This window comes from Talpa europaea, assembly GCF_964194135.1.
Source record: "Talpa europaea genome assembly, chromosome: 12".
In the NCBI taxonomy this organism is placed as follows: domain Eukaryota; kingdom Metazoa; phylum Chordata; class Mammalia; order Eulipotyphla; family Talpidae; genus Talpa; species Talpa europaea.
Window position 1 is genome coordinate 80130880 of NC_140079.1, and position 266379 is coordinate 80397258.

General features: G+C 50.2%; 10 protein-coding genes across 12 annotated transcripts; 7 read left to right on the forward strand and 3 right to left on the reverse strand.

Annotated features, from left to right (window-relative positions):
- Positions 1-562: 562 nt before the first annotated feature.
- On the reverse strand, positions 563-125382 carry COL26A1 (collagen type XXVI alpha 1 chain; the record flags this gene model as incomplete). Of its 2 annotated transcripts, none has more annotated exons than XM_084251648.1 (13): positions 563-720; positions 1519-1603; positions 3315-3362; positions 4555-4590; positions 5211-5263; positions 6323-6406; positions 8284-8436; positions 9045-9143; positions 11738-11894; positions 15367-15428; positions 70195-70292; positions 90312-90434; positions 125225-125382. In XM_084251648.1, 13 exons carry the CDS (start codon positions 125380-125382, stop codon positions 563-565), a joined length of 1314 nt encoding a protein of 437 aa, XP_084107774.1. The 2 variants fall into 2 exon arrangements, with proteins under 2 accessions (XP_084107774.1, XP_084107773.1); XM_084251647.1 differs by having other exon boundaries at positions 70195-70298.
- Positions 125383-146062: 20680 nt separating this feature from the next.
- Positions 146063-150744, forward strand: IFT22 (intraflagellar transport 22; the record flags this gene model as incomplete). Of its 2 annotated transcripts, XM_084250623.1 has the most annotated exons (5): positions 146063-146101; positions 149258-149334; positions 149457-149546; positions 149816-150018; positions 150596-150744. In XM_084250623.1, 5 exons carry the CDS (start codon positions 146063-146065, stop codon positions 150742-150744), a joined length of 558 nt encoding a protein of 185 aa, XP_084106749.1. The 2 variants fall into 2 exon arrangements, with proteins under 2 accessions (XP_084106749.1, XP_084106750.1); XM_084250624.1 differs by lacking the exon at positions 149457-149546.
- Positions 150745-188042: 37298 nt separating this feature from the next.
- FIS1 (fission, mitochondrial 1) lies at positions 188043-191631 on the forward strand. Its single transcript, XM_084251536.1, has 5 exons — positions 188043-188138; positions 188998-189130; positions 190429-190505; positions 190950-191055; positions 191388-191631. The coding sequence occupies exons 1-5, from the start codon at positions 188094-188096 to the stop codon at positions 191483-191485; spliced, it is 459 nt and encodes a 152-aa protein (XP_084107662.1). The 5' UTR covers positions 188043-188093; the 3' UTR covers positions 191486-191631.
- Positions 191632-193781: 2150 nt separating this feature from the next.
- CLDN15 (claudin 15) lies at positions 193782-198303 on the forward strand (the record flags this gene model as incomplete). Its single annotated transcript, XM_084248891.1, has 5 exons — positions 193782-193998; positions 196566-196730; positions 197815-197896; positions 197976-198104; positions 198186-198303. The coding sequence occupies 5 exons, from the start codon at positions 193782-193784 to the stop codon at positions 198301-198303; spliced, it is 711 nt and encodes a 236-aa protein (XP_084105017.1).
- Positions 198304-202940: 4637 nt separating this feature from the next.
- ZNHIT1 (zinc finger HIT-type containing 1) lies at positions 202941-207560 on the reverse strand. The gene is made up of 5 exons (XM_084249611.1): positions 207538-207560; positions 203963-204133; positions 203426-203505; positions 203152-203321; positions 202941-203066 (listed from the first exon to the last, which is right to left on the reverse strand). The coding sequence occupies exons 1-5, from the start codon at positions 207557-207559 to the stop codon at positions 203045-203047; spliced, it is 465 nt and encodes a 154-aa protein (XP_084105737.1). The 5' UTR covers position 207560; the 3' UTR covers positions 202941-203044.
- A 1001-nt stretch (positions 207561-208561) lies between these two features.
- PLOD3 (procollagen-lysine,2-oxoglutarate 5-dioxygenase 3) lies at positions 208562-217518 on the forward strand (the record flags this gene model as incomplete). The annotated part of the gene is made up of 19 exons (XM_084250364.1): positions 208562-208688; positions 209018-209109; positions 209237-209373; positions 209472-209635; positions 209779-209891; positions 212103-212166; positions 212768-212865; positions 213132-213233; positions 213408-213533; positions 213721-213842; positions 214176-214280; positions 214391-214516; positions 214760-214901; positions 214990-215103; positions 215306-215374; positions 215894-215998; positions 216478-216624; positions 216869-216994; positions 217363-217518. 19 exons carry the CDS (start codon positions 208562-208564, stop codon positions 217516-217518), a joined length of 2235 nt encoding a protein of 744 aa, XP_084106490.1.
- Positions 217519-222172: 4654 nt separating this feature from the next.
- Positions 222173-224664, forward strand: MOGAT3 (monoacylglycerol O-acyltransferase 3; the record flags this gene model as incomplete). Its single annotated transcript, XM_084250154.1, has 7 exons — positions 222173-222278; positions 222487-222594; positions 222674-222744; positions 223013-223217; positions 223455-223629; positions 224217-224419; positions 224510-224664. The coding sequence occupies 7 exons, from the start codon at positions 222173-222175 to the stop codon at positions 224662-224664; spliced, it is 1023 nt and encodes a 340-aa protein (XP_084106280.1).
- A 13486-nt stretch (positions 224665-238150) lies between these two features.
- On the forward strand, positions 238151-241370 carry NAT16 (N-acetyltransferase 16 (putative); the record flags this gene model as incomplete). Its single annotated transcript, XM_084250155.1, is given in 8 exon segments — positions 238151-238749; positions 239506-239545; positions 239548-239571; positions 239574-239728; positions 240386-240497; positions 240500-240655; positions 240658-240924; positions 241162-241370. Coding segments are annotated over 8 exon segments (1359 nt in total). The 5' UTR covers positions 238151-238353.
- A 6120-nt stretch (positions 241371-247490) lies between these two features.
- On the forward strand, positions 247491-249946 carry VGF (VGF nerve growth factor inducible; the record flags this gene model as incomplete). The annotated part of the gene is made up of 2 exons (XM_084248892.1): positions 247491-247569; positions 248085-249946. Exon 2 carries the CDS (start codon positions 248105-248107, stop codon positions 249944-249946), a length of 1842 nt encoding a protein of 613 aa, XP_084105018.1. The 5' UTR covers positions 247491-247569; positions 248085-248104.
- Positions 249947-252304: 2358 nt separating this feature from the next.
- AP1S1 (adaptor related protein complex 1 subunit sigma 1) lies at positions 252305-255851 on the reverse strand (the record flags this gene model as incomplete). The annotated part of the gene is made up of 4 exons (XM_084249742.1): positions 252305-252352; positions 253557-253694; positions 254920-255028; positions 255673-255851. 4 exons carry the CDS (start codon positions 255849-255851, stop codon positions 252305-252307), a joined length of 474 nt encoding a protein of 157 aa, XP_084105868.1.
- Between the last annotated feature and the right edge of the window lie 10528 nt (positions 255852-266379).

The following is a 266379-nucleotide window of genomic DNA, read 5'->3' on the forward strand; positions in this document are numbered from 1 at the left end:
TGTCTCCCCACAGCTCTGCCCACCCAGGAGCCGCCTGGCCCTGCGCCTGCCCGGTCTGAGTGTGAAGAGGGAAAGCTGGCAGCGAGGAGTTTGGCTACTAAGAGGCCAAATCCTGCCCAAGCCCCCATGGCCCCGGGGCTTGGTAGGTTACTGATCCTCTCCAAGCTTCGGCCCCTCCCTCAGCCCCGTCAGGGGGGATGACAAGGCCATCTGGGGGGGTGGGGGGAAGTGAAACAATGTAGGGAAAGCCCCTTGGATGGCCCAGCATGGCAGGGACTTGGTAAATGAGGAGTACTGGATTATTCTCCGCCCCCCCCCCAGCCCATCAGGCCCTGTCCCAGCAGGGAGTGGGGCAAGGGAGGGTAAGAACAAGGCAGGGCTCCACCAGGTCCTTGGCCCTCTGCCCCTGTCCTTGTTCCCCAGGTCCCCAAGCCCGGAAGCCAGTATCCCTCGCCATGGTTGGTGCCTGGAGCCCAGCCCCATGGGACCTGCAGGCGCCGGAGTGGCACAGGCCTCCGTCTGGGCCCCGGGAGGGGACCCGGCTTGTTCCGCAGGCTGCTTCTTACTTCCCGGCACCGGCCCGACCGGTGCTCTTCCTCCCGGGGTCAGGGTCAAGCAGGGCAGCAAGGGAAGCATCAGGAGGGGGACCCCGCTTCATCTTGAGGTTGGCTCTCAAGGCCGCGTCCTGGCCGGAGCCCCCCTCTGGGGAGGCCAGAGGATCTGGAAGAAGAGCAGGGGGTAGATCGACACAGAACCGCACCTTCGCTCTGGTCCCTTGTAAGGGGAGAGCTGTGCCCGGTGAGGACAAAGGCAAAAGAGTAGGGTGCGTTCTACTCCTCAAGCTTCCTTATTCACCCATCCTTCCACCCACCCAACCACCCATCCCTTCCCCTACCCCCATCCCTCCACCCACCCACCCATCCCTCCACCCACCCACCCATTCCTTCACCCATTCCCCCAACCCTTCATCCACGCCCCCATCCCTTCATCCACTCATCCATCCATCCATTTTTTAACAAACCCCAGCCAGGGCTGGGGCCAGGCCCTGAAGTCAGTCACCACCCACCGCAGGGCCTCACACTGTGCCAGGGAGAGACAGAGCGCACAGAAGGCTTGCAGAACACCTGGGACTGAGAGGAGGGTGGCTCCCCAGGGGACGAGAGTTTTGAGCAGGCCCTGAGGCGAGAGTCAGTAACCACAGAAGAGGCACAGGCTTTAGCATAGGCCAGGGGGTGGGAGGGAGCCTGGGGTGATGGCGGCTCCGTGTCACTGGGCACCGGGTGATGTGGGGGAGGAGGTTGTCTTGGTCAGCAGGGAGCCATGGAGGGTCCTTGTGCAGGGGCAGGACAGTGCGGTTTGGGGGAGACCATCCAGCATCCAAATGGCAGGGTCATTGAAACAGGGACCCCAAGAACAGCGGCAGCTGCCGTGAGGGCAGCGAGGAGCAGGGAGGTGTGTGAGGGAGGCTCCCGCGTCGGTGGCCAGTGGCGCCTGAGCATTCCCAAGCCTGGGGCTCACCGTGGATTCCAATCATGTGTTCCAGGATGAGGACCCTCTCTGCCAGGATCTTCAGGGCCTCCCGCAGCTGCTGCACCCCCTCTCCCTGGTGGGGAGGAAGCAGCAGGGTCAGGGCCATCCTGCTTCAGGGCACAGGTCCCCACAGCCCTCCCTGCTCCTGTCTCCCTCCTGTCGCCACCGCCAACACAGCGGCCACCAGAGTGCGGCCGTCCACCGCGCACCAGGGCTGGGGCTGACTTCTTGTTCACAAGCAGGGCTCTGAGCTCTGCGAGCGTGACCAGCCAGGCTTGCCCTGCTCCCACAGCCACCTGGCTGCTTCCCCTGCACAGCTTCCTTCCAGAAAATATCCTGCCACCGGTAGAGCACCTCGCATGACCCAATGGGTTGGGTGGGGCGCTCTGTTGGCTTCCTTCCTGGCACTACCCTGCACCCCACCCCCAAGAGCTGTCCAGCTATGCCCCCCTGGAGAAGGGAGAGCCGGAGTGGGGGCCGAGATGGCAAGGCTGTGTGTCTGGCACCCAGCAAAGGACCCTGTGGCCGAGACATGCGAATGAGCTGCAGTGTTGAGAAGTCAGCGTCAAGGCCACTTTGAAAAGAGACGCGACGGTGCAGGCACAAGCCGGCCCCAGGAGTCAGCAGCAAACCATCGCCTTTCACTGGTGTAACGCGGCAGCTGTTATGACATTTGGATTAATCCAGCTCGAAACAAAAGGCAACTGAAAATCACCCTGCTGGGTTGCAGAGAAAGGCCCTCCCCCCACGGAGCAGCGGCCACCAGGAGCCGTGCTGCGGCTGTGGGCAGAGTGTGCGAAGGGGTATTCCCGGCATGGGGCAGGGGTCCAGGCTCGCTCCGTCAGGGACCCAGCTGAACCCCATTCCCTGGGCCACACACAGGCTCTTCTCTGAGGAAACGAAGAGAGGAAGCCACGGGCACCCCGCTCTCCCACGGCAAGTGCCCGGTGTGGACTGCGCATCCACACCCCCACCCCCTGCTCCCGCACCCACCGTGCTGCTCTGGGGACAGCCTTTCCCCACCCTCCCTGTCTCCAGTCCTGCGCGGACCTACTGAAGTCGCCTGGTCTCAGCCTCTCCTGTCCTGCCCATCCTGCCTCCAAAGTCACCTTCCCACTGACCCCCCTGCTTAGAACCGCCCCAAGCTCAGGGGACATCGTGAGTCCACTGTGCTGCGGCCTCTCCGAGCTGACACACCGCGGACTCTTACTCTCAGCTTGCAAAGTCTCTCCTACAGGCCCCACTGCCGTCACCTCTTTTATCCTTCAGCAGCAGCCCCGCGTCCCCCCAGAAGGCAGCAGGTCCTCACGGCCACACCCTTATGCTCAACCCTCCCCCCTGCCATGCTCCCTCCCACCTGTTTTGCCCTAACCCCTGTGGGCTCCAACCCCCCCCAACCCAACTCCTTCACCAGCCTCTGCCCCGCCCCTAATGCGCAGTCTGTCAGCACGTGACCTGTAGGCGCATCTGCACGCCAGGCACCAGGCATGGAGAGGACCTCCAGCCGGACGCCCCTTAGAGGAAAGGTCTTTTCTTTATGTCCATGGCTCCTCCTGCCCTCTCCAGCTAGGGCTTGCCCCCACCTGGGCCAGTCACCCCCTTCTGGGGCGCCCCCACTGAAGCCGACCTCACACAATCATGACTTCACTCATCTGTCTCCCACCAGCCCGGCGTAGCCAGCACCCGGCCCAGGGCTGATGGGGGTCAGTGCGGACCTGGAGGAGAGCTGCTGTCCCCAGACACAGCAAGGGGCAGGAGGGAAGCAAGAGCCCAGAGGCAGTTACCTCAGCGGTGGCCTTCTCCTCTTCTTCCCCCTTCCCGCCAGGCTCGCCCTGCGGAGAGAGGAGTGCCGTCGGCAGCCAGGGCCACGGTGGGGGCTTCACTTCAGAATCCCACAGGTGGGGCCTGGGCACTGGTACTGGGGCCCCAGGCGTGGAAACCCCTGCCCCGGATGAGCAGAGCAGGGAAGGCCCAGGCCTGCCAGGGGAGGGGTCTGAAACTGGCTACAGGGGTTTAATTCTGCTGTGGGGGCAGGTTTAATTCCGCCCTTCCAGGACCAAGTCCCTGCTTCTCTGCTTCCCGGTCTCTAAAATGGGTAATCTCAGCCTTGCAGGAACACGCATGTGGCCACTTCTCCTGTGTGACCTGGAACAAGTTACTGTACCTCTCTGTGCCTTGCTTCTGATGTCTCTAAATTGGGGGCAATAATAGTGTCTACCTCATAGAGCTACAGGAGTCAGGGAATCGACGCTGACAACGAGCCCATACTGGAGCCTGGTGCCTCCAAGTGCCATGAAAGCGTCCATCTGGTGGCTGTTTGTTACTTGACAGAAGTTCCAAAAAGAGGCGTGGCTCTAGGGGCTCCACGCACGCTGGGCCTTAACCTTGGCTCTGCTGCGTCTCGCTGTGTGATCTTGGGCAAGTTACTTAACCTCTCTAAGCCTTAGCTGCCAGAGCCAGCCAATAGGAGCAGTAAAGCGCAGGCTCACTGGGTGGCTGTGAAGGCCGTCGCGTGCCCCAGAGCAGGGGCTTGGCAAAGATCCACCCCTTCTCCCTGGCCCCATGCCCCCCACATAAGGCCTGGACTCCAGGGAGGTGCTCATATCACCTCTGGGGGCAGGAGTTGAGACTGATAATTTCTTGTTTCCAAGAAGGGAAACAGAGGTCAGCTGTCTAAGCCTCTTACTTCTGGGAGGTTCTGAGAAGAAAAGGGACCCCATATCACACAGCACACTAGCTCAGTGGCCTGGGCACCCTAGAAGTGACCTTGGGGCTCCCATCCAACTTCCCCAGGGCTGCTGCTCCAAACCTCTGGAACAGGGGTCTTTGCTCTCACACACCCAGTGAGGCGGCTCCCCCACCCCACTTTGGTCACCCCTTCTCAAAGTAAGTAGCGTGGACTGCACTTTCTCACCCTCAGCCCTGTCCTGGCTGGGGGACAAGGCCATGGGACTGAGCTCAAGCAAGACCCACTACTGGCCCCAGAGCCCACTGCCCGGCCCATCCACACAGCCCCACACTTACAGATGGCCCCGCTGTGCCCCGCTCTCCAGCCAGGCCCTGTGGGAAATCAAAGCAGGTTAGGCCTCGCCCTGAAGGAAGGGCACAACATGAGGGGACGGAGTCACAATGCCAGCAGTTGGAGCTCCAGGTACCCCATGCTGATGCCCAGCCACACCCTCTCTGGGGGACTGGACAGGCGGTTCTGACTCAGTCCCCCCTGAACCTCTTTGGAATCATGTAGGACCGGTTCCCCAAAAGGCTGCTGTGGGCCTGGTCTGCACAGACAAGAGAAGCAGCTCTGCCTGGAAGGATCCAGAAGCTCCTGAAAATAGATGCCTGGCAGGATGAGGCTACCCGAAATTACACTCTTGGCAATAGCAGGGACCTGGCTAGACCCCTACTCCGCTCCCCTGCTGTGTGACTCCAGCAAGAGCCTCGACCTCTCTGAGTCTCCACTTCTCCATTGCTATTGGGATAAAATGATGGGGGATAAAATTATTGGGATAAAAAAATGTTGGCATGGGCAGCTGGGGCAGGAGCTGGGAACACCATCACCCCTGCTCTTCGGTGTTGCCCAGGGCTGGGCAGCTGGAGCCAAGTGCTCCTGGTGGCATGTGGAGCCGCCCAGACGACCCCACTCCCACTGCCTACTAGGGACACAACAGGTTAGTCCTTACCTGGGATCCAGGTGCACCTGGGGGCCCCGGGGGACCATGTGGCCCCGGCGGACCTGTTGGCAGAGTCACATGGTCATCTAGGGCCAGAGAAGCTGGGAGCAGGACATTCCCAGCCTCCGCTCCCAGCCCTGGCCCTGGGGATTGTCTCTGGGTTTGTTGAATGACGGTCAGGGGAAGGGAGAGTAAGTGTTCTCCAGACCTCCTCGTGCTCCCCTCAGAATACAAAGCCCACCTCCACCCACTCCCCCCTACACCTCAACATGCTCTTCCTTCCAGGGGCTCCCACATGGGTCTGTACACCACCCCAGTCAGCCAGTCCTCAGCACTTCTCTCTCATCTGCCCTTTTTTGGGACCTGGGACCTGATCCTTCTTGCCTGGACTTCTAGAGCCACTTCCTGACCATCCACCTCCACGGAGCCTCCCTTAGACATCTTTCTGGTAGGTCTCTCTCAACCCAGTTCCCCCTAGCCTCATCCCTCCAAAATTCCTTTGCTTCCATGCCCTTGCTGATGCTGTTCTCTCCTCTGGAGGCTCTCTGTTCTCTCCACATCTCAGCAAACTCTTTCCTACTAGCCTCAAACGAGCGTCACCTCCTCCAGGAAGCCTTCCCAGCAACCTACCCCCACCTGACTTGGAGGCAAATCCCTGACATGAAGCAGTCACCACCCATGGTCACTGGACACTGACCTACCCAGATATTTGTTGAATGCATGAGCATAAATGAATGACATTTGTGGGCCTGGAGCTTATTCCTGAGATGCCTGCCTGCAGCGCCCATGACTCCACTGTTGAGTCACTCACTGGTAGAACGTGTCCCCTGAGACATCCACATAGCTGAGCAGGCAGTCTAGGCGAGGCGAGGGGACTGGCCCCTTGTACCCTGCAGCAGCCCAGAGCTGCTTCAGGAGAACGCAGACTTTGCATAAACACGTGGGGTTCCTGTGTCCAGTCCCATAGGGGAACTGCCACCCAGAGTGAGAGGTCCCACCTCAGGCCACACAGGGGTTTGGCCATGGGCCCCCATCACACCCCCTTGAGGCCCTTTGGCCAGGCCGAGCCCAAGTGGAGGCACTCAATCCAGGGCAGCCTGCGCTGCTCCCTCTGCACTGACCTGGAGGGCCAGGGGGGCCGCGGGGCCCCGGGATGCCGGCCAGCACGGTGTCCACAGCAGCAGAAGCCAGCTGCACGTCTCCATCTGTGGGGAGAGCAGAGCGGCCTGTAACCCAGCAGAGTGAGGCCAGCAGGGCTGGGAGGTTGGTCCCCCTGAGGAGAAATGGATACCCTGACCCGGGCATCACAGCAGCCCGGTGAGCAGACGCCACTCCTCCCACTGCTCAGAAGAGAGCACAGAGGCCAGGTCAAAAGGCCAGAATGGCTGTGGGCTTCGCATAAAGCAAAAACTCCTTCTTGAACATTCTAGGCCTTCAGGCTCTGCCGCGCCCTCTCACCTCCTCAATGCCCAGTCTGGCACCTTCCTCCAGGCTCTGCCTCTCGTGCCCATCCTAATGTACCCTGAGAGTGAGTCCTCCTCCAGGAAGCCCTCCTTCCCACCCCTTTGAGCTGAAGGGCCCTGTTGCCGCCATCAGAGCCCTGGATGGGTGAGATCGGTCAAAAGGCCCTTCTCCGTGGCCTGAGCCCCTCAAAGGTGAGTCCCAAGTGATCTCGCCCTACCCCTCCTCAGAGCCAGGCCTACAGCAGCACCACCCAGGAAATGCCTGGGGTGGGGATGGCCACCTCCCTCCACACACGGACACCTGACCATCTGTCCGCAGGCCTCGTGGCAGGTGAGCCTCCTGCTCATCCTGGACGGAGCACCTCTCTCTTCCCAACACTCACGCCCCAGCCCCCCAGGAAGGGAAGGAGGGCCCTGTCAGCAGGGCTCTGAGCCTTGAGGTGAGAAGTGGGCAGTGCTGGAAGCACCATATCCAGGCAGAGGCGGCTAGAGCCCCTGGAGGTTCCTCGTGGTGTGGGGGGAGGGGTCAGCTGCTGAGCTCTGAGACCCCCCAAGGTACTTCACCAGTGTTATCCACCCTCTCCCTGCCCAGGAGGCACACAGGGCCCACCTCAGGGCAAGGGGGCGGAGTTGGGTGAGTTAATACTTGCTCCGGAAGGCCTGAGATCGGGGGCCCCTCTCTAGGCCTGCCCCTGCCTGGCCCAGCCCCCATCCCCACCAAGGGCAGCCCAAGATCCCAGTCTGCCCGGGAATGAGTTCCACCCGCTGCTGCAGGCACTGACCAGGACTGCATTTTTCAGGGCATCTCCCAGGGCGTCTCCATCAGGGGGACCTACCACCTCACATTACAGATGGGGAAACTGAGGCTCACAGAGACACAGTGTGGTTCAGGTTCAGGTCTTAAATCTCAGTTCAGCCTTTGCTGTCTGGGGAACAGAAGCACCAGCTGGAGGGAGGCTTGGTTTCTCTGATGGCAGATGGAGGTTCCTATCTCCCATGGCTCCCCCGAGGTCCCCCATCTTTCCCTGGTTTCCCAGGGCAACCTCTGGGGCCGCTGCCTCACAGCTGCTCAGACCCAGTGCCCTGCCCCTTGAGCCTCAGGGCTCCTGGCAGCATCTCCCCTGTGCCAGCAGAGGTCTTCATAGCCAGGTACTCCATGTACCAGCCTGTTCCCCGAGGCAGGTGTCTGCTTTGCTCACTGCTGTACCCCCAGTGAAGACCCATGTGCCCAACACATAGTAGGTGCTCAATAAGGCCCTCATGAATGACCTGCAGTGAGGGTGTTGTGAGGAGAGGTGGTAACAGTGACCTTGACAGAGCCGCTGTCACCAGGTGGGAAACTGAGGCCAGGCCAGTGAGTAGAGTGACCGTTGGGGGTTCAGGGTCCCAGGGGCAAGAGTTGAGCACAGAGGTAGGGATAGGCCATGCAGGGACCAAAGAGGGCTGGGGACCATCATCAGCCCCCAGGGACCACCCTCACACCCAACAGACCCTCAATCCCAAGCCAGTGCTTCACTCACTGATGGGGTCTACTTCATGGAATCCTTTGGGGAGGACTGACTCCCCAGAAGACAGCGAGGCTCAGGCCTGCCCCCCAACCCCCCAGGCTCGGCACTCACTGTCCTTGTCCGTAGGTGGCTGCAGGGAGTACAGGACGCCTTGGGGGATGTTCGGAGGGAGGCCCGGGCTGCCTGCTGGGCCGGGGGGACCAGGGGGGCCAGGGCGCCCTGTCTCTCCAGGAAGCCCGCGGGGCCCTGGTGGCCCCAAGAGGCCTGCAATGGGGAGAAGAGGAGGCATGTGAGGGCCCAGTTTGGCTGCTGACATTACCGAGAGGAAATGGGGGTGGGGAGAGGGGGACGATAAGTGGTGGCCCCTAGACCCACGCTCTCTCTGGAGGGCTTCCTGGGACGTGAATAAAATGGCTTCCCTTCCCAGCCCAATGCAGGGGGAGCCCAGGACCCTGAGGGTAGGGCGTGAGGGGGCAGTGATGGCTCTGTCCAGGTGTCCTCTGTGCCATCCAGAGGCCTCAGTTCTGGGAAGGGGGGACAAATGGTGGTAGCCAGCCTGGGCTGAACTGTGCCCGCCCTGACCAGGGAGTCACTCCCTCGAAGGACCCCGAAGGAACAGGGGACACTCAGAGAATGCCTGAGAACACCCTCAGCCCACACCTGCTCACTGCTCCTGGAGCCTTCTCCCCCTGCAGCCCAGGATGGGGGTCAGCAATGGGGGTGCTGGAGGGAGGAAGTGGACCTACAGCCCCCAAGCTGGCAGTCATTAGAGGCAGCAAATTGGGGGTGCATGGGGGTTCCTCGTCTGCTCAGATTGGGGAGACAAGCCCTCCTTCCCCCAGTGGACACAGTGAAGTAGAGAACGTCCTTACCAGGAGGCCCTGCTGGGCCCTTCTCCCCTGCTTGGCCCCTGTCACCTTTGGAGCCTGGGGGGCCTGCAGGCCCTGGAGGTCCTGTCTGTCCTGGGGGCCCTGGGGAGAGAACGAGACCAAGCCTGAGAACACTATGGGGTGAGCTGCCACCAGAGACCCCAGATCTGACCACCGGAGTTTCTGGCAGACCTGCCCCCAGAAGTACCAGCCCTCCCGGGGCTCCCCCAAAGAGCACAGGCACCACAGTCGGCGTGCATGTCTTTTATCAGTTTATAAACCGGTGCTGTACTTTCTAACGTCTGTGCTCGCCATAGCCACTTTTGTTCAGGTGGGAAAACTGAGGCTCAGAGAGGTGCAGTCCCGTGTTCAAGGTCTCAAGACATAGGCAAGTCAGGCTCCTCTTCCCACGTCCGACTGTCGCCCTGCTCAGGGTTGGGAAGTGGGCTCAGGGCAAAGAGACTCTGTGAAGGCCCGAAGGCCACCCTTGCCCAGCTCGAGCCTCTAGGCCCCACAGGAGGACAGAAGTAGACGCAGGCAACAGGTCCATTGTGCGGCCTGGGGGCAGAACCTTCTGGAATGCCTGGAGACACCCACTGCACTGATGGAGGGGAGGACCTGCTCTGGTTTCTCAGGCCCTTGCTCCCACTGCTGGTGACTGTGACCCAGAGGGAGGGCTTGCCAAGGCTGCTGGTTTCCCCAGGTGCCCTCCTGCTTCGGGAGTTCCCAGCGCTCGCCAGGTGTTGCCATTTGTAGGAGTTGTGCTCCACCTGGTGGCCATTTCTTAGAACTGCACTCTCCCTGGTAAGGAGACCGTCAGGGGCCCAGGAGAGCCAGAACGCCTCTGAGCTTCCTCTCCCACCACCCCCAACCCTGGATGCCCAGGGAGGCTGTGACTGGGGTCTTCCAGGGCATGGGAAGCTAGGGACCCATAATGAGGATACCACTCCGCCCCCCAATAGCAGACCTGAGCTCATCCCTCCTCTCCCTCAGAAGAGTGCAGGGCTCCAGGCCGGGAAGCCAGCTCTCCTTCTGCCTCTGGGCTCCCCCTCCCAACTCAGGGAGGACAGAGCAGAGGGGAGGGGACAGAGGCAAGTGCCCAGAGCTGTCTGGGCGGAGAAGCTGGAGGAGAAAAGAGAGAGACAGAGACAGGGCATCACCTCCAAAGGACTCCAGCGGGGCTGAGAGTCACAGAAATAAAATGCAGCCAAATCACTGGGTAACCCCAGAAATCAATAGCTCTGGCCTCAGTTTCCTCCTCCAAGCTTTATAAGCTTACTGGGATGATTAGAAATCATATCCAAACAGCCTAGAGTGATACACAAATATTTAATAACTGGTAGAGCACAGCTACCGCGTCAGAAGGAACACTGCCTGAACATCTTAGTTGGGCCACACTGACAGGTGGCAGCTAGAGGTCACTGAGGGAGGAACCCCCAGCTATCCTGACTACCATTACTACAACCACAGCTATCCCCTTATCCGCAGGGCTCTCTTTCAAGACCCCCACACCCTGAAACCACAATAGCACGGAACCCTCTATAGAGTGCCGTTCCTATACTTCCACACCTATGATAAGGCTTGATTTATAAGTTAGGCGCAGTAAGAGATGAGCAATAACCCAGAAAATAGAAAAATCATGACAGTATGCTGTGAAAGTCAGGGGAATGTGGCCTGTCTCACTCTCAGCATGCCTTATACACATGCACGGAATTTTTTGGCACCAGCTGGCCAGGGATGGGAGGGGAAGGGGAACCTACATTTTTATTTATTTATTTATTTATTTTAAAGGTTTTTTTTTGGTTTTTTTTTTTAAAGAGGCACGTATTTTATTTATTTGTTTGTTTATACAAGCACTGGGTACAGTCAGAAGCGCGGGAGGGTGAGAGAATTCACCAGAGCCAGAGCGGGGAGCAGAACAGGCAGAAGGACCGAAGTACACTGCTGAGGGGAGCAGCGGGCGGCAGGAGAGGTCTGCGCGCCATGTGGGACCCTCCTCCGGTGGCCGGGAAGCAGCCGGGGATTGAACCGGCACCACAGAGGCCGCAGGGAGCCTCGCAACCCAGCGCTCAACCACTGCGCCACCGGGGAGGCCCGGAACCTACATTTTTATTATTACCTTGTGGTCCCAAAGAGCAGACCCCAGACCCATGGAGAGAAAGTGTTCAGCCCTCACTTTAAAATGTGATGGGAGGAAAGAAAACAAGGTGCTGAATGTCCTATAGCTCTGGTGAGAGAGCGAGAACCCCCAGCAGGTGGTGGCAGGCAGAAAGTGCCCGGTCCCTGGGGGTATGTAGGCAGGGCTGCTGTGAAACTCACTCCAACAAGAATGGGGCTGGGCGTCTAAGTGCAGATGCTGAGGGATGGCACAGCAAGCAATGAGGATGGTAACTGGACTGTAAGACAATGAGGGATGGTGAGGACTGCGGCAAACTGCAGCGTTTAGGTAGAATCTGAGGGACAGCTGTGACTTGGCTGCAGCCCGTTGTTTCCATGAGGTCATCAGTCCCAATGGCCAGATCTTCCATTTTTCTAGAAGCTAGCAATTCTGATTTTTATGTGAAATCCCCGTGTTAAAGTGGTAGCTCAATTTTTCTAAATGTCACAGGGATGCATTTAAACCAGAAGCTAATGTGTGGCGACTCGTGGAAGCCCCGGCCGGCCATGCCTGAACCCTCTTTGAAGGCCCCACTCACCCACGGGGCCCGTGGGTCTTCTCCTCCGAGGCCCTGGGTGGGCAAGGGGGATGGCATCAGGGAGGAAGTCCTCGTTCCAAGTCGGCGGGGTGCTCTGAGGGACTGGCAGATCGTTGTCGGGGCCTGAGGGCTGCTCCGCTGCTTCTAGCAGGAGAACCTGGGCCAGAGAAGGGCAGACGGTCAGGCACAGGCCAGGTCAGTCCTCTGTCCGAGGATGCATGCCCACGAGACCTGCAGTTGGTGCCACTGAGCGTGGGCCATCGCGTTTCTCAGTGGGACCACCGCCCCCTTTGTCAGAATGCTCCCCCACCCTGCCCACCTCTGCTTCTCATTCAGGAAGGCCCTTCTCCTGGACCTGGGGCTCAAGCGGGTCCCCATTGGACACTTTCAGAGCCCCTGTGCTTTTCCCCTAGAGCCACCGTCCCTGGGATCAGAAATCTGCAGTGGGTAACGACCAGTCACATCGCCCTACTGCATGGGTCCCCCAAGGGATGGACTAGGCGTGCTTGGTCCTCCATGTGCCCAGTTGGGGCACCAACTAAGTGGTCAGGGGATGTCTGGGGATGGTCTGTGTCCTGAACACCTGCTGGAGGCAGAAGGGCAGTGCGCAGGACCCCTCCATCGCTGGGGAGCCAGTCCTGCCTCCTGCTAGCTTCCCAGACTCCACAAAGGGGGTGTGAGGATGGGGTGCCGACGCCTGTCTGGGTCCCCGCTGTTACCGTCATCACTGACTTCTAGTCCCACAAGAGCCCAAAGGCATCTGAACCCTGGCCCCTTGGCCTGTACCCCACCCCATTCCATCCTGTGCCTACCCCAAACCAGAATCCTGGGGCCTCCCCAGACCCTGCCTTCCCATTTCCAGGGGGGTCTGCCTATGCCTCCCCATGCCTCCTTGGGCAAGGTGTGGCCCCTTCACTATTGCCTGAGGTCACCTAGTCAGCAGGTGGTTAGGCCAGGACCCCACAGCATCTCAGTCACAGTTCCTCCACAGCCCTGGCCTGGGCAGAGGCTTGTGGAGGCACAGAGAAGGGGGGTGGCTGGCTTTCCTGACCCCCAGAATCTCTAGAGAGGAGGCTCATAATTCTTGATCCAACCACTGAGATCTCACTGAGAGGTTAGAGGCTCTGGAGGTGAAGGTGATCTGTGAGGCTTGGGGGTGGGTTGAGCTGCAGTGTCTTAGGGGCAGATGGGCATACAGGAAGTAGCTCCATGGGTCAGGAGCTGAGGTGGGCCATTTTAGGGGTCAGGCAGAGGTGCCCTGGACAAGTCAGAACCAGCCCTGGCTGAAGGACAAGTCTTCTGATCTGGATATGGCCAAACTCTTGGAGAAACTTATGTCTTCCCTGCCGGGCATGAGCTCACCAGGCAGCAGCCGTGGGCGTGGGGACTCAGCCCAAGAAAATAGACCGCAGTTGGAGGGCAGTGCCCGGATGACATCATGGTGGCCTGGCTGATTGGCCAACCTCCTGCACCAGAGAGGAGCCCAGCTCCAAGGCCACATGACCCTCACGCAGGGAAATCCCTTTGTGCTCCTTCCCACTCCCTGTGGTCCATGAGGTCAGAATGTAAACTGAGGGGGAGGAAGGCAGGCAGGCAGGACACTTTCTCATTTGGGCCTCCTGCCTCTCCAGTCCCTAGCAGCCATTACAGCCTGTTCCAAGGGTGGCAGGAGTCCTGATGAGCAACTAACTCTGGGTCTTTGGCAAATTGGCACTCATGGGGAGGAAAGATGGAGCATACACTGAGGGTCTCCTGACCCCAGCCACTCCCTCTTCCCTGGCTCCAGAACCTCCTATTGTGTACAGATGGGTGTGCTCTGGAGGAGGAATTATGAAGGCCTAAGTTGACCAGCCTGTTCTCCCAAGCTCCCTTGCAACTAAAAGGTGGCATATAGCCCAGTGCTGGCCAATGAGATGTAATGAATCTTTTGGGGTCCTTTGTCCCTCCATTTCCTATCTCTGAACACAGAGTGGGGAAGAGTCAGTGTGATGCCTTGAACTTCAGCTGCCACTTCGTAATCATGAGGACAAAAGCCAAGTCTTTAAGGCACAGAGGGAAGACTGTAAAAAGCCTGAGTTCTTAAGTCACCAAACCAGTTCCAAGACCACCTATGCTGGACTTCCTGAACCAATAATAAATGGAATAAGCTGCCATTTACTGGGGTTCTCCTTCTGATACACCAGAACAGGCTTGTCTGAGGGAGCAGAAGCCTCAGTTTCCAGACCTCGGAGCTGTTCTCTTATGCCAGCGGCCTGGTTTCTGTCTGGGGGCTGCCTGCCTGGTTCTCCCCTCACTTGGCTGACTCCAGGCTCTGACCCAAGCTGGCCCCAGCTCCACAGTTCGGACCCCTCAGTTCACCTGGCCTTGTGCAGCCCCTGAAGCTATGAAGCTGTCTGGCCACCAGCCCAGCTTGTATCCCCCGCCCCTCTCCAGACCGCTGCTCCCTGGACCCCCTGACCTGCTGGCTGTGATGCAGAGCCCAGGGGAGGGAGGTGTCAGCATGGGAGGGTGGAGGAGGAATTGCTCAGACAGAAGGCAGGGCCAGCACCTGGGGGTGGGGACAGCTGGCTCTGTGCTAGTCCTCCCCCAGAGCTGTTACTTTCAATGCCCCGAGGCTCTGGACTAGGGCCAGGGCACACTCTGCCAAACCATGGGGAGGCTTCAGGTATCTGGAAAAAGCCCTTCAGGCCAGCTGACCTGAGGACTCTGCCTTTTCTAAAATCTCAGGTACCAGAAATTCACCCCACTCCTAACTCCCCACCCATTCTAGGGGTGTCTCCCATCCACCTGTGGGATGGACAGATGAAAACACCGACCTGCACACCTCCCAGCACTGCACCTTTCTAAAGCCACCACCATGTCACCTGAGGGCCCCGGCAGCCTTTCCAGGCTGGTGCTTTAATTCATTTCTCAGTTAAGGAAGTAGGAGCTCGGTGGGAGTCACCAAGCTGGTGGCTGGTGGCCTCAAATATGTCTCACACTAAATGATAGTCACCTGCTGTCCCTCCAATTGGGCAGGTGTCCTCACAGTCAGGTTTTCAGGACAGGAGGCAGGAGGCAGGGCCAAAGGGCAATGCAGGGTGGACAAGGGCCATGTGTGTCTATGTATGTACATGTATGTGTGCATGCGTGTGCTTGTGTTCATGAGCATGTACATGCACAGGTGTGTGTCGACAAGGGGCAGCCTTCCTAGCAGGCCCTTCTGGACTGGAGGCCCTACCTCCTGCCTGTTCTCAGGATTCTTGCTGGGAGATGGGGAGTCTCCCAGGGGTCTCGATGCTCTGTCCTCACTCCAACCTCCCTGTCGGCTGGCCATGCTCACACCCACCTCCTGGGCAATGCCACCTGTCCCAGACACTGCGTCTCTGCTCCTGGGAGGGCTCCCATCTTACCGTCCACACATCCAGCCTCCCACAGGCAACCCCACAGTTCCACTGCCCAGGAGTCTCTGTGGAGATCTGGAGGTGCTCCAGCGACCTGAGACCCCAGGCCTCTCCTCCCAGAGGCCATCCAGAGCCACCAAGGAAACCTGCACACCCTGGGGTTTCCCCAGCCACACCCAGCAGGTGCATGGTGTCCCCACCCCTAGCAGCTAGCACCCCAGATTCAGGCTCCCCCGGCATTCTGACCTTGGCCTCCAGCGTGGTCAGCCGCTCACTCATGTCGCTAAGCCGGGTACAGTTCATGCATTCTGGAAGAGAAGAAGCAAGGCTGGAGAGTGGACTCGGAGAAAGAGCAGCCCAGACACCAGGCCAGCCTCTGGGCAAGCAGAGAAGTCGGATCCTGGATCCGTTTGTCTGGAAAACTCCTATCAGTCCTTCAGGGCCTTATCCTCAAGGTCCCTTCTCCAAGGAGGTCACCTTCCTGACAGCGGAGCCTCTTTTTTGAGCACATGGTAACATTTGTCTCTTCAGCAAAGTGTGGCTTTGTGCAGCTCTGAGTCAGCACCAGGCTGCCGTATCAGCCTGTGGGTACCATGTGGGTAGGGGTCTTTGTCTATTTTGTTTGCCTGTGGATTTCAGTGCCAGGCACAAAGTAGGAATCAAAAAATTTCTGAGAGTTGATGAATGGATCCCTGACTTTGAGAACTAAGTCTGGTGAAGGAGATGGACAAACAAACATAGGCTAGTAAGGGCTACAATGAGGCCATACAGAATGTACAAAAGACCATCATGAGGGCACCAAAACCAGGGGTGGGAGTGGTCAGGGAGGACTGCCTGGAGGCAGTGGCAACTAAGGTGAGGTCTGAGAGGTGCATAGTTATGGGCCAGAGTCAGCAGAGGGAAGAGGCCTCAGTGAGCTGAAGCCCGGAGGGGCATAGAACAGAAGTCTGCCAGCAGCCCTGCCTAATCAGAACACACTTGGGGGCCACTGAGGCAAGTTTCCTAACATGGGTGGGGGGATAGAGTTTGGTGGGAGGAGCTTGACAGTATCCAGAGGCCAAAGGACAGCTGTCAGAGGTGGTAAAAGTCTAGATCAGATCCGCATTTTAAAAAGCTCACTCTGGCAGCTAAGTGCACAGTGGGTGGGAGAGGGAGGGACTGGAATCCGGAAGGTCAATTAGGAGACTGGGAATGCTTAACCCCCCAGGCACACAGCTCCCTGCGCTGTAATTATCTATTTATGTCTGTCTCCCCCAGAGTCCTGGAGCTCTTTAATGAGGACCTAAATGGCTCAAAGCTGTTCTAAGGAACTTTTATTGCTCTAGAAGTCAGGGATGCCTAAATTCCTCACTCAGTTCAAGGCCTGACCCTACAGGAACCCCACTCTGGTTAAATAGGCACACAAGAACAGGTTCTCAGTAGGTTCTACTTGGCGTGCTGCGTGGAACACGGGAGGGCCCTCGGCCACAGCTCCTGCATGCCCATCAGCACAGTCCGTGGCCCCCACACCATCAGCCATTGAAAATCACCTTGCTAATGTCCCTGTTCTAAGATGGTCCGCGCTCTGTGAGAGGTGGGGGGTGGAGGCCGAGGGTCTTAGGATCTCAGGAATAGGTGGTTTAGGAGGTGGTCCTCAGGGGGTGCCCAGCCTCAGGACCAGGAGGAGTGCAGTCGATCCCCAGCTTCCTGCTCACCAGCGCTAGCTGGCTTTACAAGCTCTGTGGGCTGGCAGAGATCTTCATCTCTCACCCCTGCTGCCCTGGGCTGGGTCCAGTTCTGGGTTTATAAGCATTTTTTAGGAACAGAACTCTTTTTCCCCCTTAATAAAACCTTGTCAGTAACCCCGATACATTACACAGATTAAAGACGGAGGTATAAACACTGAAACTCTAACACAGCTAGAAGAATGTATACAGTTGTCTGACACTAGGATTTCACAAAGGACCAGAGTGGTTTTCGGGTTAAACAAGAGACATCAAACACAGGTTCCCTCCAACTCCTCCAGGAAAAAGGATGATTAAGAGAGGACGAGGTGGAAACCGCAAAGCAAAGAGAGGGCAGGAGCCGCTTCTCAGGGACACATGCTGCCAGGAATGTTTCATTCTGCAAAATGAGCCTGCTGAGGGGAGCCCCAATCCGGGCAATGGAGGAGGCTTGGAGAGCAGAGCCTCCAGGTTCCCCCAGGCTGGGGCAAGCCCATGGGGCAGAAGTGAGGGGTCCCCTCTGGGGTCAGAGACCCATCCTAGGGGAAAGATCTCAGGCACTGACATTTGGGGAGGCCATGGGAAAAATGGTGGGTCCCCAAAGGCTCCTGGTCACTGAGGTCAAACCACTTAGAGCCGGGGGCTTGGGTTAGGTGGGGGATGTTTGTACCTCCCTTTTAAATACAGAGGGTTCCTGGTCCTTGAAAGAAGCTTTAATGGGAAAGACAGGTCAGAAGAGTCCTGTTTGCCCACCCACCTACTCCACCCCCAACTTAGCCCCCACCCATCTACCAATCCTCTTCCCCAACCCCATCCAGTCACCCGACCCCATGTTGCCTCCCCCAACCATGCCCTCATCCACTGGACTCCTGTTCATCACCAGCCCCTTGGTGAGGTTGGGCTACTATGGATGGGGTGGTGGCAGGCAGTATAAATGGGGTGCCCACCCTCAGGGAAATGCCCGGGCCCCTCCAGAGAAGCTTGTCTCATGGGGAAACAGGTGCCAACTCTGCAGGAGGACCAGCCTAGAGGACTTGGAAAAAGTGGCTTTCCAGCTCCAGTTCCCCTCCCCAGTCACTGGCACCCAGAGGGGAACAGGAGGCCCCAGCTCTGGGGGTCCGCAGAAAGAGCAGCAGGCAGGAGGAACACGGGTGAGTCATAAGCGAGTCCTCCCCAGGGGACATTTTTGAGGCATCAGGGGCCCTGAACAGAGTTTCCAGGGTTTGAGATAACAAATAGGGCCCCCTGCAGCAGAGAGAGGCCAGGAGAGGGAGGGGTGAGCCTTGGGCCCATAGGAAGTTATTTCTGGAGAGTGTCCTGGGCCCAGGCCAGTTTGCTCTGGCACTGGGCACACTGCTTGGCAGGTGAGAGGTGGCTTGGCAGTTGATGGGCACAGGGGGCCCGGCTCCCCCACCGTGGAGGGGCCCAGGAGGCCGGGTGCACAGGGCCAGACTGCCAGCTCGCCCTCCCTGAGCCACCTGCCAGCCAGGCAGGCCTCTGAGACCGGGTGGGTTAGGGCTCCCCTGGCATCCCATCATGCACAGGCATTTAAAGCATGTTTGTTTAATTTTCTTTAATTATTCACTGGAGTGGTGGAGACGTGGAGACGGCGCCAGTGGGGCTAACCCCTGCTCTGTGACAGGGCAAGGCCCTGCCTATCCCACTCTGGGCCTCAGTTTCCCCTCAAGAGAGGGGCACTTTAGCTCTCTGGAATTCTTAGGATTCCCATGTTCCCAGCCCCCTTCCCAGTACACACAAGCAAGCCCCCCTGACGCAGCTCCTGGCGACTAGAGCACAATGCAGAATCATGTGTTAGCAAATCTTTGGCAATACGTGTAACTGGAGCTGTGGATGTGCCAGGCAAACCAGTGTGTATGTGTGTGTCCGCATGTGTGTACATGTATGTATTGTGGGGGGGTATAGGTGTATGTGGGTAGGTGTGTATGTGTGTGCATGTGTAGGTGTGTGTATATAAATGTGTGTGCATGAGTGCACAAACACGTGCGCACCTGTTTGTATAAGAGTGATTGCTCCTGGCTCCTGGCTCCCCACTCCTTACCTCTGCCCAACCTCCCTCTGCAGCTGCCCAAGCCAACTTTACCCAGGTCCCTGCCTCCAGGTCCTATAATAGAAAGGAATCAAATTTGCCTTGAGGATTGAAGATGGGGAGCAGCAAGCTAGCTGCAGGCGGGAGTTCCAGAATCTACTGGGGGCCCCCATGATACTCAGAGTCCATCCCCATGGTTAGTAAAGAGACTGGTAGGACTTGGGCCCAGGCAGTCGACTTTGCAGTTAACTACTAGAGGGTCGCTATTCCCAGGTCATTTGTTGCAAAGATGGGGTTTCTCGAACACACATTACCCTGAAAGGAAGGGTGGGGAGGGCAAGGTGAAGTCCAAGGCAGGGGCCCTGGCCCCGTGCCTCCCCACTGCTCCCCAGCACATGCCAGTGCGATGAACCCCACGGGGGCCGGGGAGTCTGCTGGATACAGCCATGGTCTTGTGCCAGCGGCGGGGCTCATGGACAGGACAGAGTAATTGAATTTCATCCTTTTCTATATCAGGATCACAGAGAAGGCAAGCTCTTTCAGGAGCTTCTGCCAAGACTTTATTGAAAAGTAACTTGAGTCCCTTCTGGGACAGGGGTAGTCTCGAGTAAGCATCCTCGCCGTGGAAACTTAAATCACTGAAGGACCAACTGCTCGCAGAACTCAGTGGAAGCTGGCACCCCACCCCCGCAGGCAACCACAGCAGCCCAGGACTGAGGAACTCCCCGGTGAGGTTCAGAAACACCCACGAGGTGGGGAAAGGGGAGACACTGGTGAGTGAAATCAAGTAACTTGCTATTGTTTCGTAGGCACCGCTGGGTAAGACAGAAATACCCTGACCGTCACCTTCTTCATGAGTGAGTTGAGGTTCAGAGCGGTTCAGTCATGTACTCAAGGTCACACAGCCTGTCAGTTGAAGGTCAGAATCAGAACCCAGGCCTTTCCTTCCCCTAAGGCCACAGTGCTTCTAGCCCCCGGCACTCTGGACACGGGCCACCTTCTGCGAGTACCTCTTCCCTGCGGGCCGTGGGCCCTGAAGGCGGGGGTCATGGCTCACGCATTCTTGTGTCCTAAACAAATGGGGGGGGGGTATTCCCCTGTCACATGGGGCTGCGAAGATGCCCGAATGAGAGGTAGCAGTGTGGGGTGCAAACAGAACTGGCCTCACCATCCAGGGGGCTGCCCAGGAGGAGCCAGGAGACCCAGAGAGGAGAAAGCTCTCTTCCCAGGAAGTGTACGGCTGGCCGGGCAGTCCAGGCACCCAGGCAGTGCTGTGCAGGAGCAGCCCTGGGGCACAGGAAGTGCTCCAGCCCCAGCAGCTGTTTTCTATTTCCACTAAGGCCAGGAAAAGCAGAAAGAGGCTTAAGGTTGAGAGATAAGGAAGAGGTTTTGATGCTGAAGTTCATTATATCCCGGCTTTGTCACCCCAGGAGGGGAGAAGGGAGAAGCCGTCCTCTTCCTATTTCATGAGAGCAAAAGGTCGGGCCCGTCTGGAGCAGGGTCACGGTGCAAGCAAAAGAAAGGGCAACTCCCATCCGCAGAGACTGACTGTGTGCTGAGCATGTCCGTCCGCTGGACAGGTGATGTACCACTTTCATGGACATTCTTCCATGTCCACAGCAATCTGGTGACACTGGTACTATTATGTTCTTCATTTTACAGACGTGCAAATCAAAGCAGAGAGGTTAAGTAGCTTGCCCAAAGTACACAGCTAGTCCTGGATCCAAACCTAGGGGGGCAGAGGTGACCCCTGAACTCTATCAGAACCACTGGTAGAGCAGTACAAACAGACTGCTGAAAAGGCCTGAAGTCTCAGGGGCTTCATGCCCACACTGGCTTCTCTGGCTCAAGTCCCCACCCTGCCTGCCTGTGAAAGTCCCGCCTCCACAAGGAGGGCTCTGCGGGGGCCTCCGCAGCCTTTCTCCAGATGGCCACTCTGGCTCCTGGCCCCAGCTGAGGGGACCACAGCATCTCCTTTCTAAAACCTCATGGCCTTCAACTTCAGGGAGGAAAGAGCAGAAATTAATAAATGCATTTCTTTAAGAAATGAGACCTGCTCCCGAAAATGAATTCAGTCACTTTACAAGAGGGAGCTGACATAGTCTCTTTGCCCGCTGCCCCAGAGGGAAGCCCAGCAAAAAACCCTTGCTGGCAGTGGCACAGGGTGGGGGCTGGAGGGGTGAGGGGTTGGCACCTGGGAGGGGCCTCAGGGTCAGGGCAACAACTGTGGCTCCAAGAGCATCTGGGTGCTGCTGGGGAGGGGCCGCGAGGCAGCACAGAGAACAGCAAGGCACGCAAGGACATGTGTGGGTGTGCACTCAGGCCTAATGTGGGGGTGTCTATAGGGAGTGTCTCCATGCATAGACGTGTGTGTACATTGTGTGTGTTCTTTTTCTGACGAGTGGTGGAAACTTGTGGCCCTTCTCCATTTTCATGGGGCCCATGGTTTATGAAGTCCTTGAACATATGACCTCAACTGGTCACTGTGACAAAAACCCTGGTATCCTACTCTGGGGAAGGCCTGCATCTGACCCATGAGAAGCTGAAGCCCAGAGAGGGCTGCACTCTGCCTGAGGACACACAGCACTGTTGCCAATGCCAGACCCAGTCCATCAGAAGGTGCCCCTCACAGAGCAGGGGGCTGATGGGGCCCGCAAAAGGGGTCAGCAGTCCCTCTCCCTGTAGCCTCTTATGACTCATTGGGGTTCCTTTTGTTGGAGAGGCCATAAGGGGTATAGGTGAGGACCCCAAGCCTTCCCCAGGGGAGGCCACTGGGTATTTTGTCACTTTTCTGCCACTGTGACCTGGGAAAATTCCCTCACTCTCTGAACTGCCCTTCACACACCTACAAACTGGGGCCATGGATTGTGGGGCACGCCTCCCTTGCCCCCAATTAAGCACCAGGCTTTCTGAGGCCAGCATTCTGCGCTTGGACTCCTGGGGTCCCTGAGTCCTCCTCCAGCCTGACATCATCGCAGGCACTTTCTATTCAGCTCTCCTTGGCTCCCTATAATGAGCACAGTGACAAAAGTGGGCCCCCTAGGCACCCCCAGTGCTCCTCTAGGGGGTTCTTGGGCGGGCAGTGGGGAGTTCTAGGTTGTGCATTATGCAACCTGGCTCTAGCGTTTGGTTCCTCTGATACAGATGGAAGATGACTTTGAGTGGTTATGATGCCCCCACAGGCAAGGGCGGGACTTAAACTAGATACGCTCTAAAGCCCCAGTTCTTTCCCTGACGATTCCGGCTGGTGATTGCTTGGGTCACTCTGGAAATTTCATAGGCAAAGGAGCAAGGGCTGTGGGCCCAGGGAGAGTGCCCGAGAAAGGCATGTGAGCTTTAGTGCTGGACCCTGAGGCCCACTGGGGTGGCTCCAACCCCGTGGTGGCTGCATTTGCTGCTCGACTGCAGACAGATACGTGTAACTCACCACTGGACAGGTGAACCAGGGCAGGTTACGGCGGGTTTGTCTGGCTCAATTAATTTATTTCTCATTGGCACTGCTCCAAACTAACAGGCTGTGGAGTCTTTCCTGTCCTCACTATGGCTGGAAGAAGTCCCCAGAAATCACTGAATGAAGGGGGGAGACTCCTGTAGCCCTTGGTTGGGAGTGGAAGGGGGTGTCTCTGCAGCAGGGGTGCAGATGAAGACAACTGTGCGAGAATTTACTCAATGGAGGGATTTCAAGTCTTCCAGGAATGTCCCTCGAGGCTTGAAGGGGATTTCATTACGACAGAAATAAGTGATCTGGAGCCATTTGGGAGAGCAAGAAACTGGGAGGGGCTGTAGTCCCGGCCTGTGTTTGATCTTTCAGGGTTCAGTGATTCAGCTGCTTCTCCTGGGTAGATTTCTGAGGTTCATGTTGTTAATCTGAAGCTATTGTTTGAAGCGCTCTGACTCTTTTTTCCTTGTCCAAAAAGAAACCGTAACTATCTCCAGGGCCCCGCGAAGCCGGCAGCCGGCCCCATCTGGGCCTGAAAGGCGACACCAAGCACAGCCTACGGAGATGCTCTGTGGCTCCTGACCCACTTGGGCATGTGGCGTTGGTGCTGCCATCGCTGTGTGTCACTGGGAAAGAATCCCTTTGAACATGGCTCCAAGCCCAAGGTCAAGGTTTTGGGGCCATAAAGCAAAGCTGGTTGACCATGGGAAGGGGCAGCCTGACTCTGCTGGGGGGAACCCCATGGTCTTTGAGGAGCACCCAGAGCCTGGGAGCCAGGTGGGTGCTCCTCTCTTGAGGTGCTGGTGACAGCTCCAATGGGGTGATAGGGTTTTTTGAGGAATAGAAGAGATGCCCAAAAAAACACAGGCGGGGGAGCCTCTTTGGCCCTTGGACCTTTCCAGGGAAATGGTAACAGAGTTTTTTTTTTTATGTAAAGATTTTTATTTATTTATTTATACAAGCACTGGGTACAGTCAGAAGCGCGGGAAGGTGAGAGAATTCACCAGAGCCAGAGCGGGGAATAGAACAGGCAGACTGACGAAGTACACTGCTGAGGGAGCAGCGGGCATGGCAGGAGAGGTCTGTGCACCATGTGGGACCCTCGCCAGTGGCCGGGGATCGAACCGGTACTACAGAGGCTCCGGACAGCTTCGCAGCCCAGCGCTCAACCGCTGTGCTACTAAGGGAGGCCCATGGTATCAGAGTTTTATGAACTGAAGACAAAGTGGCTTGTCCCCAGGTGCAGGGATGGGGCAGTGCAGCAGCAGAAGAGATCCCTGGTCAAGGGGAAGGAGGCCGGGACTAGCTCTGTACCCTTCCCTGCATGCACCTGGGCAGTCCCTACCCCTCTTGGGGCTCACGCTCCTCCAAAGGCAAAGTGAGGTGCTCAGCGTTCTGCTGGGCTCTGGGAAAGGCCTTGTTCTTCTCATGGGGCTCTCTGCTTCATGATGGTTGTTTAGGGGAGCTGGAAGCTGAGTGTGTGTGGGAGGGCGGTGGTTCCCTGGCCTCCCAGAGCTCCCTCAAAGGCCCTATCCCAGGCTGAAGTGAACCTTGGGCCTGACCTCATGTTGGAGAAGGGCTCAGAGCAGCAGTTTGTAAATGTTTTTATTAAAAGGAGGAAGTCTTTTCCTACACAAAATTGCTTCTGGGACCTTGGTGGAAACAAAGCAAGGAGAAGCTGCCAGACGGCAGGAGGTAGGAGCCAGGAGCCCCAGATCCAGCTACCTCCTGCCTCTAGACTCAAGGTATGCAGGTTCCATTCCCCTCAACCTCAACCCCCATTCTCAGACACCTGAAGGAGCAGCATGTGGCGAGGTGTACCCCACACCTGGGGGAGGGGAGCCCACAAAAATGTCGCCTGCTTCGTGGCACGGAGCAGGCTGGGCTCAGCCCTTCAGGCAGTGTCTGCAGCTCAGACTCTGGCCCTGGATGCCCTCTCACTGCTCCTGGCCAGGAGTAGGTCTGGCTAGAGCCCAGGCCCACTGCACCACTGGTGGAGATGCAGGGAGAGCAGGGGGCAGTTGAGAGGACTCTGGACATGGAATCTCAGGGTCAAATCTTGACACCTTTCCCAGCAGGTGGTGGTTGCCATAACAACTAAAAGACCATGGGCACAGATCCAAACTAAGGATGGATTTTTCTGCTAAATGACTTTATTTTCCTGCCTAGAAGATCTCTCAGACACAATTTGGTTCTTTCTTAGAGACACTTGCCCCCCTCCACCCCAGAAGAGTTTAAAACACATTTGAACACTCTGAGGGCACTGGTGCAGCATTTACAGTAATTGCTTAATAGCATAAGGATTAGTTGTGATTCTGGGCCCTGCCCCCAATAAGCAGTGTGACCTTGGGGAAGTTACTTAACACTCTGAACTTCTGCTTTGCCCAGAAGACAAGGTTAATCAAGGCCACCTCCAGGGTCCTGACATGGTTAAGAGAGACTGTATGATCAGCATGGAGGGCATGTTCGAGAAAAGGTGCTGTTATCGGTACTCATATTAGAAAGCAAATCTTCCATACAATTGAAAAGACCAGCAGGGTCTTAGAACCATCTCACCCAGCCTTTCTTTTTATAGTTTAGAAAACAGATCTGGGGTGGGGGGGAGGGTAAGTAGCTCAAGCCTCAGTCACATATTTGAGGTGGTGGCCGATTGAGGGGTAGGGCCCGCTTCTGGGCATGCATCCAACAGTTTCCCTGAACACACACCTGCTGTGGGTACCTCATTACTGTCTTCAGTCATTTTCATCATAGTGAGAATGAGTCTATATAATGCCACTGAGGACTCAACATTCCACAAAGCACTCCATCCTAGACCCCTCTAATGCCAGAAGAGCCTAAGAAGATAATATCATCTGCACAATTTTGGGTGGGCAAGAGATGGCCCAGCCCAAAAAAAGTAAGAAATCATCCAGGACCCAGAAATTCCAATCCTCTACAGTCATTAACTCCATCTGTGTGAAGGCTGGAGGAAGTGTTGGGGGGAAAGGATGTCCTAAGAAGTCCCTTTTAAGCATGTGGGTTCCCACCCAGTCAGGCACCCATTTCACATCAAGACAGTCCTGTAACAGAATGGGCTAGGAAGTCCTCTGCTCAGCCGGAGTCCAGTTACTGGACTGGGGTAGCTGTGGGCTATGCTTTCCAGTACCCAGATGCTCGTCTGGTGCAGCAAGAGAAACTTCTGCTCCCTGAACAGGGCTGGTGTTCACACTGGTCCAGCCCAGGCTTCTGGGAGCCCAGCTGGACCCCCTAAGTGGCAGATGGAAGAAGGCTCAAGGCAAAAGCAAAGCCACTGCTGGAGGCCTAGGGGCACAGCCAAAGCTTGGCCTCGGTTTCTGATGCTTCCTTCTCGCTCACAGCTTCTCTGAGCTTTAAGGATAGGGGCATTGAGCTAGGGGACTGGTATAGATTCTTTGGGGGGAGGTCTTGTAACAGGGGCCTGAAGCAAAGACTGTTAAAAGTGGCATCCCCTTGAGGGGGGGACTGGTGAGGATGTATATAGCTCCAGGTGAAATACAAAGTATCGGTGGAGGTGGAGACTCTGATAAGGAATATAAGGGACTGCAGAGGCAGCCCCCAGGATTCAGTGTTTGGGGTTTCAGCATTTTCAGATCTTCAGCGATTCCAGGGTCTGCCATTTCTGCCCCCACCATGCCGACCTTGCAGAAGGCTGTTGTGGGCCTCTGAAGGACGTGGAGAGACCCCCAGCAGCGAACCTCAGAGAAGAAAAGTTCAGAGGCTTTGCAGGTAGCTGAGTGATGGAAACTGTTCCCAGCTTTGCTGCTGTCACAGCAGGGCAGAGAAGGTGATGACCCAGAGCTGGGCGCCCCGCTGAGCTACGTGAGTGCAGTCTTTGTCGGGTTGCTCAGCTGCTGCAGCTGCTGTTTTAAGTGTCGATTGTCTGGTGCTTGCTGGCTCAACTCAGCAGCTCAAGTGAGCATCTCCTGTGTGTCTTCTGCTGTCTCATGAGTTGGATCCTGGCCTATAGGCTGGCTGCCATGTGCCCTTGGCTCGCAGTGGCGGGAAGACACCATCTTGGGAGCCTTCATGTGTAGGACTTTAAAACACTAGACATTGCTTCGGGTGAGGTAAGTGGCCATTTGTGGCCTCAGTGACTCTTTATTTTCCCTTGTTTGTTAAATAAATTCCATTGTTGTTGTTCTCTGAACCTGAGTAGTCTTGTAATTGTGTGTGGATGAAGAACTCAGGCAGCGAACAGTAAACTATTTGGGCACTGTCCTTGGCCAGTTTCAGTGCCCTCCTGCTGCCAGTATAAGTCTGTCCAGTTTGCGCAGTTTCAGAATGATCCTCCCTGGTTTGGGGGGGGGGGTGTCATTTGGTCTGGTCAGCTTCAGTAGCAAGTCCCCATGCCCCCCAGGTCTGACAGGTAGCCTTCCAAGACTGGCAAATCTCAGTCAACCTGGTGGGTGTGAAATGCTCTCTCATTGTGGTTTGAATTACGTTTTGTACATTGCTAATGAGCCTGAACATCTTTTCAGAGTTTTTTGAGCCATTTCTCTCCCTCCATCCCATGAATCGCCTATTTGTGTTCTTAACCCACGTTCCTATTGGATTATTTTGTCTTTTTTTTTATATTGATTCACAGGAGACCCATCCACATTTCTGAGACCAACCCACTGTCAATTTCACACATGGCAAATATATCTTCATGATCTGTGGTTTGTGTTTTGGCTTTGGTAACACTATCTTTTTGTCACAGAAGGTATCTTTTTGAACCCATGGCATCTCTAGAAGTCGTGAGAGCTGTCTCCCAATCCATGCAGTTTTAAAAGACACTTGTAATGACAGGCTTCTGTGGTGTTGGTTGGGAGCTCAGGAGCTGGGGCCACCAGACATTCCTTCCTCTGCTTAGTTTGTATCAAGAATAGGTGCTGAGGGCCTCCCCGGTGGCGCAGCGGTTGAGCTCTGGGTTGCGAAGCTGCCCGCGGCCTCTGCGGCGCCGGTTCGATCCCCGGCTGCTTCCCGGCCACCGGAGGAGGGTCCCGCATGGCGCGCGGACCTCTCCTGCCGCCCGCTGCTCCCCTCAGCAGTGTGCTTCAGTCCTTCTGCCTGTTCTGCTCCCCGCTCTGGCTCTGGTGAGTTCTCTCACCCTCCCGCGCTTCTGACTGTACCCAGTGCATGTATAAACAAAACAAACAAACAAAGAAAGAAAGAAAGAAAACATGCCTCTATAAAAAAAAAAAAAAAAAAAAAAAAGAATAGGTGCTGAACTTTATCTTTTGAACTGTTACTGAATAGATTCTCTAAACTCTGCTTCCTTGTGATCTATTCCTTTTTCGTGCACTATTAGATCTGAATAGCTAATATTTTGGATTTTCCACCTGAATCGTTTCTAGCACCAACCTGGATCTAGGTCTGAACCCGGAGAGGTAGGGTCAATTTCAGGACTGAGCCTGTGCAGGAAAGTGAGGACCCAAGGCTTTGGTTGCTCGGGCTTCTTTTTTCCCTTTTAGAGTTGACACAGACAAGCTTTCTGTTGCCTCCATGATCTGGGAGTGGATTTTTCCTGTTTCCTCCTCTACTAAGTTTCTCATTACCTGTGGTGCAGGAGCTCTCCCTTGAGAGCAAAAGGGCATGGTGCTCCCTTCCTACCCAAGTAGACCTTCAGGGAACACTGAGACCAAACCCCACCTTGTCCAGATGAAACCAGGGGCCCAGAGAGAGAAGGGATATGCCCAAGAACACCCAGGCAATCAGGGGCAAAACTGGGCCTGGGGTCCACATGCTCTTTAGGCTGAGAAATGAGGGGGTGCAGGTCTGGTCCATCCTGGGAGGTCTATACCAAATAAAGAGTTTTCTATATATTCTTTTTATTTAAAAGCCCCCTTAAATTGTGTATGTGTCAGGGTCCAAGGGCCTGGATCTGCCCCCACTAATGAGATCAGATTTGGCTGTTAGAAGGTGCTCCTGGCATAGAATGAACAACCCCAAGAGTGAGCTCTAACATTAATTGCAGCCTTGGGTGCTGATGATATGTCCGTGTAGGTTCATCCACTGTAACACCCCTCTGGAGGGGGTGTGGACAGTGGAGGGTGTGCCTACGGGGGCACAGAGGGACGTGGGGAAACTATCTCCTGCTCAGTTTTGCCTTGAACCTAAAATTGCCTAAAAACAGTCTTAAGATAACAGTCGCAACTGGAAAGTGCTTCGGGCTGAGTGTGGGAGATGGAAGGGGTCCACCTTCATAGAGGAGGGCCCTGCCCACCCGCTCTGGACGCACAGTAGGTTCTTGGCATGTACTGGGAAAGCTTGCTAGGGGATTGAGACCTGCCCCTTCCCTTTGGGAAAACCTTTATCAGCCCTGCACGGAGGAGGATAGAGAATGCAGAGAGCATGTCCTATAGAGAGAAAAGGTCTCTCCCAGGTGTGGCACTCAGCATGGCACAGTGACATCTCCCAGGCCCACATCTGACCCTGGAGAATGATGGGGGAGCTACAGGGAGCTGGTGACAGAGCTGGGCCTGGAAGACCAATGGCATCTAATATCCAGCCTGACATCATCTGGCTGCAGTTCCCGGAGACTAAAATTAAGCAGAGGAAATTTAGGATGTTGCTTCAGATTTCCAAAGAAAACAGAGGTGAGGGCCAGAAAAATGGATCATAAAAGACTTTTTGTGACTCAGTTGCAGCTAGGGAAAACAGACATAAGCTCCACTTATGGGAAGAGGCAGAGAGTCTTTTATCCCATCACTGTGAAGGAAGGCCCATGCTCCCTGTGCTGGCAGGCTCCCAAGAGGGGTTTTCCGCTCGGGCCATTTCATGGATAAGCCAGAGAGAAGCCCAAGGCCTGCTGGAAGCTGACCGAGCTCCATCTTGAGCCCAGCTCCGGATACCCTCACTGCCCTGCTCCCCAAGAGCATTTGGTTTCTCGCCCATTTTGAGCGAGGCCCAAAGTTCTGCTACTTCATCGGAATTAACAGTGCTCATCCTCAAGGACCCTGAGGAAGGGCCACACCACTCCGGCAGGTGGGCGAGTATCTGAGAATTTGAAGTGATCGGACCTCATATGAAATGGAATTAGGGATCTCACCTCATTCAACCACCTGAGCTAAAAGACCTTAGATGTTGGCTTCTCACTGAGAGATCAGGCCCCCCTCCCCCCAGCCAAGGTCTTCACAGTCTCTGAAACATTGGAAACTGTAAGCAAGATGATCTGTCTCAGCATGTGTTACGAGAAATTGTCCAAAGTTTTGTTCAGGTCTCAGAGTGGGGGATCCATGACCCTCAACAGCTAAGACCATTGCCTTGATTATCCAGTTCAATCACAACTTCTGAGTGAGTCAAAAGATTGTGATTCCTCTGCCACGCCCAAGTAGAGACCCACTTAGGGAACTTCTTCCAGGGACTCCCAGGGCCAAGCCACCACTTTACCTGGTTGGTGGGCCATTCTTCGGCCCTCATGTGGCCATAGTGAGACTTACAGGAGAGAGCTGGCATAACCCCCTACCTGCTCCCACAACTAGCCTGACCCTGAATTAGCAGGTGTGCTCTACATATGAGTTTTCTTCAATAAGAAAGGAATTGTTGAGAGAGAGGGAGGTGGAGGGTGGACATTGCTTAGGGCTCTAATTTTCTGGCATTTTCAGGATTGCAGTATTTCCACTGCCCCCCCCCCCTCCACACACACACACAGTGGCAATCCTGGAGACATAGCAGACTTGGACATGACTTTGGGATTTCATTTCCTACATATTGGGCACATTTTTCCAGAGTTACAGAATAAATAAACAGAAAGGCGGACAGAAAGACTCACATTGCCCCCCCTCCCCAAAAAACAGGTTGAAAATTCAACGCCAACACAAGGGCTGCAGGGAATGAGCTGCAAGAGGTTTTACAGACTCTGAACATTTTCAGTAACTAAATCCAAGGGAAATGGTAAGCGTGCTCTCTGCAGAGGCCAGCGAGGGATCAGCAAGAAGTGGGGGACAAGGAAGCAATCACCTCCTCCATACAGGTAAAGCCAACTAGAACTGGCCCACCACTGCAATTACAGCCCAGAACATGGAGTCTTTGGGCTGCTCCACAGCTTCAGTAATGAGAAAATCCCAAGGTTTTCACTTTACAAACAAGGAAATGGAAGTACAGATAAAGTAAGGCCTCCCTGCCCCAGCACACATTGGGAAGCAGCAGACCAGGGAAAGAACCAGGTTTTAAAAAGAACCATAACTATATATCTATGGCTGGCTGATTTTCAACAAGGGCGCCTGGCTCATTCATTCCATGGGGAAAGCGTGATCTTCTCAACAGATGGTGCTGGGACAGCAGGATATCCACATGTGAAAGAGTGAAGTTAGAGCTCTACCTCCCACTGTACACAAAAATCAACTTGAAATGGATCAATTACCTAAAAAAGAAAAGCTAAAACTACAGAACTCTTAGAAGAAAACACAGGGTAAGACTTCATGATCTTGGATTTGTCAATGACACCTAAAGTACAAACAACTAAAGGGAAAAATAAATAATAAACTGAAGCACATTAAAATTTAAAACATTTGTGTTCAAAGGGCATAATCAAGAAAATGAAAAGATATCCTACAGAATTGGGGGAGACTGAAATCATATTTTAATGGAATCTAGTATCCAGAACATATAATCAACTACAAAAAGACAACCAAATTTTTAAACAAGGAAAGCACCTGAATAGAGTTCTCCTAAGAAAATATACAAATGGCAGCAAGTACTTGAAAAGACACTCAACATCCTTAGTGATTAGGGAAATGCAACCTAAAATCACAATGATATACCACTTTACATCCCCAAAGATGGTTACAATAATAAAAAATATATATATTTAAAAACTCAGAACAAGTGTTGGCAAGAATATGGGGAAATTGGAACTCTAGTACTTTACTGGTGGGAATGAAAAATGGTTCATTTGCATGGAAAACAGTTTGGTGATGATTCAAAAAGTTTAACATAGAATTGTTATATGACCCAGCAATTCCACTCTTACATATATACCCAGGAGACCTGAAAACAGCTAATCAATTCCATGGCCATGCACGCTCACTCTGCATACCAGCACTATTCACAATGGCCAAAAGGTAGAAATGGCCTGAGTGTCCTTCCAGAAATGAATGGATAAACTGATTGTAGAATACTATTCAGCCAGAAAAAAGGAATAAAGCATTGACCAATGCTGCAATGTGGATGAAAATCCAAAACATGCTAAGTGGAAGAAGCCAGACATGAAAGATCACATGTTGTATGATGCATGACATATCAGAATTGATGAAGCCACACAAGACAGAACGCAGGTAGGCAGCTGCCAAAGGCTGAGTGAGGGGAGTACGGGGAGCCTCTGCTTAATGGGTTCTGGGCTTTTACTTTGGGCTGACAGAAATGTTTTGAAAGCAGAGAGCAGTACAGTGAATGTACTGAATACCGCTGAATTGTAGACTTAAAAATGGTTAGTTTTATGTTAAGTGCATTTTTCCACGGGAAATTATTTTATAAATATAAAAATAACCCAAAAAGTCTATTAGAAGCCACAGGACATGCTTCTCTAGGCTGGACAGGTCCCCTCAATTCTTCTCTGGTCCTTGAACACACATAGATGTTCTCCAGCATCCCATGGAGAGGTCATACCAGCCTGTCCCGGAGCTGAGCTGCAAAAGGACACACGCAACCTGACCTCCTGGGTTTTGCTCTGCCTCAACCCAAGAAAGTCATGGCCCAATGGGAAAGGAGCTTGGTTGAAAGTGACACCACTTCCAGCCTGAAATGTAAATTTCTCAGTCCTAGGCTTCCACTGCCTTTCAAAAAGGTCACTGCCAATCTCGGGAGAGCATTCCTCCGGGGCACTTCTTTTCTTAGGGGTGGGTTTACAGAGCCTCTTTCACCAACTACCTACACACACACCTGAAGCCAACTCAATAGTAGTATGGTAAAGCTGAGCCTCGGAGAGGTTAGCTACTCTCCTGGGGCCACTCTGCCAGGTGGGAAGTGAGCCCAGACTTCTGATCCCCAAGCTGCTACGATGGCTGATGTCCACTTTCTGCCTCCCAGGGCACAATCCCAAGGCTCCTAAGGGAATGGCAATGACACCAAGACAAAGACTCAAGGGCAAAGCCCTGGGCATAGCCCTCCTCACTGTTCTTGTCTCACCTGTCCCCTCTCTCGTCCCTGGGGCTCCAGGCTGTGCCCAGCCGGCAGCTGTCCCAGTTCTAGGACTTCAGCCAGCAGCCGAAGAGGCCAAAGTCCTTCCTTCCCCAGGGATCAGACTTCACCCCTGTAGTCAGTCAGACCCACACTCCAACCTTGGCCCCACCCCTTACTGGCTAGGGTCCTTGAGCAAGTTATTTAACCCCCAGACCTACTGTTCTCTTCCGTAAAATGGGATGATCCACAGGGTTGCTGTGCTCATTAGAATTCAACAAGGAAAGACACAATAAAGAGCTCACCATAGTGGTCAATTAATGCTAGTTGGTCAGGAAAACCACTTTCCCCTTTTGCTCCCTTTTATAAATGGGCTTAGCTACTAGATAAATGACGTTCACTGAAGAGTATTTCATTTATTTTACCATTTTCAACAGAATGTTTGATGGCTATGGCACTTAAAATGAGTCTGAAAGGGCCCGCTCACCGTGGTTTTCAGGAAACAAACTTTGGGATGCTCCTACTGAGGCCTGGGTGAGTCTGGTACCTGAACATCCAGCCCCAAACACGCCTTCCTCCTTGTGCCCAGGAGCTCACAGCCCAGGGACACCCAAGGGGCAAGGTCAGCCTTGGGGTGTGATGAGAAGCTGACCACGCAGAGAAGAGGCAGAGCCAGGAGCAAGACAGCCCTCAGAAGAAAGGACCCCGCAAAAGGGCGGAGGGCAGAGAAGAACCGGGAACACAGACGTAGCCATTTCTGTGCAGCAAGGCTGTTCTCCAACTGAGTTCCTTTGGTCCCCGGGAAGACCTAATGAGGAAAACCTTACTAGGAACTGATGTTGCAGACGGGGAGCTGTCTGGATTCAGGGGTTTAGGAGTTTCACACAGGCCTGTGGAGAGCTGGGGCTGCTCCAAGGCCCACATTTGTAGGCAAGTTCGGAGCCCTGCAGGACTGGGTATCCCTGGAAGGTAAGACGGGTGAGCGCGACAGGGGCAGGCGGGCCGAGGTTCTCTGAGGTCTCGGCTCCAGGCCTAGGTGCACACACAACCCTAGGGGGCGCCCTCCCGGCAAGGCCATTCCGAACTCTGCATTTATTACAGCCATGTTCCAGCAGATGGCAGTCAAGTGCCTTGAGGACGGGGCGCCTTTCCCTAATCAAGGTACAGATAAGAACGCACCCGTGGAGGAGCTGTTTCGCTTTTATCCCGCAGAGTCCGACCGAGGGGAGGGGTACGCCTAATTTCCATGGGGACTGGAGGCCGCGAGGGGTGTGGGGCTCCAGGCGATAGGTGGACAATGCTAACCTAAGAAGCAGCAGGGGCTAAGGGCTCTGGAGACTAGAATCCACAGGATTGGGGAACCCCGCAGAGGACTGGGGCCCCAAAGGAGAGGCGAGCCCTGGACCTTTGTGAGGTTCAGGACTCCCTTGCTGATGGAGGGAGTGAAACTCGAGGCAAAGCAAGAAGACTCAGGGGTGGTTTTGGGGAGTAGTGTGCAGCGGCTTTGACAGGCTGAGGAGAAGGGACTGCAGGAGTCTAAGGATTAATGGGGGGCAGCTGAATGCAAAGGGATGACTCTGCACGCATAACCCTCAGGCTGAACTCCCACATGGGCCCAGCATCTTGGAGAACTAGGGCGAGGAACGGGGAAGGGAGCAGAGCTACCTGTGGTTTCCCAGCAAGTCGGTGAAGCCAGGGTCCTGGCCATCCCACCACTGGGATGGGACCCCAGTCACTGCCTGCGTCCCCTGTAAATACACTCTCTCCATGGGGGCAGCAGAGCCCAACCGCTCATGGGAAAGACTGTGTTTCTGGGAACAAATGGGGTCCTGACAGGCTGGGACTCCTTTGCAGCTAGGATCCCTACCTCCGGTCAAACAGAAGAAAGACACCCGGGGTCCCCCAACCTGGGTGTAGGGGACCCGGGGCTGGCACAGAGGACCTACCTCCACCTTCTAGACCAGCCACGCGGCCCACCCATGGTCTGGAGACCCCTTCTCAGCCCTCTGGAGCTGAAGCCGCTGTCCGAGGGGGCTGGGTGGGTGGGTCTGGCCCGGGACTGGTTTGGTTTCTGCTAAGAGGCCCCCACCAGTTCTTTGATTAGTAGCCAAGACATGCTTCTTTCCAAGTCAAAAATAAAATAAAATAAAGCATGTTACAAAGTGATTCCCTCTCCCCCAGCTCATTTTAATGTGGTTTTCAGCATTGGTTTATTGTGAGCAGCCCCGCGCACAGAAAACATGTGCTTGCAATATGCCTGTCCCAGCCGGGATTCCAGGAGGCGCGGCTTGCCCGCCGATGGGGACTCGCAGGAAGGAAGTCAAAGCATGTCCTGGAGGATCAGGTAATTGGTGACTCTCAAATGCTTCTCCTAATGGCCCTGATGGCTGTTACTTTTACTGTGTCCTTTTCCTGTAGAGACCCAAAGCTTTCTTGAGGCACAGGGGAGGGGGAAGGGACAGGGTAGGAGAAGCCAAGGATTATGGCGCAGGGGGTGGGCGGACAGGGTAGCCCAGGGTGTATGGCTTCTCTCAGGGTCCTCAGAAGTGGAAGAGGGTGGTGGGAAGAAGTTCCCAGCAGGTGATCAGCCAGGGTTTATCTTGTAACACTGGGCTATCTTAGGCAAATGACTGTCTCTGGGCTGCTGGGCCTGAGTTTCCCCTTCTGTAAGAGAAGGCGACTTCCACCTCTGACATCCTCTGGTTTCTCTGCATGGGGACAGTGAATGGCCTGAGACCCAAGTGGATCTTGTGGGTTCCTTGCAATTATGTAGAATCAGATGTCTTAAATGTTAGTTAAGCCCACCCCAATATGCTCTTTCACTCTGCGTCAACATCCTACCAGGGAAGGCCTCGGGTCACATCTCCTCCTTCGCCCCTTGATCCCAGGTATGTCTGCTATTCCTCCTGGAGAGATCCTGGCCCTCTTCTCCATCCAGGGCAGCCCTTTAGGGATCCAGGGAGCATGGATAGGTGTCCCCTGTATGTGTGTCTTCGACCCACCATCCCTGTTGGGACCTGGTGTCCTGACATCTTGGGTAGACCCATGTAGAGAAGAGCCTGTTACGCTAACCATCCTCCTAGCAGGGGATCCAGAGGAGAACAGGCAGAGGAAGGAAGACCCCAGCTCCATAGAACTCTCCAGAGTGTTGGGGAGCTTGCAGTCACCTCTCCAATACCTCTTTCAGGAAGGAGCCTGAATGTTGCATTTGCTCCTCTGAGCTATGACAAAACCTGAAGATTCCAGAGGTCGTCACCAAGGCCCACGGGCTCAGACCCCATGCTTCTAAGAGCTGAGGGGGTCAGACTGAGGGTGACCCCCATCTCAGCTCCTGCCCACCTTCCTTTTGTTCCACAGGGTACCCTGCCCCAGCTTAGCAGCTTCTGGAGCCTCGTTCCAAGGAAGTTCCATATGCCAAAGAGGCTTCAGGGCAGGACATAAATAAAAGGAAAAGCAAATATTGCAGCTTGTGGTTTTCCAGTCTGCAGTCTCCAGGCCATTTCGGAATGTCAGAGGAAGGACAGTCTCACACATGCGCGTGCACATACACATGCATGTGTACGCACACAACGCTCACATACACAGCACATCTGGTCCCACTTAGGTCCATCCACACACAGGAGTGGACACACAGGCACTCAAGGTGTGTGCACACACACGCATGCACACACATACACTCATGCACTGCAGGCAAGACTGACAGTGGCCAGAGTCCCCCCTGGAGTCAGAGAATCTGGATAGTAATCGGGAACCTAGATTCTGGCGCTGGGTGGCTGGGGACTGGGCAAGTCGTTGAATTCCTCTGGGGGGGGCACCTCATGTGATAATAGGAATGATAGGTAAAAAAAATCATGAAATTCCTCTCTGCCCCAAAGCCTCTTGAGACCCTGGAGAAGGACCAACAGTGCAGCAGGGGGTGAGGGTGGGGTGTTAGTGAATCACAGACTCCAGCACACATGTCAGTTCTCAGCATCACTCACCCCCACAGGCATAGAGGAGAGGCGGCAGAACCCGCAAATCGGGAAGAGTATAGATGGGGGGCGCACAGAGCCTTGAGCCCAATGGGGGAGGGGGACTCAGCTTGAAGCAAAGAGGAGGTGCCGGCTCACATGGGGCCCACATAGGCACTGAGCCCAGGAGACAGAGACAAAATGGTTCAGCTCAGGGCCACGTCCCCACATCCAGGTCCCACTGTGAAGGTCCCTCTGACCCCTTACACATGGCCCCTTCTGGAGACCACTGCAAATACTGAACAACTAAGACGGGAAATGCAGGCCCAGAGTAGTCCAAACAGGTTTCTACAACAGCTCTGGAGCTGTGCTCAGTGACCCAAAAGCGGGTTCCAGTAATGCACTCCCTCAGGACAGGAATTATCCCCTGGGGCTCCTTAGAAATGCAGACTCTTGAGTCAACCCCAGGCCTAACCAGTGCAAATCTGCATTTTAACAGGACCCCAGGTGATCCATACACAGGAGACAGGCTGAGGAGTGGCTGGGTCCTGCCCCATTTTCCAGCCATCGTTTCTGAGACAACCTAAACCAGGAAGCCACCAGCACCCTGCATTGTGGGGCCACGTGAAAGAAAGTGCTTCAGGAGCAGAGGAGAGGGGTCCCAGAACAGCCTGGGCTCCCAACACCCACTTCTAGGACCCTGGGATAAAGCCCCATTACTAATTGAGATCATGGAAAAAGATGTGTAATGGAACCCACCGAGGGCATGAGGTCTGGGCCTGCTCCTTGGGGGTGGGGGAAAGATTGGGTGATTCTGGGGAACAGCAGGCAAGAGGGGCCCGGGAGAGCCACAGGAGGCACTGGGCAGTAGCCTGGGGAAGGGGAGCACATGGGTTGTGTGTGTATGTGGGGGTAGGGCAGGGGGTTGGGGAAGGGTGGGCAGATGGACCCCATGGGGAACAAGCAGATGAGTGCACAGACCTCACACAGGGTCCCAGATCCCAGGAGGGATCCCGGGAGAGTGCCTGTCCCTAAAGGAACCCAAGAAGAGGGCGGACAGCCCTTAGCAGGCTGGGCTGGTCCCTCAAGAACACATGGACTGACACCTCCCGAGGCTACGTTGCTCGCCCTTACTGGACCAGGGAAGGGAGCTCTCAGGTGAGCCGCCCTCCCCAGTGGCAGCTCCACAACCTTATTTATGGGTCCCCAGAGATTGTAGGCTCTAGCCTCATTCCCACATAGAAGCCCTGTGCTCCTTCCTCCAGAACGGCCCCCAGTTCCTTAGAAGACTCTCTGAGCCTCAGTTTCTCCAATGGAACAAAGAGGCCAAATGACCTCTGAGGCTTTCATAGGAGCAATATATCCCATGTGTATTTTTCCAGAGAATTACTTGGAACTAAGGTTGCAGAACCATCCCACACCGCTCATGCACACACACAGCCCATGCTTGCACAGCCCATGTAAATACTGTATGCGCACGCATCCTATACACACAGCCCATCCTTGCACACAAGGCTTGTAGACATATCTGGCCTGTATGTCTGCACACGCATACACTCAGTGAACACGCCACCAAGGGTCTGAGCACCACCTGGGCGAGGTCCTGTGCTGGGCACTGGGGGGAACCATAACCACCTTGCCAAAACGGAGCATGTGGCTGTGTAGGGGACCCGGGCCTGGATTAGAAACTACAAGTAGAGAGCAACAGGGCTGAAAAGATAGTCAGTTCCTAGAGGGAACCTGGCTTCCATCTGGACAGAGGGTGGCAGGCATCCTGGAGGAGGTGCCTAATGAATTTGGAAGAAAAGGTAAAGATTTTGGATCTGGACAGAATGGGTATTACCTCTGAGCTCCCAGCCCCTCCTGGCCTCACGCCAAAACCCCCATCGCGGCAGGGAGCCCCTCCAGGTCCAACAGGGTGGCAGTGGGACGGAACAGGGCCAGGTGTGGGGAGGTATGTGGGTCTCCAAGCCAACAGCTCTCATGGCCATCATCCCATTTCCTCCCAAATCCTGCAGGCTTATTTCAGTTGGCAGATTTCTCCTCTGTATTTAACAGCCTCGTTTAGATGATCAGGGCAATTTTCTTTTTAATAAGAATAAAAATAAAACACCTCCAGATACGGAGTCCAATTCTTGGGGCCTGCGGTAAGAATCTGGTTCTAATGAAGCTAGAACCAGAGGCCTGGCCCGTGCTGCAGCCAATGCAGCCGGACCTAGGTCTGCAAGAGGTCGGCTCACACCAGGGCATTAGAGACACCTATGACTGGGAGAGCAGCCAGAAACCAACACCTAGAAAGAGCACCTGGAAGTCTGTGAGCACAGGGTTTGCTGTTAAAAGACCCCTTCGTCACCAGATCAGGGTTCTCTGCAGAAGGCCAGGTTCGTTGGGCCTCATCATGATGTGGGAGAAAAGCCACCAGCCCCCAGGCCCAGGACTACACCTGTGGGACCACCTTTCTACATGGTTCCAGCCCCCTGATAACCAAGCCCTAGCATGTTGGCCAGTGAAAAGGGAGACCCAGCCCCTCCAGCATTTTTATACACCCCTCTTCAAGCTCCCAGTGGAGTGCTGCGATCCCCAGGGACTCGGGAGAAAAGGGAGAAGTTTGCAAGCATAACTGGCTCCTTCCAGCAAGGTGCAGCTCAGCACTGCAGGAGTGCTAGAACCCTGAGGTTGAACAGGAACACTTCCTGCAAAGTGAGCTTTGTAAAGAGGCAGATCTTGTCCCCACCCTTCCACTTGGATCAAGGCATTATAGCTTGGTATGTGCCAGGGGCCTGGTTGCAACCGGCCACTCGCCAACTGTGTCGCCTTGGGCAAGTTACTCAGTCTCTCTGAGCCTCAGTTTTGTCATCTGTAAATGGGGACAACAACAGTAATAATATATAGCATTCCTAGGTTATATGTTATATATGACATACATGAAACATAGTAATGACTTTTCTATTACATATCACATCATATATTATATAGTAGTAAGGCCTGCTTCTTGGCACTGTTGGGAAGACTCGGAGCATTTGCTCCATGGGGGTCCAGACAGTCGAAAATGTTCACACACTGGCGCTGTTTCCATTATAAATCAAGATGTTCAACCAGAAGCTTCCATAGATGCCCTAGACTGTCAAAGCAAGTGACTAAGAACCTATTAGATAACTTGCCCCACCAAAGGTATGAGGGTGAGAGGATTTTGAAGATTAATGTGGAGAGGAGAGGTGTGCCGTGGGAACAGAGGTGCTCCCTCCCACATCCAGTCTGGTGAACTGGCTTCAACCAGATGAACAGTGGGTCTCCCTGGAACTGCCCTGAGGCAGACTTGACTGGCCTGGAGATCTAGAAGTGGGAGGCCAGCTGGCTATTTGGTGGTGGAACCAAGAATAGCAGGATTGGCCTGCATCTTAGAGCTTTTCCAACAGAGAGAACGTGGCTGTCGCCCTGGCCCGGGTAGGGCAGCTATTCAGCTCTGCTCCTGTGTGGGAGAAGTCGGAAGTGGCTCGGAATTTCTGGATAACGGAGGAGGCATATGCAGCTGCCAGAAGAAAGTGAATTTGTCCAGGTGGTTGGGGTGGGGGTGGGGAGCCTCTGAAGAGAAAACCTGCTCTAAGCTGCAGGCCCAAGAGGAGGCCTTATATGCGCCTTCCTGCTCTTCCGGTCTCACCTCCCCCAGGCACCCCAGTTTCCACCCTGGAGAAATGGGGGCTACGAATGGTGATGAGGCTGAGAAGGCAGGATGCCTACCTCATTCCGAGCTACCAGCCGACAGCAGGCCCCAACTGAGGAAGGGGGTAAATCTTGCTTAAAATCAAGTTAGGAGTTGGATTATTACATAGATGAGTTGTTTCTGGCTCATGAATTGAGACTGAGTTTGTGACCTAAACTCTCAAAAGTTCCAGTCCTTTCTGAGAGACCAGAAAGTGATGGGAATGCTTCAGGAGTGGGGTAGAACTCCCTACCTTGAATAAATAGGAAGGGATCATGGAGACCTTAATAAATTGCCTCCTGAACTCACCCACATGTCCCCTTGCTCACACAGTATCTAGGTAAAGGCCTCTGCTCTAGGGGGGTTCACACTACTTGTTTTTGAGCACTCTTTTCCCCATTTTCATGTAATAGCACGAAACAGGGATGGTCATTTCCGCCTGCCTCTGAAGTATAAACTCTTCCCCTTAGGGTGGGCTGTCACATCTGGGCTGGTCAGAATCCTTCCCTGGGGGCTTTTCCTTCCCCAGCAGCAGAAGCGGCCTTTCTTCTCAGGTCTCAAGTGGTAAGGCTGTGAGTTTAATCACTCTTGGTCATACCCTTTGCTGGGGGGAGAGACTCCTCTGATGGAAGGAAGGGGCCACACTCCAGGGAAAGCCCCAAAGAGAAAAAGAAAGAGGTCTGGTAGGTGAACTGGAGGGGTGATTCCCAGGTCATCCAATCTGAGTCCAGTTCCAAGCCACCCCTTTGCAGTTTGATCATGGGGCTCCCCTGGTGTGGGTTAAGTCCCTGTCTCTTACAGCTGGAGGCAAGCAGATGAATTCAGCCATTCCCAGAAAAACAGGAGGGGCGACCTCTAACAGGGGCCAGGCTGTCTGCAAAACCCTCCCAGCTGGGGGAAGCCAAGTCACCTCCCCACATGACAATTGCACCAGTGCCAACGACCCTCATCAAAATTCCGCTTAGTGTAGGGCTCATCAACTTTTATAGCCATTTCATAAATATGATGTCATTTGGTCCTTCTAGCAGCCCTGGGAGCAAAGCGTGATTATCTCCATCTCACAAATGAGAAGGTGAAATGATTTGCCCAGGCCCCACTGCTTGGAATTGTGGTCACCAAGATTCAAACCTAGATTTGCCCACATCCCTGTTCAGGGTCCCTCCCTCTCCTTCTGAGCTCCCCCCAGAGTGTGGGGAGTATCCCCTCGCCCAGTCCTGTGGTCAAGTGGGGGGCTTGAAGGGAGGGCATTTGACTTCATGGTCTCTATGCCCCCTGCCAAGAGAAAATCCCTAAGGGGTCAGATCTTCCTTGACCTCAGAATCTCAGTTTTCTCATCTTCAAAGTGGTGATCATTGGACCTTGCCTCCCTGCAGGCCCAGAGTACATGCAGGGCCTGGCCTCACTTCCTGTGACATAAGGGACAGGATGATAATGACACAACAAAGCCCCACTGTGCAGGTCCAAAAAAGAAACTGAAATGTGAAACAATTGTCCTTACATCTGGGTGGGGCCACCTTGATGGCCTCTCCAATTTCCCCTCCACTGATCCCTGAAGGGTTATTAAGGCCAACTTTCAGGGTGCCTGGTTCTGTTTTGCTCATTAGTTCACTTGTTTATTCACTCATTCCCCAAGTATTTACGTAGCAGTAGGATATAGTAGGGAAACCAGTCAAAGCCCTAGAGAGATGGACATTCCAGGTGAGGAAGATAATTAGCACAATTAAGTCAATTATGTAGTACTAGCATATTTGGGGTGCTAAGTTCCCTGGGGAGCAAGAAAGTATAATCAAGGAGTAGGAAGAGTGGGGGGCAAGGGGCATGGGCAGCACCATCTAGATAGCAAACAGGAGAGTTGCAAGAAACACATGTGCAAAGGTCCTGAGATCAGAGTGGGCCCTTGGCATTGAGGAACAACCAGGTGGCCAGTAGGGCTGAGGTGAAGGGAGCAAGGGATGCTGTGGTAGACTGAGCCAGAAGAGGCCGGGGGGATGTCAGAAGTTGCCCCATTTGGTGGCTGCCATGCAGGGAGGCAGGGCAGAGGCCAAGTAGGAGAAAGATCCCCCTGCAGCTGAGAACAGATCACCCCAGGACTCGGCTCTGGAAGGCAGACATCCCCTAGTACATTTCTGGGACACTGAAGAAGGGGCCTGGGAAAGATTAAGAGCCCCCAAAGTATCCCTACTCAGACCCCAGCAAGTCCTGTCACTGCCTTTGGTTTGCTAATCTCTAAGCTGAGTATCCTAATGTGTACCTCCCTGGATTGCTGAGCGAACAGAGATCACAGCTGTGGACACAAGACCCAGGGGTCAGCCAGTGGCCCTGCATCCCTGAGAGAGGCCGAGGGCTCCCATCGCGTGGCACCTCCCTGGGCCTCCCTCCCCAGCCCCACCTTCCCTGGAAGGGAGCATACCTCTGTTGCCCCAATCTGGAAAGCATTGAAGCTGAATGGCTCCATTTCAAGTGCAATTATTACAGACCCTTCAGGGAATGCGAGTTCCAAAATGAAATCTCTCTGTCAAAACTTTCATTAATGCGCTGTTGCCGGGGCCGGGATCGGCTTACACTCATGCCTGCGAGCTCTCAATGGAGACCAGATTCTTAGGGGTGGCGCACAGCACTGGGCCTCTCTGCATCTCTTGAGTTTGCAAAGCCCAAAGACTCTGGCTCCAGCCTGTGCCTGCAAGACAATAGCCTTTGCCCTGGAAACATATTCACCTGGATTTCACCAGAACTGGTGACAAATACCTCCAAGAAAAAACTCCTCAAGCTTATTTCCAAGAGCCCTCTCCCAACCCAAATCACAAAACTCATCTAAGCAACCAGATAAGGAAAGAACAGAGGGGTGTGCTGCCAGGTAACTCAAGCCCACCCGAAAACCCCCATGCTATTGGCAGGAGGTGAGCTCCTGCCAAACCTGGGGCCACTGATGTCTGCACAATCACTCAAATGCAACTTTGATGCCCCCAGGCACAGAATGCCCAGCGCAGCACCAGGAGGTCCAGCAGAAGGGGGTCCTGGGTTTAGTTTCTTCTGCAACAAACTGAGGGCCTCAGTGTGGGGGAGACTCCTGGGTCAGAAGCCCTGAGTACTCCCTTCCCAGAGTCCACATGGCTCTTCTCAGATGGATGTGGTGAATGAGCAAAGCAGTCCCCTCCCCCTTCTAGAACTCTCCTCCTTGAACACCAGGGGTCTGAGCTATACTGTAAATGAAATTATCAGGCTTTTTTCCACCCTCCCACCACTGGTGTGGATAGCAGGGGCCCCGGGGCGTGGGCGTGGGGCACGCGCACCTGTAATTGTGGATACCTCGGCCCAGAGAGCACCAGAGTGTGCATGATGTGCAAGTGCCCACACCTGTTCTGAGAGGCCAGGGCTAAAGGGGAAGGGTCATTATGGCCACAGAGGACCACACTGAGGTGAGGCTACAGAGGGAGGCGACAGAGAAATACTGGGGGAGAAAGCTGGTCTGTCCCCTGATTCAGCATTAAAGGCCTGTAAAAGTCTACCAAAGGCCCTAAAATTATCTTTTTGTCTGCGAGAACCGACAATGAACCTACCCAGCCTGGGATGGTTACAAAACATGAGCTCTGCTCACTTTCCCACTCGCTATCTTGAGTAGCTTCCCACAGCCGACAGGCCCAAGTTCAAGTCAGCCTGGGCAGGGGGCATCACCATATCCTGCCACAGCTCCCTCCTCCACCCAAGCACCCCGCACTCTAGAGCATAGAGAACCATGAGCTTCTCCCCAAAAGCAGCTTTTTCAATTAATTTCCTCACTCTAATCCCTTCTTAGCTTTCCAGATCTGCCTCCTCTGAGAAGCCCTCTGCACCCCCGGGAAGCCGGCACCCCACCCCTGAGCGCCCACAGCCAGCTGCAATATGTACAAACACTGGAATCTGCTTCTGACTGACTGGCATGAGCTCCTCAGGGACAACTGGGTGCTACTCCCCTTGTCACCTCCAGCACAGAGCACAGGGTCTGGTGAAGACTTTGGCTCAACAGCTAGTGATTCGGTTTGCAATAGGGCCCTAGCATTAGGGACTGGGTGAACCCGGGCAAACCAATCAGCTTTTCTTGACGTCCAGACTTTCCTCATCTACAAGTGATACTGGTCTCTCATGATTGTTGGGAGAATTAAATGAGGATTGAATGCCTTAAAGGGCTCAGCCCAGTGCCTGACATTTGGGGTGCCCAGCACAGGTTAGCCAAAATAAGACTGACAGGAGACAGGATGAACCTCCTCTCTCAGCTCCAAACACTGAGAGCACCAAAGGCTCACCACCTCTCCTGCCACAGCCACACTGGCCAAGTCTCTACTTTGCTTCCCAAATGCTGGGTAAAAAAGTAGATCAAGGGGCCTCCCTGGTGGCACAGGGATTAAAGACCACGCTTTCAAGTTATCGCCAGCCACTGCAGCACAAGTTCGATTCCCGGCTGGCCAGGGAGCAACCTGCATGGAACAGCAGACCTCTCCTGCCCTCAGCAGTGTATTTCAGTAGATCCGCCTGTTCTGCTCCCCATTGTTTCCGGTGAATCCTCTCCCCCCACCTCGGCACCTCTGGCTTAGACCCCAGTTCTTGTATGCATAAATAAATTAAAAAAATAGATCAAGGAAGAAAGAAATGAAGCCCAAGATAATCCAAAGTTTCCAGCCTGCTAGACAGAGTGAGTCTCGTTCTCACCCCTTGAAGTATTTTATCCACCCAACAGGGTCCTTTCCTAGGTCTCGCTCTGCCGAGGCCATGACACTTTGGCGCCTGGCAAGGGGATGGTCTCCTTGCCGTGTCAGAGACCAGTGCCCCAAGCCATTCTGCTTCTGAGACCTGTAGCTTGCCATCAGCTCCCATAACCCTGGCTACCACCCACTGGCCTGGGAGTCGGCTAGTTTGAAACCCTGCCCAATAGTAGAGCTCTGTTCTGGACGGTTATAGTGCAACCATCTCAGATCAGGCAGGTTCATTGTTGGTTCAGCCAGATAAAGGAATCTTGGAGCCCTCGATAGATTTGACAGGCTAATGCTGAAGCAGAGGGGACATAGGCAGACCAACAGTTAGCGAGGCAGGGAGCAGCAAAGCCTGAAGCCCCCATGCTTTCCCGCTTTCTCTCTCTGCTCTGTCTCTGCCTCCCCCCACCCCCATCTTGTAACCCCTCCCAGGCATCCATACTTATAGGTACGCATGCCCCGTGCTCGCCTGCTTCTTGGCCCGGGTGTCTGCAATCACAGGCATCCGCCACTGGGCTCATGCTTCTCAGCCCCAGGTGTCCATGCGTGCCCCATGCTCGCGGTCCCAAGCACTTTTGGCACCAACACCGTATCACGTGTGTGCAATGAAACCCAGAAAGAAAGCAAGGCCACAGGGGACGGCGGTAGAGGCTAGCAGCGGGAGGTGGAAAGAGCTTGAGTAACTCCATTTTCCCTACAAAGGTGGCAAACGATCTTGAGAAATGAAATGTCAAGTTTGCTAGGAGATGGGGGGCTGCTGGGGGCAAAGCGATGCCAAACAACACTGAATCAGCTTTCTGGTTGTGTGTGAGACCTTTAAAGGTCCTGGAATGCACCTGCCTGTGCCCACGGACCTGATCCCGTCTCTGAGAGTTCCCTTGGAAACTTGGAAAGGGAGACAGTTCTCTTGGGCAGAAAGGGAAATCGAGGCTGGTTGCTTTGGAAAGCGCCACCGAGCAGAGCCTCCAGCTTGGGGCCAGCCTGCCGTGGCGGACAGCGTGGCGGACAGCGGCACAGCGCTGCGTGCCCGTGACAGCTGGTGCCCAGGGTGCCGAGGGCGCCTCCTTCCCCGCGTTCCTGATAGCCTGACATTCTCAGCGCATAGTGTAATGCCTCTTTAAGACAACACTCGATATCTTTTTTTCTTCCGGCCAGGATAGTATCAGGTCAATTAATTTCTCAAACCGCAGCAGCTCCTTCAGACCGCCTTTGCCAAGAGGACGGTTTGGAAGCAGTAGGGAGGCCTGGGCGTGATGAGCACAGCCCGCTCCCCCTGAGAGGAGATGAATCACAGCCATTTTGGGGCAGCACATGATAAGCCCTGATTCAGAGATGGGGTCTCGCTTTCAACCTGCAGCCTCCGGGCAGCGTGTGCTCCCTATCACGAGGCTGGGCCAAGCCAAGTCACGTTCACGCCATTAAACCTGCGCAGCTGGGGGCCTGGAGCTGGAGGGGAGGCGGCCCAGTCCCCTGCTGTGCTTTCCTCCACTTAATTCACTCACTCACTCAACAAACCTGCCGTTCGCTGTATTCAGCTTGTCTGCATGGTCCAAAGGATGGCGTGACTCCAAGCACTGAAAAAGCAGACAAAACCCAACCCTGGCCCTCAAGAAAGCCCTGGCTTGGGGCACAAGGTTTTAGTCAGTTTCCAAGGACAGAGATCAAGAGTTGATGAACTGGGGTGGGAAACAGAATTACATCTTTATTTTCAAATCACCTTCAAACTGAAATTTAGCATTTCTTTTGATTATGACAGTAATAACATCAACAGCCTGCGGAAGGAGAAGCCCTTTTATCTTTACTCCTGACGGAATTCACACGAGTCTTGTTGCAGCGCTAGAAATATCATTTATGCTCATCAATACTTTCAAATTGTAGGAATTGTCATGCCTACTGTTAGACCTGGCTGTGTCTGTGTTTTTAAAGATGCACAGGCATTATTCTATATATAATTTAGCTTTAAAAAAACGGTAACCACGTTTTGGCAGTATTTTTTCACCCTCACTTTATTTTATGCAGACAGCTAAAAGTGAGGACGAGCTGGTCTGGATACACAGCAGGTTCATTCACAAAGTGTGGCGGGATCTGTCATTCTGACAGATGAAGCCCAGCCATAGCCACAGACCCAGTGACAAGGGGGCTTTACAGAGATGACTCCTAAGCTGGGCCTTTGCAGACAAACAGGGCCTGCTGGGCAAACCAGAAGGCAACAGGGCAGAGCACTACAGCCTAAACTTGGAGAGAGGAGGGGAGAGGAAGAAAGGGAGGCAGGCTGCTTAGGGGGCAGCCAGTGATGCTCCTGACTCCCTGAGAAGAAAGAGCATGCTTTGGGCTCAGATAGATCTGGATCCCAACCCAACTCTGGCATTCACCCACTGGGTGCTCCCGGACAAAGCTGCTCCTCTCCAAGTATCCTAGCAAGGGGCAGGGCAATGCCTGCCTTATTTGAGGATTAAATGCAACACCTGTTTTTGACCACACCTGAGACCAGCAACTGCCAAAAAAATGCTGACAAATTATCATCCTCATGATCCCTATTATTTTTTTTACCACTTTTACTTTTTTCTTAAGAAAAACAAAGAAGACTTTTCCCAGAAAAATCCCACAACCTGGACCAGAGAGAAAGTAAGAAATGCCACTTGCACAAGAGTTGAATTTTACCCTCTTAAATTCAGTAACTGGGAGGTGAGGGGTGGGGGGCTCCCACAGGCACCCATTGTCTTTGTCTCCAGGCAAGAGCCCCACCCTTGTCAGCCCATCCAAACCCAGTGGTCTCCATCCTATGACACCCATGTCCTTGCACCTAGAGGGTGTGCTAGGCACCAAATGCCGGCCACACTGTTGCACAACTACCGGCAGTGGCTGGCAGACGCTGTGGCAACAGGGCCTCTGTGGGGCCGACCCCACTTGTAGTGCTTGCTAATTTCCACGATGGAAACACTCCACCATGCCTGATTTCAAGGTACCAGGAAGATGCCACTGAATATGGAGGTTCTGGCAGCTGGCCAGATACACAAAACATAACTCTTAGGAGCAAGTAGGTGGTGGCTTGCGCACAGCTGACAACACCTTGCAGGGAAAAGCAGTTCGTCCCATTATACAGTTGAAGAAAATGAGGCTCAGGGCCTATGTTCTTTTTTTTTTTTTAAAGATTCATTTACTTTTTATTTATTCATACAGCACTGGGTACAATCAGAAGCGCGGGAGGGTGAGAGAATTCACCAGAGCCAGAGCGGGGAGCAGAGCAGGCAGAAGGACCGAAGTACACTGCTGAGGGGAGCAGCGGGCGGCAGGAGAGGTCTGCGCGCCATGTGGGACCCTCCTCCGGTGGCCGGGGAGCAGCCGGGGGAGCAGCCGGAGATTGAACCGGTGCTGCAGAGACTGCGGGCAGCTTCGCAACCCAGCGCTCAACCACTGCACCACCGGGGAGGCCCAGAGCCTATATTCTTATACCCAGAAACTCTGGTCTATGTCTGTTACCGCACGGCCTCCCATAAAATTGCACTGTTTTCTAAAGGTCCTGGGGTGCTGGCAGCAGGACAGATGGACAGAGTGGCTCTGAGGATGCTGCAATAGCTGGGAGCTGGGAGGTCGCCATTCACAGAACCTGGAAGGGGCCCAGGCCCCATGCACCCCAGAGCCCAAGGTGACCTGCCTGCTCAAAGGGAGCCCAAGGTGACCTGCCTGCTCAGAGACAGCTGCGGAAGGAAACTGAGCCTGCAATCCCCCTAGTGACAAATGCATTTTTCCAACCAAATGAACAGCCACCCAGCAGGCGGTATTTACATTTCCCCTGCAAATGCTTTTTATTGTTTTGTTTTTTTTCTTCTGAACCAAACAAAAAGCCCATTGTCTGAGCAATTCCAGGGCCCTGGAATGTTGTTTGTTCCAGTGGGGACTGCTGGGGTCCCTCTGCCTGTTGACCCTCAGGTCAGCAGGAGGACAGGGCTGGAGGCTTAGACCCTTAGCTGCTACACACCTGGCCGTAGCACGACCTTGGCCTGGTCCCTTGATGCAGGCAGACTCACCCCTGCAAATGGGAGGCAGTGCCCACACCAGCACTCACAGAGAAGTGAGGGTGGCGGTGACTGGCTCCATGGGCATTGGCACGTAGGAAGTGCTCAGAGCCTGCCAGTCCAAACCTGGCTGCTGGGCCTCAGTGGTAACGTGAGCGAGCTGGGAGATGGTCTCAGGGCCCCTCCAGCTCTGACTGGCTGACCATGTCATTGCTGCCATTTGCTCCCAGGGTGACAAAGGATGGAATATATCTGGCACCTCTTTCCCCAGCTGGGCTAGATGGAGCAGCTGAGGAGACCCCAGGCTCTATCTACTCTTCCTGCAGCTGGGAAAAAGGCCCAGGCTCAGCCGGCTCAGGCCCAGTCTCCCGAGGGTCCTCCTGTGACTTCCATCTGCCGGGAGCATCCGCAGGAGCCTGCCAGGAAGGAGGTAAGTGCAGGGCATCCCCAGCCCGGCCAAGAGTCCACATAGGCCAGCCCCGTGTGGGAATGTGATTGTGGCTGAGGAATTTCAGGGATTAAACCACAGCTCCCCCACCTCCACAGACCTAAATCCTGTGGTTAAAGCACTGGAAAAAGGAAAAAGGAACAAAAGGAAAAACAAAAGGAAAAACCAGGGCCCTTGCGTACAAATACAAATAAACATGTGTCAGAGATTTATTTAATGCATTAATTGAAGAGAGAACAAACCAGTATGATGCTACAAGCAGTTCAAAGGAAAACTCAGAGAACCACAGGAACATGTAGGCAAATGAGGAATGCTGAAACGAATCGACAAATGCAAAACGGGCCCATCCCTACAGCAACAACCAATTGCATTCCACTGGACTCAATTAATTTACATTAATATGAACAAGAGTTGTTTGCATTATTCCTTGTTTTGAACAACTTTACAGATCATAAAATAGCTCAAAGACAATGGAAGGTGGAGATAACCCAGGAGACAGCATTGGACACAGACTTTTTTTTTTAATCCCCCATTAAAACTCTGCAGTTTCACTGGGATGATAAAAAAGTTCTGGCAACCAAGTGTGCAATGTGCATGCAACTGGTTTAAATGGTAAACTTTATCTTATATATATTATACCACAATTTTTCAAAGGTCTGCAATGTAAAAGTTATTGTAATAGCCCCTACAGCCACACTAAGGGTTTGCTTTGTGATCTTGAAGACCAGTGTTATATAGGGTTCTGACCTGCCCCAGAAGGTGGTCTTTTCTGCCCCGGGCCCCTCCAGCTTCAACTCCAGGGGGTGGGTCTCCCTCACATGGAGGATGGTCAATCAAAGGGCTGATATGTGGGCCAGAGGCCTGGGGACAGAAGGGTGGCTGGAAGGCCAATGACCTCTGGTCTGAATGTGAACATGATGTCTTGAAGGAGAGGGGAGTCCTGGACCCCATCCTCCTCTGGCCCCACAACACACCCCCAAGCAGGGTAGCTGGTCCTGAGTCCCTTCCCCAAGAGGATCAGGCCCCCTCCAGTGTACCTGAGGTGTCCAGGATGGTAGGGAAATGGCACTGAGATCCTAGCAGGACAGCAGTAAGTGGCCACAGCCAGATGGGACACAGGCAGGTGGAGGCCATGCCGAAGTTCATGCCCCCAACTGGTCTAGGCAGAAAGAGGTCCCCTGAGATCTGCCCAGGCAATGCACATGTGGACTCAGAGCCCTCGAGGCCAGGGACAAAGAAAAGATCCCAGGATCTCCCCTACTCTCTGAGCTTGATGGGGAGAATCTCAAGACCTGGGTGCCTTTCCCTTCTTCACATGAAGGTGGCTATGGCCAGCTGCCATCCTGCTCACCTGGTACAGGGACATGCCCTGGCTAGGGTGTGCTACACAGTGCATCAGACATCGTCCACCCTCTGGAACAAAACCTGCAGACTTCTCCAGAACATGCACAAGTCTGCGGCACTGCTTATGTCACTTTTGGAATGATGATTGCTCTGGACAGAGAACGTCAGCTTCAGTGAGGGAAATGACCGTCTTTGGGTCCAGGCCTGGTGGCTCCAAGGGCAGTGCTCATGGAACCTTGCCCATCGCCCAGGGGCACCTCCCAGGGACTTCATCCTCCCTGAATGCCTGGGGTCCAGGTTCTTTAGTCCAGGCACTCTCAAACTGTGATTCTATGTCTGTGACCAGCCCTGGAGGCTCTGCTCATTCATCTGTGCTCCATCCCCATGCCCCACATCCTCTCTGCTTCCTTTGTCTCCCACATCCCCACCCCTGGCACCCTCTGGCCTCCTCTTCCACGCCTGCCTGGAATTCCCTTAATTGGGAGCTGTTGACCTGGGCTTCCTTCCTGGCCTTCCAGCCCCAAGACTGTGCTTGGGTTCCCGAGGCCTGACTGATGACCACGGGGGCAAGCCCAGGCCTCTGTCCTCACTGGAGATTGCCCAAAGGCTTCAGAATTAATAGCACAGAATCTGATTCCAAAATAGCATAAATTACATCCTGGAATCCATTACATTCTGATCTGTTAGGCAGGAGGAAACGTGGTCTGTAGCAAAATAAAAGACATCCTGGAACCCATTATGGACTCCGATAGAAGACAAAGGCAGCAAAAAAGGACATTATGGGATCGACGTGCCTAATAAACGACGTGTTGGCATCTCCCTTCCACCGGGATGTGGATTAACAACAGATGTACTACACTAATGTCGATTTGTATGCTAATCTAAAACAACTGCATGGCCTTTGCAGACAGGAATTCTATAAATGCAGCCCGGGTCCTGTTCCCCCCGCAGCTGCCGGTGGCAGTGGCGGGCTGGTGGGGGCTGTCTCTAGTCCTCCCCTGCAGAGCTGCTTGTGGTGGACCCCCAGCTTGAGGTCAGAGCCCCAGGCCCCACCTTCCTCAAGGTAACTGCTGGGCCTGGCCTGCAAATCCCAAGACCTGACTTGAGGATTCCTCCCTGGGGTAGGACATACTTAGTCTGGAGGGGACGCAGTACTGTGAATTCAGCTGGTTCCTCCATGGCTGACAATCCCTGACCATCCTTTTCCTAAGTTTCAGCCAGACCCAGAGGGTAAAGAGGGACTACAGAATTCCAGAGAATCTCAGACTTGCTGAGATCACTTTGCCGCCCCTTCTCCCACCAAACACACACACACACACAAACACACACGCACACACTCTGCCATCTGGGATGAGAGATGGAGACTGAGAGGATGTGGTCATACCAAAGTCACACAGACACAGCAGCCAGGCCTGGCCCCACTCCATGCCTCTATCCACTCCCCCATAGTCCAGGCACCTCCAACTTTGCAGCAAGCTACTCCCAGGGATGCCAGGACAGTCAGTTCTGTATCACGAAAGAGTTTTTCCTAAGTTCCCCTTAGGGACAGGAACTGTGCTGGAAACTGACACAGAAATGAAGCAGATGAAGACCCCAGCATCCTGCCCAAAGCAGTTATGCAAACTACAGAGCAGCACAGAGAAGAAAGTGACCATGAAAACTATGCCCTTCCTGGCCCCTTAGCTCCAAAGCATATGACCCAAGGAAGCCCTGGTAGCCTCTGCAGCACAACAGCTTATGACACAAAAGACTCAAACTCATTGATCATGCAGCATTCAAAGCTGACTCAGGGATGTGTCTCCAACTATGCATGCATCTGGCATGGCATCAATAGTCTCCAAGGCTAGAGTGAACCCCTCACTTAGGTGTGCTGGAAGCAGCTCACCCTCTGCTCCTGGGCTCATGTGGAGAGACAGCGCTGTCTCAGTGCAACATGACCAGGTGACTCCAACTTCTCTATGTGTCTCTGCTTTGTTTTTTCTCCTAGTAAAAATGCACAATGCAGAGTCAGAAGATAAAATCCAAATTTTGATTCTGTCCCCAATTAGATGTGGCATCTTGCATAACTTCCCTATTCTCTCTGAGCTTCAGTTTCTTCACACACAGAGCTGCCTTGCAGTGTTGCTGAGAATAGAGAGAGTATGTGGGAAATGTGCTGAGCATAATGCTGGACACTTCAAAGATATTTGAGCAAAATTTGTTTCTTTCTGCTATGCCCATAGCAGAGACAATCACAGAGAGCTTTGTGGGAGAACAATTCAGATCACAAGGGATTCTCTCTCACAGGAAAACAAGCTGTGACAAAGTTCACCATAAAAAAATTACTAAGGCCTCCCCTGGTGGCACAGGCGGTTGAGTGCCACGCTGTGAAGCTGTCAGCAGCCTCTGTAGCGTCGGTTCGATCCCAGCCGGCCGGTGGCAAGGGTCCCACATGACGCGGCAGACCTCTCCTGTCTTGCCCGCTGCTCCCCTCAGCAGTGTATTTCGTCAGTCTGCCTGTTCTGTTCCCCGCTCTGTCTCTGGTGAGTCCTCTCACCCTCCCGTGCATCTGGCCTGTACCCTGGTTCTTGTATAAAATAAATAAATAAATCTTTAAAAAAAAATCACTAAAGAAACAAGGAAACACCTACCATAAGTAAGACAGCAAATAAGACACGAAGATTAAACCCCAACAAGAGAATATGAAAAGAAAAGATGAAATATATAAAATAAAGATGTTTTAAAGTATTAGCTTTAAAAAGTATTGAAATAGGACAGAAATGAAAAATAATTAAGTGTAACTTATAGAAATAAAAAAATATGATATTCAAATAGAAATTTAATGGGCAGGTCAGGTAGAAAGGCATATTGGACAATGCTGAGCAGATTAATGAAATGAAAGATTAATGAAATGAAAGCTAGCTCTAAAAAACTTGCCCAAAATGCAAAAGAGAAATATAAAAAAATAGAAAAAATCAGCGGATCAGTGACATAGTGTATAGAATAAGGGTTCTATTCCTCCAAAAAGAGTTTCAAAAACAATAAATCTACAAAATGGTAAAGAAGCAAATTCTGAAGGATAATGGCTTGAGGGTTTCTGGGATTGATTGTAAAATATTTGGATCTGGGGCCTCCCTGGTGGCGCAAGGGGTTAAGCACAGCACTGTGAAGCTATCCACAGCCACTGCAGCATGAGTTCAATCCCTAGCTGGCCAGGGGGCTACCCACATGGTGCAGCAGACCTCGCCTGTCTCGCCCACTGCTCCCCTCAGCAGTGTATTTCAGTCAGTCTGCCTGTTCTGTTCCCTGCTCTGTCTCTGGTGAATCCTCTCACCCCACCCTGCACTTCTGGCTTGTACCCCAGTTTTTGTATGTATAAATAAATCTTTAAAAAAAATTGGATCTTCATATATCAAGGATTTAAAGATGTCAATGAGTTCCAAACAGATAAGTAAACTGACCCATATCTAGATAGATCACAATGAATCTGCAGAATACCAGGAACAGACAAACTTTTACAATTAATCAAGAAAAGAAGTTGAATTACTTCCAAAGACAGCTTCAGTAGACCTTTAAACAGCAAAAGTAGAGGCCAGAGGATAATAGTACAAAATCTCCAAAGTAGAGTGAAACTGTCAATCTAGAATTTTATACCCAATTAAATAATAGTTCAAGAGTAATGAAAATGACTTCTGGGCAAGTTAAAACATAGATGCATTAGGGGAAGGTTAATCTTTAAAATGATATGCAATTTCTCATCCACCATAATACAAAATTAATGTCTGGTAACACCAAATATTAACTAGGATATGGAGCAATGGGGAACTTTTATATATTGCTGGTGGAGTGGAAATTGGAAAAATATGATTGCCTTTGATACTATCTAGAAGAGTTATAGATAAACTTCTTTAGTCTGGGCAAGGCTTTGTTCACATACACAAGGACCTGGGGGCATTCTCTGTAGCCCTGCTTGAAACTGTGAAAAAGTAGAAGAAATGTCTTTCTCTGGGGGAGTGACAAACTGTAGTATATTCATGCAGTAGACTACTATAAAACAGTTAAAACAGGTGAACCAGAGGTAAAAGTCAATATAAATAAATATCACAAATATCCTGTTGAGCGAAAAAGCAAACTGCAAAAGAATAAATTCTACAGAACATCATGTAAACACTATTCAACACAAAGAGTTATTTGTGTTACTTACAGAAAATATATACATATAATATCAACTTGATGCATGCCATTCTCAGGCAAATTTCTGTACTGATACATATAAAATAGTACAGAAATATATATCTCACTATATTAGATATATATATATATATACACATATATACACAATTTCTGCACCATTATTGTTTGTATAGTATACATATAATGGCACACCTCAATTTGAGATTAGTGTTATGTCTGGAAAGGCAAAAGAGAAATGACATGAAGGTAGGACTTTAACTACATCTGACATTACTACACCTGTAACAGTTTATGTCTTAAAGATACATTGTATTGAATTATTGTCAAATTAAAAGTTAGAAAGAAAAAAGTATGATATTATCGCCACAGTCGGTACATAAATATCATATGGGTGTTTTATATACTCTATAGTTTGAGATGGTTCTTGAATAAATTTTAAAAATTAAGAATTTAATTTTACCATTAGGATAGCACACTTTCCTCTGCTCACCCAAGAATTTGAGTGCCTCTGCTCATCACACAATGACAGACGGGCCCAAGTCCCAGGGCCACTGCAGCCAACAGCACGGCCCCATATTTGAGTGAGTTATCCCCATCCCTGGCCTCCTTAGTGAATGTAGTGCAAGAGGAAGACAAGGCCTGTGTCTGGTTCAGGATCAATCAGTCCAAAACTTCATAGTAGGAAATACTGTGGAGTCAGACTGCACTATAGGTCAGGAGGTTCAGAACCCCAATTTTTTCCTCTGCTTGGGGGGGAATAGCCACACCAATCAAAACACAGCAGAGATAGACTCAACCCTCTAGCTACTCATAGGCTACTTGGGCAGATAACACATAGTCAATTGAGAGAAAAAAGAAAAAAGAAAAAGAAGAAAACCCCAAGGCAGTGAGAGACTCACTGAGAGAGAGGCCCAGGCAATAAATTACTGTTAAAGCAGAGCGAGGCACTGGGATTCTGGAACATTCCAACTCCATGTCGGGAAATACAGCCCCTCCTGTGGGAAGCTACAGGCAATGATTAGCCATAAAGAACATTTGGAGGTTCTTGTGGCAACAGGGGACCCAGGGCCAACTTCACTCCCTTAGGGCCCCACGACACTTCAGCTGGAAGAAGGGAGGGTTTGCGCCATAGATTCCACTGTTTATGGGCTCCCGAGAGCATGTGGGCACTTCGTAAATGCGATTTGAGGGTGGAACAGTTGGCAGAGGGAAGGGCTGTCCTCATCACAGCTGCTCTGTGGTCTCCTGAGGGTCATTTTCCTGTGGTGTGATGGACATGAACCTGGTCCACACATCCTGGGATCACAGAGCTCCCTAGCCTCATGTCATCTGTGACTGGATGGGTCCATCCAGTAAAGATGTGACTGCCACACAACGCCAGTCACCAGTTCCCTGCTGGGCTGGCCGCTGCGCAGTGCATGAGTGGGGCTGAGCCCTCGAATGTGATGGATCTGACTTGCAAGCAGGTCTCTGTGCTATGCCCCGAGAATACCAACACAGAATACTACGGCCAGGCCCCAGGGCTTCCCCTGCCTCCAACCTAAGCCCCAAGGTGGGCACACTCAGCTTCGTCCAATCCCAGCTCAGAGGCCTTCATGCCAAACCATAGTAAAGTAAGTATATTTGCATTTTGTCCCCAGTTCCTGGCTCAGAGCTCCTAAAATCTTTGGAATTTCCTGACTGATAGGAACATCTTTTATTACTCATAATGAACTCCTTTCAACCTGAGTTCATGTTAATGAGGTAACTCTTGTTGCACCCCTAGATTGCTTCAGGATGGGGGGCTGGTTGCCAGAGAAACCAGTATGTAACTAGAGGGTTGGAACTTTCAGTCCCACACCCTAATCCCAGGGAGGGAAGAGGGGCTGGAAAGTGAGTCAATCACTGATGGCCAATGATTGAACCAACACTGCCCATATAATGGATCCCCCCACCCCATAAAAACCCTAAACCATGGGGCTGGAGAGCTCACAAGCCGGTAAACATATGGAGGTGCTGAGCCCCTCACCCCATACCTTGCCCTCTGCCTCTACTCCATTGCCTGTTCTGAGTTGTATCCTCTATGGTAAAACTGTAATCATAAAGATAGCACTTTCCTGGCTTCTATGAGTCATTCTAATGAATTACTGAAATAGGAGTTGTTGGGGAGTTGTTGTGTACTCCCGTGAATTTGGGATCATATTTGGGACTGGCATCTGAAGTGGGGCAATCTTGTGGGGCTGAGCCTTTCACTTTTGGGGTCTGCACTAACTCCCGGTAGTGTCAGAACTAAACTGAGGAGTTGAACACACACTTGGTGCTGGGGAATTAATTGGTCTTGGAACAAAGTACTTGGTGGCAGCGAATAAAGCACAACAGGGTCCATCTTTTCCCACAAAGATACCCCTTAATTTGCTACCAGCATAGTTTGCAGCCCTTTTCAGAGGAGACCCCAGGATTTCCAGGATAGACCCCCTCGAGTCTGCACAGCAGTTTACATCCCAGAGGCCACTCTCTGTCTTGCCACTTTCCTATCACTATCGCCCCAGGAGGTAGATCTTAAACTCCTGCTTGACATGCATGTCTACCGATTTGCTCTGCCAGGCCTAGAACATCAAGAGATGGAAATATTTATGCTGGGAGATTCTCCTACCCCCATTTTACAAATATGGAAACTGAGGCACTGTGAGGCTAGGACTTGCCCAAGGTCTACCAGTGCAGCAGGGGTGGCCACCAGGTCCAGGGAAAGCCCAGCAGAGCCCCAGCCAGGTCCCAAGGGCCTCGCCTCACGGGCGGTGCCTGTGCCCACAGATGGCCAGAGAGGAAGTGAAAAGGGAAGTGAGCACCTCTCCTCCTCCTTCCCAGAACGTCTTCCCGCACATGTTCAAGTCACAGAAATGTCTCGTTAAAGTTTTACAGTTTAACCGCTGAACATGCTACTTTGTCTCCATAATTTATACCTGACCTGGGTGTCTAGACATGACGTCATGGGAAGGTACGCCTCCTTCTGCGGGAAGTTTACAATAACCAGAGCTCAGCATTCTTGTTACACTGCTCTGCTCCGCCTCAGCCAGGGAAGCAGAGCCACGGCTCTCAACCTCAAAAGTACCCCCTCCTCCCTGCTCCACAGCAGAGCTTCTAGGGACCATTGCCAAAGGAGAACCCAGGGGCAGGTGGCTTACAAAGGCCCAAGTGAGGGCCACACCACCTGCCACCTTCCAGATTCCATTCACGGCATCCCTGGTGCTGGTCATTTGCCTCGAGGGGGACTTGGTTGGACCCCAGACCTCAGCTGCAAATCTCTGCTCTCTAAAGGAAAGCAGCACCTGGCCCTCAACCCAGGGCTCCCCGCATTGGAAGTAGAGTCAAGGACTCCTGATACCCTGCCCTGTAGGGGCAGCTCGGGGGCAGCCAAGTGAACCCTACTTCTGTGCCCCGTGTCTACTATGTGCTTAGACCCTGGTCATGTTTATTTTATTTTTTTTAAAGATTTATTTATTTATTTATACAAGCACTGGGTACAGTCAGAAGTGCGGGAGGGTGAGAGGATTCACCAGAGCCAGAGCGGGGAGCAGAGCAGGCAGAAGGACCGAGATACACTGCTGAGGGGAGCAGCGAGTGGCAGGAGAGGTCTGCGCGCCATGTGGGACCCTCCTCCGGTGGCCGGGGAGCAGCCGGGGATGGAACCGGGGCAGCAGAGGCTGAGGGCAGCTTCACAACCCAGCGCTCAACCGCTGCGCCACCGGGGAGGCCCGACCCTGGTCATGTTTAAAAAAGAAAAAGCTGAGACTCTCTTTCTCTCTTTCTCTCTCTCTCTTGCACACACACACACACACACACACACACACACCAGGACATAACCAAGGTTTTAGGGTCCATTTTGGTCCATATTATAGAAAGGGGAAGACACTAAAATTGTTCCATGTATATATTCTAATCCTATTTTGCCAAGCACCGGATAAATTAAGAGAATAATAATGGTAACAGAACTATTTACAGGCAGACCTCATTTTATTGCACTTCACAGATACTGTATTCTTTTTTACAAATTGAAATCTGTGACAATCCTGTGTCAAGCAAGTTAACTGGCACCATTTTTCCAACAACACGTGCTCACTAAATTTGAGTTCTGTGTCACTTTTTTTTTTTTTAAGATTTATTTATTTATTTATACAAGCACTGGGTACAGTCAGAAGCGCGGGAGGGTGAGAGAATTCACCAGAGCCAGAGCAGGGAGCACAACAGGCAGAAGGACCGAAGTACACTGCTGAGGGGAGCAGCGGGCGGCAGGAGAGGTCTGCGCGCCATGTGGCACCCTCCTCCGGTGGCCGGGGAGCAGCCGGGGATCGAACCGGCGCTGCAGAGGCTGCAGGCAGCCTCGTAACCCAGCGCTCAACTGCTGCGCCACCGGGGAGGCCCTCTGTGTCACATTTAATTAAGGTCTGTACACTGTTGTTTTAGACATAATACTATTGCACACTTAACAGACTATAGTATAATGTCAACACAACTCTTGTATATACCAGGAAACCAAAAACTTCGGGTGACCCACTTTATTGAGAGTGGTGCTTTGGACAAACACACAATGTCTTTGAGGTATGTCTACATTAAGGGCCTACTGTGTGCCACATTCTATGGCTTACTGAGTACTTTAAGCCCATGATTGAGACCTACCGTTCAGAAAAAGAGATTCCTTGCAAAGGATCGCTGCTCACTGACAATGTACCTGGTCCCCAGGACCTCTGATGGAGATGCAGGAGGAGAGGTGTGTTGCTCTCACACCTGCTAACACAACATCCACTCTGCAGCCCGTGGGTCAAGCAGCAGTCATTTTGACTTTCTATTATACAAAAGGACAGGATTATCACATTAAAAAGAAAAGAAAAGAAAGAGACACCTGCATAGACACAGGCGGGCAGGAAAGCTGCCATTGACTGTCAAATCTTATTATTTTTTAAAGATTTATTTATTTATTTATTTATTTATGTATTTATTTATTTATACAAGCACTGGGTACAGTCAGAAGCGCGGGAGGGTGAGAGAATTCACCAGAGCCAGAACAGGGAGCACAACAGGCAGACTGACAAAGTACACTGCTGAGGGGAGCAGCGGGCGGCAGGAGAGGTCTGCGCGCCATGTGGGACCCTCCTCTGGTGGCCGGGGAGCAGCCGGGGATCGAACCAGTGCTGCAGAGGCTGCAGGCAGCTTCGCAACCCAGCGATCAACCACTGCGCCACCGGCGAGGCCCTGTCAAATCTTATTAATTAAGAAATATTTTTGTAAGACTATAGTTGCCATAGATAGTGGCAACTATTGATGGGCCTGGACAAATATTGATATTAATATTGATGGGCCTGGACAAAATCCATTGAAAACCTTCTGGAAAGGATTCACTATTCTAAATGCCATTAAGAACATTCATGATTCATGGGTGGAGGTCAAAATATCAATATTAACAGGGGTTTGGGGAGAGGGTTGATTCCAGCCCTCATGGATGACTTTAAGGGGTTCAAAACTGTGGTTGCAGAAGGTAACTGCATATGTGGCGGGAATAGCAAGAGTGGAAATGTGATGAATTTGCTGCAATCTCATGACCAGACTTGATGGGATGAGGAATTGCTTCTCAGGGATGAGCAGAGAAAGTGGCTTCTTGAGATGGACTCGGCTCCTGATGAAGATCCGGGAACATCGCTGAAGTGGCAGCAAAGGGTTAAGAGTGCAGCTGAGCTGACAGAGCAGGAGCAGGGATTAAAAGGATTGACTCCAATTTTGAAAGACATTATGGGGGGGGGTAAGACGCTATCAAACAGCACTGCAGCTACAGAGAAATCCATCATGAAAGGAAGAGTCACTCATGTGGCAAACTTCACAGCTGTCTTATTTGAAGAAATTGCTACAGCAAGCCAGTGCACGTGTTTTAGCAATGAAGTACTTTTTAATTAAGGCATATACACTTTTTTTTTAGATGTGTTTGCATTAATGTTATTGCATACTTGATAAACTATAGTATTTGGGGGAGGGTGGAAGCAAAACTGTGTTTTTGCTTTATGTGATAATTCGCCTTATTGTGGTGGTCTGGCACTTAAGTGTGTCTTCATTGGAAAACTCTATGCTATTTATTTCTTTAAATAAGAATTCAAGGGGCCTCCCTGGTGGCTTATACCCCAGTTCTTGTATGCATAAATAAATAAATCTTTAAAAAATCACTTATTACAAATAAATAAATACACACATAAGAATTCAAGTCAAGCAAACCAGTAACTTAACATTTGCTCCTATTTAAAAAAAACAAACATTTGCTCCTATTTTTACTCCAAAAAGTTCTTTCTTATGTGCTGTTATCACATGTGATCTTATAGGTGACCCCAAAATGTGAATGGGCCAGGCACTACCTGCATATTTTGGATGAGAAAAATGAGACGTGGATTTGATCCTACATCTCTTAACACAAATGAACCCCAGTCCTCTTTAATGCATTAGCCCTGGAAACCATGGCAGCTTCCCAAGGCCAGCATGTGTGTGACCTTGAGCCCCAGTATGTGACCTTGACCCTGGGGAAGATCACATTGAGGAGGAAGAGGAAGAAAACCATCTCCCTGATATGTTGAATTAGTATAATTACCCCCTTCTTTTTCCAAATAAAACCCCCTCCCCCCACCTCCCTCTCCACCCTTGCCCCCCAACATGCAGGCCATGTTCTAAAAAGTCTTCCATGTCCTTCCTGAATGTTCCGAAGTGGATCCCAATGGCATTTAACAGGCCACTTAGGCAGCAGAGAGACTGTCCTTGGAGTCTCAGAGGCTAACACGGAGAGCCAGCCCCCACAAAGGCTGCCTCGGCCCGTTACTCTTCTGAGTGGAATGCACATCTGCTGCCCTTCCCCTGGCCCCTCCTTCTCTCCCATCCACAGCCCCCTCATCTCACCCCCAGAGAGTCTGTGCTATTCCAGGGTTTATGTGGTCTGGCTCCCTGTCTCTGGGCTAGCCTGTGCTTCACCTCCCAAAGAGGTTGTCCAGAGCAGGAGAATGCCATCCCCGGGCTCTGACCCACCTTCCCCCATCTCCCTCCTGTGTTCATTGGAGTGAGTGCCAGGAGAACCTGACTTCATACCTGAAGCCTCTGCCCTGGAGAGGTGCAGGATTCCTCCAACCAACAAGGAAATGCCCAAGTTCTCCCTGGGGCTGCCTAGACCTGGCCCAGAAGCACCTCAGAAAACTCCCAAGCTTAGCAATCAACTCAGGCATTGCTTTAGTCCCTGCCATCCCCAAAGGGTCCAGGGGGAAAAAGGCCTCTGCTGCAGGGTATACTGAGAGTGCCCTGATATGCAGACACTCCAGCAGCCCAGCACTGTGCCTGCCACCTGGAACAGCCCCTGTGCAAATGCTTTCCAGAAAGAGAAAAGAAAGGTGAAATCTGGATATTTACAGACACACACAACATGACAGGAGGTGCCGAAAGATGCTTATTTGACAGCAAAACCCAGATCATGGCTGGAACCACTCCTGCCTGGGATGGAATATCAAAGAGCCTGGGATCTCATCTGCCAGACCACGCTGTCTGTTGAAGTTGAGAGCAAGGGCAGATGCCGAACACGACAGGCCCCGCGCCCAGATCATCCTCCCCAGCAGGGCCCAAAATTTACCAAAGATGTCAGGAAAGAGGCAGGTGTTAGAAGTAACTGAGTGGTGAGGCCCTGGGAAATGTCCCCTTCCAACTCAGACAGTCAGCTGACAGAAGCAACCTGTGCCCCGTCATTCAACTGCCACTATCCCTGTTGGCACCAGCAAGGCCTCACATTAATAATATCAACATTTCTCTAAGCCTCGGCTCCTCATTTCTATAGTGGGAGTAACCACACACCCACCATCTGAACTCACATCTCACACTCATGAAAAATGACTTTGCAATCATTCATTTATTCAAGAAACATATCAGGTTCCAGTTGTTTCGTAAGGACACATAAGAATGACAAGGACAAGTGTACAGAGGTCACGCAGTAAGAAGACACTGAGCGGTGTGTGGGCAGAGGTCTGCCCTCACAGGTTGGAGAAGATCCTGGAAGCAAGGAAAAGTCAAGGAAGGTGGGGAGTCCTTTACAGAAACTTGTCTGAGAAAGGGACCCCAAGAGAGGGCGGTGGCTAAAGGATGATGCAGACTCAGTAAGATGGTTTTCTTAAAGATGAAAGACCTTGATGAGCTCATGTGCTGATGGGAAGGAAGCAGTGGGTGAGAAGATGGAAGCTACAGGAGAGAGAGTGGCCCAGAGGAGTACTGTCCTGGGACAGTGAGCCCTGCAGGGTGGATTGAAAGGGTCAGGCCTGGAGCTGCAGGACCCCCACATTCCTGCTTCCTATGGGTCCCCTAGCACTTCAAACATACTTTTAGTGAAACTTTAGTCTATAATATTAGAATTATTTGCTCACTCCTCTGGCCCCTGCTCGCCCTTCTCCACATATACCTTGCCTAGGAGCTTGATGTCCCCTTTTCAGCACTGTGACCCAAGCATTGAGCAAAGTGCTTAGAAACTCCCAGACACCCAGCTAGTTTGAATAATGGCCCTACTTGTCCCTCCTTTTAAGGACAATCATGGTAGGCAAGTCTCAGAAACATCATCAGATGTACTGAGAATAATTTCCCTAAAATGCTGAACTCTGCAGATCGGCCAGGAGGCTGCAGCCTCTTCCCATGAGAGCCCCTTCTGGCTTTGAACCCTCAGCCATTCAAAACACAAACACACTCATACACAAAGCTGGAGCCAGAGGTGAAATGTCAGCATCATCTTGGACTCAAATCAATCAGCTCAATGCTTGGATGTACTAGCTAAGCCACCTCACCCCAGGCCTGCCCTTGCCCATATGGGGGACCAGGGGATTCATTTCCTGTCCTAGCCAGGACTCCAGCTGGGAAAAAAAAGGAAGAAAAATCCCCTGCTTGAATTAAATGTATCATCTCCTGATGAATGAGTCCATCAACTTTTTGTGGTAAATCTCCAAAACATGAGATCTGGCCTCTAAACACTGAGGACCAGGCCACCTTAGGTACTACAGGAAGGAGCCAGCCCAGAAGCCAACTAGCCTGTACCTTGCCTGGGCAACTTTGGGTGGGATTTCCTAAGACCTCAAAGGTCTCAGGTGAGGAACATTTAATCAGGAGCAAAAAGACCCAGGTTCTGATTTTATATTAGCTACTTCTCAGTGAGATGACCCTGGTCAAGTCTCCTCTTACCTCTGAGTTTCTGCATTTGTCTTCGTCTATTCAGGCTGCTATAACAAAATACCATAGACTATGTGACTTATGAACAAGCATTTATTTCTTCCAGTTCTAGAGGCTGGAAGTGAGCAGATTCTGTGTCTGGTGAAGGCCCACTTTCCAGACAACCATCTTCTCATTGTGTCACATGGTGACAGGGAGGAGGGAGCTCTACAAGGTCACTTCTTATAAGGGCACTAATCTCATTCATGAAGCTCCACCCTCATGACTTAATCACCCACCAAAAGCCCCACCTCCTAACATAACCACCTTGGGAAACAGGTTTCGACATATGCATTTGGGTGGGGGGTAGGACACAGATATTCAGTCTATAGCAGCACTGATGCAATGGGAATATTAAATAACATGACTGGAAGTCCCTTCTGAAGTATAACATACCATTCAAAGGTGAGGAATACTTACATGATTACACGATGTTGATAAAGGTGATCATGTCACCTCTACTCCACCAACCGATTGAACTAAGGCTAGAGGACTAGCTACAGGTGTAATGTGGCTTATGGAAATATTTCTAAAATTAAATCTAGAGAGGAAAATATGCTACTGTATCCCATGCTTAATACTGACTCCTTTGATCAGCATCGACAGAAATCATGTTCCAGATGCGGTCTATCTACAGCCTTGACAGGGCTCTAACTAGGTGCCAGGCTCAGTTGTGGGTACCACAATGGGAAAGAGATGATGACAACATCCTCTGTCCCCTGGACCCTCCCCACCTTCCTACAGTGATATCATCAGCAACCTTTCTGGGGTTAATTTGGCAATATGATTCAAAAGCCCTGATGCGGTGCATGCCCCTTGACCCAATGGCTCTATACAGGAAGTTATCTTAAGGAAATTATTGAAAGTATGAACAAAGATTTAGATTAAAAAGATGTTCATAATTTCCAATTCCAATAATGTAATGATGGAGTAGCTGTATCAGACTAACACTATTTCAGATAAAAATGTTAAACTCTAGATTAAAAAAAAAACTATTTGAAGGCACTAGAAATCAACAAAAAGCCAGTGGAAACCTGGAGGGAATTCAACCCTTGCAAAAAGGGAGAGCAGAGAGTGAATTCTACATTGCATGGTTTTTCCCTGGGCACACCTCAACTAAGGTAGTGCAGGGTGACCAGAACTCAAGTCAAAAACTGCACCTGTTTTGGTATATGACTATTAGAAGACCTGACAACTCAGGGAAATTATCTACAAAGCAGGAACCATAAAGAACAGATAGCCCAAAACACTATGTGCCAGCTCCCATGACATCCTTAGATGACCTCAGAATTGTGAGTGTGTCATTCAATAAATTCAGCATAAAACAGCAATGAGAAGGTTACAAAAGCTGAGTAGACATGCCAGCAGCTGCCCAAAAGAAGGGGGTTGATTTAGAGCTTGAGTCTCACCAAATTAGTGTGCTTAGTTAACACCTAGGGCTTACCTCTGAGATCACAGAAAGGTTATGCCTTAGAAGTAAAATCTATTTCCCTGATTGAAGGGATTTATATACCCACTCCAGTAAAGTATAAAAAATCAAGGCTTCTCACATTCATGATAATTTAATTGCTTGCCACAATAAAAATCAACACTCTTCAAGGAAACCAGAATCTCTACAACATATTATTCAACATGTTCAGTAATCAACAGAATCAAGTAAAAGTTATAAGGAAGGAAGGATGGAAGGCTGGAAGAAAGGAAGGGAAGGAATTATGACCCAAGTCAAGAGAAAAGTGACAATACAAACTCTAAAATGACCCAAATGTTGGGAATGGAAGGCAAGGACATAGCTATTCTATCTAAGTTCTAAGGTAGGAAATAAATTATGGTCATAATGAGTGAACAAATAAGGAAATCATATTGGGGAAATTTAAACAAAAGACACAATTGGAAATTCTAAACTTAAAAGTATATCTGAAAAGAAAATTTCACTGGATGAACTTAACAGATTTTGTAGACGGTAGAAGACAGAGTCAATGAATTTGAGGACAGATCAATAGAAATTATTCCATCTGAAGAACAGAGGGGGGAAATTCAGAGCTTCAATGACAAAACCTTAAGCAGGATTAAGAAAACCTCATCTGATAACATAACAGTCAAACTGCTGAAAGGCAAGGATGAAGAAAAGACTTGAAAACAACCAAAGGCAAAATAGATACATTCACAGAGAGGAAACAACATGGGAACAGCAGACTTCTCACCACAAATAATGGATGCCAAAAGACAATAGAACAACCAATCTGTTTAAAGTATTGAAAGGGAAAAAAATTGTCAATCCAGAACATGAGCTCAATGAAAATATAATTCAAAAATTAATGGAAAATAAAGTATTGGATATGATGTGGAGAAATTGGAAACCTTGTACATTGCTGGTGGGAATATAAAATGGTGCAGTCACTATGAAAACAGTTTTTCAGTTTCTCAGCAAGTTAAATAGAGGATTACCACATGACTCAGAAATCCCAATTCTAAGTATATATCAAAAAGAATCAAAAACAGGTGTTCAAACAAAAACTTGTATGTGAATGTTCATAGCAGCACTACTCACAATAGCAGAAAGGTGGAAACAACCCAAATATCCATCAACTGATGAATGGATAAACAAAATGTGGTATATCCATATAATGGAATATTATTCATTATTCAAATCTATGCCACAACTTGGATGAAGCTTCAAAACATTACACTAAGTAAAAGAAGCCAGACACAAAAGACCACATATTATATGATTCTATTTATATGAAATATCCAAAATAAGCAAATCAATAGAGACAGAAAGCAGATTTGTGGTTGCCAATGGCAAAGGCAAGGGGGGATGAGGAATGACTGCTTAATGGATGTGGGGTTTCCCTTTGGGGTGATAAAAAAAAGTTCTGGAACTAGATGGTGGTGACGGTTGCAAAACACTGTGAATGTACTTAATACCACTGAATTATACACTTTAAAATAGTTGAAATGGTAATTTTATTTATGTGTCTTTTACCACAATTTAATTAAGGCAAAATAGAGGCTAAACTTTTTTTTTTTTTTTTTTTTTTTTAGTTGAGAGCATTCATTGCAAGGATACCCACACCACACTACAGGAAGTGCTGACAGAATTTTTTGAGGCTGAGGAGGCTCCAGGTGGAGGCTCTGAGCTCCAGGAAGAAATAAAGATCACTAGAATTGATAACTATGGGATAAATAAAAGACTATTTTTTTCCCGCCTTTTACTTTTGAAAAAGGGGATCTGGCATTTTAATATTAAATTGTACAGTTTGTAACATAGATTTAAAACATAATAACAATAGCACAAAGGATAGTGGGGATGGATAAATGGAATTGTACTGCTAAAAGTCACTGCCATTTCACATGGAACAGCCCCATTTTTACCCTAAGTTACCTATGATAGGGATGCACAGTGTGAACCTTTGAAGAATTATTAAGAAATAATCCAAAGGCGGGCCTCCCCGGTGGCGCAGCGGTTGAGCGCTGGGTTGCAAAGCTGCCCGTGGCCTCTGCAGCGCCGGTTCGATCCCTGGCTGCTCCCCGGCCACCGGAGGAGGGTCCCACATGGAGCGCAGACCCTCCTGCCGCCCGCTGCTCCCCTCAGCAGTGTACTTCGGTCCTTCTGCCTGCTCTGCTCCCAGCTCTGACTCTGGTGAATTCTCTCACCCTCCCGCGCTTCTGACTGTACCCAGTGCATGTACAAACAAACAAACAAACAAACAAATAAATAAATAAATAAAAATACATGCCTCTTAAAAAAAAGAAAAAAGAAATAATCCAGAGGGATAACTGAAAATACAGTAAGGATGATTTTCAGTTTCTGCTTCCAGGTATGATAGACTAAATCACCCCCATTTAACTTATCCACCCTCCATAAACAAGTAGAAAATTGGACAGAGTTTATTAAACAGATGTTCACAGATGTCAGACAAGAGGCAACATGGAAAGTAATCCCTGAGAGAAGAAAAGCAAATAGGGTGATTCCTGGAGACATTCTGGATCGGAGCACATGGAGTGGAGACTAAATATAACACAACAAACTCTCTGAATTGAAGAAAGAGAAATCAGAGATTGGGAGGCTGAGGAAAACTGGTAGACAGGATATCACGTAGACAGTTACTCATGGGGTCAAAACTTATTGAATTGCATACTTCCGGGCTATGTAAATTAAATGTATCTAATAAGTATATATGTTTGTTGGGATTTGTATTATGCAAAGTATACCTTAATCGAATTGATTTTAAAATCCATGGATAATTATAAAATGAGAAATAGAAAGCACATATAGCTCTATGTCTATTAAAGATGAACTTATTATCAAAAACGTTTATGGAACACACCCATTTTGTCTGTAAGGCATAGCACTCCTTACAGGAACGCTGGATAGGCCTGCACTTGGGGACATTTTAAACAATGAGATCATCCCCAAAAGCACAAAAACATGATAAACATGGCATTATGCTGACCCTGAAAAGGGCATCGTTTGTGTCGTGAAAGCTGAAACAAGAAGGCAAAAGTGTTGTCTGTTGGACCTCAAATTTTTTGATGTCCTGTGCATATCGGTGGATGACCATGGAAGTATCATGAAATCTGGGGATCCAAATAAACTTTAGCAAGTGGGTAAATACACAAATACAGAATCTGCATGTGATTAGGTCAACAGTAAATAGATCTATCTAGAAAGGAAAGTATCCCCAAGCCTCCTGCCTGCACTCTTGGGGAGTCCAGGGAGGAAGGAGAGAGAGGCAATGGGGGGAGACCCAGAGTAGACACAGAAAAGGGGGAGCAGATCCAGAAAGAGATCACCTGGGAGGGGGGAGCCACTCACCTCAAGGCAGCCCTGAGTCGTAAAACCAGAGAAAGCTGACTCAAGGAAGACCACACACAGAGGCAGACGCTGTCCTGGGGAGCCTCCCCTGACCAAAGCAAACCCCACGCACACAGCACCTCTGACCTAGAGGCAGCCTAGGAGCTTAGGGGGACGAGGGCAAAGGGCCCACCACAACCTTCTTGTTTCCGCTTCGGGAATGGAAACCTGTCCTGGCTCTCGGGAGCCAGCCTCAACTCAGCCTATGACCTCACACCCCCAAGATCTCCTCAGCCCATGGGGTCTGAGGACACTGGGGCTCACACCCCTCCTTCCACTCAGCTTTGGGCCCGGGGTCCACAGAATCACGATCATCATCGCTACTACTGCTATTTCTGTTGTTATGTTATTATTTGTAGCCCAAAGAGTTTTAGGCAGCTTAGAATAAAAGCTTATACCTAACTTATAGCTTGTTATGACTTCATTATAACTTATATTAGAAAAGCATGTGTATATGTAATGTGTGTATGTTGTAGTAAACATGTTTATTATCTAACTTGTTGATTTTTGTTAGATATATGTTCATGTTTTGTTATATATAATATATGCTACATTATACATTATTATAATATGTACTCTATCAAATATATAACAAAAATCAGCAACTTAGGTAATAAAAAAAGATGAGAGACTAATTTTGCCAGAGAGTCAAACGCTTCTATTCTACATGCAAAGCTGGACCCTGAGCCTCAGGACCAGCCAGCTATCTTGGGGACCATGGTGGGCTGCAAGCTGCTGCTTAGACAGGTCCCACTTTCCTGGCCGTGAACTTGGTGGGGATTTGCTGTGGCCTCTGTCCTCCACCTACATGCTGCCATCTGCCCCTTCAGGCCCTAGAGCAGGAGCCTGGCCCTGTACTCAGAAGGCAGGCCCTAGCTCTGGCCTCACTCTCCTGTCTGCCTTCTGGGCACCAGCAGAGCAGAAAGCCAGGGGCAGTGGGGTGAGGCCTGTCTACAGGTGACATAGTCTCTGCTGTCTCTCTGCGGCCATGGCTTCAAGGCTGGTGGGCCATCGTCAGAGCCCCTGCCTCACTTCCTGGGGTAATCGGACCCCAGGAGGAAGAAATAGACTTTACATCAAATCCCCTCCCCATGCTAGAGCCCCTGAGTGTCCTCCACCAGTGCACACAGGGACCCCACCTCAGTGCCCATGGGCAGGACAGCAACCTCACCCCAGCTTATCCAGCTCAGAGCATTCGGCCAAGAGGTACTTGGGACAAGGAAGGACTGCGGAGGAAAGGATCCCAGCTCTCAGAGGAGAAGAGGGGAGAAAGGAGTAGCCAGTCCCACCCAGTGCCCCACTCCCTGGTCCCTTGCCCCAGGACTCACCTTCGTCACAGTTGCTCCCAGTAAAGCCTGGGCAGCACCTCCACTCCAGCGCCGTCACCGTGCGGTAGGACACTCTGTACGTGGGTCTGATCAGAGTCCTGTAACTAACACAAGGGCAGCGTCAGGACAGTGTGAGCACACCAGACCCCAGCCCAGCCAGGACTCGGGATCCACTGGCCAGCAGAGCCCACACTGAGGCCCTGTGCACTTCTGTGAGGCTCTGGGTCAGTGACTACCCCCATTGGGTGTGTTCTAAGGTCCCTTCCTGCTGTTTTCCAACAAGTCTTCCAGCATGGTTACCTATGGTGGGGAAATGTCCCACACCCCAACTCCAACAAACTAAATTGTCGTCCCCCACCCGCCCCCAACTCATGTGCTGAAGCTCTAACCATCTCAATGTGGCTTTATTTATAAGTAAGGTCTTTAGGATATAATTAAGGTTAAATGAGGTCATAAGTGTAGGACCCCTATCCAATAGGGCTGGTGGTCTTTGAGGAGAGAGAGAGAATCTGCAGAACATCTCAGGGGAGGCTAGTGAGGGCACAGCGAGCAGGCAGCTACCTGAGAAGTCAGTGTCTGTTGTCCCACCCTGAGTCTATGATATTTTGTCAGGACAGCCCAAGCTGACAGAGACACTGGCCAAGAACACGAAGAAGAAAAAGAAAAATGCCATTAGAACCCACACAGCTTCCAACCACCACCAAGTCCCTGAACTCCCACCATTTTCCCAATCATTATTTCCTTTGGTTGAGCCATCCAATGATTACTTATTAATTACCGACGACATGCTATGTTGGGGTCACAGATTGATAAGCTGGGTCCCCATCCTTGAGAAACTACAACATGTGAAAGAGGGAGATCCTTCAATGAAAATCTGCAATCTGGCCGTTAAACCTCCTGCAAAATGCTGTGGATTCCATGAGAAAATTTCACACCCCTCAAGTGTTGGAATTGTTCTTGCAACCAGTCTGACACAATTTTGCAAAACTAGTGAATATAAATATATGACCAAATTTCACAAGGGGGATAAATCAGCCTTTATTATTTGTGTCTTGTGCATCATTATAACTTTGCTGCTTAATCAAGCTGGCATGATTTCCTCATGAAAGCAAAAGCACTTGACTTCACCACCTCTGAATCTGCTGACACCGAGCAACCTCGTCGGTGAATGGCAGAGTCATGAATTAATTGGTAGCAGCAGGCGTGACGTTTCGAGATGCACTGTTGACAGGAAAACACACGAGTCACATCTTGAATTTCAGAAACACTGCACTAAATCTGAAAAATCCTGTTACACTAATTTTTCTCTTTTAAAAAATCCTCTCACTCATGTTTCGTAAACATTCCAGCAAACCAGTTTTCCCCTGGTGATCTAAGGGGAGGGGAGGTGCAGCCAGGGGCAGAAATCGTTGAAAGAGGAGTGGAAGTCTGCACAGAGCGGGGCGCAGCTCATACCCCAGAGCAAACCTGGACCTTTGATCCTCAGGACACCCCCTCTAGGAAGGGAGCTGGCCTGACTGTGGGGGGCTAGGGGGTGGACACATCATCGCTCCTTACAGCAAGTGGCCTGTGGGACACAGAGGGCAGTGAGCCTTGGTCCAAGGAGTACCATAAACTGCAGAATAAACACACACTCACACGCTTTTACACACACACACACATGCTCACTCACACACCAGTCGCATACATACACACGTCACATGTACATACATGCTCTTATACACACACACACGTGTACATGCCCCCATGCATGCACTCTCGTACACACGTTCACCCTTTCACACCCCTTCTTGCTGCAGATCCCCCAGCCTGAAGCACACCCAACTAGGAGAGGGAAGAAGCTTTCCTTGGCATAAAAAATGCCAGTTTTAAAACTAATTCCTGAAATAACATATCAATAGTTGGCTGAGAGAGACCTGAAAGCCTGGGCTATACCCATGTTGACGTGCAAGGCAGGGAAGGGTAGGTTGCCATCGCTTGTGTAGAGACAGCAGCCTGTGATGCCGCTGATGCCATGAATGGGTCCCTCCCAGATTCTCAGTGCCTTGGGGCACATGAAGCCCCTAATTCACAGAAGGGACTGGCACGCAGTGCTGAACCTCTCTGAGTCCCTTTTGGGCCTGCATCATGAGCACGCTATGGAGCCCGGGTTTCGGGGGTGAGGAGGATGGGAGGGTGCGTGTGCATGGTGCTGAGGACAGTGGAGGACACACGGAGGCTACGTGCAGGACGTGGGCAATGGGCTGATCTGACCGCTTCCTCCCAGCCACCCCCTCTGCTGGTCCCCACCGCGGTTAAAAGAGAAGCCCAGCGCTTAACCACCTGCTCTGACTGGGCTTCCCCAGCTGACGCGGCCCTTGTGCCACAAAATGCCTCCAAACACACTGGGTGCTCTTCAGTCCACACCTTGCGTGACCATGGTGGTTAAAGTAATGGTAGAGGGCCTTTCCTGCATGGATGCAGCTCCCGGTCCCTGGGACCCCCAAATTGAGAACTTCTCAGCTCCTGGGAGGCTGCACCCAGCAGAAACATGGCCACAAAAGGAAGATATTGACTTCTACCTGAAGTGCGATGGTTAGGATTTGGATTACCATGAGAAAAGAGAAAAAAAGGAAGGTCCAGAAACTCATGAACACTCAAAGGCAAAAAGGAGGACCGATCTGACAGCTGAGTTCTACCACAAACAGCGCCAAGCTGAGAAAGCACAAATGCTGGACTGTCGAGGTGCCTGAGTGATGAAAAGCCCTCCAGGAGCAGTGCCTGCTGGACAGAGAGACAGGCCTGTGCTCAAGCACTGTCCAATGTGATTAAACAAAGCAAAAAGAGAAAGCAAGGAGATGGAAAGTCCCTCTGCCCAAAGCTCATCCCCAGGGAGAAACAGGAGTATAAAAGTCATATGAACAGGAAAGAAGAGAAGAAACTGCGGAGGAGGATGTTACTAAAGTCTGTTTTGTTGGAGACACCTTTACGCAAAGACATTTAAATATGACAGATGCATTAGGCCAATGGGCTTATGTTTCAAAAGGCCCAGGTACTGCATCCTGAGCTGAAAGCCATCTTTAGCTGCCAGCAAAAGATGTAGAGAAGAGTCCCTCATCCCCATGCTGTACAACATTGGGTGCTATCACCAAAGGCACTGTCACTGAAATGAACATGGGTGAGTTGGGCCTTGTGACAGAAAGAGGCCAGGTTATTTGGGTAAAATATGCCAAGTGACCAATAATTCTGAAAATGCCAGTGGCATAAATGCAGTCTTACTGCCAGCACTTTCATACAAAAACTCCTTACACTTGCTGAAGACTCCACACCAGTCAGGAAAAGAACACTGCTGTGATGTTTCTGAATATCACTCAGGAGCCTGGCATGTCTGCCGGCATCAAGAGAACTATGTATTTTACTTTAAAGTATATACACACACACACACACATACATACATACCCACATATATAAATATATACATTAAAATGGCACAGCTGTACTTTATTTTGGAGTCTGCTAAGCATTTAGATGTTCATATAATTGAATGATTAAAAAAGCAATTATAGAAATATCCCTTAAAAATAACAGTAGATAGACTGAGAGTTTTAATTGAGTCCTCACCACATCAGGTATGGTTCTGAGAGTTTCACATTTGCTGACCCATAACAACTCTAACAGGTGGAAACTATCATTATTCCTATTTACAGAGGAATAAGTAACTTTCTCAATATCACACTGCTAGAAGGGGGTGGAACTAGAATCCAAACCCAGGCAGAATTGGTTCCAGAACCTGTGTCCATTTGGCACAGAGGTAGTTTACCCCCTACATCAGCACGAGGTACTGACCTCCAGTCCTTGAACCAGTGGGAGAGCTCTAGGTCTCTCTCTGCTCCCTCATTCTGAGGGCATAGGGCTGGCTGGGCTCACTCCAGGAACAGAAGAAACCAGATGAATTTCAAAGTTGAGACCAGAGAGCACCAGTAGGTGGCGCTGCTTCACCAGCCCAGAGGGCAAGAGCTCAGGTAGGCAGCCCTTTGAGTCACACCTGAACACCCAAGGCAGGCTCCGTGTTAGTGGCCTGTCCCCAGCCTACACAAGAACTGAACTCCTCCTCCATGAATAACTGCCATGTCTTCTGCTGAAACCCAATCTGCACACCCAGCAGTATCTCTAAAATGCAGATCTGGTTTTGTGACCGTGCTTTCTCAAAATCTTCCACGGCACCCAAAGACTGAAGAACCAACTGTTTAGGTCAGCAAACAAGGTCCTGCCTACAGTTCTACCCTCCCCTCTTCCTACCACCACACCTCACTGAGCTGCTCGTCCTGCTCCCAGGCTTTGTGCACATGCACGCTTCTCTGTCTATGCCTTTCCTCCTTTACTCTGCCTGAGAAAAATCCCTGAGAACCTTCAGGGTGTGCTCAAGTCACTTCCTCTTCACTGAGGCACCCCCACCCCTTGCCAGAATCAATAGTCTCCTTGCTCGTACAGAGCTTGCTTAAAACTCAATGCTCATGGGCCTCCCTGGTGATGCAAGGGGTAAAGACACAACCTATGAAGCTGTCTGCAGCCACTGCAGCATGAGTTTGATCCCTGGCCAGGGAGCTACCCACATGGCGCAGCAGACCTCTCCCAACTCACCCGTTGCTCTCCTCAGCAGGGTATTTTGGTCAATCTGCCAGTTCTGTTCCCCACGCTGTCTCTGGTGAATCCTCTTACCACCACCCCCACACACCTCTGGCCTGTACCCCAGTTCTTGTATGCATAAATAAATCTTTAAAAAAAAAAACAACTCAATGCTCATCCTTGTACTCTGCCATTATGTACCAGAGCCCAAGTGGTGCCAGGCACTGGGAATACAGGCATGAAGAAGCAGGCATGGGCTCCTCTCTGCCAGAGTTTGTGGCACTAATCACATGTTCACATACGTGAATATGACTACACACTGGTAAGTGCTATGAAAGAAAGCACCAAATTTGATGATGAAATTTTTTTTCATGTTTCATTAAAATATAATTATGTTTTATAACATGCAGTAAAATAATCAATGTAGTGTTTCACTCAATGAATTTTTACTTATGTGGACCCCCAACATTCATATTACTCAAAAATCCCCTGTGGCCCCTCCAAGTTAATCACTCAGCCACCAGATGCAACCAGTCTCCTAAATTCTCTCTCCAGAGATCAGCGTTGCCTGTTCTAGAATCTCACATAAATAAAAACTTACAGCAAGCACTCCTTAGTGTCTGCCTTCTTTCACTCATCCATTATGTCTGTGAGGGTCATCCTTGTTAAGTGTTTGTTTCTTTTTATTGCCAAATAATATTCCACTACATAAACATGCCACATTTATCCATTCTCTTGTTGATAGATGTTTGGGTTGTTTCCAGTTTTGAGCTGTGGTGAACAAAGATGCTGTGAGCTTTCTCCTGTAAGTCTTTGAGAACATGGTTTCCATTTCTCTAGAGACTATACCTAGGAATAGAATTGATGGGTCATAGGAAGGACATATGTTAAACAGATACTCTACACTTGAACAGATACTCTACACAGGTTTCCAAAGCCTGTATGGATAAACCATATGTTTCGCAGCAGTAATAGAGTTCCAGTTGCCCCATACCTTGCCAACATTTGAGACGGTCAGTCATTTTCATTTTAGTCATTCTAGGGTACATATCACACTCTGTCGTTAAGGTTTTAATTTGTATTTCCTGTTGACTAAATAAAATTGAACCCTTTTCAGGTTTGCCATTTGGATAGCTTCTTTTGTGAAGTGCCTGTTCAATACCTTTGCCCATTTTTTAAACTAGGTATTGTGTCTTTTTCTTGCTGATTTGTAAGATATATGTATTCTCTATTGGAGACCTTTGTCAGATGTTTGTATGGCAAATGTTTTCTCCCAATCAGTACTTTGTCTTTTCATTTTCTTAAAGGTGTGCTTGTGATGATCAGTTTTTAAGTTTGATGAAGCTCATTTGATCATTTTTCAAATGTTATATTTGTTGAGTAGGAGTCAAGGTTCACTATTTTCCATTTGGAGGTCCACCATCGACCCAGTACCATTTATTGAAAAGACCTAGTCAGTTCTCCACTGAATTATTTTAGTGCCTTCCTGACAACCCAGTGATTGTTTAAATGTATGCTTATTTCTGGACTTTCTATTCTGTTCCATTGATCTGTTTGTCTATGGTTGCACCAAAACAACTCTGTCTTAAATTAATGGAACTTCACAGTAAGACTCGAAATCTGGTAATGTAAGCCCTCAAAGTTTATTCTCTTTCAAGACTGTCTTGCCCATTCTAGGGGTCTTTGCAGCCCCATAGATTTTTTTTACATACCAGTTGATAAAGATTAATAATGTTGAGACATTGCATTTGAATCTTCTTTAATTTTTCTCAGTAGTGTGCACATCTTTTTTTTTAATAATAAATTTTATTTTTATATTCCCCATACAAGTGCAACCCCCTTATTTTGACCCCAATTCCTCCCCTCCTACCTCTACACCCCATAGAGTGTCTCTGGTTCATAGTTTTTTGTTGATTTTGATTTTCACTTTCTTATAGTTATTCATTTTCCTGGTCCCTTATTTAAGTTTTCTAGATTCCTGCTATGAGTGAGACCATCCGGTATTTTTCTTTTTCTTTCTGGCTTATTTCGCTGAGCATGATCCCTTCCAGAGCCATCCATGTTGCTGCAAATTGCATGTGTTTATCTTTTTTGAATGCTGAGTAATATTCCATGGTGTATATGTACCACATCTTCTTGATCCAGTCATCTATTTTTGGGCATTTGGGCTGTTTCCAAAGCTTAGCTATTGTAAATAGAGTGTGCACATCTTTTGTTGACTCCTAGGTATTTGCTCAGGCTGCCATAACAAAACACCACAGACTGCAAGAAATAAATCTATGTGATTTTTAAGTCATCCATGGTTTAAACAACAGAGATCAGTTTTCTCCTAGTCCTGGAGTTTGGAAGTCCAGATCAAGGTCCTAGTGGTTTCGTTTCTGGTGAGGACACTGTTCTTAGCTTGTAGACACTTTCTCACTATGTCCTCACAAGGCCTTTCCTAAGGGGGGTATCTCTTCATGTAAGAACACTAGTCCTATTGGATCAGGGCCACATCCTTATTTGCATCCTTAGAAGTCTCATCTCCAAATACAACCACACTGGGGGTTAGGGCTTCACCATATCAATGGGGGGAAGGGGTACATAGTCAGTCCATAACAGTATAAAATGCCTTATTATTTTACTAAACATGGGAGGTTTTTTACATTTCATTTTCTACTACATTTTGTTTTCATTGTTTCTACTAGTATATTGTTATTCTTTTTTTTTGTATGTTAACTTTGTCCATGTTTGGAATGCTACAATAATATACCATCGAGGGCCTCCCGGTGGCGCAGTGGGTTGAGAGCAGCGCTGTGAAGCTGTCCATAGCCTCTGCAGCATGGGTTTGATTCCTGGCCAGTCAGGGAGATACCCACATGGCGCCGCAGACCTCTCCTGTCACGCCCGCTGCTCCCCTCAGCAATGCTTTCTGTCTGTCTGCCTTTTCTGCTCCCCACTCTGTCTCTGGTGAATCCTCTCACCCTCCCATGCCTCTGGCCTGTACCCCAGCTATTGTATAAATTAAAAATAAATCTTTTAAAAATACATATATACCATCAACTGGATGACTTAAAAATCACAAAGATTTATTTCTCGCAGTCTGGAGATTGAGAAGTCCAAGATCAAGGCCCCAGTGGATCCATTGTTGTGTCCCCACATGGCAGAAGGGGCCTCTTTTATAAGAGCACTGATCCCATTCATAAGGATTCCAACCCTGTTACCTAGCCACCTTCCAAAGATCCCGCCTCCAAATGATATCACATTAGGAGTTAGGATTTCAACATATGAATCTGAGGTGGACACAGACATTCAGCCTACAGGCATCATCCAATACAGTGAGGGCTCAACAAAAAAGCAGAGGAAGAGTGAAAGCTGGCATCTATTCTGCTCTTGAACATCAGCACACCTAGGCTTTGGGCTTCGACTGGGCCTTCCCCCGTGGGCTCCCCTGGCTCTCAGGGCCTTCGGGTTTGGACTAGAACTACACCACACGCTTCTCTGGGCCTCTGGCTTGCAGGTGGCAGACTGTGGGGCTTCTCCGCCCCGGGAGTCCTGTGAGCCAACTCCTATCATAAATCTCTCTCTACATATCTATATATACCCAATTAGCTCTGTTTCTTTGGCGAGCCCTGACTAATACAACCTTTGTTTTCAATTATAATAATGATGATGCCATTATTCTTTATTTAGTAATCAGCTCTTGCAGACAATGAAGTCCCCACAGGCACGACCTCCTCGTCCTCATCTGCTGAGCACAGTGTAGTCACATCAGAGAACAACTCTGATTTCTGAGGGAAACACAAGTTAAACCACAATGACAGATTCCCCTCACACCTAAAGTGATCACTACCAAGAAGACAAAAGATAACGAGTGCTGGTGAGGATGGAAAGAAAAGGAAAAGCTGGCACACGACTGGTGGGCATGGAAGTTCTGCAGCCACTTTGGGAAAACCTATGGCAATTTCTCCAAAAATTAAAAATAGAAATATCATACGATCCAGTAACCCCACTTCTGGGTATACTGCCAAAGGAAACCAAATCAGTCTGTTGAAGCTATCTACAGCATTATTGACAAGAGTCACGACGTGGAAGCTAGCAATGTGCCCAGCAGCACAGGAGAGGTCAAAGAAATGTGGTCTGGGCCTCCCCGGTGGCGTGGCGGCATTGAGCGCCGCTCTGTGGGACTGTCCGCAGCCTCTGCAGCGCGGGTTTGATTCCCAGCCCACCAGGGAGAAACTCACATGGTGCGGCAGACCTCTCCTGTCTCTCCCGCTGCTCCCCTCAGCAGTGCATTTCAGTCAGTCTGCCTGTTCTGCTCCCTGCTCTGTCTCTGGTAAATTTTCTCACCTTCCCGCGCCTCTGACTGTATCCCAGTTCTTATATAAATAAATAAATCTTTAAAAAAAATAAATTTCCACTCTTTAAAAAAAAAGAAAGAAATGTGTTCTACACACACACACACACAGAGCCCAGAATATTATTCAACCTTCAAAAAGAAGGAAGTCCTGCCATTTGTGACAATAGGGATGAATCGGGAAGGCTTTATGTTAAGTGAAATACGTCAAAGAAAGACAAATATCATGTGATCTTACTTCCATATGGAACCAAAAAGGAAATTGAATTTAAAGGTTACCCCAGAGGCTAAGGGGATAGAGATAAAAGGAGAGATACTGATCACAGGGTTACATCCACTCAGTTCAAACACAAATTAGTTCTGGAAACCCAACATATAGTGTGGTGACTATAGGTAGTAATGTACTAATACTTGAAATTTGCTAAGAGAGTAGATCCCCAGTGTTCTCACCACAAATAATAGGTAATGTTGGGAGGTGAGGCATGTTTATTAGTTTGATTGTGGTAATCATTTCACAATGTACATATATCAAAACATCTTAAATATATACAAATATATAAATCTTACATGTAATAATTAATAAGTGAATCAATCAACAAATGAACAGATGCCAACAAACACACATGCACACACACATACACAGTCTGAAGGCACCAGGTGAGATAAGGAACTGATCACCATCTGTTGCTGCTTCAAGATGTTCCCAAGGACAGGAGCCTTCCCAACCCACCCTCACCCTTCACGCAAGGGACCAATTCCTTTCAAATCAGAACAGCCACCCAGATACGCCCACACCCCTTACAACACCATAGCAGTAATAATCCCAGGGTCTACAGATTTCCTCTCACCTTGGATAGCCCAAGGCAGGTCTCAGCTGAGGACACTGCTTCCTGGGCAAGAACCCGGTTTGCCCAATGCCTCACCCCATGGTCTGCACACTGCTGTCAGCCTCACTCCTTGGCAGCAACACCAAGGTCTTGGACAAGGGCCACACAGACCTGGGAGCCTGCCCAGGTCTTGGGTATTGACGTGAGAGACACTCTGAGGCCTGAATTCTCCCCAAGGTAGATTCTGATTCTGTGATGCTGCAGTGTGCATGGAGGATGGAGAGGAAGAGCCACACCAAGATGCAAGCCCTGCTTGCGCTGGCCCAGCATTCACCAGGTCTCCCCGATGTCCCCCCTGTGCTCCTCACCCCCATTTTCCAGCTTCACAGGCCTTCTCCCACTTTTCTGGTGTGTCACATTCCTGACCCCTGAAGGGTCTCCCTCTTCTCTCATTCAGTTAAAGCCCAGTCACGTCCTAACTTACCTTAAAGACCATCTCCTCCAGAAAGCCCCCTGAGACCTTCCACCAGGTCACTGTTCCCAATTGGCTCTCTATGTCCTGCCTTCACAGCACTTACCCTAGTTTGAAAATTGTAATACCATGTTTGGCAGGTAATTGATGCCTCCACCCCATTGTGAGCTCCAGGAGGGCAGGGACCCACTAACTGATAGGATGCTGGCTCCCATGATGTGGCAGTTCTCCTGGGGCCTGCTGGCAACAGACAGCCAAGGCCAAACGACTGTGGAAATGGGTTGAAGGTCGAGGGAAAGTGCTAATATATGCCTGTTTTACAGATGGGCAAGTCAGCTTAGAAAAGAAAGGGGCTTGTAAGGGAGTTGTATCTGTTCAACACCTGGGCGCTCAGTCCACTTGCACCTGTAAGTGTAACTGACCCATTTCACAGGTGAGGACACTGAGCTGGGGGGCTGGTAGGCAGTGGTGTCTGGACTCAACCCACACCATCGGCAGTAGAGGATCCCGTTCGTGAACCCCTCCTGCCCTTTGCCTGTACATCTCTCAGGCCCTGCCTTTCTAGCACTGCCACCGTTCTCTGTCCCATTGGCCCAGCTGAGGGCCAGACACAGACAGCAAGACCATGGGAAGTGAGGGCAAGGCTCAGGCCAATGACAGGGGAGCAGACCTGCCTTCAGACCATAGTTTTCACAGGTTCTAGCTGATTCCAACACATCTCTGCCCATCTGTGAGCATCAGCTTCTTCAGTACCTGCAGAGCCCCTTGTCATCTGCTAGAGACACTGACCAACTCCAAGATGCAGCTCCCAGGGCCGGGCAAAAGTGCCACCTCCTCTGGGAGGCCTTCCTTGACCAGCTGATTATCAGTCCCACCAGCCTACAGCAGGTTGGGTCCCTTCAATTTACAGTCATGGGACGCTGACTTTTCTAAACACTAAGTACCTTTATTACGTACCCAACCATACAACCATTTGTCTGATGCCTGTCTTCTCAATCAAGCCACCAGTGCACCCTGCACCCAGCTCAGGGAAGGGCACACCACACACGCTCTATAAACATTGGAGGAATGAATGAAACAATCAGTGAATTGTGTGTGAAGGAGTGCATGCTGGGAGCGGCAATGCTAACCAGGACACGGAAGTTCCCCGGAGGAGCTCGGTGTGTGGGTTGGGGGACAGCCGTGGAAACTAACAGCCGCAGGGATGGGGGAGCAAGGCATGACCGCTTCCAGCAGAGGAGGCCAGAGCAGCTTCCCACGGGGGCGCACACTTGAGGGAGGTCTGCTGAGCCGAGAAGGCAAAGACGCAGCCAGTGCCGTGAGAGAGGGGAGGTCATTTTGGGGTGAAATTTGGTGTATTTAGAAGGCAGAGTGCTTTGACAGGCAACCAGGGCACTGACACCACAACTGTGAAAGCTTCACATGCAGGCAAGGAGCGTGGCCTGAGCCGTGAGGACACACTGACCAGTACTCTCCCAGCTCTCCAGAGCACACCTCTGATCAGTGAAATAGTCTAAGCCTGAAATCTATGCCTATGAATTTATCCATGACAATATCCATGTCTTATTTACTTGCATATATTAAAAATCAGTAGAGCTTAATTTTGCTCTTATTTCATGGATTAAAAAATAAACAGGAGACTTGATGTGGTTTTTCTGTTCCCTAACAGACGGCCTTGTGGCTGGAGACCACCCTTTCTGGCCGTGACCAGGCCACCCAGGAACTGTGGCCCGAAGGAGCATCCTGATCAGATCTGCTTTCCAGAAAGACCCCACCTGCGGCCCTGTGGTGGCGGGGTGGCCAGATGGGAGGGGAGAGGAAGGGAGGTGAGGATGTCAGTCAGGAGGCTGATGACTGAGGAAGGAGGGCAGGGCAGGGCAAGGACAAATGGTCTCATTTTACACAAGGAAAAACTGAGGCCAAGAAGAAGCCTGGGGTCAGACTCTAGGCTATAAAATGGCAGAGTCTGTCTGAACCAGGCCTCTGGTGGGACCACATGATCTCTTCTGCTCAACAACACACAGAAGCTGCTCCAAACACTGTGGCCAGAGGGCTGACCACAGGCTCCCTCAAGAACAATGGACTAAGGTCACCCGGAAAGGGTGCAGATGTGTCCTGTGTGTTCCCAAAGGTTGCCCTGGACTCACAAGGCTGCAGAGGGAGCATTTGAAGAGAGGGCTCCCAGGAGGGTGAGAGGCCCATCCCCAGAGGTGTGTAAGCAGAGACCACAGTTCTCTGGCCTCCAAAGGTGACATCCCCAAAGAGGTCCCTTGTGGGTACGAGGACAGGGACTCTGCCATCCCAGAGACCTCACCTGGGGGAGTGGGCCACCCCTCGCTGGGCATGCAGTTTGAAGGCCTCTGGTCTGCCCTGGCCCCACTTCCTCACGAGGGGCCACCAGGAGGAGGACCAGACTGGGAGGTACCGAGACAGCCTGGAGACTCAACAGGAAACAGGAGTGGGGCTTTCTGAGAGGGAGGCAGTAGATTATTAATCTCTTGATTAATAGCAGTGGGCTAGCAGGGGGGGCAGAGCTGTCCCACCGTGGTTCTGACACAGGAGGCGGGGGTCTCCGGGCTCTGGTCTCATCAGTCCTAAGTGCTGGAGGAAGGGTCAGCAGGCCCCGCAGCAGTGTCTTCAGCCCCAGCCTACCTTCCTGCTCCAGCCCAGCACCACGTGCACTTGGGGGCTGTGGGGGGGGGGGCGGGGAGTGGATGCAGCCCAGGCAAGTTCCCACTGTTGGGGGGGGGGGGGCAACCTTGTGGCTTCTCGATCCCCACAGGCTAGCTGAGAAGGAGGGGCAGGAAGGAAAGACCACGTTTAAGAAAGTCCTTAAGTCCAGGACTTCATGTGGCCTTGTGGGCTGCAGCAACCCGACCAGAAGGGGGAAGCCAGCTGGCAGGGGGCCGTCTGGAGGAGGGGAAAGAAGGAGGCAGATGAAGCCCCAGAGAGTTCCGGCAAGCCCCTCCCTCAGCACATCTGGAAAAGGTTGGCTCTAATGCCATCAAAGAGCTCTGTGGGGCCAGGGAGACAGCCCAGGGCAGGGAAGCCAGGCTGGGGGGAAAAACTTAACCCCCCAGTCCCTGGGGTTTGTCCTTCAAATATTTTGGGCCTGCGGCCTGCCCACCGCTCCAGCAGCTGCCCAAAGGGCTGGGAGGGTAGGAGGGCAGCATCAACAAGATACCCAGCCTCAGCTAAGAGGCACTGCCAGGTGTGTTATTTCCACCCCAGAGCAAGACAGAGCTTTATCCCCTATTTTCCAAAAAAGGGAATGAAGGCACAGAGAGAAGTGGGTTTGTCCTCTCTGGGTCCTCCCAGGGAAGTCTTCAGGTCCACACCCCTCGTAAGAAGCCAAAGGAAGGGACTGTTCCAGGATGCCTGCCCGGCCCTCAACCCCTCTGCCCTCTCCCCCACTCGCCATCCCCTCACCCCCCAGATCTCTGCTCAAATATTGCTCCCCCAAGGAAACCCAGGACCAGGCCTCCTAGCAGGGACAGGGCTGCTGTGAGCTTTGATTGACATGGCCTCACGCCTGTGAGGGAGGGGCCTGTTCTTTATACACACTAGTGCCAGGCACTTAGGAGCTCGGTCAGGGCACCTAAACAGACCAAACACGCAACTGGGAGGCAAAGCCTCGGTCCCCAGGTATAGACCAGGCCTAGCAGAACCCTCCCTCACACTGTCCATACCAAGAATAGCTTGACTAGAAGCCTAGCAAGGTCTCCAGGCTCAGGGTGGTCTGTGGAACGTTGGTTTTGGGTGCTACTCTCCCCTCACCTCCTATACACACACACACCTTAAAATTCCATATTAAAAAATCAGGAAAATCCACACGGGACACACTTGTATTACAATTTGTACCCATTTAACAAGATGAATGTATTCACTTAAAGAAACTTGTTGAGTTCCCTAGCGTGCCCTGCAGTGAGGCCTAGGAAAGATGAGAAATTGTGGTCTTGCCTTCCAGGTGCTTGTGGGTTGGTGGGGTCATCCCAAAATCAAACTGTCTGTGTCAGCCCCCTATTGCTGCTCTGACAAGGCTCCCTCTCATCTCCTGCTCCCAGCCCACCATCCTGGCTTCTCAGCCTTCGCTCCTACCCGCGCTGCAAGCCTCTTCCCTCTCCCCCATCACAGCTGCAATTTATAAACAGGTCACAAACCTGCACCCCATCTGCTATCATCAAACAAACCAACACCTCCCTTGACCTCCTGCTACCCCCCAGCTTTCAAGTCCCAGGTGTCTTGCCCAGACTACGGACTTTTTTACTCAACCTCCTACTTGACGCTCCTTACCCCTTGGATGCCCCAGAGATATCTCAGCTTCACTTGGGGTAACCAGAGCTGGGGGCTTCCGCCTTCTAAGGCTGACCTCCTACCAGTGTCCCGAATCCAATGAATGGCACACTCAGTCAGCTTCTCCGACCCCAAATTACTCCCTGCCCTTAAGTGGTCAGACACTCCTGTTACCTCAGTTTCTAGAACACCTCCTGAACTTGTCCGCTGCTCTCTGCTTTCCCAGCATCATCCTTGTATGCAGGCGTCTTTTTATACCTGTGTCTGTTCTCCCCAAGGCATCCAGTGACCCTTTCAAAACCTAAATCAGCTTATCTCAGGAATCCCTAAAAATGAGAAATACATCCGAGCAAGCAGAAGGAGGGACACAGGACAGTAGTTGAAGTCAATAAAATTATAAACAGAAAAACAATAGAGAAAAATCAATGAAACCAGGAGCTGTGTAGGGTCAGGAAGACCACTGAGCAGGTTTTCTGATCCAGCAGACCAGGTAAAGGAGGAGTCAGAGTCCTCAGTGGCTTTTGCAGGCTTTTATTGGGATTTACCCGGTACACAGCAGGCAGGGATGCTGGGGGGCCGGGAGGCTGGCAGTCCTCCCAGCCCCCAGCAAGTCTGCACTCTATCTGGGCTCTCCAGTGTTCTCTGCTTCTCTCTCAGCTTCTGCTTCTACCTGGCGTCCCCGTGACGCCGCTCTTAAAAGCCCAGTCTTAGCCCAGGTGAATCCCATCTACATACGCCCACACCCTACTCCAGGTGCCCGCCATCAGGCATGCGTTCAGGACCGCAAGGATCCATCATCTATACTGATGGCGGGAGGGCTGAAAAGCCTGATTTTTTACCTTACCCTACAAGCTGGTATTCTGAAAAGAGCAATGAAATGCAAAACCTCCAGCAAGATGACAAAGAAAGAAGGAGAGAAGACACAAGATACCAATATCGGGAAAGAAATGAAGATTGTTACATACCTACATTGAACAGCTTAGAGAAAATGGACCAATTCATTGAAAAACACAAATTACAACTCAATAGGAAATTCATCATTTCATAAGGCCTATAACTGCTAAAGAAATTGAATTTGTAGTTTAAAAACTCCCCCAAAAGAAATTCCACCTGAAATTTCAGAAGAATTAATATTAATTCTACACAGTCTCTTCGAGAAAATAAAGGGGAGGAGAAGCACATCTAATTCTTTCAATGAGATCTCAATACCAAAGTTAGCCAAAGAGAGTACAAAACAAGAAAACTACCTGGACCAATATCCATTATGAACACAGACACAAAAAATCCTTAACAAAATACCAGCAAATAGAATTCAGTAATATATAAAAAACTACATGTCATAAGCAGGAGAAGTTTATTTCAGGGATACAAGGCTGGTTCAATATTCCCAAACTCGTCCATGTAATCACCACATTAATAGGCTAAAGAAGAGAAAGCACATGACCCTGTCAATTAATGCAAAAAAAAATTTTGACAAAATCCAGCACCCAAGATTAAAAAAAAAAAAACCTCAGAAAAACAGTAGCAGAGGGAACTTCCTCAACTGGATTTTTAAAAAGCCACAAACTTTTGTAATTAACATTACACTCAATGGTGAAGTGTTTTCCCCTACAACCTGGAATAAAGCATCCTCTGCAGTCTCTCCACTGGTGTCCACTGGGGCTGGAAGTTGTAGCCAGAGAATGGCAAGAACAGGAATAACAGGCATTCAAATCAAAAGGAAGAAACTAGACTGTCTCTATTTAGGGCTATGTGTCAGCCCTCCTAGACAATCTCAAGTAATCCACAGAAAAACTCCCAGAACTAATGAGTCCAGCAAGTTTATAGCAAGCACAGAAGGCAAACATGCAAAACTATTGTATTTCTCCAGATTCACAATGAACATGTGAACATCAAAATTAAAAATATAATTTTACAAAAAAATACTATTGACAGTCACTCAAAAAAAAATGAACAGGTCTTATGAACAGCTGAAAACAACAAAGAATCAGGGCCTCCCCGGTGGCGCAACGGTTGAGCGCTGGGTTGCGAAGCTCCCTACGGTCTCTGCGGTGCCGGTTCAATCCCCGGCTGCTTCCCGGCCACCGGAGGAGGGTCCCACATGGCGCGCAGACCTCTCCTGCCGCCCGCTGCTCCCCTCAGCAGTGTACTTCGGTCCTTCTGCCTGCTCTGCTCCCCGCTCTGGCTCTGGTGAATTCTCTCACCCTCCCGCGCTTCTGACTGTACCCAGTGCTTGTATAAACAAACAAACAAATAAATAAATAAAATATGTGCCTCTATTAAAAAAAAAAAAAGAAAACAACAAAGAATCAAAGGAATTGATGAAGAAAAAGGAAAGATTTTTTTTTTAAAAATCTAATTGAAAGGCGAGACACATCAGGTTCCTAACCAGGAAGACTCAGTGTAGTAAAGACACTGATTCTCCCCGAGGAGGTAGACAGGTTAAATGCAGTTCCTATAAAAAGCTCATCAAGATTTTGGGTGGCTATAGACAAAGTTATTCTAAGGTTATATGAAAAGACTAAGGAACTATACTAGAATAATTCTTCCCTCTTTCAACAAATTATACTGGAGCAACTAGACATCCATAAAAAAAAAAAAACCAGCAACAAAAATATCTTTTCCTTAAGCCTCAGATCTTGTACAAAAATGAACTCAAAATGGGTTATGCTTGGCTTAAACATCAAGCATAAACTGTTTAAGAAAAAATCACAGGAGAAAACTTTGAGGATCTTAGGCAAAGATTTCTTAGACTTGACACCAAAAGCACAATCCATAAAAAGAAACACTGATCAATTGAACTTTACCAAAATTTTAAAATTTGCTCTGCAAAAGACTGAAAGGATGAAAAGAGAAACCATAGAATGAGAGAAAATATTTGCAAACTACAATGGACTGTATCTAGAACATAAAAAATCTCTAGACTCAACAGTACAAAAAACAAATAAGCCAATTAGAAAATGGGCAAAAGACAAAAAGAGACATTTCAACAAAGGAGATCTACAGCTGGCAAGGCACATGAAAAGATGTTCAACATTATTAGCCATTAGGGGAATGCAAATGAAAACCACAATGAATGGTTAAAATAAAAAATAGTGACAACACCAAATGCTGGCAAGGATGCAAAGGAATGGATCACTCAGACATGGCTGGGGGGGAGTGTAAAATGGTACAGCCACTCTGGAAAGAGTTCCGCAGATTCTTAAAAAAACAGACATGCAACTACCATATGATCCGACTGCAGTCCTGGGCATCTGGCTTCATATTTAGGTGCACATACACTCCATTAGAGAGAGAATTTGGCCTTCGTCTTTCTCCAATACATGGTATAGACCTTCAAAAAATTTGTTGAAAAGGTCGAGTGAATGAATTCATTCCCCCAGGTAGAGCCCCTGAGGGGTGAGGGGGATTGGAGACTCAATGCCAGTCCCCTAAGGGGTTCTAGACAGGCTTTAATGTGCCCACATTCAGCTATGCTCACATTTCCACATCCACACCCCCTTTCTCCACCTGCACACTTTTGTCACAAAAATGTCATCAGGATGTAATGAGATCTGCAAAGAGAAGCCCCACCTGGGATTATGATCACACTGACCTCTAAATCTAACTACCCAAAAGTGCAGAACCCTTTTCCCTGCCATGACCCTAATCCAGGCTTTGCACTGTGTGGGGGTGGTGACAGGAGGATGCTGATGCCCCAGCACTTGATCGTTATATCTCTTCTCAGAGAGACACAGCTAACCTGTCACTAGCGGATGCTGGCCCCACACACCACAGCACAGGCCGTGACTCCTCCCAGGAGCCAGTTTCGCTGCAGGCTGACTGTGGGCTCACACTGAGGCCTGCAGGGGGGCAGCACCAGCACTGTGTGGGCACAGGTCCTGATGCTTGGGCTCACTCTCCATCTTTGGGGATGGAGACATACCCAACTTTTGATGCCCCATGGCAGTCCCTTATATCTGTCCATTTAGCTAGGACACGGTAGCCAGCTATTCGGTCAAACAAGAATGGATGTTGCTGTAAAGGTATTTTTTTAGATGAGATTAACATTTAAACTAGCAGACTTTTGGGCCTCCCGAGGCGCAAGGGGTTAAGCACCGCACTATGAAGCAATCCAAAGCCTCTGCAGCACAAGTTCAATCCCCGGCTGGCCAGGGAGCAACCCACATGGCGTAGCAGACCTCTCTTGTTTCGCCCGCTGCTCCCCTCAGCAGTGTATTTCAGTCAGTCTGCCTGTGCAGTCTGCCCCACTCTGTCTCTGTGCATCCTCTCACCCCCCACATCTCTGACCTGTACCCCAGCTCTTGTATGCATAAATAAATAAATCTTAAAAAATAAATAAATAAACCAGTAGACTTTGAGTAAAATAGATTATCTTACAAAATGTGGATGGGCCACATACAATCAGCTGAAGGTCTCAAGAAAAAAACCTGAGTTCCCTGAGAAAGAGAGATTTCTACCAGCTGACTGCCCTCTGGCTCAAACTGTAACATCAGCCTACCCTGCAGGCTTTGGATTTGCCAGAGCCTTCCTGCTCCCCTCATTTCCCCCACCCCCCAACATTCACAATCACACAATCCAATTCCTAAAAGTCTATCAGTTTGCACACACAAACACACACATTCTACTGATTCTATTTCTTAGGAGAGTCCTAACTCCCCCAAACACACCATATGCACAGACGCCCTGCAGAGGGCACCGTGCGCTCTTAGCACAGAGAAAGATCCAGAGTTGGAGGAGGATGGCCCCAGTACAAGACGGGGAAGGGTCCTTGAAGCAGAAACCCAGGGCTAGTCAGGTGTGGAGGAGAAGGAAAAGAAGTTAGTCCCTAGAGCTGGAACAGGGCTTGGAAGGGAAGAGAACAGGGAGACAGGAGAGGTGGGGGAGGGGTCTCTGGGAAGCCCTCAATGTGGAGCCACTATTTGAGAGGCTTCCTGTGAATGCCCAGGGCTGCTGCCAGGTCGGGTAAGGAGAGAGGAAAGACGTTTGTGAGAATGGTGAGGCAGGTGAGAGGGATGAGTCTGTGAGGGTGAGTACACGAGAGGGTCAGGGCTGCGAGGGGGGAAAGCTGATGAGAGGGGCTGAATGGGGGAGAGGGGCGAGGCTATTAGAGGGCAGGGCTATTAGAGGGTGGGGCTATTAGAGGGTGGGGCTATTAGAGGGCAGGGCTATTAGAGGACGGGGCTATTAGGGGATGGGGCTGTATGAGGGTCGGGGCAGGTTGCAGGCAGGGTTGCGGGCAAGTTGGGTTTTCAAGTTCATCATAGACCCATATTCTGCTCTGGAGACCCGAGACTGACCAGTTATTTTTTCAGCTTCACCTGGCTCTTCCCAGCACTCCATCCACTGAACACACACACTGCCCAACATGGGCTTCTGCCCATCAAACACCCATCGAACTGTGAGGTTCTGTCATGGTGGGGAGCGTGTCCCTTTCATGCCCCATGCCCTGTACACAGAAGGTGTTCCATAAATGCACACTCATTGCTGAGTGTCAACCCACCTCCCCCAGCAACTGGGCTGGGCTTACACCCTTCCAAGGGTCTGAAAGGTAGAACAGGCGGGCTAGCCCTCTGGCCTTTACCTCACGAGGTTGGCACATGGCCCCGGCCACCGGCAGCTCTGGTACACACGCTGGACCACTGTCTCCGAGCCGTTCTGCACCTGGCAGGACACGGTCCTTGTCACCGTGTGATGGCACCAATGCCTGTGGAGAGAACAACAGTTGCGTCAGCCCTCTCTGTTGCCGAGGCACCAACTGCAGGTCAAAAGACCATGCTGGCCAAGAAAGGGCCCCTGCACAACTCTGGGGAGCTCGTTCTCTTGGGTACAGGGCCCACGGAGAGCCTGGGTCTGGGTCTGAGGGGAAAGGAGACATATACACTCCTTAGCCACCAAGCCCTGGCATCATCTCAGTCATCGAAAACTCCATCTGGGATCAGGGGACTCCTGCTCCCCCACCAGGGGAAACCCCACTCTAGTGGGAAGACAGAGGAGATGATTTCAACCCACAGAACATGGGGTTATAGGTACAACCACGGGAATAGCACAGGGAGTTATGGGATCTGAACAGGATGCCCAATCCAGGTCCTAAGAAAGGCCAACCAGAAGAGGACTGAAAGGTAAGCATCAAATGACAGAGGGTCGGGGAGAGAAGAGGGGACATCATTAGCAGAGGCAGGCACAGGGTGAGCAGAGGCAAGGTACACCAAGGAGTGCACAGGGACCTGTGTGCACTTAGATGTGGCCAGAAGACTGGAGTGAGGGGAGGAACCAGGAGATAAGGGGAGGCGAGTTGTCGCCAGGCTAGAAGTGGGCCTGGTCCTGAAGTCAGTGAGGAGTCCCTGAAGGACTCTAAACCTCTGAGCCGGGAAGAACTGAGAGGGATTGGGATTATTAGGATGTCTGTCTGCTGCTGCAGAGTGTAAGAATGCAGAGGCCTGGGCTGGGGTGCGCAGGGCAAGGGAACAGACACAAATAAATGACAACTGGATGGGGATGGCAGAAAAGCACATGCTCCCAGCTTCCGCCACCCCAGATCCTAGAAAGCTAATACTGAAAAGTAAGTCCCTACTGTCACATCAGCAAGATAGTGGAGAGGAGGACCCCCTGCTCATAATGTCTCCCCTCAGGAACAATAATTTGGCAACCATCCCACGGCAAAAATGCCCTTGTGGGACCTTTGGGGTTTTTACAAACCGTCATGTACCTGATAAGAGGCTAATATCCAAAACATACAAGAAACTCATAACTCGGACCTCCCCGGTGGCGCAGCAGTTGAGCACTGGGTTGAGAAGCTGCCCGCAGCCTCTGCAGCGCCGGTTCGATCCCCAGCCACTGGGCGAGGGTCCCACATGGCGAGCAGACCTCTCCTGCCGCCCGCTGCTCCCCTCAGCAGTGTATTTCGTCGGTCTGCCTGTTCTGTTCCCTGCTCTGGCTCTGGTGAATTCTCTCACCCTCCCACGCTTCTGACTGTACCCAGTGCTTGTATAAACAAACAAACAAACAAACAAATAAATAAATAAGAAACTCATAACTCAATAGCAAAAATAAATAATTTGATTTAAAAAATGGAAAAAGGAAGTGAATAAACATTTTCCAAACAAGACATACAAATGGCCCACAGATTCATGAAAAGGTGTTCAACATCACCAGTCATCAGGGAGATGCAAATCAAAATGAAATGTCATTTAATGAGAAACAAATATTCCACAGAAGAAAATGAAAAAGGCCTCTAAGTAGACCTTCACTCCCTGAAGGCGCTAGAAGGCTCTAAAACCTGGTTCTGACTTGAGTGACTTGAAGTCCCTTCTCCAGCCTTAGTTAAATTTAGCTCTGTCCCTCAAGGTTATTTGGGGGTTTAAATCAGCACATCCATTTAGTGATGGGCAAACCCTGTGGCCTCGGGTATCATTGATCGGCTGGCAATAAACACCACTATGTTTGTAAGAACCTAAGATTGTCCTTCCTAATTTGAAGACTGGAAGAGAGGTGCGGAGATATTAAGCTCCATACTGGGCTGGGGACAGATTCCAGTCTTCCTGCCCAGGGGACCAGCAAGTCCCACCAATCCCACACTAAAGGAGGCTCCTGCCCCTGTGGTTACTCAGGGACTCTGGGCTGGACTCTGGGCCTGGGCCCTTCTCTCCTCTCTCCCAGGGAGCAGCAGCGCCATGCCCGCATTCAATGTGATTCTCCCCAAATGAGCTGTAGAGGCCTGCAGTTCCTCACCTGCAGTTTTCCCAAGTTTGTATCACAACATTTCACTTTTATAAAGACCTACACTAGCACCTGTTTTCAGTAATCAAAATACGCCCGAAGAGGATTTTCACTTTTATGGACAAAGGCAAAGTCAAAAACAAAGTCCGGAGCTGGTCTGGCAGCAACCATCCTGCAGGTGTGCGCGCCCTTGCCTTGGCCCTGTCACGCTCCTGTCCTAGGAACTACAAACTGTGTCCTTATCATTCCCACTTTTACCATTTGTTTGTGTGATTTTAGGATTGGTGTGCTATTTGGTGTGATTTGATAGTTTATTTTGGGCGCCAGGAATATGCAGATTTTTCATATAAATTAGTGGTAATAGTTTCTTTGATTAGCACCATGTTAGCTTAGGAAAGGTTTCATAGGAATGCTCTCCCTTGAGGTTGTGAGGGAAGCCTGCACTGTCCAGTTTAAGGACAGCGCTCCTCCCTGAGATCAGCCCCAGGGGCCTGGAACACAGAGACTGCCCAGCCATCTCCAAGTCACACTGGGTCAGAGCTTTCTATAGGGAAATGAGCTGTGAATTGGAAAACATTTTCAAACGCCTCGATTCATCATCTGTAGACATCTGATCTTTTAATGGGCTATAAATGGCTTCTCAAAAACAAAGCCTGGCCAAAAACAACGAAGAAGGCAGGCAGAGTCACCGAAAGAGGGCTCCAGGCCTCTTCAGATGGAATTCAAAACCCCATTCACCTCCAGGTGATCACCCGAGGATCACCCCTCAGGAAAAAATTAATCACCAAACAAATGAAGTCTTTTTAATTAAAATTTTTAATTAGAAAACACTGGCAGTAGAAAAGAGAAAAGAGAAGAGGTGGTGGGTAGTGCTGTGACGTGACCCACCAGACGGATGGAGACATAATGCCTGGAGCATGGGGACCTAAGAGGGAGCCAATACCCACAGTCACCATCCTACCTTCTTTTGTCCAGCCACCTCTTATCTTAGCCATCACTACTCAAGCGCTAAATCCTGCTGGAAGCTTCCTTGACCCCCCTGACCAGAAAAGCATCCCCAATTCATGCTCCACAGGGCCCCAAGATGCCTCTGTTAGCCCCTATCGTACTGGAAGACTACAGACTGCCTTGCATGAGCTGATGTGGTCCCAGAAGATCTTCTGCTGCCCATATCCACTCATTCACCCAAAACTGCTCCATGGGCTCTGGGTCTGCCAGGCCCGAGCCCGAGGAGCACCTGCCCAGTGACTGCAGCACCCACCTCAAGGCTGGGGGTCCAGCTTCAGGTTCTTGCACACATGCCCCTCATATTTCCAACTACTGGCCACAGCCTGCCTGACCCCAGAGAGGCCAGCTGGAGGGTCTGCCTGCCATCTGTCTCAAGAAGCTCTGTGAGAACTGAGGTTGGCACATGAAAGGCAACGGCCAAACCGATGGGCAACCAGGATGACCGTGAGGCCACATCCGTGAAGCAGAGCCCATGGGGCCTTGGTCTGCCAGGGTGGGGGGCAGGGGAGTGGTGCAGGTACAGAAGCAGCTCCCAGCCCCTACCAGTGGTGGGGGAAAGAACAACTCCAGCACGACAGCTGAAGCACCCCATTCCTGATTGCAGAGACCTGTCCTGTGAACAGTCAGCCCAGCACCCCAGGACCCCATTTATGGTTTGCAGAGTAGCTTCACACACTGCTCCTGACTGAATTGTATTCCCCCCACATCCGTGTGTTGAAACCCTAACCCCAAGTACCTCAAAATGTGGTTGTATTTAGCACTAGAGTCTTTAAAGAGATAATCAAGTTAAAATGAGATCACTGGGTGAATTCTAATCCTATACGAATGGTGTCCTTATAAAAGAGGACATTTGGATGCAAGTATTTACAGAAGGAAGATCCGGTGACATGGGAGGAAGGTGCCTGTTTGCCAGTCAAGGAGAGAGGGCTAGAGAGAAACCAACCAGCTGACACCTTGGACTTCTAGCTCCAGAACGGTGAGTACACTCATTTGTGTTGTTTAAGCAGTCCAGTCTGAGGTTCTTTGCTCTGACGTCCCTAATAAACCGACATGCATAGGTGACCTCACTTAATCTTCCCAACAGATCTCACATAGAAGTTCTACAGAAAAGGAGCCTGAGACCCCAAAGGTGACTCAAGGTCACATAATTAGTAAGTGGTTGGTGTAGGTCTTGAGCTCAGTCTTCTAATCCCTAACCCCCTGCTACCTCACCTGGCCAGCGAGGACAGCCGATTGCTGGAGAGCAGAGCAGTTTGCCACAAGGCCCCTCAGCTGTGTCCCTTGGGGGCCATCTCACATACAAATCACAGGCAGGAGGGACTGCCCCTTCTCCTGGGGGAGCCCGTAACAGTTAAGGGCAGTTCAGACCACAGCTGGGCTCACTCAGTGAGCTCCTAGCTGGTGTTGCTCCCTGCCCCCTCCACTAAGGTAACTTAAATCACCTGCCATTCATCTTCACACAACCCTGGGTGGTAAGACTGTTATGATTCTACTTTTATACATAAAGAAACCAAGGTGCAGGGAGAAGTTACACCTGGCAAGTCCAAGGTCACCCAACAAGCCTATAAGCAACCAAGATTCAATACCAGCCCTTAGCCACTTGGAACACAGCTGGTGACTTGAAGCTCACCTCTCAGCTCCTGAGTCTCCACTGGGGCCAGGCCACCAGGAGGGGCTGAGCAGACCCTGAGGTGGCAGCCGGCAGCTGCAGGGAACCGCAGAAGACCAGGACCTGGCAGACCCAGGGCCTGGGTCTTAGGAGACAGTGAGGATCCAAGTGAGATCTCCCCCACCCAGAGCCAGGAGCCAAATCTAACAAGATGAAACATGACCGGCAAATGTAGAGTCCGGCACTACAACCCCAAAGCCCAGTGGACGAGCCCCATATGGGGCACAGTGATTCTCGCCAACAATAAGTTCAGTGTGAGTCAATGGTGTCCAGGGCGGCCTCCAAAAAGCAAAGGCAATCTCAGGCTATCTTAGCAGCAGAGTAACGACAGGCCACCCCTGCTCCACTCCACACTGGCCAACCTGTGGTGAACATTGGGCTGTGCACAGAGCCCCCTCAAAGACAGCAGGCTTTGCTCGCGGGTCAGCCCCTCTGTAGAGTAAGGAAAAATATCAGGCTTTTCTGCCCTCCCCCCATCAGGATAGATGAGGGAACCCTGTGATCCTGAATGCATGCCTGAAGGCGGGCACCTGAAGTGGGTACACCTGTGCTAAGACTGTGCTTTTTAAGGGCGGCGTCACGGGGACGCTAATAGAAGCCAAAAGAGAAGCCGAGAAAGAAGCAGAAGAAGCCGAGCAGAAGTCAAGAGAAGGCCAGAGAGCCCAGAATGAAGACCTGCTGGGGGCTGGGAGGCCTGCCAGCTTCCTGGCCCCCCAGCACCCCTGCCTGCCATGTACCTGGTAATCCCAATAAAAACCTGCAAAACCCCTGATGGCTCCAGAACTCCTCCTTTACCGGTCTGCATGGGATCAGAAAAACCTGCTCAGTGGTCAGTCCTGACCTTACACCCTCCCAGTACTGCCTCAGCTGTCCAGAGCCTCCAAGGCCTGGCTCTTCCCAAAGCAGTCCCATGCAGCGCCTGGCCACGTGTGAGTTGAGAGTCCCCACGGTGCTGACCAGAATCAGGACAACTCTGAAGGGCCACACTAGCTGCAGAGCTGGCCAGGAGGTCTGTGGCAGCTGTCGTGCACTTCTAACCCCCATGCCTCTCCTCTCCCTTCCATAGGCTCCGGCCCGAGAGCCAGCCCTAAAACATATCTGTGTTGGACCCGGTCTCAGAGGAGACAAACTGACACCCAGAGAGGGCTGCGGGGCTGCTGCCCCTGAGCAGATGGCAGGGCAGAAGGGGAGGCTGACCTGCAGGCAGTGAGCACCCACTGCTAGAGGATAGGGCAAAGGCAGGTGAAGGGGAAGACCCCAGGCCTGCAAATTCACAGCCGCCCTCTCCAGCAGGTGAGGGCTGTCAGGCAATGGGTCTTCCAACACAAGGAGCAGAAATAAGCTGAGGATCGCAGCGGGAGAAGGCAGCTCTGGAGTCCAGCTCTCCACCCAAGAGACTTGCAGGGACCAGTGGAGACTTGCTGAAGTGGCTCAGAGGACCCAAAGTTAGGTCAGAACATGAAAGTGCTGGAAGACAGGCTTCCCCGCCAGCTAAGGAGGTGCCTGCGCCAGGAAGAGCCAAGAGCCAAGCCAAGGTGCAGTGAACTACCCAAGGGGATGCAGGGGGGTCCACATTCTGGAAACATGCAAGCAGAGGCAGGAGACCCACTCTGTGTTAGAGAGTGAAGATACGCAATGCTCCCTCAAGGACCTTGGAGACTTACCCTGAGGCCCCATGGCAGCTGCCTCAGCTGGTTTCTCCATCATCTGTGCCCCAGTTGGGCAAGCAGAATCCAAACCGGGTCAGCCCAAGGGCCGTCACACAATCTGTCCCAACACCATGTGTGTCTCTAAAGCTGACACTTCTCTCATCCACCCCTGTCCAGAGTTTTATTTATATAAGGACACGTGAGTATGTTACAGTAAGTCTGATCAACTTCTAGGGCACAAAACTCAGTAGGAGTGTTTGGGTAAGCAGATAGATCTGCCTGTGTTTCCTCACAATAGTTTTTACTGGAACTGTTCGTCCATTTCAAAGTAATACTCGGGAGGAATTTAAGTAAATGTGAGGTCACTGACTTATAGAGGGAAAAGCTACCAGTCTGAAAGCCCTGGGGCCACTACTATACCTTCCCGTAACACGGGAGGCTGATGAACGGCCTCCAGGGTCTAGCACCGTGCTTGGTGGGCAACAGCGGTGTGTGAATGAACTCGCCTTGGGAGATGGAAGCCCACACAGCCCTGGGGAGCACAACTGTCGGCAGCCTCTGGGCTTCCTCCCACTTCATTCCCGTCTGCACTGGTTCTCTAGCACCTTCCATGGCAGGGAATTCCTGAGCCTCCCCCACATGAGAGAAGCCTGGAATGAGCCCTGCGTGGAACATCAGTCACTTGCGGATTGAATTTCCTATTCAGAAGGGGGCAGCTCAGGGAGTATATGATTTGGCTGAACACATCGTGCGGTTGGAGCACAGCGAGAGTGATCCATAGCAACTCCCATTAATAAGAGTGCCAGAGCCGACAAGTTGTGAGAAAACAGTGCCATATGCCTCCCCTTGGGTCAGCATTCCGGCACACACCAGAAAGGCCACGCTCTGGCCACACAGAACCCCACACCAGAACTGGAGCTGAATGCGCTTCCCAGAACAGGGACTTGGCCTCCATGACATGCTACCCATTTGCTCTGGACCTGCCGGAGGCCAACAGTGCTCACACCTGGGCCATGACGCATTTGGCCAGTGAGTAACCTCTGCAGAAACCCGAACTTTCTATGTGCCCAAGATCAGGACAGTGGTGACCTTTGGTGGTCTTTCTCAAAACCACTTACTGACTTGCATTCTAGGGGGTGAGATCAGGAATATGCATATGAAACGGGATTCCTGGTGATGCTGAGTAAGGAAAGTGACCCTTACCAAGCCAGAAATGAAAGCAGGAGCAAGAGTAACCGGTGTCGGGGCCTCCCCGGTGGCGCAGCGGTTGAGCGCTGGGTTGCGAAGCTGCCCACAGCCTCTGCAGTGCTGGTTCAATTCCCGGCTGCTCCCCGGCCACCAGGAGGAGGGTCCCACATGGCGCGCAGACCTCTCCTGCCGCTCGCTGCTCCCCTCAGCAGTGTACTTCGGTCCTTCTGCCTGCTCTGCTCCCTGCTCTGGCTCTGGTGAATTCTCTCACCCTCCCGCGCTACTGACTGTACCCAGTGCTTGTTTAAATAAATAAGTAAATAAATCTAAAAAAAAAAAAATTCACTGCTATCCATTAAAAAAAAAAAAAGAGTAACCAGTGTCTACTGCTCACTGATGTTGCTCTGAGGCACCGCGGCAGCCCTGCCACCTCCCCTCCCGTAATCTTTATAAAAGTCAACCAAGTGAGGGCCTCCCTGTTGGTGCAGCGGTTTAGCGCTGGGTTGCGAAGCTGCCCACAGCTTCTGTGGCACTGGTTCCATCCCGGGCTGCTCCCCGGCCACCGGAGGAGGGTCCCACATGGCGCGCAGACCTCTCCTGCCGCCCGCTGCTCCCCTCAGCAGTGTACTTCGGTCCTTCTGCCTGCTCTGCTCCCCGCTCTGGCTCTGGTGAATTCTCTCACCCTCCTGCACTTCTGACTGTACCCAGTGCTTGTATGCATGTATGTATCAATCAATCAATCAATAAATAAATCTTAAAAAAAAAAAAAGTTAACCAAGTGAGTGAGACCATCTGGTATTTTTCTTTTTCTTTCTGGCTTATTTCTCTGAGCATTATCCCCTCCAGCTCCATCCATGTTGCTGCAAATTGCATGAGTTTATCTTTTTTGATTGCTGAGTAATATTCCATTGTATATATATACCATATCTTCTTGATTCAGTCATCTATTTTTGGGCATTTGGGTTGGAAATAAGGGACCAGGAAAAAACCTAATTAAAATAAAGTAAAAATTAAAATCAACAAGCAACTATAAACCAGAGACACACTACAGGGGTGGGGTGGGGAGGAGGGAGGAGGATCAAAATAAGGGGGGTGGGAATTATATGGAGACTATAACCAAGATGAAAATGCATACATTGTGCAAAAATGAAAAATAATGTAAAAAATGTATAAAATTAAAAAACAATTTGAACACATACATATACACAAAGTCAACTAAGTGAGAACTCTTACCACCCCTGCAGGACAGAAGAAAACAACAGACAGCCTAAATAACTTTCCCCAAAAATAAAGCTGTATGCTTAGTTGGTGAACATGCAGGTGGGAGCTTCTTATTTCCCCGCAGACCACAATTTAATATGGGACCGGGGCCTCCTGCAGCAGGCACTCTGGGGACTGTGTCCCTTAGATCAGACCGTGAGAGAGGCGGGAGCATAACCGACCTCTTCTATATGAAACAAGTGTCCTCCACTGTCACTAGACTCCCCGTTTCCTTCAAACTACAGACATCAGTAAGTCCAAAAAAAAGTGAGCAAGATCACAATCTCATTGATTAAGGTGCAAGCATGTTCAGTTCTGATCAATGACAAATAAGAGGACATGACTAAGGGGGTTTTGGAAAACATTTTGCCCTATTAAGGATTGGGGGATGAAGGAGGATGTTCATTGTTCTTCTGGATACACACAAGAGGTGTGAAGACATGATGTCTGGAGCTGTGGCAGCCCACTTAGAGCCATGAGGGAAGACAGCATGGGCAAGGCTGGGCAAAAGGCAGGGTCATTGAGTGTGTAATATGCCAAATTAACCAGCCCTGGAGCCACCCATTTGCTCATGTGTGAACTATCAGGTGACCTTGCCATTTGGGCTCCCAAGCAGGGTTTTGACAACTTGCATCTACAAGCATCCTAAGTGGAACAACTTGCTGCCAAACAGTCCCATTAAGGATGAGAGGGTGAGACCAGAGGCGTCAGTTGAGCCCTCTTTGCAGCACTTACCACGTGCTGTGTGCTCTGAGAAGCAGCAGAATTCTGCAGAGGTATATTTTCCATGAGGCATCTCACCATGGACTTAGATGGGGAATTATGAGAGCTTTGCAAAGATCAGCTTGTCCCACCATCCTCTTCACAGGTGAGAAAAGGAGGCCCTAAGGAGGGAAGGGCTGGAGGTGACCAGCAAGCTGGTGGCAGGCCAGGGAGAAGGCCAGAACTGCTGCTTTTCATTTTCTCCCACCCCCTGCGATGAGGGGGGGGGATGGGGGGGGGGACCGGTTCCCAGTGTTCATTCACTTGAGAAAAAAACTGATAAGAATCTGAGGAATGTGACTGCTGAAAGGGACTGCTGGTGGGATCTGGCATTCGATACCCAACCCCGGCCTAGGATCACACTGGGCAAGTCTCACGTGAGCAGAACACCTTCTGGAGCTGCGTCCATTTCCTAAGGAACAGAGCTGTGGCTCAAACGCTGGGCCCACCTGGGTAGCCTGTGGCACCCTACAACACACAGCCATCTTTGAGTCTCTAAGGGATTCCTTGATTCTGCTGCAAAGGGCAGACCTAGAGCACGCGAAGCAAGGGAGAATGAGGGAGGGAGAATAAACATGGCATTCGGAATTAAATTCTCCTGCTTACGCGTTTGCATTTTCCTGGCATCATTTCCCTTCAAACCTGCCTCTTCTTCCTACCTCTTAGGAGTGTTCTCCCAGCAGTAATCTTTGGCAGTTCATTAAACTCCCTCGCAGGTAGGGAGCACGTGGGTTAGACACCACTGAATCCTGAACTTTCTATCTGAGATAAACCAGTGGGTTCCAGGGTGGCACAGCAAGCTGGTGGCAGAGCTGGGGTGATGCACAGCTTCCTATAGCCCCGCGGCAGGGGTCCAGCTGTAGGAATAGCTGTGTGGCCTTGCTCTGAGCCTAGCCCTCTTTGGACAGCAGATGGAGAGGCCAGCATGCTGGCCTGGCAAAGCTGCTGCCTCTCACCCTGCCAGAAGTCAGGCACTGGAAAACCAGACTGGCCAGTGGCCTCTTCATTCCTCCAGCCACCAGGGCCAGGCTTCTAGCGCCCATGGGGTTGGAGGTGTCAGGGAAAGCCTTCATGCTCCACCTTCTTGGACAGGTGATTTAACCTCTCCGTGTTTCAGCATGGAGCCACCCCCAAGCCAAATGCAAACTCAGTGTCCCTACATGGAAACAGATCCCCTTCTTGTGGCCCTTTTCTTAGCAAACAGCTCCATTCCCCAAGCATCTCCTTCCGGCCCTTCACACAGCCACGGCTTCATGCACCTCCTTAGCATCCCCTCAGCCACTGCCTCCCCCTCTCATTCCTGCTGCCCACGCCTCATGGGTCCCTCTACAACAAATCCTGCTTCCTCCAGGTCCCTCACACTAGCAGAAGGCAGGACAGAGTAGACAGATCGTGAGGGATGGTGTGGTGCCCCCAACATCCAGCCTGACTCCAAGTAGGGGCCCAGGAGAGGCACGGCCGAGGTCTGGAAGCCCTGAATTATGAGCAGCAGCTCTGAGGGCTGGAAGGAGGGTGAGGCTACATGCAAGCTGGGAAAAGCCAGACCGCAAAGGCCTTGAACACCAAGCCTGGGGAGCCACCAGTGTTTAAACAAGTTCAGGATGTGAGTGGAGACAGAGGTGGTCTCCATCAGCCCCTGTGTGCATGACCTCAGGGCTGAGGTGCCACCCGAGGCTGCGGCTCCAGAGACCCCTAAGCCACCCTGGTGGAATGGCTCCCTTTGCTCACAGATGTGAGGAAGGCAGATGTCCCTTGGGCTGGGCAGTCCACCTTGCTCTCACCTTTCCCCTCAGCTCTGGCCATTTCACATAAGTCCCCGAGCACCAGAACTGACTACAAGGAAAGCACCAAATCACCGGCGAGGACTTGCCACCCTCCTCTGGCACTGAGTGGCCAAGAAACACGGTTTCAAGTTCTTGGTTTGTCTTTGCAGAGCCATTTTCCATCCAGTCCCACTGATTAAAGGCTTTTCCTCCCAGAACCCCTGCAGATGGGTGTGGAGCCCCAGTGAGGGGCAGCGGCTTGGCGTCTGCCTCTCGCCCAGCCCAGGAGCCCAGTCTTGGGGTGGGCGGGTGCATGCACTTCTATTTGTGGGTTTCTCTGTAGGATCAAAACAGAAAATTAAATCCATCACCAGCTGCAGAAAGCTCGGCACAGGCCGCCCAATGGTCACACATAAAAAAGCTGAAAACCAATGATTTGCAGTTTTCCTGCTAGAAAGGTTTCTTTTCATCGGTCCTGCGTGGGACAGAGAGCTTTTGGTTAGAATTCCTTGGGATAAAGTTTTCTTCCCTCCCGAGGAGACCTCACACCAGGACACCGGGAACCACATGACAGCGAAACCTACAAATCTATTTATCTAATTTTTCTAAAGCACTTCATTTAGGTATAGCTGACAAAAAAAGTCATACATGCTTAATGGATACAGCTTGATGAGCTGGTGATAAGTCTACCCTTGGAAAATCACCACCTCAGTCTACCCCATAAACATATCCATCACCTCCAAAAGTCATCCTCTTCCCCTTTACTATTATAATTGTAATAATAATAACTATTACCACTATTGTATTTTATGACAAGAACACAAAGTAAGAGCTACCCTCTTGGCAAATTTTTTTTTTAAGATTTATTTATTTATTTATTTATACAAGCACTGGGTACAGTCGAGGCACAGGAGGGTAAGAGAATTCAACAGAGCCAGAGCAGGGAACAGAACAGGCAGATGGACCGAAATACACTGCTGAGGGGAGCAGCGGGCTGCAGGAGAGGTCTGCGTGCCATGTCGGACCCTCGCCGGTGGCCAGGGATTGAACAGGCGCTGCAAAGGCTGTGGGCAGCTTCGCAGCCCAGCGCTCAACCGCTGCGCCACCAGGGGAGGCCCATCCTCTTGGAAAATTTTTAAGTACACACACAATACAGTATAGTACATCTATAGGCTCTATAGATCTCTAGGACATCTTCATCTTACATAACTGAAACTCTATACCCTTTAACAAGTATCTTCCCAATTCCTCCTCCCCCAACTCCGGGCAACCACCATTCTACTCTCTGCTTCTATACGTTGGGCTATTCTAGATCCCTCCCATAAATGGGATCATGTAATAGTCCCTTGTGTCTGGCTAATTTCACTTAGCATACTGTTCTCCAGGTTCGTCTCTGTTGTCACAATTGGCAGAATTTCCTTCTTTTTTAAGGTTGAATAATATTCCATTGTATGTATGCATGTAAATACTAGATTTTCTTTCTCCTGAATGGAAAGCCACATTATGGAGACAGAAATGTTCAGTATCGCCCAGAAGACCAGAAGTTCTCCTGGTTCCTGATGCTCAGAGACTCAGTGTTGTGACCATTACAGGTGACAAGATGGGGGTCCGGAGCAGGGGCGTGTGTATTGATGTTCTATAGCACATTACCTCTAACTTAGTGACATGAAATGACATATTGCCTATCTTACAGTTCTGGAGGGCAGACATCCAAAATCAGCCCCTCTGAGCCACAGTCAAAGTGTCACAGGCTGGTTCCCTCCACAGACTCTATGGGAAAATCTGTTCTTTGTCTCTTCCAGCTTCTGGAGGCTGCCTGCATTTCTCGACTCCATGCCTCTTCTTCACATCACTCCAACCTCTTACTTCGATTGTCACATCTCCTATTCACTCTGACCCTCCTGCTTCCCACTTACAAGGATCCCTGGGATGCGTTAGGCACACAGAGATAATCTCCCTTTGCAACACATTTAATCACATCTGCTGCTCACAAAAGGCCCTTTTATCATGTAAGTAACACATTCACCAGCTCCAGGAATTAGCACATGGATGTCTTTGCGTGACCTTATTCTGTTCCCACACAAGGATGGTCTCCCAGGCCACGCAGCTGGAGGTGGCCACGCTGGGTCCATAGAAAGAGGCAGAGTTCAGGGCCTCCCCTGGTGGCGCAGCGGTTGAGCACTGGGCTGCGAAGCTGCCTGCAGCCTCTGCAGCATCGGTTCGATCCCCGGCCACCGGCGAGGGTCCCACATGGCGCTCAGGCCTCTCCTGCCACGCCCACTGCTCCCCTCAGCAGTGTATTTCGTCAGTCTGCGTGCTCTGTTCCCCGCTCTGGCTCTGGTGAATTCTCTCACCCTCCCTTGTTTCTGACTGTACCCAGTGCTGTATAAACAAATAAATAAATCTTTAAAAAAAAAAAAAAAAGAAAGAGGCAGAGTTCAGACAGGTGGGAGCTGGATCAGGGTTCACAGACATCGCCATACCCTAGTTTTTGGAAACCCAGCCCAAGTTAATACAAAGGACATCTGATGCAAAACAACTGGTACAGAATGGAAAGGGACTGTCCTACAGACAGGATGCAGGAGGTGGGTACACGGGGTTCGAAAGTGCCAGACCCCTGTCCTCAGGGCATTTTCAACTCCTGCTATTTCCACCAACTTGGAGAAGCCCTCCTGCCTGGAGTCTGGCCCATGCCCAGCTCCACTATAAAATCCACAGCAACATCTCCCTTCTCTGCCTAGAATGACCTTCCCCAGTCACTTACTGCCTTGCCCACTTGGCTCCCCCCCCACCCCATGCTGCTCTGCTTTACTCCAGAATCCACCTGCATAGCCCCCTACAGTGTGTGTGGACGCACTGCACATTGCTTCTCCCCACTGGACACACCCAGCCATCCTGGTCCGTGCAGTCTTCCTCCCTCACACTCCCTTCTCAAACACAGATTGGTGGATGGCACAGTGGCTAAAGGCATGGGTTCAGGCAGCCCAGTTCAGATTCTCACTCTGCCCTTATTACTGAAAGACCAACTCAGCACAAGGTGATGAACTTTCTTAAGCCTCAGTTTTCCCATCTACAAAATGAGGATAATAATAGCACCTAACCCATGGAATCAATGTGAGGAATAAATAAGTTAATGCACCGAACACACATAGAATACCACCTGGCACATAATGAGCAGAAATTATTTGCCACTGAAATGAGGCATCTAGGATGTTCCAGGCAGGCACTATAGTGAGCAAAACAGAGCTGATTGCTCTGCTGGGGAAGCTTACAGTCTAACAAAGAACACAGATCTCAAACAAATATATGGTTAAATAATGAATTACTGGTTTAAAGTGTATGTGGTGGTAACACGTGCCCTCCTGTCTGTGGCCTGCATGAGTTCACCATCAGCGAGATGGCTCTCCACCCGACAGCCATGTCTGTACTTGTGTAATCCACTCAAGCATGGGCTCACACACGGCCCGTGTTTATAAGCTGTGCTTCCAATTTCCACAAACTTGATACTTTAACATCTGCCCTGGGTGCACAGGTTGGACAAGCCTTGTTCCGTACACCCCCATGACAAGCCTGAGTCACCTTACCTTGATGGCCTGCTCCCTTGTTGTCATGTCTTCCTCTCCCTCCCCCAGCAGCCTGCTCACCACGGAATGCTTTGCAAATACAAACCTATCAATCCAAAGTCTACACCACAGCCACCTCCTCAATGGGGTTGTCACATGCCCAACCACTGCCCTGCTGACCTAATGACACTTGGAGCCAAGTACCCAACTAATAGGGACAGCCCCTGGACCCCAAAGCACATTGAAATTATTCAGATCAGTCAATCTTAAACCTGATTATCCTGATTCACCTACTCTTTCCAGTGAAAACCACAACAAAATCTCTCATCCACATTTTTCTTCTACTCCCTCTGCCTCCTGGACAGTCCTAGTGCTTCCCCGTGTGAACTGTGTGGACTGGCATGCTCCTGCCTCTTGGGGACCATGAGAAATGAGTCTCCTTCAATGGCAATTGTCCCCTGATCTTTTGGTCCTACTATACCTCACATCGTCTATCAACGGATTATATTTTAGGACACCCTGTCACCCCACCAATCCAAACACAGACCCTAAGTTGTACAGTGCAGATGACACAGAGACCAGAAAACCCATCTTCCCGATGTGACTAAGTCACCTCCCAGCTGTGTGAACTTGGACAACTCCCTCCTCATCTCCCAGAACATTTCCCCCTGGGGTTAATAAGACCAGCCCTTGAAACAAAGAACAAATACAGGCAGGCATGATCAGCTGGAAATTACCAAGGTTAGCATTTATTCCTAGCCTGAAGCCTGAAGAATTTCAAAGGCCTAAGCTTAAGTCCAAATGCAGAGATGGACCCCAGCCCCAGGAGTGACAGAAAAGATGCACAAGGATTGAAGGAAGATGAAGACTCTCCTTTCCTCCTGGTCTAGTCCTCACTCCACAGGCCCCTACCAACACCCATCCAAGATACTCAGAGCCCAGGGTGGGTCAGGACTCCTGCCCAGGATTAACTCACAGCCCAGACAACATCAGACCCTTGGAAGGTAAACAACAACCAGGCCCCAGAGCTTTCAGCAAAAAATAAAGGGGCAACCCCCCAACCCCCATACATATTCTACATGCACTTGTGTGTAAGCAAACTCCAGAGAGCAAAAAACTCCCATCCTGTGGTAGAATTGGACCCCCAGAGTGGCAAACAAGTCCATGTTTTTCTTCACCATCTGTTCCAGCTCTGAGGACTGGGGCCCTCCCTACCCCCCCTTTCCTTCCGCTGCCCTGTCCCCCATGAGGCTTCTGTTACCACAACCAGGCAGCCTGACCGCTGCACAGAAGGCTTTCATTAACAGGTCAAGCCGAGAGGCAGGACAGGGGCAAAGGGCACAGGCCGAAAAGGAGACCTGAGGAGTAAAAATGTCTCCTGAGGCAGCCCTGAAGCCACGCAGGGAGGACAGAGGGTTCCCAGAACTTTGGGGGTCTGAGAGAGGCCTGCTGGCAAGGCCTCCTCCCAAGTAGTGGGGAGGACAGCAAGGCCCCTGCAGGAGGCCCTCCACGTCCCAGCCTCAGAGAAGCGTTGCCAATCCCTGAGAGCTCACCAGATATTTACATTGAGGCTGTCTCAAGGAATTTTCTGAAAAAGTTCCTCTTTTCCACCCCCCTCCCACTTCAAAGGGAAAAGCAGGACCCCTAAAGCTGGTGGCCTGTGTGGCTTCTTTAAAGTGGCTTCTGGAATGCTAGTGTGGTGGGAACAAAGCACAGACTTTGTCAGAGGGCCTCACTCCAGGACCCTCAACATGACAGACTTGCTATGGAGGAGGGGCTGTGCCTCAGTTTCCTGGAGGACAGTGAGTCAGTGGCTACTCACTCATGTATCCACTTATTTGTTTCTTGCTTTGGTCCTCAGTCATTTGCATCTCTCCCCTCTCCCCAGCCTTCCAGAGGATCCTAGTGGCTCCCAGGATGAAGTAAAGCTCCTCAGCCTGGAAGGCCAAGCCCTCCATCAGACGGCCCTGGCTCACTTCCATCACTGCTTCCAGCCTCCTATTCTTAGACCCCTGAGCCAGGCGAGGCCAGGCCAGGCCCCCCTCTTACTCCCACGCTGGGGTTTTGCTCACTCCCCATCCTCAGCCTTTCTCTTCTCTGCCTCCTTTTTCACTAGAACCACCTCTAATGTCATCCCCCTTCAGGAAGCCTCCTCAGCTGTCCCAGGTATCACACATTGCCTCTGCCCCTGGTTCTTTATATCCCTTTTTCCAAGCCTTCCTGACTCCAGACCACATCTGATAATTGTTCCTTTATTCTCCTCCATGGACCTGAAGGCAGCGACACTTTCTGAATCATTTCTGTAGATTCAGCAACTGACACGGTCCCAAGTAAACCATAGGCATCGGAATATCTAGAGAATGAGTGAAGACAGTTTCATCAAGGCTCTGGGACAAATGTATTAAAAGAAAAGTCAGGATCCACGAACTAAATATATTAAACATCCTCCTTAATATGGCTTGTGTGATCTCAACTCTGCAAAACATTAGTGACAGATAGACGGATGGATGGATAGACAGGCAGGCAGGTAGGCAGATAGGTAAGCAAGCAAGCTCAGCACAAAGGTCAAAAGGGATATGCCCCTCAGAAGTGGAATTACAGGAAAAGGACACTCCACTTGATCTTAGCCAAAAGTCAAGAAGTTTCTCTTTTCAACAAATAGTGTTAGGAAAACTAGACTTCCACACGTCAAAGAATGACGTTGAACCTTTATCTAGCACCATACACAAAAATTAAATCAAGGACATAAATATAAAACCTAAAAGAAGAAAACACTGGGTAAAAGCTTATGACATTGGATTTGGCAATTTCTTGGATATGACACCAAAAGCTCACATACCGAAGGAAAAAAACAGATCAATTTGACTGCATCAAAATTTAAAACTGCTGTGCATTAAAAAACACAACCAAGGGCCTCCCCGGTGGCACAGCAGTTGAGCGCTGAGCTGTGAAGCTGCCCACAGCCTCTGAAGCGCCAGTTCGATCCCCTGCTGCCAGGCGAGGGTCCCACATGGCGCACAGAACTCTCCTGCCGCCCGCTGCTCCCCTCAGCAGTGTACTTAGTCTGCCTGCTCTGCTCTCCCCTCTAGTGAATTCTCTCACCCTCCCACGCTTCTGACTGTACCCAGTGCTTGTATAAATAAATAAATAAATCTTAAAAAAAAAAAAAACCACAACAAACAGGGTGAAAAGGTAACTAACATAATGGGAGAAAATATTTGCAAATCCCATACTTGATAAGGCATTAATATTCAGAATATATAAAGAATACTTACAATTCAACAATAACAACAAAAACACAAACAACCTTATCCAAAAAGTGGGTGAAGGACTTGATTGGACATTTTCCAAAGATGATATGCAAATGGCCGGGAGGCACATGAAAAGATGCTCAGCATCACTAGTCCCTGAAGAACTCAATATCAAAATCACAGTGAGATACCACTTCACAACTGTTCTGATGGCCACTATCCAAAAAATAACAAGTATTAAAAAGGATGTGGAGAAATTGGGGCAGTTTTGCCCGCTGTTAATGGGAATGGATAATGGTGTGGCCTCTATGGAAACAGTTTGGTGGTGCCTCAAAAAATTAAAAATGGAATTATCATTTGATCCAGTCACTTACTTCTGGATATTTACTCAAAACAACTGGAAGTCAGGACTCAGAGATAGGTGTATACCCCCACTCTGAGCAGCACTTTTCACAATAGCCAGATGGTAGAAGAAGCCCCAGTGCTCACTGATAGGTAAATGAATAAACAAAATGTGGTATATTTTTCAACCTAAAAGTGGAGGAAATTTTGACAGATGCTACAACACAGATGAACCTTAAGGACATTATGCTGAGTGAAATAAGCCAGTCATAAAATACTGCGGAGGGCCTCCCAGGTGGCATAAGGGGTTAAGCACAGCACTGTGAAGCTATCTGTAGTCGCTGCACCATGAGTTCAATCCCCAGGCTGGGAGCTGACCCACATGGCGTGGCAAACCTCTCCTGTCTCACCTGCTGCTCCCCTCAGCAGTGTATTTCAGTCAGTCTGCCTGTTCTGCTCCCCACTCTGTCTCTGGTGAATCCACTCACCTCATACACCTCTGGCCTATATCCCAGTTCTTGTATGCATAAATAAATAAATCTTTAAAAAAAAATACTGTGGAGTTCCACTTATATGAGGTACCCAGAATAGTCAAGTCACAGAGGTAGAAGGAATGGTAGTTTCCGAGGGCTGGGGGAGAGTAGAGAGTTGGTTGGTGTCCAAGGGGTACAGAATTTCTCTTCTTTGAGATGAAAAGACTTGGAGATGGAGGGCGATGATGGGGGCAAGTCAAGGTAAATGCATTTAATGCCACTGAACTGTACCCTTCACTGTAGTTAAGAGGGTGAATTTAATATTATGTGCCTTTTACCACACTAAAAAGAAAATTATTTAACTTTTAACAATGGAGTTATAAATCATCTTCCCACTTTCCCATATTTTCCAAATGATGTGTAATAAATATAATCAGGGAAAAAGTAAGCCTTATAAAAAAAGATAAAATGTGTCAGGCTTTTTTCACTTACACATTTGTGCCAGCCTCCGGAGCCCACGCCCCCACAGTCCCCAGCCCTGCTTCCATGGGCTTTCTCTACCTGACACCAACATTTGGTTTCCATTCCCAACTCTTCACATAATTCCTGGAGATCAGTTCCTGCCGGTTTGGGGGTCCAGCGGAAAGAAAGTGGCTCTTGGGAGGATTGGCTTGCATCCCATGGGGGCGGATTTGGCTGGTCCAGGCCCAGACATCCCCTGCCCTAGGAGCCTATCCATCCTGCAGGCTACCCACCCACTGTCAGCAGGGCAGGCACATTTCCTGGTGCAGGGTAACCCAAGCCCTCGCCGCTCCCCACGGGCACAGTGAGGCTCTGTTATTAATCTCAGGGCAGATCTTATATCCGGAGCTGAGACAGCTGTCCCCGTGTGTGGCTCCCAGGCCAGCAGGCGGGTGACATCCAGCTCTGCCGCCTCCCTGCAGACCACCAGGCAGAAAACTAGGCTTTCCTGCCAAACCCCTAACCTATGCAACCTGTCACCAGGCTCCCTGTTCACTGCCCTGGCTCCCTCCAGGTTAGAATTCAACTCCAGGCTCATGAGCTCCTTAGCAACTTGGACTTCCAGTCCTAAAAAGTAAACATACAGTGTCCCAATCAGTCTGGTTAAGACTAAATCAATTAGGGATTGTTCTTACCATCCTATATGCTCAGCCCTGGGTCACCTGTCTGTGTTGCAGACAAAGCCCTCTTGGCTGGGTCGCCTGACCCCAAGAGGCTTGCAGCTCAACCGCAGGAAAAGTGCAGGAAACAGAGAAAAGCAAGCCTGGACTGGACCCGGGGAAAGCTGCCGGCACGCTGGGCCGGGTGTTACACAACCCAGGAGGCAGCCGGACTGATCCGGGAAACACTGTTCACACCAAATCCCTCGTGCAACACAGTCCTGATTGGAACGACTCACGTCCAGGGCCCCCATCCCGGGGACCTTGCTTGGATGAGTCCCATCTCACAGATGTGTAAACTGATGAAGTTAATGGTAACTTGTCCACAGCTGGAGTGGGAGCCAAGTTTCTTACATAAATGTGCCTGACTCCAAAGATCTGAGTATTAGGGCTGAGCTTTTGGGCCCACCCACTGCAGCCCAAGTTGGCTGAACATTTATAAACTGACCCACTCACCTACCCACAGCTGGCAGATGCCCACCCAGCATAAGCCTACTTGGCTTTATCACCTACTTCTGCTCCCTACTGGAAGATGCCAGGGATATAGCAGCAACCAAGGCCAACAATCCAAGACATGCTAATGATCCCAGGCACTCATGAACTGAGCCCGTGGAAATGTCTGGAACACGGCTGTAACCCATTCTAGCTGTCCCTGTGACTTCCCCACAAGCACAACAACAAGTGCAGAAGACCCAGGCTCAGCCCCCACCTGGTCCAAAACACAGCTAGCATCAGTTCCTGCGGGAGTGTCCCGTCAGTCTGAAACTGCCCTCTCACCCTTAGAAATGCCTTAGGGCCACCTGCAGTTTGGGAAGACTCTACCTACCCGAAATACCAGTATGGAAGGACATAGGCTGGTGTTCCTGGCTCTGTTAGTCAAGAAGGGAAACTACATTTCCCAGCTTAGGGCAAGCTGCATGGTGGGGGGAAGACCTGTGTGCTCCCCGCTCCCAGCTCGTTTTTCAGCCCTCTCTCAGATGCTGGGCTCGCTGGGGAGAAAGAAGCTGACAGCTCGTGGAAAATGACCAGGCCTGTTTTCAGGAAGAATAATTGTTGCTGCTTCAGGGGAAGAGGGGACACTGATGAGGTGTAATGGTAGGAACAATTTAGCCTCAAATCAGAGCGATGGACCGTATGAGGAGGGTCAGTATAGGAGGGAGGCAGAGGGAACACTGAGAGAATCAAGGGTCCTCTGACTCCAAAATTCTCCTATCTATAAACCAAGAAACAAGGTAAAAATAGCATCTTCTAAGCAGGTCCTTGCACACAGTGGCTGCCTCTCTTCAGTGACAACAAGAAGAAAAGACATGTAGCAGAGAGGGCGAGTCTGTGTGGAACCAAACTCACATCCGCTGTCCAGACACCATTCTCTCTCCACAGGGCCTCGAGGTCTGCCCCCCTTTGTAAGAAAGATGAAGCCCCATCCTTCCAGCTCAGCCAAGCTGTTGACTTACTCAATGACCAACACAGACACGCGTGCACACGTGCACACACACATTGGGAGGCTACAGGATTCTCTACCTCAAAATCCCTAGAGAACCACCTGAAAATCCATTACAACTATTTTTTAAAAGATTTATTTATTTATGCATACAAGAACTGGGGTACAGGCCAGAGGTGCAGGGGGTGAGAGGATTCACCAGAGACAGAGTGGGGAACAGAACAGGCAGACTGACTGAAATATACTGCTGAGGGGAGCACCGGGCGAGACAGGAGAGGTCTGCTGCGCCATGTGGGTAGCTCCCTGGCCAGCCAGGGATCGAACTCATGCTGCAAAGCCTGCAGATAGCTTTGCAGTGCTGTACTTAACCTCTTGTGCCACCAGGGAGGCCCCCATTAAAACTATTTTTTAAAGCATGGTGGTAGCTGAATACGAGATCAGCATGGCCCCAGATCAAAAAATATGTCCTATTTGCCAGACATAAATATTTAGCAATGTCAAGGAAAAAATAGATAGCCATGAAATCTATAGGATGCTCAAGAATAAATATAATGCGATCTGGATAAATGGAATATAAGAGCTTGTTCCTAAAAAACACACAGTATTATAAACATTGAATTATATTCTATTAATCCATTAAATCAACACATCCTAAATCAACATCCCAATAGCATGATTTCTAGAACTAGCAAAGATGATTCTAAAATTCACCCTGAAGAAGAAAGGTGTAAGAATAGCTACAAATATCTTGATAAAGATGAATTGCGAAGGAGGAACTGCTGTGTTAACACACATACAATAAAGTAATTAAAATATAGTATACAATATACTATATAGTAATTGAAATTGTGTGGGTTTGACACCAGATCAGATTAGGATGTGATCAAAATGGCATTTCAAGTTCTTGGCACAGGATGGATTAGTCAATAAAAGCATGATGGGGTTAGGGAAAAATGAAGTTAAGTCTCTAACCACACTCCCCCCAACCAGCCTATATAAAAACTTGAGACTTAACTGGCTCTTCCTGCCCAAAGCCACTTCAAGTCTTAAAACTGGTTGAAATCCAGGACCCATGCAACTCTCAACTCTCAAATCCAATCTCAAATGTCTGATCTTTCCCTTTTCATTCATGCTGGTGTGGCAGACTGAAAACAGATGTGCTCATCCTACTCCCTGTAACTTGTGAATTTGTTCTCTGATATGGTGAGAGGGACTTTGCCAGTGAGATTACACTAAGGACCATGAGGTGGGGAAATGATCCTGGATTGTCTGGTAGTCTCCACCTCACTACAGGGTTCTTGTGGGCTGGGGAAGGGGGATCAGTCAAGGAGAAGCTGTTGGAGATAGGTTGGAGGGTGCCCTCTGAAGCTGGAGAAAGGAGCTGTAAGTCAAGGAGTGTCCAGAGACTCTAGAAGCTGGAACAGGCAAGGAAATGGATTCCTTCCTGGAGCTTCCTATGAATACCTTGATTTTAGTCCAGTGAAACCATTTTGGACTTCTAACCTGGAGAATTGTAAGTTAATAAATGCATGTTGTTTTAAGCCACAAAGTTTTGTTACAGCAGCAGTAGGAAATTAATACAACGGGCAAAGAGTCCTTTTATGGATACTCCCGGTAATCCATGCACTCTGTAAGAATCTAGACATACAGCGCCATACAAGACAGATAGGATCCCTGCCCTCAGAGAGCTTACAGACTCAGGGTAGACAAAGTATAACTAATTATCAATTGGTTCTAAGATTGACGATTATCATGAGCCTCTAGGTAGAGAGGAAGCTCCAGTGTACTTAACAAAGGAAACTGACCTTACCATAGGGACAATAAAATACTCCCTGAAAAGTGATGTTTAAGCAGATCTCTGAGCATTGAGCAGGTGTCAGCTAGGCCAAGAATAAACAAAGAATTATCAAAGCAGTGCAAAGGCCCTGAGGCAGGAAGCAGCTTGAAGTTAAAAGGCAGCAGTGGTGAGCAGAGCACCCAGAGAGAGAAGGCAGGGTGGGGCTGGAGCGCCTCCCTCTGGGACCCTGATGTACATGTGTCTCCTCTCTGCTCAGCTGCAGCTCCAGGAAGACACATTAGTTCAGACCTTTTACCTGGGAAACTTGTGGCTGTGAGCTAATTGTCATCATCAGTTGTTGGATAACAAAAGAGAAAAAGAGCCTGCAAATCCTGTAGAGGTTCAGGATCTCATCCACCCAGAAATGGTGGGTACCTGGGCAAGCTGAGACCTCTCAGCTTGCCCAGGAGAATCAGCCATGTGGCCAAATCAATCATGGAGGAGATGGAAGAGAGAAGTGCTGATTCCCCAGATAAGCCCTTCCAGAGGAGCAGGAATGACAAAAATGTCAGATGCCAGAGGCAACTGGCTAGAGCACAGCCAGCCAGAGTTAAATCAGAAAGAGACTGCCACCTTCGCAAAGGCATCCTAAGTGAGGCTTGGGGTGTGCAGTCGGGCTTGCCACCTCCGGGGCCAGCAGGGCTGTGGGGTCTGACTCCAAAAGCTACTCCCTGGGAAGAGGGAAGCCTGAGACTTTTACAAAGGTCCCAAACAGGAAAGACCCTCTGCCAGCCTCCTGAGTACTAGGGACAGGGGGGCCTTGCAGCAAATGCCACACATTCCCTGCCCTTCCAGAACCAGGAAGGGGGTGGGGCACAGATACTTGCAAACAAAAACATACTTGCAAACTGCGATCAATCTTAGGTACAGACAACTTATATGCACACATGCACGTGTGTGCACACACATACACACATACCACACACAAATGTTGGTGCCCCTCCCCAATCCTACTCAGAGAGGTGGAATTGGGGCCCTCATCCAGTGAGCAAGAATGCGCTGAGTAGTAATTAGTCTGTGTATTTAACAGACACATTCTCTCACTTGATCTCAGCCCAATCCTATTAGTTTCACGTTACTCATGAGGCACTGAGTTGGGGAAGGACAAGCCGGGGTGACCATGGGCCCCTGGGCAGGTCATGACATGCCTGCTGCATGAGCCAGGACAGGCAAAGCTCTTTCCCACCCCCGGGCCACATGGTGTCAGGACCTGGGCTGTCACACCCCTTGGGACATGAAGCTCACCAGAACTCCTAGGCCTAAGACCCCACCATGGGCATCTCAGGGCCCCCAGACCGCCCATCCTGCTTCCCAATTGTGTTCTGGGGGCAACCTTCTTATGTTCAACCCCAGAGGCTGAGGTTGAACTGGGATTGTGGACTGCCAACCCCCCCCCCACACACACACACACACACACTCATGACCTTGAAAACCTGAGCGGGGATTCAGGAAATCCATAAGCCCTTGCTTCTGAAGTTCTCTCGCTCCCCCGCAGCACCGGGGTGGGTGACTGAGGGGGGTTGGAAATGAACCTGGTGAGCAAGTTTAGGCTCAGCTCTGAAGGGCACCATAAACTGGTGGGGCTTTTAACCTGACCCAACAGACCAGCCTTTCCATGAACAGTCATCTGAAACACCATCCTAATGAAATCTCCATGGAAAAGGACCTGGAGGGCCTCAGATGTCTGTGAAACTCCCCGCCTCTCCAGCTTTGCACAATCTTTATGACCTTATGAGATTGTTAGGGGGAAAGGATGTCCTGAGTTAGTTCCATACAGGCTTTGTGGACTCCACCCCCACTCCAGACCAAAGCCATCAAGACATTGGGAATGACAAATCCCATCATTATCAAAGGGAGGGTTGCTGGGACCTGAGGGTAGGGTTAAGCAGCCAGGTTTGGTATAAAACCAGACACGTGGGCCTTGGGTCAGTATCTTGGCCTCACGGCTCTTGGCTCTTCTCCAGCTCCCAACGTGCCATTGGGATTCCAGTTCAGCAGAACGGATAGGACGCATTCATGAGTTTATCTCCCTCTTTTTCTCCCTGAGTTATTCATTTCTTCTGTAAATAAACCTTTTATTAACCTTTTGTGTATGCCTGCAATTGAGTATTAATAAGTTCCTTTTAAGTGCGCGGGTGAGGACCCACAATCAGGCACCCCGTTTTATATCGGGGTTGCTCTGTAACAAGGTCACGCAGAGATGACACAGATATTGTACCAAGCACTTCATGAATATTATAACTCATTTAAAACCCCAGAATGACCTGATGAAGTAAATACTACAATTATTCCCATTTCACAGATGAGGAGACTGAGGTACACAGTGGGTCACTCGGTCAGGGCCACCCAAAGCTGCGATTCAGACCAGGCAGGCCCTGAATTCACACCCTCCCTCTTTATTAAGGAAAGTCTGGGGCTTAGTTCCCAAGCACTTCCCACGTTTCTTCTCATAACTTCCACAAACACCTGACGGAACTAGCTCTAAAAACATCTGGGCCAGGGGGAGCTGGCAAAGGTCAGCAGTCAGCATGGCCAGCTCCGACCTCTGTGCAGATCACAGCTGGGGGTGGAGCAGGCAAAGGTGCAGGCAGTGGGGGTCCCCCGTCTCCCCACATGTTACAGCACTAAGCTGGACTGGATCCAGCGCCTTTCAAGGTGGTCTCATACACACCACCAAAGAGAAACATGCAGACCCTGGTTTCTGGGAGACGTGAAAGGGAAGACCAAGCAAGACATGCTGGGACCCCGACACCTCGGACAGGAGAACAGTGTGCCGTGTGTCTGCTTCCACAGGACCGGCCACGGGATTCCCGAAAATCCTCTAACAGTTAGTTATTGTTACTCTGGTCCCCTGCCCAAGGCAGAGTTGGTCAGGGTCCAGCTCACACACTCTGGAAGCAGCAATGAAGTGTCGGACCAGTCCAAGCCAAGAGAAGCCTGGAGTAGTGTTCTTATTGCCATGGGAATTGTTTCTCTGGGAATGGATTTTAAAATAACAGACACGCTGGGGTGGGGGGAGGAGAGCAAGAGGATGGAGCAGAGATGCAGAGAGCCCCGGGGCCCAAGGAAAAGCCCTGTCCAGAAATTTGCACTGAGGCCATTCAGGGTGTTTTTGGGGAAAAGATCCCCTTTTCCACCCATCCCTACTTCAAAGGAAGAAGTAGGACCCCCTAAGGCAATGGCCTCCAGAGCTGGCTTGCTGGGGACAGAGCACAGACAAGGACCACCCTCCAGGACCCTCAGAAGGACAGACCTGCAGGAAGGCAGAAGCCACCGCCCCGCTGCCCAGAGGAGAGAGGCAACGCGTTTGTTCGTTCATTCGCTCAGCAAACGAACTGAAGGCCAGATCTGGGAGAGCCCAGTGCTGGATGCAAACATCAGCAACCAAGGCTGCGTGGAGGGATAATACAAATATTTCTCAAAAATGCAAAGTACGTGAACACCGTGCATCGCTTTCTTTTCAATGCTGACAAAACACTGAGGAGTCTTGGCGATGTTCCAAGGAGCAGAGACGCTGGCTCCTGGCAACTCCTGGCTCCTGGCATCCTGAACCCAGGGACAGCCAGAAGCCCCACCCTGAAGCTGTCCTGCTACCTGAGGTCCAATGTGCAAGTGCACGATTCTGAGCACTCCCCTCCCCTCTGCACCATCTCTGCTGCCTCTGCCCAATTTCGGGGCTCCTGACTCTGCCTGTTGCTGACCTCCCTCCTAAGGCTCCCCTTCTGCTACCCTGCCTCTCCCACACTAGCAAAGCTGCCCCAGCACCCATTATGACCAGGCCTGCACATAAGCCCAAACTCAGGGTAGCAGAAATGGGGCTTTACTCATACTCAGGCTCCAGACACTTGGCCTGCCCCCCACCCCACACACCTGCCCACAGCCCACATCTAGCCATTCTGAGCTGAGTCCACTAGCCATGGGTGTCAGGCACCCTTGAGCACCCATCCCTTACACAGCTATTCTCTCTGTACAATATGCCCCGCTGGGCAGGCCACTCCTGTTCATCCTACAAGATCCTCATCAAACAGGACTCCTCTGGGAAGCCCTCAGCATGGAGCCTCAATCCATGGGATCTGGAATACCATCCTAACAACAGGATTCTGTAGCCTCATGTTTGTGAACCCCCATCCTGGCAACCTCTGCAAGGCACATTAGCATACTACCCAGTCAGAGCACAGTGCTTACTACATGTTTTTCTAAGCACTTCATGAACTCATTTAGGCCCTAGACCAACTTTATGAAGTAAATACTGTGATCATTCCCATTTTACAGGTGAGAAAGCTGAGGCACAAAAATGCCCAAATTCCCACACACCCAAACTCCCCTAGACAACTAATTTGCTCACAGGCCCTAGTCCACCCACCCTCCTTTGCACAGATTTGAGTCACTCTTTCCCACAGGTTGCCCTCCCTAGATGGTCTCTGAGCTCCTCAAGGGCAGTGGCTGGGTCTGAATCACAACTCACCCTATGGCCAGCACCAAGCATGCAGCAGGTGCTCAATAGTAACTGGGCACCCCCGGGGTGTGCAGAGGGCCTCCCGCAGGCAGGCCTGAGTCCTCAGCCTCAGCCTGCCTGTCCTGGGCTCCATGAAGTTTGGGTGGTGAAAGCCTGGCCTGGGTCAGCTCACACTCCCAAGAGGTAGTGGGCAGTGCCAGTTGACACACTCGAGTCCCAGGCAGGGCAGAACTAGGTAGGGAGTAAACAGATAGCAAAAATGATTCCATCTGGGCCTCCCCTGGTGGTGCAGGCGGTTGAGCGCCGCTCTGTGAAGCTGTCCGCAGCCTCTCAGCGCCGGTTTGATCCCGGCCAACCGGCGAGGGTCCCACATGGTGCAGCAGACCTCTCCTGCACGCCCGCTGCTCCCCTCAGCAGTGTATTTCGTCAGTCTGCCTGTTCTGTTCCCTGCTCTGTTTCTGGTGAATCCTCTCACCCTCCCGCGCATCTGGCCTGTACCCAGGTTCTTACATAAATAAATAAATAAATCTTTTTTTAAAAATGATTCCACCTGTGGGAAGGGGCAGTGGAAAGTGAGCTCCCAGTACCCAAACCGCAATCCAGGATATAAAAGCTACAGAGAGCTGCCCACAGAGAGGTGAACAGTGTAGGAATGTCAGCCTGGGAAGACTTCCTGAAGGAAGGGATGTTTGGGCTACCCCAGGAGAAGGTGGAGCAGAGGTATGGGGGAGTCCTTTGGAGTAGGGAGTGGACCTGTCAAGCACCTCAGTTCAATTGAAACAACAAAAATGAGATTTCAGGGTCACAGTCTGGAGGACCAGGCACCAGAACTGGGGAGGCTGGAGACATAGACATCCCCAGACATGGGATCTTCCACTGCAGGTCTGAACCCAAGGGGGCCATGGAATCACTTTTCTGAGTCCTGGCAAGCATTTTTTTTTTTTTATGAATTAGAATACAGCAGCAAAGAGAGTATCACATGTGGAACACTAAGTATTCTTTTATGAAACTTGTTTTAGATGCTTGTGTGTCTGTGTATGTGCATGTGTGTGCAGGCACATACACACACCCTGTCCCTGTATAGAAGGTATTTTTTATACTTTTGATGAAAGAATCTCAAGGTTTCCTAAACCTGGCCACACAGAAAAGCCACCTGGGGAGGCCATTAAAATACAATCTCCGGATGCTAGACTTCCTGAGTCACGTTTGGGCCTGGAGATCTAATTCTTCCATTTCCCCAATTCATCCTGAGAAGCCAGTCAGAACCCTGCTGTTTAGGGGATGCTGCAATGACATTAGGGGAGCAAGATCAGCTAAATAACCTGTGGGGCACAGTGAAAAATGAAACTGTGGGGATTCCTCATTCAAAAAGCTGGGGAGACATGCAGCTAAAGGTACTAAAACACAGAGCTTTCCCCCTTTCTCTCAATCTGTCATTTGTCTACTATTTCATGTGGGGCTCTTGGGCAAAGGGTGAAGGGATGCTCGCAGGACAAGAGCAGACCCTCACTGGTACCCTTGGACCCTGCCTGCCTCTAGAGGGGTGAACACACAAGCATCTGAAACAAGCTTCACAAAAGAACACTTGGTGTTCCACACGTGATACTCTCTTTGCTATTGCATTCTAGTTCATAAATTCTAATTCCCACCAGCACGGGGCTGAACATGGCGCACCAGGGAGGCCAGGGAAGTGAAGGTGCCCGCCCAAGAGGCCACCATCCTACAGGGAATGACAACCTTGTGAGAACCATCATGGTCCCCCGAATTCCTGAGCCCAATCCCAAGCCCCACCTGCCTGCAGAAGGTGCAGTAGCTGCAGAGCAGAAATGGTGGCTGGGGTGCGAGAGGGTGGGGGGGTGGACAGTTGAGGCTCGAGCCCTGGACTATGCTCCGCTGTCCATCAGCCTTCACCTTCAATGCACACGTTCTGAGAATATTGAGAATGTCAAGGTGGTAAATGCAAAGCACTAAACCCCAAGTAGGTGACTCCTGGTTAAAGGCCCCAAAGCTAGCTCTGCCTGGGAAGATGTGAAGGACATGAGGGGCTAGGGAGAGAAGGAGGGAGAGAAAGAAATGGAGTGAAGAAGGGAAAAGGGAGGGCAAGGGATCAGAGCTTTTCTAAGTCTGACTTGCCAGAGTTTCTATATGGAAAACAAAGCAGTCGCAAGTTCTGAATTCCATCCATCACTTCTTAGAATAGTCTGGAAATGGGTTAAAAATCCTGAACATCTGGTCAGAATATAGCCGTGTTCCTAAAAGAGCAGAAACAAATCCCTGTGAGTGAGCAGCCCATAGCTCCCCTGCCTTACGTCCGTCCCTTGTCATCAGGACAAGGGGTCCCTATGTCCAGGGTGTCCGCCTGACCATTGCCCCCAGAACTGCGAGTCCAGACCACTGAGGGGACCCAGGTGGACACAACTCACTTTGCTCAGCACAACCAGCAGCATAAGCCCCTCAATTCTGAGCTTGACCAGGTCCCACACAGGCGGGTGTGGTCCCCTGAGAGCTTACCATCCTCGGGGGAGGAAGGGCACGTACCCCACAGGGAGCAACACTGGCAGGGAACACTGGGCACAGACAGCTGATCTCAGTCTCTGTGATGCAGCCTCTTGGGTTGGGGACATTGGGGAAGAACCATTTAAGGATTTTTTTTTTTTAAAGATTTATTTATTTATTTATTTATTTATTTATTTATACAAGCACTGGGTACAGTCAGAAGCGTGGGAGGGTGAGAGAATTCACCAGAGCCAGAGCGGGGAGCAGAACAGGCAGAGTGACAAAGTACACTGCTGAGGGGAGCAGCGGGCGGCAGGAGAGGTCTGCGCGCCATGTGGGACCCTCGTTCGGCAGCCAGGGATCGAACCGGTGCTGCAGAGGCTGTGGGCAGCTTCGCAGCCCAGCGCTCAACCGCTGCGCCACCGGGGAGGCCCCCCATTTAAGGATTTGAGGTGCACATGTCCTTGTGCCTCCCTGAGACTCACTGTCCATCTCCCCCAGAGGGGACAGTGAACAGGACTGAGGCAAGTTCTGGCAAGAGGAACACCTACCTTGAGCATTGTGCTTTTGAGAGCTCCACTCTGAACCCCCTCCAGCCACAACCCTCTCCACAGAGTAAGGGGACTGGGGCTGAGGGGGCATGACCCCCATAGCCCACAGCCCCCACCCTTGTAGACAAAGCACAGGTACTCAGGGACCTGGAATTTTCTTCCCAATAACTGCACATACCCAGACCGAGTGACAGCTGTTGCAGGTGGGAGGGACTGGGACAGAGCTGGAGTCACACTGAGTACGTGAGATCCCACCAGAGGCGAGGTATTAGGTGAGATGAAAAGGGAAGTGAAAGCTGGTTTTTCCCTGCACCACTAAGTCCCATGGAAAACTCAAGGAGACCAAGAGTTCAAAACCTGAGCCCGGCCGCCCAGGTCCTTAGCAGAGTATGTCTGACTAAGTCAATGACAGAATATATTTTATTTAGCAGTTTGAATGCTTGCTTTATAACTTTTAAATATCTATAACTTTTAAATATTTAGACACATGGTGTGTGGGACTCCACCTGGACCCTTCCCCACAAATGTTAAGGGTAACCCAAGCTCATAGGTAGGATAAGCCAGAGAAATCTATTTTCATCTCCACAAGGCCATTTTAACCTAGCATCATCAAAATGACTTCTTCAAAAAGTACCCCAAGAAAAAATGAAAAGGAATGCAAAATGGTCTGGCGCCTATGGTGGGCAATTTGACACTAACTAGCAGAGTGGTGTATGCATGTACCTTTTAACTCAGTAAAACTCCTTTAAATGTGCCCTAAACCTCCCCGGTGGCGCAGCGGTTGAGCGCTGGGTTGCGAAGCTGCCCGCAGCCTCTGCTGCGCCGGTTCGATCCCCGGCTGCTCCCCGGCCACCGGAGGAGGGTCCCGCATGGCGCGCAGACCTCTCCTGCCGCCCGCTGCTCCCCTCAGCAGTGTACTTCAGTCCTTCTGCCTGCTCTGCTCCCCACTCTGGCTCTGGTGAATTCTCTCACCCTCCCGCGCTTCTGACTGTACCCAGTGCATGTATAAGCAAAACAAACAAACAAACAAATAAATAAATAACATGCCTCTTTAAAAATAAATAAATAAATAAAATAAAAAAAAAAAAAATAAATGTGCCCTAAAGATTCACATTTTAAAATGTGAAATGAATAACCCACAAGGTTTTTATGCGGTGCTATTTGTGATACAAAAGTTTAGAACAATGACTAGCAAAGGACAAGTTGAATAAACCAGAGTCACTCACAGCATGCAGAGTTACAGAGCTGTAAAAGTGAACGCCAGAAAGATGGAAAGTTCTAGAGATGGATGTGTCATGGTTTCATAACACTACAAATATACTTAACACCGCTGAACTGTACCCCTAAAGATGGTTAAGATGGTAAATTCTAGGCTGTATGGATTTTACCTTTTTTTTTTTTAAATAGGAAAAACAATGTGGAAGGTGTCTACACCCTGATAGACAGGAGGCTCCACAGCACAGCATGAGGTTAAAGACAGGCACATGCAGAAGAGTTGGACAAGTCACAGCTCTGTATAAGAAGGGGAGGAAACACACACACACACACACACACACACACACTCCAGAGAAGCCACATCCAAAAAGCAGAAGCCAACAGGAACAATAACATGAAATAAAGACTATTTGTCAAGGAGCCTCTGTCACTTTGTGCATTCACAGAGACCAAGCTGCAGTAAGCACATCTGCAGACAGCTATGAAAAGCACCCTACAAAAAGCTGTCCCCAAGTCTTCTGCTTCTGAATTTCAAGGACATGGGCCATTAGTGATTGACAGCACATGAGACACAGAAATGTGTCCCACGAGGCCAGCCAAGTCAGTGACAAGCCCAGGTGTGAGCACTGTCCATGTGGGGCTTTCTTTCTCTGCCAGGCTGTGGAGTGACCATCTCCAGCATTTGGACCCTGCCCCAAACCTCCTCACCAACCCCCACAATCTGCCCTATTCAGGAATCCATTTTCCACAAATTCATCCAGACCCTCCCCATACCTAATCATAATTTCTTTCTGCTCCCACCTTAGTGGAAAAAGTTCTGGAAGGTTATCACATTTATTTGGACCTCTTTTTATTTGTGCTAGAGCAATCACCTCCAAGTTTCTGCAGAGGTACACAATTCCAGCTCACCAAATACCAGGACTCCTGCCCCACTCACTTGCTGCCTTCAAGGACTCCACCGTTAGCCCTACGTCAGCAGCATACTCCCGACTGCAGTTTCACCCTTCCCACACTCTTCAATTATAAAATTAATTCATGAACACACATTCCTTGTAAAACATGCAAACCAGACACAAGCAGACAGAGGGGAAAATAGGGGATTCAGTCACAGGTCTCTCCAGATAGGTATCTGCTAAAAATGGTTTCCTACAATTTTTTTTCTGAGCAGTTATAGGACAGATTTTTTTTCATAAATGAGATCATGCTATACATATCATTCTGCAACTTGAAAAGCTTATGTTTTAGACATTCTCATATGGAAGTGAGCAGAGACCACACTACTGTGGGTGTTTGGAGAATAAAACTAATAGAAGCCTTGGGAAAATATTTCCAAACAAAGTGAAGGAAATAAAACTGCATGCAAAGTTTTCCAGAAGCAGTTTTATGCTTTTCTGGGACTCGCCTATCCAACCATTAAGTGCATGTTCTTCGCAGCACGGAATATGCCTGTCTCTGGGCTGTGGACACTGGCAGGTACCCTCCGCCACCCTCCCAGCCTTGGTAACTATCAAGGAGAAAGAACCGGGGTCTTCCTTTCTGTGCATCAATCAGCAGAGAGTAGCTTCGCAAGCACAGGATTTGAAGAAAGAAGACAGCGAAGGTCAGTCCGAGTTGCCACGGACTCGGGGACCTTCCTCTGGGCCTCAGTTTCCTCATTTTAAGGAGCGAGGTACTCCAAGAGCGAGCGCTGAGGCGGTTTTGGGATCAAAAGAGATGACTAATACGAATGCAGGTCGCGTGCTCTAGAGAGCAGAGTGGTAATTGCTATTAATTTGGAAAAAGCGAAATTCGAATGAGTTGCACAAACGGGGCGTTTGGAAGCTGGCCTGAGAGCTCACGCTTTTTCTGGGGGATTTCAAGCCGGGTGAGGAGACGCCAGCCTGGACCATCTGGAGGCGGCCAGGGCGCCACCTGCCGGCGCAAGGGAGCTGCGGGGGGCTCTGGACGCCTCGGGCTGGGTAACCCCGCGGCTTCTCCGACCCCACCCGCTCCTGGTTCCCAGGTGCCGGGGGGCGGGGGGGGGCTGCAGCCGAGGTTCCTCCGCCACCCCAGCCCCAAAGGCCGGACGAAATCGCCCCTTCGGTGTCCCCGGGCGACCAGTGGGAGCGGCGGGGCCCGGGACGCACGACCTGGGCAACTCGGGAACCTGCTGGCCAACACAAAGCCGCGGCCGCGCAGGTGAGCGCGGTGGGGCCACGTGAGCCGTAAACGCCCAAGGAGTGAGCCCCGGAGCCCGGAGACGGCCCCGCGCCCCCCCGCACCCCCTCGCACCCCCGCGACACGCGCGCGCGCACGCACACCCCGCGGGTCTGAGCCGCCGAAAGAGCGAAGTTGGGGGAACAAGGAAAGGAAAAGAGTGGGTGCGGCCAGAGACCACCGCAGTCCCAGCCCGGCACGTTCGGTCCCTCCGCCCCCCGCCCCTTCCCCCCCCCCCACGATAGGAGCCCCTCGCCTCCCACTGCCCCTGCGTGCCCAGTCCCTCCGCCTCAGACCCCAAACCACCCCGGCCCGCGTCTCCCGCCCCCCGGAGCCCGGCGCCCCCAGACCCGAAGGCCCGCAGCCTGCTCAGCCCCGCGCCCCCAGCCTGTCGGCCCTTCTCCCCAGCCCCAGCCCCCGACCGCCCGCAGCCCCGACCGCCCGAGCCCGCAGGCCCCGCCGCCCCTCGCAGCTCACCGGCGGCTCCCGTAGCCGCTGCCCGGGGAGCCGGCGCCCGCGTCGGGGTAGCCGTGCTGCTGCAGGGCTGCGGCCGGGAAGGGGTAGAGGAAGCCGGTGGCCAGCGCCGACCCGCAGAGGCAGCAGCACGCCCAGGGCAGGAGGAGGGCCAGCTTCATTTTGCGCGGCCGCCCGCGGGGACCCGGAGTCCCGGGCGGGGGGACAGACGGGAGCGCACGCGGCCGGACCGAACCCGCGGTCCCGCCGGGAGCAGAGCGAGCGAGCCGGCGAGCAGCACAACCCGGGTCCGAGCTGGAGTGTCTGGGGGGCGCTCACGCCTCTCCTGGGCCGCCTTTTCAAATTCGGCGAGGTGGGCTCAGCGCCGTCAAAGGGGGCGTGGGGCTTTCTCTTTAACCCTCGACCGCCCGGGGCCGAGGAAGAGCAGTGGCTTTGGAACCGGGGTTCGGGATCTGCTGAGGGTCCCGGAACCGAGCGGCCCTCGAGCTAGACTTGGGGCCTGGGTCCCCGGCACACACATTCCAAAATCTTCTCAACCTAACCCTGGGATCCTCAAACGCTTGTTGCACGCGCACTCTGCCTAGCAATTTCGCCTGGATCATGTTTAATCCCCACCACACTACCTTCTAATACAGGGGGCACCGTTCCCCTTTTTCATAGGTGGAAACGGAGGCTCAAATAAGTTAACCCAGAAAAAGACATACAGGCCTCTGGGCCAAACCATTGCACACCCAGACTTTGCACAGAACCCTCTCCACCTCTACTTCTAGCTCCTACCTGCCCTCTGTGTCTCCAAAGAAGTAGCTGGGATGAGTGAAACACTGGTCTGGAGGTGAGAAGTGGTCCTAGAGTCATAAGGCATCCTATCTGGAAAGGAACTGGGGAAAGAGGTAATACAGTGCCCCCTTTTGCGGATGTGAATGCTGAGTCTCATCCCCAGCTTCCACCCAAATTGGTCTTTTCTGGGCTGCAGGATGCCCACTGCACTATATGCTGACAAGGCACGGTGGGACTTGAAATCCAGCCTGTGCCCCATTCCCCAGCTTGGGGTCTTTTTTTTTTTTTTTTTTTTCTTGGCAAAGCATCCCAGGGGCTGGCAGAAGCCTTGAATCTGGCTTCGCTTCTGCAAAAGGCAGGAGCTCCTGGTCTGTAAAATGCCTACTGGGGCTGGAGAGAAGCCACCCAGTATGGAAGTGCTTAATGGATTACAACGCATCTTGTTAAAGAAGTATGGGATTGTTGTTAGAGGAAGATAGGAAGACGCTTTCAAAAATGTGAAGAGAGTCCTCCATGACTTTGCCCTCTTATTATAGAGCCCTGTGTGTGCCCACGTGAACAGATCCTGTGTGCAGCTTCAATGTATATCCCAGTATCTCATCTCCAGCCCACTTCTCCCTCTGCCCAAACCACCATCCTTATCCACTCAATGCCCTCAAGTCCTGCCATGGTCTTTTTAATGGAACTTGCACACTTTCCAAGTCTCTATTGAGGACACAGGATGGACAGAGTCCATCTCAGAGTGGACAGCCCCCTAATAATAAATGTAATTTGAAACTCAGTCCACTTTCTTCATCTCACCCTCCATCCCTCTCTCAAGGCCCAAAAGATTCGATTATCAGGGGATTTTCAGTGCTTCCCCAAAAAGAATCTCAACTGTGCTCCTTGGGCAGTTAGCCAACATCCAATAAATGATGAGGTCACCACCCCCCCTTGGAATCTGTAAGCATCTGTCTTCCTCCTTCCCCTCCTTTACTTGCATAATGAGATCTTAAAGACCAGAGAAATTCCATGTTGCTGTAAACTGGCTTTATGCTGCAGGCATTGTAGTAAGGGAGCAAGAGCTGAGTTTTATCTTAAACTCATTTTTCCAGTGCCACAGGCTACACCCAAGCCAGGGGGTCAAAGCAGAAACAAAAGGAGGAAGAGATAACCACTCCAGACTGCAGGGTGCTTTAGGATGGGAAGCTCTAGGTAAAGAATGAACACATCTCAGAAACCTCAGGACTGAGGTAGTTCTCCCTCCTCTTTAAGTCTAGGACAATCAGTTTATTCCAGGCCCGTGAATGTAAACTTGGAACTTCCGTGTGCCCAGCACTCTGTTAGGTACAACAAAAGTGTTAAAGAAGCAAAGGACATGGTTCTCACCCTCCAGGTACTAACACTATTTTTTGAGGGAGGCATGAAAATGACCTTTTTTTTGCTTAAAAAGATAGCAAGCAGTCCTAACAAGTTGTCTGCAAAGAAGAGGTGGTTCCATTTGGAAGGTGATGTTAAAAAGACAAGGATGCATAAAATCAGGGAAAGGAATGTGGGATCAGCCATCCCACCAGGAACCAGAAGCCCCAGATGTGCCCTGGCTCCCTCACTGATTGGCTGGGTGACCTGAAGCCAGCCATTCCCCTCGCTGGTCCTCCACTGCATCTTCATATATAAAATAAAGAGTGGGCTAGCTTACCTCTGAAGACTTTTTGAGGTCTGGTTTATAATTCCCTTTACCCTTCATCCCCTACTCCCATCTCCAAGGCAGTCGTGGATATACCCAAGCTTAGCAGGCAAGATTTTCAGCAGCAGCACACACATCCCTACAGTGGGTCCAGGGGAGTGAAGAAGAATTAAGGATTGTGTGGCATCACACATTAATCAGCACACCCCCAGGAAACACCGGTGGAGTCCAACTCTCTCACAAATACCACTGTGCTACCTTGGACAGGTTACCTAGCCTCTCTGAGCATCCTCATCTGTAAAGTCAGAGTAACGGCAGCACCTGATGTATAGGTCTGCTAAAAGAATCCAATGAATTATTCACAGAATGTGCTGGAAATCATGTTCCTGACAATGATGCTCAGATAGTGTTCATTATTATTATTTGTAGGACTTTGGTGAGGGATAAAATTGAAGAACACCACCCCTCTCAAACCCCCAGGGTGGGCCAGCCAGTATGACACTGAGGTACAGGATAAACCTGGTACATCTTATTCCATGGTCAATGATTTGAAACAAAACTTTATTTTAAAATATATATGGGAATGTGATTGAGTGAAATGTGCAATCTGTGTTACTTTGCAAGATCAAACATAGTCTAGATGGGGGGGGGGGGCGGGCAAAATGAACGGTTTTAACAGCCCTGGAATAAAGAGCTTGGGAGGTCCAGTGCATTTTTACGTTTTAGACCTTAGCAACCCTGGTGGTCAGTCTCTGGTCAGCACTCCACACAAGCACCCATCTCTGTATCTCAAAATTGTGCCCACAGCCCTCTCCAGACATGTGGGAAAACTCAGGAGAGGCTGATGTCCGAGAGTCAAAAAAATCAAGTAGTAAAGACGTAGGGTTGGACCCAGCTTGCACTGGCCCCTTTCTCCTGCTTCTTCGGTGACCTTCACCATCACATAACCCCTGGACCTACTGAAATGGAAACCAGACTAATACTGGCCTGTGGGGCATCATTGAACCCTTAGCCCCCCAAATGCTCACAGCTCTAACTTGGACAGTCAAAGGTTCTCAATATTCCCCATCTTCCAGATGAGGAGAGGAGAGAAGTGATTTGTCTAGGATCTTGTACTCTCCCAGTTCTGTAAGTTCAAAGGCTGTTTGTACAAAGAGGGATCAGATTACTTGGTGGAAAAAGACAACCCCCACCCCCACTACACCAGAGAAGTGGACTCCCCCACAACTATGTTTCCAGACCTTTCTGATAAGAAAATATCAGTCAGCATCCTCTTCAGCAGACAAAAAGCAGATCTTTGCTTCTGCTGAAGTCAGCAGAGAGAGCCACTGAACAGAGAAGTAAATACTCACCAAGCTGAAGCCAAGGTAAATATTGACCTGGCATGATAAATCCTCCTGTTAATCTAAAACAGAAATCTCCCCCTCCCCTCAACTGCCCTATAGGACATGGATTCTGCAATTCTCCCAGAAGTTCAGGGAGGCAATGGTCGGAACAGGATGGATTTCAAGCTGATTTCTCTAGCAGCCCGGGCTCCCAGCTGTTCTGGATCCTGGGACAGCGCAGAAGTGGCTGCAGTTAACCCAAGATAGCAGAATGGCCACAACGAAAGGGCTTCTTTGTCTTGCTCCAAGCTTTCTGTGCATGGCCAGAGTGAAACATGAATGTTATGATGATGCCAACTGAGTTTTTTTCTTTGCATTGCTATCCTCCAATTCCACTACTGTCCTATAAAAGGGAGCACCACTTTGCTCAGCATACCTACCTCTAAGCCTCCCTGTCTCCCCCAACATCAGCAGTGAAATAGATGCTCAGAAGACAGCAAACTGGATGCTACCGCAATAGCCCGTGACCTTACACAGAAGTTCAAAAGGGGGAAAAAAGTGTTGAAAGCAAAACCTAAAAAACATTAAGAAATATGGAGATTTCCCCCTCCCCAGTTGCCGACGCCGGAAGCCCAACTTAAATATAGTGAAGTTTGCTCACTAAAGTCACCACTGCCAAACAAAAGTTTCTCTGGGAGTGTTTATTAGGAACAAAATCTTGTCGCTAGCAAGATCACTTGGTGATAAATGAAGAAAGGGGGTGTCTTAGTCTGCACAGGTTGCTATAACAGATCAACATAGACATGGCGGGTGGAAGGGGGACTTACAAACGACACCTATTTCTCACAGCTCTGGAGGCTGGAACTCCCAGGGCACAGCAGATTCAGAGTCTAGTGCAAGCCCGCCACCTGGCCCCTAGACAGTTGTCTTCCCACTGTCTGCACACATGGCAGGGGGAGGGAGCTCTGTGGGGTCTCTTGTATAAGGGCAACTAATCCCATCCATGAGGGCTCCACCTTCCTGACCCAGGCACCTCCAAAAGCCTCATCTCCTAACAGCATCATGTTGGGGGTTAGGATTTTAAGATATTGAGGGGGGGGGGCGCATATTCATTCATTGCAAAGGACTAAAGCTATAAATAAAGAGGCAACCGGCAATTCCTTTACAGACTTTACCCTGGTACAGGGTGCAGACACAATGAATCTGCAAGTTCCTCCCCATAATGACCTGCATTGGGGTTCTGTGGTGGGGGATCTAACAGGGCTTCTCCCCAACCCACAACCCTCGCAGTTCTCCACACCCCCTCCACTGCCCAGTTGTGTAGTTCAGCACCTGGGGCTCCTCCAGTGAGAACTAATATTAAAAACAAACCAAAATTGAGTAGAGAAGAGAGCCTCCATGGTGGGTAGGCATGTGGGTTTCAGACAAAGACTGGGGGAAAGTGAGACCCAGATCGTCTAAGTCAAAGAATTAAACTGGTTCTCTGAGTCCTAAGGACGAATTAGAGGTCAATGGGTGGGAGATGTCAGCTGAATAGCAGGAAGATTTTGTAATAGGTAGGTTATCTAGTTGGATTTAACTACATAAGGGGCTTAGGGGTGAGTCCCCCATCATTAGAGGAATCCAGGCAGACAGTGAAGTAACACCTGGTCAAAGTTGTAATTACACTGTAACTTGTAACCAAGCAGAACATTCTACTTATGGCTCTGATTCTAGACTGTAGGGGCAGGAAAGTCATCTAATCGACTTTAGAATTTCCCCAGTCATGAATAAGTATTAGATTTTCTGAATCTCCTATCTATTCTAGGCACAGAGAAGACCCCACTTGCCAGCCTCCCTTGCAGCTAAGACCATGTGGTTCATTCTGGCCAATGAGCTCTGAGCAGGAGGGACCTGTCACACAGTCACACAGCAACACTCGAATTCCCTCAAGGAGCTGAGATCCTTCCCATTGCATGACCTTGCACAGACTCCTGTCTGGAAAGCTCTTTGTTGTATACTGATACTTATGTCCCCCCTCCAAAAAATCTTATGTTGAAATCTTACCCTCCTTTGTGATGACGTTTGGAAGTGGGGCCTTTGAGAAGTGATTAGGTCAAGAGGTGTGGTCTCATGAATGGGATTACTAATCCGCAGAGCTCCCTGGCCCTTTCCAGCATGTGAGGACCCAGGGAGATCAGGACAATCTATGAACTGGGAAGCAGGTTCTCTCTAGATACCAAATCTCCAGGTGCCGTGACCTCGGACTTCCAGCCTCCAGAACTATAGGAAATGAATTTCTGGTGTTTCTAAGCCCCCTGAGTCTGCGATATTTTGTTATTGCAGTCTAAACAGATAGAGACACCTTCCACCCTCACTCTGTCTCCTCGTGGCAAGGCATCTTCAGAATCCAGCTCTTCAGGAACCCCTCCGAGGTTTGATGCCCATGTAGTACTCCCAGAGACCTTTCCACAACCTTCCTTGTCCACCATAATTCACCCTTGCTGGCTTCTTTCTTTGCACATTTGCCATCTCACCCACAACACATTGCATTAGTGAAACCAAGGGTAACTTCCCATTCATGTCTGCCTCCCTTTTGCCTAACAGCCTCACACTCAGTCAAAGCCTAATAGGTAATAACTGGATATTTCAGTAAGTCAATGAATCTTTCAGTTTATTCTCCCAAGTCCCCATGAAAAAAAGAAAGAGCAAGGGGCCAAACTGCCCTGTGAGAATAGCATCTGGAAGATAAATCATTAAAGCTTTAGGAACAATACAATAGTTTACTGTGTGCTCTTATTTCTTGCATGTGACAAGGAAAGGGAAGGATCACAAATGGAATTGTCAGGTGGGTCCTGTACAGGACCAGAGCAATGAAGGAACTTGCCACTCTTTCCAAGCAGGATCACAGGAAAGCTGGCCCCAAGCACGTTTCTATCCAAATCATTGAGGTTAACATTTAAGGAAGGATGGTCAGGTGCAATCTTTAAGACAAAAGTCTTCAGAAAACTTCATAAATAGTGATCAACATCTTGTAAGGATATCTCGTGGAGGTCTCTGCTGTACATAGTCCAATTCACCTCCACCAGGCATGTTTTCCCGAAAACCGGAGAGGAAGGCAGGCTGCATTCCCTAAGAGAGGCTTTGCAGTGATACTGAGACCCAGAAGAAAAAGAATGAATAGGTTCTTCCACTTGATAAAAACGTACTGCAATCTACTATTATGAAGTGTCTGTTTGAAGCTGAAACAAGTTCGAGATAAGCCCTTCATGGAGAAGCCAGAAAAAGGGGGGGGGGAGATAAAGCAGTTAGAGTGGACTCTCATTATAGAGTCATTAATAAAGACCATGAAAGTCCCACAGAGTTGCTTTTTATTGGAAAAATAGATGACTGCAGAACTAAAGGCTTTTGGGGGAAATCTTTTCATGCTAGAGAGAGAGCCAAAAATCACTTCAAGGATTTTAAAATTCAGGCATTATTAAAGCTAAGGCGTTGGTGGTGACCAGGAGACCCTGTCAACTTAATCAAAATCTTATGGGGAGGAGGAAGACAGAGTAAGTAACACATTTTATTTCAAAGCCCCAGGCAGATGTCTGATTCCACTTGGACATGCTTTTGGTGGGCTTTCTGCACCCTCCCAGAGCCGCCCAGGGCCACTCAGCCATGGAGAGGCAGCTCTAGGCTGCAGCACACACCTCCTGGAACTCCTCGGAGGCTCCACCCACCTGCTCTGGGGCCTTCTCAGATGGTGCCAGCCTGCTCCTGCCAGAGTTTCTCCTTGCTTTCCCCTCTGCCTCCTCCCCACCCTCCAGCAAACCTTCAGACCCCACAGGATCCAGTTCAGACACTAATGCCGAGTGCTCTGAGCACCTTTCTTAACCTCCCTAAATGTCAGTTTCCTTCTCTGTAATATGGAAAGAATGTTCTCATTCATACCTATCTACATTCAGACATATAATACTTGAAAAAGGCCTCGTTGAGAGAAGCCCAGACTGTGTAAATTCACTTCCTGTCTCCGACTCATCCCTAAGTGGCTTTCAGAAACCCTCACTTTGAGCCTGAATCTCAGACAGGGAGGCCCTCTATGTCCCATCTCTTGCCCCACCTGTTCTCCCCCGAATACCTAAGTTGTCTACTGAATATTCTAAAGCGTCCTTGGCCTGGCATTCAAAGCCTTTCATGACCTGATCCTAAACTACCTTTCTAGAATCATCTCTCACTGCTTCGTTTTACATACACAGATCCCAGAGTAAGTCATGTATGAGTGGTTATCGCATGAGCTAAAATGAGACTGTGCAGGGCTCAGTGTCCAGAGGAGACATGGAGAAAGATAAGCGAACCCATGGGCACAAGCTCTGCGACACGTGCCAGAGGGGAACATTCACCAGGTGATTAGGAAGTTCCGGAAGAGATCCAACAGCTAGATCAGTCTACAGCACATAAAAATGTCTCAGAGGGCCTGACATGAGCTAAGTCCTTGGGATGAGTAGGAGTTTGCCAGGGAGGGAGTCAGGAGAGTGTGCAGAAGGAGCACAGCATGCAGGCAATGGCACGGAAGGTGCTGAGCAGACTTGGGTGACACAAGAGGTGAGGCCACCAGGGCCGGTCTAGCAAGGACACAGGGAATGGAGCCCCCTGAAGGCATTTAAACAGGGAAAATAATGGATCATACTTCTATTTTAGGAGGATTTCAGAACAGGGGAGGTTGGGGACTGGGAAACCAGGTTAGAGACTTCGCAGAACGACCACATGCACAAAGAGCAAAGCTGAAAGATTAGTGGAGACCATGGATTAGTATCCTGTTTACAAGCTCCAGTACTTTGCCCCTGATGAGAAGAGCATCCTAAGATGCTCATGAGAAAAGCATCCTAACCAGACAGCTCCAAAATGTACTAGTCCAAAGACAGAGAGTTTGCTTTTAGAAAAAGTTCAGTGGTAACGGAGTAGTAAGTGATGTGGACTAAAAAATATCCTCTATAAATCACAGAAAGTGGAACCCCCAGACATACACACCTCATAATGTGATATGAGAGGAAGCACTCCACACCATCCCTGAACTCCTGTCTGAAAAAGAAATGGGACCGCAAGCTAATCAACCCTCTCTACCTCTCACCATTAATTTATAGGAAAAACAGGAAACAAGAATACATTAAATAATATTATGAGCAATCAGGAAGCAATCAACCAAGTCCAAGTGCATGACATTTTGGGGGCCACTTGACCTGGCTTCTCCAAATTGCAATGACATGAAGCAAAAAAAAAAAAAGGTGAACTGTACAGAAACTGACAAACACGGTATGGAAGGTATCCTGGATTGGATCCTGGAACAGAGCAAGGACATTGGTGGGAAAACTGATGAAATCTGAATAAATTCTAAAGTTAGTTAAATAGTAATATGCTGATGTTAATTTCTTAGTTTTAACACATGCTCGTGGTTGTATAAAATATGACAATTAGGGAAAACTTGATGAAGGGGATATGGGAACTCTGTACTAGCTTTGTAACTTTTCTATCAACGTAAAATTATTCCAAAATAAAAAAGATTAGTGAGAGAGATTTTAGATTTAGATTTTAAAAGACGTAAAAATAGGGGCCTCCCTAGTGGCGCAAGGGGTTAAGCACTGTACTATGAAGCAATCCGCAGCCTCTGCAGCACAAGTTTGATCCCCACCTGGCCAGAGAGCAATCTATATGGCACAGCAGACCACTCTGGTCTCACTGGCTGCTCCCCTCAGCAGTGTGTTTCAGTCAGTGTTCCTGTTCTGCTCCCCGCTCTATCTCTGGTGAATCCTCTCACCTCCTGCATCTCTGGCCCGTACCCCAGCTCTTGTATGCATAAATAAATAAATCTTAAAAAAAAAAAAAAGAAGTCTTTAAAAATAGCAGCCAACTACATTGGGTGGGCTGTGCTTCGGTCCTGGTTTCAACAAACTCATTGTAAAAATATCTTTAAGACAATTAGGGAAACTTGAATAAGGATGATGTTAAAGAATCATTGTTGGTTTTATTAGGTGTGATAAGGACATGGTGGTTACGTTTTTTTAAAAATCCCATGTCTGTTAAACACATGTATGTAGTGGTGAAATGACGTGGTATCTGGGATTTGCTTTAAAATACTCCAAATAAAGGGTTGATGGTAGATAAGCGATTGAAAAAGTTTGATAATTGTAGAAGCAAATGATGGGTGTATACTTTAATTCATCCATATATATTTTTTAAAGATTTTATTTATTATTATTTTTTAAGATTTATTTATTTATACAAGCACTGGGGACAGTCAGAAGCACGGGAGGGTGAGAGAATTCACCAGAGCCAGAGCAGGGAGCAGAGCAGGCAGAGGGACCGAAGTACACTGCTGAGGGGAGCAGTGGGCGGCAGGAGAGGTCTGTGCGCCATGTGGGACCCTCGCCGGGCGGCCAGGAATCAAACCAGCGCTGCAGAGGCTGCGGGCAGCTTCGCAGCCCCGCGCTCAACCACTGCGCCACCGGGGAGGCCCCTAATTCATCCATATTAACAGCAACGAAGGGGGTTGGAAGAGTAGGGGAGAAAAGGGTGAAGGAGAATGAGGCGTGGGAGAGGAAGCTGCGTGTTCCCTCCCCATCAGTGGTTTCCCTCTGGGATGGAGCAGTCTGCTCACCAGCCTGTGTACCTGATGCAGACTCCCACCATGCCACCAAGGGACAGCCTTTCCACTGTAGTGATGGCACCAAGGCAGCAGTACAGGGTAGTGGGGAGAGTTGGTGGCTGACATCACACCCCTTCATTCAAACCTTGGATGACCTCTGTGCCTGGGTCCTACCTCCTACAAAATAGAAATAAAGGGCCTCCCTGGTGGCACAGGGGTTAAGTCTCAGCACTTTGAAGCTATCAGCAGCCACTGCAATATGAGTTCCATCAATGCACAGATGGGGAGCTGACCCACATGGTGGAGCAGACCTCTCCTGTCTCGCCCGCTGCTCCCCTCAGCAGTATATTTCAGTAGATCTGCCTGTTCTGCTCCCTACTCTGTCTCTGTGAATCTTCTCACCGCCCCCCACCTCTGGCTACACCCCAGTTCTTGGGTGCATGAATAGTAAAGTTTATGCATAAATAAATACAAATAAATTTAAAAAATAGAAATAAAGGTAACAATAGTACCAACCGATTAGGCTGCTGAAAACTTTAATGAAGTGCTTAAAGTGAAGGTGGCACCAAGTAAGGACTCAACAAAGGTTAGCTGATTTCATCACCGCTGATACAGATGGTCTTCTCCCCCACCTTCCCCACCCACTACAACTCGGTGACCTAAGTGTCCTGTCTCTTGCTTCCCAGCATCTCCTTGGCTACACACCCCATTCCAGGGGAATGTTAAAAGTCACATCAAGTCCTTTGGCCAAACCATGCCTATTAGCTTTTACATGCCTCTTCTATCCAAATTAAATTCTTTTCATGGTGTTTGTCAGAAACAATTTGATTAATCCTTTTGGTTTGGTCGAAGAGCTCTCTTTTCAAATAAGAATTTGCCAAACCCCTCCAGCCTTTCCTTATACAGTTGATGACAGAAGCCATGTGATGTGATTTTCAGGGGGACCTCATGTCTGTTCCTTCCAGAACATGAGTCTCCTCTGCCATCTGTATAAGATAGGGCACCTCTGATTTATGAACTACTCTGTCGACAGGCAGCCCAGGCTTTGCACCACAGCTGTGCCGCGGCCCAAAAGCTCATGAGGGGCATTGAAAGAAATACTTTCCTGGCAACCCACATAGCAGCTCCTTTACTATTTACAGGGCAGGTAACTTACTAGTTGGTTGACATTTGATGGCACAATCAAGCCCTTTCGGGGCTGTCCCTGGATTCGAGTGTGCAGTGTTTGTGAGTAACTTTCTTCAATGTTTTTCATGCCTGTGGAGAAAGACCATTGCTATGAAGCAGTCTGTGCTAGAGTTGGGGCAGATTTAGCTATAAAATCTGGCATCGATGGAGCCCTTTCCCAGGTGCCAGGAGCTGAATCGAGATCCTTAGATGAGGGAGCACATTTGTCCTCACAACAGTCCTGCAAAATAGTGCTATCATTATGCCCATTTTACAGTCAAGAAAACTGAACTACAAGGCAGCTGGTCCAAGGTCACCCATCTGGGAAGTGGTAGAGCCAGACTTGGAAGTCAAGTCATTCAGCTGCAGAGCCTAAGCTCCTTGCAGCCCATCTTGACCACAGCCACTGACCATAGCCACAGCCAGGGCCGGCGACACTCCACTCTGACTTGTATGGTTTCCCTGCTGCCATCTAACTGATTGGATCAGACCATTTTCTTGTTGATTGTGATGACGATGTTTGTTCGCTTGTTTGTTTGGGTTAGTTGGTTCACTGGTTCATTGGTTATTTGATTCATTGGTTGTTTCTTTTGAGTGGATGAATTAATGTCTGGCTGTCATGTGTCAAACTTCTTCATGTACATTACCTTATCTCCCAATAATTCCATGGCATACAGATTACTCTTCCTAATTTATAGAAACTCAAACAAGACCTAACACTTACTCAAAGCCACATTGCTAGTGTTTAGACAAAATTCAGAAAGCCTGAGTTCCCAGTGGCTATGGTGAAGAACTTTAGTTCATAGATCAGGGACCGTGGCCAATAGCCCCAAACTTCCACCAGGCGATTCAGAGAGAAGGCGGGTGCCACAACAGAGCAGGGTTCTCCCAGAAGTGGTCGACGGGACGAGAGCCACAGGAAACCTGCTTCTGCTCGTTGTCACACTGCCTGTGCAGCCCTGACCTGCAGGCACCGGGACAGGAGGAAAATCATCTCCCCTTCCAAAATCTGCCTTGACGATGGATTAGATTATGGTTGTAAAGTGCTTTGAAGAGAAGTGATGTAGGAAATACACTGTATTTGGGTTGATTCTGAGGGGACTTCAGATGAGATTAAGGCCAATGAATGGGTCTGGTCTGCTCGTGTTACTGGGCTGCTTTGTGTGAGAAAGGAATACCAAAGCATGTCTCCTAGAGTTGCTGCCAAAGCCATCCAGCTCTGCTCCACGCCCGAGCACGCCTTCCTTCCGCACGGCTGTCACACAGGGGAAAAGGAAACTTACACATTCAGTTCACAAGCAGACTGGTCCATGAAATGTTGATTTGTACTTAGACATCAAAGTGTGACTTCTGTGAAAAGCAATTACCAAATGATTGAGAACATGACCCCATTATGTAAGTGTTATTGAGAGGGAAGAAGAAACTGAGATGAGATTTATCATCAAACTGGATAATCAGGATATAAAGAACTTTCTAGGACATTTAGTTCATCCTCTTCCATGGTCAAGTTTATTCCTCCCCTTCCAGACCACTTTCCTGTTGAAGTCAAGTGGTTGCTCACCTATGTCTGAACACCTATACCCACTGGACAGGCTGTATATGAAATACCAGTTAATGAGGAAAATAAAGAAATACCTCATAGAAGTTCGCCAATATTTCCAGCAGAAATATTCCTATCCCAAACAACCCAAATGCCCAAAAATAGATGACTGGATTAAGAAGATGTGGTATATATACACAATGGAATATTATTCAGCAATGAAAAACGAAAAACTCATGCCATTCGCAGCAATGTTGATGGAGCTACAAGGAATTATGCTCAGTGAAATAAGCCAGAAGGGAAAAAAAATATCAGATGGTTTCACTTATAGCAGGAATATAGGGAAACCAAACACAACAAAGCAAAAACAGACAATTATAAATCAGAGACATCCTGCAGGGGAGGAGGCAGGAGAGGGATCAGAGGGAGGGAGGGAGGCGCACAGGGGACTGAGGTGATGGTGCACAGGTGCATTGGTGAAGGAAACTCTATGGGGACTACACCTGAGGGGGTGAGGGGAAGCAAATATTGTTTAAAAATGAACCATGATGTAAAAAATAAAAAAGTTAATTAATAAAAAAAGAAATATTCCTATCCCAAGCCATGGGCAATATTAGCTTGGGAACTTTGAAAGTTAATAATAGACTCTATTCAGGACATCGTAGGGAAACAGGAGCTATCACACATGGTGGAAGGTAAAATGGCGCAACTTGAGAGAGAATATAGAAATGTTTCTGCTGGAAATATTGGCAAACTTCACTCTATTCACATTGAAAGTGCATTTAATCTTTGACCTGGGAATTTATCCTACATAGACACCAGCAGAGGTCGGAAATGAGATGTCTATAGTGTTATTCACTGCAGCATGGCTTACAATAGTCTCAGGCTGGAAAGCACCAATATGTGCACAATGTACATAAAGTGGATCTGATTAATTAAAGTGGCACAGCTCCTCCCAGTACAATATCACACAGTGCGGAGGTTAAAGAGAAGATGAACTCTCTCCCTATAACATGGCAAGCTCTCCAAGCTACATTGTAAAGGAAGAAGAGGAAGATGTTAAACAGATTACATAGAGTGTGATATGTTCTGTACAATAAAAGGTGAAAAAGATCATACAGGAATATTTGCTTATATGAGCAAATAGTGTAAGAATACATGAGAAATTAAAACAGCAGTTTCTTTCTGGGGAAGGTGAGAGAGGTGGTGAACAGGAACGGGACTGATTCCTCAGAACTTCACTTTTTCTAACCTTATTATTATTATTTTTAATCAGACATTATATTTTGAGCATTTTTGCATATCATTAAAAATTTTTAAAGCACCATTTTTAACAATTTAAAGTAACAGAATTTTTCAGTCATCAGCATCACAGTGTAGATAAAACTGTTTTTGATTATTTCCTATTTTTCTATTTATTTCCAATTTTGCAAATGGACTGATTGATCGAAACACATGATCTTAAAAAAAAGGATTTACACAAATGAAGGAAGTTTAAACGATACAGAACTAAAAATATCAGACATCTGTATGCAATGAAAAATAAATATAAATTAGCAAACTTCACAGTCATTTCCAGTTAAAAAAAAGATAAATTTGTATCTAACCTTATTTTTAACTACATGCACTTGTTGCCTATTTTAAAACATACACCCACACAAATAAACATAAGCAAAGCAAAATTAGTCTTGAATTTTATGGAAGAAAGTGAGTAGATCAAAGTATCCCACTTACTAAGGGGTCTCCTGAACTTTCTTTCTTCAATGCTCCTCCCTCATTCAGCTTCCAGCTCAGGGGTCCCAGGCTCTGGCATCCTCTCTCCTCCCCCTGGCAAGAGGAGACCCTGCGCCCTCTCCAACTTGGGCCTTCCTGATTGCAGCTTTCCCATGAGAGGGTTGAAAGAGTCTTCCTGTGCTCCATCTCACAATAATTAGATCTCCAGATACAACCTATTAGAAAAAGTTTTAAATATATGGCCTTAAGACAACATAACTTCAGTCCATTCCAAGTGGCAAAAATAAAGTCTATAAAAATGATTATCTTTCTTGAAAGTCAAAAGGTACATGTTACATTATTTAAATAATATTAAGTAATGGGTTTTGTATTACCTGTGTCTCTGATGATTTAACAGTGGGATTTAGGTAACCCTGGAGAGACTGTCCCTCCCAGGACTATTCAATTCCCACTGACACTTAAGTTAACTAATAAACTAGCAGCCTGCTGAGCACACCTTTCATATGCAAACCAATGATTCCAAAGTCCAGATCCAACCACCTCCATTTTGGGGCTGGTAAACTCAGGACCAAGATCTCCCTGCCCTGTTCCCCGCTCTGGCTCTGGTGAATTCTCTCACCCTCCCGCGCTTCTGACTGTACCCAGTGCATGTATGGACAAAACAAACAAACAAATAAAATAAAATGAATGGAACATGCCTCTATAAAAAAAAAAAAAATTAAAAAAAAAAAAAAACTCTAGGGCAAGGTATCAGCTACTAGAGACATCCAACATCCTGGAACCCACTGATAGTATTCAAACTAGCCAATCCTAATCCACTTAACATGACTTTACTCATTCCTTACTGCAGAAAACACAGAAAAGTCTCCTGCCCATGTTCTCCTCTCCCCCCACCTGTCTCCTGACTGACACTGTTGCTTCCCTATATGATCCCCCCATGGGGTGATGTGCACCCTCCTCTTGGGAACTGTAACCATCTGACATTCAGTGACAATCATCTCCTGATCTACTGGGTTCGCCAAACATGAACAATAATAAAGTCTACATTTTATTTAATTTTTTTAAAAGATTTATTTTATTTATACAAGAGCTGGGGTACAGGCCCGAGGCGCGGGAGGGTGAGAAGAATCACCAAAGACAGAGCGGGGAGCAGAACAGGCAGACGACCGAAAACACTGCTGAGGGGAGCAGCGGGCGAGACAGGGGAGGTCTGCAAAGCCATGAGGGAATCTCCCTGGCTGGCTGGGAATCAAAACCGCACTGCAGAGGCTGCGGACAGCTTCACAGCGCTGTGCTCAACCCACAGTGCCACCGGGGAGACCCAAAGCCTACATTTTAAAACAGCTTTATATGAGGATGGCATTTATTGAGAAAAAGTTCTAGAATCACTTGGTTAAATTTCAGTTCAAGAACTGGCCCAAGAAGAGACAATGCACCAAATCTGAATGCATTAGGAAGGTCAGTCTTTCTAGGAAAGCATAAAGGTTGGCACTCCACAGTGCAGATTTTCTGAGAAATCCACAGGCACGTCACAGCAGTTCCGAGGCACTGCCAGCACATCTCTCTCCTGCATGATCTAATTTGTTCTTGAACAAAAACACAGTTGTGGAAGGTGTGGAAATGAAGGTTTCTTAAGGTAATTTGTAGCTGTACAATAGCAAATACAGTGTACATAATATTCATTTTAAGCAAATGTTTTACACAGCATTTGAATCAAGCTAAGTTGAAAAAGCAGGAAATTAGCTAACTTCAGCTACAGTGAAATAGCTACATATAAAGAAACTTCAGCAGGAATACATCATATGTTAGTCAGATGAATTAATTTATTTCTGATAGATTAAAACATATAAATGTCCCTCCTCAAAAAATAAGTAAAGCAAAGGAAAACCATAAAGTTTTAGTGTTCAAAAGGTGCAGTCATTTTAGTGGGGAAACTCGTGATTTGGGGTGTAGAGTGACTCAAAATCATCATGAATGTGTTATAAAGGCTTGAGAGTGCTACCAGTAACCATAGCTACCATGTCAACCACCTACCGTGCCAGGAGTTGGACTGAATTGCTCATAAGTCTCATCTCCTTCAATTCTCCTAACAACCCTTGGACTGTTTTAGAGGCTCCATTTCAGTGGATGGGAAACTAAGGCTCTGTATAAGTTATCTATTGCTACTTAATAAATTCCCCCCAAATTTAGCAACTTAAAGCAACAATAAACTTATGTTTTATCTCGCACAGTTCTATGGGTCAAGAATTTGGGGACAGCTGAGCTGTGCAGTTCTGGTTCAGAAATAAATTGTAGTCATCCAAAGGCTTGATTAAAGATGGAGGACTTGCTTCCAAAATGGCTCCCACATGGCAGGGAATTGATTGCAGTTGACAGGCAGGAGAACTCAGTTTCTCACCACGTAGAGCTCTCCACAGGGCTCCTTGTATCCTTGTGACTTGGCAGGTGGCTTGCTCTGGAACCACTGATGGAAGAGAGTCAAAGGCAGAAGCTACCATGTCTTTTTACAACCAGACTCAGAATTATCCTCAATAGCCAGTTGGTTATATGGCCCAGTCCTATTTAGTGTTGGAGGGGTACACAAGCGCAGGAATGCCAAGAGGTGAGAATCATGAAGACCATCTTGAACCCACAAATTTAAGTAATCTTCTTAAGATCACACAGCTAATTTCAAATTCTGCCTTACTCCAAAACCAACATTCTTTCCCCTGTACAACTGCCTCCCCAAAACCTCCATACGTGACATTGCCAGATGAAGACAAAAGGTCCTGGGTAAGCCACATCCCTGTTTCATTGTTTTTGCCAAAAGTTTTATCTTCAATCTGCTGGGAAATATTTTTTATATTGAGAGCATAACTCAGGCTTTCTAAGGGGAATTGATGAAAAATCATTTTTACTTTATTGACTGTGTGTGCCCTAAACCAAATTTGCTGAACCTCATTTCTGGCTAGTCCTTTATTAAAAAAGATAATAAGGGATGGCTGTATTAACAGAGAACAAAATATTTCCAGGTTGCAGACCATTTGGTGATCATTCCTATCTGTGAGAGTCGAACTGAATAGATTCAAATCTCTGCTGTGTGAAGAGGTGATTGAGGGGCATTTTTATTTTCCTGAATAACAGGAAATCCACAATTTATTCTTTAGTAATAAAAACTGCATGTGTAAGAATTGAGACCATCAAGGGTCAACTCAAATTAAAGATTTTATGACGGGCGGTTTTATTAAATCTTTTCAACAATTTATAGAAAGGATTTGAAATATGTCAAACATATTTCTTTAAGATTTTTTTAAGTGAGAGCTTTTATTGCAGCGAGTCACAAAATCAGGAGAAATATTGCTCTTAGGTCATCCAGTCCTGGCCCCTGCCAATGTCAGTCTGCTCCCGTTAAAACCAAAGACCGGGAATTAAGTTGTCTGAAGTCAACCTCTTCTAATTAAAATGAAAGTCATAAAGCAAAGTATTTCAATAATCTACAATAATAATTCCAAATTTATATAGTGTATGTATCCAAGAAACATTAAGCAGGTCACATTTTTTATTTCTCTTACCTGGAAACAAAAACTAAAGTCCCCTGGAAGGTCTAAGGGAACATTCATTAACTTAAATATTTATAGAGTAAATGAATGTGTATGTGTGTGCACGTGCCTGTGTGTGTACTTACATGTGAATTGGGAGAAGGGAGAAGAATGTGACATTTACTGAGCACCTTGTGTGCACCAGGCTTTGAACTAGGTCCAGTGGACCCAAACATGAATAAAGCCCTTCAAAGAGGGACACAGCACACAGGGGATAAAGAAGCCCCCGGGCTCTGGACCCAACAGCTGGACACAGAGGAGACTTCGTATTTTTTTACAAAGAAAGAACTGGCGTAGTTGTAAAGGCTCAGGTACTGCTGGCTCCATGAGATCACTCATCATTTATCTTTCAGTAATAGCTTTAATCTTGAATCTTGAGACTCCAGACAGAAAAGCACTTGACAAAGTGCATAGCACCACATAGGTGGGCCTCTCCAGGTAGACGCGCTCCCTGGGGATGGACAGATCCATTTCTGAACCCAGCAGCTCCCCAAGCACCTGGCACTGGTTCTCCCAAAGTCCAACCATAGATCAACATATATACTTCATGCCAAAAAGAGAGGGAAGGCAAAACTCCCCATTTTTCCAGGTGTGAGAAGGAACAACTTTTTGAGGTTCATAGAACTTTTGAAACTCTCAATTTTTAATACATACAAAAGAATGTGTGTAATATTTGATGGTTATGAAGCATTACTAATAAAAACAACCATCTGGGAGCATGTCATGGTGCCAAAAAGCAAGGAAGAGCTCACAGAAGTATAGACATGATTTCAAAAGGACACAGAAACCAGCTTTAAGGGACTCCTGTAGCCAAGTTTCTCCAAAAGCACCCCCTACCTCTGTCTCCCACATAGTCTTCCTGCACCGCCTTGGGGGCTCTCAGGGCTACTCTTGGAACATGTCAAGTTTATTACCACCTCAGCCTCTTTGCTATTGCTGTTCAGCTGGAACATTCTTCCCTCAAGTCTTTCACATGTTTTGTTTTTTTTTTAAGGATTTATTTTATGCATTCAAGAGGTGGGGTACAGGCCAGAGATGCAGGGGGTGGAGGATTCACCAGAGACAGAGTGGGGAACAGAACAGGCAGACTGATCGAAATATACTGCTGAGGGGAGTAGCGGGCAAGACAGGAGAGGTCTGCTGCGCTGTATGGGTTTCTCTGGCTGTCCAGGAATTGAACTCGTGCTGCAGAGGCTGCCAATCATTTCATAGTGCGGTGCTTAACCCCTTGCGCCACCAGGGAGGCCCTCACATGTTTTCTTTGAGTTCTGTCCTCACTCACTATTCTGCTTTAATGTCACCTTGCACAAAGGGCTTGCCTAGACCACTCCATCCTTAATTGGCACCTTCACACTTTTGAGCTCCTAGGTGATCTATCTTTATTCATAGCACTCCCCACTAGTTAAAGTTGTCTCTCCTTGAAAATATATTTTTACTTACTTGTTTACTCAATATCTATCTACTCCGCTGGAAGGAAAGCTTCAGGAGAGACAGGTGCATCCCCACATCTAGAAGACTGCCTTGTCTAAAGTAGGGGTTCAAAAGCTATTTATGGAACCAGCCTATTCATGATGGCCTGGAATTGAGGTAGTCTCTTCCTTAGAGTTCAGTTAGTAGATTTTTGTAATACAAAGACTATGCAAGATTTAGTATTGGGTTTATTTCACTACTTCTTGTCATACCAGTGCTTTGCGGGGCAGAGTATCCCAGCACTCTAGGCTCATAGACTCTTCATTCCACAGCCTCATCAGAGATTCTGGACTGGCTCTGTAATTTCAAGCTGACCTAATGACTCAATTTAGCAGCAGTGATTCCAGACACCTGCACTACACTGAACCACGCACACCAATTATCCTTTCTGTTTCTCCCAGATCAGCCGAATGACTGTGAGTGAATCTCTTTAGAGACCAGAATCTCATGGCCCCGCCCAATCTTTTCCAAACTGGGCCAGGGATCTGATAAACCCGTTCGCACGGTGGACATATCATAGCAGAGTGACAAGGCGTCAGACGCCTGTTTCCACCCCCTGCTCACCAGCTACGTGGCAAGTTTGAGCTTTCAGAATTAAACTGGGCAGAAAAAAAGGAGCTGGGGACTCCCCATTCCGCTCCCTGCGGAGCCTCATCCCTCGCATCTCTACATGAGAGCTGCCCGAGTCCGCAGGCCTCCCGGCTCAGAAGGAAGTCTGGGTCCCGGTCTTTCCTCCCCCTCCAGCCCTCTCCCTGCGCCTCGCACCCCCAAAACCCCATCCCGCCTGCAGTGAGCGCTGCGTCTGCCCCCAACCTTTCAGGCACCCTGGGCCCGCCCACTCCCGTCGGCCCCTGCGGGCCACCGCGTCTCCATGGAAACAAAGGTACCGGCTCTGCGCTGCGGCTTCCGCTCCGCCTAGAAGGCTACGATCTGGGACCGTGTTGTCGTGGGCTCTCCGGGCCATCGGGAGTCTGTCGGCGATGCTCAAGGCCAAGATCCTCTTCGTGGGGCCCTGCGAGGTGAGGCCAGGGCCGGCGCGGCGCGGGGTGGGGTGGCTAACGGGGCCCAGGCGAGCGCGGGGCGCCCCGGGACTATGCCAGGTGCCGGGAGGCCCGCGAGAAGCAAGAACCCTGCGGCACCGCGCCCACCTGCTGTGCGACCCTGCCACACGGTCAGCTCAGTACTTCCAGACTTTGACCGGTTTTACTGAAACCCGAACCCAAGGTAGTGAGGGACAGTATGGAGCCAGAACCTAATCTCACGGCTTTTTCCTTTGCACCCGAGGTTGTGCCTAAGGAATATGTCTGTGGGACAGGAAAGCCAGGAGGAAAGACTAGAATATTCTGTGGTCTTGGAACAATTAGCTATTAATAGATGGGAGGTGGTGGTAGTGGGGATTAAATCGTTATCTACTTCACGCCATACATAAAAATAAAATTCACTTGGACTAAAGCTAAACGTATAAGAAAAACTGTGGATATAATAGATGAATATTCTCCAACTTAAGAACGCATCAGAGTCACCTGAAGGATTGTTAAAATATAAATTCTTAGGTCCAACCCCCAGAGTTTTGGCTCAGTCGGGCCTGAAAAGACCTGTGAATTCACATTCTGCTGATGCTGTTCTTCCAGAGACCACATATTGAGAACCACTGTAGTGGATCAATTTATGGAAACGTACTTTTTTGATCTTGAGATAATGAGTTCTTCATAAGCACAACACAAAAATGAAGACATCAGAAGAAATGGCAGGAAAGTTAAAACCTGGGGAAAGTGCAAAATGCAACACAAAGAATTGATAGGTAGAACACACACAAGATACATTTAAAGATCAGTAAAGAGAAACAATTCAATAGAAAATTGCACAATAGCAGACAAGAAATACAATTGTAATTAAGTATGAGAGGCTGCTCAGGCTCACAGTCACTGGAACACAAATTAAAAAGAGGGCACTTACCCATCAGATTGGATGAGAAAAGTTAAGACAATAACATATTTGTAGGGAAATGAGTACCCTAGATTCTGTTGATGGGGCTATATGTTGATAACATCTATTTTGGAGATCAGATTATCAAAATTTAAAATGTGCATACCCTTTAGTGGGGTATTTACAGTCTCTGGATCTACTGTAGCTACTAAATACTTTGTCAGTGTTCCACATTGATTGTGTACAATGTTGAACAGTTGGAAACACTGAAGTGTCCACCAAGAAGGGAATGCCTAAATAAAGTAAGGTACATTTTACTTGGAAAAGTGTGTAACAGGTAAACAAAAAGGTCAGGTCTTTATGTACTAACATAGAAAACTCTCCAAACTATTAAGTGAAATTGGCAAGTAACGACACTATGCATAGAATTATGAAAAGCAAAGCAAGCATAGATATCTTTTTTAAATGGAAATTCTCAAACATAAACAAAGGGAGAAAAAAAAGCAATGAATTCCTAGTACCCAGCTTCAACAAGAAAATACACTTCTGTAAAAATAATGACACATTTCTGCATATTCATATCTCCCTCTTCCTCATTACTTTTCAAACTTAACAACCTTTCTATTCCTTTAACATGCTGTTCCTATTTCCTGCCCCAGTGCCTTTGCTATTCCTTCTGCTTTAAAGTCTTGGTTGGCTTGTCATTTAAGCTTCATCTATTCAGCCTTCTCTGACCACCCAATTCAGTGTCTTTATCACATCACCCTGCTTTATTTTTATCCAGTGCTTATCACTGCCTCATCATTATTCAACAGCCTGTGGTAAAAAGGTAGATAGATATACCTCGGGTGCATGACTAATGCAATTTCTTCATTTCCCATAAGAACTCTCCCCTCTAAGTACATTGGGCAATACACACACACATATACACATGTGTATGAATGTATATAAACTTTAAGGGCTTAGATGAAATATACACTTTTATAATTTTTTATGTATTGAGGTACATATAGAGGTACATTAAGGTATATATTAATTTGGAAATGCTGTTTTTATTCCATTTTTGCACTTCTTGCCACTTTTTAGTCAAGCTCCTCATCTGTACCTATGAGCCTATGTTATCTTTGTGAGTAGAACCACTTGTGAATCACCTGTCAGAGCTCATCATCTAAGTGATTTAAATGCAGCTCTTTTTGAATCTGAGTATGGCCCTGTCCCTGGAAATATATCCCAACTACAGGAACTGTCCCTATAACCCCAGGCCATTTTCTTTTATTCATTTATCCTACACATAAATACTCATAGTCTCCATAAATATAACCACTTGCTGTGTTATTTTTAAGGATATTAATCTGTGAGGCCACATCCACAGGCTAAGTCCCCCTTCTTTTTTTTCCCCTTCTGATTGTGTCACGTGACCACTGTAGGTTAGGTCCCAAGCCCCCCAGGCTGGCATTGATTAAGGTCCTTCTAGTCAAGCAGTGGTTCCAAATAGAGGAAGTCAGAGAGTAGGGCATGCTTTGAGAAATTTTTATAAGGACTCAAATGCAAGAGATTCCTGTTCTTCTGAGGAATAATTTGGGAAAAAAAAAACTTGTTTTATATTCAGGCATATACAGCATTTGTTAAATGAAATGAATGATGCAAATGTATAGTAAATATCTGAAAAACAGATCATACTTGTTACCTTGGGGAGGGAATGGGATGGATGAACAGATGGATGTTTTGGGTAGAAGAGTCAGGATGCTCTTTTCATAACTTTTTTTTACATGAATGCATCTTGTATTATCTAGAAGTGAAACAGTGCTATGTGAGTGTGGCACAGCCAACGGGAGTTCCCAGACCGGGGACCCAGCTCTGACTTTGAACTTCTGTGTGACCTTGAACTGCCTTCCCCTTTCTGGGCCTCAGTGGCTTCATTTCTGTGACAGATGGTGGTTTTTGAAGATAGGCGAGAAGCAAGTGAGAATAGAGATGCAAACTAACAATTTTTTTCCATTGTTTTCAGGTTAACTGGGAGCCAGTGGGGGCCCTCACTGTGGGTAAAGCCCCCAGCAGCAGAGCCAGCACTGGAACCCCTATTCCCCAGGTTCCACCACAGTACAGCCAGGTCCACCCAGCCAAACAGCCCTCTGCCCTGGCATCTTGGAGCGGCTGTGGACTATTAATAAGCTAGCTATCATTGGGCTCATAGATGGTTTACTTTTCTACTCTTCAGCAAATATCTTTTATCATCTCCCTATCCACAGAGTGGTAAAACTGTTTTGGCCAACTTCCTGACAGAATCTTCTGACATCACAGAATATAACCCAACCCAAGGAGTGAGGTGAGCTCTGACAACTCTGTGTCCCAGAGAGTGCCTCTCCATCACCCACCCCCTATTTTTGGTGTCACACCCAAAGTATAACATTTCCTAAGTAGAGGTGCTGCTCTTGTTTTTATTTTTAGGATCCTGGAATTTGAAAATCCACACGTTACCAGCAACAACAAAGGCACAGGGTGTGAATTTGAACTGTGGGATTGCGGTGGCGATCAAAAGTACGTTTCCTTAAGATGGGTTTGTTTCCTCAATGATTCAATGGTGCCACCAGGCACCTGGGACTTAAGCCTGGCATGGCTCCTAGTGTGCATCAGGGTCCTGATCAATTATTTGGTGACATATGTTTCTCATTAAGCTTTAGTGATTAGGTTATGCTATAATGAGATGTCACCCATCCGTTCATGAATACTAAGATATTGTTTTTAAAGTCCACCATCAGAAACCAGGGCCATTGAATATTCACTCTGAATCTGTTTCTGCCCTCTAGGTTCGAGTCTTGCTGGCCAGCCCTGATGAAGGACTCCCACGGAGTGGTGATTGTATTCAATGCTGACCTCCCCAGCCACCTGAAGGAAATAGAGATGTGGTATTCCTGCTTTGTCCAGCAGCAGTTCTTACAGGACACCCAGTGCCTGTTAATTGCACATCACAAACCAGGCTCAGGAAGTGATAAAGGAAACCTGTCTTTGTGTAAGGAGACCGGATCTTTCTGCTTTTGTCTTAAATGTTTTCAGTATTTGTACATTGCTCTGTGTCTGGAAACCAGCAGCTATGAACAGTTATTAAGCACCTCCTGTGTCCTAGGCATTTGTTTTTCTTATGATGTAAATCAAAATTGCCAGGCTGGAAGAATTGTCTTACCATCCAGGCCAAGATATAGATGCTCTAAAAGCAGCCAGATGCTAAGGGGAAAATGCCTGGTTTTAGCCACTCAGCAGTATTATCAGGGACAAGGCGAACCTCCAGTTTGCATGTGACACCCACCATCACAGTGTGAGCATGGAAAACAACTCACAGTGTTCAGAATTTTTTTCCTTTCTGGTATGAGAACAAAGAGGACCCAGGAATGTCTTGTAGAGTAATATCCTATTGCCAAGTGGCAGTATGATGAAACTGGCCTCTTAAATTCTGTCAAACAAGACACAGCTTTCTTTTGGGAACTTAGAAAGTTTTAACAAATTGGCATCTATAAGTTTCTGATCACTTGAGGATAGAAATGGCCCTTATTCAAAGTATATGTCTAATTTACTTTACTTTGCTTTTTAAGCGCCACCTTTGAACAGGCTGAAGCTAGTGCACTCGAATCTTGAGGATGATCCTGAAGAGATTCGGATGGAATTCATCAAATATTTAAAAAGCATAATCAACTCAATATCTGAGAGCAGAGACCGGGAAGAGATGTCAATTATCACCTAACTTCCTTTGTCTCAATTCCTCCACATCCTGAAAAAGGTCAGCCTCTTTCCCAGAGCAGATCTCAAATCTTACCCAGCTACTGATGTTTTCTTCTCACCATGACCCTGAGGGTTTCCTACTGAAAGGTATCAGTCAGCCAGGGTGTTGACTCACACTACTTATTCTCCGTCCTTTGTTCAGTTGAGAAAATTCTATTGTCAAATTCTGATTCCTTTGCTCCAGATCTCTCCCAAGAGTTGGAAAATTGAAGGTTCCCCCCGCTTCATATATATTGTTATGATAATTATAGTTATAACTGTCATAGCCCAGTGATACAAAAGTAGCTTCATCTGTGATTATTGGTTTGAGTGTTTTTCATTCCTTAATTTATTCAACAAATACCAACTTGTTGAGCATCTACTATGTGCTATACTGTTTGAGCTTCTCACCATGAACAGCATGAACAAAACAGAAAAAACCCTTGCCCTCACAGAGTTCCATTCTATTCTGTTAAGTAAGAATGAGGCAGAGTCAAAAACTGTACATCGAATATGCAAATAACTGCTGTTCCTTGCATATGCAAAAAAAATAATAGATTTATCACTTTCTATAATTGGGCTAAATCTCATGTTTCCATCTCCCTGGATAATGAGGGGACCTGGAGTCTTTGTGATGCCAAACAAAGTTACAATCGACCCTCATTCATGGATTCTGTCTGTAAATTCGTGTAGTTGCTGAAATTTGTAACCCCCAAATCAATAATCACAGAACTTCCACAGTTATTAAGAGTAGCACAAAATCTGAATCATGGCCACTCATGTCCCCAGCTGAGGCAGAACAAGGTGACACTGTGCCGTCTTGTTTCAGCTAGATATTAAATATGTCTCCTTAATCTATTTAGTGCCACATTTTCCCATTTTTGTGCCTTGTGTTAGTATTTTTATTGGGTCAAAACCTTGTAAGCTTCCCAGCTTCCTGGATATAATCTCAAATTAGTCCCTGTGCACAGAGGCCGGGGAGAAATTGAAGAAAATTGCAGAATATTCTAGAATGATAGCAATTTTAATGAGCAAGGGAACTTATTTACAAAGATTGCCTTGAGTGACCATGAAACAGCAATTTTTTATAACCTCCCAGCTCCCACCTTCGCCACCAAATCTCAAAACTTTTATGTAAGCCTTAGTTCAGTCCAAACATACACAATTCAGAACATCTCAACAAAAAACTACCCATCACAGCACATTTTCTCAAGGCTGTGTCCTTGGGGCAGTTTATGGGCAGAGAGAGCAAATGAAACAGATATTCCTAGGAGAGGGAGTGAGAGTTCTCCAGTTTGGGTCTAGTTCAGGTCAACAGATCACATTCTCCTGACTGCCTTTCCAAATGACCCCCGATATAGTGTTCAAGTGCTGTCTAGTGACCCTCAGAGCAAAAAGGCTATGATGTGCCTTTTGGAGAAAATACTTGTGTGAGATAAGCCTCATTCCAGTGTGAGTTATGTGCTGTTGGCTATGAGTTCAATGTCAGTGGATCAACAACACATATTAAATAGGTCTCTTTAGACAAAAGTACACATAAAACAAGGTTATATATTAATGGTAGATGACATTGTGATTAGAGGCTTGAGGAAACCTGAGCCTGTATTAGCACCAGGAAGAATGGTTCATTACATACTAATCCAGTGTCCGTGGCATGAATGATAGAATCAGCTGTATGTCCACCTCTTATAGTTCAAAAGTTTTCAGATTAGATCAGTCTCTGGGATAAATATTTAATCAATTCAAGGTTACAATCTACTTCCTCGACCTTCTTTCTAAGATGGTGTCAGGGTGCCTAGACAGTGTCTGCCCTTATTGGGGTAGGGTAGCTGTGCCAAAAGCAGGTCCTCCGGCTTCCTCCCTGACTTCTGTCAAGGTCACTGGCCACCCTACTGGCCCTGGTAAGGCCCATGATCTATGTTTTGCCCACAGAACTGTGGTGCCCAGGCTCACTCTGCCCCATCCTGGCTGGGCTGGTCCTGCTCATCTCTGTGAGCCGGCTGTGTCTTCCCTCCTTCCAGGATGCAATGTATCTGGCTGGTCTATCCATTCTCAGCTGTTTCCTGGGAGAAAAACATGATTTTCAGGGAATCAAGAATATGGGAGATGAATATTTTCAAAATATTACCCCTGTTACAATAGTATGAAATGCAATGGATATTTTCATTATAAACCTACAAGAAGTTTATCTGATCACTTACGATATATTTTTTAAAATTTTAACAATAGTGTTACGATTTTTAAAGTGGTAGTAAAATATGTACATGACATAAGATTTATTGTTTAACTATTTCAAGTGTACAGTTGAGGGACATGAAGTACATTCACATTGTTGTGCACCATCACCACCACCTTCTCCAGAACTTTCTCTTTGTCCTAAGTGAAACTGCACCTGTTAAACACTAACTCTTCATCCCCTCTCCCCAGCCCCTGGCACTCACCGTTCTACTCTCTGTCACTATGAATTTGACTCCTCTACGGACCTCATATAAGTGGAATCAGTCAGAATTTGTCCTTTTATGTCTGACTTATTTCATAGAGCATAGTAACTTAGAGATTCATCCACATTGGAGAATGGGTCAGAATGTCCTTCTTTTTTAAGGCTAAATCATATTTCAGTGTATGGATAAGACCACATTTTGTTTATCTATTCTTCTATTGGTTATTCTGAATAATTTGCTAGGAACATTAGTGGCAATTCACTTAGGATGTTTTTGAGGAATATTAGCATTTAACTTCTCCAAGATCTGATTTTGATTTATATGTCATTGTTATCTGGACACCAGATCAGATGGGAAGGTGGAATACATATATATCCTCTAAAAAGTTTTACATTATCTTAGAGGAATTTAATCTTGAGTATTACTTCCTATAAAACGTGTTCTGTTGTCATAGTTCCTAATCTGTAAAAGTGGTCCATAGATAGAATGCTCAAAATAGCCAAAGATGGTGAGTTTGTAGCTTATTGTATAAGCAAGTTTGTTTTAATAATCTTAAGAGTTATTTTTATTCACAATATTTATATTTGTAATTCTTAACATAATCAACCTGAAAATACAGTAATGGGATAAGAAGTTAGACATAGATCTTTCCAAATTAGAGTTGAAGGAGAGGGGAGACACTTAAGAGAGATGAATAAATTTGTTTGTGAGGAGGGCTGAGATGTAGCTTGTGGACAGCTTGTTTGAGAGACAGGTTTTTGCAGGTAATGACGATTCCCTGGTAAATAGAGACTGAATGATCACCAACTGTTAGTATACTGCCTGGATTATCTGTGAGCTCAATATAAGTGCAGGATAGCCTTTGTGTTCCCCAGCCTGCCCTAAGCTGGTACACATGTGAGAAACACAAAACAACATTAATGAGAACTGAAGCAAATCATCTTTACATAATAACTGCAGTAATAATCACAGAGCTTGCAAAACACAGCCCCAAAACAAAAATTATGTTGGGGCCTCCCTGGTGGTGCAAGGGGTTAAGACGCAACCTATGAAGCTATCCGCAGCCACTGCAGCACAAGTTCGATCCCCAGCCAGGGAGCTACCCACATGGCGCAACAGACCTCTCCTGTTTCACCTGCTGCTCCCCTCGGCAGTGTATTTCCGTCAGTCTGCCTCTTCTGCTCCCCACTCTGTCTCTGGTGAATCCTCTCACTCCCCGCACCTCTAGCCTGTATCCCAGTTCTTGTATGCATAAATAAATAATCTTAAAAAATTATTTTATCTGATTTTTAAGGATGATCCAAGAGTGCAATAGAAAATTGCAGCTGTCATCTATATGAACTATCAGAGTCTCTCTAAGTCTTTGAAGAAAGGTGTTTTAAATTTTAACAGGCCACAGACACCCAAGTTACAAGAGAAATTCAATGACAAAGTCTCCCATCTTTCCTGTCCCTGAGCCCCAGTCCCCTCTCCAGAGCCCCACACTTCTCTGTATTTTGTTGCCGGCAGCCTGAGCACATATAAACATGGAGATAGCAACAAAGGAATCTCTTCTACAACTTCCTTTTTTCACTCTTTTATTTTGGGCATTCATAAGACTACACTTGGAGCTGCATTGTTCTTTTTACAGCTGCATTATATGCCACACAACCATTTATGGTAGAATCTTATATTAGATCTTATGTTTATTGATGTACATTTTGATGATATGGAAAAACATGATTTGGGATATAAATATGTGGGACTAAACATATAGAATGTGGAATTAAAGGAAGTGCTTTCAACCATCAGCCCTTTGGGGGGTGAAGTATAAAATAAGATTGCTGGTCATTTCATCCTAGTTCAAAATAACTTCATAAAGCCATTTTCTAACTGCCCAAAGTGATTGCTGCTGTGCACATGCCAGCATGTGGTTGAGAGAAAATCACTTTCTTTCTGTCACAGATGTGATAATGCACATGAAAGCTCTGGAAGCATAAACCAGCTTGCTCACAGGGGAAACTCAGAATCTCAGCATAATTTAAGTGAATGTGAGAAGGAGTGTATGAGTGAGACAGCATGGGGGACTCTGAGTGTGTGTGAGAGAGAGGTGGTGGGAGGAGCATCCTTACAGGCATTGAGGTGTCACTGAAGGATTTTCACTGCAGATTTATGTAGTCAGAGCTCCATTTTAGAAAAACCCCTCTGACGGCAGCCTGAGGGTTGGAAGGATGACGAGCGTAACAATGGCTGTATCACTCGTGACTGTATCACTCCATTCTTCAAGGCCAGCATGGTCAAACCTCTACTCCATCTACATATCACCTTCTCTCTAACGACTCCCTTTATCACTCTCTTATAAAAAGACACTTTCAATTGTATTTTGCAGCCACCCAGATAATCCAGGATAATTTCCCTAAAGATCTTTAATCACATCTGCAAGGACACTTTTTCCAAGTAAAGGAACAGTTGCAGGTTCCAGGAATTAGGATCTGTTACCTTGGGGACCTTTATTCAGCCTACCAGAGATGCCATTCACTGAGGCATTGATGGAGGAGTTGCAGATTTAGAAGAAGGCATAACCACGATTAATCCAAGACATCCCGAAAAGCTGGGAAAAGGACAGAACTGGACACCATGCCTCTGTCATTTCCAATGTCTTATGGTAATTTGGCAAATGAGTCCACAGGTAAACACATCTGAAAGTGTAACCCTCTGAGACTGAACCTAGTAAAGCAACAACAGCAGGATAAATAACCATTTTTTAAGCCAAGCTAAGCAGAAAATGATTTGCAGGAAAAACCAGGGTCATATTTCTTTAAATCAATCCAATGACCAAGTAGTATTCTCAGACTACCTGTTGTAAGAACTGTGACTTCTTTACTTACATTGTAACTACAATGTCCATACCCAGCATTGTTCAGGAAAGCTAATTATTTATAACCAAAAAATACAGTTCTGATGATAACTAGCACATATAAGAATTAATTTTTAAAACAGTACTCCTGATATTCATTGAACTGTTTGCACCACTTAAGAAAATTACTTTGAACTATGACTCTTCTAGATCTTGACTTCAGTCTTCCATACCTGACTGCTGAGAATTTCATGAACATACTGGTCTTGGCTGATGCTCTTAATAATGTACTCTTTCCTTAGGCAAGAAGTGAAGGAAGGCCTCCCTCGTGGTATAGGGGTTAGTCTCAGTGCTATTATGTTGTCAGCAGTCACTGTGGCATGAGTTCGATCCCTGGCCAGCGAGCTAACCCACATGGTGCAACAGGCCTCTCCTGTCTCGCCCACTGCTCCCCTCAGCAGTGTGTTTTGGTAGATCTGCCAGTTCTCCCCCCACTCTGTCTCTGGTGAATCCTCTAACACCCCTACCCCCACCCCTCCACACCTCTGGCCTAGACCCCAGTTCCTGTATGCATAAATAAATAAATCTTTTTTTTTTTTTTAAAGGAGTGAAGGAATTCACACTTAAAAACCAAAACCAAAGAAATTAAATGAGGGAGGAAACACTTTGCTTTTGAACATTAAAAACATCACATATTTTTGATGTGACTTCTAAACCCCTTTATCAGTTAAATAATTCTCTACATTTATGATATGGGCCATTCTTCCTACCAAAGTTAAAAGCCAATGAAAATGTGTCTGCCAAGTATTCCCACTTCAAAAGGAAAGTTCTTGATGCTTTGATGTGAGCAACACTTCATTTATTTTCCTGCACTCTACAGTTCGTTCCTATCTAGGATTTTGGATCGCTTTTAAAAGTATGCATCCTTTCTCTAAAGCTGCAGGGCAGATTTACTCCACACTTACAGCTTTTGGGATCCGGCATAATTATAGATCTTAGACATTCACTGTGTTGTATGAAATAAAAATAACTCATCTATTTTACATTTATAGTTTTACTGGAGTTTTGTGATAAGCATAAAGACACAAAAACCATCCTTTTAAAGATCTTTCATGTGACTTTACAAGGCCCAGAAAACCCCTACATGTAATCCTGTCAATATCATGAAATACTTTGTTCAGATGAATAAAATTTCTCCGAGTGTGAGGAACTTGGTTTCTTTCTACTTAAAGAAATCTGTTCCAGTACTTTTCAACATTTTGGAAATCAAACTACTCTTGGAATGATTCTTTTTTTTTTTTCCTGGTGTAACTGTTAAAAGCAGGAAGTTATGATCTGCATTTAAAATATCAGTGACAAGTGAGATGAAAAACCACCTACAGAGGGTGCTTATGTTGAGGGGGCTAGTAGTTGAGGTCAAAGACACATGCCAGCCAGGGAGCGTGGACTGATTGTTAGCCATTGAAGAAGTCATTACTTTCATGACCGCAGCATAGACCTGGGGAAACAAGACTTGAGGCAAGTTAACCAGGAAATGCAGTGTCTGAAGTACAGCACTGGGGCTTGGCATGAGAGGAAGGGACACACCGAGTCCGTAAGTACTTGTGTTAGGGGGAAAGGATGTCCTGAGCTAATCCCATACAGGCTTTGTGGACTCCACCGCGACTCCAGACCAAAGCCATCAGGACATTGGGAAAGACAAATCCCGTCACCACCATAGGGGAGGTGGCTGGGACCTGAGGGTGGAGTTAAGTAGCCAGGTTGGGTATGAAAACCAAACACGCGGGCCTTGGGGTTTCTCGCTCTGTCCCTCGCCTCCTGGCTTCAGGGCTCCTGGCTTACGGCCAGCTCTCAGAGTGCCATTAGGGATTCCAGATCCGCGGATTGGGTAGGGCGCATTTAAAACTTTGTCTCCCATTTTTCTTTTTTCCTTTTTTTTGATTTATTTATTTAAGCGCGGGAGGGTGAGAGAATTCACCAGAGCCAGAGCAGGCAGAAGGGCCGAAGTACCTGGCTGAGGGGAGGCAGGAGAGGTCTGCGCGCCATGTGGGACCCTCCTCCGGTGGCCGGGGAGCAGCCGGGGATCGAACCGGCCCTGCAGAGGCTGCGGGCAGCTTCGCAACCCAGTGCTCAACCGCTGCGCCACCGGGGAGGCCCTGTCTCCCATTTTTCTCCCTGAGCTGTACATTTCCTCATTTGCCCTTCCCTTGTCAATAAACCTTTTATTAACCTTTCCTGTGTGCCTGCAGTAGAGTATTAATAAGTCCTTTTAAGCGCGCGGATGAGGACCCACAGTCAGGCATTCCCGTTTGTATCGGGGCTGCCCTGTAACACTTGGGAGGTAAAGTTTGTGTTTGAGCGACAAGAGGGGAGAGGAAGGTCTCCTCCCGCGTCCTCGCGCGCCCAGCTGTCGGCAGGCACTCGGGGGTGACCGTCGCTCAAGGCCGACTGCCGGGTGGTCCAGACCGCGCGCATGTCCCCCGGGGTCGCGCGATGTTTGCGCTGGCCCTGTGCGTCGGTAGAAACAAAAAAGCAAAAAAGAGGGCGATGTGCTTTGAAGTCGCTTTATAACCATATTTCCCACTCTATCCCTATCCCTCTTTGTCTCTCACTTCCCTGTCCGGGGGTTCCAGAGCCCAAATACCCCAGGATTAGTCTCCTTGGCAACAGTTCGCCTTCACCGTTTCCAATCTGCGCCCCCGCAAGGGAGGAGCCCCGAGGCCCTCTGGGAAGTGTAGTTCGCGCTCTCCCGGGGTCCTGGCCGGCCTCAGAACCGAGGGCTGAACGGGGAGGCGCCCATTTGGAAGCCGTGGAGGTGGACACTGTTCTGCACGTGGTCACCCGCGGGCCCAAGTAACGCCCGGTCCCTGAGCCGAAAAGCCGGGCCCGCCGCCGCGGTCACCGCTCGCCGCAAAGGGCTCTGGGAAGTGGAGTTGGCCCGCGCGGCGGGGGCGCGAGGTCCCGCGGCTGCCGTTACCGCCGGCCGCCGCGGTCAGAGCGCGTCTGCGAGCCGCCGCGCCACTCGCCCCTCGGATGGTGAGGAGTTTCTGTCCTCTGGGGCGAGCTCCTTGGCGGTCCCTCGGCCTCCGGGCAGTGGGCGGCCGTCGTAAAGACGATTCCTGGCCCCAAACGCCTCGGGCCGGCGCCCGCCTCGCTGGCGAGGTCTTGGCGAGGTTCCCTGGGAAACTGCGCTGTGCGCAGATTTACACCTTGGATCGCAGCGCCGAGAGGGCGAGCCTCGGGGTTTAGAATGGATCCTTGAAAGAGCAGCAAGTCTAATCCTCTTCTGTTAGAGGAGGAGGGAGCGAGTCATTGACTTAGAGGCAATGTTTTGCCCCAAATCGGGGATCCGGGCCATCGCTGTCTGTTCCTGCCTTTATTTGCAGCAGCAGGCAGGGTGCCTGGCACACGGCAGCCGCTCGACAGGTTAAGTGTCCTTTCGTTCTAAGGACACACAGCTGAAATTCTTCAACAAATTATAGGACTAGAAGACATTTTTTAAAAGAGGGCAGTAGACCTGAAGTTGAAGAGACTTACCAACCAATTCAACATGTGGATCTTTCTGGGACTGTGGGTCTAATAACCAACTGTGAAATTATTTTAAATCAGGGAAACGTGAACAGTGAAAATATTGAGGAATTCTGTTTAAAGGTTTTAGTGGTGATAATGCAATTGCAGTTATGCTTTTAAAGGAAAAAAGTTTTAGAAACATACTGCATATTTTGTGGGTGAAATGATGTCTGAGATTTGGTTGAAAGATACGCAGTGTCATAGGGGGTGGGAGAGTTAGAACGGATAAAGGAGATTGGCCCCTTATCTATAAGACTAGAGGTGGAAATGGGAACAGGGAGACCACTATTCTATCATATTTGTTCAAAAAAAAAATTTGAAGTGTAATTTTAATCCTTATTTGCCAGAGATACATACTGAGATATCAGGAAGGTGTGAAATCTGGTATTTGCTGTTGAACACTCCATACACCAGAAAGTGGTGGGACGTGGTAAAAACAAGAATGATGGAAAAATGAATAAGTATTGCACTTGAGTGGTGGGTCTATGAGAGTTCATTGTATTATTATATTTTCTTTAGTGGGACTGAATATTTCCATAATCAAGGGGTTTTATTATTTTTCAATGTATTTTGTGTGTTGCGGAAAGTTTCTGAAATATAAGAAGTTAGAGGAGTTTTTCTGAAACAGCTCTCTCACTGCAAGCAGGCCTCCTTGGGAGCCTTTCTGGGCAAGAGTGAGCACTGCACTGAAGAGGGTTATGCCCCCTGGGTCCCTCAAGTGCAGGACAGAATTCTGGCACTGAAGGTGAAGGCAGAGGATCACCTGCTGGGGAAGAAGCCTGCACCTGGGGAATCGTCCTCCCAGCCAGGAACTGGGTCTTCAGACTGTTCTATGACCAGGAGATTTTCCACCCTGTGAGATTGTGTCCCCGGAAGCTCTGTGGCCAGGGGCAGAGGCCTGAGATGCACAGCAAGTTCCCCCTATCTGGGGCTGTTGTGCTGGAGCTGTTGCTGGCCCACCCCACCCCTAAGCTGCAGGGAGACCCTCCTAGGCAGTGGAGAGGTGGTGGTGTTGGTGCTGGAAGGTAGGAAAGAGAACCCAGCGAACCAGGATAGCAGATAGAAGAGAGAACTAATGGGTGAAAATAGGGAGAGGGTGGATCCTTCAAAGTAAACTAAAGGTAACTACTCTGACCCGACACTGTTGTCTCTGTGCTTCCTAACTCTTCTGTTTTACCTTTGGGGATTAGTTTTTGGTTGATTTCTTAGGTCTTTTCTAAGGTTCTTGACGCTGATGCTTGCCTGGGGATGCTTCATTTAAATCATTATTTAAACTAGTCAACTTTTATATCATCCTTTACAGAAAGTATTGATAAAATGCATATACATTTTACCCATTACAGAATTAAGTGCAGGTTTCACATTTCTGGCTGAGCTTTCTACTTCTGGAGCACCTTATCCACTGCCTTTAGTAAACTTAAAAGGGCTTTAACTCTGTACACACAGTCTGTACCTTGGTGCCGAGACACTAACCATGGGACCCTGAGGACATTATCCTTCCACATTTTGTTCTCTGCAAACTAATTACATCCAGAGACACAATTCCAAAGTTGGCCTCAACTTCACAAACTAGAGGGTGAACCTTCCTGAGTTAGAAACACCTAGCAACTGGGAGGGAAGTTTGGATTCAGAAAAACTGGAGTTTGTTGGCTGTTCTGATGATTTTTGACAATGGAATATTTGGAAATAAGGACATTTAGGGGAGATTCAGAAAATATGTTCATCATGTAAATGGATACAAATTTATGTTAACATAAAAAAGTTAATTTTTAAACAATAACTATTTTGTCAAAACTTGAATCAAAATCTCATTTAAAATCATCATCATATACCTTAAATACAGTAAATTTTAATTGTCAACTTACCTCAATAAAACTAAGGAAAATAAATTTTTTAAAATTTATTGTGCTGGAGCTGTTGCTGGCCCACCCACCACACCCCTGAGCTGCAGGGAGAACCACCTAGACAGTGGAGAGGTGGTGGCACAAGGGGTTAAATGTCAGCACTAAGAAGCTATCACCAGCCACTGTAGCACAGCACGAGCTGATCCCCAGCCAGGGAGCTGATCCACATGGCACATCAGACCTTTCCTGTCTCACCCACTGCTCCCCTCAGCAGTATATTTCAGTAGATCCACCTGTTCTGCTCCCCACTCTGTCTCTGGTGAATACTCTCTCACACACCCCCACACCTCTGACCTGTACCCCAGTTCCTATATGCATAAATAAATAAATCTTTTTTAAAAAAATTTAGTTTAGGTCATCTCTACAAAGTAGGGTCATATAGGACTATCCCTTTGAATGTTTTATAAACGTGTAACATTTAATTATGTCTTTTAATGAACAGATGTTGCTTTGTAATCAGTAGAAAACAGTATTTAAAGGAAGTACATGGGGTGGCGGGCAAGTCTTAAATTTTCTTAAAAGAAAAAAAGCACCCCTTTCCTTCAGATCTCCCAATTTTCTTGTCTCCAAGACAGGAGGTTTTCTGGGGGAAAAGGCACCTCTACCACCAGCACAAGAATACCATGTACAGCAGCTTCAGCTAGAGATTCAAAGAACATTTGAGCCCCGGTTATAATGTGGACATTAGGAGCTCCAGCCCTCTCAGCCACAGGTAAGAAGCAGCATCCCCTAGGGAAGTGGACTGGGGTCTTTTTCCTGGACCTTCCTGTGAGGAAAGTAGGACAGAACATCACAGCTCAGAGGCCTGTGCTAGAAGCTGAGTGTGATCCTCAAACTGGCATGAGACCTTACATCCAGAACTCAGAGCGGCGCTGAGGTCACAGCAGGACAGCAGGAGAATGAACCCCTGTCTCAGCCATCCCCAGGTACCATCTGGACACACTGTTGCACAGTTGTAAATTCTGGTGGGGTAACCTTATTCAACCACACTCTGTGGTGTGGCTCCCAGGGAACTCTGGACAGTGACGTCATCTTTGCTCCCTTCATGTAGCCTGCACTCAGCGCTGGAAGGGAACCCAGAAGACCGAGTCGCCTTGTGTGGAGTGGAGCGAGGCCTGCTCCAGGGGAAGCAGGGAGCTTGAGGATCAAGAGAACAGACCCAATGAGGCACCCACCCCAAGCCAAGTGGGGAGCAGGCAAGGTGGAGGGGCTGGGCATGCTCCCGTGTCTTCCTTCAGACAGCAGAGCAGCCCTTACATCACTATTTCTGTTGCTATGAATTTGTAGAACTGAGAACAGATGTTCCCTAACTTAAGACTTGGGGTTTGCCAACTTCGTAGTAATGAGAGATATGCACTTAGTAGACACTGCTCTGATGCTGTGGTAATGCTGGGCAGCAGCTTCAGTCCACAGCTCCCTGTCAGCATTTCAACCTCAGGATATTTCCAGCTGACAGTGGGTTTATCAGGACCTAGCCCCACTGTCAGTCAAGGAAGATCTGTAGCTTCCTTTGTAAGAGGACTATAAATGCTTATTGCAAAGCCAAATAACACCCTAGGAGTTGCTGTTTTACGCCAGCTGTGCCCAGTTTGCATGAATATGAGGAACCAAGGTTGGACTTCACAGATTTTGTCATGTGCACAGATACTTACAGCAGGGGAGCATCAAGTCCCTTCTTTTTTGGGTGTGGCTTGACTGCAAAGCTACCGCACCAAAATAATACATTGGACAACTTCTAGATTTTTCCCTGTCACTGTTGGGATCCCTGGGTGATCAGAGGCAGGGGTGACATTCATCCAGGACCCACTAGGGTGAATGATGGTCAAAGTAGTAAATATTTCTGGATAGTCAAAGTAGTAAATATTTTTGGTAAGCAGCTGCTGCTGTTTTCCCACTTTGGCAGCCCCGGCATTTACCCCCACTCCTTAGGACCTTTTCAGGGTCTAACATTGAATGGTTACCACCTCGTCCTACAAGAAACCTCTGGCCCCTGCTCCACTAACCAGCAGCTATTCTAGTCAGTCAGTGTTTGGCCTACCAGTTAGTGTTTGCAGCCTCCTGGGTTTCAAGTCTCAATATGCAACGCTTCCCTCACCCCACCCCACCACCCATGCACTGGAAGGGCAGCTGCGCACTGGCCCGAGGAACAGGTGCTGAGCCAACAAGATTTAGGTGCTGCCTCCACTACGTACTAGCTTGCCATCTGGGCAACTCCTTTAACTGCTCTGAGCCTCTGTTTACTCATCTGTAAGCAACAAACAAAATAATAGAGGAAAAAGTAAATGAGAAATATAAATTACAAAGTCCTAACATGTAAAAATTATTTTTAAATTATCACATACAACAGTTCTTTTTCCAACACAGAACTGTCCCCTCAAGCTCAGCTTTCTTTCCTCTTGCCTCCTTCCTTTCATTTTTTTTGCACTTAGCTCAAACCACCAGGGGCTGCCCAAATGTCCCCTCTCTGCAGGTCACTAGCTCTGGCCCCTTGGGGCTCTGCTTGTGCACCATGGCCTCTCCTGTGTGGCCAGGAGAAGCCAAGTTATTCTTCCAAGTTATTCTTCCCCTGTAGTCACCCAGCTACGCTCTGGTCCTGTGCTTTCTCCTCCTCACCAAGTTCATAAAATAATGATGTGAGGGATGTTTTGTGTTATAAAAGTAATACATGTTCATGACAGAACATTTGGAAAATAAAAATATGCTTAAAAAGAAAATAAAAGTAACTCATAATTTTACCACAAATGTAGTACTTTATAATCTTCTTTTTTTAACAAAAGAAATCATCAAATCATCAAATAATCTCATTTTTCATTGTTGCGTCATAGGCTAGAGTTGATGTAATCAAGCCCCTATGGAAAGCATGGATTTTATTGCAATGACCTCTTTTTGCACAGCAAATAGTATTTTGATTTTCTATGTATGATTTCAGACTACAAATAAGGAACTTGCTGAAAGAAGACCCTAAGGGTGACTCAAGCAGTCTACAGGGAAGCTCTGAAGGTACCTGAGGTGGGAGATAACCTCAGAATGTCCCAGAACCTGGGACCAGCATGTCCAATACCAGGGAACTGAACAGGTAGAAGGGTGAGCAGCTGCCCTGTCCAAGAGAAGAGCTTCCAGTAGAAGAAAGAGAAGCTGTGAAAGTGACAAGTGACCAAACCTCCAGGCCAGGTGAGCCCCTTGTTCTGAGTCAGGAAAGTTACACAGGCTGAGACCCCATGCCACAGTTTCTGAACTCCCACAAGAGAAAACCCTCAAGGTGAGTGTGTGGAGTAGACTTCCAGATCTCCCAGAACCTGGAGGTAATCCTTTAGGAAACCTGGTTCCCTAACTCAGGCCTTTTCTACGTGGCTTTGTAACCAGCTAGGCCTGTGCTCCCAGAAATGGAAGGTCATGGGCTGCTGGCCTTGACAGCAACTTGTCGCGAGACGACTTAGTTCTCATATTATAGAGACTTCCACCTTCATCCCTCTTGGACCATTCTGTATCATTTCAGCTCTTATTTTAAAAGATGTAATACTTTTTTTTCTCTGATTAACAAAAATGATGCGTGTCCCTGACAGAAAATTTTAAAATGCATATAAATGAGAAAATGTAGTCCCCTATTCTAGAAAGAATCACTGGTAGCATTTAAGTGTCCTTAAAGCATTTTTTCTAGGCGTATACATATATTTTCACCATTATTCAGATTTCTTTAAGAAAGGAGGTAAGAATTTCCTGGGATCCACTATCACTTCCTTTCACCTGGCTATCAGAGTACCAAGAAGCCCTGGGAGGTCTCTTTGAGCACCCCTATCCTGCAGACCCCAGTAGCAATACCTCTTTTGGCCACTTGAGGGGGGTGTTTGCTCATGCATGGCTGCCAGCGCTTGGAGTTGGGACATATGCGGGGAATCATCCTGCAGGCCTAGCTGTTATTCCTGCACAAGATGTTTTCCCCTGGGGTCCAGGAACTGCCAGTTCCTATCAAAATCTCCTGTTGTCAGTCCTGGCTTTATTGCTCATTCTGCTCACTGAGCCTCCTGGAAAACCTTTTGGTTCATGAGGGGAAAAAAGAACTCACAGGCTCACTGTTAGCGGCCCCTTGGCTACGTGTGCCTCACTTCCATCACAGAAGTACAAGGGACCAGGCCTGCAGGGTTGCTCTGAGGAATCCTCTGCTGGCTCATCCAGCACTCTTTCCTAAGCCCTCTGAAATCTCGGGACACAGGCACCCTGTAATGTCAGAGGTGCTACTGTTCTCCTGATTCCGCTCACTTTGCCCCCACCCCCAGTTGCCCATGTCACTATTTCCTGATGCCTCCTCCTTCACTGTCCTCTGTCCCCAGCACAAATAATAGTGCAGGTGCAGAGTAGAGTAGATGCTCAAAAGATATTTGTGGAATGAGTGAATCACCGAGAGTGCCTGTCACAGCAGTATCCCCAGTGGAGTGTTGGCCAGTTGTCAGATGTGGAACAGTAGTCATCGGCCTCTTGACAGACAGGTGGCCTCCTGCTCACTGGAGGACCAGATAACAGGCCAGGCACAGGTGCCATCACACCCTCACAGAGCAGAAAGAGTGAAGAATGACCTGGAAGGAGGAGGGATGATGAAGGAACATTGTCACTACTCCACGGGAAAATTGTGAGTTCTGAGTCCTGGATTCTTCTCCTGCACAGCATAAGATGTCCCTGCGAGGGTGGCACAAGGACCACCTGGATGCGGATGTGTCATCAGAACAAATCCCCACAGGATGTCAGCTTTCCCTCAGCCAGAGTCTGTCCTTTGCTAGTGCAAAAAGTACAAGTTCAAACAAAATCTTTAGCTTCACCCTTTGTTCCTGGTTTTTTTCTTCTGTGAACGCTTCGTGTCACATTGCACAGAGGCCCGCCCCTCTGACAGTATGAGTAGGCCCCATGTTCTGTGAGGTTGGAGCACCCCAAAGAATGTCTCCATTTATGACAAGCACCAGCCCATGGGGTAATGAATACGGGCTGATTTCTCCTCAAATGATCACCCTCCCTGTCATTACGTCTGAAAAGATCCAGCCCGGAACAGTGAGCTGACAGGTGAGGTGTGCTTTCTTGGCAGCCCCACTTGGCCAGCTGTAACTTTCCTCCTGCGTGACCCTCTGAAGGCCAGGCTCTACTGCTCTCTGCTCTATTTGCGTCGCAGCCCTCTCTGTGGTTTTCTCCTCCCCAGCAGCTGCTCACCTCCGCCTGAGGGTTTTCCTACACTGGGTCATTCACAGGGAATCTCTGTAGTGTGAATTATGAGATGAATGGAAATTTTCCCTTATTCATAATATAAGCTTCCCTCTGCTCAATGGTTTCTTTGATACTCTGCCAGAATTCTGCCCAAATGTTCAGCCACTTGTGTCGTGTCAGTGGAGCAAGTTTGGGCTTATAGTCTGCAGCATCCCCAAGTCCTATCTTCATCAGCATGAAGTCTCCAGACCCTGGCCTGAGAAGCAACAGCCTGCCCACAATGACCTCCATGTTCTGCCCTGGCAGGAAGGCTGAGAGTGTGGACAGCATGGCCTTAACCCTGGCCTCATGCTGTGGTGACACTATGGGAAATGAGAATGTCATAAGCCCCCCTTCATGGGAAGCAGAGAGTCCATGCTCGACCTCTGGTAGTTTCTTCTTGCAATGACAGCAGCGAGAGGAAAAAGCATTGGTTGAACTCTCCTTCTCAAGGGGAATGATCAGCTCACATCCTGAGCCCCTGTAGCCGTTACTCAGGTCGAAGTGCCCCCCCACCCACCCAGAATGCAGCCTAACCCTCCTCCCCAAATCCTGTCCACCCCCCAAGTTTGGTCTGAAGTCTATGTCTTCCCTGTAACCTTCCTTGGCCTTCACAGACCTGCCGTCAGGCTCCTGCCCTGCACTTCTGAGAGGTCCCTGCCCAGAAAGCCCATTCTCATGTAACGCTCTAGTCCGTCATGACCCTCGTGCACTTTTTTCTACTCAGACGTAAAGCTCTGTGAAGAAGAATCACATCTTGCCCTTCGTAGTCTCCACACACATTTAATACTGAGAAACTTGAGGCCATTTGTGGATGGATGACAGCAGGCAACTGTGGACACTGCAGTTGAAGAGGACAGATGTGTGGTTCCGGGCAGTCGCGGATGGAGATGCATGCACCCTTAACTGAAGACATAGCTGCCTTCTCTGGGATGACTGTCACTTGGAAGGTGATCTCAACCTTATTGCCACCCCTTCCCCTCTCAGACCTTCTGCCCGTGGGCGGATTAGCCTTGCTCTCCATCCATGAGGTAATAGATGCTTCGTCCCCATCAGCTCTGCAAGAGACATTGCTAGCTGCCGTGTGCTGAGCTAATCCTGGGAATGACCTGTGTGAGGCAGGGGAGGGCTTCAGAACAGGAAAGCATAAAGTCAGCATTCTTGCAGAGCTGTCATCGGAGTGTGCTGATTACGTATGTCAGACACACAAACTGCTCTGTACGTGAACCCTGTGAGGACGAGGCCTGTGTCTGAGGCATCTGTTCACGGCATCTGTCTGAGGGCCCAGCATAGTGTCCCTCTAGCACAGAGTAGGTGTTTGTTCCTGCGGGTGCCAGCAACAAGGGGCTCGTGGAGGGAAAACAGATATTAATCCGTGTACTGAAATGTCCCACCTGAGCCTCCACATCGCCCCCTCCCCCAACGAGGACATTCTCCTGTTGACATTTGGCTGAGTTGAGTTCCCAGCACAAAATGCAGAAAAGGCCCTTTGTCTTTTGCTAGTTACAAAATCTCTATCTCCCCTGCAAAAAAAGGGAAAAACTCTGTATACATTGAGGGTTTGATAGAGCCCTGGAGTTTTCTTCTAAGTTTCTTTAAAATCTATTAAGTTAGAAAGGTGGGGATGGTAAGAGTTCTTAGGAAGCCAAGGTTGCTTCAAAGCAGCTAACCCTTGAACCCGGTGAAGATGTGCGCAGGTCATTGAGTGTTAGGAGAGATAGGAAGGGCGCTCCCTCTTCATCTGCTTACCAGAGGCGGAGCAGTCATCTCTGGGCCCCAGGACAGCTGGTCTCCAGGGTTTTGTGCTCCCGTCTTGGAAACTTATAGCTGGAATGGCATTTATCCTTGCTTTCCTCGTCCCTCTCAAATCACTCTGCTAATAACCATCTAAAGCCCAAATTAAATAAGAATTTTACAGAACTAGGTATAGAGGATTAAAATGGCTCATCAGCTGAAGGCTTTTGGAGGAGCCAGGGCTGGGAGGGGTAGGTGGCTTGGCTTGGCACTCTTAGGGAGCTATTCCGAAAGCTTTTAGGAAATTGCAAGGAAACAGTCTAGCAGGAAAGCTATGAAGTGTTTTATGGTCTAAAAGATACACCCCCAAAGTCATTCCCTACTCGCCATGGAGGACACCAGGAGAGTCCCTATCCAGAACAACCAAGCCAGCCTCTTGATGTTCACTGGCAGGTTGGTTCTCCTCACTGGGTTTCTGACCGTACCCAGCCTGTGCAAAAGCACCCCTAACAATAGTAACCCGTGTGCACCTGGCGCTTGCTCTGCAGGTGCTCCCCATGCAGTCTCATTCAGTCCTTCCCACAGCCCTGTGCAGAAGGATGTTTCTATCCTTGTGTTAAAAATTGCAGGAAATAGGGTTTACACAGGTTAAATAACTTGTCCAAGGTCATACAACTAATACATAGAAGAGATTCAAGACCAGGTCTGCCCATTAGCTATGGTTTTAAAGGCTCTCATTTTTCTATTGCAGGATTTTTAATTCCATTTGCTGGAATAGCCAGTCCACTTTCTGTTTCTGTTTCAGGGCTAGCTTGACTTAGTCCTGCTTCTGTAACCCTTGTCAGACCTTTCAGAGCCACTAATAGGTACTGAAATCTTCCAGCCCCTATTAAAGCCATGTCTGTGGGAGGCAGTGAGCTCCCACTAGCAGTCACTGGAATTTCTCTGTGGGAATTTGGGGGTCTCCTGGAGTCACAGCAGACTCAGGGTTCTGTGATTATAGTCTCAATTCTGTAAGTTGGGTATTTGGGCAGAGCAAAGCAGAAGTGATTTACTTCTGTTTCACCATATCTAGTCCTCAACTGGAATGACCCGAGTAGCTGTATTTGGCTAGAATGATTTAACAGCAGCCGTGGGTCAGGGACTTTGGTTCTATCTGCCAACTAGAATCCTCCCCTTCTCTCCATGTGGCAGCCACCAAAATGGGGCTGAGATGTGCAAAATGCTTTTTTACTCATGTGTCTGGTGCCTCTGTGTTCTCTCTTGTGACTTCTCCCTGTAGAGTAGCCTAATTGCACTGGCATCCTATCCAAGCTCATGAACCCACTGCCCGATTTCTTCTCCACTCTATTAGACCTGTCCTGCCACCTCCCTTCTGGGGGAACTGCCTTGTTCAGCCCCACTGCCAGGCTGTGCTGAATGTAGCACATGGCCCTGCACTAGGCCCCTCCTATACATATTCAGGTAGGTAGGTCACTGCACCAGGCCATACAGGCAGATGTCTTTTGAAGTCACATGGCTCACAAATAGAAGGAAACAGACCAGTCAGATTTCCCTTTGGGGAAATAGGCAGTGTGTGAAAAAATGTCTTGAAGGCAAATAGGGCCTGGATGGATCAATGTGCAGAACAGAATGACATTGAAGAAGAAACTTGGAGATTGAAGAAAACTAAAAACAGACTTAGAATATGGAGAACAATAGCCTATTTTTGGCAAGAAGATAAAGGAGGCACTGACCACACAGAGCTGGGAGCCTGTGAGACGCAGGCAGAGAAGCCAGCCAGGCTGCCCCAGCACTCCATAGGGCTCACTGCCCCGCCTCTCCCGTGTGTGTCATTGCAGCAACTTCATCAATTCCCTCTGCTGTCAGTTGACTTAAACGTGCACACATGACTTAGTTCTGCCAACAACACCCACTAGGAAATGGCTGGGGGACTTTCTGGGAATAATTTTACATTCTGATTACAGAAGCAAGAATGAAGAGGCCTGTCCCTTTTTCCTGCTTTCAACATGGATGTTTAAAGACATGATCCTTGGAGCTGTAGCAGCCACGTTGAGACCATAAAGCAACAAAACTAGGGGGAAAGTCAGAACACCAAAGAGACAGACAAAAAGAGCCTGGGTCCTTGATGATATAGTTGAGCCACTATACCTATCCTGGAACCATTTACTTCCAGTTTTATTGACACAGAAATTAAATGTCTTTATTTTCAAAGCAGATTTCTGCTACTTGCAGCCAAAGGCATTCTTAACCAGTATAGCCTGCTCTGAACCTCTCTATCACCAATTCTCTAGAGCCCCTGGCTCTTGGTACAGCACCAAATGGGAAATCAACCCAAGTTTAGACATTGGAAATCTTGCTTTTGTGGTAGGAAATAAAAGCCGAGATTGTCACTGCTACAGAGCAATTTTAGCACTTAATCCCAACTCCTGGGTCTACAGGCCATCAAAGGATGAGAGAAAAGATTCAGGGACATTCCAGATGTATGAGCACTGAACTTCTAAAATGGAGTTCAGTGGTGCTGTTCAGGAAACAGTTCTTTGGGGTGAAGTGGGGGGAGGTCGAATGTTGGAGATGCAGAGCTGATGCACAGGCTAGAAAGCCGTGAAGGCAGGCGGAAGGAGCAGCAGGGGAGGTGTCCACAGTAGGGTTTCAGAAGGCCCATGGACAAGCTGGAAGAAACTTAGGACAGCCGGAACTAAACTGGTAGAAAACTAGACCCTCTAGTTACTGTGCAGCCAGCAGCAGTGATAGTGCAGATCCTTGTAGGAGTCAGGCACCCTGATGTGCCATCCTGGCTTTGGGCACTCTGCTTTCTTCACTTTTTGTCACTTCATTTCTCCCCATTTTCTCCCTGGCTTCCTTAAGCAAAGCCAGGAGCCAGAAAGGCACAAGGCCTGAAACAGTTGAGAGTGAATGTAGTCAGAGGATGACTTCCGGAAGACTTCCAGTGCCAGTCTGGGGACAAAGGGCTAGACCTGGAGGAGAGAAGCAGACAGTGGACGAGGATGGGCCCAAGCTTTCTTCAAGCAACGTGGTTTGTGTTTCTCCAACACAAGAAAACATGACTGATGCTTCCTGGCCTTATGAAATGAGTTGAAGTCAATAACTCCAGTCCTTCCCCTTTACATTTTTAGTTTTAATTATAAAACAGGTAAACTAGCATCTCCTAATGTATCCTAAAAATACAAAGTAATCAATTACATTCAAAACTTGAGGAAAGCCACCTACCCATATCCCATGAATGGGGTCCACCCACAGGCTGCAATGATTTTAGAAATTGCAGCTACCAGATTCTGCCCCTTAGGCCATAGCCCCTCTCAATGTGTCCTTATGCACTCTACATATTTCATGGAGTCTTTCACCAAAGGCCCAAACCAGGCCAACTAATGTTTGCCTACAGTATTACTTTATTCAGCAGAAATGTACTGAATACCTAAAAAAATTAATAATAAATCCTATGAGATGAAAGAATGAAAACTTTGGGGTAGAAAAGCAAAAAGTTTAAGCCCCTACTTTGATGTGATTAATACTTGAATGTGATACTTAATAAACCCTGAATTCCACCACCCCCCCAAAGTTTCCCCATATATCACTAAGGATTCTCTGAAATCCAATAAGGAAAAGAATAAAGGCTTTTCCTCATTCTCATAATCAAGGTTTTTTTCTCCAGTATGAATGAGCCTGATTACTGACTAAAAGCTCTCCCACCATCTTTACAATGCGTGTTTCTTTCCTGTGAATTCTCCAGTGATGAGAAAGGGCGAAGCTATCCCCAAATGATTTTCCCCATTGATTATACTCATAGGCTTCTCTCTAGCATGAATGAGCTGATGTTCAATATGCTCCACGCTTCCCTAGATAGTTTTCTATATTCATCACATTTAACAGTTTATGCCCCAAATGAATCAGCTGATATTGTCTAAGGATGGAACTCTGATTGAAGGTTCTTCCTCATCCATTATGCTCACAGGGCTCCTCTTGCTATAAAATCCCAGATGTCTAATTAGCTTGGAACGCTGTCTAAAAGCGTTTTTACATCCATTACGTGCGTATGGTTTTTCTCCAGTGTGAATTCTCTGACGTTGAATGAGCTTTGCTTTCCTGAAAGCCCTCACATTTATAGCATTTGTAGAGTCTCTGTTGCATGCGGATTAGCTTATGCATGTGATGCTGGGATGCTGATGGCTGCCTCCCACAAAACAGGGATTCTCTCCAAGGTGAATATGGTGCTGTTTAGTAGGATGGGGACCCCAAGGAGAGTTGCATATATTTGTAACAGACAAAGACAGTCTCTCCAATATGTATATTGGAATACTGAATACATTCTTAATTCTGTCCCAAGATGTAGCCACACCTATCTTATCTTGGGATTTTCTTCTAAAAAATGTAGATAGGATTGCAAATTTTTCCTAGATTCATCATATCCATGGCATGGAGTCCTTACTGTTTTACTAGGATGTCTTCATATTCCCAGTCCTCTCCAAACTCAGGGATCTAGTCATGGTGCCAGAGGCACCTCATTGGATCCAGGAAGGTCCTGCCCGGGGTCAACTCGTTCTTGGTCCCAGTGACACAATTTGAAATTACAGGAAATGTGAATATTGGCCATTTTTTCTAAAAGACAAAATTTCGTAGAGTGAGAACGAAAGGTTTTGGGAGAAGAATTAAAGATAAGAGTGTCTTTAGGCAAATATTAAAAATGGTGTGATGTGACAGAAGTAACAGCTGGTTCCTTTCCTAATGGCCCTAATTTTGGTCACAGAATGTACCCAATAAAAAGCCCTCCCCTAGTGACTGTGAGGAGGGAGCATGTGAGGAGTCGAAAGGAAGTTGTTCCCACTTTGTTTTTTGATCTGGGCACTACTCATATTGGGTGTGTTCATTTTGTGAAATACATAAGTGGTATGCTGCATTTATGCACTTTATACAATGTAAGTTTTTTTTTTTTTAAAAATCACTATCCCATACGCCACCTGCACAGCCACAGGACAGTTTCCAAAAATGAGATGTAAGCAGAGACTCTTAAGCAGAAACAGGAACTTTTGGCCTTTTTCCTGTCCCCTTCATCCTGCTGGGCCTGGATCCATAGTAGTGCAGCAGCCGTCCCATGAGCAAAAATGGCCCAGTGAGTCCAAGGTGTCTGGGCCCTGTGACCTTGAACGTCTCACCTCTGTAATTTTTACTTTTTTCAGTCTAGTAGGTGAGAAAGGATTTTCATTAATTGTGAGTAAGGTTAAGCATCTTTTCCTCTAATGCCTCTCATGGATTATTTTGTCTTCACCTCCTTTTCCAAAGCTCAACAGAGACATTAGCCTTGCAAGTGTCACACTGCTGGAGGTGTTCTTCCACATTTGTCATTTGTCTTTTGGATTTGCAAGTGTGTGTTTAAGCCAAACAGAGGCTACTGTGTTTTTTTTTTTTTTTCCTGTGGCTTCTAAATTTTATGTTATGTTTATTCCATGCAGAATTGTTAAAATGCTAAATCTTCTTGACAGTACTTTTATGGTTTCATTTTTTTATGTTTATATCTTGGATCCACACGGAGTTTGATATATGTAAGGAATGAGGAAGAGATCCTACTGCCCCACCACCTCCCAAAACAGCCCGGGGAACGTCATCTTCCAGCTGTTTTGAAATGTCACCTTTATCCTACAATAAATTACCTTTTGAACTTGGGTCTTTTTTGAATCTCTACTTCATTTATGTCTGTACCTTCTCTACTATGTAATTATTCCCCTTATCATTTGTTTTTCATATCTGATTACTCTTCTTTTTCAAAATGCTCATGGTGAAAATAAGTGGTAAATTGGAGTTGATGAGTCATTCAGAGATTTAAGTGATAGCTTTGAAAGGGGTCAGATTAAATGTGGCCAGTTGTCTACATTACCAAGACATCTGATAAAATGAAAAAGGATGACAGGGAGCTAATGTAATATGCAAAAAAAAAAAAATATTTACCACAATGTCAGGGATTACTCAAAATTCCCTTAATATTAGCATTTTAACACCATTCTCATATTAAGTACTTATCCTTTTTCCCTACAATGTATACTGGGGCCATTTTGTTTTTTAAAAAAAGTAGTCATTTTTTCTTAATTATTACTTGTATCTAGAAGCTCAGCATCAAACAGATTATTGTTATAATAAATACTTCATAAAAGCAAAAACATAAAATTCAGGGTGGTCTTTAGTGATATAAAAGGGTAACAGGCTTCAAGCCCTTTACATGGACTTCTTATGTCCTCAAAATGCCTGTCTTACAGGCGTCAGTGTACTGTGACGTCTACACAAGTCACAAACCATTCTACCATTCATTCTAGGCTAAAAATAGCCCTACGCGTGACAGAAAGGCAAATATAACATTGACAATTGTGCTTTCCTTGTGATTAAGGAGAGTCATGAGGATATATGTAAATTCCAAGTTTCTTTATAAAATAAGCTTTTCAGAGAAAATGGAAATGATTCCATTTCCTCTGATGAATTTCTCCCAAATAAACACAAACATCTAGAATAGCATCCAGATCTTATAGCTGCATATGATTTTAGATGATTTTTCCTAAAAATGATTACTATTTAAAAACCTCATTTGGGTTGTATGGGAACTAGTCTCAAATCATGGTTTTTTGTTCATTTTTGCTGTATATATACTTCATATTGGCGTAATGAACATTCAAATTAAATGTTTTGGAAATTTACAGACCTGGGTAAAAACTAATTCCTTCAATAAGTCATAATGTGTAAGAGGAAAAAGAGATCTGATTAAGTGTATGTTGCCTGTGCTAGTGACTTCCTCCCAAAAGAGGATAGTGTGAGATGGGGCAGGAAGGGAACTTTACAATGGAGAAACCTGGCAACACACCTCACCGGTGTGTTGGACATCAGGATCAACCACTGTTTATGTTAGACATGGGTGGTTATCACCTTTGATGTGATGTAATGACGATGACACTCTGTGGTCTTTGTCCTCGAAACCCATAACCCCAGCCTAATCATCAGATAACCGTCAGACAAATCCCAATTGAGGGACAGTCTGCAAAATACCTGACTCCTCAAAACTGTCAAGATCATCAACAAGGAGAGTCTTTGGAGCCTGTCACAGCTAGGAGGAGACTGAGAAGGGTGCCACCTTCCGCCTCGCCCCACAGTGTAGTAATGAGATGGTGTCCTCTCCCTGCCCTGCAGCGGTGACATAGCCACTTTGTCCCACCAGTGCGGTGTCATCAGGGGTCTGCTAAAATAGAAAACCTAAGGTTCAGAGTCCCGTAATACCCCCAATGTCCAGGAAACAATATGTAACACCAACAATCAGAAAAATCTAAACATGAAGGAAGAAGGATTACAGCTCCACCCTGAGTGCTCCCTACAGCATTGGTGGGGCCAGCTGGGGAGGGCTGAGGGCAACCCAGGTCTGGCCAGAGCAGGGGAGGAGAGAGTATCAGGCTCACAGTTCCCTTAATCTAAACTTTGGTGATAAATAACACCCCACATGCTTCTAAAAGGGTGCTGAAACTCAGCTCCGTGCCCGTCTCCCGGGTTCCCCAATGCCCTGCACCAGAACACCAAGTTGGATGATTGTAATGGTAAGGGATATGCACAGACCTTTTGCCTTAGTGCCTTTGGAGAGTTAAGCAACAGTATCCAAAAAACTGTTTCTGTATCCCACACTCAGATTAAATGGCAGAAACAGGCCAGGGAAGCACCAGGCTTGCAGATCCAGATAACACTGGAATATAACTGAACCCAAGGGAAGACTGTGTTGTAGAGAATGTTTCCACAAATTATAAAAAGAAATTACTTTTGCACATTTATTACTTTACTAGGGCTGCCAAAATAAAATCAGACTCGGGGGCTTAAACAACTGAAACTTATTTTCCCAGATGGAGGCTGAAAATTGAAGATCAAGGTGCTTGATCAATTTCTCCCGATATCTCTTTCCTTGTCGAAGCCATCTTCTCCCTAAGTCTTCACGTGGTTGACTGTCTGTGGTGGGTGGGTGGGTGGGTGTTTGGGTGTGTGTGTGTGTGTGTGTGTGTGTGTGTGTGTGTGTCCTAATAAGGACACCAGTCATTTTGGATTATGGCCCATCCCAATGACCTCATTCTAATTTAATTACCTCTTTAAAGATCCTATCTCCAAATACCATCATTCTGACATACTGGAGGTTAGGATTTCAATAAAGAACTTGGGGCAGAGTTTGGATACAATTCAGCCATAAACGGAGGCAATTCTGTGCTAAAAAAAAAAAAAATCCTCCAGGTATACAAAGATTTATCTAAATTACAAATTTCTTCATAATTTTCCATTGCTTTCATCCTATCTCAGCTGTCAAGTCAATAAAAGTCTCAGAGTTTTAAAAATACCTTAACAATTTTGACATTTAGGACAGTTTGATGCCTTAGTTGGCTTTTAGATTTGCCCAGCTTGATATGAGCTAATTTTTCAGAGGAAGAAGTCTCTATTCAGCTCTTAGTCACAGCTGGCCTTCTGGAACATCCTTTCTAGCATCTGAATTTTAACTGAAACATATGATTTTGCATCAGAATTACTTTTTTTAAGTTGATCTACCATTTACCAAAAGAGATACTAGAGCACAGAAAAATTGCTGTGGACTGAGAGCCAAGAGACTTAGGGACTTTGAAAAAGTACGTCACTGCTTTAGTCTTGGTTTTTTTTTTTTTTTTTCACGTAAAACATGAGTGACTGAATTAAAGATCTTCAGTTCTTTCCCACCCTCAAATTCTAAGTTTAATATAAAGCAAAAATGCAGTTTTATCACTCTGGCTTCCTCCTAATTCACTCTAGGATATGAGAGTGACTCAGCTGTGACATCTGTCACCCCAATGATCACAGTGTTGATTCAGCTGATCGGGTTGGCTAGGCAGTGTCCCTTCCTCCCTTACCATTCCATGTGTGCCCCTCCCAAAGCTGCTGCACTGGGTCGAAGAGGAAGGCCTTTCCTGAATGGAGACCCACCGTTCTTCAGCCAAGAGAATACTGGTAGCTGCACTCCCCTGCTAGAACCTCCAAACAAGCTGTCAAGGTCCTTAAAACACTGATTATTCCATGAAATTCTAACCTCAAGCATAGTTAACCAACTATTACCCATCCTGAATACTCCTTTCCAATGCAGAGATGTAACCCAGGTGGATAGGACCCAACCATGAACCTGCAATGAAGTTAGAGTCAGCAGCCACAACTCTGTCGTTTGACCTGCCATCTCATTCAAAACAGACTCTTCTGACTTGACCCTCATGCCCCCTTAATGTCTTATGGAGCCCCACCCCACAACTTACAAGAAGATCCTGACTTTCTTATATTACTTTTTCCATCTAATATATATTAAAGACCCTATGGTATGGAAGAAGTCACTCATACATGTCAAAATACAACAACAACAACAAAACAAATATACGTATAAAACCAGGTGCTAGGTGGCATTCTAGCAGTTAAATTTGTATGATCTCTCTCCTGTATCAATGACCCTATGTTGTCACCTGATGACATTACATGCATGGGGATCTCCACTATGAATTCTCTAGTGCCTGAGAAGTTTCGAAGTCCATCTAAACCCACACCATTTATAGTTACACGGTTTCTCTCTAGGGTGAATTCCTGGATATTGAATGAGGCATGATGAGGCCCAAGTGAAAGCTTTCCCACAACATAAGAGACAAACTCTGGCTGAAGTTTTTCCCATATTCATGATTTCCCTTCACTACAAGTATTCTTGCATCTAATAGGATCTGAGCTTTGTTGACATGCTTTCCCTCCTCCCTTATATTCATATGCTTTTTTTTCCCAATGTAAATTCTCTGATATTCAGTAAGATATGAAACTCAAATAAAAATCTGCCTATTTGGGGCTTCCCTGGAGGCCTAGGGGTTAAGTCTTAGCGCAATCACTGCTATGACCTCAGTTCGATCCCAGCCAGGGAGCTGACCCATATACGGCACAGCAGCCCTCTCCAGTCTCACCCGCTGCTCCCCTCAGCAGTGTATTTCAATAGATCTGCCTGTTCTGCTCCCCACTCTGTCTCTGGTGAATCCCTTGAAACCACCCCCTTTCCCTGCACCTCTGGCCTACACCCCAGTTCTTCTACACGCAAAAAAAAAAAGTCTTCCTATTCCATGGCATTCAAAGAACTTTATCTCCAGTACTAACCCTGTGGTGCTGATTGGGTTCTGAATGCCTCACCATTCCATGTGTGACCCTCCCAAAGCTGCTGCACTGGGTCGAAGAGGAAGGCCTTCCCTGAATAGAGACCCACCGTTCTTTAGCTAAGAGAATACTGGTAGTTAAAAATTTGGCCATATATGTGGCATTTCTCCTCCATATAAACGGGCTGATATTACAATAATCATTGAGATCAGACTGAGAACCCACACCCAGAACACACCCAGAGTTTCCCAATGCTGCTTCAGGGGGTTCCTATACTCAGGACATCCCTAAGCTTAGACCTGGAGATAATGTCCTATGGGCATTAATTCAGCAATTGGTGGCTTTTTTTCAGCAAAAATTTCCTGCTTTCCAGGCAACATCTAGCTCTCACTCCCAAACAAACAGAAACAGAAATGCAAATAGCGTCAAGTCCCTGTTGGGGGTTGGGGGGGGCCCTATTGGTTGGATATTCGTGGGGTTTTTAGAGGCAAGCTTAAGAGTGCTTTTGAGACATCTTTACAGACACATCACCCAAAGCAGTGATAGTGAAGGCAAAGATAAACAGCTGGGACTACATCAAATTAAAGAGCTTCTGCACAGCAAAAGAGACAATAACAAAAACAAAGAGAAACCCCACCAACTGGGAGAACATTTTTGCACACAACACTAATGATAAAGGACTGATCACAAAAATCTGCAAAGAGCTGATGAGACTCAACAACAACAAAGAAAATAATCCAGTCAAAAAATGGGCAGAGGAGCTAAAAAGAAACTTCTCTGAAGAGGAAATGCAAATGGCCAACAGGCATATGAAAAAATGTTCACCATCACTTGTAATCAGGGAAATGCAAATCAAAACTACCATGAGATACCATCTTACACCAGTGAGAATGGCACATATTAAAAAAACTAGCAACAACAAATGTTGGCGAGGGTGTGGAGAAAAAGGAACTCTCCTGCACTGCTGGCGGGAGTGCAAACTGGTCCAACCACTATGGAGAGCTGTGTGGAGATTTCTGGACCTACTAAACATAGAGCTTCCATATGATCCAGCAATTCCACTCCTAGGTATTTACCCAAAGGACACAGAAACATCAATTCCAAAGAACACCTGCACCCCTATGTTTATAGCAGCACTATTTACAATAGCTAAGATTTGGAAACAGCCCAAATGTCCAAAAATAGATGACTGGATCAAGAAGATGTGGTACATATACACCATGGAATATTACTCGGCATTCAAAAAAGATAAACACAGGCAATTTGCAGCAACATGGATGGAGCTGGAAGGGATCATGCTCAGCGAAACAAGCCAGAAAGAAAAAGAAAAATACCGGATGGTCTCACTCATAGCAGGAATCTAGAAAACTTAAATAAGGGACCAGGAAAATGAATAACTATAAGAAAGTGAAAATCAAAATCAACAAAAAACTATGAACCAGAGACACTTCTTGGGGGGTGGGGGGCGGGAGGGGAGGGATTGGGGTCAAAATGGGGGGGGGTTGCAATTGTATGGGGAATATAAAAATAAAATTTATTATTTAAGAAAAAAAGAAGTGCTTTTGAATATCTATGTAGTATGATTGTATTTGTCTCTGGTAGTTAGCTCATTACCTAGAGTAGACAACAGAAATTATTTGTGTGTTGCTATGGTCTGAATATTTGTGTCCTCCAAATTCAAATGTAGAAATCCTAATGCCAAGGTGATGGTATTCAGAAGTGGGCCCTCACGAGACCCCAAATCTGCCACCACCTCGATGCTGACCTTCCCAACCTTCAGAATTGCTTTTTAGAATTGGGTCCAGAGGAATCCAAACATACTTAGATTTTCAGATTTGAGGGTGTGAAATAAAGGGGTTGCTGAGGTCTGGTCTTTTTGATCCTCTTTTCTCTATAAATGGTGTAGCATTAATACTCCACACTAAATACCATCATGAACTTACCCCACAAATTCAGAATTTGCTATGGCTTGGATAGAAATTAGGCTATCTGACTTCATTTATTCACTCAATAAATAAACATTGATTATTTACAATATTCAATATTTTATAATTAAGCAAGTTACTGTTGCAAGGCGGATACACAAAGCAAGATAACCTTGTCTAAAAGAACCTTCAAATCTAGTTTCCACAATTATGTTCAGCTCTCATTTTCCGGCTATCCATAGAGTTTGTGACTTAACCATAGTTAAAACTAGATCCTTTGGATATGTTAAATTTCAGTAGAAAAACAGATCTCTTCTGATGATTTAATAGGATTAAGTAAATTCATATACAAAAGCTGTTTTTAATAACATAAATGAGTCATTGATAAGGTACACTTTCTTATTAGAAATAGAAACATTTCTAATATAATAATAATCACTAATAAAATGAAGATTAAAAAAATGTAACGCCTGTAACTGCACCTGTATCCATGACTTCAATTTAATTTGGAACTCTAAAAAAATCTATGTGATAACTTCTGCTTCTGATAACAGTAGACTTGATAATTTAACACAGATTTCCTACTGAAAAAACTTAAAAAAAAAAAACAGAATAAAAGGCATCTGCCTGAAAACATCAGAGAACTAAGGAGAGGGTGAAGGATTACCAACCCAGAATCCAGAAAAGCACAGAGGCCCTGTGGTGTCGCCTGGCCTCAAGGGCTGTCTTTTTCCTGGGGAAAGACACATGACAATTCCAGAGCTGCTGATTGGCCAATTAAAACAAAAAGTTATATCAAAGTCAATTATACGTCCTGAAAGATTCATAAATCATAAGTTTACAGCTCAATTACTTTGTTTCAGTGTGAACAAAGACACCCAGACCAAAAATAGAACAACACCCCAGAAGACTCCCTCCTGGACCTCAGGACAAGCCTTCCCACAGCAGTAGCAAGACTGGCCATCCTAAGAAATATGGCCAATGGCGCCTTCCTATTTGCTAACCCATTTTCTTTGCTTAAAGAATAACCTGTAACACTACTGCATACCACACAGGGCCTCTAGAACTTATTCTGCAGTCCCTTCTCCCGTCTTCCTCCCATCACACATTGCCCACACATACCAGGAACTTTCCCAAAATTACATTGGGTATACTTTCTGGTCCTCTGTCACCTTTGCCAGCAGGTGTCCCTATCCTTCAAGACACTGGCTCAAAAGGTCAACTCTAATTTCCCTGATGTCTTTCCTGACATCTTGGGTAGATGAGTTACCCCTCCAGAATCCCCCTTTAGCAGTCCATTTGAATGATAATGATAGCTAACATTCATTATTACCTTTTTTAAAGATTTATTTATTCATAAATGTACTGGGGTGTAGGCCAGAGGTCTGGGAGTGGGGAGAGAGGATTCACCAGAGACAGAGTAGGGAGCAGAACAGGCAGATCTACTGAAATACACTGCTGAAGAGCAGCGGGGGAGACAGGAGGTTAACCTGGCCTGGGATCCAACCCAGGGGATCCAACCTGGCCTGGGATCCAACCCAGGCTGCAGTGGCTGGCTGGCAATGGCTTGATGGTGTTTAGACTTTAACCCCTGTGCCACCAGGGAGGCCTCTACAGCTAACTTATTACAGAATGCTTATTATGTGTGCACGTACTTTACATTTATTATCTCACATTTACCTATAACAGATTCACTAGGAAAGCATTAATATTTTCAAACCTGACTTTTCAACTGAAGACAAAGAAGCTTAGCCAGATAAGGTAAATTGACCATCGTTTCATCTCCCACGGAAGGATGAGGCTCAATTTGAGTTTTCCACTGTTCAGTGAGTGGCTCTCAGAGGGCATCAGAATCGATTTACAGGGTTGTAAATAAACCGACTGCTGAGTCCCTGGCCCCAGACTCGCTGGTTCAGCAGGATTCGAGGGGGCCCAGTAATTTGCATTTCTAAAAATTCCCAGGTGATGATGTAGGCCCATACCGCACTTTGAGAAGTTATTTCACATCTTTACTCCAAAGTGTGCCCCAGAATCTACAGGATCCGCAACCCCTGGAAGTTTGAAATAATGCACCTTTCAGAGGGTCTCACCCCAAAGCTACTGAATTCGATTCTGCATTTTTAACATTATCCTTGGGGATTCGTGTCCGCATTAAAGTTTCCATGTGCTTGTCATACACTTTAGAACAGAGGTGGACTCTAAAGAACGCAACAGGTACATTGTAATCTACAGAGAGCATCTCTGGGGCAGGTGTTAGCAGTGTAGCTCCATCACCCCAGAGCTAGAGCGAGGCCCGGCGGGGACAGCTGGGCGTGGCGCGTCGTTCGCTACCCCAGGCCTCCGCACCGCCTCGACTCTTTCCGCCTCCTTCACTCCGCGCCCGTCCCGCCCCCGTCCTGCCGATCCGCGCCGTTAATTGGCCAGAGGAGTCCTCGAGTCCCGCCCCGGACTCCATTCGGCCCAGCCTCCCCGTGAACGGACTCCTGCCTGGAAGCCAACGCCAAGCTCTTCCCGGCGTCAGCCCGGGTCCTCCGGACCACCGAGCTCGCCTCCTAGAGCAGCCCTGGCGGGGGCACCCGCTTCTTCCTCTCTCCACGGCCAAGAAACCGCCACCCGGAAGTGCCGCGGTCTCCGCGGGTCTTAGCGTCCTTTTCGGAACGCGTGTTTTTTCTTTTTCACTCACCCCCTCAGACGATTCTTACATGCCAGCGACACTTTCTCAGAGATGGGGGAGGCACAGTGCCTGTCCGCCTACAGGTTGTACGACTGCTGTACGTCCGAAGAGCTGGAGGCTCCGGGGCCGGCAGGAAGCAGCTGTCCCGGACAGGTGACGTCCGTGCGGGCCGCCGCCGCGCAGGCCCGCAGGTGTGTGAGGATCTGGCTGGCGAGCACTCTAGGCAGAAGAAAAGTAGTCGTCATGAAACCATCTGCGTGTGCAGAGCGCGTGGGTGCCTGGAGATGAAGCTGGAAAGGTAAGCAGGAGCGATCCTGAAGGACTCTGTGTGCATGATAAGGTATGATATAGATATGCATGATGAGATATGTAAACACTCTGCTGTAGCCTAAACGGTATTCTAATCAAGATGTACGAGCTCTATTTTGCATTTTAAAATACATCCGGCAGCATCGGAGGAGGAAAAAATTTGAAGGCTTTTGGAGTGTGTTGACAAGGGAGGCACACGGTGGCCTGCACATCCTTATTAATAGCCTAGCAGTTACACCCACATTAGTATTTACATTAAAATGTAACTTCATGAGAGAAAGGCTTTGTCTATTTAGTTCTTTTGGCTTAGCCTGCACTTGGAAGAGTACCCGCGCACAGTAGGCCCCTAACTTGTTTGTTGGATGGATCATTCCGTTTTTGATAGGACTGTCTGGGAAGTAGAGACTGATGACTTAAAACCATGGAATAATACAAGTAGTGGAAACTTGTTCAGTGGCTGTTTGCTGAGCACTCTGGGCTGACCACCAAGGTGTTGTAGGGCAGAAGTTCAGGCTCCAACTTATGGTGTAGTTAAGGGAGGGCAAAGAACCCAGAATCTGCTAAGCAAGCACCAGTTCCGGTTTTTAGCTCCACCCACAAAAAAAGGTCCGTTTTCTTTGTCTTCCCTCACATGACTGAATTTGAGTGGTACAAGCTTTTTCACTTTTCTTGAATAGTACCATCAGTCGAATCCATATGGCCATGACTTTAATTTAATGCTGTTTATTACTTCATTATATTGATGTTTTCATCACTGAATAAAACCATCTCTGACGTTTTTGTTGTTTGTTTACTTTCATAGTTATGCAGGACTGAGTATCTTCATGTCTTTTTGTGTGTGTGTGGTGGGGGCTCTCTTGAATATTTCCAAAGGTGTATATTACTAGTCAAATGACTTACAACATGCTGCCTCATGGCTTTCCAAAAAGTTAATTATGGCCAACAGCAATGTCCTCTTGCTGGTGCTAGGCACTTCGCTGTGCTCAAAGGGCATAATCTGAGCAAAATAAACACAGATCCTGCCCTCATGTAGCTTCTGTCCTCAGACTGGTACAGGACAGTGGCATTAATCAGGTTATCACAGAAGTGTAGAATCACAAACTCACAAATATTGTGAATTAAAAATACTGGCCACTAGCCAAGTGGCTGAAACCAGCTTTACAATTTTAGTTTGGGGAGTTTCATTTTTAATTTTACCACTATCTAAAAATGGCTTCCCAGGATTGCTCTGCCTGTTTTTGATTTTTGATTTGTAACTTTCTAGTTCACCTACTACTTAAGTTCCCTATTGTAAATCAACAAAAAATTTCACAAATTTAGGCCATTACTTTGTAAAGATGAATAACTATACTTAAGAAACTGTCCTATTTTTTCCTTTAACTTACTCCTCCTTTACTCTGGCCCTGTCTCCTCTTATCCAAAGAGGCAGCAGTAACCTGGTGCACGGGAGGGGGGGGGTAGGGTGGGGGTTGGGTATAAATCCTCCCTCCTCCACTTCTAGCTCTGTGACCTTGGCAGATTACTCAACCCCTCTCAGCCTCAGTTTCCTCATGGCTCAAATGAAGCTAATAAAACTACCTTCCTGGTGTGACTTTAGCCCTATGTAATATGAATATTCCTCCTCTATGTGGGAAAAAGGGAAGAAAGCAAAATAGTACCTGGCTCTTGGTAGATTTTATTACCTAGGTAATAAGCCAATAACTTGCCTACCTAATTCACAAAGTTATGAGAATAAAAATACTCAAAGGGGGTCTCCCTGATGGCGCACGGGTTAAGCACCTCACTATGAAGCAATCCGCAGCCTCTGCAGCATGAGTTCGATCCCTGGCCAGCCAGGGAGCAACCCACGTAGAGGCAGACTCTCCTCCTGACTAGCCCTCTGCTCCCCTCAGCAATGTATTTCAGTCAGTCTGCCTGTTCTGTCTCTGGTGGGTCCTCTCACTCCCCACGTCTTTGGCCTGTACCCCAGCTCTTCCATGCATAAATAAATAAATCTTTAAAAAAAATAAAAAGTACTCAAGGGCTTTGCAAACATGAAAAGTATGGTAATCCTCTGCATTGCCCTCTTAATATTGTTTGCTTTCATGTTTCTTCAACATATACATATTGAACCTTGTGCTCATAGATGGAGATGCAAGGATAAACAAGATGCAGTTCAGTCCTTACAAGAGCTTACATTCTAACGTGAGCACTGTGGGTCAAGGTAAAAAGAACTTGAAAGTCAGTACCCATACACTCCCATCACTGCACACAACTCAGATGCAGAGGAGCCAGCAGCTTTCTCCCTCCCATTCTTTGTTGTTTCTCACTGCCCTTGATCCCACAGCCTTCTCTATCCGGCGCACCCGGAGGATGCTTTATCCAGAAGATTGGACCCTTAATGGGGAACAGCTTTTCTTTAAGTTACCATTAATAGTATTCCCTATTATGAACTGCCGTCTCTGTGTATGGTAAACACGTCCAGTTTGCTATCCTCCTGCATTGTTACTGTTATAGGACAGGGAGAGGGGCAGCCCAAACCCCGCAAACCTGCCTATTCTAAATGGGTTCTGCCATCCGCCGCATCAACACAAAACATAGGAGACTTTAATGGGAAGGAACTTTAATACAACTAGGAAACAATACAGGAAAGGCAAAGAGTCTAGTTTCTAAATCAAGCACCCAAAGTTACCCATCCCCTCGTGAGTAAAAGTCCATCCATATGGGATCGGCCCAGAGCAAAGCCCCAAAGCCTGCTACAAGTCTAAAGCATCTTCCAGTGGGGACCCACAGCAAAGGGTCACAAACAACCGGACAAGCCCGGAAGGAAAAGAGCAAAATCAACATCAAGATAAAAGCTGCCATGGTCACCTCTCCATGGGTCTCACCCACATCTGTGTCACCCAGTCCACGACCAAAAGACAAGCGCAGCTTCTTCACGTGTCTCTAGGCTCCATTGGTTGTAGGGTTCCAGAGACCTCCAAAGAAGGTGAGGAAGCTTGCCTCCATTGGCAGGACTGGACAACCCGGCCAACGAAAATGCCCTGGTACCCTCGAGAAGAGGAAAGCCCAGGTGGAGTCTGATGAGACCAACTTTATACCTGAAGCATACATCGACTGGATGCCACCGGTTCGCTCTGATCCTGTATGGAATATTTCAACAAAGCCAGCTAAAATTGCTGTTAGTTATTTCTACCCTGTGATTTTATGCAAAAATAGGAAAAATGGTTTAAAAGTAGATTTAGTTTGTAAACTTTTGCTTTGCTGTTAAAAGTTTGGGATCAAGGTTGAGAAAATTTGTGTTTTTACATCAGTTGAACCATTTTAAGATTTTTTTTCCTGAAATTTTTACATATCTGCTGACTTGTTTTGGCTAACGCCTCCAGATTTTTTTTTTTGGCTTAAACTGATGAACTATTTTTCCTGGAGTGGAGGACTTTTGCTTTCCACAATGGACAAATACCTGGAGAGACTGGTTTTCTTTCACACTGGAACCTGACAAAACGTTCATCTGAGACTGCATCCCAACCTCCATATATTTGATCTTCATCACCATGGAAATGGTGGCAAAAAGTGAAAGGGGGGAATTGTTAGGGGGAAAAGGGGGTCCCAAAGCAAATTCCATACAGGCTTTGTGGACTCCACCCCCACCCCAGGTCAAAGCCAAAGACACTGGGAACTCCAAATCCCATCACCACCAAAGGGAAGGTGGCTGGGACCTGAGGGTGGGGTTAAGCAGCCAGGTGGATACAAAAGGCAGACACGAGGGCTTTGGGGGGCTCTCCATTTTTGGGCTCTCGGCCAGCTCGGAGCGTCCGGCCAGCTCTGAGAGTGTGACTTTGGGTTTCCAGGTCGTCGGATCGGGTAGGACGCATTAAAGACTTTATTTCCCTATTTTCTCCCTGAGTTGTACATTTTCCTTATTTCCTTTCCTCTTGTAAATAAACCTTTTATTAACCCTTTTGCATGTGTCTGTAGTAGAGTATTCATAAGTCTCTTTAAAGCGCGCAGGTGAGGACCCACAGCCAGGAACCCGTTTAATATCGGGGCTGCTCTATAACATTACGAGTCAGCTGGGGTCCTGGAAACCCTAGTACTAGTTGTGAGTTTCTGGCAGGCACTGAAAAGTCACGTAGCTTCCAGGTTCCTAGACTTCTGAGAGGGCTGGAGGGGGAGGGGAGGGACGGCTAGACTGGGCCCTAAAATTGTTACCCATGTCGGGTTCTCTACCTTTCTCCTTTAGTTATTTTCTGTCCGGGTGCTAAAACGTAGTCTCAGAGCCGCCTGCGGAGCGACCCTCGCCGGGCGCCCGGAGGACCACTGGGGCCCGGAGGGGCGGGGCCCGCCGGAGTGTGCGCACTAGTGGCCCGGCGCGGCCGCCGGCTCCGGGAGGAAGGGGCGGGGCGCAGCCCGGTGAAGGGCGGGCTCCCGGTCGGCGACGAGGGTCGATTGGCTCTGCTAAGGGGAGGGGGAGCGCCGCTTCCGCCGGACACCGGAAGTGCCCCGGCCAGCAGGCCATGGAGCCAGTGGCACAATAGTGTCTTGAGGTGTGAGGATTGCGGGGGTAGCGGCCATGGAGGCCGTGCTGAACGACCTGGTGTCTGTGGATGACTTGCTGGTGAGGCCTGGCCCGAGGGGAGCAAAGGGAATATTCTGACGGGAGGGTTCTTGGGAGAGTCAGGTAAGGGCTAAATCCTCTCCCCCAAGCAGCTTTTCTGCGGAAGCCGAACTACTACTCCCGGCAGCCTCTGCAGCGTCCGGCTCCTGCCCGACACGCCGCTTTGTCGTAGAGGCTAATGGAAGTTGTAGTTTCCTGCACCTCCTCGCCTCAGACTCAGGGCCTTGGAGTCTGATGGGGAAAACCCGACGGGTTCCGGGTGCGTGCAGGAGTTGAGAGGTCAGGGTATTGACACCTGTTTTTTAAGCGCTCCTTCAGTGGCGGGGGAGCTTGGCAGCCATCGTAAAGGTCTGTATATTACTGAGTCCGGCCCCATACTAAGTGCATTACAAACGTAACTCAATCTTTGTAGCTCTAGGAGGGAGGCACTATTTTTATCCCCGTTTTGCAAAGGAGAAAAGGACCAGGCCCTGCAGGGCGGGGCGGCGTGGGGGAAGCAGGCTCTTCGAGGGACCGCGTGGGCCGTTGTTGAGCAGCTCTGACAGCTTGTTTACTGTTCAGCCACTCTGGGTCAGCTGCTCCGAGAGCGGTGCCTGGAGCCACCAGCAGGTGGCATATCTGCTCGGTACCCAGGGGGAGTGATGCAGAGCGGGGGACTGACCAAGGAGACATCCCGCTGCCAAGAAGCAGAGTGCCCGGGTCCCGGGGAGGGAGGAGATAGCAGAGGTGGGTTAGGTACCAAGACCTGCGAGGGAAATGTGGCAGAGAATGGGAAGGTGACGTGTACTGGAAATGGACCCTCAGATAGAGAATGGTTTTCCCCTTCTTTCTAAATGACTCCTCTCCTCTCCTGTGACAGAAGTTTGAAAAGAAATTTCAGTCTGAGAAGGCAGCAGGCTCGGTTTCCAAGAGCACGCAGTTTGAGTATGCCTGGTGCCTGGTTCGAAGCAAGTACAACGATGACATCCGTAAAGGCATTGCACTGCTGGAGGGTGAGGTGCTAGGCTACCTGACTCTCCCCTGCCCAACTGCCTCCCTCCATCTCAAATGCTGGGGTTCTTTTTCAACGTAGGACCCTGTAGTACAGTCACCTGATAGTTATTTTCCTGTAAACTCACTACAACAAAGGGCTATACTTAGCCTGATTTTCCCGGTGTACTTTTTGCTAATTACTACCTCATCATTGTTTTGCCAAACAGAGTTGTACCATGTTATTCCCCATGGGACTTTGGTGATCTGGTAGTCTAATCATAAGGAAAATGACTTGTCTGGAGGTCACACAGCTAATTAATTAATGGCTCGATTGGAACTAGAAGCGCCTGTCTTGTGTGTCCTGGTCCTGTGTTCTTTGCCCCCCACCATATTGCTTATTCAGCAGCTGTTGTTTAAAACTTTTTGTGGGGATGGTGTGGGAAAAGTGCAGAAGACAGTCCCAAAAACCTGTGAGCAGATGGTGTTTTTTTTTTTAATTGGACACCTATTTGCCATTGGGTTTGAATGGGTCACCATGTGTCTGAGGCCACAGTACACAGACCTTTAGATTTCTCTGTACTCCCTTTCTCTTAGTCAAGTAATCATAGATGAGCAGTCAGTGATCTACTAAAGGGAGCCGAAAGAAAGTCAGTAAAAATAAGAGTCTTCATACAAATAATCTCACCTTACTTGTCTATTTTGCCAATTCAGATTTTGAAGGCTTCCTTTCCAGCAGGGCACAGCTGTAGAAGTGGCCTCCTCTCGTGCCTTTCTAGTTGAGAAGGTGGTACAGATGCTGGCACATCTATAAATACCTGCAGTGCCCCTTAGCAACAAATTCTAATGTGGAGCACAACTGAACACATAGGTTCTGGGCAGTCACCGATTAAGGGTCAGGTGAAGTGATTCAAAGAAGACCAACTGGAGATGAGTTTTGAGGGGCGGGAACACAAACTCAAGTTTACACTAATCTGGGCAGCGGGTAACCATGGTTAAAAAGATACAGCAGATGCCGAAACTGACTTGCTATGCCCTGGGCGTCTCCAGTGCCTTGATCTCCTTTCAGTTTCCTTGGGTGAACCAGAGTTTACTAGTGTTGATGCCGGCGTGATGGGGCAGCCTGGCATCGTGCTTCCCCAGAGCCCTGACAAAGCAGAGTGTGACCGGAGCCGAAATAGAGGCTCAGGGCAGTAACTTTCTGCCTGGATCACAGAGGGATTCAGAGAATGGAGGGTCTCTGGTTCACAAGTGCTAGTAAAGGAGAGACATGGTTTTCACCCTCTTACCCCCCCACTCTCCCCCCCTCTCCCTGCCTCAGAGTTACTGCCCAAAGGGAGCAAAGAGGAGCAGCGGGATTATGTCTTCTACCTGGCGGTGGGCAACTACCGGCTCAAGGTAAGACACAGAGCTCCCCTCCTGCCTGGACGGGTGAGGGGCACAGCAACCCCATCTCTCCCCTCAAAGGTAGAGCCCTGGCCAGCAGGAAGGATGAAGAGGACAGTTGGCAGGGGGCGGTGTTGGGTACAGAGGTGCAAGGTGATAGCTGGCCAGGATGTCAAGGGAAGGTGAGAGAGACAGAGGATCAGGGTGCTGAGGGTGTGGGGAATGAGGTGACGTCAGGATCGGGGTGCAGCCTGAACCTCTGGTTGTTATCTCCCCCAGCTTATCGCCCCCACACTGTTGGGGTTGTTTGTGGACTCTACTCCATTGGGTGGGGCTGGAGTGAGGGAGGGGGTGGAGGTAGAGGGAGGAGCCCCCAGGGCAAGTGAAGGGAAGGCCCCCTATGGGCAGAGAATGAGAGAATACTGAGGGCTGTGCTCATCTGTTTCCTGACTGCAGGAATATGAAAAGGCCCTGAAGTATGTGCGTGGGCTGCTGCAGACAGAGCCCCAGAACAACCAGGCCAAGGAACTGGAACGGCTCATTGACAAGGCCATGAAGAAAGGTGAACACCTTCCCCTCTGCCCTTCTCCTTCTGTCTCCCTCAAATTCCCACCCCTTCTCTCCCTGGCCCAAGTCATCCACAGATCCCTCTCAGTTTTGCTAAGTCCTCTTCCCTCTCCCATGCTGTGTCCTCCAGTTTCTCTTCTAATTGACCCCCTCCAAGCACTTCCTCCTCAAACCCCCAGAAGTCCTTTCCCCAACCTATGGGGTCCCTCACCCTGTGACTCCAGATGGGAGGGCACGTCTTTGGGTGAGGAGTATCTGGCTGGGAAGACGTGATAGCCAGGATCCCTGCAGGATGAGGGCGGGGCTCCTGACTCTTCCTTTTCCCAGATGGACTAGTGGGCATGGCCATTGTCGGAGGCATGGCCCTGGGCGTGGCGGGACTTGCTGGACTCATCGGACTTGCTGTATCCAAGTCCAAACCATGAACAAGACCACACCTCCGCCTCTGCCCACAAAGCCCGGGAGCTGTGAAGGACACTTGAAGAGGGGCCGCCCCATCCTTGCTGCCCCTTCTGCACCCCCCATCACTGTCCTTTACGGCCTTCAGCCTCCTTTCCCCAGAAACCTGCCCTTTAGCCCCAAATCATGTACTTTGGGATGAGTGTAAATAAAATTGGGCTTTGGCTCTGGAGCCTCCGTGTCTGTGTTGAGGAAGGGGCGGGTGGATTCCATCGGGCACAGAGGGTGTGAGGTCATGTGTGGTTCTTTGCTGTTCTGTACTCTCCTATCCTCTAGGCTGGCGTGGGGTTCTCCTTTGTCCACTGAGTGCCCAGATCCCACACCCTTCCTTCCTCCCCCTCCCCCAATGTCATGTCCTTGAGCCGAAGTAGGCAGCATGGGGCTGTGGCCTTTGCACAGCCCCAGAATCCTGGGCGAAAGCAGTGACCGGAGATGGGAGGGCAGAGCTGAGGGGACAGGCTGCGATTTATGTCTCCCGTCTCCTCTGACCCACTCAGCTGCCTCTCAGCATGTGGAGTTTTCCACCCCGGGGGGCCCCCCACTTAGTTTCCTCCAGAACCAACGCCCTTCCCTCCCTTTGTCTTCCTGCATCTTCTCCTTCCTCCTACGTTATCCTTCTTAGGAGGGGGGCACTGCGGTGGGGGAAAGAAAATGGGCATTTGGCCTGGAATAGCAGGGGCCTTGGGAGAGGTTAGGACCCCAGGACACCCCAGTTGTAGATGGAGGGTTGAGACCCAGTTCCCACCCCACTGGCTTTTCCCGCCCCCCACCCGCCCCGTGCCAGGCTCAGCATGGGCCTGTCTTGCTTCACTGCATACCTCTCGTTCCACAGCCAGGCAGCCCACAGCCAAGCCTGCCGAGCTGGGGGCCAGGGGGTGGGGTGGGGTGGGGAGGCAGCACCTCGGGAAACTTGGAGGAACCTCATATGGGGAAAGGGGAGCAGTTGCAGCTGAGTGATGTGCTCTGTAACCGCAGGGGTGTAGGATCAGCCCCTCAGAGACAGCTCCAGCCCCACTTGCCAGAGGGAACTAAAATGTCCTGGCTGTGGCCGTGGGGCAGGAAAGGAGACCGTCTGCAGCAGACGGTGCTCAGCCTGGTTTGGGGTGGGGACCCGGAGGTTTCTAATCTAGCCTCATTAATAGAGCTGGTAACAATTCTGATAACTCAGCTGCTTAGATTAGCCAGGATCTTGTTTTGCACCTGTGGTTTATCCCCCTCGGCAACCCTTGGCAGCAGGACCAAGCTCATTGCCAAGAGTCAAAGCTCAGCCACCAAGGGGAAATATTCAAATTCAGGAAGTTGAAGTTTAGAGCGACCCTGGTGGGCCTGTGGGACCCAGACCTGATAGTCACCAACCATGGAGGACTTGCTGCCCACGGGGAGCTCTGATCTGTGGCCATAACTACTCCAAGCTATGAGGTAAGTGGTAACATTTCTAGTTCCCAGAAGCAGAAATGAGCTCAAGGGGCTCAAACTTGCTACTGGCGTCGCTTTGGTAACTGATGGGGTTGAACCCAAGTTGTCTGAACCCCAGAGCTGTGGGTTTCTCCTCAATATTCCATTCCCTTACTCAACCTTCCTCTTCTTGGAACTCAGATACCCCAACCTCTAGACCTTTTGAGTTTCTTGATCATTCTCACCAACATCCAGAGGGGCCGGCTCCACTCCCTCGATCCTTCCCATTGAAGGCAGCACTGGGCCTGGCTGTGGTCATTCTCTGTCCCTGTCCCTGTGTCTCGTCTCTCAGTCACCTTCTCTCTCCTGCTCCCTCTTACTGCATTGTCTGGCCCCTGAGCAAAGCTGAGTCAGAGACAGAAGCTTCCCCTTGGCTCCCAGTGCCTCCCATGGGGGCCCCTCCTTGGCTGCATCCGTTAGTCACTCCCCAGTAAGTCCTCTCCCCCCACCCTCATGGGGCGGGGAGCCCAGGGCAGCCCAGAGGCCGGGGGAGGGAGTGGACTTTTGGCCCGCTTCGTTTATTCCCTCCATCTCCTGGTCAGCAGCTACTGCACGCTCTTGGCTCATTCCTCCCTCTAACCGGCCTGTGGGGAAGCAGAAACCCAGAGAGAGGGAAGGAGACAGAAACTGGAGACAGACCTCAGCTGAGGAAGAGGCAGAGGCCACAGCTGGCTTTCTGCCCACTCCTGCCCTCTCTCCCCAGTTGGCCTTAGCAGCTCTCAGCCACAGCTCCAGGTACCCAGGAACTGGGACTTAGCTCCTCCCCTTCTCTGGGGCCCCCAGTGCCCCTCGGGCTGGTGTCTCACCATGTCGATGGCTGTGGAGACCTTTGGCTACTTCATGGCAGCCCTGGGGCTGCTGATGCTGGGGGTGACCCTGCCACACAGCTACTGGCGAGTGTCCACCGTTCACGGGAGCGTCATCACCACCAACACCATCTTCGAGAACCTTTGGTACAGCTGTGCCACCGACTCCCTTGGAGTCTACAACTGCCGGGAGTTCCCGTCCATGCTGGCCCTCTCTGGTACGGGGCAGGGAGAGCACCAGGGAGCAGCGGGTGGTGGGGATGGGGAGAGACCCTGGCTAGGGTGGGTGCTGCTGTGTTCTGCACTGGGTGCCATAGGGGCACCTGGGCGCCCTCCTGGTGCCATAGGGGCACCAGGAGTGCTGCGCCTGGAGCTGCGGCAGAGGCCTGGTCACACATGGCCCCTGCCCTAATGTGGCACTCTTCATCATCCCAGTGCAAGCGCCGAAGTAGCCTGCCAGGTCAGGCCTGCGGTTTACTAGCTCTGTGCTTGGGCAGGTGACAGAATGAGGTTGACAACAGCACGGGTTCGTAGACGGTCTTGAGAGCTGTGCAAGCTGGAACATGTGAAATGTGAATATGCGTCCACATCTACATATACACAGTCAATTTTTGTGTTTCAGTTTTAGGGTGGGAGTGCTAGGGCTTGGGGGTGAAGGGGCAGCCTCATCTTAGAGTCTTAGGGGTTGAGACACTTGAAAGTCTGAATAGCCTCAGGCTTCTACGACGATATTGGTTCAATGTCCTGGCATGTTCTAAAGGACTTTTAAAAGAAGTCCTCTTGCCGGTCTCTGCCGGGAGCAGCAGCGTGCCTGTGCTCGGGTTCTCGGGGCAGTGTGTTTTTTTAAGATACTTGCACTTTACAGCTTACAGCTCTTTGGGCCCAGAAAGATTCTCCTCTGTGGCTATAGCATCTGCCTGCTTTCCTGCTTGCCCTCGAGTGGTGCTCACCATCATCCTTCCGCCAGCCAGGCCAAGAGGGGATGACCTGGAACCCTATCCTATGCAGGGGAGATCCCAACCCCTCACCAGGAGCTCCCCCCAGAGCCATCTTGCTCTTCCAGGTCCCCCACTGCAGGTGCTGGGTAGTACAGGAAGGAACTGAAGTCAATACTGAAATCACCCCAGGAATGTCTCTGTGCCCCCACTATTCCCAGAATTTCCTGAGGCAGCTGCAGGGGGTTTGTGCTTTACCCCTTTTCTAGAACTTACTGTTTTTAAGGAGGTACCCCCCTCCCCAATAAGCACCTATAAAAGTTGAATACCACCTGGGTCTGAAGCCCAGAATGCCAGGTGAGGAAGGGACAAGAAGTGGGCAGCTCAGCAGTCACCCACACAGGTGGGAGGAGGGACCTTTGCTGTGAGCCTGTCTACCCAAGGGAGCCCGCCTGGACCTGCTGCACTTGGCCTGAGAAAGGACAAGTGTGCGTGAAGGACGCACAAGGAAAGCCACAGCTGTGAATGCACCTGAGGGGGACAGAAGCTTCCAGGGGTGTGCTTGGTACTTCCCCCACATCATTTCTGCATTTTTACAGCAGCTCTCCTGGTGGGGCTATCCATAACCATCTTACAGCAGCTGGGAACTGCAGAGTAAGCACTGGCCTGCTCAGAGCCACACAGGAGGCAGAGGGGCTGGACCCCAGACTCATGTCTGAGGCCAGAGTGGCCGACACGTTCAGGCTGGGTTTTGACTGTCATCTACCTAGCCCCAGCCTCTCAGCCCATGGTCTATGGCCCTTCAATAATCTGCCCATTTGAGCTACCTAGAGATTCAGAGCTGGTGCCCCAGGTGGAGACTAGCAAATGAATGAGGGGAAGATAAGGGGTAGGGGGAGAGGGTGGGAATTCAGAGGGAGTGGCTGGGAGTGAGAAGGTGCTCCCAGAGAACTTTGTCCCTCCTCCCTCCCTACCCCCCAACTCTTCACCATTTCACATCCTCCTGGCAGGAACCCAGGCTTTCCCCTTCAGCACCAATGGCATTGCCCCACCCGGGAAAGGGGTGCAAGGTCCTTGTGTGTGCTTGGCAACTATCAAAGACAGAAGGGGGAAGTAGGGGCCAGAGAGTGATTCAGCTTTGAGATCTTTCAGCTTTGAGTGAAGGGAAACTGAGCCTGGGAAATCGCATGAACTAAACTGCCTGAGACCAATTCTGGGCATGGGAATCCCACCTTCCAGATCAGAACCTGGTCTCTACTGAGTGACCCATAAGCCACGGCTGCCCCCTACTGGTAGCTTTGGGAAAAATTCTGTTGAGGATGGGAAGTGGCGGGTACTAAGGAGGCAGACATGGAAGGAGCTGGAGGTGCTCCCGTGCAGTTTCTGTAAGACACAGCAGAGCAGCACCGATGACCTAACAGCAGTGGGGGTGGCATTCTCTCTCCCCGCCATGGTCATTTGAGAATGTCTGGCCAATCTGAGTGTCCCTTTCCTGGGGGCTGCTACTGACACCTAGTGGGTAAGAGCCAAAGATTCTGCTAAACATCCTTCAAAGCACAACAAAGCATTATCTGGCCAAAGTGTCAGTAGGACATAGAGAAGCCCTGAGGTATAGGTGTGCCAGTGTTGGGGGGGGGGGGCGGCACGGAGACTGGGGTGAACTCCTAGGAAAGAAGGAGGTATGGCCTCTCAGCCTGTTGGCTGGATGGAGCCCAAAGGGAAAGGAGAGGACTAAGGGACTAAGGTCTGAGCCAGGGCTGCAAGGGACTCGCTTTGAATGGTAAAGGGGAGAGGGGATGGTGGGGGTTGGGGCTGGTTCAGGGACTGATGGCTGTACCTGACCTCCCCAGGGTACCTCCAGGCCTGCCGGGCACTCATGATCACCGCCATCCTCCTGGGCTTCCTGGGACTCCTCCTAGGCATTCTGGGTCTGCGCTGCACGAATATCGGGAGCAGGCTGCTCTTCAGGAAGGCCAAGGTGGCGGCCGCTGCGGGGTCCCTACACATAGTGGCTGGTAAGTGGGGAGAGCTATGGGTGGGCCTGAGCTGAGGTGGGAGGGGGTTTGTTGGCCCTCAGCAGCAGACCTTCTCCAGCTCCCCACTCCAGCGCTTGCCTCACCTTCCCCTCTGCATTGACACGTGCCCTTCCATGCTCAGCCCAGCCTCACCCAGGGCCACCAATCCCCTAGCTGTGAGTCAACAGTGGCAGTGCTTCTTGAATCCCCACTAGGAGTGAGGCTTCAGTGAGGTTTGGAAGGGACTCCGAAGGCGAGTGGGCGTATGCCTCCTGAGCTCCCAGCCTGGCTTAGAGGATCAGAGCCGGGCATGTTGCAGGCAGTAACAATATCGTACGACTCTCATCCCTTTCCAATTTGCAAAACATTTCTGCGCATATCCGTTACTGCAAGACCTTGAGAAAACTGGGGCTTGGCCTGGTCTCCAGATGTAGAGACAGGCCCAGAGAAGTCAGATGGCTCCTTGGAGGACAAGCCCCCAGTGAGTGTCCCAGCTGGGTAGACCCTGGATGGGGCAGAGTCCAAGCAGGAAGCTAAGTTATCAGGCACTAGAGGTAGGAAGGAACAAGGTGGGTCAGGGGTAAAAGCACATGTGTGGAGCTGAGGGCAGGAGAGTTGCAGACTATGCAAAAAAGCTGCCCGCTGCTGGGTTCTGGTGCTGAATGGAGAAGCTAACTTTTGACTTTAGAAAACAAAACAGGGCCTCCCCGGTGGCGCAGCGGTTGAACGCTGGGTTGCAAAGCTGCCCGCAGCCTTTGCAGCACCAGTTCGATCCCCGGCTGCTCCCCAGCCACCGCAGGAGGGTCCCACATGGTGCGCAGACCTCTCCTGCCGCCTGCTGCTCCCCTCAGCAGTGTACGTCAGTCTGCCTGCTCTGCTCTCCCCTCTGGCTCTGGTGAATTCTCTCACCCTCCCGCGCTTCTGGCTGTACCCAGTGCTTGTATGTACAAATAAAGAAAGAAAACAAAACAGTTATGAGCTGGGGAGGGGAAAAGAAAACTTGTCCTTGGACTCGGCATGCCACATCCTGCATTGGGCCCGGGGTTCCAGCTCCTGACGCAAGTGCCATGCTCTTGTCCCCCAGGTTTATGCGGGATGGTGGCCATCTCCTGGTACGCCTCCAACATCACCAAGGAGTTCTTCGACCCCTTGTTTCCGGGTACCAAGTGAGTGTGGGAGCCCCATGCTCAGGGGAGGGGAGCGGGCAGGAATCAGCACCACTCATGACCTGGTCCTTGTCCCCAGGTACGAGCTGGGTTCTGCCCTTTACCTGGGGTGGAGCGCCTCCCTGCTCTCCATCCTGGGCGGCTCCTGTCTCTGCTTCAACTGCTGCTGCGGCGAAGATGAGGACCCTGCCCCAGACGCCAGGAATAGGTGGGCAAATAGGGTGGGGTGGGTGTGGGACGCCGGGTGAGGGCTATATCTCCATCTGACCCTAGCTTCCTCCCACGACAGCTCCTGGGTTCCCTACAAAGTCGCCACCAAACCCACGTCCAACCACACTGTCCGACTGCCCCCCTCGGATGAAGGTGACAGCAGCTTTGGCAAATACGGGAAAAATGTTTACGTGTAGCAGCCTGACCTGTGACCCCATCTGCTCCCAGTGGAGAGGGGTTCCCGAAACCCTGGGCTCCAGGTGCAGCCCCGGCTGGTGGTTACAACCTTTAGGGTTATTTAGCGGTGTTGGGGACTCAGCATGCTGCCCAGAGGCCACGCCCAGCTCTGACCACACCTCAGGCCCTGCCTCTCCCATCGGAGCTCCGCCCTGGCCACGTCTCTTTGGTCTGACCCAGCGGATCCTCCCAAATGAAGAGCTCACCTCCTTAGAACTCACAGTGGACTTCTGAGGCTGGGCCCCTCCTTTATTTTGAAAATGTGCACTCTCGGTTGCAAGACCTTGTCAGGAGGCTGTAAGGTGCCCCCCAAGGATTTGTATTGTACGTAATTTCATGCATAAATAAATGTTATTGGGGACTGTTCTAGAGTAGGGGTGTCAAGAAGCACCTTTAAGCCAAGCAAGAGGTGGCTAGGGCAGTGCCGGGGTAATTTCAGTTCTTGGAGCCCAGGCTGTCACCTGCCCCTCTCCATGGACTGTTTCATCCAGCAAAGGAGAAGGGGTGCGAGTCTTTTCAAGTTGTGCATTCTTACAATGACTGATGCAGTCCTCAAGGAGCAGAGACTGGAAGCCCACTAGGAAATGAAAACAGCAGAGCAAACCCCTTGCTAGCCCTGAGACAAGTTCCTCTTCTGACGCTCTGCCTTTCTCACCGCTGTGCACTCTAACCCGGGCCTCTCTCCCAAGCTCCAGAAGCATATGCCCTGGGTATTCCACCAGGTTGGGCAAATTCATCAGATTCATCACTTTCCGGCCCAAATCGCAGTTCCTGTCTCCCTGTTTTCAGCACTGCCAACCTCTGATTAGCACGCGTTGACAATGCCCATCATCGATCATCTGTGGCTTCCTTCCCTCCCCCTCACCACCCCCAGTCAGCTGCCGAATCCCACTGATTCCCCCTTCGCAGTATTTTTCACACCCACCTATTTCTCTCCCTTCACTGCCTGGCCCTGGATGAGGCCTTCATCTTTTCCTGCCCACACTCATCGCAGGACTCCCCCGAGTGAGCTTCTGACCCAGCTCTGTAACCTACTCCATACTCCTCTACTGCAGCACCATTCCCTGGCCTGCCGTGGCAGCTCAGGAACAACAAAAACCAGCCCAAGTAAAAAAGCCTAAGACAGACACTAAGACCTTGCCACATGCCTGCCCCAGGCTACCTTTCTATCCCTCTTTCTTACTATTACTCTGTGCAAAGTGCTCTCCCGGCAAACTGGAGACTGCCCCTGGCCCTGGACACACGCTCTACTGGGCTCCTCCCAGAAACTGGTGCTTTGGGAACTGTTCCCTGCATAAAGGGCTCCATGGCCGAGAAGACTGCCAGAATCTGTATATCTCACTCCCCTTGATTCTCTTGCTTTCATAGTTTGTGGATTTATCTGTGACTAAGTTCAAAGTCCATGTGCAAGGGATTATACAAGAATGTGGACTGTGGGAGGCACCTATCATGGGGGGACCCTTGGCATACCCTACTACGGCCAAGTACTGGGCCATGTGACTTGCTTTGTTAGTGGGTTTCTCTCTCAAACATGAGACACACACTAGAAGTCTCACAATTCTGAAAGGCTGTGAAAGCTCCACCGGATGGATGGCTGCCCCCCTCCCCCCCAGTGAATGACAAAAGTCAGTTACAGCCCCTGATGCCACCCCGCCCCCTCCCACCCAAACTCTCCTTCTGCCCCAGCCCACAGCTTCCGCCTCTTCTCCTCTCCCCTTTCAGAAAAACTAAGTTGAACCAGATTTCACATTTGAGCATTTAAGTATGCGCCTTAATATAGTCACTAGGTTAAGTTTCAATTTCTTTGTCCACCATGCATGATCACAAGGCTATAAAGGGCTACTGACACATGCTTCCTAACAACACTTATCTTTTTTGCTGGAAGGTTGAATGGACACTAAGACATGGCCCCCACCATCAAAGAATTTATAAGCTAGGAGCAAACAGGAATATAAGCAGTTAGTTTCCAGACAGGGGCTAGGGGCTGGGGCAGTTCCAAGGAACGTCCTGTCTTTGAGGGAACTGGCTGTGAAAAAGCTTAATGACAAACTGCTTTCGATCCTGGGCAGTGATGTAAAAAACTATCCGTTACTCAGTAGTTGCCAGGCACCAGGCACTAAGTCAAATGTGATCTATTTAATTCTCATGGTATCTGGAGGCAGCCTAACAAGCCAGAAAGGCAAAGTAACCTGTCCTAACTACACAGTCAATAAGGAGTGGGACCAAGATTTCAAGACTAAAGACACAACTGGCCTGCTTCCCAGAATTCCTGGCTCCAAACTAATCTAAATCAATTAAATTCAATGCTCATTGAGGTCTTTAGGTTCAAGCCCCCCATTCCCCAGCCTTCCTGATCCCAGCATGAGCCTCTGCTGCCCTTGTGCCAGGAAGGGACTGAGCCACCCCACCATATGACACTGGGCCAAGCATCTAGAAGCTTTTAGCATAATGTAGATTCCCCAAAGACCCAGGCATCTTTCAAGGTGGGGACCAAGTCTACTCCAGCACACAGGAAGCTGGTAAAATTTGATTGAAGCTTTCCTTGGCAAGTTATGGCTTTAAGTGGGAGTCCAGACATCCTGGAAGAGCTTCCTGGAGGATGACTAGTGGACCCAATCAACATCAGAGCAGAGACCAAGGAGGCGTTGGGTCTGGCTCTGTCCCACCAAGACCAATTGGGGAGGGCTGAGTGCATCACTGAGTAGACAAATCTTAACAGAAAGCAGAATCTAAGTGATTCTATCACAACAAAATATGAAGCAAAGTCAGTGAATTTAGGAAATAAACCAAAGAAACTGCTGTCTCAGTGTAAATCTGAGAGGAACTCGGATGCAGGTGATCACAGTGAAGCACAGATGCTATTTCTCAGCCCAGAAATTCGCTCCTATTTTTCTTCTTGAATGTGCTTCTTGGTGAAGAAGAAAATAGAAGGGTTAGGACCCAGGGAAGCTTCCCTACTTGGGAGAAAAACAATAAGCTAGTCTGGGACTTAGCAATCAGCAAACTGGATTCCTGGTGTCCCAATTACTACTGCTGCATAATGAACCACCCAAACTCAATGCTACAGACCACTTTATTACATGTGCAGAGTCTGTGGCCAGGAGCTGAGACAGGGCACGACAAAGATGGCTTGTGTCTGCTGCCTGGCATGGACAACACAGCTGGGAAGACCCCATGGCTGAGGATGACTTGATACCCAGGGGCTGGAATTATCAGGACGCATCTTCATCGTGTGATGGAAGCTTAGGACTAGGACAGCTGGAAGGCTTAGCTCTGCTGGGTCAGTCAACCGGAATGCTGGGCTACCTCGCAGACGGCCTTGGATATTTTACATGGTGGCTGAGCGCTCCAAAAACAAGTGTCCTAGGGACAAGGCAGCCCCTGCACTGTCTTTTACAGCCTAGCCTTGAATGTCATTTGGTCTCACTTCTGCCACTGTCTACTGGTTGAAGCAGACATAAGTTCACCCAGAACTCAGGGGAAAAGACCCCACCTTTTGATGAAAGGATAGCCATCTTTTAAAACCGCCACATTTAGGGCACTTCAAATCCCTGTCCTCAGCGCCATCCAACATGAAGCTGTCACCAAGTTACTTGTCCAACTGCAAGTCTGCAGAGAAAGAGCAACCAGTTCCTCAGGATGACACCAGAATACTTGGGCCAGCCTCAGGAAAGCCCCCCAATGTGGGGAGAATAACTAAAAAAGAAGTCTAACACCACTTTTGCTGGATCTCATTCATATTCACACTGAGGTCATTTTTCAACAAATACTTCTAAGCATCTGCTTTGCTACTATGTTCCAACAGGACAGCAGGCTTAAGACAGCAATTTCAAGGCGCTTACAAGCTTGCAGCTTGCAAACCACTTAGAGAAGGCATGTATAAAAAGTTCTAAAACTGTACAAGAGTCCCAGATGCAGGGTCACCAAAAGAAGGACTCTATGCTGTGAATTACCCTGTATCCTCAGAAGCTACTGGGTTTTCTCTGCTACTAATAGTTTCAGATACCACAACCCCTGAAAACAAGAGCTTACTCGGGAAAGCTCTTCCCGAAGCCTGGCAGCACCAAAGGCAGCAGCTAAGCTCTTCCATTGGATTAGGTACCAGAGGATGAAGACAGGGCCAGCTCCTCCTGCAGTATCTGCACCTCTGTCCCCAAATGACCCTACTTTTCTGTCTCCCAGTCCTGGAATCTACTTGTATTCAACTGATTCTCTGGGGAACTAGATAAACAAGAAGCAAAAACAAAAGGACTAAATTTAAAAAGAGTAGAATCAAAAAGTAGCCAAGAAATGCAGAGACATGGGGATGGCAGGAGAATGGGACAAAACAGTTCATGGTTACGACCCAGGGGGAAGAGAGTGAGAGGGCTGACTGATAGGAAACAGAGAAAGACATAGAGACACATGGCAGAGGGTAGGAGAGACAGGTGACCCATGAACCTCACTTCCACAATACTATGTGACCAAACAGGTCAGCTCCTCCTTGCATGAGACCTTTTATTACACAGTAATCTATTAGCTCACAGTCCCTGGGAGTCCAGACTCCTCTTTCCTGGAAGGTAAGACACAAACTCTGTTGGGTAAGTGAACCACTCCTCTCTCAGTTCAGGCGGAGCACCCTGCTTTTGGTGATGGCCTTTCTTGAGGTCAGGGTGATGCATGTTCCTCTCCAGGTTGTTCCTCTCCAGGAACAAACCAGGCTCACACAGTCCACTTCAGGCATCTGCAGGTGGAGGAGATCCAAGATGAGGAGGGGCCTGGGTGGTAGGAGGGAGAGGGAGTGAACCCAGGGGACTGTCCAAGCTCACCTGGTCTCCTGGTGGGTGCCCAGACAGCGCACAGTGCAGTACCGGGCACCACAGCTAACACAAGTGTACGGGGAGGGGAAGCCACAGACAGCACAGAAGGGGCGCTGGGGCCGGGATGGGGGTCCTGCACAAGCAGTCAGGTAATTGGGGCCCTCGGCCACGCTCAGGTTCTGCAGAGACAAGGGGTAGACTCCGTGACATCTCCACCTACCTACGTAACAAATACCTGCCAGGAACAAGGATTTCTGGAGGCTCATTTCCTTCCTTCTCTCACCTGCTCCTCTAGCAAGGCCTGGAAGTTTTTTCGGAAGCGAAGTTTAAAATGATCACCTCGGGTTTTCTTCTTTTTCTTTCCTAGAGATCAAGGGGGATTAGTTACTTGGCATCTGCGAAGAAAGACACCATCTTTCTCTGCCACATCATTCCTGACACCCACTTGTCCATTCCCTCCCTGCCCCCATACTCACCTGGATTCTAAGTCAGCCTCTCTCTACTGTCTTGTTCCTCCCCGCCATTCCCCAACCCCTAGCTGCCTCCATCTCTAAACTGCCTAAATCTAAGGCTTAATGTCAGCACTAGAAGGATCTCAGAGGTTATCTGCTCCATCTTCCTTACTCTATAGTGGAGAGGAAATGGATGCAGGAAAAGGGAGAGCAGCCGGCCCACAGTGACAGCAGCCAGTCCCTGGCAGAGCCAGAGACACTCCTGGGTCAGCTGCCCCCAAGCCCAATGTCCTTCCACAATGCTGACTAGGGCAGACTCTTTCCCTTCGTTCAGCCTCATCTCTCCCTTCCTCCTCCACCCGCCTCACCAGTGTCTGCATCATCATCAAACTGGGGCAGCCTCTTTCCGAGCTGGGGGAGTCCTGCATGGGGGTCATCCTGGAAGTTGTCATTCTCCAAGGCCTCGAGCTGCCTGTTGATGCGGCGCTGCCGGGCAGCCCGGTCCAGCACCCGCCGCTGTCCAGGGTCCTGGGAGCGAACTAGATGGGGCAAAACCAGAGAAGTTATTGGGGACACAAAGAGGGAAGCTGAAGTGATCTTGGCTCTGGGCAGTGTGTGAAGATGTCCAAGGAGAGGGCACTACAGTTCTCTGATCGTCCAGTCACCAAGCCGTGGTCCCTGTATCTTCTCCCAGTATATCATATCCCTCTGGATACATACCCCTTTTGTTTACTTCCTTCCCAGGAGCCACCACTGCCATTGCAGTCATTCATATATGTTTTCTATACCTTTGGTCCCAGCCTGTCCTGCCAACCTCAGGCCCAACAGTGAAATGTCTCTTGGAGGCCTCTCACACAACCATGCTGATGGAGACCACTGTACATTCAGGGCTTCCGGCTCCACTGGCACCTTAACACACTGGCCTTGATACTCGAACTTGGCAGTCTGATTTCCTATCTCAAAGAAAACAGGCCACATACAGAGAGACATTCACCTCTCAGCCTGCCCTCAACCATTACTGCAGGGGCACCTACCTTCCCTCCATCCCAAGTGAATACATCCCTCCACCCTTGAGTCCTACTTATAAACCCAACCCAACCCAACCCGAATCCTCCCTTCTCTCTTGCATCTTCAGCCCTGCCTCCTCAATTGGTACTTTCTCTTCAATGGAAAGACTTGCTAAACTCCCAGCTTCACAGGTATGCTTCTGTGTGAGCTTTCATTTCCTCACCACCTGTCCACATCTCAACTCCCGGTGAACTAACTCTCCTTCAATGGCACCATGACGACCCCCACCCAAATCCAGTGTACATTTTACTTGAGCTCTCTAAACTCAGAGGCCATGCTGACTGTCTCCCTTGAGCTGAGTCTGTTCATCAGCCTCCTTCACGTGACTCCAGGTTTTCTCATGGTTTTTCATTCCCATTGTACTTCTCAGCCTCCTATAGCAGCTACTCTAAGGTGATGACTGTTCCTCTTCTCTTTCTTGTCTAATGTTCTTTCTGAGATTTCTAATCCAAACACAGAGCTTGCTCACCCACAAGCAATTGACTCCAAAAATGAGTCCCTCTATCCAGAACTTTCTTCCAAGCTCCAGAACTGGCTACCCAACTGGCTACAAGAAAATACCTGCTGACCCTGCTGGCATTGCAACTCAAAATAAAAAAATCTTCCCAACCCAACTTGCTTCTCCTGTAGACTCTCTTTCAGTGACTGGAACCGTCTCTGTAGAGATCCAAACCAGAAACCTAGGAGTTATTTTAAACCTCTCTCTTCACTACCATACCAACTGTTCAGCAGGTTCTGATAATGCTACACAAAATATCTCTTTATTCATTAAACAAATATTTATTGAGTGCCTGTAACCAAGTAATAGCATCAGCACCAATGGATGACACTTACTGGACACGTACTATGAGCCAGGCAGTACACTAAACTCTCTGCACAAAAGGAATGCTTTAACCCTTACAGCAACCCTAGGAGATAAATATCACTATCATCCCCAGTTTAACTAAAGTTCAGAGGTTAAGAAATGTATCCAAAGTTCACACAGGTAGTCAGTGTCTGGGTCAGAACTCAAACCTAGAACTGCCCAGCACAGAAAAACATGCTCTTGATGACAAAACTATACAGCCTCCCTTCCATTTGCCCTAGGAATACGTGGAAAATACAAATGATCAAACAAACAAGCACAGTCTATGCTAGGACAGGGAAGGACAAAGTGCTATATGACAGAAACACCTAACCTAGCCCTGGAATAGCCAGGGAGATTTTTCAAGGCTAAGACCTGACTGATGAACAAAGTTAGCCCAGCTAGGGGAGAGGGGACAGAGTCTCAGGACCTGGTGCCAGCATGAAAGGTCTGGATGGGAGACTCTGTGCCGTTCAATAAGTTAAAGGAAGTTCTTTGTGGCTGGTATATAAAGTATATGTATGGGGGGGTGGACAGGAAGTCAGGCTGACCATTAAGAGTCTTTAAGTATGTAAAGGAATTTGTCATGTTTTTTGGTTTATTTTTAATTTATTTTTATTGGCCTTCAAATTATGTAGAGGAATTTGGAAGAGGGATTTTATGTGAGGGTGGTTGTGATCCAGAGAGGGGGTTAAGAAAGGAGTGACATGACTGGATTTATTACAAGTCAATTTGACAGTATTCCAACCTTCACCTCTCTTTATCTGGAGCATTTAATAGCTTCCCAGCTGGCCTTCCAGCTTCCAAACACTGCACCATACAATAAGGGCGCCACTAGCTACATGTGGTTATTTAAATGTACTGAAGTCTCTGTGTTATAAACCAATGTTCCATCAGTGAAAAAATAAATAAGGAGAGGGACTCCCTGGTGGTGCAGGGATTAAAAATAGCACTATCAAGCTACTGCCAGCCACTACAGCACGAGTTCAACTCCCGCCCAGCCAGGGAGCTACCCACATGGTGCAGCAGACCTCTCCTGTCTCGCCCACTGCTCCCTTCAGCAGTGTATTTCTGTAGATCTGCCTGTTCTGCTCCCCACTCTGTCTCTGGTGAATCCTCTTACCCCCCTCACCTGTGGCTTACACCCCGGTTCTTGTATACATAAATAAATCTTTAAAATAAATAAATAAATGAGGAGGAAAACGGGGATACTATATTACATATATTATCTAGTACATATATTCATCACTCTAAATTCATAACTAGAAATAAGTAAATAAATAATAAGCAGACGCCAGAAAGATCCTTAGCCCTTCCACCATGTAAGGACACAGGTAGAAGGTCCCGCTTATGAATCAGGGGAGCCATCACTAGAAAGCAATCAATCTGATCCCTTGATCTTGAACTTCCCAGACTTCAGAACTGTGAGCAATAAACTTGTTATTTATAATAAATTTAGATGCCGATTAAGATTAATCTTAATTCTTTAAAGTCCAGTTCGTCGGTCACACTAGCGACCTTTCAAGTGCTCAATAGCCTCAAGTAGTCAATAGCTGATATATTAGACACATTTCCTTCATCCTAGAAAGTTCTACAGGACAGCGCTGCTGCAGGCCCTCCGGCACTGGGAGCGCCTGCACTGCGCGAAACCGTCACTCAGCTTAAGACTCAGGCAAGCGTTTTCTTCCCCTCCAACCCCTCCTCGCATCCTCCTTTGCAGAAGCTACGATGCGCGCCGCTTCTCCATGCGTCCAGGTGCTTGGCACCCCTGTCTCAGCACCTATCACTAGGAGATGCAACGCTAGGGCTGCGAGTCCGCCCCCTCCCAGAAAGCCGGTCCTCAGACGATGAGGATCGTTTTGCTTTCTCCATCCCAACCCTGCATCAATAAAACAAGAATGGATGGTTTGGGGGGAGTCCCCGACACCAGGGCCCGAGGGGCAGGGAAGAAATTTGAGACTAGGTGAGGAAATCCTAGGCCAGGTTAGGGTTTGCGAGGAGGACAGGACCAACCGCCAGGGGCTCACATACCCGAAGTTTTCTTCTCCACCATTTCTACACGCAGCTGGCGGAAGAGTCGACTGCGCACGCGCACTAAACTACTCGCGTTGGTAGGGGCACCACCATTTCCGGCGCCTGTGCTTCTGCGCGTGCGTAGAATAATTCCAACGCCGTGACTCATTACGAGATGTTCCCTTGGAGACGAGCACGCTTTCCGCCATATTTCATAAGGGCAAGACTACTTCCGGCCTCAGTGTCGCTGTGTATTTGTAGGACTCCCCGAAATGGGTCCTTTTAAAGAGGTGGTGCCAGTGGTCTTTCGAAAAACATTTTCTTTTGGGCCTTCTGAGGCTGTCATCGTCACAAAGACAACCCCTAGAGCTTCTCCCCGGCTCTGTAGAGATGTATGGGCAGACCAAAGAAATTGGGCAGGCTTGAGTGGGCAACCCGAGAGGTCTCCTGCGACCCTCCGGCAAAACTCCCATCCCCACCCGCCCTGGGCCGTAGACTCCGCGGTGCAGCCCCTCGCGCCCGCCCGCCCTCCCTCTCGCTCGCCCCCCCTCACCCGCGCCCGCCCCGCGCCCCTCCGCCCAGCTCTCCAGGTCTTCCGCCCGGCCGCTCCCAGCAAAGACCCCGCCCCCGCGTCCAGCCGGACCCGCAAGGGGTCACTTCCCCTCTCCGGGTTTCAGTTTCCTCGTGGTCCGGCGGGTGGTGGGCCCCGCTGGCTCCGCCCAGAGTCTCGGGCTCCGGACCGCGGGCCGGCGCTGCCGCCCCTCCCCCGCGGGCGGCCGGGCGCCCCCCCACTCCTCGGCTCAGCGCGCGCTCGCGCGGCGGGACAATCCTCGCCTTGTCTGGTGGGGCGCCGGCATCTGGAGTTTTCTGTAGCTCCGGATACGCCTTTTTTCCAGGGCGGAGCCCCAACTCTGCTACTCCGCAAAGTGGGCGGCATAGCAGTCCCGGCACCCCCTTTGCAGGGCCCCCCTCCGGAGTTGGGATCCAGGCACGCACCCCAAGTCTGGTACGAGCCTGAGGGCGGCCGCGGCCCACCCCGGCGATGGCCTTCCACGGCGGGGGACTCCGGCTCCGGCTGTTAGCGCTGCTGCTGCTGCTGCTGCTGCTGCTGCCACTGCCCGCGGACCCGACCTCCGACCGTCCCCGACGGGGCGACCCGGTCAACCCAGGTGAGAACCCCGCGGGGGCCGCGGGCTGAAGTGTCTGTCTGCCCGGACCCCGGAAAGATCGAGGCCTGGAGGGTGCGGCCGATGTCTCACGGGGCCCCTTCCCTCTCCCCATCCTGAACTGAGGTTTCCAGCCTCCCCTTGCAAGCTGGTCTGAATTTCTGGGTGTCATCCCACTCCGGCTCTCACGGGGGTCAAAGTTTCTCAGGGTGGGAAGAGTTTAAGAAGGAATGGGGGGAAAGGTAAGGGCCAGTAGCAGTCTGAGGGAGGGGACGGGGCCTGCGGGGAGCAGAGCTCGTGAGCCCTGACTGCCCATTCACGGCTGATGACAGAGAAGCTACTGGTGATCACTGTGGCCACGGCTGAGACCGAGGGATACCGGCGTTTCCTCCGGTCCGCGGAGTTCTTCAATTACACTGTGCGGGTGAGGAAAGGAACACTGGGCAGGAGTGGGCTAAGGGCTGGATGCCTGGGACTCCACGGTGAGCCTGGCCAGGAGGGCCCACCCAGCCTGCTGAGCTCCTCCCTGACGTGATGGGTCTCCCCAACAGACCCTGGGCCTGGGAGAGGAGTGGCGAGGGGGTGATGTGGCTCGCACAGTTGGTGGAGGCCAGAAGGTCAGGTGGCTAAAGAAGGAAATGGAGAAGTATGCAAATCGAGAAGATATGGTCATCATGTTTGTGGACAGGTAAAGGTGCTGGAAGGGAAGAAAGGGGAGAGGAGACTGGCATGCGGGGATGCTAAGGTCCTAGTACTGTCCTGTTTATCCTCCCCTTCCTCACCTAGCTATGATGTGATTCTGGCTGGCAGTCCCTCGGAACTGCTGAAGAAGTTTGTCCAGAGTAGCAGCCGCCTGCTCTTCTCCGCAGAGAGCTTCTGCTGGCCCGAGTGGGGGCTGGCCGAACAGTACCCTGAGGTGGGCACGGGGAAGCGCTTCCTCAACTCTGGTGGTGAGTAGCAGAGTGCCAGAAGCAGAGGGACCAAGTGTGGTGGGGCATGGAATGTTCCAGGTGTCTGGGGGCAGAAGACAGGGTGGAGACTGGTCCATGGGACCCTGGGAGGCCCAGGGTCAGCACCTGCCCTTGCCTCCCAGGATTCATTGGCTTTGCCCCCACCATCCACCAAATCGTCCGCCAGTGGAAGTACAAGGATGATGATGATGATCAACTCTTCTACACTCGACTCTACCTGGACCCAGGACTGAGGGTACGGTGGGTCAGAGGAGGAGGGCAACCCACTGCTGTGCGGGGCTGCAGGCCACAGGCCAAGTGGGCGAGGAGGGGTGAAGGGCTTTAGAGAAGATGTAAAAAGAAAAATATGGGGAGGGGCCTCCCTGGTGGCTCAGGCGGTTGAGCCCAGCGCTGTGAAGCTGTCTGCAGCCTCTGCATTGCCGGTTTGATCCTCACCGGCCTCAGAGCAACCCATATGGTGAGCAGACCTCTCCTGTCACGCCCGCTGCTCCCCTCAGCAGTGTATTTCATCATTCTGCCTGTTCTGCTCCCCGCTCTGTTTCTGGTGAATTCTCTCACCCTTGTGCATATCTGGCCTGTACCCTGGTTCTTATATAAATTAAAAAAAAAAAAGATATGGGGAGCCATGTCTCATCCCCTCTTTTTATTACTTCTTTTTAAGCATTTTAAATGTTTTAATTTTTCTGAATAGCAACAATGCCATTTTGCTAAAGTTACAATTTTGAAAAATTAACTGGGCCCCCAAACTGCTTCCAGCTTTTCTGTCTAGTGTATATGGGTCTTCAGTTTCTCTCCGTCCTGCGTTCCCAGAGATCAGAACCAGGGGGTAGAGAAGCTACTCTGAAACTCTCTTGGGGTAGTGAGCCCAGGCGAGTCCGACTACAGCCTTGGCTGCTCAGGTGCTCTGTGGAGTAGCTTCTGATGCCCCCAAACTCTCCCTTCTGCCTTCCTAAGGTTTGCTGTCTGGAAGGTTTGCTTATCCAGAGGAAATGAAGTATTTTTATATCAAATTATATTACAGGAAATATTGCCAAATCTTTCCTTTAGTGTCGGTCCAAGTGTAAGTATTAAGCTCAAGCAAATGAAACATGGTTGAAGAAGAGTGTCTATTCTCTGGGCCACCGGGGCTCACTCCCTCTACCTAGTGCTCTCCCAACTGCTCTGCTCAGAGGAGGATGGTGGACCAACAAGCTGGCCCAAACAAGGCAGCTGGTCCACAGTGTCTGCGATCCCACCCCCTGCCCCAGTCCTGCCAGTGGGCCCCTGTAATCTTCATCTGTTTATCCCAACGTTCTCCAAGAACTGCTTCTTGCTCTTGGGGTATCCTTCAAGGGTTGCATCAGACAGCTCTGTTGCTGTCCTCTTCCGCTTCCTCCACCCCTTGCTGCCATTCCTGGCAGGACAACCCCAGTGCTGAAGTACTTCCTGACACTGACCAGCTGCAGCGCTGGCTCTGTGCACCTGCTTTCTCTTCTGGAGTCACATGATTGGGGTTCACTTTGGGGCTCTTCTCTCTCTGTGTAGCCAGCACGTCCAGCACCTCTGGTGTGTCAGGGCCTTAACCCCTTCAGCTTAGCTTCCCTATGGAGATGTTTCTGCCACAAGTTCTGTACCTTAGCTGTGATGACCACATTTGGCATCAAAGGCTTTGAGGTCAGCGTCACTCACCGTGTCAGGCTGGTCCTGCTCTGCAAATGACACCTCCTGCTCACGCATCTTACCTTGGCCCAGTTGCTCCAGTACCTTTACCTCCACTGCCTTACCCTATCTGTGTTCCTGCCACAGGTTCCTGGCACCATCTGGGTGCTGTGGGGGCCAGTTCTGCTCCTGCAGGCCCCTCAGCAGGATCCCTGGGGCTTGGCCGCAACTTCCACCCAACTTTTACTCTTGGTCTTTCCTGCCACCAAACTCCCCAAACCTCTTTATTTAAAAAAAAAAATTTTCCCTTTCACCATCCCTTGTGTCCCCTTGTTGCTTTCCCTCCCCCTCCCTCTTTACCTCAGAGTCCTCAGGATTTTTATTAATATTTACTCATTTTTTAAAGTGTTTTACACAGTTGAATCGTCTGCTATGTAAATGTCCAGCATTTGCTTGCTGTCATTCTGACTTTGCTGCACGTAATTCTCTCAAATTCCCTCCATTTTGCTGAAAATGGGTGCATTTCATTCTTTCCCATGGCTACGTAATACTCTATCATGTGGCTCTACCACACCTTCTTGATCCAGTTATCCGTCAGCGGGCATTTAGGCTGCTTCTGCATCCTAGCTATTGCGAATAATGCTGCGCTGAACACTGTGGAGCAAATGGGTTCTTTTGTTGGTAGTTTCGTATTCTGTGGATATATGCCTGGGAGTGGGCTTGCCAAGGCCTTACGGTATTTCCATTTTTAGTTTGTAAAGTAAAGCAATCCTCTGTTTAGCTAACTACTGTATCTCATCCCCTACAGGAGAAACTCAGCCTTAACCTGGATCATAAATCCCGGATCTTTCAGAACCTCAATGGGGCTTTAGGTGAGGAGAAGGGAAATGGAGGTGGGTGTGGGGGTGATGAGAGAGCCATCTGCTGCTGGGGCTCCTGAATTTGGGAGGGTCTCCTGGTAGGACAGGGGAGGTCTTCAGCTCACCTTTATGTTAATTTGATCAACCATCTGAATAGCTTGTAGAGCCACTTGCTTTCATCCTAATAGTGATAAAAATAACATAAATAAAATTAAGTAAACACGGTAATAAAAGCAGTAGTGGTCATACCTAACATCTGTCAAACACACTTCACGCCAAGCCCTGGGTCAGCGGGCTTACTCCTGTCATTTTATTTAACACAACCGTCATACAGAGGGGAAGAGTATGGTTCTCACCTGTTTCTGAGGCAGGAAATTGCCTGAGGGGCTGGTGACTTACCCAGGTCAGGAAATGGTGGTAACTAGGAAGTGCTGGGGATCCCCAAGTTGGCAGTAGCTGGGTCAGGACCCCAAGAAAGAGAAGGTATTTCATCCCTGCCCTACAGCCCTAGTCGTTCATCCTCTAGAAAAGCTGGGCTCTCCCCATATTAAAAGCACCTGTTCCTTAGCAGCTTTGCCAGAAAGAAGTCTAACTCCTGGTCTTCCTTCCTCAGATGAGGTGGTTTTAAAGTTTGACCGGAATCGTGTACGGATCCGGAATGTGGCCTATGACACACTTCCTGTTGTGGTTCATGGGAATGGCCCTACTAAGGTGCCCCAACAGCTCATGCCCTCACCCCTGGATCTGCCCCTTCCCTGCCCTGCCCTTAGCTACTTCCAGCCCTGCCCTGCCCTGCCCCTGCCCCTGGCTACCTCCAGCCCTGCGGAAGCACTCAGTCCTCAGCTCCAGAAGTAGAGGTACTGGAGAGGTTCTAAATATCCACTGTGCCCCCCCTTTGCCCCCGCCCATCTACCTGACCTCCCCCACCTCTGGGCCTGGACTCCTCTGCCTCAACCTCTCCCTTTCTTTCCTGACAGCTCCAGCTGAATTACCTGGGAAACTACGTCCCCAATGGCTGGACTCCTGAGGGAGGCTGTGGGTTCTGCAACCAAGATCGGAGGACACTCCCGGGGGGGCAGGTAAGGGAGGGTGCGAGGCGAGGCTGGAATGCACACTGAATTTGGGGTACCAGAGGAGAATCCTGGGTAGCAGCAGGGGAAAAGCTCCTAGTAACCCCCAAACCTGGCAGCATTATAGAGGACAGATGAGGTAGGCAGCTCGAGCTTCCCCCTGAACCCCATTTTGTCTTTCAGCCTCCCCCCCGGGTGCTTCTGGCCGTGTTTGTGGAACAACCTACCCCATTTCTGCCCCGTTTCCTGCAGCGGCTGCTGCTCCTGGACTACCCCCCTGAAAGAGTCACCCTTTTCCTGCACAACAATGTGAGACCCCCTGGCAGCCTCTCTCTGTTGGCCTTTCTGAGGGACCCTCCTCTGCCCTGATCAGAACTCCTGCCCACCTGACTGCTCCCCACACCCTCTCCACTCACCAGCTTCCCACCTCCCGTTCCTCAGGTGCCATCTTTTCTGCCCTCTCAGTGCCCCCATGTCCCTCTGTCCCCCTCTCCAGGAGGTATACCATGAGCCCCACATCGCAGACTCCTGGCCCCACCTCCAGGACCACTTCTCAGCTGTGAAGCTGGTGGGGCCAGAGGAGGCCTTGACCCCAGGAGAGGCCAGGGACATGGCGATGTGAGTGAACCCTGGATGGAGGCTGGCAGGGGTGCAGGCAGGGCCATCCCTGCTCCACCCTGCCCTGCCCCTGCCCCTGGCTACCTCCAGCCCTGCGGAAACTTCTCCTCAGCCCCCAGGGTCTGCTCCTCTCTGGTCCACACTTGCACAGATGGGAGCACCTGGGGATCCTGGGAAAGCAAGCATATAGCTCCCCCGACCCCTGCAATCTTCTCCCTCCTCTCCCCTTGTTTCTACCACTTCCCTCCTCTACTCATGGGGTGGGGGCAGCCTCCTTCCCCCAGCTGCTCTCATTTCAGCTCATCTGTCGGTCTCTCAATCTATTGCCTCCAGGGACAGCTGTCGTCAGGACCCCAGGTGTGAATTCTACTTCAGTCTGGATGCAGACGCAGTCATCACCAACCCACAGACTCTGCGCATCCTCATTGAAGAGAACAGGTCACTTCCTGGCTCAGCCAGAGAGCCCCAAATGTTCCCCAGGGCACCCCCACTCCTTCCCTGGGCACAGGGCTCACCTCTGCCCAGCCCTCACCTCTGCCTATCCACAGGAAGGTGATTGCCCCCATGCTATCCCGCCATGGGAAACTGTGGTCCAACTTCTGGGGCGCCCTGAGCCCAGATGAGTACTACGCTCGCTCTGAGGACTACGTCGAGCTGGTGCAGCGGAAGCGAGTGTGAGTCTTGCCTGGGCACTGGCCCTCCTCCTCCGCCCTGGACCCTAATGTCAGGGATCTGGTGTGGTCACCAGTCAGACGTGCCACAGTGGTGGGGAGGCACTGACCTAGGAGCAGGACAGGAGCTGGTTGTGACCTGCAGTACTTGACAGGGGAAGTGAAGGGGAACTCCCTGCTACAAGAGTGGGGTGCTCCTGGGATAACTGGGCAGAACCTAGCTGATGCTAGTGTGGGTACTTCCAGGGGTGTGTGGAATGTGCCCTACATATCCCAGGCCTACGTGATCCGTGGGGAGACCCTGAGGACAGAGCTGCCCCAGAGAGAGGTATTCTCAGGCAGCGACACCGACCCAGACATGGCCTTCTGTAAGAGCCTGCGGGACAAGGTGAGCAGGCAGGGTGTGACCTGGGGCCCAGTGCCAAGGCTCCAGGAGGCAGTCTCCTTCACCCCCTCACATGCTCCCCCCACCCCAGGGCATCTTCCTCCATCTCAGCAATCAGCATGAGTTTGGCCGGCTCTTGGCCACTTCCCGGTATGACACAGACCACCTGCACCCTGACCTCTGGCAGATCTTTGACAATCCCGTGGTAAGTGGCGGGTCCCTCACTCAGAGAATGTGCATGCCTGCCTTTCATTAAAAAGGACCCGCACACACTCTTGCAGCAGTGCTACTATCTGGATGTTGGGGGCTGGGGGTGGAAGGGGGATACAGGGGCTGGGGCTTCCTGGGTAGGGCCAGCTGGAGTGAAGAGGGCGTACATAAAGGTGGGCTCCCTGACTACCCCCCAGGACTGGAAGGAGCAGTACATTCACGAGAACTACAGCCGGGCCCTTGACGGGGAGGGACTCGTGGAACAGGTGAGCCACTGAGGACTCCTGATGCCTGATGGACACTGCCCCTCGGGGTCACCGCCTGGATTAGTGGCTTCAAACTGGGTTTTTCCAGGTGCTTTACTTAGGGTTTTCAGCTTGGGCACAGTGAAAGCCAAGGCTGATCAGGCTGATCGGGCCTTCAGCCCTCAGCACCAGCAACAGGAGTGACGCCTCCAGTGTCTACTGGGCATTTGGTGTTAGGGGTAAAATTAGTTTTATAAAGAAGTTTGAAAATCTCTGTCCCAGAACCTGGGTTCCAGGACCCTCCTGCCATTTGTGCCAGGCTCTCAGCGTCCCTCCCCCTCCTCACATGGCCTCTCCTAGCCCAGCCTTGGTGTGGCCATTTCCACAGCCAAGGCCTTAACCCCCAGCTTTTCCCATCGCCTGGCTTCCCTTTCTGCTTCTGGCTTTTCTCCTCACTGTTGCCTGCCCCATCCTCTCTTCTGAGAATGTGCCCCAGCTGAGAGTGTCATCCAGGCCTCTTCTCCCCCCCACCATCCTCAGCCCTGCCCAGACGTGTACTGGTTCCCCCTCCTGTCAGAGCAAATGTGTGACGAGCTGGTGGAGGAAATGGAGCACTTTGGCCAGTGGTCAGGAGGCCGGCATGAGGTGAGAGGAGCCGGCCAGGGGAGGGGGCGCCCTTGGAGGAGATAAGGGAGGTGGAGTCAGGAGAGTGGGGGCAGATCCCGAAGAGGGAGGAGCCCACAGGGAGCACAACTGCTTGCTTTCATTCATTTATTCATTTATTCAATACCAGGCAGACCCTAGGTGCCAGCCCCTGACTAGGTGGAGCAGTTGTGCCCTGATAAGTTGTGCCCTCGCTGTCAGTAACAGCAACACATAGCTTCTAAGGGCTGTGATGGGGAGCCCAGGTGCTTTGGGAGCCACAGAAGGGGCCCTGGGCCCAGATGTGGGGGGACTGAGGAGCTTCCCAGAAGAGATAACATCTCAGCTGACTTTAAGTCAAGCTAAGAAGTGGTGAAGACTCTTTGTATGAGGGAATACAAGCTTTGAGACACTGGAACAAGGGGTGGGGGTAGGTAGCACCACCTCCATTGGGGGCTCAGCGCTTGAGTCACTGCCCACAGGACTCAAGACTGGCTGGAGGCTATGAGAACGTGCCCACTGTTGACATCCACATGAAGCAAGTGGGCTATGAGGACCAGTGGCTGCAGCTGCTGAGGACGTACGTGGGGCCCATGACCGAGAGTCTGTTCCCAGGCTACCACACCAAGGTGGGCTGCTGCCCCTGCCTCCCCTCTCCTCCACCAGCCCACTGGGCACCGGGCTGGAACACTCCACGTGGCACCCTGTAGCATGTGGGGCCCCCTAGAAAAAGATGCTGCAAGAGAGCAGCCCTGGGGGAAGCCTGCTCAGCCCCTGCAGCTCCCCCACTCCCTGGACAAGGGCTGTCACCTCCTTAGAAGGCTCGCCAGACCTCACGCCATCCTTCCAGCCTCTCTCCTCATGTTCCCACAGACAAGGGCAGTGATGAACTTCGTGGTCCGATACCGCCCAGATGAGCAGCCCTCTCTGCGGCCGCATCATGACTCATCCACCTTCACCCTCAATGTCGCCCTCAACCACAAGGGCCTGGATTATGAGGTAAGCCCCTACCCCTTCACCTACCACACAGCACCACTGGGACCCCTACACACACACACACACACACACCAGGACCCAATGTCGCGCCTCTCTCTCTCTCTCTCTCTCTCTCTCTCTCTCTCTCTCTCTCTCTCTCTCTCTCTCTCTCTCTCTCTCGTCTGCCCTCTTCACAGTTCCCACTTTGCCTGTATCATCTCTTGGACCCCTTCTGGGCTGGCTGCCTCCCCATCCTCCTGTGGCTTATCTGCCCCCCCAACCCCTAGGTCTACCTCCCAGGTCCCTCTGGACCCCTCTCGCCTCCTGTCCCTGCCACTTCCCAGCCCCCATGTCTGCTCACTCACCATCTCCATCCCTTCTTCTCTCCCCAGGGAGGTGGCTGCCGCTTCCTGCGCTACGACTGTGTCATCTCAGCTCCACGCAAGGGCTGGGGCCTCCTGCACCCTGGCCGGCTCACCCACTACCACGAGGGGCTGCCCACTACTCGGGGGACTCGCTACATCATGGTGTCCTTTGTTGACCCTTGACAACCACTCTGGGGCCTTCCCTGCCACAGTGCCTTCTCGCAGCCCTCCTTGGAGGGGGCTCTCTGACTCCCGCTTCCTGAGTGGGTGTTCTGTGACTTGATACTGAATGTGTTGCCTCAGCCCCACCAAACGGCTCTCTCAGGAAGCTCCTAGAACCCCCTCGCCCCTCCACTCAGTCGCCAAGGATTCCTGGAGAGGGCTTCTGGGGGTTCCCCATGTGATAAATTATTGTTTCTCAGCCTTTCCCCAATAAAGGAGAATTTGTAACTCCTGCATCCACCATCATCTTCCATCTACCTATTGATCCTGCCATCTAGAGCAGAGGGGAGACTGTGGTTTATGGAAGAAAAAGAACAGAGAAGAGGGACCGGCAGGACAAGGTGGTAGACAAGTGTGGGCGCCTGCCCTGGCCCCTGTCTCACTCCCCTTCATTGCTGGCTTGGGAAGCATGTGAGGGACCCAGATGAAAGTCCCCACACACACACACACTGCTCTCTGCTTCATTTCTTGAGTGTGGAGGTGGCATAGCATTGAGCTGAGCTCCAGGGCGGCCCTGGGTAAGGAATTACGGGGTGAAGGAGTGCTCTATGAGGGGAGATCCTAAACCTATGCCTTCAGTTAGGCAGGATCAGGAAGGGGAATTTGGATAGTCATTCCAAGAAAGTTTCCTGAAAGAGGACCTTGAAGCAGCCTTGAGAACTACCTCAAGGGGACCATCAGGCCCCCTCCAAGGTCCCTGGGCCCCTGAACACCAGGCCCTGCTTAGCTTGGTCTTCCCCAGCCTCCCAGCAGCCTGACTTCCCGAATGTATCTCCTAACTCTTCCTTTGTGGAAGCTTTTATTTATTTATTTTTTAAGATTTATTTATTTATTTATACAAGCACTGGGTACAGTCAGAAGCATGGGAGGGTGAGAGAATTCACCAGAGCCAGAGCAGGGAACAACAGGCAGACCGACGAAATACACTGCTGAGGGGAGCAGTGGGCGCTGCAAGAGAGGTCTGTGCGCCATGTGGGACCCTCGCCCATGGCCGGGGATCGAACTGGCACTGCAGAGGCTGCGGGCAGCTGCGCAGCCCAGCGCTCAACCCCTGCACCACCAGGGGAGGCCCTTGTAGAAGCTTTTAAAACCCAACCTGGCCTGTCCACCTGTCCTAGGATGTTTCCTGCCCTGGACAGCTCGCTTGCCACAGGGGCTAGAATCCCCTTCTTCCATCCACCTGCCCAGTCTCCCAGGAAAAAACTAACTCTATGAGGCTCAGGGTGGGGAGGACCAGACACCGGGAGAGCCAGCACACAGGGATAACTTGAGGGAGGAGTAAATGCCCCTGGGTCATCTCCAGACACTTTCTAAGGTCACCTTCTAATTCACCCCAACCTGGAGCAGCCCTGGAAACAGTCTAAAGTTGCCTACAGGCATCCCTAAAGTGAGTCCCATTCTAAAAAAGAAAACCCAAAACTTCTATGAAGCCTTCCTCATTGGTAAGGGGTGCTGATCACCTGGGAGGTTTCACCTTCCACATGAACCAAGTATCTCTCTGGCCAACTTTTGTCCATCTCACCTTCATCTTGTGCTTTGGGATGGAAGTGGGGTACACAGGGATAGGAGAAAAAGGCTCTTGACCAGACCCCTGAATGGCGAAGCTACACAGAGTGAGGCAGGGAGCACAGAACACAGGTGCCGGCCTGGGCGGTAGGTCTTGGCACTGGAAGTTGGCATCTCCCATCTGCCAGGCACCCAGCACGAGGGCTGAAGCTGTGAGCTCCAAGCCTGCAAAGACTTCCCAGAGCACCACTGTGATGGAGGAACAATTTTATGCTACGGTCATCTACCCTTCAGGGGCCAGGTCCAGGTAGCTAACAGGTGACCCTGCCATCTACTGTACACATCACTCGGGCAACGCTGCCCCCTTCCCAGACCTCTGCTACCCCAGCTCCTCACAGAGGCCTAAGGTCCTGACCACTACAAAGTTCAAACACTTTCCTCAGTCCAGCCCAGGTCCCTGGCCACACCCGGGTCACTTCCATTTGGTCCTACAGGTTTTTATCAAGTGGGTTCAGGGAGCGGTTAACCCTTCCTTGTTGGGGTCTGGCGTGCAGGCTAGCAAAAGGGGCAGGAATGGATCAGAATCAGCACATTCTGATGCTGGCCAGCGGGGGCCAGTGGGTCGTGGGCCAAAGGGTACGCTTGGGAGCCACAGTGGCCTCTGAGACAGCCTACACTGAGTTCTAGCCCCTCCATGCTTCTCTGCAGGTCTCTGAGAGTTTGCTGTCCTGCAGTGAGTCCCTGAAGCTCTTGGAACCCAGGCCTGGCGACCTGCTTCCCCATACCCACAAGTGAGGGAGCAGAGGAAGCAAGGGATCCTTGAAGCCATAGAACAGGGAGGGGAGCCAAGGGGACTAAAATGCCTGGGTCCAGAGTCCCAGCTCCCTCTGCCCCCTCTTAGGTGCCTGGCCACCCTGGCCCTTGCACTCCTGGGCTGGGCTGGACCCTAGCAGTCCTCTATTTGCTTAGGCTCTGTGGCCATTTAAGTGGCTACTTCCCATAGCAGTGAGGGCACCTCACTATGCTGGATAAGAGCTGGCATCCCCAAAAGTCCAATCTCACCAAGCAGGTGGGCTGTGCACCCTTTGTTCCCCTGCTGCTTAAAACCACACAGTTGGGGGTCTTCCTGGTGGCGCAAGGGGTTAAGACAGATGCAACCTATGAAGCTATCAGCAGCCACTGAAGCACGAGTTCAATCCCAGCCCAGGAGTTACCCTGGCTACAGGGCACAGCAGACCTCTCCTGTCGTGCCCGCTGCTCCCCTGCAGTGCTTTCGGTCTGTCTGCCTCTTCAGCTCCCCATGCTGTCTCTGGTGAATCCTCTCACCCCCACCCCTGCACCTCTGGCCTACACCCAGTTCTTGTCTGCATAAATAAATAAATCTTTTTAAAAAAAAATTACAGAGTTGGGCCCCTCCCATTGACCCCCTCAGCTTTCACCCTCAGGGGTGCTGATCAAGGAGGCCACCAGGAAATTCTGCACTGAGGCCACAGGCTTCTTCCCCTTCTTCTCCACCCCCAGCCCCACCTACTCAAGCTGCATTGTTGGTGTCACCCTCCTTTCTTCTGGGACTTGATCAGGTGTGGTGGAGAGGAGTGGGGAGCCTCACCTCAAGAACCCCCAGCCCCTGCTGTCACCTCCTACCCAGGCCTCCTTTAGTCTGGGGGGGCACAAGTTTCCAGCTCTACCTTCCCTGTGTGGCATCCCCACCCCCCCTTCTCTCTAACACGCATATCGGGTCCCCAGCCTCTGCCTTCCTCCAAGTTTGCTGTCCTCTGACCCATCACCCACTAGCTGTTGTCCCTGCAGTGGTAGCCAGGAGGCTCCCGTACTGGGGGGGCCTGGGGAGGCAAAGTGGCCAGACTCGGAGCACAGAGCACGGGCCTTTCAGATCCCGAATCAGAGGCATTTGTCAAGTTGGCTCTGGGACCCAGGCGAAGAAGCTGCAGTTGCCTGGCAGGATAATCCCAACTGCCCTGTGCAGGAGGGACGCCTCTTGTTCCCCCAGGGCCTCCCCGGTGCAGGCCCTCTCAGGGAAACCGAGGTCTTTCAGCAGGTCCCAAACCCGATGAGCTCATGGGTGGGAGAGCTCAGGAAGCCCCGCAGCAGCTGCTGAGCGCGGGCCGCTGCTGTTCCACCTTCTGCCTTTCAGGGCGCCCATCCACCCTACCCTGGGCTGTGACCTCTGCCCCCTCGGCTACCCGGGCCCTCCAACCCGCTCCCCTCCACCCCCTCCTTTCCATACCCGCGGGAAACGTCCCCGGTGGGGTCTGAAATCTGGCTCCTGGCCACAGCGGCCTCGTCCCAGGAACCCCCTTTGACACAAGCAGCAGCCCTGAACCCTGGCGGGTCTATTGTCACTGGTGGGAGGGAAGGGGGTGGGCGGGGCAGGGTAGGCTGACCCCAGCGATCCCCCCACATCTCGGGTGGTGCAGGTGGACGCTGGCCTAGTTGTTCAAAGCACACAAGGCCAGCTATGGTGTTCCATATCCCGCCAGCCCCAGCCAATCGATACCTCATCCCCACCTAGGCCACCCCAGCCCCTGCAGGGTCCCCACAGTGGGGGAAGGGGGTGGGCAGGGAGCTGAAATTAAAGGCTGGCACAAACCTGTGGGAAGTGTGTGTGCCCCTGCAGGGCCAGGGACCTTGGCTCGCCCAACCTGTCTGTGGCTCCAGGTGGTAGGACACTCCCTAAAGACCAGCCAACAGCTTGGGGGTGTCAGGGGCCTGCCCGGTGGCGCTCAAGATGGCAATCTCTGTTGGACTTCTGGCCCTGCCAGCAGCTGGGATTCAGCTGCAGGCTCTCCAATGTTATGAGTGCCCTCCCCACAGCAATTCTTTGGACACCTGGGTGCCACCCCGCCCTCCAACACCCCTGCCCCGCCCCCCCAACCTCACCCAGCAGCCAACCCAGACCGACTGAAAGTTCAAAGATCAGATTGAGAACCTTTAGATACTGGGGCACAGATCCCAAGATTTCCCCATCCACACCCCACACCTGCTATCCCTGGAGGCCCCAAGGATTGTGCCAGAGCCCTCTCCTGGGCAAACCAGCCCAAACCTTCCACAAAGGCCCTCCGGAACCCCGCTGGGCTCAGGAGCTGCTGGGATGGGTGTCTCTGGGGCCCAGCTGCCCTCCTCCACAAAGACCCTGCAAAAGCAGGGTCTAGAAGTCCTGGGTGCCTACCTCTACGTGCTGAGCTTCCTCTTCATGGGTGAGAGGAGGCAGAGACATGGGTGGCCAGTTCTCTGAAGGGAGAAGGGGCTGGAGAGAGAGAGGTTGGGCTCCCCGTTGCCTGGATTTGGGGTGTGGGGGTGGAGGGCCAGAGTTCGGCAGGTAGATGGCTGGATGTTGGGTAGAAGGAGCCACTGGGTGGAAGAGGTTCCGAAGAAAATTAATTTTGTTTCTCATATTTCGCCCAGGCCCTTTCTTTTCCCTTCTTGTCTTCTCCCTCCTTTTCACATCGCTCTGGTCACTTTCTGTCCTCTATTTGACGTGGCTCTTCCTGGACTGGGACACGCCCAACCAAGGTAAGCTCCGGGGAGGGGTGCAGGGAGGGAGATGTGCTGGTGCTTCCAGAGTCCTCCCCCATTTTCTCTCTGTTCAAAGGTGGAAGGCGATTCCAGTGGGTGCAAAGATGGACCATTTGGAAACATCTAAGGGATTATTTTCCTATCAAGGTGACAAGTTGCCCTCCAGAGAGACTCTCTGCTCCTTCCTCTCCCCCACCTCCTGCACCTCCTCACCCCTTCCTATGCTGCAGCCTGAGCGCCAACTGCCTAAGCTCAGGGAGCGGGGTAGGGAAGGAGTGGGTCTGAGATTGGGGCCCTATGCTGTGACCCCTCCGAGGCCTTGACTCTGAAGTCTGTCGGGGTGGAAGGCAACTCTTTTCAGCTGGCATCTTCCCTTTTATGTCTCCCTCCCCTCAATACGTCCAACACCCCAAAGTTGGTGAAAACAGCAGAGTTGCCCCCCGACCAGAACTACGTGCTGGGTGCTCACCCACATGGGGTCATGGGCACTGGAATCGCCAGTAATTTCTCCACCGAGAGCAATGACTTCTCTGGGCTGTTCCCCGGGCTTCGGTGCACCACAGCCATCCTGGCCGGTCTCTTCTACCTCCCAGTCTATCGCGAATACCTCATGTCCTTGGGTGAGTGGGAGGAAGTACTCGCCAAGCGGAGGGTCACCCAGCTAGCCTAGGGACCAGGTCTGACATGGGTGTCAGGGAATAACCTGGAGTAAGTGCTTGCATCCTTGAGAGGCACTGCAGGGCACTCTGGCATGGGCAGGGCAGGGTGGAGTGTTCTGGAAGGAATGTGATGTAGGGTGAGGAGCTAGAGTGCCCAGGAGGGGGTGGTGACTGCTCCCCACCTCCTCATTCCCATAGGATTATGTTCCGTGAACCGCCAGAACCTGGACTTTATTCTGTCTCGACCCCAGCGTGGGCAAGCCGTGGTCATCCTGGTGGGGGGTGCCAATGAGTCTCTATATGCGGCCCCAGGGGAGCACTGCCTCACACTCCGGAAGCGCAAAGGCTTTGTGCATGTGGCCCTGACTCACGGGTGAGTGGGCACAGATGCCAAGAGCCAGGGCTGCTTCTGAAGACCAGAATATCACATGCATCTGGGGGGCCACACTCCCTCCCTAGACATCCAGGCCCCTGTAGGTGGGACTGTGTCCCCAGAGTCCTGCATCTAGAAAGTGCTAACTCAGTATTGAGAGCAGGACCCAGCCAAGCACTGGGCCCTCTTCTGCTGTGCTTCCTCCCGCCCTGAGAGAGGCAGACTAGCTGTACAAAAGCAGGACCCTCGGCTCAGAAACCTGGGGCTCCAATCTCTTTCTGATACCATCTCAAAGGGACAACCTGGACATATGTCTTTGCCTATGAAACAGGATCAATACCTGCCTCACAGCTATGTTGAGGTGTAAGGCTGGATGCCACTCTGCACAGTCCTTTCTCAGGAATGTGTCCCTTCTTCCAGATTTTTCTTTGTAGCCACTGTCATTTGCTTCAAAAGGCCTTGGCAAATGGAGACATGAGGTATGGGGAGGGATTTGCAGCCCTCTGAGGCTTCATCTTGAGGCATTCTGGTGCTGGCTTGAACACCTCTTCTCTCCTGTCTACCCGCCCCCACCCCCCACCCCCCAGGGCTTCCCTGGTGCCTGTGTACTCCTTCGGGGAGAACGAGATCTTCAGACTGAAGACTTTTGCCGCTGACTCCTGGCAGCGACTCTGCCAAACCACTTTCAAGGGGCTCTTCGGCTTTTCTCCCTGCATCTTCTGGGGCCGCGGCCTCTTCTCTGCTGACTCCTGGGGCCTGCTGCCCTTTGCCAGACCCCTCACCACTGTGGGTGAGTGTGCCCCTCCAGGGAAGGAAGCTGCCATCAGTCTGCAAGCAGCAGAGACCTGGCGCCTCACGCATGTCGCCCCTCTCCCCACAGTGGGCCGCCCCATCCCCGTGCCCAAGCGATTTAAGCCCAGCAAGGAGGAGGTCGACCACTACCACATGCTCTACATGGAGGCTCTGGAGCAACTCTTTGAGGAACACAAGGAGAGCTGTGGAGTCCCTGCTTCTACTCACCTCACTTTCATCTAGCCCTGCCCTTCCCTCCGCCCCGCCCCAGGCCCACTCCGCAGCCCCAGGCCCCTGAACCAGCGTGCTGAGACCCTCACCCACTGCTGTGCAGTGTTCTTCCAATAAAAGCTGGTTTTCTCCCACCGCTCCTGGGTAGAACTGGAGGCCTGCACAGCTCATGCTCTGCTCTGGGAGGAAGCGTGCCCAAGAGAAACCTCCCCCAGGAACTGGAGTTGCTGCCTTAGATGGAGGATTGGGACCCTGAATTCTCCTTGCAGTGAAACTTGATCTGGCTGCATGATCCTGCACAAGTCTCTTCCCTTTGCTGGGTCCCTCCTCCTCTGTGAAAAATGCATCTGCTTGGCTCACACTGTGGGCTGGCTGGCACCGGAGTTGAGTGGGGAGTTGAGTGGGGATGAGGGCGCCAGCACCCGGAGAGGCAGGCTTTGGGGTGTGAGCAGGCTTTGGCAGGTGGAGAAGATTTAGGTAGCTGGATGGTGCTCCATTGTGAGCAAAAGCTGAGTTTGGGGGTACCAGTAAGGAGCATAGACTGATCCTCATGGTAGAAACGATGGAGTTAGCACACAGTTTGCTCTGCATCACCCCCTCGGCCTCTCTGTGTCCTTGGGCTGGGAGAGCAGATGGAGCCGTGAGTCACATTACCAGCTTTTAGCGCTACTGCAAGCCCAGTATTAGGTCGCCATGAACTCAGTTGCTCAATAAGCACAGCAGTGTTGTGAAGGCCAAAGAATAAGACTGAAGGGCTTTAGAACAATAATTGGCAGTATATAGGCCAATGAGAAGTGGCTGTCATCACCACAGTCATCTCAGGCGTGGTGTGGGCAAATAAGGGGGTACAACGAAGCTCTAGGGGTCCTCGTGTGGTCAGGGCATCCTCTGACTCTACCTGTCTTATCCGCTGACTGACTCTGTATCTATACCCAGGACTTAAACAAGAATAACTTGTTAGAGTGTAACTGGAAAGCAACTATATTTGTCTTCCACTGTCCTATAAAATGTATTCAGAGGAACAATTTTCCCTTGGCCCTGGATGAAAATCTGGGCAGTCCCATGATTTATCTGGGTCATTCTCAGGGAAGAGTTCTACATTCACTTTACGCTGGGACACAAAAGCCTTTCGTTCCTATACTAATCGACACTTTGATCTTCACCCAAGGGCTGGAGTTCCCTCTCCAGCGAGGGTCAGCCGTGGCAGGCGGCCTGCTTGCTCAGAAGCGGCCGCTGGGGAAGGTGGGGTAGAAAGGGATGGGCTTCTTGCCTCCCCCGCCCCTGCTAGCTGCTTTCACCAACACTTTGGGATTGGAATGTGGGGCAGAGGAAGGAAAAGGAGGCCCCAAAGCTCCCGAGGGCTGTCATAAGACAGCTTTGCAATTTGGGTGCTCTGATCTTTGAAGCCGATGCCTTCTCGAGGATTACTTGGAGTTTTCCCTTTAAGTTCCTCTGGCAGTTTCTTGTTTTCTCTGTCCCTGTATTCAACATAGGTTCCAGGCTGGAGGAAGGAAGAGGGGTTGTGCCTCCTTGGCCCGGATGCCTGAGTGTGCAGGCTGGCCCCTGTGCTGCCCCTGGTTGCTGGATTTCCCCAGTGGGCACATCTCCCAAATGCTGGGGACATGCCAGTCTCCTTGAGTCTTGAAGCCTTTGCCATTAACCTTGTTGAGGTAACACCACCCCCAACCCAGGCAATCTCTGCTGCTGTACTGGCCTCGTTGAGGGCTCCCATTTTCCTCCTGTCACCTGGCTTTCTAGACCGTCTTCATCAGGCTCCCTTCTTGAGAGGAACTGGTCTAAGGGGCCAGAGTCTCACATGAGAAGAGTGAAGAGTCCAGGCTCGACGTGTGGGTCACACCTCCCACCAGTCTGTGCTGACCCAGACTACCATTTTCTGTGTGACGGATACAGACCCTGGACTGAGAGGCCCGTGAGCTCCTCAGATAGGCCGTGTGAAGAGGACAGCGGGAATGACGCCCACACCCACCCACCCACTGTTTCCCAGACAATGTCACCTTGGCCTTTTAGCTGAGCTTGCTGCAGGGGTCAGGCCAGCCCCTGAGCAACGTTGTAGGCCTTCGGAAGAATCACAACTCTAAACAGGATACACTGTTGCCCAGGACCCAGAGAGAGGGCCTGTCCCTTCTGGTTCTGGCTGCTGGCACATTTCGTAAGTCCTTAAGGAGAAATGTGATGCATGGTCCTCCTGGTGCTGTGACAACGGTCATGTATCAGGGACAGAAATAGGAGAGTGAGTTGGAAGGTGCATATTTCAAGGTGGGGGGTTAACGCAGAAGCTGAGTTTGAGGGTCAGTGGGCTATGGGCCATACAGCACCGTGGGGAAGCAGCAGGAGTAGAGCCCACTGTGAGTCATGGTGAGGGACACGTCCCAACTCTGATTTTGAATCCCAACTACTGACGACTGTGACATTGGCCAAGTCACTTTTCAAGCCTCAGTTTCCCCTTGTAACATGGGGCCACCTACTGCATAGGTATTTTTCAAATTTTTATGAAAACATAGCACAAATGTGCAGGTTACAATGGCACAGCTGGAATTTTCCCCCACTGAACATACACAGGGTTATTCTGAGTCACAAATAAGGGGCTCGTGGGACAGATGCGCAGATGTCTTTGTATTTAGGTGAAATAAGGCTGCCATCCAACGAAGTCCTGCCACTCCCTACCCTTGGATTTCTCTCCTGAGTGTGTGCCCCCTCACTCATGATGGAACTGGAAGGAGACTCTGGAAGTTTCTTTGGAGAAAGGGAAGATAGGTCAGACCTGGAGAGCAGGCTGGTGTCCATGCAATCACTGATCACTGGATTTCTCAGTGGGCACATCCTCCAAATGCTGTGGACATGCTAGTGACCACTTTCCACAGAGTCAAATAGTGGTCTGAAAATATTAAGTACAATGAGATAGTTTGAGAGAGACCACATTCACTTAAGTCTTATTACTGTAATTGTTAAATTGGTCTATTTTATTGTAGTGTTGTTGGTTTCTTACTATGCCTAATTTATAAATTAAACTTTATAATTGGTATGTATGGATGGGGAAAAACATAGTGTATACAGGGTTCAGAAGTGTTTGCAGTTTCAGAAACCCACTGGGGTTTTGGAAATTATCCCCTGAGAACAAGCCCCGGGGGAAGAGGGGGTATATTGTGTTTTCATAAGTTCACACCCTCCAGTACTAGGGATGAGGCCTCAACATACTATTTGGACAGAAGATAACTATACCCACAACAGGGGCTTTTTCTAACTCACAAAGGTACTGGTTGCATCCAGAGGTGGTCTTTGTGCAGATTAGAAAAAGAATCGCAGTATTGGGTGGTGGCAAGCACTGGCCAGGGTACCTTCTCTTTGAGGAATTGCCTGCACAGGTGCACAGGGAGAAGTGGGGTGGCTCAATTATCTGAAGGTTTGTTCTATGTTTTTTTTTGTGTGTGTGTGGGACCCTCGCCGGTGGCCGGGGATCAAACTGGCGCTGCAACCCAGCGCTCAACTGCCATGCCACCAGGGAAGGCCCTCTGATCTATTTTCAAGAGGCCTGGATCACTCAGTACAAAGCCGTGAAAGAACTTCCCTGTACCACCTCTCCTCCCGTGTAGCTTATTGCCCCAGCATCGTGTCATTTTCCTCACCATCTGGAAGAGTATGAATTGCAAACGTACACTCTAAAGAAGCTCCTAAGAGCTCCCTGGCCACCACCTGCAGGGCTCCTTCCCTCCCTGCCATCCTACATGTGGCCACCAGAGGGCGGCCTCTACTCTCAAGGCAAATCTCACGCTGAAAACCCTCCAGGGCTTTGGAGGCCCCTAAGAACAGGATGGGTGCAAAGTGCAGCCCCACCCTAACGCAGGCAACCTAGAACTGCTTGTTCTTGCAAAATAGGCTCTATCTCAGCTCTGGGCTTTGCTCAGACTGTTCCCTCCCCACCGGAGGGACCCTGCCCTGCTTTATCATCTTAAGGGGGGATTTTTCGAACTCAGTTCAGATTCCACTTTCAGGACACCTCCTTTGATATCCCAACCTGTCAGACTGACTCAGGGCATTCCCTCCTCTGCATCCCATGGCTCTTTCAGAGCTTTACCATGACGCATCTGGGTTGCTTTAAAACACCAGTTTATCCAAAGCCCTGGATAACTTGGGCGAGGAGGGCAGCAACTGCATTGGATTGCACCAGCCTGAACACGGGTGTGAGCAGGAGTTCATAATGTTGCTAAAAATAGTCATTGATCCGCACTGAAGGATACTAGGGAACCAGCTCCTTGGCTTGCTTTTGTTTTTACTCATTAGATTACAGATTTATTACAAAGGATACTTAAGGATAGGAATCAATAGTCAGTTGAACTGAGTTCGAAAAATCCCCCTTAAGATGACAAAGCCGGGGATGTGAGGGCGATCTGGCTGCGACATCTGTCACCCCATTGATTGCCAGGGTTGATTCAGCTGATCTGGCTGGCTAGGCGGGTGTCTCTTCCTCCCTCACCGCTCCATGTGCGTCCTTCCCGAAGCTGCGCTCGGAAGAGGATGGCTTTCCCCAAATAGAGACAGACCGGTCTTTGGTCAAGGGTATACAAGTAGCTGCGCTCCCCTGCTAGAACCTCCAAACAAGCTCTCAAGATGATAAAGCCGGGCAGGGTCCCTTTGGTGGGGAGGGAACAGTCTGAGCAAAGCCCAGAGCTGAGATAGAGCCTATTTTGCTGACTATTGATTCCTATCCTTAAGAATCCTTTGTAATAAATCTGTAATCTAGTGAGTAACTGAGTAGAGCTGCATAGAGCTAGACATGGGGGGCTAGCAGGGGTGCCATTCCCCCCCCCACACACACAAATCTTCATGCTTATCCACCCAGATGCTCCAACTGGTTATTTTGAAAATTGACAAATAAAGAAGATATTTTGGAGCATTTTAATCCTGCTGTTCCTTCACAGAGTATGTCTTAGGTTAGAGAGTTTCCTGTAATAGGCATATTTCAGCTAGTAAAAGAAAAATTGACAGAATAAGAATGTCATCGGCTTGCAGACACTCATACCTGGTTAGACTTTAAGTCTTGAACATCAATGTCTGATAAGATTCCAACAAGACAAAGAGATTTGAACTTTCAATGCAATCGGCCTAAGAGCATTTCCCAGTGAGAATGTAGTCTTAGAAGGAAATGCAGTGTGAGTGACATAGAGGAACTTTCCTAGTAGTAACCTGATGGGGGCCTCTCTCGTGGCATAGGGGTGAAGTCTCAGCACTATCATGCTATCACCACAATAGTTTGACCCACATAGGGTGCAGCAGACCTCTTCTGACCTCTCCTGTTGCTCCCCTCAGCAGCATATTTCAGCAGATCTGCCTGTTCTGCTCCCCACTCTATCTCCGGTGAATCCTCTCATCCCCTGCATCTCTGGCTTACACCTCAGCTCTTGTATGCATAAATAAATCAAAATAAATCTTATAAAAATGACTGGTGGGGTTAATTTTAATGTTATGTGTAGCCCAATAGGTTCAAATTATTATTTCAATATGTAAGCAATATAATAGCAATGAGATATTTTCCATCCTTTGGGAGGTGAAATCTTTGAAATTTGGGTTGACTTTACCCTTAGGATCCATTTTAATTTAGACACTAAACATCCATTGGAAATATTTGATACATAGAGTTCATAAAATTCACAGGTGAAAACGTGGATTCACTATGGAAAAATTGTTTTAAAAATATTTAAAAGTTTCTGAATAACTGAAGCAATAATCCATTTTAAAATTTATTTATTGATTGATTTATTTTTATAGAGGCATGCTTTATTTATTTGTTTGCTGGTTTGTTTGTTTGTTTTGTTTATACATGCACTGGGTACAGTCAGAAGCGGGAGGATGAGAGAATTCACCAGAGCCAGAGCGGGGAGCAGAGCAGGCAGAAGGACCGAAGTACACTGCTGAGGGGAGCAGCGGGCGGCAGGAGAGGTCTGCGCGCCATGTGGGACCCTCCTCCAGTGGCCGGGGAGCAGCCGGGGATCGAACCGGCGTCGCAGAGGCCGCGGGCAGCTTCGCAACCCAGCGCTCAACCGCTGCGCCACCGGGGAGGCCCCATTTTAAAATTTAAATGAATTAAAATGAAATGAAATAAAAAACTCAGCTCCCCATTGTACCAGCCAGATTTCAGGTCTTAATCACCTCACAGGGCTAGTGGCTATAGACCGGTCTATGGAACTGTAGGGTAAATGGAATTACTCAGGCTTTTTGCGCCTCTAGCCTCTATGGCTATCACCTGTGACCTTGGTCGTGTCCATGCAGAAGGCACTTGGGAGTGTGAGCACAGGGCACACGTGCCTGATTGTGGACACATGGGGTATGGGTGTGGGCATGCGTAAGTGTGCACACCTGAGCCTAGAGGCCAGCGCTATAAGGATGGCATCACTCAGAGATGGAGGACAGCTATGAGAAGACAAGTGACTACAGAAGAGGCAAGTCCACGAGAAGACACAGGACAGGGATCCCAGAGAAAGCATGAAGATTCACTGGGGCCTGGGGGATTGGATGAAGCTGGCCTCCAGGCTCCCCTGGCCTCCCTGCCTTGCCTGCCTACAGGTTTGCCACTAGAGGAACATATAGAGATAGAAATATTTTATTAATTTATTTATTTAAAAGATTTATTTATTTATGCATACAAGAACTGGGGTGTAGGCCAGAGGTGTGGGGGGTGAGAGGATTCATCAGAGACAGAGTGGGGAAACAGAACAGGCAGACTGACTGAAATACACTGCTGAGGGGAGCAGTAGGCAAGACAGGAGAGTTCTGCTGCGCCATATGCAGGGAGGTCCCCTCCCTGCTGGGGATCGAACACATGTTGCAGTGGCTGCGGATAGCTTCGTAGTGCTGCATCCCAACGCCTTGCGCCACCAGGGAGGCCCCATTAAAAATTATTTTTGATGGCCAGGTACTTCTTGAGAGCAGAAGTAGAATCAACGGAGTCCAGAGATGATGACACTAATGGTTGCCGAAAAAGTGAGTGGACATGATGGCCAGTATTGTTTAATGTAGGCTAGAGAGAGAAATGTATCGATTGGGGAAACGAGGACATGCAGTTTCAGGTACATTCAAGCACAGAACTTTAGAAATACACTGTGAGGCAGGGCTGCACGTTGATTTGGAGTCAGATACCAGGAGTCTGGCTTGACCCCCACCTACCTGCATGGCCATCAATAGAAGATCAACTTAATCTCACTTCCCCAAGTGCAGAAGTAGATTGAAGTCATTCATTCATTCACAGAATATTTATTAAGCACCTACTATTGGTTAACAGAGGCACAAAGGTAACTATGCCAGTATCTCTGTTCTAAAAGAGTTCACGGTCAAGCTCAGTGGTGTTCAGGGCAGATCAGGGAAGAAGATCCATGGTGGCTCATTGCGGGGGAAGAAGCAGTGGATGTCCAATGCCCTCAGAGGAGGGCAACCCCAACTGCAATAACAGGGATCAGTGTTATCACGCACCTGGCCCAAGGAGGGGATACTAGCCTCTCCCAAATAAAAGACCCCAATAAACAAGCTTGCTGAGTCAAAGCCAAAGGAAGCGTCTACAGAATTCAGAATGCACTGGTCTTCACAGACATTTGTTTTGGGGCTTGTAGTTTGCAAAATACTTTCACAAGGCTTATCTCATTTGGCCCCTCAGAGGTGAGAATCCAGTAGGTTGTGAGTTTGTAATCAGAGGACCCAATCTAGCATCCCTTGCCAGAGATGGGGCTTAGCCACAGCATGGAACAACTCAGAATCCACTTTTTTTGGTAAAATGACTGAACAATGCTATCCACTCTACAGTGTTATGAGGATTAAACCAAAGTGTTTTGTAAACATTCCAGATGGCTCTGTAGTCCATTCTAGGTGACCACCAGATAGGGTGACCCAGGATCCCAGGCCAGGGAAGTCAGGGTTCTAGCTTCTTGAACCCAGCAGATCACACCTCTATCCCAAACCAGCCTTGGCCCCAGTGAATTTTCAAGCACAGTAGCACAGCTCCCTGTATCCTCAGAGTTCAGAGAATGCAGAAAGCCTCTATTCTCTTGCTCCATGGGGCAGCCAGGAGATCAGTCATCTTTGGCTTCTTTCCACTGCCCCTGTTCTCCAGCGGATTTCGGATAGAAGTCTGAGCAAGGTGATTTTTGAAACCAGATGGTTTTCCGTATTGGCCCAATGAGCTGTCTGGAGACAGAACTTGGAGTGAGATCTTGCTTCTGAGTGGCTGAAGGGATAGGAGCTTCAGGGCACTTTCTATTCTGATTGGGTGGGGCAACTTGAAGAGGGTGAAAGTTAGACAGTTCCAGGGTATCTGGTGACAGGAGTGTCTCCCTTGAAAGGGAAGAAGTTAAAATGTGACTGCATCTCCCTTCAGGCCACTGATGCCTTGAGCTTTCTGAAGTGCTTTCCCACATACGCACATTCCCCCTTTTCACTGCAGCTTTGAGTCATGTAGTGTGTCAGCAGTTTCAAAACTCAGAAACTGGAGAAGTCTTAAAAAGCCTTCAGTAACTCGCCAGTTACTACTCGGGCTTCTCTGGACCTATAATTCCAGTGATGATTCTCATACCTTTCATCTTTGATGGACGGGAATCCAGGAACATGACCCTCCATCTTATCCCATTAGCACAGCCAATGGGATACATTTTCCCGATTACAGTTACCACCCTGGAAAGTTTAAAAATTGAATGGGACGGGTGAGTGATCAATTTTGAGGGAGCTGGGATGAGAACAAAGCTGGGGGGGGGGGTCCTATCCTCACAAACTTTAATACTCCCTGTACCTTCAGGGCACCTTACAATTGCTAAAGAACTTTACATTCACCACTTACCTGGTGCCTCGCTTTATGGGAGCTGGAAGGGAGCCCCTCAAGAGTTACGAATGTAGGCCACTAACTTACCGGCCTGCCCATCCCTGCACCCACTGGAAGTTCCGGCCCATGCTTTGCTCTTCTGCCACCTGTTTGGGTTAGCACAGGTAGCCCAGCCTCCCTGGTGCTGTCCCCACAGCCTTCTTGTGGGCCAAGGTGTGTGTGTGTGTGTGTGTGTGTGTGTGTGTGTGTGTGTGTGTGAGAGAGAGAGAGAGAGAGAGAGAGAGAGAGAGAGAGAGGGATGCAGTGCACACAGGTGTACCTGGAAGCCTTTAGGTGTGACGCCCTGCGGGATGTGTGTGGGGGCCTTGCTGCCTGGCGCCTCCAGAGGCTTGCAGAGCTGGTCCAGTGCAGGGGGCTGGGGCGGGGCGGGGAGGTGAGGTTGCTCTGGAACCCCAGGGAGTGGTAGGCCATCTGACTCATCTAGGCCTAGCTTGCTCTGCTCCTTTCAGCTTCCCAGCTTCGGTTTCTCGGTATCTCTCTGTTTCCCACTCTTCACGGGTTTCCAATTTCCTCTTCCAGTCTCCCCGACCAGGTCCCCAGGGCCGTAGGCGCCACGCCCCCTTTCCAGTAGCTCTTATCTGGCAGCGGGAATTCAGCGAGAGGGAATTACCGTAAGGGGGTGACCAGGGGATCTCGGGAGGGTGGGGACTCCCACTCCCAAATCGAGTGAGGCGTTCGGTGCATGGGGTGATAACTAAATGAGCAATTGCTACAGGGCAGGGAGAGGTGCAGCCCAAACCCCGTTTCCTGGGGACCACCCTGATACACAATCGCTCCTCTACCCAAGCCCTCTACCACCCTCGGTCCCGCCGCGCAGCCGGGACAAGGGGCAGGGTCTCGTGGTGCGGACTCGAGGCGCCCCGCAGTGCCAGCCGCTGGGACCTCGCGCCTCCTCCTCCCCAACCCCCCGCAACTACTATCCCCCTGTTTCGCCCCTCACGGCGCCCCAGCCTGCCCCCAGACAGACTCGAGTCCGTTCCAGATCCGCGCCGGGTTTCCCCCGCGTTGCTAGGGTCTCCGCCTCCCGGAGCCGCGGCCGGGGCCTGGCACCAGCCCTGGTGGGAGCAACGCGCCGCTGGAGCCCCGGCCCTCCGGGCGCGCCAGCCCGCGAGCCCGAGCCACTGCGGCGCGGACCCTGCGGCCGCGCTCGAACTCCGAGTCGGGACCCGACGGCGCGGCGCGGCGCGGCGCTCACGGGCCGGCTGAATGTGACCCTCGGGGCCCTGAAGGGACCCCTCTCTCGACACTGCTGTCTGCGGGCCGGGCCCCCTTCCATTTCTCAGCGTCGCGGCCCTGGCTCCGGCGCCCGCGAGGTCGGGGGTGCCCGCCGCGCCCGGGGGCTGGGGCTGGCCTGCTCCCCCAGCGCCCCCAGCGCGAGACCCGGCCGCACAAAGCCACGGCCCGCCCGCCGGAGGAAGAGAGTCGCCGCGCCCCCAGCGGGCCAGCCCTCCCGTCCGGCCACCGAGATAACTGGTATGGGGCTTCGCTGACGGTTCAGATGCGCTTTCCCGTCATCCCTTCCCTGTCTGGTCGCCATTGCTCTCCTACCTGTCTCCAGAAACCGGTGCCCAGGGGGACCCCTGACTAGTAGAAAAAGCTTCCTTCAGAATCTTCCTCCTTCCTGCCTTCCCCACCCGACTCCAGGAGAAGGGAAGACCCTCCAGGACAGCCCTCCCCCTCCACGGTTGTGACCCCCTGGGGTACCCTCACGCACACACCCCGCCCATTGGTCCCTCTTCCTCATCCCCCATGGGCCTCTTCCTGTCTCCCGCCTTCGCTCTTGAGGTCTCAATTCACATTCTGCCGCTGTTCTGGTTTTCTCCTCCCCTGACCGCCCTCCCTGCCCCAGGCCCGGGAGAGAAGGGGGTGTGTCACGCTGCTTTCTATTTATGGCTTCCCTGGGGAGGGGGTGCGTGCTAGGACTTTTTTGGCATCTGCTGGGCCCTGAGTCACGAGGTGTCATGTCTGTGACTCGGCATCAGTGCCTCCTCCTGCTCCCCTCTCCCATCCCCTCCCGCCCCAAGCTCCCTGGACGCCTTTGTCTCCTTTCTGCCTTCCTTCCTGTCCTTTTCGCTCTTCTTTGGGCGCTTTGTTTAGCTCCCCTCTCTTTGTCTGCACCTCTCCCTCCGCTGTGGGTCCCTCTCCTTCCTCTTCCAGCTCCGAGAAACTGTCGACTTCAAGGGCATCAACATTTCAGGTGTGTGGGGTGCGGTGGAGGTGGGGTAGAGGGGTGGGCTCCCAGCACGCCCAGCCATGACAGCGATCATCCCCGCCCTGCAGTGATCATTCATATTTATGAGACTGAAAGCATGGATGCAAGATTGTGGGAATATGGATGGCAAGGGACATGCTGTCCTTCTTCCTGGAGCTTGGTCCAGAGGAAGACCAAACTACAACTCCCACAGCACCCTGGAGGCACATAGCTGCTGCTGTCTCTGCCTTTGCCTAGACACACTGTGTGAGTTTTAGAGTCAAGTAACCAAGTTTAAGGGGCTATTCTGGAGGGTGGGAAGGGATTGGAGCTTGGAACAAGATTTGTAGGGTCAGTTGGCAGCGTTGGCTTGGTCTTGAATCCTTGACCTGTATTCCCAGCCTCCGGCTCCGCCTGGGTTTATGGACCTTGGAACCTTTGTGTTCCCCCAAAAGTAAATAGGAGTAGAGGACTGTTTTGGGACAAAAATAAATTGGCATGTTCCTGCTTCTTCCCTGTGACCCTGGGGACTCCCCCTTCCCCTTAGAAACAACTTTATCTGAGATATAGAGACACCTTTTGGAAATAGTCTCTTGCCATCTTGAAAGGAAGGGAGGGAAATGGAGCCTGGTGTCTTGCATTAGTTGGATGTACTTCAATCTTCAAGTTGCTCACATTCTTCCCCTCTCTCGGGCAGTGAGGAATTGCTGGAGTCACCACTGGGCCACCAGTTTGTATTTTCCAGGGACCTGGAACAACTGGAGAGGTTGCCTGGAGATGCAGATGGAAGTCGCAAGGAGTAACCTGCTCATCTGTGGACCCATTGTCCCCAGAGCCTGGTGCAAGGAGTCTGATGCTTGAGCTGGCCCCAGGCTTATTGTTGGCATAGGAATTGCTGACAGTGTGGGGAGGGCAGTGGGAGTTCCTCCTAAAACCCCATCTCTGGTTCTGAGTCAGCTTTGCCCTTAGCACTTGGGCCCTTTGACCCCTGTTGTGGACCCAGTGATTTCTATCCTTGCTCTTCTGCCTGGGTTTGGAATGCAGATACACCAAAAAGAGGTCTCACTCACTGACTTGGGAGCTAGGAAAACTTAATTCTTAGCCTGGGCTCTGCCCAAGTTGAGTCACCTTACACAAGATCTTAACTCCTTGAACATGGTGGCCTCAGTAGTCCTAGCAGGGCCTCTCAGATACTCTGAGCCTGCGTGTCTCTTGCTCTTTGATGATACTGGCCCAACGCTGTGCTACCTCATTCAGGCTCACTTAGTAGAGCTTTAGCATCAGCCTAAGACTGGAAAAAAAAAAAAAAGAGGCAGATGTTTTGAAACTTTGTTTGTAGAGGAAGCACAGTTTATGTTTATGGTATGGAAACTAAAATCAAACCTAAACTGCTCCTTGGTACCACTGCATGCTCCTTCTCCCAAACCTTGGTCAAATTCTTATTTTAAAAAGTAGTAAGTCCACCCAAACCAATATCATTCGCCTTGGCCCCTACAAAGTAGCTGGTATGCATGCCCTCTGGGATGTAGATTAATGAGGTGTAATGTGAGGGGAGGATCATAATTGACTGCAAGAGGGAAGGAGGGATTTAATTGGTTGCTTTGGTTGGTCTGGGGGAGAGAGGACTGGAGAAAGGAGACATCAGGACTTGGGGAGGAAGCTTTCTCTTTGGCCCTGTCTCTGGGCAGCAGAAATAGAAGAGTCAGAGGCCAAAGTGGTGCCAGATCTGTAGGGGACTGACCTAAATAGGAGACTTTGAAGATTGGAAGGGAGGAGAAAGTCTTGAGTTGAAGGTAGGGCAAGAATTACAGTAAGGGAAAAAAAATAGAGGGAGAAGGGGGGGAATTGCGTCTTTGGAGGGAGCCGAGTGGAGAGAGGGGCCTGGGTGATCTTGGTGGACATTTGGTTTGCTGTATCTCCAAAAAGGCCTTTCAAAAGCCCTAGAGTGGGGCCAACTCTCCCTAAAAAGTAGGAGGAGGAGGAGGGCAAAGCAGGAGGAAGAAAGGGGCTATTTTGATTAACCTGGGAGGAATTACTTGAAATTCTCTAATGGAGCTGTCCATCCATCTACTCCTTTGGTTTGAATATGTGTGTCAGCGTATGGCTGGTTCCCACAGGGCTACACTATGGCAGAGATCTGCAATATGGAGGCGATCTGGGGTCTACATGGCCCTGCCTTTGCTCTGGGATTATAAGTGGCAGTGGCAAGAAAGGGGAGTTGAACCCTATGCTTTTCCCAGGCATCCTCTTATAGGCAGAGTGGAGAGGAAAGGAATTCCTTGTGTTCTTGCAAAAAGTCTTGCAGAGGTGGTGGAATCCTTGAAGGTACATTATTTACCCCCTCCCCCCAAGGCCTTTTCTCCTTTGAGTCCCTGGGAGTATTTGGGGGAATGGAGGAGATCTAGTCTCTGAAGAGCTGACAAGGTCTGAGATTTGACTGTTGAGTCTCTGGTAAGGTGGGTTAGGGTAGTACTGGGAGCTGAGCAGGGGTTGGAGGTGGGCTGAGGTCCTCTGTTCCCAGGGACTGTATGGAGAGCAGAAGAGATGGGGTGTTTGTGTGGGAAGGGATGGTGGGGACTGTCTCTAGGGGGGCTCTGATTGGGGTGCTGGGTTCTCTCTTTTCTGCAGGGTAATGAAGCTGAAAGCCAGCTGTGGCATAGCCACCTCAGAGGTTCCTAAGTTGGAAAAAGATACCGAGCTGGAGGCGGAGCCCTGCTCAGAGCCCAAGCCACTGGAGGCTGGGGCAAAGTCCAAGTCTCAATTGGGCCTTGAGACTGAGGCCCAGTCCCTGGCGACTGAGTCAGGGTCTGAGGTCAAGGCCAAGTCCTTGGGGGCCAAACCCAGGTCAGGATTGGGGCCTGAGACTGAACAGTTGGACTTCGTGGTGGCCACAGAACGGGAGTTTCAGGAGATGCTGGCCATCTCTGGGGGCATCTACGGTGGCCTGGACTATCTTCCCAGCCGCTACCACAGCTGGCTCCGGGAACCCTATCGCACCGTGGTGCTGGCCAAGCGCAATGGAGGAGTGGTGAGCGTCGGGGGGCGGGGCCCAGATGAAAAGGGGTGAGGCTACGTTGGGGTGCATGGATTTTAGGATGGAGTGGAAGCGAGCTTCTCCCCCACCCTCGTCCGGATGCTGAGGAACCAAAGTCTGCTTTAGAACCAAAGAGCAAGGCTTGCGGATCCAGCAACCCAGCCGATGAGGGTGGAGTAGGGGCTGAATACAACTCAAAAATGTGGTGGAATCGGAGGGAGGGGCCGGTGAGAGCTTCGGTGTTTGAATTCGTTTGAGGAATTTCTGGGGGCAGGAGAGCAAAAAGAGGAGATGAGGCAAGAGGGAGTAGGTCTGTGGGTGGGAGCCAGGACCCCGGAGCAAACGGAGCTCTCGCACAAAGATGACCTGTGCGCTGTGCGCAGGACCAGCTCCGCGATGGGCTCGGGGCGGAGCTATGAGGCAGCGGGGCGTGGTAGCTATGGGGGGCTTGGCAAGCTCTGGGGGTGGAGCGAAGGATAGGGGGCGTGGTGAGTGGCCAGGAACCCGGAGCCCGGAGGAGCTGGAGCATCTCAAGAAGTGGAAGAGATCCCGGCGAATGACATCCTGCCGGCTGTGCAACCCGAGACCCGAGTGATGAGGAGAGCTTCCTGGGCAGGCCCCGGCTCTGGCCTGGAGCCCCGGGTGGTGACGACGGAGCGCTCAGCGTGTGGGAAGAGCCAAGCCCTGAGAGCCGAGAGTCCTGGCAGGGCGGAGGCAGGGAGGGGGCCCCCTAATGGCCTCGGTCCGCAGATCGCGCTGGAGTCGGCGCACGTGATCGACGCCGGGGAGCCGGCCTGGCGGAGGGGCTGCGCGTGGCGCCTGGGAGCGCGGCCAGGGCGTGGCGGGGCTGCTGCAGCGCTTCTGCTGGAAGCTGGTCGTGCAAAAGCACCCGGGGGTCAAGGTGGTACGGCTCACCCGGGACGACCCGCGGGGCCCCCGGGAGCTGAAGAAATACCGCCTAGTTACCAAGCAGGTGAGAACAGGGAAGCTCCGAGGGCCCGGCCCCTCCCGGGGCTCCGGGGATCCTCCCTGGCCAATCACTGGCTTCCTTTCTCAGTCGGCTCTACCGAGTGGGGGCGCCCCTGAGCCCTGTCCTGGGATTCCCAGTCCCAACCTAACCTCTTTTGCCCACGGCAAGTCAAACAGCCCCCGAAACACAACCGTCAGCCTCAGTCCCCAGGGGCTACCCCAGGGGCTGGAGAGTCTGGGCGTCCGGACTTCCGTGACCGACCCTGCCTCCCCAACATCGATCCTATTTCCTTCTGGGACACTAACGTCCTAATCTGTGCCTCTGTCCTCCCCCTCCACCTCCTGCTTCCTACAAACTGATCTGCTTCCCTCCCCTCGGATACCCAGCCGCCACACACCCAGTTCCTTGGTTCCTGCACTGATCCGCTCCTTGCGGATCCGGGTATTCAGAGGCCTTGTCCCTGGTTCCTCCATCCTACCCTCGGGGACCCAGGCCTTCCAGGCTCTCGTGTACCCCAGTGCACCCGGCCCTGCAGGTAGGCCCTCCCGAGGGACTCCGCTGGGAGCCCATGGGTGTAACTGTGGGAATGCAGATACCCAGAGGTGCCGGGCTTGCCAGCCTTCCCACCGCCCGCCCCGTCCTCACTCGTGGCCCCTGCAGGGCATCCTTTCGGTGCGAGTCAACGCGTCAGCGCTGCTGGCCGGCCTGGGTGCGCGACTGGCAGCGCTGAGGGCCTCCGGCACCTTCTCGCCGCTGCCCGCCGAGGCCGTTGTGGGAGGCGGACGGCGACGCGGCACGACGCGCTCCCGGGCGGGACCGTCATCCAAGACCCGCAGCCCTACGGGCCGACTGCGCGCAACCTGCGCCTGCTGGCGGCCGAGGGCCTGGAGTGGTGCGTGGGCAGCCGCGCGCGCGGGCTCACGCTGTGCACGCGCCCTTCCCCCTTCCGCACGGCGGAGACGGCACGTGGCGCTACCTCAACGTCGACGCCTTTGGCAGCGATGGCGAGCAGGTGCAGAGTCAGTTTCTGTGGCACCCGAAGCGCCAGGCGCCGCGTCTAGCAGGTCTCAACGGCAGGTGTCAGCTCTTCCTGGCGCCCCAGTTGTGGTCACGGCTCGCTGACTTCTGCCAGGACGGCTTGGGACTCGAGCTGGTCAAGGGTTACCCTGAACAGTACCTGCTGGAGACCGACATCTCAAGCAAGCCTCTCGGAGCAGAGAGGTGCACTTTAGACCCGTTCCCTTTCGCAATCCCCAGAAAGCCCCGCCCCCTACTACAGCAAGCTCCGCCTCCTGTCCTGCCCTCCTTTGGCGGTTCCGACACCTACGCTTACCCTGTGCCAGTCCCTCCTCCTGTACACGTACCCCTCTATCTCCTGCTCGCCTCTTAACATCCCCGAACGCCGTTGCCCACGCCCTGCTCTGAACCTCCTCCAGGTTTGGAGGATTTCCTTGCGCTGCTGTCGTCCACCCTGTCCTATTCCCTGCCAAAGAACCAGCTTCTTCATAGGTTTGAGGGACTTTTCCTGTCTGTCGTCCTGATCTGGAAGTCTTCCTGGCGTCTCCGGTCCACCTCCTCCTGGGTGGAAGTGGGCAAAAGCGCCTGTAACCCCCCGGGACCCAGGCGGGAGCACAGCTGCCCATGACATACCACTTTCTTCCTCCAGCCCTTTCTCAAACCCTCAGAACTTGCCCTGCAATCCCATCCTTGCCACCCTCTCAGCCTGTGGTACCTCCAAAAACTCCTCATTCCCCTTTTTTTTCTTGCCCCTCCATTCCCATTTCCAATAACCTTCCTCACCTGTCTTGTGTGCAGTAAGGAGACATTGTAAGTGAAGTATACTTATAATACCCTCCACTTGTCTGTTCTGTTTGCCTCCTACTTTGATGCACCTTTCTGAGCCTGCATCCCTTTGACTTCACAAGATGTTGTTAGTTCACATGCCCCCAACCAGGGCCATGAACCAGGCCCATGGTCCAGAGAGCTCAGGCTGGAGACTTTGGTGTACTGGAGGGCAGGTCCTTCAGTCCAGTGTGGGGACTGTCTCTTCTGGTCCTAACCCGGATGACTTCTAGTGTGACTGGAACCCCCACCTCCAGATATTCTCTGGACACCCCTCTCATCCATTGGTTGCTTTCTGCTTTGTGGACTTTGACAGTCTTCTACTGAAATACAAGTAATGGCAGCTACATTTGCACAGCACTGTCTCCTAGCTGGATCCTCACTTCTACCAGAGAGGAAGTGGAGTTTCAGATAGTTCAAGTAACTTCCAAGTCACTTACAGTAGCTGGCAGGGACTAAACATAAGCTGTCCCAAACCCAGAGCATGCCTCAGAACTTCACACTGGGATGGCGGTAACTTGAACTTCTTGTTGCACAATGGACTGTTGCCTGAGATTCCTTTACAGGGAGCAGAGGGTTCGCTGGGGATGGAATCCAAGACTTGGGCAGAGGAGGGCGCCAGAAGATGGAAGAAGGTGGTTAAGAGGATAGCCTCTATTTCCCTACTTTCCCCAGTTCCATTTTTTGCTGCTAGGCTGCTCTCCTCTGCTTGGCTGTCTCCAGTGTCTGGCCATGCCCTCCTTGTCACTTCAACCAAGGCTGTATTGCAATAAAATGAACCCTTTGCCCACCCTCCGTGTCTGTTTCACTTCTCAGTGGGGAGGAAGGAGAAGCCTTATCCTCCCCCCTTCCCCAGCAGCCTGTATTAGAGAGGATCTCCAAGCCCTGTGGCAATGGGGCTAATGACTTCCTGGAGGGGGGCTGGGGAGGGCTGCTGGCCGTGCACGCCCCCACCCCCACCCCAGCCTAGCGGCAGAAAGGAGCGGTTGCTCAGACCCGAAGCTGGCAGCAACGCGACGCCCTTACTAGCCCAGCGGTCTCGCGCTCCCCCGGCTCTGGGGGTGGGCTGCTTCCATGGACTCCTCACTCAAGTTTCCCTTGGCGTCCAGGACCAGCTGCCCTCGGCCCCACGACCGAGGGGTCTAACTCCCAGCTCTGACTCTCGTGGCCGAGCGCCCTCGCTTTCCCCATTCCTGGTGGGCGCTGCGCCAAGCAGGAGGAGGTGGAGGGAACCTGGGCGCCGCCCCCCCGTGAGCCGAGCTGCGGAGCGGCGGGGACTGCGATCCCGGAAAGTAACACGCGGGGGCGCCAGGACGAGCGCGGACGCGGGCGAGGCAGCGCAAGGTGGTTTCGGTCCGTGTGAGTGTGTCCATGGGCGTCTTTGTGTGTCTGCGTTTCTGTTCATGTGTGTACGAGTCAGAGGGGGTGTGGGTAGGATGTATTTGGGACAACGTGCCTGGTGTACCCCAGAATCAGGTACTCCAAGTGGATGTTTCGTGAGGACTATGCTTGGTGCTATGTACGTGTGGATGGGGAGGCGAGTCACTGGACTATGTATCCTCGAGTGTGCAAGGCGTAGCCTGTGAGTCCCTGAAACCGCGTCTTAGATTTTGAAGTCACGCGCCCCGAGGGTTCTCAACCCCTCCCACCATTCCGTGTTAAAGGAATGAAAGCTGTCAATATGAATCTCTATTACCCTGGTCACATTTTCAGCATGTCTCTAGATGGGTGACCCTTTTAGGTTAGGTGTGACACTGTGTTTGTGTAAGTGGGTGTGTCTCAGAATATCAGTGTCGCTCTTCATGGCTGTGTGTTATGTGTGACAGGTGGATTTTGGAGGTTGGTTCAGAAGGATGGAGGTACACGATTTTCTTTCTCTTGTTAGTTTGTGAATACCACCTTCCTGAGAGTTTTGCCCTTCTTGGTCTCTCCAGCAGCTGTCTCTCTTTGTGTCTCTCTTCATCTCTGTCTCTTTCTCGCTCCCTTTCTGGGTGACTCATCTCTGCGGCTTTGCCCTCCCCCGACTTGCTGGGTCTCCCCTCCCCCACTCAGGAGTGGGTGGAGGTATGAGGGAATGGGACCCTGGGGTTGAAAATCAGGGTGAGTACCCCCTTCCTGTAACTCATCATTCCCAGGCCCACCAGTGGCCCCCAGCCTTCTCCCAGTCTCTTCTCCAGGACTCCCCACCCTACTGGACTGGGGATAGAGCAATGATGCTTTTAAAAGGAGCCATTTTCAGAAGGACCTTTAGCATTTTCAGTTCAAAGTGGAGACCCCTACCCCCTCATAAAGTGCCACCCTCCATGCTTCCCCCCCACCCCCATCGCTGACGCAACAAAAGGCTGCAGAGGTGAGTCACCGGTTGGGGGGAAGGGAAGGAAATGGGAGACGGTGAGCTGCGGGGGCCCCAAGCCCCTGCCCTCATTATTTCTCCTCAACCTTCTCAGGAAAAAGACTCAGTGCTCTGACCCTCTCCCCTGGTTTTCCAAATCTTCAGCTTGGGTTACTAGTCATCTGGATCCCCATCTTCTCCTGCTACCCACCTGGAGAGTTTGAGAGATTCAGAGCAAAGACAAAGAGAGATGGATTTATACAAACGACTCAGCAAACACCAGACACCCCCTCCAGGTCCCCATCACAGCTTTGCTGCTCCCAGTTGTCTCTCCATTCTCTTTCTTTCCTGCCTTCTCCGTCATCTCCCTGATCCCAGGAGTCTGTCCCCTGGTCAGTTCTTTTCCAGAAGCCCCTAGAGGCAACAAGGGTATGAAGGGCAAAGCACATCTCCGAGAGGTGGTGTGTGCGTGAATGAGCTGACCCCGACAGAAAACTGGGATGGGGAGAAGCAGAATCAGATCCAGAGATTCAGAGACTATGCACAGACATGGCACAGATTGTGGAGTTACCAAACCCATTGCCTTTGGCACCCCAGGAGTCCACCTGATGCCCCTTCCTCCATCCCATGATGACTGGGTCTCTTAGGATTGCAGGATCTGAGAAGCTCTCTTGGACATCTAGGCTTGGTTGGAAGAAGGAAGGGGTGGGGATTTGGGGGAACACTCTGAAAACTAGGGGTTAGGACCTGAACTTGGGGGCTTGACTTGGATACTGAGGTTTTACTACATAGAAATCTAGAGATGAAGGTGAATGTGGGGGAGGGGCAGGCAAGACCAAAGGCACATGGAAGTCCACATAACCTCTAATGTGTATCAATAGGGATGGAAGGATCCAGAGAAATGCAGACACATGTGCATACATACACACACACTGTCATACCAAGCCAGGCACGCTCTTCAGACACTAGCAGATACCCAGGTTGGATGCACTTAAATTCTCCCAACAGAACAGGTAAATGGGCTTTCAGAGGGATCAGAACCCACACACACAGAGACGACTGAAGAGGTAAACACAGTTACACAGACGGGAGCGTTACTATGCCCACCCCATCTCTATCTGATCAAATTCACAGTTGCTCCCCCATTCCCCTTCCATTTCTTTCTCCAAGGTGTCTCGTTAATCTGTAATACATACACACACACACACACCTCGGTATATGCACTCACAGACCCACAGCAACGGTCACTCTAGGCTGGTCTCCCCTCACCTCACACTAGGTCCCCTCGCCCCATCAACCTCTCAGTCAGCCCCACAGGCTCCCTTCCTCCCCCTTCCTTCTCTCTTGAGTGACTTCCCCTCCCCCCTCCAGATGTCTGAGCCATCTCTCTCTGATTCATCCTCCTCAGGAAGGTAACGTGACCCCCTCCCCATTCCACTGCTCTCGGAAACCGGGCTGGGAAGACGAAGTGGAGACGGGGAGGAGGTCGAGGAAGGAGGGAGGCACGCAGAGGCAGGGGAGGTCCTAGAGAGTTCTGTGTGGGTAGGTGAGAATGAAACACAGCCTCAGGGGCTGCTGCCCCTCCTCTACCTCCTTTCCTCGGTATCTCCAGTCACCTTGGTTCTCAGCTTTTTCTTTTCTCCTTTAGCCTGTTCCTTCTACCTGTTTCAGATTTCTTCTTTCCTCCCTTTCCTGCCCCCCTCTCTTCTCTTGCCTCTCTCAACAGCTCTCAACCTCTTTCCCTGCAGAGCTGATGGGTTTTCTTCTGGGAAAGTCAAGCCACTGATGGAACCAAGAAGTCACTGCTGGCTATAGAGGGAAAGCACGTGAGTGTGTGTATGTGAGTGTGTGTGTGTGTGTGTGTGTGTGGTGTGTGAGAGAGGGAAATGATTGAGAGAGAGGAGAATGAGGGTCAGTGCTAGGAAGAGATGAGGAGGGGGTTGAGGACATGCTCTGAAAGAGTCTCTCTCTGAGCCCCTGACCAACCACCCTGATCCTGGTTTCCAGAGCCTTAGGCTGTGGGTACCCGGCATGTGCCCACAGGCACCCCTGTGTCCGCAGTTCTTGTGTGTCTGGTGTGTGTCATTGTCACTCCCCCCCTTTCCCTGCCCACGCCCCCGCACTGCTCTCTGCCTGCACCGCAGCCCCCTCTAGCCTCCCTCCCTCCCCTTCATTCCTGCAGTGGCTGCTCCCCTTGCCTCCTTCCCCTCTCCTCTGCCCCCTCCCCATTTCCGTCCTCCACCCCCCTCCCACCTCCGCCCACGGTTGGTCTCCCTTCAATGGACCCGGCTAGCCGATGGAGTCTCTTTGCGCAATCTGTGCGTCATCGCCCCCCACCCTCCCCCGGAACTTCTAACTGTCCAAGCCCCCAGCCCCAGCTCCTCTGGTCGGAGATACGAACGAGGGGTCTGGTGGCAGAGGGGCGATCTCTGACGTTGCACGCTCCCCCCCCCACCCAATAGCGTTCAAACCTTCCCTTTAAAGCAGTGGAGAGAGCAGGAGTTGAGTCACCCCCTTCACCTGCGCAACCCCCTCCCCACCTGGTCTGCTCTCGCCCTCCAAACGTCCTTTGAGGGGGGAGGGAAGAAAACAGCAGGAGGGAAAGGAACACGAGGGTGGGCTAAAAGGGGGCACAGCAGGGGCTCCAGCATACGCGAGAGTCAGCTGGACAGAAGGACACACCTTTTTCTCCAGACACGCACCGCCCGTGAACAGACACGACACAGAGGCACACACATCCTCAATCTTTCTCTCTTTCTCTTCCGACTCGGACCCTTTCTGACGGGATTATCAAAACCGCAAGATCCACCCATCTGCCCCGGCCAGGGACCGGCACCCCGCACCGCAGATCCGCGGACAGCGCCCGCAGGCGCGCAGATCCGTCCCTCCTCTTTCAGGTTCACGCCGTCCTTGGGCGTGTTCCCCATAGACAGAGAGACCGGGGGATGGGAGGTCTACCCCCTCCTTTGCTCGGAATCCATATCCTTCCCCTCCCCAGTATGGAACTCCTACTGGTTCCCAGTCAGACGCTGGGAGTGTCCCCATCCTATTCCGCTCAGCGATGCGGGCTCCCGCCGCTGCAAGTTGCTCTGTAACCCACCCTGCCGCCTTGCAGCGTCTCTGCAGCCACCCTTCCATTCATTCTTCCATTCATTCATTCATCCTTTTCTCCTCGTCCCACCTTCATTCATTCATAGACCCCCCCTGCCCCGCCCGCCTCGGCATTTCATTCATTCGTTCATTCATTCATTCATTTCCCCGGTGCTCGGCTAGAGCACGCCCCTCCAGCCCAAGCTCCCAGTACGCAGGCGCAGGCCGGGAGCGGACGGGATCCTCCAATCACGGAGTAGCCTCCCTCCGCTAGGCGCCCGCCCGCTTCCCCATGAATGAACATTGACGTCAATGGGGCGGGGCGAGCCCACGTGACCCTGCGCGCTCCCCTTTATAAGACGCCAGCGGCGCGGGCGCTGTCCAGCGTGCTGAAGCCGGAGCGAGCGAGCTGCCCGGAGCTGCGCCGACCCAACAGCGCCCAGCCCACCGGAGACGCCAGACCGCGACCGTCGCTCGTATCCCAGCCAGCACTCGGAGCCGAGGCGGACGCGTCCCGATCTTTCCCTGTCCCCACCCCGCCCCGACCCTTCTCTCCACCTCCCGCGTCTGACACCAGCTGGTAAATACTCCGCTGTCCGACCCTCAAACCCTCGGCAACCGTGGGCGTGAGGGAGGGTTCTCTCCTCCCGGATGGGGGGGTGTTGAAAACACAGCGGGAAGCCCCCGGTAAGGGTCCCTGATAAATAGGGAGTCGCCTCTTTTCTCTTGCTGCCTAAGTCGCCCACGCACCATCCGGGGAGTCCTGTAGGGAGGGAGCAGAGATCCCCCCCCCCTTATCCTTGCTGCTTAATACGTGGGCGCTGGCAGTGAGATGGCTCAGGGAAGGGGGCGAGGAGGCACTGGAGCAAGTGAGGGTTGCGGGCGTTTTCTCATTTACACGACTCCAGAGATCCGGCACATCTTCCTTCTTTGCTCCTAAACGTTCCTCTTTTGGGTAAGGTTTAGAGGGACGAGGGAAGCCCCGGATTTCCCGACTAAAGGTGGGGGAAGGGAATACAGAATAAGAGATGGGAAATTCTTACAGAAATTCCCCCCCCCTTTTTTTTCTCCCTTTTTGTCCCTTCTATTTCTCAGTCTCAGGCAGTCCTTTGGCCATGAAATCGCTCAGGTTGTCGGCTTCTACCCTCTTCTGCTTCTTTCTACTGACCAAGGGGTTGGGAGCAGCGCCCCCGGGGCACCCTGAGGCGCAGCCACCTCCCCACAGCTCTGAGCATAAAGAGTCAGTAGCTGGGGAGGCAGTGCCCGGGCAGAAGGATGTTAGCACCCCAGAGGTCCGCGCCGCTCGAAATTCAGAGCCGCAGGACGAGGGAGAGCTTTTCCAGGGCGTGGATCCTCGGGCGCTGGCCACGGTGCTGCTGCAGGCACTTGACCGCCCGGCCTCGCCCCCGGCGCCCGGCAACTCCCAGCAGGGGCCGGAGGAAGAAGCAGCCGAAGCTCTGCTGACAGAGACCGTGCGCAGTCAGACCCACAGCCTCCAGGCGCCCGAGACCCAGGCGCCCGCGGCTCCACCTCGCCCCCAGACTCAGGAAAATGGTCCCGAGCCGGGCGACCCCTCCGAGGAGCTCGAGGCGCTAGCGTCCCTGCTCCAGGAACTGCGAGATTTCAGTCCGAGCAACGCCAAACGACAGCAAGAAACCGCGGCAGCAGAGACCGAAACTCGCACGCACACGCTGACCCGAGTCAACCTGGAGAGCCCGGGGCCCGAGCGCGTGTGGCGCGCTTCCTGGGGAGAGTTCCAGGCGCGCGTCCCGGAGCGCTCGCCCCTGCCTCCCCCTGCTCCCCCGCAATTCCAGGCGCGTGTGCCCGAGAACGGGCCCCTTCCCGAAACCCACCAGTTCGGGGAAGTCGTGTCCTCCCCCAAAACACACCTAGGCGAGGCACTGGCACCCCTCTCCAAGGCGTACCCAGGCCTGGGCGTTCCCTTCCCCAAGGTTCGCCGGCCGGAGAGCTCCCTCCTGGGCGGCTCGGAGGCGGGGGAGCGCCTTCTACAGCAAGGGCTGGCGCAGGTAGAGGCCGGGCGGCGGCAGGCGGAGGCCACGCGGCAGGCCGCGGCGCAGGAGGAGCGGCTGGCCGACCTCGCCTCCGACCTGCTGCTCCAGTATTTGCTGCAGGGAGGGGCCCGGCAGCGCGGCCTGGGGGGTCGCGGGCTGCAGGAGCAGGAGCGCGAGAGCGAGCGGGAGGAGGCGGCCGAGCAGGAGCGCCGCGGCGGGGAGGACAGGGCGGGGGGAGAGGACGAGGAGGCGGCCGAGGCGGAGGCCGAGGCGGAGGAGGCGGAGAGGGCGCGGCAGAACGCGCTGCTGTTCGCCGAGGAGGAGGACGCGGAGGCCGGCGCGGAGGACAAGCGCTCCCAGGAGGAGACGCCCGGCCACCGGCGGAAGGAGGCCGAGGGCCCGGCGGCGGGCGGCGAGGACGACGACGACGAGGAGATGGACCCGCAGACGATCGACAGCCTCATCGAGCTGTCCACCAAGCTGCACCTGCCCGCGGACGACGTGGTCAGCATCATCGAGGAGGTGGAGGAGAAGCGGAAGCGGAAGAAGAACGCCCCCCCCGAGCCCGTGCCGCCCCCGCGGGGCGCCCCCGCCCCGACGCGCGTCCGCTCCCCGCAGCCCCCGGCCCCGGCCCCCGCCCCCGCGCGCGACGAGCTGCCCGAGTGGAACGAGGTGCTCCCGCCCTGGGACCGGGCGGAGGACGAGCTGTTCCCCCCCGGGCCCTACCACCCCCTCCCCAACTACATCCGGCCGCGGACGCTGCAGCCGCCGCCCGCCGCCCGCCGCCGCCACTTCCACCACGCCCTGCCGCCGCCGCGCCCCCGCCCCGACCCCGAGGCCCAGGCGCGGCGCGCGCAGGAGGCGGCGGAGGCCGAGGAGCGCCGGCTGCAGGAGCAGGAGGAGCTGGAGAATTACATCGAGCACGTGCTGCTCCGGCGCCCGTAGCCGGCCCCGCCCCCGCGCGCCTCGGCCGCGCGCCCCGCCGCCCCCCTCCGTGTTGCTCCCCGGCTCCCCCGTGTTTGCATGCTCCCCGCCCCGCCGCGGCCGCCGGCCGGCCCCGCCCCGGCCCGGCCGCGCCCCCGCCGGCCCGGCCTCCTCGCAGGCCCGGCGCCCGAATCCCCAAAACTCACTCACGGGTGTCCCGGGACCAGCCCTGGCGGGCGAGCGGTTTGTGCGAGTTCCTGCGCCCCGCGGGGCTGCGTCCCCTGCTCGTCCCTCCGGGACCTTCCCCTCCGACTCCGGAAAAGCAGTTCCAGTTAGTTGTGTGAAGTGTGTCTGTCTCCGGCCCTCCGAGCCTCTCCAGATCGCTGTGAATTGACCCTTCTTTCCCTTTTCTGTTGTAAATACCCCTCACGGAGGAAATAGTTTTGCTAAGAAATAAAAGTGACTATTTTATTAGGACTTTGTTATCGGTTATTCACCCGTCCCCTAGGGCCTCTGTGGCCCTTCCCAAGGGGCGGTGAGGGGAGCGCCAGCCAGGACCCCTGTCTCCTCCAGCTCTAAATCAAAATCAAAATTTGAGTGGTGGAGCCACTTTCAACCATATTTAGGGGCCGCACACTGTCCGTAGCTATGAAGAAATGCTGAATTCCACTTCCAGCCAGAGCTGAGTGGATAAGGTGCTGCAGTTCTGGGGCACCTAGAAGGCTCTGCTAAGACCCAGGGCCAGCTGGGCAGTGCTGGGTGGTTCCTCAAGCCCCTCTTCATCCAAATGAAGGGGCTTCCTTTAAATGGCCCCTAAATCCCCTGGTCCCATGTATTTCACAAGAACTGTGGGGAGGAGGGATGACTAGCAGACACAGAAACGATTGGTTTTAGGGATCATCCAACGCTTTTCCCAGCATAGGGAGGAGGAGATACCCTTGAATTCCCGACTTCCCTACCCCAATAAAAGGAAACCAGGGAATGAAATCTTCCACAGGGAAACCTCCGGGAGTGGCACCCGAGTTGCCCCTCTCTGGCTGAGGGCAGCTCCAGGAGCTGATGGCACTGCCCTCAGGGAGGTCTTGAGCCCAGGGATCTGTCTGGGGTAGGAGTGCCAGACAAAACACAGGCCACCCAGTTAAATGAGCATTTCAGATTAAAAAAAAAAAAAAGTGTGTTTACACAGGATACACTTATCCTAAAAATAGTATTATCACTCATATTAAAAGTGTCCAGTCTCCCTGGTGGCGCAAGGGGTGAAGTCTCAGCACTATGAAGCTGCTAGGGAGCTGACGCACATGGCGTAGCAGATCTCTCCTGTCTCACCAGCTGCTCCCGTCAGCAGTGTATTTCACTAGATCTCCCTGTTCTGCTCCCACTCTGTCTCTGGTGAATTCTCTCACCCCACACACCTCTGGCCTATACCCCAGCTTTTGTATGCATAAATAAAAAATAAATCTTTAAAAAAAAAAGGAGATAGTACTTCCAAGAAATAGTTAGGATCTGCCTTTTAAAAAATAAATAAAATAAAATAAACTGGTGTCCTCTCCCCTCCCCCCTACATCTGGCAAGCCTGGTTCAGGGAAGAAATGAAGGGCAGTGCTCCCTTAATCTTCTGTCTGATCCCAGCAGCCATTCCTTCCTTCACAGAGCCTGAGGCAGGCAAAGTCCAGAAATGTTTTTACTTTTATTTCAGAGTAAAGGAAATAAAGTCCGACACTCCCCCCACCCCACCCCTTAGCTTCTGCGTCACCCAGAACCAGGAGTGACAGAAACCCAGTCTCCCATGAAGCCTGCCCTTCCCCCAACCCTCCCTTTCCTCAAAGTGGCAAGGTTAGAAAAAAATTAACTAAGCTGTTGCTCCCCTGGCATTGGACAGAGGCCCCACCGCAGTCAAGAAGGACGGAGAGAGAGCGATGCGGGAAAGGACTTCCCTTTCACTACACAGAAGCCCCTCCCAGGCAGAGCAGCAGCCCTGGCTGGCTTCGGGAGGGGTGGAGGTAGGTTATGGGGCAGGGAGAAGAGAAGAGCCCTGAACACCTTTTCCCTTTAACCTGACATATTTATATATTTACAGTTATAAGGGAGGGGAGGAAGTTGGGGGTAACATTAGTTCCTCAAAGGCAGGGAATGAAAACCAAATAGCACCCCTGCTTGGTCACATTTTCCTATCTCCTAACTCCTAAAACCTTCTTTGGGAAAACGGGAAACAGGAAGTATGGGATGAAGGAAGGGAATGTTTGAGGGTCCTGAGCCCAGAGCTCACTCCAAATGAAGATGAAGCAGCAGAGGGGGCAGCTGGGTCCCACCAAGAAAAGGGCAGCTCCTGCCCCACCTCTCCACCAGCTCTCCACATCTCCACATGGCACAGGGCGGGGGCTATGCCAGCCCCATCTCCTCCAGCACACTGCGTGGCGACTCATCCTCCTAAGGCAGAGACAGACAGGGTGACGCAGAGATACCAGGAGAGGCAGACAGGGAATGAGGGAGGGGGTGAGCAAGACAAAGCAATCATGAGGACAGAGGCAGAGTGGTGGGGAGCAGAGAGACATGGGGAGGGGAGAGAGAAGCCAATATGAGCCCAACTCAGGAAACTCTTCACAGGAGCTTACTAGCCTCCACCCCCAGAGTCAACAGTGGCCAGGAGGGGTACCAGGTTGAGTCTACCACCATCCAGAGAACCTAGAGTGTGCTGAGCAGGGGGCGCAGTCTTAGTACCCAAGGGAAAAGGAGAGAGGTTGGAACCTAGGGTGCTTTCCCAGGGCTGGGGAGTGACAAATGGTTGGGCTCTTTTTTTCCCCCAGAGTGGGGGGGGAGTAGAATAAGAGGTTGGCATCAGGGAAGGTGAACCAGACTGCAGAGAGATGAGTCATTAGGGTCTGAGCAGAGCACTAGTAATAGGAGTGTGAGTGTGTGTGTGTGTGTGTGTGTGTGTGTGTGTGTGTAGGGGAAGCTGGACCAGTGAGTTGGCAAGTTCAATTCTTCCTTTTCTCCTACTGCAGAGATGAGCCCCCACATCTCTCCCCCTCCTCAGAGCCAGCTCGGCTGGCTTGCTCGTCACTGCAGATTCTGGTGACTCATCTCCCTGCACCAAGTCTCAGCAGTGGCACAGCAGAGAGGGGGCAGGCAGTAATGGGGAGAGGGCGGGGGTGCTGGATAGCTGGGAGAACCAACAGCCAGGTGCCCCTACCCCAACCTCCAAATCGCCCGTCTTTTGCTTCTGAGAAGCAGGGACTTTTGAGTATGTGAGTATAAAAAAGAAGGGGGGAGATACCACGGAAGTAAAGTATGAGCTATCATGTGCCCCTTCTCCAATTCTCTGAGCAAGCCTTAATGCCAAGAGAAGTGTGGGACAAAGGAGGTTTCACTGGGATGAGGCACCTTGGGTTCTGGGAGAAGCAGAGGAGAATTGGCAGGGCAGGCTATGTGCCAGCCCCACTTTTACCCTGTGCAATTATGGCTTGAGGGCAAGCTGGACAACAGGGTGCCAAAGGGCCAGATGCCACAGGGAGGGGGCCGCCAGGTGGTGGCGGGGAGGAGATAACTGTGGCCAGTGGGCAGGGTGTCCGGGGAAGGAAGGGTACACTCCGCCTCGGAACTCTTTCTCCTCCTCACTGTCCCAGGTCCATACCTCCTGCAGCAGGTCAGCCTGCTCGATGGCCTTCAGCACACTCTTCTTGGAGGTATCCTGGACGTCACCCCCCATCAAAAACTCATCCAAGATGAAGTAGGCCTTCTCAAAGTTGAAGATGATGTCTAGCTCACACACCTGGGAAGAGGGAGAGAAGGCAAAGTTGAGTGATCAGATGCATTCCCACGCACCAGCACACACCCCCTCTTTTCTTACCCATGGTCCTCTCCATGACCATGCCTCCAACCTTGGGTTCTGGCCCCTGGTCTTAGGTCCTCCCAACCCCCAAGGACTTAGCGCTTGGTTTAGCGCTTCCTTTTCCTTATACTCTTTCTCTGTGATCATGTTACACATTGTAACACATTAGGTACTTCTAGTATTCAGTTGCCTGAATCGCCTCTTTTTTTAAATTTATTTATGCATAGAAGAACTGGGGCGTAGGCCAGAGATGTAGGGGGTGAGAAGATTCACCAGACAGACAGAGTGGAGAGCAAAACAGGCAGAGCCACTGAAATACACTGCTGAGGGGAGCAGTGGGCAAGACAGGAGAGGTCTGCTGCACCATGTGGGTTAGCACCCTGGCAGGGGATCAAACTCAGGCAGGCCGTGATGGTGATAGGGCTGAGACTTAATCCCTATGCCACCATGGAGGCCCCTACCTGAATCTCCTCTTGACTGTGTTTTCTGTTGCCTTCTCCCACCCACCCCCATATCTGTGACACTGTCCAGGGTACCTCTCCCTAGGTACTGTGGGGTAGGGAAGGAGATTCTGGATCATGGGTGAAAAGACTTGAGTTCCAAGTGGGACTCTTGTTACTACCAGCCAGCTATACATCAGTTAATTTCTCTAGTCTCAGTTTTTCATCTGAATACAGAGACACCAACGCCCACCCTTAGGATGCAGCAAGGAACAAACAAGAGAACCTGAAAGCACTTTGTAAATTGTGAAGTGGAATACAAATCACAGGTCTGAACTGACTGCCATGGTGCAGGCAGGCAATACCCCATTCAAAATCTCCGGGCATCAGACCCAGACATAGGCAATAACAAAAACTCTCTATAAGGTTCCAATATAAAGTCAAGATCTGGAACCGCTGATAAAATCTGAAGCTCAATGGCCTCTGTCCTTAAAAGACAGAGCTCTAGATGGACTGATTAAGTGGCAGATTCTGGTCCCCACCTAACTCCCCCAGACTGATTTAGGGGTATGGCTAATAGGTTTAAGATTTTTAAAAAGATTTAAGATTAATTTCTGTTCTCACTGTTCCCCCTAAGTCTGCCAGCGCAGAGACTGGAAGGGCCCCACAGTTTGGTCGTAAGAGGGGACTGCTGGGTATGGAAACTGGGTTGGGGAGAGACTTACACTGCCAAAGTACTTGTCCAGGAGCTCCACATATCTGTGGATCAGTTCCAGCGTGATGAGCTCATTATCTTGGCCCTCGATGGCACAGCAGAAGTAGAGGCTGGCATATCTGAGGACAGGGCACACGTGGGAGAGCTGAGAGGCCGTTGGGCTGGCTTCAGGACCCGAGCATTTTTCACTTAATCCTCCCATTTCTCCCCATCCCCAACTCAGGGTCTGCGTCCCTACTGGACACAGGCAGGAAAGCTCCTTGATCCAAAAATAGTAACTCACTCTTAGTGCCCCTTTACAAACACAGGCAAAGCACAAGCTCTTTCTCTCTTGCACTCTGACCTGCTCAGTTTGACTCAGCAAAAACCTCAGCCAACTAATTCACCTGCTCAGAGAAGGAACTGGAAAGGGTGTACGTGTTTGGGGGTAGGGGTGTGGAGAAGCAGCACAGGATCTATGATTGCAAGAGCATGTGCAATGGAAAAGACAACAAGACAGGGCCATGGGCCAGAGGTATGTGTGTGAGGTTGTGTCAGGCTTCAGCACAGGCAGGTGGGGAAAAAGAATTTCTGCCGCGGACCAGCATTTCTTCTAGCTGGGTTTGGAAAGTAAGGGATATTGTAGTTCAATGCTGCCTCCAATTGTCGTTCGCTCCCATCTCTCCCTGACCTAAGGGACCACTTAGTTTTCAGTCATTTGAACCCACTGCCAGACACCAGTCAAGCAGAATCCAGGCAGGTCTGCAAGCAGGTGGGGAGGCACCTCTTATAGACGACTTTGAGGTCCCTCCACTCCAGGAAGCTGCACATCTTGGGCTTTCGAGCCAGAACAACCTGCATAAGCTCCCGAACCATCTTCTTTCGTTCCTTGTCTGATGTGGCCAGGTACCATTTTTGCAGCCTCAGTTTCCCCTGCCGGCTGAATAGCAGCATGAATCGCATCTGGGGGGGAAGAAAGGGGAGGCATAAACACAGTCCCAAACTCATCCCATCTAACTTTTCTCTACTCACAGCTCCTGCTTTCCTCAAAAATCAGCCTTTGCTGTCAACTCTGGCTATTTCCTGCCTTTGTACCCTCGAGGTCAGAGCCTTTCATTTGGGTTCGAATCCTGTCCCACCATTTGAATATTTTGCCTCGGGCAAATAATTACTTTATGTCTTTGGGCTTCAGTTTCTAGCTGTAAAATGGAGATGATGAAAGTTCTTACTGTAGGAAGTTAAAAGAGATTAAATGAGTTGATACATGCACCAGTGCCTGGCACATCTTACACACTGTAACACATTAGGTCCTACTAGTTTTATTCCCTGCGCTCCGGTTTCCTAAACTTGTTTTCCAAAGGTAAGTAAAATGTCTAGCACGGTGACAAGCAGCCCATACATAACTGATGCAAAAGAGATGTCTGTTTTCTTCCATGCTCCTTCATGTCCATACTGAAATCGGATATTTTATTCCTGGAGAAGTTACCCCACTTCCCCACCCACCCTAGGCATTCCCATGCCCAAGGGGCTCCGAAGTTAGCACATGGTACTGGTCCTCAAATTCCATCCTCCTCTTTCCTCACTCAGGTATCTGGCTACTGACATTTAGAGCACCTGCTGCTAAGCACCCACTTGTCTCCAGATAAGAGGGGACCGGTTCCCTTTCAGTCTCTCAGAACACATCCATCCAGGATGGTTCCCCTAGAGAATGTTCGTGGGGACAAAGTGCAACCTGGGTAGAGTGTGTGTGTGTGGGGGGGTGTCTTTCGAGTTCTCACAATCCCATGCACTGCCAGCTTCCCACTTTCAGGAGGTCCAGGTCACAACCTGGAGTCACCTCATTCTCTCTTCAACTCTCCTCTATACGGGCATTGCCAGGGCTGCAATCCCTGGGCGTGCGGAAGAATACTACTTTAGTCGGCTGAAAATCATAACGCAAAAGATCTGGGGTTTTCGGCGCTGGGGAAGGGAAGGCGTCGCTGGTGTGGCGGGAGGTGAACACCGGCCCGCAAGGTAGTTGCGCGAGCTTAAGATGGGGGCGGGGGAGCAGGAAGACGGAAGACCTGGGTTCCGGAAAGGGGACTGGGAGGCAGAGGAGGCGGGGACTGGGAACTCCGGGGCCCGGGGTCCCACAACGTGGTTCTTTGAGGGCAAACCCTCGAGCCCCCCTCGTTTCCCCACCTGACCCCACCCTCCAGACGAGCAGGACAACAACCCGAGGCAGGACGTCCACTCCTCGCACCCGGAAACTGTTCCCTCCCACACGCCGGCCCCACGCCGGCCGCCGCTTCCCCGGGGGCTGCTCGGGCACTGAGGGGCTCCGGGGCCCGCGAGCCGCACGCCCTCCCTTCGCGAGCAGGCCCCCGGCCCCCGTGCTCCCCGGGCGGGCTGCCTGCAGAGGTCGGGGTCCTCTGGATCGCGACCCGCGCGGTCCCCTTGGCGCCCGTCGGTCCCACGGCCGCCTAGTGACCCCCACAATCGCCCTACAAAAGCGCCCCCTCCCCGCCCCTTCTCCCTAATGCCATTCCCGGTCGCTCTGCCTTCTGAGAACGGCTCGCCCACCCGCCCGGCCGCGCGAGGGCCTCTGAGGGCCGGAGGAGGAAAGAGCGGCTTATACAGAGGGTGGCCCCCAAGGACCCCGCAGGTGCAGCCCACGCCCCTCGGTTCCCCCTCCCCTCTCTCTTCGCACAGCCTACCATCCTGCAGCCTCCGGCTCGGCGCGTCCCTCTTCGGCCACCGTAGGTGCCAGCTCCACTCCTTTTTTATCCTTTCCCTTCCTTCCCTCCCTCTGGCCCGAAGCCCCGCCCCGTCCCGCCCCGGCTTCCAGGCCCGTAGCGTGGTGTACTGCGCAGGCGCCAAGGCTGCGGGGCGCGCGGGCGGGGTTGGAGGCGGAGAAGCGGAAGCCATGGCAACCTGGTCCTTGACTTCAGCTTGAGTTGCCCTGTCGTCATGGCAACAAGGCTGTCAAGTGGGCAGGTTGGAGGATGGGAGAGGGGGACAATGAAGTCCTCGCGCTTTGGAACCTTGGGGGAAAAGGCGGGAAAAGGGGTGAGAGGAGGCTGGAGCGTGTGAGGAAGCAAGGAGGGCGAATAGAAGTGGCGTGGACTCGTGAGAGGGGGCAGGTGGGCATTGGATGGAGGGAAGGCAGATGAGGAAGACAGCAAGACAAAGGGTAACAGGAGGGGGGTGCAGACGTAACTAAAGTATAGAACTTGACATAGGTATTTCCTGAGGACCTGCGAGATGCAGCACTCTCTTAAAGTCAGAGAAATGTGGAAGGCAAAGGAAGCGAGAACTTAAAGAGAAAAGGAATATAATATATAAAAGATGATGTATATAAAAGATGATAAATATAAAAGATGATATAAAAGGTGATGTAAAGAAAAGGTGGGGGCGAAGGCTGAATTAAGGTGAAAGGGGAAGAAATAAAGAAAATCTTCAAAGTCAGCACCGTCAGAACTGAAAAGGGGCAGATGTAATCCACACAGGTGGAAAGATGAGGATGTAAATTATAATATGAGCTTTTGGTTGAGAATGTGAGTGTGTACATCTCTGTGTGTTCCTGTGGCAAAGTGCTTTGTATATAAGAAAAAAATCTTAAATTTTGTCATGCTGAGAACTCAATGGCTATTTCTAGATAATTGTTGGTAAATAATGATGCTGTTATTTTTGAGCAGCACTTGAAGCATTGTTGATAAGGCCTTCACTTTATCTTCTTTCCCCACCTTTCTCTTTGTTTCAGAGGTAATTTTCTCTAGTTGCAAGAGGATGGGCCTCCTTCACTTGGGTGGAATTTGATCTTTGACCCTTACTTGATCTCCAGCCTGGGGGGGGGGGCGGTCATTTAACCCTCCATTTCCTCATTTATTTATTTATTTATTTATTTATTTTTAAAGATTTATTTATTTATGCATACAAGAACTGGGGTATAGGCCAGAGGTGTAGGGGATGAGAGGATTCACCAGAGACAGAGTGGAGAGCTGAACATACAGATATAGGAAATACACTGCTGAGGGGAGCAGCAGCACAGAAGACAGGAGAGGTCTGCTACGGCATGTGGGTTGGCTCCCTTGCGGGTATGGAACTCATGTTGCAGTGGCTGGCGGCAGCTTGACAGTGCTGTATCTTTAACCTCTGCACCACCAGGGAGGCCCCCCTCTATTTTCTCATTTAAAAGATGAAAATACACTGGGGCGAGACAGGACAGATCTGTTGGACCACGTGAGTTGCTCTCTTACCAGGGATCGAACTCAGGCTGTCGTGGTGGTAGCCCTGAGACTTAACTCCTAGGCCATTCTTTTACCCCCATACCTCTGGCATTGCATCCCAGTTCTTCTATGCAATAAAAAATTAATTAATTAAAAATAATTTAAAAAAATGAAAATAGTGATACCTACTGCAACCTGTGTGGCAATCTACCTGTATTGTCCCAAGGATGTATCTGGCGCAATGTAAACATTTGATACTTTCGATCCCCAGCTGCTCCCCAGCCACTGGAGGAGCGTCCCACATGGCGCGCAGACCTCTCCTGCCACCAGCTGCTCCCCTCAGCAGTGTACTTCGGTCCTTCTGCCTGCTCTGCTCCCCGCTCTGGCTCTGGTGAATTCTCTCACCCTCCCGCGCTTCTGACTGTACCCAGTGCTTGTATAAATAAATAAATAAATAAATAAATAAATCTTAAAAAATAAAAAATAAACATTTGATACTGGCAGCCACTATAATCATTTTCCTTTCCCACCTTCTTTCTTCTATTGCTTTTTCTTGCTTTCTTTTTCATTCCTCTTTCTACCCTGCCTGTACCTTAGGCTTCCCAATGGCATAGACATTGACTGAGCCATCTTGGTATAATTTTTAAGGTCAAGAGTAATATCAGGGCCTACCCGGTGGCGCAGCGGTTGAGAGCTGGGTTGCAAAGCTGCCCGCAGCCTCTGCAGCGCTGGTTCGATCCCCGGCTGCTCCCTGGCCACCGGAGGAGGGTCCCACATGGCGCGCAGACCTCTCCTGCCGCCCGCTGCTCCCCTCAGCAGTGTACTTCGGTCCTTCTGCCTGCTCTGCTCCCCGCTCTGGCTCTGGTGAATTCTCTCACCCTCCCGCGCTTCTGACTGTACCCAGTGCTTGTATAAATAAATAAATAAATAAATAAATAATAGCATATTAAACCTTTAAAAAAAAAAGAGTAATATCAGTAAAGCAATTTTACAGTTAGAAAGAACAGACTATTATGGAGTGGAGAGGAGTGGACGTGTGTAAGGAGGGTTGAAAACAAAACAAAGGAAAAGAAATGTGGGGAGAGGAGGTTGGATATGAGGAAGGACTGAGCAGTGAGGTAAAGACGGAGCAGAGAGGTAGGCAACAGCCGGTAAAATTGTGGAAGCTCTTGGGATGTAAACTCCTACACTTCTTGGAAAGCTCATACTTTCTAGACTTCCTTGTCTCTATGTGTGCAACTTGTTTCTCTAGCTGCAGAAACAGATAGGATTCATGATAAAACTGATAGAATTATGAGCTTTGCTCATGTATAACCAGAACTCAAGTGGTTCAAACTAATTAGAAGATAGTGGACTGGATTTCTTCATTGTTAATGAATGATGAATGTCTGAGTTGGTGGATCCAATACTGTTTGTACCTGTAGATGAATTCAGATGTGATGTAGTGGGTAGTTGGGAGTCGTTATGGTTGTCTGAGGTGATAAATAACGTGGTGAAAATGTTTTAACAAAGCTAATCCAATAAGGGGATAGTTCGAAAGACAAACTGGAACATTGGAAATCATCTAGGAGGCAGTTTGGGAATCTAGGCATGAGGATGAAATGAAGAGGGACAAATTAGAGAGATATCGGTAATGAGCAATCAACTAGAGTTGGTAACTCATCTCACTAGAGAAGAAAGAAGAAGCAAAGATGAGCCTGGAAGCTCAGTGGCACCATGTGCATAAGTGGCAAAATGGAAGAGGTGAGATTCTCCTTCATAGGTGCAGATGGTGTTTGCATGTCCTTCTATAAACCATGCTGATACCGCCCAGTGTCTGCTCTCATCCGTTTGAAGAGCTGTTCTCTGCAGTAGAAGCAAGTGCTCCAGATGATCTCTGAAGCCTTCCAGGTCCATGAGTCTGTGGTCTGTGTTTCTCCCTCCGGTAATGCTCTCTGTATTCACTTTTTTTTCTTTTTTTTTTATTTAAGATTTATTTATTTATTTATACAAGCACTGAGTAGAGTCAGAAGCACGGGAGGGTGAGAGAATTCACCAGAGCCAGAGCGGGGAACAGAACAGGCGGACTGATGAAATACACTGCTGAGAGCTGTGGGCTCCGCAGAAGAGGTCTGCGTGCCATGTGGGACCCTCACCAGTGGCCGGGATTGAACTGGCACTGCAGAGGCTGCAGGCAGCTTCGCAGGCTAGTGCTCACCCGCTGCACCATCAGGGGAGGCCCTGTACTCACTTCTTTTGCCTGTTCCGTAAGCAGCCATAGTCCCCCAATCATATTATTTGCAGTCAAATTTTAAAACTTTAAAAAAAAAGATTTTTAAAATTTATTTTTATGTAGAAGAACTGGGTGTAGGCCAGAGATGCAGGGATGAGAGGATTCACCAGAGACAGAGTGGGGAGCAGTACAGGCAGATCTACTAAAATACATTGCTAAGTTGGGGGCAGCAGGTGAGACAGGAGAGGTCTGTGGGGGATGGAGGGAAACTATATTGAATTCAGGCTGGTCTTGGGGGTTTGTGGTGGTAGCACTGAGACTTCTCCCTAGGCCACCAGGAGACCCTAACCTTTTATTTTTAACCGAGCAACTGAGACTTTATATGCTGTTCCTAACAGTCCTGATGGTTAGAATACTTTCTTTAGTAGATGTTTTCCATTCTTTTCCACCTTCTATTCTAAACTGCCTCCTGAGAGTTTGGGAACCCCACTCTATGAGTCTACAGGGAAAGAAAACAAGCTCCCACTGTAGCACCTGAAATTTCTAGACATTTGCTTCCATGGCCCTCTTTGCAATGCCAGAATGGGCCTGTCTCCTGGACTTGGCTAATTGGTGCATCTGTCTGCATTTTGACCTGAGAGGGAATGGGTGGACATGGGGTGATGGAGGGTAGGTAAGACTGGCAGAAGTTCAGAGGATCAAATTCCTCTGGTGACAGTGCAGTGGCACCAATGGCAGTGTCCTGTGGGGCAGAGGCACCACTGTTCCTAATGTGAAACCCCCCCAACCTGAGTTTCTGGCCCTCCCCTAATTCCCTGAGCTCCCCATTTTCTTTTTGCATTCAACACGTCATAGTTTCTGTTCCTTGTAACTAAGAAGTCTGGTAAACTTGGTACTCATGTCACCTTGTCCATTGATTATAAGATCCAGGGCCTCCCCGGTGGCGCAGCGGTTGAGCGCTGGGTTGCGAAACTGCGCGCGGCCTCTGCGGCGCCGGTTCGATCCCCGGCTGCTCCCCGGCCACCAGAGGAGGGTCCCACATGGCGTGCAGACCTCTCCTGCCGCCCGCTGCTCCCCTCAGCAGTGTACTTCGGGCCTTCTGCCTGCTCTGCTCCCCGCTCTGGCTCTGGTGAATTCTCTCACCCTCCCGCGCTTCTGACTGTACCCAGTGCATGTATAAACAAAACAAACAAACAAACCAGCAAACAAATAAATAAAGCATGCCTCTATAAAAAAAAAAAAAAAAAAAAAAAAAAAAAAAAAAAGATCCATCACCTCTTCGGCCATGAGGCCTTCTGAAGAACATCTTTTGTTTCTTCAAAGCATCTGGCATAGTGCTTGTTGATTGACTTCAATTATGATCTGTATACGTGGTCATCAAGCCCAGATATTTAAATCTTTTTCAAAATATGCTAAATTCAAATTTTATATTTAATATTATCTGTTTAATATCTGTTATTCATGTTAGATGATAAACTATCTTCTTTCCTTCCCCCCCCCCCCCCGGGCCTAATGCAGTGCCCAACACACAGAAGACACTGGATGTTTGTTGAATGAATACATGTATATTGGATCCCCCACTTGAAAATTCCATTGTCATCCCAAACTTGCCCAAAATGAGTTAATTCCTTCCTCCTTTCCCCCCAAACCATCCCATGTCTTGGTTTCCCATGCGTTCAATGCCCCCACCCTTTCCTAGGCTTGCAGTCTGGGTCATGAAAGACAACACTCGAGCATGGCTTAGTGCATGGGAGAGAGGGAGAGTCGACTGGCTTAGCTCTCCTGAGAAGGAAGGGAGGGAGAGATCTGAAAAACAGCCTGGCTACTTGGGGCTTCATCCTCCCGTTTGCCCTTCAGCCTGCCTTGCTAGTCTTTTTACTTTGATTTTGTTCACACTGCTTTCTGAAGCACCTTGCCATTCCCTCCCCATAGCCCTTTCATATATCTTTCAAGTTTTAATCAAGGACACATATACCCCCCTCCATGAGCCATTTTATTCTGGACCATACAGTCACACACCATGTACAGTGTTGCGGGAGATGGCTCCATGGGCTCTTTCCAGGTGGGGATGCTGTGGAGAATCCTGACACAAACCTCAGTGGGACAGCCCGTGGCACACCCACGCTGGAGGGGACAATATTGTGTGTGCGCCGTCTTTGCCTAAAACACCATGAGGCAGTGCAAGATCTGAACCATCATTTTACAACGTTCCTTCAGTCATTTTTGCATAGTTTTTCAGCTTCCTGGTGTCTGTTCTCCTTTGGTGCTTGAAGAACAATCACTTACGCTTTTTAAAAAATGCTTCACAGCACTCAATATAAACTTAGGCTTTTAAATAAATACTTGTTCATTTGAATGGAGCTCAAACGTGGCACGATTTTGGCCAGAGCCACAGCTACTTCTCTTCAGCAACTTTCCACTGGAGTCAAAGCGACACCTGGTGGCTCGGGGAGAAAAGTCTGCACTCAGAACACCTGTGCTCAAGCTCAGGCAAAGGCGCCAGTCAGATGCTCTGATGACTGGCAGCACCCTTTGCTCCTGACTTTGAGCCCTTGTCTGTGTTCAGGGAGACCTGCGTTCACAAGGCTGCAGAGGAGGGAGCATCCCGTGTGGTGCTGAGCACAGAGGTGCGTGATATGAAGTCATTATAATAACAGCTGGTGACTCAACCTCTCTGTATCTTAGTTTCCTCATCTCATCACATATGTGTTTGCTACTATCAGTACAAAGAAACTTGCTTGAGAAACGACCTAAAAAATGGTTTGGAAAGCAGATGGTGTCTCCTTGCAACTTCACTCCTATTGAATATTTTTACCATTGAGGGATTCTCAAAATTCCTATTCATTACCCACTCGTGGGCAGATGAATAATTCCATTGTGTGAGGTTTACAAGAAATCTGCAGTAATGATGGCTGGAGGCAGATATTGCTAGTTTTTCATCTCTAAAAAGTAAACAGAGGAAGAAAGACTTGGAATGGCCAAGGAGGGGGCCCATGCAAAGCCAAACAGGGCTGGGTAGGCTTTGCACTGTGAGACTGCATCAGCATCTTGATCCTGAAAATATCTGAGAAGAGCAGAGGGCATGTTAAATGGGGCACTTCCTGGAGCGAACTCCCTCTGCGGTGATGAGGCCTTCTAAAGAACTTTCTCAGCATGCGTGGACAGGTTTTGAACTACAGGCTGCTGAATTAAGGCTATCTTGTGCTTTTTGAAGCATCTTGTAGAAAAAAGAGGCTCTTTTGATTTCCAAGCAAATGTGTTACACGTAGGTAACTCCTCAACAACTAGCCCAGTGCCTGGATTTGGTCCTATTTTTCAGGGTGTAGGAAAGTGAAAAGGTGGGTCCCTGCATCCCTGAATGCTTGGACCGTGACCCCAGCTACCCTCTTGCGAGCCCAAAGTGGGGTCTATAGGAGAAGAAGGCAAAGAAATACCCTCCTATCAGAGGCTTCACTTGGTTTCAGTTTTCCTCATCAACCAAAGTCTGAAAATCTTAGTTACGATAAGACATTTTGAGACAGAGCACATTCATCTAACTTTTATTATAGTATGTTGTTATTGTTATATTTTATTATTAATTATCATTGTTAATCTCTCACTGTGCCAATATAAAATTAAACATTATCATAGGTTTGTATAGATAGGAAAAACACAGTATTAAAGGATTTGGGACTATCTTTAGTTTCAGGCTTCTACTGGGGGGGTCTGGGAAGGTATTCTCCGTGGATAACAGGGGAGGACTGTGTTCCTACAGGAAGAGGACTGCTTTAGAACCAGATGAAGTTTGGGCCACAAATCTCTGTAGAAAGAAGCCTCTTGTGAACTGGATCAGACCGCATCTAGTTTTTCTATCTCCTCTAAGCATTTAAAAGCAAGCTGAATGGCCTGTATGGTCTTTTTCCTCTGGCTTTATGACCACGTCTTGATCCTACAGAGCTTGCTAGTTACACAGTGACAATAGGGGAAGAAGAGCTCTTTGGGGGTAAGAGCATGTCAGCCTGTCTCTAAAGGGGATTGGGCTTTGGGGCCCCTCTAACTATACCAGACTTCCTTGGGGCACATTTTGATCATTATAATTTTTCAACTATAAATCAAGAAAGGGTATTCGTTCATTTGCTCACTCCTCAATCATTCAACATTGAGACCATTTCATGGCACTTCTCATCCCTGCTTCTCTCTCAAGGGGCAGTCCAGAGGCATTTTGGGGTACCTCAACATGATGTGCTAGAATGTTCAAAGGAGATGGGGTTGATTGGCACCTCCTTTGGGATTCTTTAGGATTTTCCCTCTTCAAGCTTTCTCTTCCCCTATGAAGCTGATGTAATAAGAGGGACCCCAAAGTCCAGTCAAGCCTTGAAGGAGTCTTCCTCTATCCTTAGGAAGCCAGTGGGTACCAGGTGAAGACACAAAGGAAAAGAAGGACCAGAATGGTCTTCCTGACCTTGAATACTTACAATGGTGGGGAACTCACTATCTTTTTTCTAGCAGTGTTTTGCCCAAAAACCTCTGGACTATGATTAGTTCCTAAGACATGATCTGGGTGTCCAGGGGGCTGGGTCTGTCTGCCGTATCTTCAGAGTTCTGGTACTGGACAGAATATAATTCTGTAAGATAGATTTTTTTTTTTAAGTTTAAAACATTGTCTTTGAATATATGAATAGAAACTAATTGGGGGAATGTATGTCTTCTGGAAAGAGCATTCAGATAGTGGAGGTAGAGAATAAAAGCCTTTTCAGGATGACATTTTAAGGAGGATATGAAGAGTTTGTGTAACAAAAGAACCTTGTTTCAAGGAACCTGATGTGAAAATGGGGGCAGGCGTGGTAGCATGCATACTCAAAGTTAAAGAGCACACATGAATACAGGCACTGTTACATACCAGGAAAAAGAAAAACTGGCAATGTGAAGTGGAGAGTAGTGATGTTGACTAGATTTATAGGGAATGTTAGGTGGAGCAAATGGATTGGGCCTGGGTTTGGAGAAGTGGGGAGTGGGGCTAGGTGCTGGGATGGAGCACCTCCATTGGAGGTGGTAGGAAGTGGCCCGCACATGGTGGGAACCTACAGGGACG

Coding starts and splice junctions, on each gene's coding strand:
- ZNHIT1 (XM_084249611.1), bottom strand. CDS start 207,559: ATGGTGGAGAAGAAAACTTCGG. Junction 204,134..207,537: donor GGTGGAGAAGAAAACTTCGG/GTATGTGAGCCC, acceptor TGCCCCATCTAG/TTCGCTCCCAGGACCCTGGA. Junction 203,067..203,151: donor GGCACCCACCAGGAGACCAG/GTGAGCTTGGAC, acceptor CTCCACCTGCAG/ATGCCTGAAGTGGACTGTGT.
- FIS1 (XM_084251536.1), top strand. CDS start 188,094: ATGGAGGCCGTGCTGAACGACCTGGTGTCTGTGGATGACTTGCTG. Junction 188,139..188,997: donor TGTCTGTGGATGACTTGCTG/GTGAGGCCTGGC, acceptor CTCCTGTGACAG/AAGTTTGAAAAGAAATTTCA. Junction 190,506..190,949: donor TGGGCAACTACCGGCTCAAG/GTAAGACACAGA, acceptor TCCTGACTGCAG/GAATATGAAAAGGCCCTGAA.